The sequence below is a fragment of the Schistocerca piceifrons genome, chromosome 9 (assembly GCF_021461385.2).
Source record: "Schistocerca piceifrons isolate TAMUIC-IGC-003096 chromosome 9, iqSchPice1.1, whole genome shotgun sequence".
NCBI lineage: Eukaryota > Metazoa > Arthropoda > Insecta > Orthoptera > Acrididae > Schistocerca > Schistocerca piceifrons.
The window spans coordinates 100,583,504-100,871,861 of record NC_060146.1 but is presented as its reverse complement, the minus strand read 5'-3'; the positions used below and the strand labels follow the sequence as shown (position 1 = coordinate 100,871,861).

The 288,358-nt window shown below is 40.9% G+C and overlaps 3 protein-coding genes and 1 non-coding gene across 7 annotated transcripts in view; 1 reads left to right on the top strand and 3 right to left on the bottom strand.

Annotated features, from left to right (window-relative positions):
• LOC124716900 (thioredoxin, mitochondrial) overlaps window positions 1-39,551 on the bottom strand; it is a 54,762-nt gene extending 15,211 nt beyond the window's left edge. Inside the window, exons 1-5 of one of the 3 annotated variants that reach the window (XR_007005663.1) lie at window positions 39,483-39,551; window positions 34,212-34,491; window positions 21,686-21,868; window positions 13,550-13,780; window positions 7,469-7,534 (exon numbers count right to left, since the gene is read on the bottom strand). Coding sequence is in view for 1 of the 3 variants with exons in the window: in XM_047243459.1 (XP_047099415.1) it covers window positions 13,628-13,780; window positions 21,686-21,868; window positions 34,212-34,304 (429 nt within the window). In the remaining 2 variants the exon portion in view is untranslated. Of the gene's footprint in view, window positions 1-7,468; window positions 7,535-12,324; window positions 13,781-21,685; window positions 21,869-34,211; window positions 34,492-39,482 lie in introns of those variants that run through there. The other 2 variants (XR_007005664.1, XM_047243459.1) reach the window with 2 other exon arrangements.
• A 462-nt stretch (window positions 39,552-40,013) lies between these two features.
• On the top strand, window positions 40,014-96,444 carry LOC124716898 (mitochondrial import inner membrane translocase subunit TIM44). 2 transcript variants are annotated; one of them, XM_047243457.1, is made up of 8 exons: window positions 40,014-40,158; window positions 40,396-40,506; window positions 40,595-40,755; window positions 40,849-40,982; window positions 45,849-46,128; window positions 65,860-66,186; window positions 87,623-87,787; window positions 96,121-96,444. In XM_047243457.1, the coding sequence occupies exons 1-8, from the start codon at window positions 40,150-40,152 to the stop codon at window positions 96,266-96,268; spliced, it is 1,335 nt and encodes a 444-aa protein (XP_047099413.1). In that variant the 5' UTR covers window positions 40,014-40,149; the 3' UTR covers window positions 96,269-96,444. The 2 variants fall into 2 exon arrangements, with proteins under 2 accessions (XP_047099413.1, XP_047099412.1); XM_047243456.1 differs by having other exon boundaries at window positions 40,102-40,209.
• Window positions 96,445-148,552: 52,108 nt separating this feature from the next.
• LOC124717121 (serine/threonine-protein phosphatase 6 regulatory ankyrin repeat subunit A-like) lies at window positions 148,553-269,846 on the bottom strand. The gene is made up of 5 exons (XM_047243853.1): window positions 269,756-269,846; window positions 231,158-231,742; window positions 175,323-175,888; window positions 170,217-170,801; window positions 148,553-150,191 (listed from the first exon to the last, which is right to left on the bottom strand). The coding sequence occupies exons 3-5, from the start codon at window positions 175,823-175,825 to the stop codon at window positions 149,609-149,611; spliced, it is 1,671 nt and encodes a 556-aa protein (XP_047099809.1). The 5' UTR covers window positions 175,826-175,888; window positions 231,158-231,742; window positions 269,756-269,846; the 3' UTR covers window positions 148,553-149,608.
• Trnat-agu lies at window positions 172,995-173,067 on the bottom strand. Its single transcript has one exon. It is a non-coding gene; the product is annotated as a tRNA-Thr (tRNA).
• Window positions 269,847-288,358: the final 18,512 nt, after the last annotated feature.

Below are 288,358 nucleotides of genomic sequence, written 5' to 3'. Positions count from 1 at the left end.
AGAACACCACTCTACATAAACTACACTAATGCAGTCTGGTAGACATTATAACTGTTATAGAAAATTAGAACTCTCATTACTGACATACCCACCGATGGTGTGTGTCTTCTGGATGCTTCATTTTCTTTGTCAGGTAGTGTAGATTAGATTACGCTACTTTCCAAACATCTATTCTAACTTGTCCAGTCTGTCATATTTCAATATCAGTTTCCATTCCAGAATTGTTTGTAGTGGATCTATAACAAATCCTCTGCACCTCGAAAAAGATGTACTTTTTTCAGAAATATTGACACTGGAGGAAAGAGGGGCGGGGTTTAAAGGTCTTTAAACCTGTCAAAGATATAGTCATTTGAAACAAAGCACAAGCTGAGATTGAAGAAAGACATCTAAGGAAATTGGCCTGGTCCTTACCAGTGGAAAAACACCAACATTAGCCTTGATCGGTTTAGGGAACTCAAGTCTTTTGTCTCAACCACCATACTACTGTGTTTAGTGGTTGAGACTGATGAATGGCTTAGATTTTGCTGCTGGGTGTATTCAATGTAAAATATATATTTTTTGCATAATTTAATATTATGATGTACTGCTGTGATAATTTTGCCACAAAAACGATCCTTTTATAAAAGAAAGCACTTCAATGAATGTGCACATGTGAAGTGAAAGGAAATGATGAACGAGTTTAAATATTTAAAGCATTTAATATAAGCTTTCTTTACAAGAAATAAAATTGGTGACTTTAATACCAAACGGAGTTGATTCAGTTATTGCCAAATATGGACTACATGAAAGATACAGCAGAGGTGAAAGACTGGTTCAATTTGTAGAATGCATGAAAACACCTATTATACACTGATTGGGCAAAAAGCACAATACCAAAAGAAGTTGTGCAACATAAACAAAAGTTGATAGACGTGTTTCTAAATCTGAAAGATGATGTCTATCCAAATTTAGACAACTGTGAAGATGCAAATCACGTTTGTCTTAAATACATGCTGTAACAGTCGTGAGCATTAGTTATCTTTGAGATTGGATGTGGTCTGTTGATGTTCATCAAGAATGCCTTTAACCCTAGGATGCCCAAGGCTTTTTTTCTAACTTGGTCACCTAAGGGGGGGGGGGGGGGGGGTCGGCATACCCACAGGTATTAAATAAGTTTACTGGCAAAAAATTACAACTTTCAAAATAGTTTATGTATTTTAACTAAGACATTGGTTTATAAATGCTGTTAATTGTTATAAATATTGGATTGAGTGAATAAAAAATGGACATATTACAATACAAAATACAGATGTGTTCATATACAATAGACTACTCTGAGTCCTCAACTTCAAGGCAAGAGATACACTTCACAATTTTTTCTGAATGTGTATTACACACATGTTTATGACACTGTCCACAATACTGTTTGGGTTTACTTAGATTGTTGTACTTCTGCTTCTTTATTTTAGGTTCTCTTACACAAACATGGCACCAACGTTTCCCTGCAGGAGGCTGACATGCTTCTGTTGTCACTTCTTTGATTTTCTTTTGTCGAATAGTGTCCATTGATTGAACAATTTGGTTAGATAACCCTCTTGCATTGGCACTTCTTTCTTCTACCTTGCGGAAGATAAAGTTTCCGTTTGTTGTGTTTCCATCCTATGTGCTACCAGACGTTTGACGACAGCTGCTGAACCCCATTCTTCTTTTGACAAATTGTGAACATTACCTGCATAGGGTTCCCTATTCAAGACGTTTTTATCAACTGCATCGGACATCATGTGTATAAGGATGCCATACTTGCCCAGTTTATCCTTCATAAATACTTCGAAGGGGCAGCACCCTCTAAACAAGCTGATCATCTTATCAATGGTGAGGTGGACCCCTGGTTTATACAGTAGTGGAAACCTATCATTCACTTTGTTGAAAACATCACGGATTGCTGTGAACTTGTCTGCTTCCCTTCTTAGCTGGCGGGTACTTTTGTCATCAAACCTTATGATTGCAATAAGTTCCTTGAAACGTACTCTTGCCATAATACCCTTGTAAACTGGCTGACCCATTAGGTCTGACCAAAGATCGTGTACACTGACAGAATTGTCCTTATTTGCCCCCATAAGTATCAGGATTCCTATAAAGGCATACAATTCTCTCTCATTAGTCAAAGTAACATTTCGCCTAACTATCTCTTCATTTGAATGTTTCACTATAACATCCATGATGTCAGGTGTAAGAAGTAACTTCAAGGCTTCTCCAGGTGAATGGCAAACACCAGCTGGAGTTACTCCTGCGTGCTGTCTTACTATATTAGCAACAGACCTCCGAGGAATTCTAGGCTGTGTGGTTATGTACCTTCTTCCAGACTTGGCCATAATAAGATCCTGATGGTCACTGCCTGAAGCTGCGCTATCTTCATCTTCTCTAACATCCACATCACTTTCCCGATCTGAACCACACTCCATAACACCATCCTCATATTCACTTTCACTCTCCGAGTCAGAATTTTCATCTAAAATTTTATTCAGAACTCTTTCTAAAGATGAGTCACGTATTCTTTTAGTCATTTCTAAGTCTGGGTGTGAACAGTAGGGAACTGCACTAACTCACTGCAAGTTTACAAGATAAATAACAGCTGACTGACATCAACAATCACTTCCTCTGAAAGTAAACAGATTGTTGTGAATATCAAGAATACCAACCAACAAGAAACTAACTTGCATTGTTGTAGAGATGAGAAATATGAAAATATGAAATCATCCTACTAACGGAAATTTTCTATTGCATGGAAGCCTAAGCGGGAGGGGGGGGGGGCGCATTGGACCCATAATAAGTTTATTTATTTTTTCTTTCAAAGCAGGAATTTTCTATAAAATATATTAACACGTTTCATAAAATAGACAACAAACAATAACTCAAAGGGAATATGTAGTATGAAAGTTACTTGGGCAAAAGCAGGGGGCATAAAAACGTGTCCAGAACCCCCTTTGCATTAACAAGAAATTCATCTGCTTCCCATGAAAGGTGTTTCCATAGCACTTCTAAGCAACATCAGTATGTGCTGGAATGTCCTGTTTGCTCAGATGGCAGGCTGGAGCCCATCATACCATCAGTGAGATCAAACCGGCCCTAGTCCAAATTGTCCCAATTTGATAGTGATTCTGTGCAAGCTTGGCAGAGTACACGTTTGGTGTTGATGTCCGAGATCAACTCTTTTCAACTGATCCCACACCTATTTGATTGGGTGCATGTCTGGAGAACAAGCAGGCTGTTACATTTTGGTGATCGTACTATTCTGAAGGAACACGTTCATGAGAACAGCATGATGAGTATGTGAGTTGTTATCTGTCAAGATGAAATTATCACAAAAATGTTGATACAATCTCACTATTGGCTGCAGAATATTGTCCAGGATTGCGAAACAATAAGACTGCCCTCAGGAACCTTGAGAGGTGGAATGACATTCTGGGGTGGCATTACATGAGAACACCATACACCTCTCAAGGTTTTTGAGGGCAGTCTTATTGTTCCGTAATACTGGGACAATATTCTGCAGCCAATAGTGAGATTGTATCAACAACATTTTTGTGATAATTTCATCTTGACAGATAACAACTCACATACTCATCATGCTGTTCTCATGAATGTGTTCCTTCAGAATAGTCCGATCCCAGAATGGAACAGCCTGCTTGTATGGTGTTCTCATGTAATGTCACCCCAGAATATCATTCCACAACCACCTTGTTGCACATGTGGAATAGTGTTACAGGCATTCGATACCACCGGACTGTCTGCTGTTATCAGGGTACAAACAGATCCAAGTTTCATCCATAAACAACAACCGACACCAACCCTGGGGCATTCCCCATTACTTCTTGCCCACCTGTAATGCAGTCCATGGTGTTGTGGTGTATGACATGGTGCTTACCGTGGTAATTGGGAATGGAGATTCACATCATGCAATTGTCTACTAACAGTTTCATGCGATACATGACACTCTGTAGTCTCTTCAAATGCTGAATTCGTTTCTGAAGCACTCAGCCCACAGTTTCGTTGACTCACATGTCACAGATATCTATCACCCTGTGCACCTGTTGAACATGGACCAGCATATGTGATGTAAATCCTCAACACTGCCTGGTAATTGAAACTGACTCAATGTCTGCACCAAATCACTTCGACTCTGGTACATACACAGAGCAACTTCCTTTGTCGACAACCCTTCTGCACTTAATGTGATGATGTGGACCCCATCACTGGTTGCAACTGTCCTTTGTAGTATGATGAACGTTCACTCTATTGTGCCACAGACGTCTCTAATGCACTCCTTCTGGCGCTTTACTTTGAACTGAAATGCTGCAATCCATTTGACTGTGGCATTCTACCCATTGGTAGCACTCATGGTAACTGTGTGTATGTTTACAAACAATATATATCTAAAAACAAAGATGATGTGACTTACCAAATGAAAGTGCTGGCAGGTCGACAGACACACAAACAAACACAAACATACACACAAAATTCAAGCTTTCGCAACAAACTGTTGCCTCATCAGGAAAGAGGGAAGGAGAGGGAAAGACGAAAGGATGTGGGTTTTAAGGGAGAGGGTAAGGAGTCATTCCAATCCCGGGAGCGGAAAGACTTACCTTAGGGGGAAAAAAGGACGGGTATACACTCACACACACACAGATATCCATCCATCAGGTGGATGGATATGTGTGTGTGTGCGCGCGAGTGTATACCCGTCCTTTTTTCCCCCTAAGGTAAGTCTTTCCGTTCCCGGGATTGGAATGACTCCTTAAAACCCACATCCTTTCGTCTTTCCCTCTCCTTCCCTCTTTCCTGATGAGGCAACAGTTTGTTGCGAAAGCTTGAATTTTGTGTGTATGTTTGTGTTTGTTTGTGTGTCTGTCGACCTGCCAGCACTTTCATTTGGTAAGTCACATCATCATTGTTTTTAGATATATATTTCCTACGTGGAATGTTTCCCTCTATTATAACCATGTTTACAAACAATGTTAGGGATGAGCTTCCGATTAGTACAGGAAGTTCCAGTAGTAACACATCTACACGACAAATTAGGATGATGCAAAACTTTTGATGATGTGGGTATACAGCATTTATCTGAAATATTTTCAAGTTCTCTGCATGGTGGAACATTACCAAAAGATTGGAATAAACACAAAGTAATCCTCGTACTTAAGACTGATACTTGATGTCACTCAACCAACTGAGCAAGCTAGACTCCGCATATGATTTAGCAAAACTGACAATAGTTTCACTCTTCATGAAACAATTAGTAGAACAAATCAATTCTATCTACCTCTCTGCCTTGCCATTAAAGATTTTAAAACAGCATTTGATTCAATCACACAGCTGTGTTTCAGGCTCTAACAAAACAAGGAGTAGAACACGATTATATTAAAATCTTATATATCATATACAAAACCTCAACAGCATTTATGACTGTTGTTGAAGAAACCAATGGATTTTTGGAAAGGGTGTAAAACAAGGTTATTTTCCAAAATTATTTTTGTAGTCCTGGAAGAAACAATGTCTAAACTGAATTGGAAAACAAAGGGAATGAAAGCAGTGGGAAAGAGCTTAAATACCTAAAATTTTGCTGCTGATGATGATCTATTTTAGGGTATCTATTTCATATACATTAAAAAAATGTGGCATTTTAAAAAGTTTGAAAAAGCTCTGGGACAATTAAGGATAAAATGAGACAAATTGTACAGACAAAATTTAATGTATATAGAAGTTTACCTTTGAATCATGCACTCAAATGACCCCAAATCATATCTTACAATTTTTCTGTTGCACTGCTACTGTACTTTTCACTTATACATGGTTTATCAAGAAGTGCCTTTTCGTTTGAATATTCTTGTGACATTTCTTTGCCTTAATGTGCTTAAAACAACAACACAGTAAGTAAACAAAGTTTGCAGAGCAAGTAGTACACGTGCCACTTCCTAGCGTATATAGACGCACAATCTGTAGTAAATTGCAAATCAAACATCTGGTAGCATGAAATACTTTAGCCAAGTGGAATCACAAAAAAACGTGACATCTGAGTGCCCCCCCCCCCCCCCCCCAAAAAAAAGCTTTCAAGACAATGGAATACTTTGCGGGAAGAATGTGACAAATGGACATCCTAATTTTTATATATATGGGAAGCTGGTCTAAAATGAATGGCCACTATAGGGACATGTGTGTGTTGGAAGGACATATCTGCAAAGGATCTATGTCTATGTGGGTCAACTTGTAAAGATGAAATATTCTGACATATTAAATTGGACTGGCAAGCTTGCAAATGATACTCTTCAGTTTTTGAGTCAAAGATGTCAGCTAAGCTCAAGAAAACAGTTTATAATCAATCTGCATTACTGTAATTACTTATGGCTGTGAGGGAGGGGCATTAAACAAGCTTGTTGTTAATAAACACATAGGAACTCAAAGAGGAATGGAAAGATCAGTGTTGGGCTACACAGAGAAAGACAGAACAAAAGTAGTGGATATCAGATACACAATAAAGGTCAGTGACATAATGAAAAGAATAAATATACAGAAACGACAGTGGGCTGGTCTTGTTGCTCAAAGAAAAGGGGGCAAATGGTCAAAACACTGCTATATTGGAGTTTATGTTACCAAAAAAGACCAAGGAGAGGACCAGTGGACAGACAGGCAGCTACATTCAGTTGGCATCGGGAAGCTCAAGATCGACAGAAATGGAAGAATCTGCTGGGATCCCATGTTGCATGCTGTCTCATACACCACACCATCAAGCAATTGGACTGGATAATGATAATGGCAATAGATCACTGAGCAGTATAATATGCAAATCCTGCTTGCATATTTAGCCCCAGCTACACATCTCATGATAAAAATGGGAATATAAATTCTTGATAATATTTTAAAGGCAGAATTAGAGTACTGGTATTGGTTGGCAAACACTGATCTAACCTCGTATAGATATTAATTTAAAATGTAGACTCTCAATTTGATCTGTGAAGACAATTTACTTAAAAATATACAAGAAAAAGTTAATTTTAGAGTTGCCAGAAAGTATCACATTAAAAAATAACAACAAACCAGCACAGAGTTCTATAGAGAGAAATTTGTTTTACTGCTACAGGATCTTATGAGCAGGAAAATATTCATGTTGGTTAAGACTTTGGGTGAAAACTAAACCTCTGTGCAGTTTCTCCTGAGTTCTGCATCCAGAAACCATATTAAACCAGCAGACACATTTAATTGAAGTTCTTGTTGTTCACAGTTGAACATCAAGAGAGGATATACTGTGACACTAGTTCAATTCTCCTTAATTATGAACTGGCATCCATCTGGCGAGCACTCTGTTAGCCTCTTTATTACAGAAATCTCTCATTTTTATTTTCATCATTAAGTATGGTAAAATGTATGTCCTGCAATTAGAAGGAGAGACTTTTAATGCAAAGTATTTATTTTTCATAATACACAGCTTTATTATACCAGATCTGTAATATTATGAGTGATTATTGTTGCTACTTCATTATCAGTTACACACGTCTAGATCCTGAAAGTACAAAGAAAATATATAAAAATATGTAATGTCTCAATACAAATCTCTTTCAGTTTTATTAAAGAAAGTCCAAAACTTCACAATTGGCAATAAATAATTACTGAAGATGAAAGGATTTTAAAGCATTGAACACACTCAGGTATAAAGAAATTAAATTTGTGAAATCATATACTTTGATTAGAAGTTACACAATAAATTATCACAAGACATAAGGCTCTTGTGTTGCATTTCTTATTCTCTCAATGAGTTAAATGTATAGTCAACAAAGAAACTTCATTATTGTCATATTGATCCAACATTAGTGTAGAATGGTACATTACTTACAATTTCAAAGAAATATGTGGCATACTGCTTGATGCACCACATAATCATTGTGGTGGTTCTTTAAATGATGCGTCCTACTGGCTTGAAGTTTTTGAAGCTGGTTTTTTATGATCATAGGGTGAACAAAGCAATGGTTGAGTACATAAATTCTTGCAATCTTTATGGGATATACAATTCACATCTTAACCATGCAAGCACTGGAAACTGCAATACAGCAAGTAGTACAGGAACTCCTTGTGACTGTAGCTGCTGTCAATAGTAGTTGGATGTGACATGGGACAAGCAGTAAAACTGCAGAAGTGCAGGTACAAACGTGGCATACTAGATGTCTGTTATTTGAGAATGATTTGGGATGTAATGCTGCTGAATGTCAGCGCAGGATCTGGTATATGAAGTGACAATACTGTAAACAAACTCGTGTGGTATGGGAAAGGCAGATCCATATCAACTACTGTCTGGATGACTTTGGAAGTGGGAGACAAAGATTGAGCAAGTTCACTTAAAGGGATTTTTGGGCTGAATCTCCAACTGACTGCGAGGTCATTAGAGATGCAGTTAACATGAGAGCCATGTCGGTACAGCATTCATTGCTGGGAGCTTTCTGACACAGTGTTGAGATTGTGTTATAATGCCTGTACACTCTTAGATTTCTACCAAACTTGGGTTTGGTACATATGCAATGTCTGATCATTTCCATAGAATTTTGCAGTGCATTTGTTACGTGTGTGTGTGTGTGTGTGTGTGTGTGTGTGTGTGTGTGTGTGTGTGTGTGTGTGTGTACTTGGAGGGGGGGCTTTGATTTTTTGAGGTATAACAGAGAAAAAGGTGTATTTGAAACCTAATGGCATTTTCCTTATATTTAAATGTTAGCTACTCAGAACAAAACTGAATGAAGCCATTTGTTGATTGAAACTTCCTGGCAGATTAAAACTGTGCCAGACTGAGACTCGAACTCGGGACCTTTGCCTTTCGCGGGCAAGTGCTCTACCATCCCCCAGGCTGTGGCTAAGCCATGTCTCCGCAATATCCTTTCTTCCAGGAGTGCTAGTTCTGCAAGGTATGCAGAAGAGCTTCTCTGAAGTTTGGAAGGTAGGAGATGAGGTACTGGCGGAATTAAAGCTGTGAGGACGGGTCATGAGTCGGGCTTGGGTAGCTCAGTTGGTAGAGCACTTGCCTGCGAAAGGCAAAGGTCCCGAGTTCGAGTCTCGGTCCAGCATACAGTTTTAATCTGCCAGGAAGTTTCATATCAGCACATACTCCACTGCAGAGTGAAAATTTCATTCTGGAAACATCTGTTTATTGTTTGCAAAGTCACAGAAGTTACTGCTTTGATTCAGTAGTTGTTTGACTGTGAGTGAAGCCAAACAATGATGCCTTTAGAGTTGCAGGAGGAGTATCTACACCAATGAAATGCTGCAACATGTGGGCCAAAAATTTACAATCTGACTAACAATTAGTGCACTGCCTGATAAATTTTTTCATGTTGGACTGACCGATATTCACACAATGGCCACAGAAAACCTCATATATTACAAACTATGTGCAAGGTGACTACCACAATTGTTTACTGATTAGCACAAAGATTAAAGAATTTCAAATGGGTGAGCATTTCTGGTGCACTATCAACAAGATGGATATTGCTTGTATTCCCACATTATCACGGATGATGAGAGACAGATATGCAGAATCAGTTTGGAGATGAAGGGCACTGTAAGATGCTGTTAACAGGTTCAAATCCCAAGCAGAGAATTTATGTCTAGAAGGGTTGAAGAGGCTGCTGCTACATTAAGAAATGTGTTGAGAAGTGAGTGGTAATTACATGTAATAGGGAAGTAAGTTTGTAAGAAGGTAAAACTGCCAATAAAAGATTTTTTTTCTAATTAATATGTATATTTTTAAAGCACAGCCATTACTTATCGAATAGGCCTCATATTTCCTATGTTGACAATTCAATTTTTCTGCACCAAACTGAGGGCCAATATTGTTATCTTTGGTCAAGTGCCGTGAGTGATGGCCTTATTGCCCAGATTCCACCCAGCACCATGAGAAGCATTAAGAGAATGTACATTACTCACAAGTGTCGCACAGGTGTCAATAAATGGAGTATGCTTAAAAGACCAACGCCAGCAATCAAACCCACACAAATTGCAAACAATATCTCACAGTCTGGATGTGCAATGCTGACAGCAAACAAGATTATGACTGCTGTCCTTCACACCTCATGTGTTTTTAATATAAGCTGGAGAACAAATTTGCCAACTTGACTGAATGATGGAATATATATCTTCTAAGAAACATTTTTTCCCCCATCAGAATGGCAAAAGATACACGATTGCTCACAGGCTATGGAATGTAGCAGCATACACAGTAAAATGAAATTTACTCTCACATAACATTTTGTCTCCATCTGCTGGTACTGCAGTGGCTTGTAATGAGTCTGGCTTTGTTCACTTGTGTAGAACACGCCATTCACTGAATCATCTGATGCACTACAGTCCAAGAAAGTGATCAGCTGTCACGGACCGCTATGAATACATCTTGTACAAGAACAACGCCCTGCTACATTATGTCAACACATATTTCATCATCATCTACCATGCTCACCATAGGCACCTGAACCTAACCCATGTATCCCAAATACAGCAACAGAACTAAAACAGTGTCAATGTGCTTTATGTGGATCAACAAAAAGAGATTCATCCACTTCAGGGCTGTTGCAGTAACCAGAAATATGGTGAATGGAGACAGATAATTATTGTGCATTCATTATAGACTAGTAATAAATATTTTAATATTTTTCATGTTTTTTTTTTAAAGTTGCAGATATTATGCTAGCACATCACACACTGAAAATACAAATATGTTTCTCTTGAAATCACAAGAACTTATGTATATAATGTAGTACAATCTATTTCTATCACACATTCTGCAAATGAATAATTTTGTTCTAGTTTAAGTAGCTATTACAAAGACACATTACCATATTTTTGTTTACATAGTGGTACAATCAGTACAGATGTTCATAAATTACACATTTACTAAAAAACACAATAATGACATTGTTCTAGCACTGAAACATATTTTGATACCTCTGTTTGAAATAGTATACTTGCATTTTTACATCACAATGTTCATTAAGCACTTTCTGGTAACCAAGATTTTTAGTTTTATGTAATTTCAAATGATGGTTGTTATATATAAACACAATGCTAATCACATTACAATAGTGTAATGAATAAGAAAGACGTTACTCACTAAATTACATTTTAGCAGTCTGGCAAAAACTGAGATTTGAGTTCCTGTCAAAGAACTTTCATACAGATGTATCTATTTAGAACACGGGAACATCAAGTGTGAGAAGTAGAGAGTGGCATGTACTTCCTCTTTAACTGTCATCATTATCAAAATGCTGATGAAAATGGTTATGATCATTTTAAGAAATTATACATTTAAGAAAAACCACTGAACTTTGCAAACAGGCCAATTATGCAACTTGAACTTGTCGTAACACTACAATGAGTTTGTTCATAGCTTCAAGCTGCCCTAAGATTAACAAATATTTTACAGGAACATCAATAAAGTTTTATTTGTCTGGAAGATTTCTCACTAACAATGCTGTTACTACTGGAATGGAAATTATGTTGTCTAGCCCAGCACTCAATTGTATAATTTTAATGTTACCAGTAGGATGTCTACTGCAAATATTACGGGACCTTTCAATAATAGAAGAAAGAGAATGGAAATGAGGCTCAACAAACAATCACGTGTGTAAAAAAAGTACTGGAGCCAATAACCTGTGTGAAATAGGTTGGCTAGTTACATGTTAACCAAAGTATTCCTACAGAAAGGCTTACTTCCATTGAAGTTCTGTGGATTTCTTCATTAAAAAAAAAAAAAATACCAATGCTTGTAGAAATTTAATAAAATAATCTGTAATATTTGTACGAATTACATCCTCTACAATTGTCTGAAAAAGTTACGATGCCATTTCAAAGTTGCTGGGAGCACATCATTGAGACCACAAACTGCTCCCATCGTCTTCTCTATTTTTTTTCTATCTAGCGCTATTATTACTCAACACAACTCTCTCTTCTTTCTTTTGAATTTCTGCATTGTGCAGAAAAATGTGTACTTGTCAGTAAATAATATGGCTGGAGGTACATCAGTCTTTTGTGTTTAACCTGCTCTGTGTTGAAAAGCAACACAGCAGTGTTGAAATAACAGTGGTAGCTGCACTGAGAAGCAACTGTAAATAGCTGCACTACTGTTATTCATAAATATCAATACAATTTACGTAGTGACAATGGAAATTCCCCAGCAATGATACCTGCAGCATGGCAGGTACAACATTTTTGGGGTCAAAAGACTAGTATCGAATAACAATATATACATAACGATCTGGCATGGGCTGGGGGAAAAAAAAAAAAAAAAAAAAAAAAAAAAAAAAAAAAAAAAAAAAAAAAAAAAAAAACCACAGAGAAAGCAGAAATTACAAAAAGAGATATCTGAGCTCACTTTGGAAGGTGAAAATGAGACACAAAAGATGATTAATTTATAAGCAGTGTGAATGTTGCTACTTCTCTCTCACACAGGAGTGATAAGAGAAAAAGAAAAGGGGGGGGGAGAGAACACTTAAGTACATCTGGAAAGAGTATTCAAGTGAGGAAATGGAGAAGCTCACTCACAGAAAACACAAGAGCAAATTTCTGAGGTGTACAATGTTTCTATGAACCTGTGCAGTCACTGTAGCTCCACGCATTTGGTTTGCTTCCTTTATGCACAACATAATACCTTTGGCACTCGTCACAGCATAAGCAGTCTCTTATTTCAACATGTTCCACTCACACAAGACCAGTCCTACACATTACCAGTGCCATCGCCCTTCCTATAGAGTGCATAAAGTTTTCGCAACACAAGTTCTAATATAAATCTTTGAGTGAAAGTAAGAATAATGATATACCACAACTATAGGGAATCTGGGTACTTATAATGCAATACATGACTTTCTGTGGATAGAGAAACTGGTTGTTTTTTGTAGCCCAAAGTAAGGCAACAAAACAGGTGAGCAATGTTTATTGTCTTTCTCTTGTGCCTTTACTGACCATAGGAGATGTGTGTATTGTATAACAGTCTTTTCTTCTTTTCCATTTGCCTCCACAACTCTATAAGAAGCATTAGTTTCAAAAGTTCAAAGATTTATACTTTTCCTTCTGTTTGTAAGCACTCTTCTGAAGATGCTGCATCATACATCTGCTTGCTCTATGTTGTGAAACAACAAATGCAGAAGTTTCTCCGATAATTACTACTTGGGGTCAGTGTTACTTATACCCATGCAAATCTCTGTAAATCTATTGTAAGCAGGACCTCACAAAATTAGTATCTACTGGTATTACTGTGACTATGGCTACAGCTACTAGTTTTAGAAAACACACACAATATCAGAGAGGAGTAAATTGTTTATAATCAGTTCCCTGTATCTTGAAGTACACACTGACTAATCATTATTTCATTATTTAAGAAATAGGACTGGTCAAACATTCTACACACAAGAAAAAGACACTGCACCATAAAGTGAAACTATATGCTAACAAATATGCCCACACGAACATTTTCTGGTATGCAAACAATTATGGCATTAAATATGCCACCATTGTCAAATACACTACAGATCTGAGTAATGCTTACAAGAAGCCATGTTATATGATTCCGAGAAGCATGGCGTCCAAACTTGAAAGTACCCTCGGCACTGCATATCACAGCTGATCACTGCTTGCTGTCACTACCGTCAGATTCAGGCTTGGCTCCTCGGGATAATTCAGCAATCAGCTTGTCTATCATCTCACCGTCTACTAGTCCGATAAATTTGTCCACCACTATTCCATTTCTGATGGCAATTACTGCTGGTACAGCCTTCACCTGGAATGATCAAGTTTACAGTGATTACAACCACCACAAAAATTGAACCATCAAACTGGTAAATTACACAGTAACTGGTGAAAATGACAAGACAGACAAAAGAATGATACACATCAAATGCAGTGCAAATGCCCTACACTGGGAAAGCGAGGGGAAAGGTGTGTCCTGTCCTTTTTGAAAGGCTAACTGTTAGCACTATGTATAAGACCAAAGAGCACCCAATAGAGTTGCAATACACACAAAGTGAGCATTCGGATGCACAGAACAAATTTTTTTCCGCGAATATACATTGACTCCTAAAGTCAGATTGCTACGGTGTGGCATACAGTTTGTCTGTTTAGTGCTCTTCAGATTTTGAATGGTACTATAAACAGATCTTGTTCAAAAGTACCATGCATTTTGTACACATCTTTCCTAGGTATCTAAAATATTTGCATTTGATTTCTAGTATTTACTTCTATTAAGCCCTTGAGTAGATCACCCAAGGGCATTTTGCCTGTTTTCAGTGTCACAGCTCATATATAACTTTTATTGCTACAGGGTAACGAAGAATTGCAAATGCAATTTTTAGGTTTGTACTGCACTTTATCATACTGCCAAGTCTTTGTTTTAATAAATTATGCTGCAACAAAACTGCAGAATAGCTTCCCTGCCAAAACTAAAGTGTCCCAGGAACACACAGAATCGTTAGCTATGACATGCATCAACTTAACAATTTACTGCACTATGAAATATTTTTCTGTTTGGGGGTTGGGGTTGTTTGGGGAAGGAGACCAGACAGCGAGGTCATCGGTCTCATCGGATTAGGGAAGGACGGGGAAGGAAGTCAGCCGTGCCCTTTGAAAGGAACCATCCCGGCATTTGCCTGGAACGATTTAGGGTAATCACGGAAAACCTAAATCAGGATGGCCAGACGCGGGATTGAACTGTCGTCCTCCCGAATGCGAGCCCAGTGTCTAACCACTGCGCCTCCTCGCTCGGTTTTTGTGTTTGTTACATTTAACTTTCCTTCCTTTTTTTGGAATCAAATTATGAACTATAACATTCCCCATGACATAGTTACTAGTATTGTGCTTTTGTATTATAACTAGCAAGGAATTTGCCTACATGTCATCACGGACTTCATCCAAATTATAGTATATGCAGGGCTCAGCCAGGAATGAAAGTTACAGGAGTAGGAGCTCCAGAGGGCAAAGTGTATAGAAGAAAATCACATGCTGGGTAAAGCATGAGCCTTTTATGTTGGTGTAGTTTTCAGGCAGCTGTCAGCGCAGTGGAAATGTTATGGAACGGAAATTCAAGGGGCATTGGGACTGAGTTGTTATGTGGAAACTTTTTTTTACTTTCAATTTTTGCATTACTTACACTGCAAATGAACCAAAATAAGTACTTATCAACATTTTCATTACAGGCTATGAAAAGGAAAGGTAAAGGAAAATGTGAAACTGCAAATAGATTTCTCAGAAGTGATTGTAATGCGTACACGGAAACTTCGTACTTAAAATTAGATACTTTTTTATTTTACAGGCAATGATTCACATACGTTTGAGTGATATTCATCACAAAACAGGAGAAGAAGTAATTTTATCAGCATCTTACACTCGTTACTAAAATTGCCTTTCCACACCAACAAGGTTGTTTGAAAGTTTTTATCAAAAAAACAAACTGGTTTGCTTTCGTAAAAGGTTCTCTCTCATCACACAGTTTGGCAGCAAACCACACACAATACATCATTTCAGCAAATACTGGTGAGGATAGCTGTTGATGTACAATGGAATGTATTTTGGTGCAATCTTGTCCGAGGCCAAACAAAACTAATGGAATACAAAGTCCTGTACAATTTAATCACAATCTCTTTATGAAATGTTATTTGCAGAGTCCTCATGGATGCTGTAACTATACCCCAGGACACGTTACGAAGGGTGATAGTACTGGTGATTTCGAGAAAAAAAAAGAGACATCATATTCTTAACAGTTTCCAAGGAAACTAATGGAAACAATGGGGACAGGACAAATGCAGATGATAGAAAATGAAACATTGGGATCTAATGTTTAGTTTAATTGTGTGCATATCCCCAAAAAAGATGTTTCAAAAGTCCACCATAAAGTGCAATCAATGCATTTTCCAGCTCTAGTAGACAGCTACTGCGTTGCTGATCTGAGTTCGTTCATATAGTCCTTTACTTGAGCACACACGTGTAAAACACAAGGGAGAAGTTCCTCCTGTGTGTCCACTCTGTGATTATAGACTTCGCTCTAAAGCCAACCTCACAAAGAGTAATACCCAGGATACTTGACAGTGATGTACTGCATCACTGGCTGTACAGAATGTGCAGGACCCTTGTCATGCTAAAAGTGTGTATGACATTGTGTGTCCTCAAGTTTCTGGTAACATATTTTGAAGGAAATGGAGATACTGTACTTCATTAAGACAGTTATCCAAACTAGCTGGAATGACGAGTTGATCATCACTAATACTGCACCACACAATCACTGAGAAATGTCGCTGAAGATTTGTTTCCACAGTAGCGTACGTATTTTTATCTGCCCACGCAAGAGTTGTATGCATTATTGATGCTATTGCAGGTAAATGTTGACTTGCCAGTGAACAGAATATGTGGAATACAGCGTTCATTGGCAATGATCTGTTGACAGAATTCCTTTCGTTTGGCATTATCTCTTACGTGCAGATGTTGCACATTCTGCTGACGATACGGATGCGGACCGTAATCGTGTGCTGTATGCATTACTCGAGTTTGTGGGATACCGAGCTGTGCAGCAGTTCTTCTAAAGCTGGTAGTTGGGCTGTGTTATACCATTTCAAGAACGTTCTCAACTTCACTAATATCGTGTCGGATGGAATGTTCTGATACACCACATACACTGGGAAGCATACTAGAACGTTCATGAATTCTGTCAAACATCCAGCCAGATATCCTGCTATTTGGAATCGATTGCTAGGAAATCGTTGTTTGTATTCTTGAACAGCAGCTTTTGAATTCCCACTGCAACGACCACAGACAAAGATCACTGTCATCATACTCTGCATATGTGAAGACCTGCGGCATTTCACTAAACTGGTCTGTACTTTTTCGACCGTACGTATAACAACACTGCAGAACATTGGTGCAATGACTGTAGTACCAGGATGTGAAGTAAACAACATGCACACTTGCAGGACTCATCAACCCATCAAGCACAGGTAAAGCGCACATTGAAATGGTCAGTTAAGACAACACTATGTCGCCTAATGTCAGCTCAGTTATCTTAGCATGTGAATGCTGGTGAAGGGCATGTGACTGACACCTGTGATTTTCAAACAGCTGTATTCGAATACGGTTAAGAAAAGGGCATATTTTAATTTGAAGCTTTTTGTTCAGAATCACCCTTCAAAGCACATACTCTATAGTTCCTCCGGACTCATCCTGTATATTATCTGCAAGTGAAAACTGTTCAAAATGTGTGTACATTCAATACACTGACTGGTAATACAGTCTCTCACTACTGAATTGGTCTAGTCCTTCACTCATAAAAATATGGCCAAAATCCAAAAGGATACAAAAATTAAATTCTAAAAAATTATACTGATACTATTACCACTGTATGGGAGGGCTAGTTGGATAAATGAAAAGAAATGTGTCACAAAAATACAAGCAGCTGAGATAAGAATTTTTAGAGGAGTAAAGAGAGCACAAGAAGAAATTTAATAAAGAATGAAGATGTTTCAAATGTGTTGAATGGACACATTATTAATGAGGAAATATAACTGAATACAGAGAGAGACGGAACAGGATGCCAATACAATAAAGGCTGAAAGACTAAACAAGAAAATCCTGACTGGCAATGAGAAACGAAGGGCACACACAGGTCGAACGAGGAAACAATGAACATAAATTTCATAAAGACTCAACAGGCAAATTTCAAATGACTGTGTACAATAACAATGACAAAGTATGAAAGTAATTTCAATATGCATCCACAGCATTACTCATCATGTTTAATCGTGTCGTGATAACTGTGAAGGACGTAAAGAAGATTATTTCTTATGGGCTTATTCTCCTGCAATTTCTGTAGACAGCTGATAAAAATTAAGTCAACATTCACCTCTTAAAACCCACACTCTTTCACATCAAATTCCCAATCAAACACACGGACATAAGTTGGCAAAATGGAATTTTGGCAGTTCAGAACGAGTTAAGTTTTGCGAAAGTGATTTTTTTCCACACCCCATAGTATCCAAATTGGTACCCATAAAATGTCAAAGGTGTTTTCCTAACATCAAAACTGCTTACTCATGATCACAAATGGCAGTGGAGAAAGGTTACCTTCAAAAAGTTAGTCAAAAAGAAGCTCCAAACCTAAGAGTTAACAAGACAGGCTCAACAATTTCAGTTTGATCAGTGCTGAAAGTGATACTTTACAAGAAGCGTAGGTGAAAATAAATTAAACAATAAAATTATTTAAAACTTTCATTTTAAGGCAGATTATTTCAGAAAGTAGGCTATTGTGTTTGAATTGAATACGGTAAAATTTGTTTTGCTGATGCATATTGTTCCTTATCTTGCATTAGCCTAAGAAAATGTTTGCTTATAATTACAATACTTTACTATTAAAATTAAAATGCAGATATACATTTTTTATTCTTTTTAAAAAATATAGTTGTTCACAGCAATGCTAATAAATTGTGTTGAATGCTCTAATGATTTCAATTTTTTAATGTCATGAACTCATTAAACCAAACATCATTACACAATTGACCCTTTCAGACCCTCTGGCTGCAATTCTGTACATTAACTTTTACTGTGTCTTTTAATTCTAACAGAAGTATTTTTCCCAATGGAAACACGAGTTATACATTTGAGAATGTTCAACATTTTCATCATGTGGAAGTGCTGCCAACTGTTGGGCATCACAATGAAAATATCAGCTAGTCAATGTAGCACAGCACAGCAACTCATGACCACCAGAATACATATATATAGTTCACTGCATAATTGAATATTGTTATTGTTATTTTGCTTAATAATTGTTGAATGATCATTTTACTATTTATTACAATAGAAAATATTTCATAACTAGTTACTTTAGTCTATAAAATGAAATCAAATGTACAAAGCATATTTGAAAATGAGTACATATATTTTTGTATAAATCTTGCATCTAAAATCATTAAAAAATCACCTATGAGCACTATCACACAAATAAAAATTTTTCTTCGTCCAGAAAAAATTCAGGCCTGAAAGGGTTAAACGATAAACCTCATATGCAGCATTACTGGATTTTAATTCAAAACTTGCTCTAAAATGCTACTTTGTGTGTTTGTTGTCACGTTTTCCCCAGTAGGGCACACATCATAGATTCAGATTAAGAATCTACAAATCCTAAAAATGGCCCTCCACAACTGCAACAATCATTCACCATCACTGTCACTAATAAAAAAAATGTTTAAAAACAGAGAAAAGACAAACTTTAGTATTATTATTTATGTTAATATTACACTTGTAATATTAATGTTTCAATCTTAAAAAGGGCACTACAGAGTGGCTCTCTCCAATTTTCTTTGTGCTTAATAAGATTTGGAGATCAGAATACCCACATCAGTTTCCTACAGCAGCATAACTCTATTTTCAAGAAAACTCAAAAAATTGCCTCTGAAGATTAAAAGATTTCTGATTACTGTTACATATGAAACATTCGTACATTATCAACACATTTGTTAGTATCTTAGCAGATAGTGTAATCAATAATCATGTAAAAAGACAGATTGCTACTCACAATAAAGATAACATATAGAGTTGTGGGCAGGCACAACAAACAGACTGTTACACACTGAGCTTTTGGCTAAAGCCTTCTTCAGAAAAGAAAGGAGAACAACACACACACACAAATAAATAAAAATAAAAAGCAAGCTCACACACCTCACGCAAACATGACCACTATTCCCAGCTGCTCCGACCACACAAACTGGTGCGTTTTGAAAGCAGCAATCCAGAGTGAGGCCAGGAAGGGTGAGTGATGGGGTAGCAGTGTATGGATGGAGGGAGTTAAGAGTGGTGTCTGGTCGAGCATGCATGAAATATTCTCTACTATGCCATGCACAGCGTCAGGACGCTGTGGGGGGAGGGGCGAATGAGGAGTTGGAAAGGAGATGAGCAGAGGGGAAAAGACTGGTGGGTACATTGGAAGAGAGCAGTGTACAACAAGAGTGAGGGGACATGGATTGGGAGAGGGTGATAGGATATTGGGGGCAGAACTGCTGGTGGGAGGAGAGTGTGGGACATTAGGTTGTCATAGGCCGAGACCAGGATCATTTCTGGAGCAGAGAATGTGTCATAAGGATAGCTACCATTTACACAGTTCAGAAAAGATGGTGGTGGAGGGAAGGATCCAGATGGCTCAGGTAGTGAAGCAGCCATTGAAATCAAGTGTGTTATATTCAGCTGCTTGTTGTGCCACAGGATGGTCTACTTTGCTCTTGGCCAGTTTGGTAGTAGCCATTCATCCTGGTGGACAGCTGGTTGATAATCACACCAATATGAAAAGCTGTGCAATGACTGAAGCTGACCTGATAAATGACATGGCTGCTTTACAGGTGGCCCAGCCTCTGATGGTGTAGTATAAACCTGTGATAGGACTGGAATAGGAAGTGCTAGGTGGGTGGATTGGGCAGGTTTTGTGCGTGGGTCTTCCAAAGGGATATGATCCTTCTAGCAAGGGGGTGGGATTTAGAGTGGCATAAGGATGGACTAAGAGGATATGGAGATTGGGTGGGTGACGGGACACCACTCCAGGAGAGGTTGGAAGTATCCCGGGTAGGATATCCCTCATTTCAGGGCATGATGATAGGTAATCAAAGCCCTGGCAATGGGTGTGGTTCAGTTGTTCCAGTCTGGGATCGTACTTGGTGATGAAGGGGACACTCCTTAATAGCTTATTCATGGGGGTTGTGAGAGGACTGCAATGTTTGGGGGGATATGATAGAGGAGATCTGTCTGTGGAGTAGGTCTGGATGAGTGCATGTCTGTGAAAGCCTTTGTGAGTTCTTGTCACTACCATCACTAGCTGTATGGGAGGGGCTTCTTGGTGTGGAGGTGATGGCAGCTATCAAAATATTGGTAGGTTGAATGTGGCCAGATGAGTGGATGGTGCCACCAAAGAGGAGGAGGTCAATGTCCGGGATCACTGGGTTGAGAAGGACTAGGTGTTTCAGGCTGCTCCGCTGCTGTCACCCCTCCACCGAACTCAAACGGAACAATACGTTGAAAATGTTTCAATGTTTCCATTGGCACTCCATTTCCTAGTGTCCACAACTCCACTCACTATCTCCAAACGACAAAATAACAATTCCTAAAACAAAAATAGCAACAGTGACCTGCAAATTAAAAATGACAATCGATAAATAAACCCACAGCAACTGGAATACCGACATCCACAACAAAAATTCTACGCACTACAGTTTTTCTCAGATAGTACTTCATTACAGTTAACTGCATCATCTGTAAAAAGTTTGAGGTTGCTATTAATATTGTCAGTTAGCTCATTAATATACAATTTAAACAGTAAAAGGTCAACACACTTTCCTGAAGCACACCAGAAATTAATTATATATATGTTGACTCCCCATATGAGATGAAATGCTAAGTCCCCCCACCAAGAAATCCTCAATCCAGTCACAAATTTTGTTTGATACTGCATATGACTACACTTACATTACTGAGCATGTTGTGGTACTGAGGTTAATACCTTATAGCTAACATATACAGCTTTATGAAATTATTGAATGATTTGTAATCACTCATTCAATAATTTGTAATAACTCTGTATTTCACTATAATTGATGAATCAAGAAGTTTGTGGGAATAGTGATATGTGAATCCACAAAATCTCACCGGACGAGGTGCTTACCTCAAAAGTGTGCACAAGATCTACATTGTTTTCGACATCAACAACTGCAAGCACTATGTCCTCGAGGGGTTCAACCAGTTCCTTGAGGCGTGGTGAGAGTATCTTGCACGGCTCACACCATTCTGCGTGAAAGTTTACAATGACTGGCAGGTCACTGTGCATCACTTTGTTTAGGAATTCTTCCTGAAATAACCAAATGAAAACAGTGGAATGAAGCTAAAGCATTTCACTTTTGTTACAATCTGATCATGAATGAACAAGTGTACATTTAAACTTTTCACTAAGACAACTAATTCAAAATTGGTAGTTGGCTGGGGAAATGTCTCCATCAAGCCATGTAAACAATAAGTGAAAAATTTATTCGGGCTACTTCCCTATTTATTCTCTCAAGGAGCACACAAAGGATGATCGGTTATCGGCCTCTGAACGTACTGTAATTAATCTAGTCCTGTCTTGTCTTCTTGATCCCAATGGGTCATAGTACTGGGTGGTTATAATTAAACCAACGGTGTTCCGAGCGCTGTATTGGAAGGTAAAGACATCACAGAATACTGGAACATCACAGGTGTGTTCATTAATCAGTTTGCTTGCACAGTATCCTGAAAAAATTATTGGTTTCACTTTCTACCATCACTTTAAACAGTCAGAATGTTAAATGTTTCCAGGTTTGATGTCAGTACACTTTCTGTCTCTCGGCTTGTGTTGATGTCTTTTCTGAAGTGACTGTTGATGTAGAGGGTTAAGAAGTTTGACATTTTCCGTACGAAACACGATGGCTATTGAGCAGCACAACAGTGCACTGCCGGTCAAGTTGTTTTATCAGAATGACAGCAATAGCAGCTATGTATTGCAGGAATATCACTGACGTAAACAGCTGTGAAGAGGCCCTGTGTCAATAAATGGGCTACACAATATTATCAGGAGATCTGGAGCAACAGGTGAATTATTTGGTGCAGCAGGGAGAGGAAGCCAGCCCATTCCCGTGGCAGTTTCTGATGAAGTTGCTGCGGCTATGGCCAACTACTGAGCGCATACTTCAGATTTTGCAGCCAGTGCTCCAGCTGTGTCACGGGAATTGTCTCTCCGGTGGTCAACCAATCAAAAAGTTTTGTGGTGATTTTTACACTGGTATCTCTACAAGATACAGAATGTACACCAAACGAAGCCCTAAGACAGGCTACAATGCCGTGACTTTGCCCGCATGCACGGAAATGGATGCTGTGTGGCCAGAGCACATTCTTTGGATGGGCAAGGCACATTTTACTCTGTCTGGTGTTGTGAATGCACAAAACTTATACATAAGGGATTATACTCCACCACGTGTGCAGGAGCATCCACTGTACTCAGCTTATGTGACTGTGCAGTGTGGTTTCACAAGCTCCTTTACTCTCGATCCATTTTTATTAGAAGAGTTTTCTTGGGGCTATTAGGTGAACACTGACATCTACACATTATGAGAACCTCATTGTGCAACATGTCATTCTAGCTTTGCTACAGGTCATTTTAGCTTTGCAAGAATACAACTGTGTTACACCACTATTTTTGGATGGGGCAGCACCATGTCTCACTTGCCGGGTGAACTATTAGCTTTACAAAACCTTCAGTAACGAATCAATCGTATCTTGGCAATTTCAAACTGTGTGGCCTCCAGATCCCCTGATCCAAATCCACTTGACTTCCAGTTGGGGGATATCTGAAAGATCATGTCTATCATGGACGTAACCGGACTCGTCCCGATCTGAAGGACAGCATACGAAGACATATTGCTCTGAAAACACTGGGTATGTTTTGAGCAGCTACTGAACATGCTGCATTACGGGCGGAGTGGGTTGCTGAGTTGGGAGACCATACTGAACACGTGTTCTAATTTGTGACTGTATCCTAATAAACATGCAAGAACCACCATTATCAAGTGTTTGATCATTTCTCCTCTTTTTCTACAACCACCCAACATTCTGACTGCTTACATTGCCATATTTTCACCTGGTGGCAGAAAATGGAACTATCATTTTCTTCAGCATACTTCACAATCACATCTATTAATGAACATGCCCACCACATTTCAGCATCCTGCAATGTATACAGCCTGCACTGCAGCACTTGGAACACTGTCATGCCTAGATTCCTCTGTTAAAGCTGGTTCTTCAAACTTTGTAAGTAGATTTTTACTGGCTAGTTTGGGCCTCTCAGCCAGTTCTGGTTATCCTACATCTCTGTTGGTCTCTACCACAGATTAAAAAAAATCTGATTGTTTGTGTTGCACCATTCAATATCCTTTGTTAGTCCTATTTGGTAAAGGTCCCACATATTTCAGCAATATTCCACGATATATTTTATAGTGTTTTGTAAACAGTGTCCTTGCATGCTACCAATGAACCAACACCTGCCATTAGTTTCACCTACAACAAGGCTATGTGATCACCCCATTTTAGATTCCTACAGTTCCAATTGTGACTCACTGATATTGTAGTCATAAGATACTACATTTCTTTGTTTTGTGACGTCTGCAATTCTACATTTGTGAACATTTAAAGCAAGTTACCAATCTCTGCACCACTTTGATATATTGTCGAGGTCTGAAGTAATATTTGTGCATCATTTTTACATAGTGCTCTAATAACTGCATCCTCTGCAAAAAGTCTGAGGCCACTTTTAAAAATGTCTACAAGGTCATTAATATGGTATAAAGTGAACAGCTAGGGTCAGCAACACACTTCCCTGGAGCACACCTGAAGTCACTTCTAATTTTGCTCACAACTCTCCATGTTGTATCCTCTCCATCAAGAAATCTTCTATCCAGTCACAAATTATGCTAGATATCACATATGATCGTAATTTTGATAATAAACACAGCTACTGTACAGGCAGAGCCAAATACTTTTCAAAAATCGAAAAATACTGAACCACCTGAGTGTTTTGAACCGTGGTTTTCAGGATGTCGTGTGAGAAAACTGACAAAAAATCATGATACAAAATTGAAGCTTACTTTATTTCTCTACATTTTACCTCTGTTATTTAAGCATTTACAATATTTTTCCATATGCTTTCCAACTCTCATGTCATGGGCAACTGCTGCCGGTTCATTATGTCACTAGATTACTGCATTCTTCAGTTCAGTGTCATTTCCAAAATGTTTTCCAGCAAGGAACTCTTTGGGCTTCACAAAAAAGATGAAAACTGCTATAAGCTAGGATTGAGTTTTCACTTTTCTGGGGGGTTATTATGGATGATGCCACTTGAGAGACTGCTGACAGATCTCTGGCATGGTGTGAGGTGCGCACTTCTCATCAGTAACAGTTTGATCAAGAAAACAAAATCTACATGTATATGCATGGTACATCTTCAAAAATTTTTGTGCTGGAGCAATTCTCTAGGTTCTGTTGGTTAATCACTGGGAAACTCACTCTACTCAAATTTTGCTGTAACTAAGATGTTCAGACACATTTCCAAGAAGCAAAGAATGAGGAATATTTGAGAACCATTTAGGGTTACATGTTTGCCTTGCAAGGTGTTGTCCTTTATTTAGTTTTTCAAATCACCTGTAATGAGTGATAGGAGCCCAGGCCAAGTGTTGTTCATCCATTTCTAACATTTTGTATAACTTTTGCACATTTCTTTCACTCACTGCTCCTGTCACTAAACTACCTTTAACTGTTGATAAATTTCAGGTTTCAACTTCTGATCATTAAAAAACTGATAAAAAACCTGCGATCTCATAGCTGGCAGTGCTTTGTATCATACAGTTTCTTTTTAAACAATGACAGAATGCACAATAACCACATTCTGACTCATAGCTTATCGACCATTTCAATCTTATCAATTGCTTGACACCTCAACTATAAGTTTGTAGTTACTTTTGCTCCTTCCATCATTCAAATTAGAATTATTATAAATAAAGCACCTTTACAGAGCTTTGTACAAAAGAAAACAGCTGCTAATATCCAAAAATATGAACCTTGGGGCCAGAAAAAGATTAATTAAAGATATGTTTGAAGAACAGCTCAGTAAGGATATGAAAAGCAGACAATGGCAAAGACAGAATGAAACAATTAGGCCTAGAAGCTTTTGAAATGCGATGTTACATGAGACTGCTGAAGATCAGACGAACTGATCGAGTTAACTATGATCATTGGGATTAGTCAATGAGAAGAATCTTCTAACATATAAAAATGAAAATTTGATTGTTCATTTTTCCTCTATGGGTGCCTATACCATTCTTTCAATTACGATGAAACTTAGGCGAGTTGCTGTGCTCATGCATGAGAAGGTTCCTGTTGGGATAAGAACCCCCTACCACCCATAAAGGTGGGGTTGGAAAAGGGGTTATCTAGAAGCTTAACTGAGAAATGTCTGGAAAATTATCAGTCAAATTTTGTATATACATAACTTATTACTGGAACAAAGATATTGTGGCAGTAATATACCCCAACCAGTCCAAAGGGTTCAAGGACAGTAACAAATCAGAAAGTCTCTGTAACATCTGAAGGAATTTCTACCAAAATTGGCACACACATTTACATACATGCTCCACAAACCACCATATGGTGCATGGCGGAGGGGAACTTTTCCACTACAAGCCATTCACTTCCCCATTCCACTTGCAAATGTAACATGGGAAAAAACAGCTGTTTATATACCTCCGCAAGAGCCCTAAATTCTCTTATCTTGTCTCACCTTTGTGGTCCTTACACAAAAGTATGTTGGTGGCAGTACAATCTTGCTGCAGTCAGCTGCAAATGCTAGTTCTATAAATTTTCTCAATAGCGTTTTGCAAAAAGATCCTTGTCTGCCCTTCAGGTATTCACATTTGTGATCACAAAGCATCTCTCTAACTCCCACATGTTGACTGAATCAACTGATACAAATCTATAGCTGGATCAGAATAACAAAGTAATTTATGTCTAGCTGTTTAAAAGGCTGCTACCAGAGCAATAACCAATCAGAGGATACTCTTAGTCGCATCTAATTTACCATTCCCATTGTCAAATCACTCATCTACTGCAGATAGCAGTTACCAGTCAATTGCAGACAACACTTGTGACCAGTGCATAGTTGCAAACCACTTTCATTTTGTGCTCTCTTTCTCTGTGTAGCACTTTTATTTTGTGGTGAACCTTGATATGGAAGTGTGCAGAAAAGTGTGATTGTTAAACAGAAAGTTCAGTGACCTGCTCACCTCGTGTTTTATGTCACCAGACACTCGAATTTGTGTGGCATGCAAATATTTCAAGAAGGAAAGACAAAATGGAGCAAAGCTACTGTTTCTAATGATGGTAGAAAGAAAAGCAGACTCTTTGAAGATACATAAACACACTGTCATGAAAGTTTGTATGGAAAAGTACTGTTTGGAACTAGAAGGAACTGGTTCACCCAAGTTACAGACACCTACACTTTGTGAGGCAGAAATACTCAGTGGCAACATGAATTCTTTGTCAACAGTTGACAGAGCTCTCTGTTTCAGGTACAAAAAATAGTGGAGACAAAATTATAATGGAGAGAAGTGGTGCCATGCAGTGGCACTGTTGATTTCCAAAAGACTTTGTTAAGATACTATTCAAAGACGTTGTGTGGCGCGCTGTTCCATAAGAAACCTCATCTCACTACTAAGGGAAACCCCTCTGCACAAGTATGACATACTATGAGCACACGACAGTGAATGGTAAGTACTTAAGCATTTTATTATTATCTTAATATTGTTACTTATTGTATTCACACACAGGATTCAGATCCATCTGTGCACAAATTTCACACTGAATACGCCAACTAAATATGAATCATTCTGGAATAAAATTTTCACTCTGCAGTAGAGTGAGTGCTGATATGAAACTTCCTGGAATGTTAAAAACGTGTGCAACTCTGAGACTCGGACTCAGGACCTTTGTCATTCACAGGCAAGTGCTCTACAACTAAGCTACCCAAGTGTGGCCAATGATCTGTCCTCACAGCTTTACTTCTGCAGGTACCTCATCTCCTACCTTCCAAACTTCACAGAATCTCTCCTGTGTAACTTGCAAGACAAATACTCCTGGAAGAAAGAATGCTGGGGAGACAAGATTTAGCCATAGGCTGGGTTATGTTTCCAGAACGAAATTTCCACTCTGGAAATTACATAAATTGATCTATGTTTATGTTGTAGTAAAGAGATGGTGAGAAACACACATATCTATAACATGGATATGTGCCATCTGAACTGTGTTACTGGTTTTATCTTGAGGATCAAAGATATCATCTGTAAAAGCAATAACATTGGCATCCATTTACATATGAAAGACTCACAAACATAACAGCGCATGAATGATTACCTTGATTTGTATCTGTCAGCTACAAACACCAGACCCATTGTATGTCATAAACAGCCATGTTGTTGTACAACATTTAGAATACCACTCAACTTATTTCAAAGTCAAGCTACTGAATGGTAGGTCCTTACGACTTCAAAAATTTCTTTTTTCCTATGACAGAAAGTACCAGATTCTCTTTCTAAGTATGCACTTGTGGCACTTACTGTTCATCGATTTCGGGGAAGGGAACCAAACAACGAGGTCATCGGACCCATAGAATTAGGGAAGGATGAGGAAGGAAGTCAGGCGTGCCTTTTCAAAGGAACCATTCCAACATTTGCCTGAAACAATTTAGGGAAATCAAGGAAAACCTAAATCAGGATGGCTGGATGCAGGTCTGAACCGTCGTCGTCCTGAATGTGAGTTCATTGTGCTAACCACTGCGCCACATAGCTCATTCTAAATATGCATTATCACATCCTGTAATTGTGCAATGTGGAGAGGTCTATTACTTGTTTTAACACTAGGTGGAAGCATATATACGGATGTGAAGATCATTTCATTTCATCTCATTGCATCACACAAAACAAGGCTTTCTGAAAAACTTAAAGTTGAGCCAACTTTGAGGTACAGGTGCCAGAGCTTAACTATAAAATTCAAGTTGTGAATAAGCATGTAGAAGAACTGTGGCTCAACTTTTAAAAAATTTAGTTTACCAAGTACTGAATAATTATGTACCCCTAGAAAAGTTTATGGTGGAGAGGACTTTCTTTGGTATACAGTCATTGTAAAGAAATTTCTAAAGGAACAGCAATTAATGAAGAATAATTGTAAACAAAGCATACGGCAACAGGTAGAGAGTGTGCGAATGAAAAGTGTTTGACTGTCAAAGAGGGTAGCACGTGAAGATTTCGACAACTACAATAGCATAAGCTTCCCTCAAAAAATCCAGAGAAACTCTCATCTGATATAAAAACTGTCACTTGTACCATAATCAGTGTCCATGAACTAATTTATGACACAGGAACTGAAACTGAGGCTAGAAAAGCAAAAACAGAAATGCTGAACTCCATTTTCAAGTGTTCATTTACAAAGGAAGCTGTGGAGGTTCTTCTCCAGTTTACTTCTCGCACCTCTATAAAGGTGAATGATAGAGATATTAGTGTCGGCAACATTGAGAAACTGCTAAAATTAAACAACTGTCCAGGGCCCAATGAAATCCCTGTTTTATTCTATACAGAATTTGCACTGAGTCTGCCCCTCTTTTAACTGTAATGCACCACGGATCCCTTGCAGGCGGGGGGGAAGAAAAAGGTCACACTTGTCTAGAACATGCGAAGCAGAAGTGATCCCCAAACTAAAGAGGTATCTGGAACATAACGACCTCCTCCTGCATGCCAACCAGTGTAGATTCAGTCATGTGACTCCCAACTTGAGCTTCCCTCCCATGTAGAGTTTAATTTCTAAAATTTTTGGTGCTGGAACACACCTCTTCCACCAAACAACCCTCCCCCCCCCCCCCCCCCCCCACCCCACCCCATCCTGCTCCTCCGGCCACAAAAACCACAAGTTTCAATTTTAAAAAACTTATGATAGAAGTTACAATGAGAAATCATTTTTTTTACAAAATATTCAGTTTTTAAAACATAATTTCTTATAACAAAACAATAAAACCAAGAGATTTAACCTAAACACCCAGATGCATCATATTGGTCACCCACTGCCATGTTGACTGGTACCAGAGCAGTGACAAGAAACAGTTATGCTGCGATTTAACGCACATGTACTATTTTAAATGTCCGGTGGCTTGTTCCAGCGAGTTAAAAAAAAAGGTCAATGAGAGGTACCAGAATGCTGTTTGGGTGTTTTTTGCCTGAAATTAAGCCCTGCTCCTGTGACATCCTGAAAGCAATCATGTGGATACAAATTTTAGAGATTAGATTCCGTTTTCATTCTATACACCCAATAATAAGATTATTCTCATGGGTGTGGAATAAGTCAGAAAGTAAAACATAAAACATCCGAATATAACACTCACTATCCTGATAATTTGTCAGGAGTTTGTCAAAATATGTCAATACACTACAGTAAACTGGAACTGCTAATATTTACAGAATTAATATATAGTCAGAATGAAACATAGTTATGTACTTTTAATACATTCAGCATACACAAAATACCTGGTCTTGAATGTTGTGATCAAGTGCTGTCAAAACTGAAACTTACCTGATACTTTGACTTAAGCTGGTCTAACAGTCCCTGTTAAGATATTCATCTATAGAGCAGAAGGAATTGCCTATCAAAATGTCTTTTAAACTCTGTTTAAATTGTGCTTTATCTGAAAATAAGTTTTTAATGGTTGCTGGCAATTTACTGGAAATGTGCATACTGGACTCCTTTTTGAACAAAGGTAAGTGATTGTCTTTATTCATAGTATTGAGCTATTGGTTGGAAATAGACACACATTAACTTCAACAAATTTCATTAAGAAATAAATATACTGAGAAGCAGTGGTTAGAATACCAAGTTCATTGAACAGGTTTCTACATGACATTCTTGAATTTACACCACAAACGCTTACATGCTTTTGCACACTACAAGCTTTTGCTCAGTTTGACGAGTGATCCCACAATATGATCCCATATGACATAGTAAAATGAAAGTGAGCAAGCTATGGAAGTTTTTTTATATATTTATATCTCCTACATCTGACATTGTTCTAAGTGCAAATAGAGACTTGTTTAGGCGTTTCAGCAATTCTGCGGTATGCCCTTCCTAACCGAATTTATTATCGTGTTGTAATCCCATAAATTTAACACCATCAACCTCTTCGATATGCATGTCTTCATATGCTATACACATGGTGGAAGGAAATCTCGTACAAGTTTTGAACTGAATGTAGTGGGTCTTTTCAAAGTTTAATGACAGTGAATTAACTTTAAACTACTTATTCAGTGAAAATTTGATTCGTAGTCATTTTTAAATCTGTACTTGATTGCTATTTATTCCAATGTCTGTACCATCTGAAAACAAAACAAACTTCGCATCTGGCAATGTAACAGATGAGAGGTCATTAACACACGCAAAAAAAAAAAAAGAGCAACGGACCCAACACCACATGTAATTAATTCCAAAGACTGATTGCTTACTCCTCAGGTATTTCACAGTGGCACTCTTTGTTTCCTGTTAGTTAGGTAAGATTTGAACCATTTCACAGCACTGCCAGTGACACCACAATATCCTAAATTACTTAAGAGAATGCTGTGACTCACAAAAAGGATTTTGACAGGTCACAGAAAATGCCAGTAACCTCTAATTTGTTATTTAATGAATTAAATACACTCAGACTGTATGCATAAATAGCCTTCTCTATACCAGAATCCTTGAGGACAGGTGTAGGGTAAAACTGCAAAAAAACTTCCATTTTTTTAATTGTGTAATTTATTAGATTGATTCTTTAAGAATAACACTGAAAAGTTTCGAATTCTGGCTAGAAATATGTTTTTAAAAAGTGTGTTTGGACATCTGCGCTTGTGATGCCCTCTCTTTCTATGCTGTGATCCATATCTTTTCTATGCTAGAAGTTTTTTGTGCATTAATTTTTTCCTATTGAGATGCAGACCATGCTTAGTGAAATAGCATCAATAGGAACCAAACCTATGTCTAACCCAGCAGCCACCTGGCACAGCCACTTACAGAGCTGTCCACAGCTGGGGCTGATCATACTGCACAAAAACTCGCACCAATTCGACATTTGTATGGTTTGTTGCAGAGGCTGTTTTTACCAGGTCACTTTCAATATTGTAGCCCTGATCCCTATCATCAATACTGTTTCCCGCTGCACCCACTGTCACAACATGATCCCGCTGTTTAAACCCTTTGCACAAAGACCCCTCTCAACCACCATCAGTGCCAACATGGCCTGGTCTACAGCTGTCAAGAGGTCGCCACTGCTCCACAGTATTCACTATTGTCACTAGAAAGCTAACAAAGATGAAAGAAGTGGTTCTATAAATGACCAAGTCAACTAAGTAATGAAGCTACGAGACGATGGGAGGGGGCGAAGGAGGGGGGGGGGGATTTTAAGCTATGTATGTATATCTGGGAAGTACGAACAAACAAGTTACCTTCATTATACCAAAATAACACAGCAAATCCTTTACAAAAATGCTTACAATTATAAAAAGTACACACAGCTTTTTGCTCAAAAATTCTATTAATAACATTTAAAATATTTGTGTTAGGCTACATATGTTCAACTGCATGTTTAAATACATGTTATTATGAAAGGTAATATAATAGTACTGATTAATGTGAATGGCTGATCACTTCATAAAAAAATGGAAGAGCCAGTCACGTTAAATATTAATATTACCCCAAATAGCTGAGGGAGGATGTCGAACCCAACAAAATATTTAAACTTTACTAACATTTGTGTTGTTCCACACTATAATTTTATTAGTAAATAAAACACATATAGTTAAAGAATTGACCATACACTTTTACTTGGTATGGGAGCATAGGATGATGGGATCAGATCTTGATAAGATTTCAAAGCGATGCAAAGATTGGCAGCTTGGCTTATATGTTCAGTAATGTAAAATTATGCACTTCACAAAATGAAAGAACATAGTATCCTAAGAACTATAATAGCAATGAGTCACTGTTGGCACTGACTAACTCATACAAATACTTGGGTCTAACACACTGTAGGGATATGAAATGGGATGATCACATAGGCTCAGTCATGGGTAAAGCAGATGGTAGACTTCGGTTTACTGGTAGAATTCTGGAGAAGAGCAATCAAACTACAATACTGCTCAAGTGTGTGGGACCCATATCAAATAAGACTGACAGTGGATACTGAACGTATACAGGAAAGGGGAGCACGAATTGTAACAGGTTTGTTTAATACATGGGAGAGTGTCACAGAGGTACTGAAGGAACTGAACTGGAAGAGAGTAGACATTAACTATCCCGAGAAAGTCTGTTAACACAGATTTAAGAACTGGCTTTAAATAATATCTCTAGGAATATACTACAATCACCTATGTATAGCTCGCACAGGGTTCATGAGAATAGGATTAGAATAATTACTGCATGCACAGAAGCATTCGAACAATCATTCTTCCTATGCACCATATGTAAGTGGACACTGTCACATAGTTATGGCTGGCAAAGAGTGTAAACATTCCGGAGTAGTACGAGATCAGCTGACTTCCACTGATCACAGAGAGGCTGAGTAAATGTGAGAGATCAGTATGATGTACAGGTTACAAAGGGTTGTATCACACTGCATACTAGTGGCTCCTCTTTTTTTTAAAATATGTAGCTGTGTGTCATGGTGTAATGCACTACTTTGAGTCTAGTCAGGAATATTTAATTCCATCTTCGGATAAAAGTTACACAGACAACTCCATTGCAATTTTCACAGTTTACATACAACGTATGTAAAAAAAAAAAAAATGCCTTGTCAGAGACTTGCCCATTATCTAATACAGGTTTCTTACATTTATCTTGCAGTTTTGGTTTCTGTGATGAAAAGTGTGTTAAATATGGTATGAATGTAAACATTAGGCTAAGCCACAGGTCAATCTGCTATCACAATTTTTATTTGTCATTCACATTCACAACCAAATTATCATCTTACAACCAAATCTAGACCTTGAGACATCCTACAGATTGGTTTGTCACTACAACCAAGATTTCGGGAGGGGGGTTCCAAAATCACATTCTAGCCTATCTCTGTGGCATACATCATGGTCAAATGGTAACACTTAATGGTCACTGCCAGTTGTTCATTAGTAGCAACAACTCTTCCTCCCGTTGACTTGTCTTGGCAGTGAGATATGAGCTTATAAAGAGATAGGATCATCTTGCACTGCCATATCCATGTTTTCTGTGTCTGATACATTATGCTTAGAATGGGCTTCTAAACTTTTATTTCTTTAGTCAGTCTCTGTATTGTGTGTCCCTTGGTTTTAGGTTTAGAATTACTATTCTTTTCCTGACCAAAATTTTGCTTTCTGCTTTTAATGCTAATGAAGAAATTTTAGGATGGTCCGAAAGCTCAAGAACTGAATATTTTTAAATATGTATGTCCACTTCAACCTTGCTCTACTTGTTTCCATTTCTGACAGCTATTAACTACCTACTTTTTCCTCTGTGATGGATATTATTGCTACAATGAACATTAAATTTGACTAGATCTATCTAGATAACATGTGACACACACATCTTCTCACCTGATTTTTAACTATAAGGGCCTTGGCAGCGGCAGGAGTACGTGAAAATGCTCGTGCCAATGGCCTCCAAGTAGGTCTCAGTACGGCCAACATGGTAGAAACTGCTCAGTTGGTCAGAAGGAAAACACAAACACGACACACAGGTTCAGCACCGCTGAAGTGGCTTCGCCATTCGAAGTCTTGTCACATAAGCCATAGTAAGCATAGCAATGCTACAGCAGGATGAGGCACCAAGTAGTACCATGACGGCGACACGTCTCACAAAATATTCATCGTACACCTGAAACAGAATAAATAGCTATGATTTTGTGAAAAATGAAAAGTTGTGCATCATCTGAAATGTCTGTGTTCTCAAGGTGGTTTATGGACTGCAGTGGAAACTGAGTGAATGTTGTAGTTGTGGCCTTCAGTCCAGAGGCTGGTTTGATGCTACTCTATCCTGTGCAAGCTTCTTCATCTCCCAGTACCTACTGCAACCTACATCCTTCTGAATCTGTTTAGTGTATTCATCTCTTGGTCTCCCTCTACGATTTTTACCCTCCACACTGTCCTCCAATACTAAATTGGTGATGCCTTGATGCCTCAGAATATGCCCTACCAACTGATCCCTTCTAGTCAAGTTGTGCTACAAAGTTCTCTTCTCTCAAATTCTATTCAATACCACCTCATTAGTTATGTGATCTACCCATCTAATCTTCAGCATTCTTCTGTAGCACTAAATTTCGAGAGCTTCTATTCTTGTCTTGTCTAAACTATTTATTGTCCACGTTTCACTTCCATACATGGCTACACTCCATACAATTACCTTCAGAAACGACTTCTTGACACATAGCTAAATCTATACTCAATGTTAACAAATTTCTTCTCTTCAGAAACACTTTCCTTGCCATTGTCAGTCTACATTTTATATCCTCTCTACTTCAGCCATCAGCAGTTATTTTGCTCCCCAAATAGCAAAACTCGTTCACTACTTTAAGTGTCTCATTTTCTAATCTAATTCCCGCAGCATCACCCGATTTAATTCAACTACATTCCATTATTCTCGTTTTACTTCTGTTGATGTTCATCTTATATCCTCCTTTCAAGAGACAGTCCATTCCATTCAGCTGCTCTCCCAGGTCCTTTGCTGTCTCTGACTGAATTACAATGTCATCAGCGAACCTCGAACTTTTTATTTCTTCTCCATGGATTTTAATACCTACTACAAATTTTTTTTTTGTTTCCTTTACTGCTTGCTCAATATACAGATTGAATAACATTGGGGATAGGCTACAACCCTGTCTCACTCCATTCCCAACCACTGCTTCCCTTTCATGCCCCTCGACTCTTATAACTGCCGTCTGGTTTCTGTGCAAATTGTAAATAGCCTTTCGCTCCCTGTATTTTATCCCTGCCATCTTCAGAATTTGAGAGAGGGTATTACAGACAACATTGTCAAAAGCTTTCTCTAAGTCTTCAAATGCTAGAAATGTAGGTTTGCCTTTCCTTAATCTATTTTCTAAGATCATCTACATTCTCTTCCGTTTCTATAATATTGTCCTCAAGATCACCACCCTTGTACAGACCCTCTATATTCTCCTTCCGCCTTTCTGCTTTCCCTTCTTTGCTTAGAACTGGGTTTCCATCTGAGCTCTTGATATTCATGCAAGTGGTTCTCTTTTCTCCAAAGGTCTCTAATTTTCCTGTGCGCAATATCTATCTTACCCCTAGTGACATGCACCTCTACATCCTTAATTTGTCCTCTAGCCATCACTGCTTAGCCATTTTGCACTTCCTGTCAATCTCATTTTTGAGATGTTTGTATTCCTTTTTGCCTGCTTAATTTACTGCATTTTTATATTTTCACCTTTCATCAATTAAATTCAATATCTCTTCTGTTACCCAAGGATTTCTATTAGCCCTCGTCTTTTTACCTACTTTCACTATTTCATCTCTCAAAGCTACCCATTCTTCTTCTACTGAATTTCTTTCCCCAATTCTTGTCAATCGTTCCCCAATGCTCTACCTGAAGCTCTCTACAACCTCTGGTTCTTTCAGTTTATCCAGGTCCCATCACCTCAAATTCCCACCTATTTGCAGTTTCTTCAGTTTTAATCTACAGTTCATAACCAATAGAGTGTGGTCAGAGTCCACATCTGCCTCTGGAAATGTCTTAGAATTTAAAACATGGTTCCTGAATCTCAGTCTTACCATTATACAGGGTGATTCAAAAAGAATACCACAACTTTAGGAATTTAAAACTCTGCAACGACAAAAGGCAGAGCTAAGCACTATCTGTCGGCGAATTAAGGGAGCTATAAAGTTTCATTTAGTTGTACATTTGTTCGCTTGAGGCGCTGTTGACTAGGCGTCAGCGTCAGTTGATGCTAAGATGGCGACCGCTCAACAGAAAGCTTTTTGTGTTATTGAGTATGGCAGAAGTGAATCGACGACAGTTGTTCAGCGTGCATTTCGAACGAAGTATGGTGTTAAACTTCCTGATAGGTGGTGTATTAAACGTTGGTATAAACAGTTTACAGAGAATGGGTGTTTGTGCAAAGGGAAAAGTTCTGGACGGCCGAGAACGAAGGTGCTACTGTAACTGGACTACAGTATCTGGAGATGTTAGAGAATTGGCTGTTCCCCCAGCTCGAACAAGAAGCACAACAATTCATATTTCAGCAGGATGGAACGCCACCACATTGGCACTTATCTGCCCGTAACTACCTGAACGTCAACTACCCGAGGTGATGGATCGGCCGCCAGGCAGCCCGTGACAGAGCACTTCATCACTGGCCTCCAAGAAGCCCTGATCTTACCCCCTGCGATTTTTTCTTATGGGGGTATGTTAAGGATATGGTGTTTCGGCCACCTCTCCCAGCCACCATTGATGATTTGAAACGAGAAATAACAGCAGCTATCCAAACTGTTACGCCTGATATGCTACAGAGAGTGTGGAACGAGTTGGAGTATCGGGTTGATATTGCTCGAGTGTCTGGAGGGGGCCATATTGAACATCTCTGAACTTGTTTTTGAGTGAAAAAAAAACCTTTTTAAATACTCTTTGTAATGATGTATAACAGAAGGTTATATTATGTTTCTTTCATTAAATACACATTTTTAAAGTTGTGGTATTCTTTTTGAATCGCCCTGTATAATCTATCTGAGGCCTACCAGTATCTCCAGGCTTCTTCCATGTATACAGCCTTCTTTTATGATTCTTGAACCAAGTGTTAGCTATGATTAAGTTATGCTCTGTGCAAAATCCTACCAGCTGGCTTCTTCTTTCATTCCTTACTCCCGTTCCATATTCACCTACTACGTTTCCTTCTCTTCCTTTCCCTACTATCGAGTTCCAGTCACCCATGACTATTAAATTTTCGTCTCCCTTCACTATCTGAATAATTTCTTTTATCTCATCATACATTTCATCAATCTCTTCGTCATCTGCAGAGCTAGATGGCATATAGACTTGTACTACTGCGGTAGGCGTGGGCTTTGTATCTATCTTGGCCACAATAATGCGTTCTCTACACTGTTTGTAGCAGCTTACCCGTATTCCCATTTTCCTATTCATTATTAAACCTACTCCTGCATTACCCCTATTTGATTTTGTATTTATAACCCTGTATAAACCTGACCAGAACTCTTGTTCCTCCTGCCACCAAACTTCACTAGTTCCCACTATATCTAACTTTAACCTATCCATTTTCCTTTTTAAATTTTCTAACCTACCTGCCCTATTAAGGGCTCTGACATTCCACACTCCGATCCATGGAACACCAGTTTTCTTTCTCCTGATAACGACCTTCTCTTGCTTAGTTCCCCCCCCCCCTCCTCCTGATAACAACCTTCTCTTGCTTAGTTCCCCCCCCCCCCCCCAGTGATCCAAATGGGGGAATATTTTACCCCCGGAATATTTTACCTAAGAGGACGCCATCATCATTTAATCATACAGTAAAGCTGCATGCCCTCGGGAAAAATTACGGCTGCAGTTTCCCCTTGCTTTCAGCCGTTCGCAGTACCAGCACAGCAAGGCCGTTTTGGTTAGCGTAGCAAGGCCAGATCAGTCAATCATCCAGACTGTTGCCCCTGCAACTACTGAAAAGGCTGCTGCCCCTCTTCAGGAACCATACGTTTGTCTGGCCTCTCCACAAATGATACCCCTCCGTTGTGGTTGCACCTACGGTATGGCTATCTGTATCGCTGAGGCACGCAAGCCTCCCTACCAATGGCACGGTCCATGGTTTAATGGGGGGAGGGAGTGAATGTTATGATTATGTAAATTGATTGCATTACCTCTTGTTGGTTTCAGTAAATAATATTAGCATCACCTCTTGGTGATTTCAGTAACTGATACTAAACAGTTGTTTGTGTAGTCCTTATTGTTTCAACTCAGTGCAGTGTTTGTATTCTGTTCTTATTTAAGTTGTGATCTACTGCACGTGTCTATGTTGTTTGCTTCAAACATGGTAAATAATTGTCGATGAATTGATAGTTTGTATAATGCACTGTAGCAAACTATAAACTGGGTGACTTGACCTGCTGGGAATATGAACATGACCAGTGCAGAAGCTAACAGCACTGTAGCATAGAAGATGTTAACACACAAAATCACCATTTATGCTAGTACGTAGGCCCACCAGCAAGGGAACCTGCTTAATATTCTATTTAAACTTACAATGAGAGCAAATTAATTTGTAGTCTGACGTTACTGAGCATTCTTTTGCAGGAATGCATGAAGTGGCATAGAAACCATATTTGTTAGCAAGCTTAAAACGAGCATCAGAGGTTTATAGGAGACATTAATTAATAACGTCTGTATAATTTCTTTTATACAACCTATGTAGATCAGAAAGGGCATTGATATCCTACCACCATCCTACGGCCAATACATTCTGCTTTATCATATTTAGTGAATATATTACAGTCTATTTAACTTAGAACAGGGGGAAAATGCTTATATTCGTTTGCTACGAAGAGTAGCTGTTGTACTTCGCTTGCTCAAGTTAGGCCACTCACTTCACTACAGCTTTGAAGACTACACTCTGTTCTAGATAACCATGTAACGCTACTGTATATTTCACTCGCCCTGAGAAAAATGAAAATACTGATACCGCATACGGAAATGTGAGATTGCAAGTTGATTAATCGATTAAGCAGAGAAAAATCTTCGGTGAGAGCGCTATAGAAGTCAAAAGCACAAGCCAACAGTAACTGTACACCTTTACATCGCAATTTATCGCAGGGCAAACACTAAACAAGATTAGAAGTTACAGAACTTCCACTCACATAAATGAACGTTCACATAAACTGAAGAACGAAACAGAGCAAAAGTATTCTCAAACTAAGGTTAGCGTAAAGGTCAATTAACACACTAACTAAAATTACGCTGGTCTTTAAATACAGTGCTTGTGAAATTTTTCCATAGAGTAACCAACCCTTCACTTATTTATTGTAACAATTTGTCTCTCCATACAGATTACTGATAACTGTTAGCGGTGAGAACATCGTTTTAAATACCACTGCGCAGCGTTAAAATGAGTGTATAAACACATACCTTGTACGTTATGGGTGTTGGAAACTGTGATTCCCTGGGAATTAAGATCAAAATTACAGTAACACACGAGGCTCCAGCTACTAATATTAAACTAATATTCTTGTTCGTCCTACGCGCTACAATACACAAGACGACTGCCGTCAACCAAATAGCGATTACGATAAACAGTCCGACTCCAACACCAAGTACGCGGGTAGTCATACTGCATTTAGCTTCAGATGTTTCAAAAGCTTGATAACATCGTGTCACTTGCTGTTCACTAACACAAAATTTACGCGCGATTTCCTAGCGTGAACAACTGCTTGATTGTTGACAATATTTAAAACTTTATGCAAGCAACATCAAGCAGCGTGCTCTCAGTCATTCAGCTGTTCTTGTTGCTGCAGAGTATCGGAAGAAATGAGTGGGGTACGTCCTACCTGGTGAACTCTTGTACTGTATGAATTGATGCATGCGATGGTAATAACGCCAAGTGAGATGTAAAAATGTACTTTTTGGAAGTAATTGTTTATAAATGTGATCTTAGTGATTTTTGGACAATAGAGAGCGTTAAATGAACCGAGTTAGGGGTTATGTGTATGTACGAGCCACGGCAACGATGTAATATTTATCCCTGATAATTACTAAATAACTTCGCCTTTTCAGCTGCAGAGTAAAATATTGAAACCTGGGGTGGTTCGCTGTTGCATTAATCGCACACAGAAAACAGAAATTGTACGACACACTGCTGCAGCTACTCAAAATGGGACGGTACCTGTGAGTAGGAAGATGCTGTGCATGAATTTTGTACTGCTGATCCACTGGTTTCAACATTTTATGTTTTTTTTTGTATAATGTATTCCAGGTTAGATTATATTCCTCGCAGAGGAAACCAAACTTCTTCTCTCAGTTTATTGAAAACATCAAACAGGAAATGGCAAAGAATAAAGAGATGAAAGAAAGTTTAAAGAAATTTAGAGAAGAGGCAGAAAAATTGGAGCAATCGGAAGCATTACAGAAAGCAAGGTAAGAGTGTTATTTTTTATATAATCCACAATGATAAATTAAGCATATGTGTTGGATGATGAGACTAATATACCTATGAAATAACTTGTGAAGGCAGAAGTTCCAAACAGTGGAATCTGAAGCTTCAAGGAGCACTGAAGTAATAAAGGAGAAGTTTGGCACAATTAAGGAGAAAGTGCAAGAAGCACTAGAGGAGGCTGGAAAATCTGAAATAGCCAAGAAAGCTGGTGAGTGTTAATATAATGAATGTTTGGCTATACCAAATTTTCTGTCTTTTAGTCAGATTATTTTGCCTCATGGTACAGATTGTTTTTACAGATTTACTTATTTAGCCTTGTCACTTGATACTTCTATCTAAGGTAAATATTTCCTATCATGGTTCTCAGTGCATTACAGTATGGTTTTTAAGTTGTGGTAGGTGGATAATAAATGAATCTGCATGAAATTGCAAAATGTTTTAACTTGAATTCACTGCTACATCTTTGTGCCTCACGCTAGTCACTTCTAATTTCTCATAAATTTTTGTTTATTGTTGTACATGCTCAACACCTAGTCACTTCGTTGACCAGTCTCCTGTGGGATGTCCATATGATTTATATATTTTGCTCTTTATCTGTTGCTGCAGTGAATTGTCAAATGTTATGCACTCATCTTTGTTATTCTCAATGTGTCTATTACCACATAACCTTTAACAATCCAACTGTGTCCCGTGTCCTTTTTATCTTTTACTAAGTTCAGCAAGTACTCTATACAGCTCCAGAGAAATTTAGGATTAACTAAAGCATTGTTACTGATATACCAACTCACAAGCGAACTGCCATCTTTTAACTTAACATAAACCTCAAGCTATTCTACATATCAGTCTGTCAACATAAATACATTTCAAAAACTAACATAGATGGAAAAGATGTACTGTAAATGTTTTGTTCCCTTTATGTTTGCACACTGCTGATATCTCATCATTAAGGTACAAATGAAGTGGGCATCTGGCAGTTGGCATGAAATTTAAGACAAATGAGCTATCAATGTAATGGTTATGTACTTGCAGCATTTCTTTGCATTGTTTTCCTTTAGAGCCAGCAACACAATTTTCATTGTAATCCTTAGGCCGTTCTCCATTTTGATAAGTTTTATAATATAAGCAAATCATTTGCCTTTTCCCGTTACTTATATATTTGAAAACTTCTGTAGGAGTTCAAGGTCAGGTGCTGCTTTTTCAGTCCTCACTTTTGGTCAAAAGTATGAGTGTAACAAAACAAATGATGCCTTTTGAATTACACAATGGGTTTTTGTCAAAATTTTTGTAGCCAAAGACAGAATGGGAAATGGACTAATAGGGTATCAAAGTATTCAGTGTGAAAATTAGTTTTGCTTAAAAAATTAATTTGTTTGAAAGTAATCAGGTTAATTAAGAAACACTTAAGTAGTGATTCGAAGGAAAATTGAAATATTTTATGAATCTATGTAAATGAAGAGGATTTCAGAGGGAGCATTAGGGAAAGATCAACAAGAACAGGGGAAAGAAATACAGGTGATCAAGAATAGGTAGCTTTGAGAAATGAAATAGTGAAGGTAGCAGAGGATCAAGAAGGTAAAAGACAAGGGCTAGTAGAAGTCCTTGGATAACGCAAGAGATATTGAACTTAACTGATGAAAGGAGAAAATATAAAAAAAGCCGTAAATGAAGCATGTGAAAAGAAATACAAACGTCTCAAAAATGAGATCGAGAGGAAGTGCAAAACGGCTAAGCGGGAATGGTGAGAAGATAAATGTAAGGATATAGAATCATATATCATTAGGGGTAAGATAGGTGCTGCCAACAGGAAATTAGAGAGACCTTTGGAGAAAAGAGAACCACCTGTATGAATATCAAGAGCTCAGATGGTAAACCAGTCCTAAGTAAAGAAGAGAAGGCTGAAAGGTGAAAGGAGTATATAGAGGGTCTATGCAAGTGCCATGTACTAAAGGGCAATATGAAAATGGAAGAAGACGTAGATGAAAATTAGATGGGAGATATGATACTGCATGAACGATGTGACAGAGAACTGAAAGACATAAACAGAAACAACGCCCTGGAAGTAGACAACTTTTTGTTACAAATCTGATAGACTTGGGAGAGCCAGCTGTGACCAGACTCTTCCATCTGGTGGGCAAGATGTGTGAGACAGGTGAAATACCCTCAGACTTCAGGAAGAATATAACAAAGAAAGTAGGTGCTGACAAGTGTGAAAATTACTGCGGGGAAGATGGGTTTGGATTCTGTAGGCAATACTGATGACCATATGATTTACCTTAGAAGGTAGATTAAGGAAAGGCAAACCTATGTTTCTAGCATTTGTAAACTTAGAGAAAGCTTTTGACAGTGTTGACTGGAATACTCTCTTTCAAATTCCGAAGGTGGCAGGGGTAAAATACAGCGAACGAAAAGCTATTTACAATTTGTACAGAAACCATATGACAGATATGAGAGTCGAGGGGCATGAAAGGGAAGCAGTAGTTGAGAAGGGAGTGAGACAGGGTTGTAGCATATCCCCCATGTTCTTTAATCTGTATATTGAGCAAGCAGTAAAGGAAACAAAACAGTAAAGGAAACAAAAGAAAAATTTGGAGTAGGAATTAAAATCCTTCGAGAAGAAGTAAAAACCATGTGGTTTGCTGATGACATTGTAATTCTGTCAGAGACAACGAAGGACGTGGAAGAACAGTTGAATGGAGTGGACAGTGTCTTGAAAGCAAGATATAAGATAAACATCAACAAAACCAAATGAGGATAATGGAATGTAGTCGAATTAAATCAGGTGGTGCTGAGAGAATTAGGTTAGGAAATGAGAGACTTAAATGAGTACAAGAATTTTACTATTTGGGCAGCAAAATAACTGATGATGGTCAAAGTAGAGAGGATGTAAAATGTAGACCAGCAGTGGCAAGGAAAGCGTTTCTCAAGAAGAGAAATTTGTTAACATCAAGTATAGATTTAAGTAACAGGAAATCTTTTCAGAAAGTATTTGATGGGGTTTAGCCACAGTTGATAAACAGTCTAGACAAGAAGAGAATAGCTGCTTTTAAAATTTTGTGCTACAGAAGAATGCTTAATATTAGATGGGTACATCACGTAATTAATGAGTAGGTACTGAACGGAGCTGGGGAGAAGAGGAATTTGTGGCACAAGTTGACTAGGAGGAGGAATCTGTTGGTAGGACATGCTGTGAGGCATCAAGGTATGACCAATTTAGTATTGGAAGGAAGCATGGAGTGTAAAAATCATTGAGGGAGTCCAAGAGATGAATACATTAAGCAGATTCAGAAGGATGTAGGTTGCAGTATTTACTCAGAGGTGAAGAGACTTGCACAGGCTAGAGTAGCATGGAGAGCTGCATCAAACCAGCCTTTGGACTGAAGGCCACAACAACATGCAAATGAAGTCCAGAATGAGATTTTCACTCTGCAGCGTAGTGTGCGCTGATATGAAACTTCCTGGTAGATTAAAACTGTGTGCTGGAGCAAGACTCAAACTTGGGACCTTTGCCTTTCGCGGGCAAGTGCTCTACCATCTGAGCTACGTAAGCACGACTCCCTCCCTGTCCTCACAGCTTTAATTCCACCAGTACCTCGTCTCCTATTTTCCAAACTTCACAAAAGCTCTCCTGCGAACCTTGTAGAACTAGCACTCCTGTAAGAAAGGATATTGCGGAGACATGGCTAGCTTTAGAATAGTAAGACTTCCTACAATTACAATTAAACTGCTCTTTGATGGTTATGGCAATGAGCGTGAGGGTCAACCATCTCAACAGCTGAAGAAGTTATAATTACATTTCTCATCTCATTATATATAGTGGATTTCTGTCTTTCATTGAGAAAAAATAAAATCAATCACAGCATGAATTGAAAAATTTCTGCTTTACACTAATGCCTGACATAAGAATAACTAATGCTATATTCTTATGTCAGGTCACTTATTAGTTTGATGATATAGTCTGTTTTGATGTTGTACTAATTGCTAGGCTGAACAAAGAGTTCCTTTACCTTAGCAACTATTTCAGATCACAGAAGGTAAGTTTGCCTCAAGAGATTCAGGGCATCAACTGTTTTGTAATCTCGCTATTGTGCTCTGTGATAACTTTACATTACTGGGTCACAATAGTCAATAGTACGCCATTGCAGATATCAGAAGATTTTCTGTTGCACTACATATATGTGTTATGGAGGAGTTAGTTATGAGAGGAGTTAGAGTGCATAACATTATTTCCTTTGGGCTATATTCACTTTGTATAGTGGACAGCTTTAATCAGGGAAATTTCAGCTGAAAATTTAATGCCTACTGCTACTAGCAAAGTCATCCAATTTTACAGACCTCATAAAACACAAAACAAATTATCTAGAAAATTAAGTATAAGTGCTCCTCTCAGATGAAGAAATTAGCACAGGGGAGGAAAAAGTGACATGCTTCATCAAACCACTTGGAAGGCGTATGGAGAAAAATCCTCTCGGAGGATAAAACTTTACTATTGAATTGTTGGCATGAGTAAAATTTAAACAGAAAAGAAGGTGTGATTCTTATTGACATAGTTTTATCTTCATAGATGATAGTTTGATTGTCAGGTTCTGTATTTGATAAGGATTCTTGATGCTGATCATCTGAAAACTTCTCTCACACCTCATTATCACGATACTTATGAAAATCTCTGGCATCCAGCCCATCAGTCAGCAAGACTCACTGAAGCCAGAATCGTTTCTGAAGATGTCCTACACAGCTCTGGATGAAAAGTCAGGATTGAAAGTTCCTTAGAATACAACCATACTACTTGGAAGATTCACCAGCAACACCTTTGTAACTACTGTCTTTCTGCATTGTGTACATAGGAAAAAGTTCAGGGGAATTTGAATTTATGCACAACTGGGTGCTACAGTAGGCAGTAGAAGGATTTTCATACTAATACCGTCTTTCTGTTGTATTAATATGAGTTTCACAACATTCCTCCATTGGGTTCTGATATGCAGTTCCCTCATAGTGAAATATACTTACTTCTTCATTAGACTTTGTCTATTAATTGATGAGGATGATGCATTAATATTGTGAACGTCTTTTGTGGCAGGTCAAATTGGTGAAGAGCTCGGCAAATCAGCACGGGATGCAGCAGAAGCAGTTCAGGAGAAAGGGGCAGCACTGAGTCAGTCAGGTGCATTCCGTGCTGTCACTCAGGGAGCATCAACTATCAAGAAGGAAATTGAAGAATCTGGGGTGCGAGCAAACTTGTACCGTCCTCCGGAGCGCTTGCGAAAGCGTGTAGAGTTTGCTGCTGCTGCTCGTGATGCTGCCAAGGACATTGCACCTGATACAGAGTCTACTGGAATCGAATTGCACAAAGATTCAAGGTAATTTGGAGAAAAAACAGATATTAAACAGTGGCTTTGAAATTGCTTTAAATGTGAATGATGGTGCTAAAACTTAAACCATTTGATACCTCATTCACAACCTTGCTATCAAATGTAGAGGTATGACCTGACACGGTTTTCCTTTAGAGTATTGTTCATTTTTCTGTACCGTCTACAAATTTAACTGAATAGTATGTGCAGTCTCCATCTCAAGGAATGTTCTGGGAAATGTTAGTTATGAACCTAACTTTATGTGAAATGCTACATTTGAGACTCGTGCTGAATATCAAAATGTGCTTGGCTTGTTTGAAATCGTATCACTATTGAGTGCATGCAACAACAAATTCTTGTTCAAACAAATTCCAGACTTGCAGCTGGTCGTTGTTTATTACATACTACAGTATTTCAACTGGGCACCTGCCAGTCTTCTTCAGGTGAGCCATCAAGGCCTTAATCAGTCTTCGATGGCTCACCTGAAGATGACTGGCAGGTGCCCAGTTGAAATATCATGAGATATATTAATCCCTCAACTTAAATCCCTGAGTTATCTCATTTTTATTATTTTGATAGAAGCTTGAATTCCCGAGTACACTCAGACAACTTCAGAACAGACCTTTGAAAAAATAAAACACCGCTTATATCCTTTTCAACATTGATAGTCAAGTGTTTGGCCACTAGAGCGCATTTGGTTCTGCAGTGGAACCTCGCATAATTCATTCCAGAATCTTACTCATTGTGAGAAACACTCGTTAAGCGAAACAATTTATCCTGTATAAATTAATGTAAAATACGATAATGCGTTCCATTTAGAAAAAGTACAAAAAGTTTACCTTATTTATGCCATTTAATCAAAGAAAATTATACATGTAGTATTATGTACTTTGTTATTCATGATACGTAAGTAATTCGTTTTACTAGGAAGCTATCTATTGTAATTTGTTTCTGCCGACACTTCAACATTTGACAAAAATGCGCAGATAAATTTGTAGCATGCTTTATTGGAGTGATGGTTTTCAATGTACAATGCAATCGATCTCCATGCTTTCAGCATTTATCTTACTGTGCCAGAAAATTGCTGGTTTGCTGTTACTGCCACTGCCTCCTCATCCTCATCCTCATCCTCATCCTCCTCCTCCTCCTCCTCCTCATCCTCATCCTCATCCTCATCCTCTTCCAAAGAAACCCTCTCCACAATTTCCTGCTGTGTAACACACTCTTCGGTCGTTATTTCTTGGCTGTGATCTTCCACAAGCTCATTGATATCATTGTTATCCATTTCTAGTGCCATGCTCTTAGTGAAAGACACAATCTTGTTGACTAGAGGCTCCACAGGTACTGACTCAAATACCTCAGAGTCACATTCGACAACACACTCTAGCCAAAGTGTCTTCCAAGCACAAGTGAGAGTTTTCTCGGTAACTCCTGTCCCATGCCTTTTCAGTCATCTTGATGCAGACAATGATGTTGAAGTGGTATTTCCAAAACTCTCTGAAAGTGAGAGTGATAGCTTCAGTCAACTCAAAGCAAAGCTTGAAGAATCGTTAGTTTAGAGCTTCTTAAAGTTAGAAATAATCTGCCGGCCGGAGTGGCCGAGCGGTTAAAGGCGCTGCAGTCTGGAACCGCATGACCGCTACGATCGCAGGTTCGAATCCTGCCTCGGGCATGGATGTGTGTGATGTCCTTAGGTTAGTTAGGTTTAAGTAGTTCTAAGTTCTAGGGGACTTATGACCACAGCAGTTGATTCCCATAGTGCTCAGAGCCATTTGAACCATTTTGAAATAATCTGCTAGTCCATAGGCTGGAGTAACGGAATCGTGTTGGGAGGCAGAAATTTTATCTTGATGAATTGAAATTCTTTGAGGAGGTGGTCTAGTAGGCCTGAAGATTGGGCAGGAGCGTTGTCATAACAAGCAAGACATGGAGTGGCAGATTCGTCTGAAGCTAATATTTTTTCACTGAAGGGCTAAACAATTGATTGAGCCAATCACGAAAAAGATCATGTGTCACCCAAGCTTAGTTGTTGAATCTCCACATCACATTTAACCTGGACTTAACACTACTTGAAGGCTCGTGGAATTTCCGAATGGTAAACAATCGACGGTTTAATTTTCAAATCGCCACTTGAACTGGTACAGAATAGCAGTGTGAGACAGTCTTTGAATGGCTTGTGGCCAAGCAATGCATTCTCCTCTGCTGTTGTGAAGGTATGCTTTAACATCTTTTTCCATAACAGACCCACTTTGTCACAATTAAAAACCTGTTGCGGCAGATAACCCTCAGAATATATGAGCATCTTGAAGTTGCTGACGAAGTTCTCGGCTGCCTTCGTGTTGGAGCTGGCTGCTTCACTGTGCCTCACAATGCTGTGGATGCTGGTTCTCCTCTTAAATTCTCGAACAATCCATGGCCTCCCTTAAACACCTCTTTGCCCACTTATGATCCTGGCGTCGCCTCAGCGAGGTCAGCGAAAATCATTCTCACCTTCTCATAAACGATGTTCTCATTAATACTGTTCGCCTTGCAATTGTTTTTCATTTATTCATATAAGGACCAACCTTTCAACATTGTGCAGAACTAGAAACCGTTGTTTAGGTACTCTCGTCACTCCTTTTGAAGCATTATCTTCTTAATCTTGTCCTTGTTCTTGAGGATAGTGCAAATAGTTGATGCAGATGATTGTATGTGTTTGCTAAATCAGCAATGCTCACACCACTTTCATGTTTTTCAGTGATTTTACCTTTCATTTCTAAAGTCATTTTCTTTCTCTTACGGTCGCCTTCTTGCGGCTTTATCTTTGGGGATATTTCTACAAAGGCAATTAGAATTTGTGCACATAAAAACGCTGTTTGAACAAAAGTTTAGCAAAACTTGTGATTACAAGTTGCACTAAGATGGTAGCAGAAAGAGTGCTAAACCCAGACTGCTGTACATACTAAAGACATTGTTCATATGCTGCTGCCAACAGTGAAAGGTGTTCATATTGTTGAACGTTTTCCCTGCTACACAGAATGCCTGGTGATGACACACTAAATCGTCATCACTCGCTGTGTGAAACATCACTCCGTAAGCAAGTCATTTTTTTACAATTTGTTTTGCTCGTTGTGCGAATTGCGCATCATGGGAAATGATTGTTAAGTGAAGGTCTACTGTACATCTGTAGCCTTGCTGTCGCATTTTGGTTGAGGTGGATGCCACTAGATATCGTCTTCACTATGTGCAGCTTTAGATACTCAACAACAAAACTCACACTTTGAGACTCTCTCTCCTGTATTGTGGTTTAGGCAGTGCTTCGGAAAAAGGGTGGCTGTAATGATCCTGTGTTTGAAATTGAGTTTCACAGCTCAGAAAGCGAAGAAGAATGTGATGTTACTTCATAGAAACTGAAAGTGACGATTGTTCATCGGTTGAGTGATAAGTGCTTGCCAGTGGTAATCCACTGTGCTTCATCCAGCTTCTCCATCTATGTTAACGGAAAACCGTTTTGAAATACGTGATTAGACTTCATAGCTACATGGAAACTAAAAAATGACTATGAGTTTCAGGATATTTTAGTGAAAGTTGAGTGCATGAATATACTTGGGATTTTATTATTGGTGATCTTCAAAATTTTGCAACTCAATATTTTGAGCTTTAAAAGCTGTATTTGTACAAGGGTGGTTTGGAAAGTTCTCGGTATCACCACGAGAGGTCAGCACTAGTGCAACAAGTTGTTCATGTGATATTTATTGGACTGTTACCCATAAACACGTGCCACGCCATTGCTCTTGGAAGAGAGCTGTGGCGGTGATGTGGCGCTGTTGTTGTTCCCGCATAGTGATTTGTGAAGATGGAAAAAATTCAGATTCGAGCAGTGTTTAAGTACTTCGTAAAGAAAGGTATGAAAGCAAAGGACATTCATGCAGATTTCCAGAATCCACACAGAAGTTGGCCAAGATGTGTCACTACTCCAGAAATCATTGCAAAAGTGCACAAAATGATCATGGAGGATTGCCGATTGAAAGTGTGTGAAATTGCTTGTGCTTGCCAGATGTCATCTGAAAGGGTATATCACATTTTACCTGAAGAATTAGAAATGGAAAAAAATTATCTGCAAGAAGGGTGCCACAACTCTTGACGCTGGATCAAAAACGTGCTGTTGCCATGGCAAAATTATGTGAACTATGGTATGAATTGTTGCCACACCCACCTTATTCACCTGATATGGCTCCGTCAGACTTCCATCTCTTCCCAAAACTGAAAATTTTTCTTGGTGGACCAAGATTCACTTCAGACGAAGAATTGATAGCCAGAGTTGACAACTATTTTTCAGACTTGCAGGAAACTCATTTTCGAGATGGGATCAAGGCACTGGAACATTGTTGGACCGAGTGTATTAATCTAAAAGGAGACTACATTGAAAAATAAAAAAAAGTTTCAGTGATGTAAGTACTTTTTTTTCTATTCCATTCCAAGAACTTTTTAAACCACCCTCGTATGTCTGTGTAATGTCATTCATTATAGGACGTCTTTAATTCATAAAAAAATATTGTTTTTTGGAACAATGGAAATTCCATGATCGAGTGTAACAATATTATGAAAAGGATAGGTGCTACTCATCATATAGTGAAGATGCTGAGTCACAGATAGGCCCAACAAAAGACTGTTAGAAAGTGAGCTTTCGGTCAGGAAGGCCTTTGTCCACATACAAACGCAAACGCAAACACAATTTACACACACATGACCACCGTCTCTTGCTTCAGCTGCCAGAGACTGTGTGTGTGTGTGTGTGTGTGTGTGTGTGTGTGTGTGTGTGTGTGTGTGTGGTCTATTTTTGAGAAAGGCCTTGTTGGCCAAAAGCTCACTTTCCGACAGTCTTTTTGTTGTGTGTATGTGCCAGTCAGCATCTGCGCTATCAGTGGCAGTATATTTGCTGTTGTTATTGTGTCAGCATGCACTAATGTGCACTCATGATCATAAATACGTATGTAGGCTAAATGACCACATGACAAAAGTAAATAAATTGAAAAGTAATATGTGTGAAAAATATTAATACTCAGTAAAAAAATAGTGCATCCACACAAATTGTGGTAAAAAATGTGTAAAATGTATGAAGCTCTCCAAAATGGAAAATGTTTCAAACATGGAAGCAAACATCAGCATATTACAGAATTTAAAGATACTCCCCCTACAGTTTGCATGAAATACGGTTTTGTGTGGAAATGTGAAAGGTACTTCACAATATTTTGTTGCACAAAATAGAGTGCAGGTCTTCTGCCACACCATGGGCTGCCCTCTCAGCAACAAAGTACATGGTATACAAATATGATCTATTCATTTGTGTGCTCCAACAAGCACAACATATCATTTCTAGGTGTTGAGAGCACTTAACCTTATTGGTTAAAAGATGCTGGAGGTGGAAGCGACTGTCTTCTTCCAATGCATTTACCTTAATTTGTGTGTCCTGTCACACATCACAATTCCAGCTTCTTTCGCAGCACCTCTGTGTGGAAAATTTAAAATGTAGATATTTTTCACATGGTGTAGTACCCTTGAAATACCATGTGATTCTGCATCCTAGATGCCTTGTTCATGTAACAAGTGCATCTTGACTACACAGGGCGCAACAAATTTGTCACCTTGCTAAGACCACCAGTGAAATTTGACATGGTGAGGCTGATGAACAGTGTAATAAATATGATAAACTAACTGCTGCTTTGCTCACATATTAGTAGTTTTGTTATGATGTGTGATGGTGAGTCAGTAAGCAAGTGAGTAATTTTACAGTACGTCTGTATAAATAGCGGTGTAGAAATATATGTATAAAAAATGTATGCACTGCCATTATTTATCTGAATGCATACATTATATTTTATAATTATAGTTAAAATGCCTCAATTCATTACATTCATGCAGAAGTAGAATTTTTAGTGTTTTCTCTGGCTCACATAGTACTGAAAGTGAGAGTTTGCCACAAGGGCAACACATACCAACCATTTCTCCATTCCATTATAATGATTTATAGTACCCACATTCCCACATTTTTGATCCATCCCCCTCTCTGCCGTACAGCCTTTAAATGACACTGCCATCATGAGCCTTTAAGTTTTTTTTTTTTGGAGGCTGTAACAGTTGCACGACACTTTGCGTCTAAGATGTGACGGGTTTGTGACTGTTCTAATGTCTCTGTAGCGCTTAAGGCCATCTGAGCACTCTTAGAACTACAGGCGAAATGTGACTTAAGTTTGCAGGACTTATAGTAACTGTTGTAAATGTGGTTTTCGAGCTGACCGCCCGATTTTACGGATGTATCTCCACCAAAATTCTCCAGCTGCGTCAGGTAGTGTAGGAACCCAATATCATGAACCAGTTGCACAATGATATGGAATTTGCACTGTCACAGAATAATCTGTATACACTAAGATTCTCTGACCAGCTTGCGAGTGTCGTCTGCATGCCACTCACATATACCATATTTAAAATGTTAGTAATACTCAAAAAGATACAACTTCGTGAAGTAGTCTAGGGTCTTAGTCAGGATTCAGACTATCTCCATGCCAAATACCATCAGAATCAGTTCAGCTGTTGAGTCATGAAAATAAAACTAAGTTAATTGCTTTCACAATTAAAAATAATAGTATTGTAGCGCCTCGAGAATTTCGGGGTGAATTCTAGAGATACTCGTATTTCACCGTCTCAAACACATGATATTTTATGGATGTGTGTGTGTGTGTGTGTGTGTGTGTGTGTGTGTGTGTGTGTGTGTGTAAATCTGTCTACTGCGCCATAGTTTATGTATGTGCAGGATGGGCATGTGTTATCAGAAGACTGAAGTTGTGGCGGTCTATCGGCACTGAGAAGTGGTGGCCTCAGAAGCCATATGTCTAGTATGAGGAGTAATCGAGGGCTACTCTTTGGCAGTGAAATAGTAGTGATTGTTGGGAACAAACAAAATATGTTTTATCTAGAGACTCTTATACTCTGTTGTTTGACTTGCTAGGAGCAAGAACTGTTTTGACAAGGGTTATTAAAATCAAAAGAGACATTAATAGTATATGTTAAGTAATAATGTTTTCCAGACGGGGTCGATCTGCAAGACTTGAAAGCGCATGTGAAACTTATGTAGTTTTTTTATTGTGAAGAAGAAAATATAGTGAAGTTGATAAGAAAATATTCTGAGAGTAAGAAATCATTTCAAAAGTAGAGAAGTAGTTCAGTATCATTTCCCTAACCAGCACGAAATCTTCGGAGAATAAGCATTGTGAAGATCGGCGCAGCCGTCTGTCCTAAGAAGAAGATTGGCTGCACACAATACGTAAATCACCCGTGAGAGACATGCGAGTCTTGCACCCCAGTACCGTACAGTCTCCGCTCGTCCTGAAAACGTAGAGTATTAGTATGATAATATGGATTAAACACGTTGAGAGTGGAATAAGCATTATATCGATTTCGTTGAATCATATTACATAGAACAAATCGACTAATAAAATAATTTTCACAAATATGATAAAGTTCAAAAGCGAAAGAGTAAATAGCTTTTTTAGAGAGTAAATATTTATCCTTAATTTGTGTAATGTTCTTCAAATCAATAAATGTCTTGTACTACATACTTCGTAAAGCAGCCTGCCTCCATCAAGCTTCATGCTATCTCAACCCAACGTCCGTCAGCAGTGCAGGCGTGAAAATGTAACAGACAGAGTCACTTCGGCATTTATAATATTTGTATGGATTTAGTCTTGTAAATGTAATCAGCAGCACAGTCTTGTTGGTCTGAATCCTGACTAGCTGCAGCTCCTCACATTAGTCTGTCCAGTGCATGCAACTGCAACCTACAACAATTTGAACCTGCTTATTGTTATAACCTTTAATTCACTAATAATTTGCGTGGATATACAAACGTAGAAACAATAGTGAGTTTCATGCTACCAACTCCGTATCTGTCAGCTGCGGAGTGCCTCTATCGCCGTGTTCGCATACTGACGTAGTGGCACTTTTAAATCTCGTGGCACTGTCACAACACTTTTCCCCCCTTGAAAAAAAGACACTCACTTCCTTGGAGACACGGACAGTGTGGAGACATCCATGGCCTCTTGGGAGACCCCGAGAAGATCCCGCGGAGAAACACGAGAATATGGTCGAAAATGTCCAGGACGGAAGCTTGTGCGTGGAACGTGCCTCCTGGACGAGATGATGGGTGAAAACTCCGGAGCAGCATCCATAGGTGTCGCGGACCTGGGGGTGTGCTCCAGAGACATGGGTCCCGGAGAAGGCGGCGCCGTGACTGGGGCCGGTTCCGGAGTACTCGGAAGCGGCAGCGACGTTGGCAGCAGCGACAGGACTGGCTTCTCGGGCTGGTGGAGGCGAAAGAAGGGGCGGTGGCACCGGCGTGGCCAGCACTCGTGGGCGCATCTGGTTGTAATGGCGAACAACCATGCTGTCGTCTGTACGTATTTCACAAAGCCGGCGGCCGCGAAGAGCCTTGACCACCCCTGGAATCCATTTAGGGCGAGATCCATACCCTCGTGCCCACACGTCGGCACCCACCGAGTATTTTCCCGCACTAGGGGACACAGTACTAGGCCTGACAGGGTGAAGCAGGTGCAGTAGAGTGCACGGTTGGCGGCCATGCAAGAGTTCAGCAGGGCTGCGATCACCCAGAGGCGTGAAGCGATAAGAACTCAGAAATTGCAACAGAGCATCATCGGTAGAAAAATCAGTAAGGAATTTTGCATCTGGCTTTTGAAAGTGTGGACAAGGCGCTCGACCTCCCCATTTGATTGGGGATGGAAGGGCGGTGCTGTAACATGATGAATCCCTTGTCCAGTACAAAAATCATGGAAGGCCTGCGAAGAGAACTGAGGGCCATTGTCCGTGACAATCGTGGATGGAAGACCTTCTAGCGCAAAGATTTTGGACAAAGCCAGTGTCGTCGCCGCAGTGGTGGGCGACGGACATCGAACAACAAACGGGAACTTCGAGAAGGCGTCAATCAACAGTAGCCAATAAGTGCTGAGGAAGGGGCCGGCAAATTCAGCGTGCACCCGTTCCCATGGCTGCGCCGGATCAGGCCATGTAGAGGGCATTGTACGGGGTGCAGCCAGTTGTTGAGCACACTGACCACACGCAACGACCATGTGGGTGATGTCCGAATCGATACTGGGCCAATAAACATGCCTGCGGGCCAGGGACTTAGTCCGAGAAATCCCCCAATGGCCTTCATGCAATAGTTTGAGAACATCTTTGCGAAGAGAAGCTGGCACCACGACCCGTGGAGATGCGCCATCCGTGGCCAGAACAACAACACCCTCACGAACAGACAGACGAAGGCGCAAGGCATGGTAGTTGCGAAGGGGGTCCGATGCCCGGCCCTTGGTCCTGTCTGGCCAACCCCGTTGAACAAAACCGATCGCCTGACGCAGGACCGGGTCCCGCGCAGTAGCCGACGCGACCTGCGAACCTGTAAGCAGAAAACCCTCGACCGCACGACGTTCTTCCTCATCAATGTGGAAACAGAGTAGTTCATCTCGATCGAAAACCGGGTCAGGGCCCATCGGCAAACGCGACAACGCGTCAGCGTTGGCGTGCTGGGCCGTGGGGCGATAGTGAATCTCATAGTGAAAACGAGACAAGTATAAGGCCCAACGTTGCAGGCGGTGAGCTGCCTTATCCGGAAGCGACGCCGAGGGGCTGAACAGAGAGACCAGCGGCTTGTGGTCGGTGATGAGGTGAGACTTAGAACCATACAAAAAAACGCTGAACTTTTTTAGAGCATAAATGATAGCGAGCGCCTCCTTTTCGATTTGAGAGTAACGCCGTTGGGCATCGTTGAGGGTCTTGGAAGCATAGGCGATGGGTCGTTCCGACGCATCGATGGGCGGGAACAGCCCCTAGGCCCTACTGTGACGCGTCAGTCGCCAGAACCAAGTGCTGACCCGGACGGAATGTGGCAAGACAAGGCGCCGACTGCAAATGAGCCTTCAGGCGGACAAAAGCCTGCTCACACTCGTCGGACCAACAGAAAGGAACGTTTTTGCGTAACAGCTGATGCAGACGATGAGCCACCGCCGCCGCGGATGGAATGAATTTGTGATAATAAGCAATCTTGCCTAGAAACCCTTGAAGTTCTTTGACCGTAGACGGCCGGGGTAGAGCGGTAATGGCCGCAACGTGCTGACGTAGAGGACGTATACCCTCACAGGACAAATGGAAACCAAGATACACAATGGAGGGTTGGAAGAACTGTGACTTGTCCAGATTGCACTTCAACCCAGCCGAATGCAGAACCCGAAATAATGAACGCAAATTGCGAGTGCTCCTCAGTGGAGGCCCCCGTGACAACAATGTCATCCAGGTAGTTGATGCAGCCAGGAACGGAAGCCGTGAGCTGTTCTAAAAACCGCTGAAAAATGGCCGGCGCGCTAGCGACACCAAATGGTAACCACTGGTACTGATACAACCCACAAGGAGTGTTGATGATGAGAAATTCCTTGGAAGGCGCATCCAACGGCAACTGATGGTACGCCTCTGATAAGTCAAGTTTGGAAAAGAACTGGCCCCCAGCGAGCTTGGTAAATAACTCATCAGGACGGGGAAGAGGATAAGTGTCAATGAGGCTTTGAGCGTTGACAGTGGCTTTAAAATCGCCACACAATCGCAGACTCCCATTTGGTTTAGAAACCACCACGATTGGCGATGCCCATTCGCTGGAGGTAATAGGAAGGAGAATCCCGGAAGCTGTTAACCTGTCTATCTCAGACTTGACAGGTGCACGCAACGCCATCGGAATAGGGCATGCCCAGAAAAACTTAGGGTGAGCTGTAGGTTTAAGAGTAATGTGGGCTTCAAAATCCTTGGCACGACCCAGACCAGCAGAGAACACGGACGAGAATTCAGAACACAATCCATCCAGTTGTTGATACGGAATATCCTCAGATATGAGGTGCACATCATCATCAATGGAGAACCCAAACAACTGGGAAGCATCATAACCGAACAGATTTTCAGTGCCCGCATGATCCACCACATAAAACGTGAGGGGCCGAACAACAGACTTGTAGGCAGTGGAAGCATCAAACTGGCCAACGATAGGAATTTTCTGTTTATTATAAGTTCTCAGATTTCGCGTAACTGGAGACAAGGGAGGGGAGCCCAACTCCAAATACGTGCGAGAATTAATGAGAGTTACTGCAGAGCCAGTGTCCACTTGCATGCGAATGTCTTTATCCAGAACACGAACAGTAACAAACAACTTATTTGTTTGAGAAAGCACACAGTTAACATCCATGTCCAATGTCTCGTCCTCGTCGACAGGAACTTTAGGGGACCGACACACACAGGCAATGTGGCCTTTTTTCCTACATGAATTACACGTGGCCCATTGTTTTGGACACGCGGCCCTGTCATGCTGTACAAAACAACGTGGACAAGAAGGAAGTGCGGAACGAACCTGCTTCTGTGGCTGCTGTTTTCGCTGCGAGCGTGGCGGCCCAACGCGACATTGTTGACGTGAGTGCACCGCCGCCACATCATCGGTCCCCTGGGAAACAGGCAAATTGTCCATGTCGAAAGTGGTCTGGAAAGCGCCTACATCACACCATGCGTCTATTTGCGCACCAGCAGCGTGAGACACTTCAAAAGATTGAGCGATGCTCAGAACTTCCGACAATGACGGGTTCGGCAGTTGTAAGGCACGTTGCCGAACTTCTTTATCAGGAGTAAGCCGTAGAATAGCATCCCTAACCATTGAATCAGCATAAGACTCATGATGAGTGTCCGTGACAAACTGACATTTCCTACTCAGACCGTGTAGTTCCGCCGCCCAAGCCCGGTAAGATTGATGGGGCTGTTTACGACACCGGTAGAACGCCACGCGGGTGGCAACGACGTGTGTGTTTTTTCGGTAATAGTTAGACAATAAGTCACACATTTCTTGGAAGGACAGAGAGGCAGGTTCCCGCAGAGGGGCTAACTGAGATAGCAGCTGATAGATCCATGGGGAAATCCAAGATAGAAATAACGACTTACACATAGGAGCGTCGACAACGCCGAAAGCCAAGAAGTGTTGTCGCAAACGCTTCTCATAATCCTCCCAGTCTTCAGCAGCCTCGTCGTAAGGAGGGAACGGAGGCTGAGAAGAGGAAGACAGACGATGAGTAAGCGACGTCGACAACGCCTGAATAGCAGCCGTCAGCTGTGTTTGTTGTTCAATGTGTGCTTGCAGAAGCTGTTCCATGTCTGCCCAGACACGAATGCACAATTCCCCAACGCAGGAAAAAAAATATCCGACCTCGTCGCCAAAAAGTGTTATAACCTTTAATTCACTAATAATTTGCGTGGATATACAAACGTAGAAACAATAGTGAGTTTCATGCTACCAACTCCGTATCTGTCACTCAACTGCCGTGCCGTGACATGCGGCCGGCGCCGTCCATAGCTAGGTGGTGCTCCCGCACTCAGCCGAGCTGCGGAGCGCCTCTATCGCCGTGTTCGCGTACTGACGTAGCGGCACTTTTAAATCTCGTGGCACTGTCACAACACTTATAGCATTCGAGCCTTGGTTTCCATGTACATTTTTATTCCCTAACCATTACCTAGTCAACTGTTTGAAATAAAATGACAGCACAGGTTGACTGTTATTTTAGTTTCAGATCCCACGACCGGTTTGAGTCCCCGAGGTCATTTTCCCGTGGTTATACGTTAAGCGTCCTGAGAGAACACAGAACAGAAACTGCTTGTGGTACTCAAAATAAAAATAAATGTGCAACTGGTGCAGACTTTTTTATTCTAAATCAATGCTACAGTTACATCACAACTATTGCTTGATGTTTCAGGATACATCAGTAGTTTTGCGTCCAAGGATCATTTTTCAGTGATGTATGGTCAATTCATTGGATACAAGGAAATAAGAAGTCATGTATACAGACATATGAAAATGCTCACTTTGTCAGAATTAAGTAACAGGAGAGATATTTTTAAAAAAATAGGAAATTGCACTTACTAAGTAATGATCGTAACTCCTATTGTAGTACCATTTTACAGACTATAAGGCGCTACAAATTACAAGGCGCACCGTAATTTTTAAGCGGTTTTTTAAAAAATAACATTTTTACCATTTTTACGAAGAGATTGCAAAGCCAGACTAAAACATATTCTTGGTTCATCCAGCATCCATTTGTTCCATACCTCTCTCATAAACGCTTTAAATGCTTTATTTATTGAGACATTAAGAGGTTGCTATTGTGAAGTAATGCCTTCTGGAATAACAGCAAGCTCTGTATTTCCCTGTCTCAGTTTCTCTTTCACAGAATTTTTCAAGGTACTGCTAAACTGAAGTAGCACAAGAAGAGAACTCTTCTTGAATAAAGTACCATTCGTTCTATCCTACACTATGTTAATCCATCATTTCATACCAGCCTCATCCATCCAACCCTTGTGATGTACATGAACAACGACACTTGGCAGTATTTCTTTTTCCGTTTCCTTGGACAAATTGTAAACTTTTAATTCCTAATAGAAAATGCTGTTAAGTGTCCTATTAACTATCTCTTCTTTTTATTAAGCTGTTCAAATTAGGTCTCTTTTTCCCTGTCTTGAGTCAGTATGGTATCATTACTTATCCAGTCAGCCCTACTGTTCTTCGGCATTCTTGTGTTAGACCACATTTCAAAATCTTCTATTCGCTTCTTTTCTGCAGTGTTTATCATCCCCATTATTCCATTCTGTCTACAATTCAGACTAATACTTACATAAGAGAGTCCCTGTCACTTACAAATTATTATTAACATTTTCATCTGTTTGAGTAAAACTGTTCATCCACATACAGTAAATATTCCGCAAGCAACCAAAGAGTATGTGGTGGAGGGTACCTTGTATCACTACTAGTCACTCCCTTTCTTGTTTCACTTGCAAATGGAGTGAGGGAAAAATGACTGTCTGTATCAGTGATCAGTGGTCCTCAAGCTGTAAGGTGCAACCCCACCCAGGAGGAGGAGGAGGAGGAGGAGGAGGAGGAAGGAAGCAAATGGTATGCAGAGGGGGGGGGGGGGGGGTGCAGTGTATTAAAAAACATTCTTAGTAGCAAACAGTTATGTTTCTCGTTTCCTTCGACAAGGAAGGTGCTGTTGACCTGGATTGAATATCGTTTGGCGTTGGGGTTCCGCCAGATGCGTTCAATGACAGTGAAACTGTGGTCATATATTTAGCAATGTTTTAAATCATCGAGCAAGGTGGGTGACGTCTGCCATCGGCGGAATCACCCGTTATCGGCTGCACTGTCACTGTATCCTTAACTGTTGTGCACAGTGCAAGCTTTGGATCATCTATTTTACACCTTACAATACGAAGAATTTCCTGATTAGTGACAGATGTGACGACACCAGTGTTTTATCAACTGGAGGAGCAGAAGTCATTACTCCAAAGTCAAAAACAAGAACTATTTATTGCTAGGATTCATGAAACTCCAACCAGTGGTGAAGTACATCTGCAGTGTGTAATTTATATAACCATTTTAGATGCTGACAGAACAAAGCCTGAAAGGTTAGACACATGCTGAAACCAAAACATCCTGAATTAATGGAAAAACCAAAAAGATTTTTTTTTCAGGAAATTAAATGTTTTACTGCATTCTCAGGAGAACTGTACTAAAATGATGAGTGTGACTTCTAAGGCCCTTTTATCCTCTTACCAGATTTTGCAAAGGATTGCTAAATGTGAGAAACCACACAAGGTGGTAAAAATTCTGGTTTTACCAGCAGCAGCAGTTGATGTAGTGTCACATTGTGTGGTGAGTCACGTGCTAAACAGTTGAAAAGTATTCCTGTCTCTAATGACACTGTGCGTAGAAAAATCTTTGACATTTTTCACGACATTTTTGAGCAGTTAATAAATAATTTGCATTACAATTGCTTTGCACTTCAAGTGTATGAAGCAACTGATATTCATGAAGATGCTCATTTGATTGCTTATGTTCATTTCATTGACGAGTTTAACATTCAAGAGGAATTGTTATTCTGTGAGGCGTCAATACTTCTTTAGTCAAAATGGAATATCGTAGAATAGGTGCATTGGAGAATGCCCATATGGAGCTCAGTGTCTGGAATTTGTGGTGGATTGGAAACGAAAGTTAAATCTGTAGCTCCTGATGCAGTATTGACTCACTGCATGATACAGTGGGAGGCTCTGGCCGCTAAAGAAACCTCTTAATGATTTGCTGTGAATGGATATAGAAACAGTTAATATTATTAAGTCAAAATATATAAATTCAAGGCTTCTTAAAGCGCTACATGAGAAGATGGATGATGAACACACTCATTTGCTCTTTTTCTTAGTAGTGTTGATGGCTTGCAAGGTGTAAAGTACTAAAAAGAATGTTTGAACTGAGGAATAAGATATTCTGTTTTTTAAAGGAGAGAAGTCATTCTCTGGAGGAGAATTTTCTATTGAAAATGGCTTACTTCACTGACCCTTTTGAGAAGTACTATCTTGTACTGAAAAAGTGAAGACTTTCATAAAGAAATTAGACCTATGTCAAAACTGAATGGAAAATGGCATTCTAGACATGTTCCCCACTCTAGTGTTAGGGTGTCAGAGGACACAGATAAACCAATACTTGTGCTGGAGATAAAAGTCTGTCTTCTCCATCATCTTGGAACACTAAAGTTCACTTCAAAAAGTATTTCAGCTATGATTCTGATAAATTTAATTGGATTAAAAATATGTTCAAAAATACTTCTATTTCCATCCAACGGATCTTCCAACTCCTTTTTCATCTCAGATAGAATTACAATATCAATTTTTAGGACACTGTACGTCTATCGATAAAAGCCGAACACTTGTAGGATTGCTTTGTTTGTCTGTACATCCAACTGTTAAGGCTTCTTTTTCTCAGGAATGGGTAGATGTATGAAGTTGAAATTTGTCACATACTAAGGTCTATGATCCATTGGTGGTGTAAAAAATATAACCTTCTAAGCCAATTCTATGAAAAGACACAGCCATTTATGTCACATTTTGATATTTGCAAACATACTGATCAAAACCTATAGGGTACTTCCCACTCACGTAGAATTGTGAAATGTATCAGGAAACAATGTTCCACAGTACAGGTAAAGCAAAAAATCTGAAAAATCATGATTTATAATTATATCACATGAAAAAAATAATTTTTTGCCAGCTGACTGTCTATTTGTCTCTGTCCATCTATTAAGATCCCTTTTTCTAGGAACAGGTAGACGTGTTGAGTTGAAATTTGTGATATACTGAGATGTGTGGTCTCGTGGGAGGGGAAAAACTTTAGTATGTTGTTCTTGAAGTCTGAAGTTATTTCACTGGTCTCGGATATTCTTCACACCAGGGAATGTTGTCTGTTCTAAGTTTGATAAACTGGATATATTCGTCACTGTAATCTGCAATCCTTACTTATATAAAACAGGCTTATTTTTCTGTCTGTCTGTCAGTCAGTCGCTGGTTTTTTTTAGCCCCCCCCCCCTTAAGTTATCAGTTTTGGGCAATGTCTCCGAAACTGATAAACAACAAAATAAATAATTTAGGAGTAAAGAAATCTTCCTAGCTTTCAGAATAAATCCATTGTCGAACTAGGGTAATATCTCTCTCTCTCTCTCTCTCTCTCTCTCTCTCTCTCTCACACACACACACACACACACACACACACACACACACACACCTCTACCTACCTTTATTGGGCCTGTCAATGACTCAATGCTTCTGTTTTTCGGTAAGTGGTCTCCTTTACTCCTTAACTGTTTACATTCTACCTGAACTTTCCTACTGTATTTAAAGTGGGTCGTAATCCTCTGCTCACAAAGATAAAAAAATATTATATCTGGTTACAGTATAAAAGTTGTCTAACAAATTGTATGTTAGAGTTACAGAATAACCTATTGTAGTGGGACTGTCAGTTCACTCTCATTACTGAAACTGTACTCACATGCTTCCATTTTATATTAAAATTTAAAAGAAATTTGGTTTTAGCAAACACCTGTTATTAATCTTTACTTTTGCATACGTGCGGAACCCTCCTAACACTAAACAGTTGTTATTGAATGTAATTTTTAAAATAGCTTTCACAATTTTTAAAATAGCTTTAAAAAAATGGTTTCACACCTCTCGTGGTGTAACTAGGTGCTAGGTTATCAAAACTGCACATATTTGTCATATTCCTTATTTATGCAAAAGAGGCTTATTTTTCTGCATGTCAGTCACTGATTTTTATTTCAGAATTTCTTTTAAAATCTTAATATAAAGTGACAGCGTATGAGTATGGTTTTAGTGTATGACTATGAAGTCATAGTTCCTTTATGATAGGTTACTTTCTCACTAAAACGTATGGTATGTTATACAGCTTTTGTATTGTAATTAGATTACAAAAATTTTTAGTTTTTTTTAAACAGAAGGTTAGGATGAAATTGTAATTTATTTTTGTTGTTTAACAGATCTGGAGGTGGGCAACATTGCCCATAACCAGCAATTTTCAAAGAAAAAGCAGCTATCAACAGACAGAAAAATAATCCTCTTTTGTATCTGCTCCAAGGTCTTTCAGTGCTCTATTGAATTCTTCATCCATCTCGTATTCATCCAGTTCCTTTTCCCTTGTGCAATATCGTCTTCAAATAACTTTCCTTTGTATAACCCTAACTAACCAAGCAGCTATCAACAGACACAAAACTAATCCTCTTTCGTATCTTCTCCGAAGTCTTTCAGTGCTCTGTCGAATTCTTCACCCATCTCGTATACATCCAGTTCCTTTTCCCTAGCACAATATTGTCTTCAAGTAGCTTTCCTTTATATAACCCTTGTGTATACTCATTCCACTTTTCAAGATTTATCTTCTTTGGTTAGTACTGGATCTATGCACGCCATAAGTGTTTGCACAGATGCAAAGCTTGAGAGTAAACTTTGGCACATATTTCTGTCAGAAAAACTGAACATACAGAGGATTAAGGAAAAGTTTCTGCCATGAATGCATCAGAACAGTCCGAATTTTCTTTCAAAGCTTGTCACTGGAGATAAAAATGTGGTTTATGAGAACGACACCCCTAAGAAGCAGTCATTGCAATGAAAGAGTGTGCATTGATCTCGACCAACAAAGCTTGGCAAGTCAAGAGTAACATCATGTCCACATTGATCTTTTGTGTGTGTGCACTGATGGGATTGTACATAAGGAGTTCATCCCTTCCAGACAGACTCTGTTAAACTGTTTTAATATGTTTAAGGGAGGACATGATGTGAAATCATTGACAGAAGTGGTATATGAATGATGGGGTACTTCACCATGTCAGTGCAGAAAAGAATGCAGCCAACATCAGGAATTTTTCACTAGTAACAAAATGATTTTTGCTCCTCTAACCTCTATCTCCCTTGTGGTATGTAAACCACTTGTATGGAATTCAAAGAAAGCAACTGTTCTTTAACCTACAAACTTTACTGAAGTAATATTCAGTGTTTAGTTTGTGGTAGATTCGGACATCTGTGTCAGTACAGGTGGAATTACTTAACTTTTGACTTCATCTTGTTCGTTACTTTGTCTAGTAGGTATATTCTGCTTAGCTAGAGATCCTAAGGTTGCAGGTTGTTAATATGTGCCATTAAAAAAATTCATTAAAGCATGTTGTGTTTCTTCTTCACTATTAATTTTAATACATTTTTAACACATTTGTAACACTGCACTTTTGCAAATACTACATGATTAATAATCATGCTTTCCCTATTTGCGTGTTTCACAACCTCAATCTACATGTACTTAGTGCAATGGACGAATAGCCCATCAGATACAGGTGCTTTCTACCAACTCTATATAGGGTCAACAATGATAGCTTGCAACTATCAATTATTACAGTCTGTTATAAGTTGAGCATTTATTTATATCGCTAATAAATTTACAAGTGATGTTATGAAAATAAAAAAAAAATCAGTAATGATCTTTAACATTAATTACCTAGGAATCAAATTATGGCTCTTTTAAATATGTCAAGAAAATTCTAGAAAAATACTAGTGTCATTAGAATCAGTGTAGCTTTAGTATTAACAATACATTTGTTTTCATGTCAACTGTAGGCACATATATATAGCCTCAATTAAACTGTAATATTATTAGTAGTATTTTTATGTATCACATAGCACAAATTCAGGAAGTATCGAGTACTACAGTATGTGGTGGAAAGAAGTTCCTCTGACCAGTTCCATACGCTCCCCAACTGCTCTATTTACCAGACATAGCTCCAGATGACTTTGTCCCCTAGCTTAGGATGGAAACAAGTTGAAGGGATGAAGATTTGATATGATAGAGGTGATTCAGGTGAACTACAGGGGATACTAAACATCCTAACAAAGAAAGACTTCCAGGTTGATTTTCAAAAGTAGCAGAAATTTTGGGATTTAGTCACCAAGGGGATTACTTTGAAGATGAAGATGATGGTGCAGAATGAGATCTAGGTGAGACATAATAATTTTAAAATGTATTTCATGAACTTTTGGATACCACCTCATATACTAAAGGATACGGAGTACATGTAATCACACTTCACATTTTCCTTCGCACAGTCTCTTCCTCGCTCTCCGTAGGTTACTAAGCGGAAGATTATATTTTCAGAAATTTTTGTTGCCATCATTGAACATCGTAATGAAACTAATTGCATTTTCCTTTTATGGCAAGAATTAGTCTTTTCCCCCATGTAAAATTGTAATTTATTTATATTTGTGACTAATCTTTGAATTTAAATTACTTTTTATTTGCTTCAGGTTCTACCAAAGCTGGCAGAATTTTCGCGACAACAACCCATATGTCGGTAAGATACTGGACTGGAAGACACGTTACGATGAATCGGACAATCCAGTGGTACGTGCCTCCAGACTACTAACTGATAAAGTGTCAGATGTGGTCGGCGGTCTCTTTCAGAAGACAGAGCTGTCCGAGACAATGACTGAGCTGGTGAAACTGGATCCTAATTTCGATCGACATCGTTTTCTTAGAGACTGTGAGACGGACATAATTCCAAACATCCTAGAAGCCATATCCAGAGGAGATCTGGAAGTTTTGCGGGACTGGTGCCATGACGCTCCATACTCGTAAGTAATCCTCTGGGATATCATCGTTGATTTACAATCAACACCTGTATATCAGTTTGGACTGTGCTACATCCATATTGTGGTTGAAGCTCATATCTGTCCATTTTTTCCCTTGAGCAAATACAAATTCTTTTTGTTTAACACTCAGGCATGTTTTGTTGGTTGGCTGATTTGGGCGAGGGGACCAATCAGAGGAGTAATCGTTCTCATCGGACTGGGGAAGGATGAGGAGGGAAGTTTGCCGTGCCCTTTCAAAGGAACCATTCCGGCATTTGCCTTGAGCCTGTCATGTTTCAGTGAAGTTTAGTGATTGAGGATTCATTTGTTTTTTGTCAAATAGGATGTACATAAATTTTGAAGTCTTCTTCTGTAGTCATTCATTTTCTGGTCATCTTCTTCAGTAAGTTTTCAGAAAATTGCCCAGTACCGTTTCATTTGTTCTGATCTTTTTCGTTGTTCCTCATCTAAAAATTGACCAGTACGTTTTCATTCATTCTCATCTTTTTTGTTGTTCCTCATCTGTAAATACATTTTTCATTGTATGTCACTTGCCAATTTTTGGTTTAAATATTATGTTTATGTTTTTTGAAATACTTTAAATTTTCTGTTTTGTTTTTCAAAGCATTCAGCATTAATTCTAGCTCTTTCATATACTTCCTGATTTCCTTTATCTATCCCATTGTTGCTTCATCTTCCTAAGTTTATATATAATTTTTCTTGGTAATCTGGTTTCTGTTGTCCTCATAATGTGACACACACACACACACACACACACACACACACACACACAGAGAGAGAGAGAGAGAGAGAGAGAGAGAGAGAGAGAGAGAGAGAGGGGGGGGGGGGGGGGGGACTTTTTTCTTCCGTATCTGTAATGGGCTCGGGTTCATTGTACACCACTTCATTTGAGACTACTGACCATTTTCCAGTTTCCTGATATTTTGTGTTTATCCATGTTCTAGCTATTCTTGTCTCTACTTTTGGGATTTTGTTAATTCTGTTTTAGTGACTCTGAAGAGAGTTTCACTGCTGTATGTCACCCCTGGTTGAACCACTGTCTTATAATGTTTTAATTTAGATTGATAGATATTTTTTACTGCATGTAGGCCATGTTCATTTTTCAGCTTTTATCATTCTGTTAGTTCTTTCTTGCTATGCAGATTGCACATCCAAGTTGTACGTTATAATTTCTCCTTAGCATTTAAATTGTTTCACTATTTTTATTTTCCTGTTATGTGGTTGATTACTAGTGGATCTGCTACCATTCTCTCACTTTTTATCGAATGATATCTGGAGTCCTATTTTTGTGCTATATTTTGTAGACTTGTTATTTGATTTTTTTTCTTCTTGAGTGTTATTAGCTAGTAACACTAAGTCATCTTTGAGTCTCGAGCAGTTTAAGTCTATTTAATCTTTCTTGGTTACAGTTCTTAAGTTTTTATGGTTTTCCTCGTACCATTCCCTTGTCTCGTACTCCTGAGTGCAGATGAAAAGTAATGCCGATAAACCATCTCCCTGTCTCAATTATAAATGACTCAGATATCTCTCCTCTGAACTTCACTTTAGATTTGACATTTGTTAGAGTTAATTTTATCATTTCTGTTAATTTGGGATGAGTCTGAAATTCCTTAGTATATTCATCTTTGAAGTTCTGTGGGTACAATAATAAGCTTTTTTGAAGTGTTCAAAGTTTATGACTTGTTGTTTTTGTCTCATTTTGTAGTAATCCATTACCAATTTCAAAGTGATTATCTGTTCTGGACAGCATCTCTGTGGCATAAATCCTTCTAAATTCTCCTAGGTGCAGTTCAAGTTGATCTTTACAATGATTGTATAGAATTATTGTCATAACTTTATATGCAGGACCAAAAGGGAAATTCCTTTATAATTGTCTCAATTTGTCTTCTTTGTGTAAGGGGTGGATTATAGCTGTAGTCCAGTGTTCTGGTAGTTCTTCTTTGTTCAAGGTTTTCACAATGCAGTGGTGCAATATCTTCACTGGCATTTCCAAAGTTCTGCAAATGTTTGATTTTCTCCTCTTGCTTTTTAGTTTTTGAGCCCTTTCAAAGCTTTGTAGACTTCATGGCTTGTGGGTGGCTGTATGTGTTTTTTTTTTTTTTTTTTTTTCCTATGGGACTCAACTGCTGAGGTCATTAGTCCTCTAGAATTTAGAACTAGTTAAACCTAACTAACCTAAGGGCATCACACACATCCATGCCCGAGGCAGGATTCGAACCTGCGACCGTAGCGGTCTCGCGGTTCCAGACTGCAGTGCCTAGAACCGCTCGGCCACTTCGGCCGGCGGGTGTTTTGTTGGTGGGTATATATTTTCTGCTGTTGTTTTAAAAGGGTATCTGTGCTTATCTGAAATAAATCTGAAGATCTTCACAGTTTAGTAATTTGTTAAATGTTTCTTATAAAAGTTTTGTATTTTTTATAGCTGTGGCCATCTTATTGTTTTTATCCTTATTCGTTAATTTTGGAGGATCACATGTGAATAGTTGTCTGTTAAATTCTTTGTACTAATCCCTTAAATTTGTTTTCTTGCTAGATTTTCTGTCAGAAGTATATGTTGTTAGTATTTATGATCAACCCTTCTTATTATTTTATGGTTTACCTTTCTTTGTTCAGTGAATTGCAGTTTATGACTGATACCTTAACCAGGCTTGGTGTATATCTACTACTGTTTTATCACACTCATCATTCCACCACTGACATTTTTTCCTTGGCCTTATTAGAGCTACTTATTCAGCCTTTTGTTTCAACTGGGAAACTACTTCCTCTAGGTCATCTGTTATTTTTATATTCCTTGTTTGTTCATCACCTTCCTTGTCGTTTTTCAGTTTGAGGGTAGTAGGTTCACTTCTTTTCGGGGTGGGATGTTTTCTTTGTCAATGGAGTGAATTTAATTTGTATTATGCAATGATCTGATCCAGTATCTGTCCTTCCCCATAATTTCACATTGTAGGTTTGCCTGTGGTAATTTACACCCATACAGACATGATCCAGTTTTGAGTTTATTTGGGCTCCTCCTGAAGTATATTAGCTGTGAGATTATGTCATGGTTTTTGCAGAATTCCTCCAATCTCTTGCCATTCGTGTTTGTTCTTTTTTGTGCTGGCCATTTCCCTATTATGTTTGTATATCTCTTTTTTCCTTCCTAACTGGTCATTAAAATCTCTAATTAAAATTTTAGAGTGGCTTTTATTTGTTTGTTATCAACTGGTCTAAAAGCTCCCACAATCCATCCTCATCTTCTGTGTTCTTTCTTCATGATTTTTATCATTAGGTGGGACATGGCCATTTATTATTGTGTATATTTTATTTGCCAGACCAGTGGTACATGGCCATTATATGCCCAATTCATAAGAAGAAGGACAAAGCAAACTGTGAAAATTATCACGGTACTGCTTTAGTCAGCATGGTGTACAAAGTATTAGCCAAAGTCATTGCTATGAGACTTAACCAATTACAGAAGAAATACTCAGAGACTACCAGTGCAGTTTTCAACAGGGTAGATCAACAGAAGACCAGGTCTTCATTATAAGGCAAATAATGGAAAAGTGTTATGAATATAATGTGGATGTACACCAACTTTTAGTAGATTTTAAACAGGCCTATGATAGTGTTAAAAGGAAAGAGCTATACGACACCTTAATGGAGATGGAATTCCCAAGTAAACTTATCAGACTGGTACAGATGACCCTCACCAGCACAAAATGACAGGTAAAAGTAGAAGGAAAACTTTCTAAAGAATTTGAGGTCAATCAAGGGTTAAGACAGGGTGATGTATTATCCACGCTACTCTTCAACATAGTGTGGGAGAGAGTGATGTGAAGGGTGGAGATGATAACCGAGGTGACACTCTTTTTAACCGTATGCACCAAAATTTAGCTTATGCCAATGATGTGTGTATGCTGTCTAGAAGTTTGAAAGAAATGGAAGAAGGATTTGGCAGACTGGAAAGGAGGCAGAACAGTTGGGACTTAGAGTAAACAACACAAAAACACAGTATCTCTTTGCTTACAGGAAAAATGCTGTTGTTAAAGAGAACTTATTAAGTTGAACAGAGGCAATTATGAGAGATGTGAGAAGTTCCAATACCTGGGAGTGCTGGTTACAGAAGCTAGCAGAATAAGAGAAGAAATAAAATATGGGATTGCTGCAGGAAATAGAGCTTACTGGGCCTTAGCGAGATCCTTCAGTCATGTAGCCTGAGCAGAAAATCGAAGGTGACTGTCTATTGAACAGCCATAAGACTGGTGGTAATGTACGGCTCAGAAACATGGACAATGACTGTAGCGTAAGAAGAGCTCTTGAGAAGATGGGTGAGGAAAATATTAAGAATGATTTTTGGAGCCGTGTATGAGGCGGGGCAATGGAGGATAGGGTGAAACAAGGAATTGGAAGAACTGTATAGAAATCCTGACTTGGTGACTGAAATTAAGTGTAACAGCTTAAGATGGCTGTGCCATGTAAAGTGAATGTCAGAGGATTGAGCTGTCAAAAAGGTTTACACAGGAAATCCAGGTGGCAAAAGGAGCAAAGGGAGACCCTGAAAACGATGGCTGGACGATGTGGAAAATGATTTGAGAAATATTGGAGTCAGGAGATGGAGGAAGCAAGCAGAAAAATGTCAGGATTTGGCTGTGGTCATCAGAGGAACCAAGGCCCTGCATGGGCTTTAGTGCCAAGAAGTAAGTAAGTATATTTTATTTGCAGCTTTTATAGTTAGTGTTGATAGCCTGAGATATTGTGCTTTAAATTCTGTTATGAATTCAATTATTTTGAGACCAACCACAAATCCTGTTCTGAATTGTGTGTTCTGATGCATTGATAGTTGTCCCTGGGGGAGGGAGGGAGCAGACTAATGGGCACTTGAATTTTAATTTCCCACCATTTTCATAATTTCCGTCTACTATTCTTAGAAATACTTCTTCATTCCTCATTCCATTGGTCCATTTCACTAGAAGCATGTTTCCTCGCAATTCCATTTCAAAATTGTCAAGGTACTCCCCTTCTTTCCTTTTGGCTAACTGTGATTCAGCACCACATTATTACACTCTGTGACAAAACTGTCTCTTTGCTCAGTCAGAATTATTGTTGCTGTCACATTTACTCCTCGAATGATTGATATTCCACCAAATACTTCCCATTAGCACATTCAAAAGCTGTCTATGTGAGGCCACTCACTTTGTACTTAACCTTCAACCTAATGTGAGCTGCAAGTCAGAAGCTGTTGAAGTTAAAACTGTGAGCAACCTACGAGGCACTTGCTGTGTCCCAGCTGTGAGAGGCTCCCACAGATAAGTCGGGTTCTGTTTGGGTAGACACCTTTTACCACAGCTTCTCAGGGGAACATTAGGGATCGTAACAAACAAACCAAAAACTGATCTCTTTCAATGGACCATCAGAGACTACCAACACACATAACAAAGAGGACTCGACGACCTAATCCTCCAGAATATGGTGTAGTTATCTCAAAATAAAATGCCTGTGACAGGGCGCAAGAGTGAAAATGTATTTATATAGTGACAAAGAAAGATGAGGAGTCACTGAATAGGGGCACACTGCAGATGGGGGGAGGGACAAAAACATGAACCGGAGGCCTGTAACCAGAAACTTATACCTTTGCTTTGAAAGTATTGCCCAGTATTGTTGAGACGCTGGTCCCACTGCAACACAGGGTTATTAATGGCCATCTCATAAAACTCCTGGGGCGCTGTTATGAACCAATTCTGAACATAGTGCTCAGTATCCTCATCTGAGATGATTCTTATGCCTCTGAGAGCCTGCTCACCAAATATTTCATAACCACCGGGAGAGAGGTCTGGACTGTGTGGTGGATGACTGAAGACCTTCCATTTTGATGTCTGAAAGAGCTATTTGATTGTGTTTAACTGCGGGTGAGCTTACAACTTGGTTGCACTTTCCAGTATATTAACGACCTTTATAATCTAATTTTCTCCACTTTACAGAAAAAGCATTGTTTCTGAAGAATAAACTTTGACCAAAAGAATGCAAGCAAGATTGTTATTGATTGGCATTGAACAAACAAGTATGTTGCACAACAGTGATTAAAAACAAACTTTGTATTCAAGTTCATTGATTTAGAGTTGTTAGCTAAACTTGCAACTGATTGAAATATTAGTCATTGAGTAATAAAATACAGTCACCAGCTCATGTTTCAGCAAAACTTGTGAATTAGCATCTGTTTGGTTGCAAATGACTGTATGTGACAATTGCTGACGAGTGTTTTTGGCAATAATGAAAATAGTACACATGGAAGCTCAGATTAAAGTGCCACGTGTAGCTGTCTGCTACACTATGTTCTGTATAATCTCACAAATGAAATTTAATAATTACTGTAATAAGCACTTTAAAATTGGAAAAAACTTATACTAATTAGCCACTAGCAACATCCGAATGCAGTATGTACAGTGTCACTCACAGTAATGTTGTCTGTCGTTAGGTCTTGTGAAGCAATACCAGTGATTAATTAAAATTCTGTACCAGATTTTATAGCAGTAACGCTCAGCACGATTTGACAAACAGGAGCAACTTTATAAATAATGCCAAAATACTGAGAGCCAACATCGCATAACATGTATACTGAGGTAACAAAAGTCACGAGATACCTCCTAATATTGTGTTGGACCTCGTTTTGTCTGGCGTAATGCAGCAACTCGGCATGGCATGGACTCGACTAGTTGTTGGAAGTCCTATGCAGAAATATTGAGCCATACTGCCTCTATAGCCCTCCATAGCTGCAAAAGTGCTACTAGTGCAAGATTTTGTGCACGAACTGACTCCTCAATTATGTCCCATAAATGTTCAAAGGGATTCATGTCGGGCGATCTGAGTGACCATATGATTCGCTCAAATTGTGCAGAATGTTCTTCTTATCAATCACGAACACTTGTGGCCCGGTGACGTTACTCGTCATCATCTGTAAAAATTCCGTCATTGTTTGGGAATGTGATGTCCATGAATGGCTGGAGATGGTCTACAAGTGGTTCAGTTGGACCAGAGGACCCACATAAAGACAGCTCGTACCATTATGGAGCCACCACCAGCTGGCACAGTGCATTCTTGACAACTTGGGTCCATGGCTTTTTGGTGTCTGTGCCACACTCAAACCCTACCACTGGCTCTTACCAACTGAAATTCGGACTCATCTGACCAAGGCACAGTTTTCTAGTCGTCGAGTGCCCAACCGATGTGGTCACAAGCCAAGGAGAGGCACTGCAGGCGATGTTGTGCTGTTAGCAAAGGCACTGTCGTCTGTTGCCATAACCCATTAATGCCGGATTCCGCCACGCAGTCCTAACCGATAAGTTCATCGTAAGTCCCACATTGATGTCTGCGGTTACTTAACCCAGTGTTGCTTGTCTGTTAGCATTGACAACACTATGCAAATGCCGCTGCTCTCAGTCTTTGGGGGAAGGCCGTCAGCCACTGCATTGTCTGCGGTGAAAGGTAATGCCTGAAATGTGGTATTCTCAGCGCTCTCTTGATACTGGATCTCGGAACACTGAATTCCCTAACAATTCCCGAAATTGGAATTTTGTGTAGCTCCAAGTATCATTCCGCGTTAGAATTCAGTTAATCCCCATCGTGCAGCCATAATCTAGTCAGAAAAATTTTCACATGAATCACCTGAATACAAATGACAGCTTGGCCAATGCTCTCCATTTTATACCTTGTGTTTCGATACTGGTGCCGTCGGCATATGTGCATATCTCTATTCCATAACTTTTGTCATCTCACTGTATATAGAATGAACAAATACAGGCTTATTTTAAATGATGGGCCCATTTTCAAAATTTCGTATTTAATCAAGTAAAACTCCAAAATGAAAAAGATTTACACCACTGAAAAGAGGAAGATTTATGGTTTTTTTCATAATATTTGATATCAAGTTAATAATTTGTAATTAATTAGTTTTTAATAATTATTTAATAAATAGAAATGTGATAAATGTTCAATGTGGCCACCATTGGCTGCACGGCAAACATCAACGCGGTAGCCAAACTCATCCCACACACGCGAAAGTCTATCTGCTGTTACTGAATGCACGGCAGCAGTGATCTGGTTCTGCAGATCATTTAGTGTGGTTTGTAGAGGCGGGACACAAACAACTTCCTTCACATAACCCCATAAGAAATAGTTGCAGGGTATGAGATCAGGAGACCTCAGTGGCTAGAAGTGCAGAGCCAGGTCCTCAAGTCCCCTGCGATTGATCAAGTGCTGAGGAACGGAATCATTCAAAAAGCCTCGTACATCACAGTGCCAATGGAGTGGAGCTCCATGCTGTTGGAAAATGAAGTCCTGGGAATCTTTCATAACTTGAGTTAACAGCCATTGTTCCAGTATGTTCAAGTACGTGGTTCCCGTTACAGCTCTTTCCGCAAAGAAAAATGGTCCATAAACCTTTGTATGGGATACCGCACAGAACCTGTTGATCTTTAGTGAGTCTCTTTCATATTGCAATGGTGAATGTGGATTTTCCAAACCCCATATACGAACATTGTGTCTGTTGACTTTACCACTAAGGTGGAATGTCACGTCATTGGTAAAACTTACATGCACTGCAGAAAGTGGTTATTCAGGCATTTGACAGGTGGTTGCATTATTGTAATTGGACAGTGCATATACATAATTCTGTGGAAAACATCTATATATACGTCTACATAGGTACTCTGTAAACTACTGTGAAGTGCATTTAAGAGCGCACCTTCCATTGTACCCATTGTTAAGGATTCTTTTCAGTCAATTAACATAAGGAAGATGAAATGAATAATCATCTCAGTGATTCTGTGCACTCTGAGATTACCCGAATCTTGTCTTTGCGGTTGCTGAGGAGTGATATGTCGGGGCTATAGTTCTAGACCCTTCAATTGATTCTGTATCTTGAAACTTTGTAAGAATGCTTTTGCAAGATTATTGATGTCTTCAACCAGATGTTTGCCAGTTGAGGTTTTTTAGTATTATTGTGATGGCCTCACATGAATTAAAGCTGTGACCATTTATGCTGTCCTTCTTTGTATGTGTTCAATATTCCCTGCTAATCCTAGTTAGTATAGGTCCCACAGACATGAGCAGTATTCACAGTTGGGTCACACCAGTGTTCTGCAAGCATTCGTTTATAGACTGACTAAATTTCCCTAGAATCCTAACAATGTACCAATTTGCCACCTGCTTTACCTATGACTGAGCCTACATGATTGTTCCATTTCAGATCCCTACAAATTGTTATACTCAAATACTAGTATGGTTGATCTATTCCGATTCTGAATTATTGATTGTAGTGTGTCATGTTTTGAGTTTTGTAAAATGTACAAGTTTAAATTTTTAGTAATCAAGATCCGCCTGGATGTTTGTACAACCATTTTCACAGAGTCTTGAAAAATAAACCTCGCCAAACAGCTGTTGTAAGATCTGTTAACAGTACTGTCAGTTTCAGAATGTTAGTTGACGTCTAAATAAAGAGAGATAGCATAAGGAGGAATTAAAAAATCGAAGTGACACTAGGATCCAAAAGAAAATAATTTCCAATTCTGCACTTGCATGAGCCTATTACATCACACATCAGATCAGTCACTGTTATAGTCCAGTACATAAGGTTTATAATCTGGAATGGGTAAATAGTCCTTAATCATATACAGATCAGTCAAAATGTTTTGCCAGGCACGCACGCACGGCACGCACTGAAGATACAAAGAAACTGGTACACGTGCCTAATATCATGTAGGCCCCCCGTGAGCAAGCAGAAGTGCCGCAACACTTAGTGCTGGAGGGAATTGGCAATGTGAATCCTGCAGCGCTGCCCATACATCCTAAGAGTACGAGGGGGTGGAGATCTCTTCTGAACAGCATGTTGTTGCAAGGCATTCCAGATATGCCCAGTAATTTCATGTCTTGGGTGTTTAGTGGCCAGCGGAAGTGTTTAAGCTCACAAGAGTGTACCTGGAACCACTCTGCAGTAATTATGGATGTGTGCAGTGTCGCTTTGTCCTGCTGGAACTGCCCAAGTCCATCAGGATGCACAATGAACATGAATGGATGCAGGTGTTCAGACAGGATGCTTACGTATGTGTCACCTGTCAAGAGTTGTTTCTAGACGTATCAGAGGTCCCATATCACTCCATATGCCCATGCCCCACACCATTACAGAGCCTCCACCAGTTTGAACAGTCCCCTGTTGACAAGCAGGATCCACAGGTTCATGAGGCTGTCTCCCTAACCCTACGCATCCATCTGCTTGATACAATTTGAAACGACACTTGTCCAACCAGGCAACATGTTTCCAGTCATCAACAGTCCAATGTTGGTGTTGATGGGCCCAGGCGAGGAGTAGAGCTTAGTGTCGTGTAGTCATCTAGGGTAGACGAGTGGACCTTCAGCTCCAAAGCCCACCCCCAGGGGATCCACAACTCTTTTGTGGATACGTGCGTAGCGAGCACGGGGCCCCGAGCTAATGTGGCCTTCCTTCCTTTCCGGGCTGCATACCTTCCCTTTCCGCATCCTTCCCCATCCCCTGTCTTCACCCCCCCCCCCCTCACCTCTTGCTCTTTCCTTCACTTTCTCCCCCTCTGGGAGTATGGTTTGCGCCTACGTCCGGAGACGGACGCTTGTAAATGTACCGCATTCTTCTTCTTCCTTGCTTGTATGTCTTCTTCCTTCCTTTGTCCATCTCCTTTCCTTACCTCTTCTCTTTACCCTTTTCTCCGCTGCGGCGTTTGAGACCCCCTCTTCTTTCCTTTCCCTTTCTCTTTCTTCCTCCCTGTGCGTGTCTGAAGGCCGACCCACGCACTTCCATGCGTAGCCGGTGACGGGGTAACGCGTAATTCCCCGCCCCGGGTAGACAGGTAGGACACGTACGTACCCCCTGGTAAAGGCCAGGCCCAGGGAGGGGTGATTACCCGAGCTGATACCTTCCGAAAGTGCCGATTGGTCCCTCCGTCCGTTTGTCGGGAGGTGTGACCTGAGGTGTGAACAATCACCTAAGGCGGGTGTGCCCTCGGTGAGGGCCCCCACAAGGGAGGAGCGCGCCATCGGAGACGCCGGTAATCATGGGGGATTCTTCCGCAATGGTTTCCTCACCTTCCACTATGTCTGCTCACAAACGTAAGTTCACTGAGTCTCAGCCACAGACGGTTCTTCCATCGTTGCCACAGTTCCTTGTTGTTTCTCGGTCTGACGAAGGTCACGACTTTTCCACGGTCAACCCTTTCATTATTCAGAAAGGTGTCGACGCAATTGCGGGTCCTGTAAAGTCTTGTTCCAGATTACGGAATGGTACCCTGTTGTTAGAAACACACAGTGCCCTCCAGGCTCAAAAATTGCTGCGTACTTCTCTGCTCCACACCTTCCCTGTCCGGGTGGAACCGCACCGTACCTTAAATTCCTCGCGTGGAGTCGTTTATACACGCTCCCTCGATGGATTGTCTGACGACGAAATTCAGCACTACCTGTCTGACCAGGGCGTCACCGCTGTTCATCGGGTTATGAAAAGGGTTGACTCGAACATCATTCCAACCCGCACTGTCTTCTTGACATTTGACAAAGTTCAACTCCCATCAAAAATCAAAGCAGGCTATGAGAGAATTTCCGTTCGCCCTTATGTCCCAAACCCTACGCGTTGCTATCGATGTCAGCGGTTCAATCACACCAGCCAGTCCTGTTCCAATCCAGCCAAATGTGTTACGTGTGGCAAGGATGCACATGAGGGTGCTTGTCCACCTCCATCCCCTCACTGCATCAACTGTATGGGTGACCACGCTGCTTCCTCTCGAGATTGCCCCGTTTTTAAGGATGAAAAGCTCATCCAGGAAATAAGAGTGAAGGAAAATGTGTCGACATTTGCTGCTCGAAAATTATTCGCCAGTCGACAGCCCGCCGTGCCTCAGAAAGGAAAATACAGCACTGTCCTTGCTCCTCCTCGGCCAACAAAGGAGGCGGCCACGCAGACTTGCGACCTCACATTTAGTACCTCGGTCGTCAGATCGGCCAGCGCAAAGATCGCCCGTTCAACCTCACCACTTTCGCCTGCCCACTCTATGGCTCATCCTTCGTCGGGTTCTGCTAAATCTCGAGCCCAAAAGTCAGACGCCAAGTCTTCGAAAAAAGAGCATTCTCGTGAAGAGTTTTTACGTACTGCAACTTCACAACCATCGGTTCCTCCTTCATCTAAACATCATACCTCCAAGAAGGCTACGAAGAAACACAGTTCCTCTCCTTCTCCGCCAAGGCGTGTCCCAACTACAGCACCACCTGGCGGAAATCGCCCTCGGCCATCTTCCGTGTCGCCGAGGCGCACTGCTGGTGGCCGGTCAACTGGCCGATCGTTGGTGGCAGGAGCTGCTCCTGACCAACCTATGGATCAGGATCTTCTGCCTTCGACTGAATGCCATTCCATGCTGTCGGTCGCAAGCTCTGAGCAGTCGTTGAGTTGACAGCGCCCTTGGTCACGTTTCTCCATTTTCTGTTGACCCTATGTCCATTATCCACTGGAATATCCGCGGCATTCGCGCCAATCGGGATGAATTGTCGATCCTCTTACGATCCTACTCGCCGGTCATCTTCTGTCTTCAGGAAACAAAGCTGCGTCCCCATGACCGCTTTGTTCTCCCTCATTTTCAGTCCGTCCGATATGACCTCCCCTCTGTTGAAGGCACTCCAGCCCATGGAGGACTCATGATTCTGCTCCATGATACTCTCCATTATCACCCAATCCCCTTAAACAGTTCCTTCCAAGCTGTTGCCGTCCGTCTTTCCCTTTCTGGATACACGTTCTCTCTATGTACGGTATACCTTCCATCGTCTACACCACTGGCACGAGCTGATGTCCTTCATCTTCTTGATCAGCTTCCACCCCCCTATTTGCTGGTTGGGGACTTCAATGCCCACCACCCGCTTTGGGGATCTCCACATCCTTGTCCACGTGGCTCACTATTGCTAGACGTCTTCCACCAAGCGGATCTAGTCTGCCTCAACACTGGGGTCCCCACATTTTTGTCTGCCTCCACGGCAAATTTATCTCATTTGGACCTTGCGGTCGGTACTGTTCCGCTAGCCCGGCGCTTCGAATGGTTCGCCCTTGATGATACACACTCGAGTGACCACTTTCCATGTGTCCTTCGACTGCAGCCTCAACTGCCATATATGCGCTCGCGACGCTGGAAGTTTGCCCAAGCCGATTGGACACTTTTTTCGTCTCTAGCGACATTCGATGACCGTCGCTTTCCCAGCGTCGACGATGAGGTCACACATTTTACCGACGTTATTCTCACAGCTGCGGAACGTTCAATACCACGCACCTCCGAATTGCCCCGGCGCCCCCCAGTTCCTTGGTGGAACGAGGCATGCCGTGACGCAATACGTGAGCGGCGACGTGCTCTTCGCATTTTCCGTCACCATCCAACTTTGGCCAACTGTATCCGATATAAGCAGCTCCGTGCGCGATGCCGTCGCGTCATCCGCGATAGCAAGAAGGCAAGCTGGCAATTCTTTATTAGCTCATTTAACACCTTCACTCCCTCCTCGGAAGTTTGGAGTCGGCTTCGACGGTTCTCAGGCGCGCCTAGTTTCTCCCCGGTCTCTGGGCTCACTGTCGCACATGATACCTTAGTGGACCCCGTCGCAATTTCTAACTCATTGGGTCAGCACTTTGCTGAGATTTCGAGCTCTTCAAATTACCCGCCAGCGTTTCTCCCGAAGAAACGTGCAGCGGAAGTGCGACATCTCGCTTTCTCCTCTCAAAATCGCGAAAGCTACAATACTGTTTTCTCCATGCGCGAACTCCAACATGCACTCTCTTCTTCTCGCTCCTCCGCCCCAGGACCGGATGGTATCCATGTCCAAATGTTGCTGCATTTATCAACCCATAGCCTGCGCTACCTCCTTCGCCTTTATAATCGCATTTGGACTGACAGTACCTTTCCCAGGCGATGGCGGGAAGCTATTGTCGTTCCCGTTCCGAAACCTGGAAAGGACAAACATCTCCCCTCTAGCTATCGCCCCATTTCTCTCACGAGTAGTGTCTGTAAGGTTTTGGAGCGTATGGTGAATTACCGTTTAGCTTGGTGGCTGGAATCCCGCAGTCTTCTAACACCAGCCCAATGCGGATTCCGACAACATCGTTCTGCCGTTGACCATCTTGTTGCTCTCTCCACTTATATCATGAACAATTTCCTCCGGAAACGCCAAACGGTAGCAATATTTTTTGATCTGGAGAGAGCATACGATACCTGTTGGAGGACAGGCATCCTCCGCACACTGTTCTCTTGGGGCTTTCGAGGCCGGCTGCCCCTTTGTCTCCGCGAATTTATGGCAGAGCGCACATTTAGGGTGCGGGTGAACACTACTCTATCCCGTACTTTCTCCCAAGAAAACGGGGTACCCCAGGGCTCCGTGCTGAGTGTTGTACTGTTTGCCATTGCCATTAATCCAATTATGGATTGTCTCCTTCCTGATGTCTCGGGCTCCCTCTTTGTGGACGATTTTGCGATCTACTACAGCTCTCAACGGACCAGCCTTCTTGAAAGACGTCTTCAAGGATGTCTCGATCGCCTCCACTCGTGGAGCATCGAAACCGGCTTCCGTTTCTCACCCAGTAAGACCGTTTGTGTTAATTTTTGGCGACGTAAGGAGTTTCTTCCGCCCTCCTTACATCTAGGTCCTGTCAACCTTCCGTTTTCCGACGTCGCTAAATTCTTGGATCTTATGTTTGACAGAAAACTGTGCTGGTCCTCCCACGTTTCCTATCTTTCGGCTCGCTGTCTGCGTTCCCTTAACACCCTCCGTGTCCCGAATGGCACCTCTTGGGGAGCGGACCGAGTGGTCCTTCTCCGCCTCTATCGCGCCTTAGTGCGCTCGAAATTGGATTATGGAAGCATAGTCTACTCCTCTGCTCGGCCGTCTATTCTTCGGCGTCTCGACTCTATCCACCACCGTGGATTACGTTTAGTGTCTGGAGCTTTTTACACCAGCCCTGTGGAAAGCCTTTATGCTGAGACTGCTGAACCTCCGCTATCCAATCGGCGGGCAGTCCTTCTGAGTCGTTATGCTAGCCATTTGTTTTCCATGCCTGCTAATCCAGCCCATGACCTTTTTTTCGACGCCTCCCTTGATGTCGGGTATGCAGGCCGCTCCTCCTCCCTACTACCCCCGGGAGTCCGCTTCCGTCAACTGCTCCATTCCCTTTCCTTCCGCTTTCCTAAAACCTTCTTGACAACTTGGGGTACAGCACCGCCTTGGCTCCGTCCCCGGATCGACTTGCTCAGAGGCCTATGTCAATTTCCCAAGGATGGTACCCCTACACTTGTTTACCGTCGGGCATTTGCTGCTCTATGTGCACAAATGACGGAAGCCACATTTATTTACACCGATGGCTCGAAAACATCGTTAGGTGTAGGGGGTGCCTATATTGTTGGCGACACCCCAAATCACTTTCGGCTTCCCGACCAGTGTTCGGTTTATACTGCGGAGCTTTACGCTATTCTCCAGGCTGTCCACTACATCCGCCGCCATCAGCGGATACAGTATGTAATCTGCTCCGATTCTCTCAGCTCTCTCCTAAGTCTCCAAGCTCTTTACCCTGTGCACCCTCTGGTCCACCGGATTCAGGACTGTCTGCGCTTGCTCCACCTGGGGGGCGTCTCAGTGGCGTTCCTCTGGCTCCCAGGACACGCTGGTATCTGTGGAAATGAGGCGGCCGATATAGCGGCCAAGGGTGCAGTCTCTCTTCCTCGGCCAGCTATTCAGTCTCTTCCGTTTACCGACCTACGGAGCGGTTTATGTCGCCAAGTTGCTCATTTATGGCATGCGCATTGGTCAACACTTCCCCGTAATAAATTGCGGGAAGTGAAAGCCCTTCCTTGCGCTTGGACCTCTTCCTCCCGATCGCGTCGTCGGGAGGAGGTAATTTTAGCTAGACTCCGGATAGGGCACTGTCTTTTTAGTCATCGACATCTTTTAAGCGGTGATCCTCCCCCACTCTGTCCCCACTGCTCTCAGCCGTGGACGGTCAGACACCTTTTAATTGAATGCCCCTATTTTAATCCGTTACGCTCCCATCTACAGCTATCGCCCGATCTCTCGTCGATTTTAGCAGATGACACGCGCTCAGCTGACCGCGTTCTACAGTTTATTAGTGACAGTGAAATGACATCAGTCATTTGAAGCCTTTTTTTTGGGGGACAACCAACCCCTTTCTATAGTGGATTTTTAAGCATTCCTTCTGCCTTTAGTTTTTCAAATTTTATGACTTTGTTCCCATTGCTGCTGATTTTAAATTTCGTTTTTTTCCTGTTTTCTACGTCACGGGCTGGGCGCTAATGACCATAGAAGTTTTGCGCCCTAAAACCACAAACAAAAAAAAAAAAAAAAAAAAAAAAAAAAAAAAAAAAAAAAAAAAAAAAAAAAAAAAAAAAAAAAAAAAAAACTCCAAAACCCCATATCGATGAAGTTTCATTGAATGGTTCGCACACTGATGCTTGTTGATGGCCCAGCATTGAAATCTGCAGCAATTTCGCAGAAGGGTTACACTTCTGTCACAGTGAAAAATTCTCTTCAGTCATCGTTGGCCACGAACTTGCGGGATCTTCTCGCATCTGCAGTGATGTTGGAAATTTGATGTTTTATGGGATTCCTTATGCTCACTGTACACTCGTGACACGGTCGTACGTGAAAATTCCCACTTCATCGCTACCTCGGGGATGCTGTGTCCCATCGCTCATGCACCGACTATAACACCATGTTCAAACTTACTTAAATCTTGATAAACTGCCATTGTAGCAGCCGTAACCAATGTAGCAACTGCACTGGACACTTGTTGTCTTATATAGACATTGCCCACTGCAGTGGTGTATTCTGCCTGTTTATATATCTCTGAATTTGAATATGCATGCCTATACCAATTTCTTTGTCTCTTCAGTGAAAAATACATACTTGACAAAAACAAATTTAAATGTAGTAGTTAACTTATTTTCAGATCATTTACAGCACAGTGGCCTTCCCATAATTCCCGGTCAGATTATAATAAATTCATCAAAGCAGTGATGAAAGCCAAAATTTAAAACATGCAGAATGAATCATATGGCCTTAAAAGGTGGACAGCCCTAAACGAACAACAAAGTTGTACAAACAGGAAAAGGGACTTGAAAGATGAATGGCAATATTGACCCTAGAAGCGTACACCAGGGTCACTCTGACACAAGAGTTTTTTGTTTGTCAGTCTGTATGCACCACTGCACGTACACAGCCCATTGCCACCAATGTTAGCATTGAGTGAAATTTAGTACAGAACAGATGTTTGAAATTGTTGTTTAATTAATTTCACAGAAATATTTTTGATGGTTCACTGTGATCCTCTGAAGTAAACATTATGTATGTGTTCTGTCGCTGAGTGTGAAGTTCGTCTGTGTGAAAGTGGCACGTAGAGATGACATTTTACTAATGGAAGATGCTATATGGGAAACATTGTTACAAGAGCTCAATTGTGAAAGTGGCTTTAGTGATAGAAAGTGATACTGAAGTTGATGCTTCTACAGCAGTTATGGGCAGTGGCGAAATTGATCAGTCCACTGAATCTTCAGACTGAAGTGAAGAAAATACAGTCATCCATGTTAAGAATGGTCATGTTGAAACATCTGTCGCTAATAGTTGAGGCCTGACAGCTGCCAATAATATTGTAGTCCATATTCCAAGAGTATAGAAATAATGAATGAACGGATTTATGAATAATTGAGAAATATTTGTGTAATATGTGCATTTCATTAAGTCGATGGCATCTTCATCTAATTAAACTGCAAATAAAGTCTTTAGATCCAGATCACTTTAAGATTTCTTCGTTGAAAAGTTTCCATGACAGTTTTTACTTCGTCTTGAATATTGGATGCATTAATACTAATATTGATTGGAAAAGTATGTAACAGAGATGAAATTAATTGAGTTTACTATATGAGAGTCCAATTTCATTATGAAATATTCTATTTTCAGGCAATTTTCCCAGCAAATAATTGAGGGTCACTGTGACTCTGGTGTACAGTTCATGTGACAGTTTGAGGTGCACACTATCAGGGTTAAATAGTAGATGTTATCTAAAGGCAGGACTCAGTATGACCCACGGAAAGGTGTCTGGCGTGAAGTTAAATATGAGACATTTATTTTTAGTTTAAATAACTTTTGATTCAAAAATGGACTGCTTGGCGATCAACAACAACTGAAAGCATTGGAAATTTTTTTCGAAACAATTAGTATACTCCATCTTTGAATTGCCTTGAGTACCACAGTCATAGCCTTCCGGAATCTGAAATAGTGTTGAAACTCTTTCCTTTTATTGCTGTTTTCCATTCTTGAAATAACCAAAAGCCACACAGAGACAAATCAAATTAATAATAAGGGTGTTCAAGCACAACAATACATTTTTGAGCCAAGAAATCACATATGATCTCGGTTTTTTGTGCACTAGTGCATTGTCGTCACCCATAAACAATATAATACACCCAAGTAGTAATCTGCATTCAACGTTTAACCTTCTGGAATGTGTTCTTATGGATAATTGCTTTATAATCAAAGAAAACACTGTCTTGAGATGGCTTTCCTGCTTGCACACTTTTTTCAGTCTTGGAGATTCCAGACCTCTCCACTCCAAGCTTTGGCTCTGTGTAAGTGGGTGGTACTGAAAGCACTACATTTTCTTGACCTGTTATGATCGAGACACAAAGTCTGGGTCCCTAACAACCGATCTTTTTTTGTCTCTGCTGTGTTCCACCCTGCAATCTTTTTGATCATCAGTGAGTGGGACACAAAGGGACAACAGATCTTCTGGCTGCACAAATTTTCAGTTAGAATGTGGTGCACAGTGGTTTTATGAATTCAGGTGAGCTATTCAATTAACTTGATAGATGCACTGTGATCATTTTGAAGAACTTCTGCCAGTTTTTGAACATTTTCTTTTATTTGAACTGTGCGTAATGCTCTTTCTATCATTGTGAAACCTTTCATTCTACTAAAAAAGTTTTCACAGCTCATTGCTTCACTACAACTCATTGCTTCACTACCATAAATAGTTGTTGTTATTTTAAAAGTGTGTGTAGCATTTTTACTTAATTTAAAATAAAACTTGATGTTTGCATGTTGTTCCGTTGCTCCTTTCACAACTGAAGTTCAAAACATATTGATTGAGTTTCAGTTTTACAAACAGTCTGTGATGCCAGTGCTATTAAATTTAAAACAGAAGGTAGCTGAAATACCTTGCTAGTTTATATGTACATCCATGGCATTAGTAGTTATGAAAATATGAAATCAGTCACCTTTCCTGTTGGACTGACTGTATATAATGCTGGTAACTAGACTGTACCAATTGAATATGGTAATGGAAAGTCCTGGTGGAATGTCCATACTTTAATCAGTCATGATGACAACTTGATGAAAAGAAAAGGTGCCAAGTCATTCAGTGGCACATAAAGAAGTTGGAGAACCTCGCTAGATTTTGGATGAGTTCTCCTTCAGAGAAATCAACAGGCCAATGGAGCTGCAGTAACGGCAAAATGTAGTCAGCCGGGACAAGGTCTCTCTCTCTCTCTCTCTCTCTCTCTCTCTCTCTCTCTGTGTGTGTGTGTGTGTGTGTGTGTGTGTGTGAGAGAGAGAGAGAGAGAGAGAGAGAGAGAGAGAGAAAGAGAGAATGAGTTTCTTTTTTCCTCCTCCATTGCTTTGAGAAAGGATGTCTGTACTGTGCGGAGAGTTGTTGTCTTTACTCCTTAAAATCTTCACTGATTGAGCTGTTTGAGATTGTGTGTGGTAAAGGTCTGGGTTTGATTTCTGTTGTAGTATACTCTATTGCCAACTATAAGTTGATTGTACTCTGTTAAACATTAAAGTCCGTACCTGCTGAATACATTTTGTTTCTTCATTACATTGGTTTTGCTAATACAGTCTGTCCTTGCACGTCCGTTGTGAACCATAAAGCAACGTATACAGAGTGATTTTTCTAAATGGGGACAAACAGTATGAAACAGTCCCTGAGAGGATACTCATGCCTGCACAGTACACTGCTGCCATGAGACCATCTTCAGGGAAAGTGTTCAAAGTGACACTTGTGGGCCTCTAAGAAACTAACACACACATTATGATATGCCATTCTTCGCCCGAATGGTATCACAGGCACCACGAATGCATTGCTCCAGCGTCTGCACGTCTGGGATGGGCTCTGCATATGTGATTTCTTTCAGGCGCCTCCACAGGTGTAATTCTAAAGGGTCAAGATCTGCCAACTGAGTGGGCTGTGTGACTGGACCACCTCGTCTGATCCACCATTCGCGATATATGTAGAGATTCTTCTGCACGGAAATGTGGAAGTGATCTGGAGCACTGTCGTTTAATAACACCATTACCATTATTATAGCTGAAGGCGCATCTCCCGTCAGTGGATTCCCGTGACCGGTCCCATGAGGTGGTCTCCAGTAATCCCTGACCGTACATTGATGCTGAACTGGATTCGCTGTAACCCACAAACCCACAAGGAGGTATTGTGAATATTGACGGTGCTGGCCCTTGTAAAGGCAGCCTCTTCTCTCAATAGGATGGATGACACAAAACCCAGTATTGTGGTGGCCTGTACAATGAAACAGTGGCAAAACTGTCACCACCAAGGCGAATTTGTAGGTAATAGGGCCTGCACGCATAGTGATACGGCTAGTGGCAGTTGTCACGGAGAATGTTCCACACGGTTTTCTGGCTTACCCCGTACTGGCAGGCCATCTGCCCGGTGCTGATACCGGGGTCATATTGTAATGTTCAACACCTGTTCCTTCAAGGCTCCTGTATGTGCTGGACACGTCCACCTTTCACGGTTGGCCATTCCCCTAAACGAGCCTGTCACACACAAATGACGAAACACTGTTACAAACGGTTTACAGTGTGCTTGGTGTCGGCGGGAATATTTTTCTCAGTAGTCTTGCTGCCAATGGCCCATTGCTGTTTGCCTGCGCCCATTGCTGTTTGCCTGCGCATATTTAAAGACTACATCGGCTTTTTTCTGGTCAATATACTGGGCCTTCTCCTCTCAGCACTGCACGACACACGTCCACACCGGATCGAGTTGGCCACAGCAGTGGAGGGGTGCCACCTAGTACTTTCTTGTGACAGCCCGGTCATCACAGGTGCCTTTTAACACCGTTTCGAGTATGGAGCGAAAACACTGGTAGGCCAAATCCTTCCTAGTTGCCTGATGTGTCATTGTATATGCTTTCAATCGTTGAAACATACACTGTCAAAGATCTTCTATCTCCAGCGTGAAGTGGGTGTATCTTCCCTAGAATGCATTTCCTGTAGTAGTTCAGCAAAATCACCCTTTGTGTAAATTAAGTGTTAAATATTTTGTACTTTACGTTAACAATGTGACATATTTCTGACTATCTTCTCTTGGCAGGTTATTGTCTACTCCAATACTGCAAGCACGAGCACAAGGTTTAATCATAGACTCCAAAGTGCTCGACGTTGACAATGTTGACCTGGCAATGGGGAAAATGATGGACCAGGGACCTGTCCTGGTTATCAGCTTCACCTCGCAACAGATAATCTGTGTCAAAGACAAGTGAGTATATCAGAAAATGCATGCAGATCTTTGAACAGATATTCAGAAAAGATTCAATATTTGACCATTTTTCTTTACTTCTGGGCAGTGAAAGTGGTGGTTAAAGGACAAATAAGGAAGGCATCTCCTTGGAATTTTTGTGTTGATCCCCTCCCCCATCACGTTTTTCCCTCTTCTGTGCATGACAAAAATAGTCTTTAGACAAACTGTTTATTTCGTCCACACCCTTGGTGTGCCCGTCAGCGGACATCACAGTAGTGGCAGATGAGCTAGTGTGAGTGGCATCATGGAATAGTACAGAAACCTGCCACGGAGGGTGCATGTGATGTGTAGTACGGGCAGACCCACTGGTGGAGGTGTTTAGTTGCGGGTGGCAGTAAGCTGGGCTGACTACTACAAACCTCGCCTCGCATATGTTGCCAAATGTCATTGCTCGAGTGCTCAGTCGACAGCCGCTTACAAAAGCCCCTTGCTGAGTTTGTTCCCATGTGCATGTTCATGAGGTTTTGGACTTCCTTCTTCCTGTAGACTGACTCACACGGTGAGTTTTTATTGAGTCACTGTCAGCTCTTGAAGTACCTGCACTGATCATTTACTGTAGCAAAGTGCCACTCAGTGCAGATACTAAAGCACCTTTAATGCAGACACTTGCACTTGGCAGTTTCAGATGGAGGTGTCCTGAACTAACAAGGAGAGGTCCCCAGTGGTGAGATCTATACAGGCCCACAAAGGATCCTGTAGGTTCTCTTTGTACTGCAGACATTCTATACAGTGATGTAGCTTAAGGTGCAATAAATAACATCCTGCAACCATTTTCCCTGGTGGACCCTCATTTGTGATAATCGATGAAAAAATGTTCGAAAAAAATACATAGCAGCAATTAAAATCACATGAATGAGGATTCCAAGTAGAAAAAGACTGATAGGGAGAAAAATGAGAGCAAATGATATATTTCGTGTGATGACTAATGAATAGACAAATGAATAGAAAAAATTACATTTAAACAAATTAACTGAACAAAAATAATGATCAGAGTCATTTCGATACAGATTTAAAAATAAAAAATTTCACTGTACACAAAGGGGCTCGAGCCCCCGCTCTGCTCCTCTCCCCTTTGGCGGTCTAAGTTCTCATTTGTTTACATTTGTGGCTGCTGCGCTATACTGTCTGCACTAGAATGACATATAATATCATACAGCAGTGTTGTAAAGCAGCAGCTGTATGTCAGTTGTCGACTGTAAGTAGTGGGAGCTAAGTGAGTGACAATTTCTGCATAAAGTATGCCAATGATAGGCATTTGTTTGATAATTGTAGCTTCTTTACGATGTAGCTTTGATGGTGTCCACAGTAGAAATTGCAGTGAGACTATAGCATATATTTGCTTTACATCAAGGAAAAAATAGAATAAATTTCACCAGATCTCATAGTAACTTACAGTAGAACAGTTCTTTTGTGGATTTAAGCTGCTAAACAATTGTGATACTGCAAGTTCATAGGCTTCTACAGGCAGTGTAATTTTGGCTAAAATAATTTTGGGTATTAGGCTGCTTAACTGCCAGATACTGGTGATAGACTCCCACTATGTACTGTCTGTTTCAGCTGTCAGCTGTCTACCGATGTCACGTGTCTGGGACGTCACTGGGCAATTTGGAGAGTGGTATCTATGGAGGAGGGGGGGGGGGGGCTGTGGCTGTATGGTAGGCTATTGCCTGTGCTACTTGAAAAGTAATTGGTAGGCAACTCTAGTAGGTGGTTGGTGGGCCGGCTGCTGCCTGTGTTACTGTGGTAGGTAATTGGTAGACAACTCTACACTCTAGGCAACATTCTGTGTTGGAAAAGAATTAAACCCATATTCCAGAGTAGCCGCAAGATCTGACGTCTGTTTAGGCCCACAAAGGATCCCGTAGATGCTCTCCGTACTGCAGACATCTGTGAACTTAAATGTGAATGCAGTGAAGTCTTACGTTGGTGAAACCGGAAGACTTATTAGCGCTCTCGTGATTGAGCGTGAACATTATGTGTGACTAGGGCAGAACAATAAGTGAACTGTTGTGGAATACCAGAAGGAAAGTGGCTGCTTTATTAATTTTTTCGAGAATCTTGCGTGCTTGCTCGGTAGCCGTGAATATGGCAGCAAAAAATAGAGAGAGGCTATCAGAATAATTAATGCCCTAACAACACAAGCAGAGGTGACGGCTACAAGTTACTTATGGCTTGGCTACCAGTGATTACAGTCCAGCGGGCCACGTGTGCTCGCCAGCCAGCAGGTCCACCTGATCAGAGTTTAACTGCATAAAAGTGACCACAAGGGAACTTCAGGGTGGCTTCAATGCTTTGCTGCAGGAAAACACTACGCTGGGAACAAACTGCTGATTTACTTTTGCCTACCGATACCCTACCAAAAGAGCACAGGCAATATAATAGCAATACAGACATCCCCCTCCACGGGTACCTCTCTTCAAGCTTTCAGATGACATCCCAGACACGTATATAGGTAACCACTTTACGACTGAAATAGACAGTGTGTAAGGGAACATAATCATCAGTATCTAGCAGTTAACCAGCCTGAAGAGGCTCGCTGCAAAGTCAGTCAAAACTCTGGCAGTTTCTGTTTGAGGGTGTTGCTGCAGTGTAGTGTGACTGATGTTGGTATAAACAACAACATGTAAGTAATGGTTTAGTGTGCTACTCATATCTTTCTGATGTGTATGCGGTAAATGTGAATTATGATGATGCTATTACCAAATTCTTCCAAACCGGACTGTGCTATTATTCTTTTCTTGGTTGTTGAAGGACAAACATTGGTAGACAGCCATCTGAGAATGAAGGTTGTCAAAAATTACCATCTGGAAAAACTGTTGACAAAGGGTTTTACTGCTTCATTATGACACACGTCGTCATATCGCAAATGTCATAATGCAGAAGTTCCGCCAACTCGAGTGGGACACACTTGAGCACCCAGCCTATAGTCCTGATTTCTTCCCATGTGATTATCACGCCTTTGGTCCCTTAAAAAAATACTCAAAGGGTGGACAGTTCCTGTCAGACGAGGATGTGCAGCACGCAGTTACGGTCTTCTTCACAAAGCAAGAGACATTGTTTTGCCAAATAGGTACCTTCATCCTGGTGTGTCGATGGGATGATTGCCTTACTTCTCACAGTGATTTTTGCCTGATTGACACTCCGATTCTGGATTGTACCCCCTTCAAATGGAAACTTTTTGATTGCACCTAATATTTGCTTTACTGTTCGTAATGATGTGTGCCAGATTAAATACCTTTTGGACTGTATTTTGGAGACCCCTGGCATTATGAATGCATTATACTAGCCAACGAAGGATAGATCCACCACAACAGTGTAAGTGCATATGCCTACAAGCTTCACTAATGGTGAAGAGATTGAAAGAATATGAGGTGTATTCAAAAAGTAAGGTGACTATTTTTATGAAAAAGTATTTATTTATTTATCCATCAATATTCAAAGTTGTCCTTCTCAAATACAATACACTTGTGCCAATGTTTCTTCCAAGACTCAAAGCACTTCTCAGAAGCACTTTTTGGTACAGCTTTGAGTACTTCCAGCGACGCAATTTTTATTTCCTCAATCGTTGAAAATCTTCATCCTTTCATAGGTCTCTTCAGTTTTTGGAACAGGAAAAACTCGCAGGGGGGCCAAATCCAGTGAATATGGTGGCTGAGGCATGATTCTCGTGTTGTTTTTGGCCAAAAAATCTCTCTCGAGCAACAATGACTGAGCGGGTGCATAGTCGTGATGCAAAAGCCATGAATTGTTTTTCCACAATTCTGGACATTTTTTGCGTATTGCTTCTAGCAAATGTCGCATAACATCAAGGTAATACTCCTTATTGACCGTACGACCTTGAGGCAAAAATTTATGATGCTCTACATCAAGGTAATTGAGGGGGGAAAAAAACAGTGAGCAAAACTTTGATATTTGATAAAACTTGGCATGCTTTTTTGTTTCTCTGGGCTGTTTCCATTGTGACGATTGGGCTTTGGTTTCAAAGTGTTCTAGAGCACTTGATTCCATTTTACCACAAAACTTGATGCTAATTCTTTGTTCCTTTTTATATATATTTGTAGTGTGCTCGATGATTTTCGATTAGTATACAAAAAATCGAAAATCATCGAGCACACTAACACACATCTAACCTTTCTATCTGTCAAAAACAAACGAAGTATGCTGTACACTTGAAACTGTGAACATATGTTCGGGACATGTGTACCAACCTAACAAAAAAAAGATTGATTATCGAATGTACATTGCCCATGCAATTTGAAAAGTCATCTTACTTTTTGAACAGCCCTCGTACATGGTGACATAAAAGAAATTATTAATTTTGTTAAGGGATAAAAAAGTTTTAATTGTTTGTGGAACTGGAATTTGATAGATGAAAAAGAACTAGAACATCAATTGGAAAAATTATGAAAGGAGGTTATATATATATGGAAGAGACACGAAAATGCCAAGAGGTCACAGATAGGTTATATTATGGTAAGACAGAGATTTTGAAACCAAATTTTAACACTTTTGAGATGGGCCTCACTCTCACTCGTGCACTGCTCCATAGCGATAGACGTCATGTCTACTGACTAAGTATTGTAAAATGCTGTAATTTTTCAGGGACAATCAGTAGTGTATGTCGATACTGTCTGTAAAATGTGATCCAAGTAGAATTAATAGTAAAGGAAATGTCAGTCTGTGAAACTCTGGCTCCATCTCAAAACTGTTAAGCAGCAAAATATTTCCAGAAGCAGATGCGGACTGTGACCATAATTTATTGGTTATGAACTGCAGGTTGAAACTGAAGAAATGGCAGAAAGATGGGAAGTTAAGATGAGGGAACCTGCGTATGTTCAAAGAACCAGTGGTTGTTGAGAGTTTCAGTGGGAGCATTAGGCAACGACTGTTTAAAACAGATTGAAAGAATACAATAGAATGGGTAGCTTCCAGAGATGAAATAGTTAAGGCAGCAGAGTATCAAATGGGCAAACAGCCGAGGCCAAGTAAGAATCCTTGTAATAATTCCAGTTTCACTGAAGATGTGCTGACACCTGTGAGCATTACTAAACCATCAGTGTCATGGTAACAAAATACCAACACGAATTATTTACAGAAGACTGTAAATAGTGGTAGAAGCCAATCCCGGAGATGAGTCTGGGTTTTAGTGGAACTTAGAAACGTGGGGAAATACTGAAAACGTGACTTACTTTACAAGATATGTTATATTAAAAAAAGGGGGGGGGCAGAATTACATTTATACCATATGTAGATTTATAGAAAGCTTTTAACAGCGTCAACTGGAATATAATTTTTGAAATCCAGAAAGTAGTGTGGATTAAGTACAGCGAGTGTAAGTTTATCTACAACTTGTACAGAAACGAGACTGCAGTTACAATAGTTGAAAGATGTAGGGGGAAGCAGTGATTGAGAAGGGAATGAGACAAATTGTATCTTATTCCCAATGTTGTTCAGTCTGTACATTGAGCAAGCTGTGAAAGAAATGGAGGAGAAGTTTGGGAAGGAAATTACATTTCATGGAGAAGAAATAAAAAATTTGAGGTTTGCCAATGACATTGTAATTCCGCCAGATACGGCTAAGGACTTCAAGAGGCACAGTTGACCTGGATGAATAATGTTTTGGAAAGAGGTTGTGAGATGATCATTAATAAAAGTGAAACAAGGATAATGGAATGTGTTCACTTTAAATTGAGAGATGCTGAAGGAACTCGGAAAGTAGACAATAAGTTTTGCAATTTGAAAGGTAACTATCTGACAGTAGCAGGAGTGGAGAGGATGTAAAATGGAAGCCAGCAACAGCTAGAAGGGAGTTTCTAAAAAAGATATTTTAATGTCTAGTATAAATTTTAAATGTTGCGAAGTCTCTTTCAGAAAGTCTTCATTTGGTGTGCAGCTTTGTAGTGCTGCAGAAGTGAAATGTGGACATTAAACAGTGTAGAAGAGAATAAAAACTTGTGAAATATGGTGCTGCAGAAGGATGCTGAAGATTAGATAGTTATATGTGATAACAAAAGAAGAGTATAGAATCTAACTTGGGGAGGGAGAAATAGCCACAACTCGATAAATGAAGGGTTTGGTTTATAGAACACAACCCGAGGCATGGAAGGAGTTTCAATATGGAGGGAAATGCGGGATAAAAACTGTAGAGGCAGAGTGCAAATAAAACACCAGCAACAATTACTGTATTTGACTTGAAGGAACAACTTCTAGCATTGGAATATTGTCAAAAATTAATTAACCAGAGAACGTGTTGACACTGTTATTTGCATCTCTTTGTATCCTGAAACTTCGCTGCTCGCTGCAGGAGTTTGTTGGCACTGTTATTCGTAGCTGCCCAGGAATCAGGATTAAATGGCAGGAAGAGGCTGGAGTCAGTGACAATAGACACCGATCAGCCAGAACATTATGACCACCAACCTACTGTCGATATAAGCCCATCCAGACGATAGCAGCATCTCCTGGCAAGGAATGACTGCTAGTCGCACACATGTATGGTGCCTGTAGTATCGGTAAACTTGCCGTCCGTGTGTCGAGCAGGGAATATGTGCGATCTGAGTTTGACTGGGGCAGATTGTGATGGCCCGGAGTCTCCGCACAAGCATTTCGGAAACTGCACGACATGTCGGTTGTTCGAGGAGTGCCGTGGTGAACGTCTTCGACACGTGGTGAAGCCAAAGTGTAACTGTGTCCCGACATTGTGGGGTTGGGCAGCTACCCGTCATTATGGATGTTGGATGGACTGTCTGATGAATCCTGATACCTTTTTCATCTTGCTGATGGGAGGGTGTGAATGCGTCATCTTTCAGGGGAACGGCTCCTCGACACCCGTACTGCGGGACAGAGACCATTAGGCTCTGGGGAACATTTGTATGGGCATCTGTGGGTCCAACAGAGCTCGTGCAAGGCACCATGCCAGCCAATGAGTATCATACATTGGTTGTATACCATGTACACCCCTTCACGACAATCACGTTTCCTGACAGCAGTGGTGTTTTCAACAAGATAACGTCGTATTGCAAGGCCAGAAGTGTGATGGAGTGGTTTGATGAGCACATTGGCGAGTTCATACCAGTGCAAAAGGTGGACTCGCTGGCTATCAGGTAGGTGGTCATAATGTTCTGGTTGATCAGCATATATAATGAAAGTAAATGTGGTGTGTGTGTGCATGCTGCTATAACTCTACAACCCACCCTCACAGCCCTGTGGGGGTTATATTGTACAGTAGCCCTTCCATCCCCCATCCGTGTAGAAGGTTTCAGTTTTGAACTGCAGGGGTCAGTTTCGAAGCAAAAGAGTGCCGCAGCAATGGACTTCTTATGGGAAGGTGATGAAGCAGCTGGGAATGAAGTGTAGAAACTTTCAGAACGTTACAGAATCTTCCAGAAGGTTAAGAATATTCTACAATGTTTCAGCGTGTATGAGAATGTTAAATTATTCTGTTGTGTTGGTGATATGCTCTAGCTCCAGAAATGTATATGTAGGTGATAGCAAGAGAAGTGCACCACTATATTTATGGAAATCTTTATGATCTAGTTTTCCAGTAATTTTTCTCCATAAGTCACTATTGTTTCTAGTGTCTGCTATCCGAACAACTTGATCATCTCTCTTGCATCCGCTACTATCTGCATCTGAATTCTCACTTGAAGCCTGTTTGTACGCTGTCTAACTCGTCCAGTTCTGATTTCTTAATGTTAGCTAGCTGTTAAAGCTGTACATCATTAAGCTTCCACTTATTACTAGCCCTTTAACACAGGTAATTGACCTTTGATAACTAACAACAAGGAATCTGCCTGCAATGAAGATTGTAACACCTAGTGATGCAATTACTACAAAACCATGGACTGTGTTGTGAAATATGCTTAGAAATATGCAAATGGGGAATGTTGTCGGTGTCTGAACAGAATTATCTGCTCCACACTATCGACAAGATAAATTGTGTCTCATTTTCCTACAAATTTTTTTTTTTATATGTGTAAAGATGGCAAATTAAATAATTAATCAAACTGTGTGAACAATTTAGCATTATTTTTTGGGAGCAGTGTGCCCATTCTGGCAGCGTCGACATAAAAGCACAGTAACAGAATGTCAGTTGTAATACACAATTGCTCTTTTAATTGTAGATATGCATACTTTTATTACACTACCGAGGGCTAAAATACTAAACTTGGTCTACTCAGTGCCTTCTGCTGTGGCAATTTTTAGTGATAAAGTCCATTGTTGGTTTTCTTACTTTGCAGTAGTGAATGGATTTTATTGAAGAATGACTTAATTTTTTGTTGTTTCTTTTCTAGGACAGGCAGAATCGTGGAAGGGGATCCTGAGAAAATAATGCGTGTGTCATACGTGTGGGTGTTGTGTAGAGACCGTGACGAACCGGACCCTCGTGCAGCGTGGCGCTTGCTGGATCTGTCGGCTTCTAGCTCTGAGCAGTTACTGTAGCTGCGACTTAGTGTACAGTTGTTGAACATTTTGCCATATTTACCATTGCCATTGTACATGTTAGTTGTACGGGCATTGTTGATCTTTACACACACACTATGTGGCACATTTTAAGATGTGTCAAAAAAACTGAATTTGATTTTATATTTTTTATTAAAAGTATTATGTTACCATCAGTTCTGTGAACTGTGCACTTAGTATTTAATATTCCACTCCCATCCAGAGCACACAGACTTGCGTAGACCTGTTGTACAATCGAAGGATTTGCAGGTTTAATTCAGATTATATCAATGGTTGAAATAAAGCATGCTGTTGCAGTTGTTCTATGTTTATATTTACATCACTGGAGGGCTTTCCATCTCCTCTAAGTGATTAGTTTTCATCATTCCATAGCTTTTACTTTACCCAGAATGTTCCAGTATCGTACATGAGTATGATGTACATTGAAAGCTAATATTTTATTAGCAAAATATGAATCTTTTGTAAGAATGACAATATTGTGAAAAGGATAGATGGCTACTCAGCATGTAGTGGAGATGCTGAGTCGCAGATAGGCACAACAAAAAGACTCCTAAACAAATAAACTTTCAGCCAAAAGGCCTTCTGAAGTACACACACACACACACACACACACACACACACACACACACACACACACACACACAATATCTTTGGCTGCTGAGACTGCACTGCAGGCACCAGCACGTGATGGGAGAAGCAGTCTGGGGAGTGGGGGTAAGGAGGAGGCTGGGACAGGGAGGAGGGCAGTAAAGTACTGCTTGTGGGAGCATACAGGGATGAGGTGGAGAGGGGTTAGGACAGCTAGGTGCAGTCAGGAGGTCGTTCTTATACTCCAACAGTGGTATTCCACAATCCACTGAACCCCAGATGCAAGAACCATCTACGCCAGTCCGGTTCATGTGATCTACAAGCTAAGCTTCAACTCTGTGCTGTATTATACATGGCCATGACAACCGACGAACTGGCTGTCTGCACGAATGGCCATCGAGAAACTGTGGCCAAGAAACAGTTGGACCACCTAGTTGCTGAGCACACTGCCCAACACAATGTTATTCACTTCTTCAGTGACCATTTGTGAGCCTGTGTCATCTGGATCGTACTTACTAATACTGGCTTACCTGAATTGTGCACATGGGAACTCACTGTGCAATATACCCAACATTCTCGTAACCACCATGGTGTCAAACTTCGTTAGTCACTGTCCTTCACCACGTACCCCATTCCCTGTTCCCATACCAGCACTGCACAGCCTTCTATTCTGCCAATGCACCCACAGTCCTGTCATTCTACTTCTCTCCTTTTCTGCTAACCTCCCCCCCTCCCCCGACCATCCCCTCAAGTGAAATGGTTCAGGCATGACTTTTGATGTATTTTATATATTTTATTCCTCTTTCACATTAACAATTTTAAACAAATTGTGTCTGGGTACTTAGAAATGCACATACATAAAAATAAATGTGGCAGACTGCATCTTTGGTGTCTTTTACAGCAGCATATCTGCTTAAAATTTTCTCACATTCCAAGCTGGTGTCAATTTGGATAAAATTTTTGAGCTTTTGACAGCTGTCTCTGACATCATCAGGAGTAAACCTGACTGCTGAGGTCAGCAAAGTGCTCTGCTCACATAGGTGAGAAAGCAGCTTATGGAAGCTTCCAGACTGTGGCCTGATAATTGATAGCTGATGTGGAAACGATTTGAGTAGCTTGCGGCACTATGTAGCACCGAGCGTGACAGGTTGTGCAAGGGGGCTAGTGTGGTGTCACGTTTGAAACTGCTGCTTTCAGCCCCCTACAAGTGTCAGATATCCATCTTTCTGCCTCAGCACAGTGCCCGAAACCGCAGCCCCCCATGACTTAGGCCAGTATTGCACTATCAAATTTTTTTGTCAAAGATTTGATCAAATATTCGTCAAATATATGTGGCAAAGATCTGTGACGTGGCGCTAAAAAGGGGTATTACACTGCCATCATATTTTTCGTCAAAGTTCAAGATGGCTGATAACAACTTGTTATTAACCACAGCAGTTGCATGTGCCACAATTGCCCTGTGTGCACATGTGGAAGAGAAGCGGGAGAAAAAAAGGAAACGTATGTGGGTGAAGCCGTTGGTTTTACAACGAAACGATAAAAGCATTCAACAGAACGTGTTATGTGAGCTTATAGTGGAGGACGTCAAGTCGTACATCAATTACTTAAGAATGGATGAGCATACATTTATGTATGTGCTCAGTGAAGTGTATCCTCATATCACAAAGCACAATACTCACTGAGACATGCCAACTCTCCCGATTTAAGCGGGAGACTCCAGATTTTTCCTTCTACCTCCCGCTCTGTGTTAACTTGGTAGATTGGTGCGGTGGCTGTTGGGAGCGGCAGTAGGCGTAGCTTGTGCTTCGTATCTACAAGGAAGTAAGGAACTTATTGTTGGCAGCTTTTAGAGACAAATTAATATCTTTCAACTAGTGACAATTTCCTCCGCTTCTGGTAGCACCAACGCAATCGTAAAGTTATCGTGGACAATTAGTAGTTGATAGTTGTTCCAAGCGAAGTGATAAGCATTGTTGTGTCTAAAAGGCAGTGTTGCCAAGTTGGGGGATTTCCCCCTAAATTTAGGAGGAATAAAGCTGCCAGGAGGAAGTTAGAGAGATAATGTTTCCCGCTCATCAATTTCCAGCCTTAGATTTTTCATAAACAGATTTCCTAATATTCTGACTAGCGAAAGTGAGCACTTAGATACAGAAGTTGATATTCTTCACCCTCAGTTCTGTAACTTTCAGCTGGAAGAAACCAACTTGGCAGCAGAGAGAATCGATGTTCAGTGGGCGTTGATAGGTCAGAAGAAATCGGCTGATGGGGTTCTTCAATATGATAAACTTACAAAGGTGATGCTGCCTATTTTGGCAATTCCACATAGTAATGCGGAATGTGAGAGAAGTTTTACCATAGTTACAAAGATCAAAATTCAGTTCAGGTCCATGCTTTCAGAAACGTCTTTGGAGAAATTTTTGATTTTAAAATCAATTCAAAAAGGCAATTGCTTTGAGCAGAAATTTAGTTCAGAGTTTTTGAAGAAGGCTGTCAGCTACGGGTGTGCTGAATAAGTAACTACCGTAATCAGACAAATTCAGACTGATAAACTATTCAGATTATTTGCTAAGCCTAACATGTACATCCTGTATAACAGTGATTTATTCATGCAGAAACTGTGCTAATGTCAAAACAGAAATCTAATATACGTTAATTTGTTTCCTCGGATCGTAATTTCGAACTGTAGTTCTCTCGAGAGCGCTTCATTTGAATGTGTGTGAATCCAAAGAAACCTGCAGAGCTCATTCATATTGTTCAGCATGTTGAATGATAAATTATACAGTCCGAAGGCTCAGGTATGTCCATTATTTAGTATTTACATGTAAATAATAAAGCAAATGTAATTGAATTGTTACAGTTATTGAATTATTGCAACTTTAATCGTCAGAGATGTGTTATAATTCACAATAGTACACCGCTAAAATTCTCCTGATTTTTTGCTTTTTAAAGTTGGCACGTCTGCTCACTTAAGAACCACTGTATCTGCAGAAGACAGGCTCACTGTAACACTCCGATTCCTTGCTAAAGGAGAGGGTTAGGTTAGGTTAGGTTAGGTTAGGTTAGGTTAGGTTAGGTTAGGTTAGGTTAGGTCAGGTCAGGTCAGGTCAGATCAGGTCTCCAATCTTCTTAATCTATTTTTGTATTCAGGGTGCCTAACGTTGTAAAGGGCCTCATCAGCTTCATACATTTCTCTTAATTTTGTAGTTGTCGGTACACACCATTTGTATTTACCAGCAATTATAAAAACACTCCAGGTGACAGAACGCTGCAGCGATGCTAGCGCTCCACGTGGTAACATGTTACATTGCAGTGAACCGAAGACAAGCAACTTCTTTGATCAAATCTACAGCGAGGCCCTAGATTTGATCAAATATTTGATGACATTTGACAAAATTCCCTATTACACCATCACATTTCTTTGACAAAGATATTGGACAAAGACATTTGATAGTGTAATACCGGCCTTAACTCAGTATATCTCCCCCCCCCCCCCCAAATCTCTGTTAAAACTGTTGCTAAGTATCTCCCCCCTCCCCCCCCCCCCACCACCACCACCACCACCACCACACACACACACACACACACACACACACACACACACACACACACAATACAAATCATGTTAAAATGGTTGCAATTTAGCCTAGCCTTGTCTGTCTCTTTTGTAACAGAATCTAAATTTGAAGACATAAGTCAAGACCCTCATCTTTTCACATTGTACGTTGTGTCAGTTCTCTAGTCAGTGTTTGGACACAGCTCACTTGGTTTTATGTGGTGAGCCACGGGGAATGCCCTGCACCAGAAGACTTGTTTTATCTTCAGCACGGATTAGTGTATCTTGGAAGCAGGTCTGAGCACTAGTATCTGTCTACATCTCTGGAGCACATTTTCTATTTGCTGGTCATCAATCCAGAGTTGAGAAGAAATGCTTCTGCCCACTCATAAAGCATCCTTCGTCAGTGACACCTGAAAGCATCTGCAATTTCTATCTTCCTGTGGTCGTTTTCCTGTGTTGAATTTCACAGGCTGTAGATGGTCATTTTCAGATCATCGGCTCTGTGTTCTAAATTGTTAGAGACTACTTTTATGTCTGCATATTGTGAAAAACTATTTGCATTTTGATACTGGTCAGTAATGTTTGGTTTCTTACACACCATAAAAGTGGAACACTATGTCAATCCCAGGAGTCCCTAGCTTCGCTAATGACGATGATGACAGACTACTGCTGAAAGCTTGAAAATTTTATTCATAATGAAGCTTGAAAATAAATTTTATTTATATCAAATTCATATTTGGAAGATATTTCATAATTTTTATACAATTCAAATGAACTAATTTTTTATAGAAATAATAAAACTTCAGCAGCGTATTGTGGTGACATTGCGCACTCTAAAATTGAGCATCTTTATGATAGATCAAAAGATAATTCATGAACATTATTTCACTGTTCCACCAATTTATAATACTTCAGTAACTGCAAACAGACAAATGTGGCATGCTGTCAGGTACCATTGCAAGTTCCACAGATTTCTTGTATGCAACTTTTTAAGGATACAGGATACTTTTCTGGCTCAATATTAAAAATCAACACCTATTTCTGTCAGGCACTGTTTATAATATAGATGTGTTAACAGATTTTTTGTTGATATCAGGTAATGCAGCACACTTTCTAAACAAATTAGAAGTATTTTGAGTATTTTTGAACCTGCTTAGGGTTATTAAAAAAATACAAAGAAATTTACGCAATATTTTTTTTTTTTTTTCTCTCCAAAATGCTGCTTCAAATTGAGGTACTGTTTAATCCTAAGTTATACATTTGAAGGAGACCAAATATTTTACCAGGTATGCATGACAGGATGGCTGAGGTACTAGACCTATTTAATTCCACCTATTATGTATATTACAAGGATAAAAAAAATCATCTTACATTTATTTTTTACAATTTTTTCCTAGTACATGTTATTTTTTCTACAATTTAGTTGATTGTGCAATAAAGCTTAGGTCTACTACATAAGTATGGCCTATTGCAAGTTACAGAAAAAAATTAGAGCAATGCTTTATAAATTTTACGACATATTTGTACCTCAATTCTGAAAAATACAACTTTCGGGAAATTGTAAATGAAGATATGAGTCCAATTAAACTGTGCCTCAGAACATTCCCAAAGCATGGTCTTCATAGTGTAGCATTTCATCATCTTCAAGCTTCCTCTTGGCATTCCTTTTAGCACTTCTTGTTTCTTTGGTAACTTGAAGAGCGAATCTTTCAGCTTCACGCACTCGTTGTCTGTCACATGCAAGCAATTGATCTTCCATATTAGAGCCACATTTTATGCCTAAATTCCTCAGGACTTCCAACCTTTCTATCACTCCATCATTGAAACATATCAGTGCATGTAGTACACCAACTTCTAATGTATGTAGTCATACAAAAACATTCTTGGGTAAACTTTCATTTGTATTCCAAGTGCCCTGATGGAAGACATTTACTAAGCAAAACAGGGTCACTCAAGTGTTTCAAAATTGGTTTTATTTCATTCATAACAGGCTCAGGAAGAGAATGCTTTTGATGGTGTGTTTACCAAAAAGCATAAGTGTGTGGTCAAATATACCAAGAAACTGCTTCTTTAGAGCAAAGTCCATTAACAGGGTGGTCATCTGTGGACAACGTAAGAAAATAGGTGGCCTATACAACTTTTCTCATTGCTGTAACATCATTCAGAGGTGCAGTTCATCTAATGGCCAGTCCATAATAACTCTGAAGGAGTCTATTTCAGTTTCTGTCAATCTGCCTCAGTCAAACAGAGATTTTCCATCAGATAGCAACTTTCCTTTCGTTTCTCTTTGTAGCTTCCTCAATCTAACACCCATCCCCTTTTGCACATGTCCACAACACTCCAGTTTTGTTACCAAGGTATCACCATAAACATTGAATTCATTAATTTTATTGAAAGCTTTAGAGTCCCCATCGCCTAGGTACTTCGTATATGTAATGTTATAAACGGGAACCGACCTCTGAAATACTTTTAGAGCTCCATCACACTCCATACCTCCACTGGAACCATCATAATTCTTAGAACACTGATATTCAATGTCCTTCAGTGTTGCCGTGGCAGTACTTAGATAAGCACTCAGCATCAACTTTTCCATTCTCCAGAGAAGTAGCACTTACAAAACCATTAAAGGAATGATGTCCTCGACATTGCCGTGTCCCATCAAGTGCAACAGCAATGTCCTGGTTCCACAAATATTTACAGCTTCTTCTTCTGCATGTTTCATAGATGCTTTAGACACAACTGTCAAGGCACCTAAAAGTATTTTTATGTACTTGCTGAACCTACTGGGAGGAGGGGGCCAGGGCAAAAGACTGGCATCCTGTGACACCAAGAAGGCACATGTTCATGGAGCAGTATTGTGGTCATGCATTGTCTTGCTGAAAAATGGCGTCTGGGGTGTTGTGCAGAAAGGGCATGGCTATTGGTTGAAGTGTTTCAGGTTGGTTTGGGCTGTGTGGTGGTTTGTGTTATACTTCACCTCATCCACCAAACACTTGATAAGTTGCCACCAGAACACTCCTTTCACAATGAATGTCACTTCCTGAATATTCGGATGTCGCCATTAAATATTATTAATCGTGGTCCAGCTAGACTGTGCCCTAAATCGGTGTGCCTTCTTCCTCCAACTTGGCTCAGACTTCACCTCCTTACAGGCTGCAGATAAATCTGCTGAAAATTAACTTCTCGTCCTCATTCACTCCACCATGTAAATAAGAAGTGAGATTCAATTCACCTTCGTATATTTTCTTCAGAATTCAGGCTCAATACATAATAAATGAGGACAGCAACCAACTCACTCATATACTGCCTCTCAGTACTAGGAACATAACAGATCTGATATTCACCTTGATAATTAACAATATATTTATTATCTTTGACATTTCACATTCTTAGATTTCACGAAGGCCTTTCTTCCGCACTGCCCCCTCCTTGGAATTCTGTCTCCACCTCAGCATGTATGGTTGTCCGACTGCTACCCACTTTTGTACAGTCACTAGATCGTTAGCTCTGGTATCAGCGCCTATGATTTAAAACACCTCCCAACATTTGGTTGCCCACCATTTATTGACTACCCTGTCACAAACATCTTTTCTTTGACATACATATTTAAGGATGTGATACCTCTCATTCAAGGAATGGGATGTACCACTAAGGGTCGCGAGAAGGCATTCACATAGGTCACATTGGGCATAGTGTCCTGGACACACACCAACTTTGATTTGTGGTTGTACCCAATAGCATCCCACACCATAAGGCCTTGAGTTATCAGTGTATCTCTTGTGCAAATGCAGTCACTGTGATGCCACTCCCCATCTGCAGTGAACCAAACTTGGCCATCACTTTCGAAAAAAACAGGATTTGTATGAAAACACTATCCGATGCCATTCCTGCATTCTCAGCAAGTACACAAAGTACTTTCATCCATACATTTATTTTTTCATAATTACTAACTTACGACAGGAGCGGGTATACAATGTGAAAGGCATATTACTATATACATAACTAGGCCTAGATTGTGAGCGTCTGCTGGTGCGCCGGCCTAGTGCCGAGCCAATCGGGTTGTGTAACTAGCTGGCTAGGCGCCCAGCAGGCAGTGCGGCACTATGCTTTGTTAATTTTTCAAACTGTTGCATCCTTGAGCCCCCGGTTCGCGATGTACGCTCGCCGGTTAATGGCTGACGCTACAGATCACACTTTATTAATAATTATAGTGTTCGTAGACAGGCATGCGGTGGCGACGCTGACGATATACACATTGACAAGGCATAGTGCTTCAATGCTGTTGCAGATAGAGCTCACAGCGGAATGATTCTGCTGGCGTGCACTGCCCGTTTATATAGGGAGTGAACGACCTTGGTTACGCCCGCCCGCCTGCTGGTGCCTGCAGAGTCTAAGTCCCTTATCATCCGCATTACGTAACCAAGGTTGTTCGCTCCCTATACAAGCGGGCAGTGCACGTGGACTTTTATACAAGCTGCTAAAGACAGGCTTCCCACCTCAGACAGTACGACTAATCCAAACCCTCTTACACGACACATCCACATCAACCAAACCACCTCATCTCCTTTCTGCCCCAAAGCAGGAGTAGCTCAGGGCGGGATTATCTCACCCCTGCTCTACTCCCTTTACACCATTGACATCCCCACCCCGACAAGAACAACCGAACAACTCCAACTATACACAAGACGACACAGCATATTGGAACTCAGGACCCTCGACAAACACCACCGACAACCAGATAGTGACCTACCTGACCAAACTAGAAGACTGGATGCGACAATGGCGCATCAAACCCAACCCCACCAAAACCCAACTCATCCTTTTCAAACACCGCAACATCCATAAAAAGACCAACCAAAACCCCGACCACATCTCCCTCACACTGTGGGGCACCCAACTCCTCCCCTCCTCCAATGCAAAATACCTAGGCATCCATCTAGACAAGTACATTAACCTGAGCAACCACGTAAAGGAGACCCTGAGCAAAGTCCATTAACGCCAATCCCTCATACGACATGTCCGAGGCAAATTCATAGGCTGTAACGATAAAACAGCTGTAAATACTTACAAAATGTTTGTCCGCCCACTATTAGAATTTGTGGCAGTGCCTCTCGCCTGCATCTCCAGAACCTAAGCAGAAAGAATCTACCGCACTGAGAGACGAATTTTACACAGCATCCTACGACTCCCACCCTCCACCCCCAGACAAGAGGTCTTTGAGGAAGCAAAAGTAACACCCATTCAATCAAGACTAGCCATCCTGAGAGCCTGCTATGGGAAAACCACCCTCACCTCCCGACCGGACCTACACACAATATACACCCACAGAACCAGACACAGAAACAAACCCAAACACAAATATACCTACCCACCCAGAACAATCATAAACAACACCCTCCACACCTTCCCTGACACAATACACCAACACGAACACGCAAGACAATTACACTTACAGAACAACGACACTCCCACCCCTCCCCACCTCCAGGCGCTGAACCCTGACCGTCCACCACCATAAACCCAACCTAGTCGGTTGCAACCAAAATGGCAAATAAATCCGCTTCCACTGTCACCCTAGCAACAACGCAACAAAACCCATCACTCAACACGTACAGTGGCCTGAGCCCACATAAAAATATAAAGTAAGTCATTGTAAAGTTGTATCAAAGCAGTCCAATCACAAAATTGTTAACCCATTCCCATCCCCTCTCAGGCTACGGGAACAAAGTACCTCTGTAAGATACCATCAAAATTCAATTTGCATATTAACTAAAATACTACTAGCTTATAAGTTAGGGTTAAGTTAAATAAAAACGAAATCACTTATTAAAATCAGTAACTAGGTAACTACTTATTTCTTGTAAAATTGTAATTAGTCTCTAAGTTAACAAAACAATTATATATTGCTAAATGATATTTAAGGAAAACTGTAATTAGTATGTAAGTTAGCAATAAGTTCAACATAAATAAAGAAAAGAAAAAGAAATACCCTCATCTATGGCCCCAATAGAGCAATAAGCTCTCCAGCGACCCGTCCGCCTCCCTTTAGCAGCGGAAATGAATAGTGTGTGTATATATATATAAGAGGGAAACTTTCCACGTGGGAAAAATATATCTAAAAACAAAGGTGATGTGACTTACCAAACGAAAGCGCTGGCAGGTTGATAGACACACAAACATACACACAAAATTCAAGCTTTCACAAATGGTTGCTTCATCAGTAAAGAGGGAAGGAGAGGGAAAGAAGAAAGGATGTGGGTTTTAAGGGAGAGGGTAAGGAGTCATTCCAATCTCGGGAGCGGAAAGAAGGACAGGTATACACTCGCACACGCGCGCACACACACACACACACACACACACACACACACACACACACACACACACACACACACACATCCGCTCATACACAGACACAAGCAGACATTTGTAAAGGCAAATGTCTGCTTGTGTCGGTGTATGTGCAGATGAGTGTGTGTGTGTGTGTGTGTGTGTGTGTGTGTGTGTGTGTGTGTGTGTGTGTGTGTGTGTGCGCACGCGCAGAATCATTCCGCTGTGAGCTCTATCTGCAACAGCATTGAAGCACTATGCCTCGTCGACGTGTATATCGTCAGCGCCGCCACCGCATGCCTGTCTACAAACACATAATAAGCCTCGAAAATAAACTTGGTACAAATGGAACTGCACAAAGTGTGATCTTAAATAGACCAATTTTTTTCCGTGGATGTCTAGTTAATTTCAGTCATGGTGCTGGCTCAGGGAATACTGGAAGTGGATGGTTTACACTAGCTATTGTCCGATGTGAGAATGCCTCTCTACGTGGATTGGAATCATTCGCCGACCGAGATGTCATCGCTTACAAGACCTGGCATTGTCGAATAGATGCTAAGAGCCAATCTAGACCTAGTTATGTATATAGTAATTGTTTGTTTCTGCACATTTGTCAAAGATAGGCAGAGAACTGGACGATGGCACACGTAACGCCGCAATAAACAGCGACAGGCTGTCACCACTGATAGTGTAATGTGTTAAGGTGCGATTCCGAACACGACCACAGACTGCACCGACCGGCTGCCATTTTTGCAATGTGAGGCGTGCTGAACGCGGCGGCGTGTCTGCCGCCGTATACCTGCTTTGGCGGCAGATCGCACGTCCGGTCAGGGACCAGTAGTGTCGCTGCCGCCGAACCGCATAGCGACCGGAGACTGCTTTTACAGGCCGAACATACCCAATTCAGTGAAAATGAGTTTCTCGGACTCCGAGGAAGAAAAGTTAATTAACAGTGTGGCGAAATATTCTGTAATTTAAGACGCAGGGCATGAAGAATACAGAAATGTTTCAGTGAAAGATAACGTCTGGAAAGCTATAGCACAAGAGTTAAATAAAACGAGTACGTATATTCAACCAATTATTTACTAACAAATAGATCCGTATGTGTACTAACAATTATTATATCAAGATGTTAAAAAGGGAACAGTACACATGTTTCGTCTTACATAAATCATTATTTACAATCCATTGTTATTCACAACCCATTGTTAACTGCTGCCTCTTGCCACGCCACAGAACCGCATTCACTGGAGAAAAAAATCTTTAAGTTTGTCTCTAATTTCAAAACCACTGCTGTTTAGAAATGCTCCAAAACAAGAAAAGCTATGCATGTTGTTTTGGCTGGTAGCTTCGTTAAAACTGGAGCTATAAAATGGAATACCATTTTCTTCAAGATAACCGTCTAGTAGCAAATCATGTAAACAACATGCCGACAAAACGAGGTCGTCAGCCACTTCAGGCGCCACAGCAATAGGACAATAAAATACCCTAAATACTTGGCTTAATAGCCCAAAGGCGTTTTCTGACACTCGACGAGCACGGCATAATCTATAATTATAGATCTGTTTGTCTCGATGTGATGCAGGAACTCTTCTGGAATAAGGTTTCATCATACAATCACTGAGAGCAAACGCTTAGTTTCCTATCAGGAAATGTGGTAATATCACATTTGTGCCTGGTAAACATTTTGGTGGAGGTATATTAAACTCCTTTGCGGCTATTTTCTTGCCCATTGCCGATTTCTGAAATATACCGTTATGACTCTTTTTTTCCGTAAGCGCCGACATCAACGCTAACGAATTTACAATTTGCGTCCACAATAGCCAGCAGAACAATTGAAAAAAAATCTTTGTAATTAAATAATAGAGATACACTTTTCTCTGGTGCCCTTATGCGAACATGTTTTCCATCTATAGCGCCTACACAATACGTCTGAAATCTGATTCAGCAGAAGGTGGCATCAACATGGGCAGCAGCCTTATTCTTAATATCTTCAAAACATTTTTAACAACTATTGATATGTAAGATGGTGATATACGATAGGCAAATGATAAAGACCGGTAACTTTCGCCTGTGGCCAAGAATCTGAAACATACAGCTAATATAATTTCCATTTACAGGTGCTGACTTTAAGAAGTAGTGTAAATTTTTAAGGGGCGGTTACCAGCAGTTCAAGAAGAAAAGCAAATTAGAAACGGGCTCTGCTGCCTCAAAAAATTCAAAAACAAAAAGACACAAACAGCTAGCGTTCCTTGACAGTGTTGCACAACACAGATCTGGAGGAACAAATATTACATTGACATCATCACAGACAACAATAAAAGAAAGCCAAGAAGACCGTGGAGATCGAACTCGTCAACTGGACCTTTCGGCATCACATGAAGAAGATAAGGCAGAAACACATACAATAGGAAATAGTGGTGAAACATCTGTGGTAACAAACGAGGAACATTATGTGCCAGCGCGAAAAAGAAAACACAGTAAAGTTCGTAGTAATGATGATACAATTTTAAAAATGTGGAAAGAAAGGGACGAAATTAGGCAAAATTTACTAAAAACGTTTGTGGAACACAAAGATGATGATACTGACTTATTTTTCCGTCACATTACACAGTTGTAAGGAGTTTACCTCCAGTTTATAAGGCAGAAGCCAAAAGAAAAATTAGTATGATCGTTTCTGATTATGAAATAATGGCTGCACAGTGCAACACACATCAGCCAAGTGATAACAGCAGCCCTTCAACCTCCACAACTCTCTCACACAGTTTTGGAACTGCATCACAATCTAATAATGTACTCGTATAACATTTTGTCGACTTACCTCAGCGTCAAATATAATTTTTCTTCTGCACTTATTGCATTTCTTAGGTACTGTGGCATTATGTCATCTTTAATAAAACTGAGCGCGAAATTAAACTTTTATTTAAACGACAGTAGCTCCTGAAGGTATTTTCATCACCTAACAAATGTCTTTTTATCAGTGCTGTGTAAGTACCTTCTGCAGTTCTACTTTTATATAAAGGCATCACCAGCTATCGTCTTTTCCTGGAATGCAACAATAAAATGTCATCGCCTTCCTCTTCCAACAACAGCGCAATAACAGCGGTTGTGTTAACAGACATCTCGCCTCGCGCAGTTGTTCCCGGCAACTGCATAGCTTGTCTGTCGCCGCGTTCCGCAACGCACCGACTGCAGGCGGCAGTGCAGTGTTGCCAATTTAGCGACTTTGTCGCTAGAAATGGCGAGTTTTGCCTTCGTCTTAGCGACAAAAAAAACTTTTTAGCGACAAAAATTATTTAGCGACTTATCTGGCGACTTTTGGAGTACAAATCAAAATTATTTTGGGCCAGCATTTTCATTAAAAAAACTAAGATTTTAACTATAGAATGGGTACTACACTGACTTTGTTCTAGATTTACTAAGTTAAATTAAGTCCTTAGCAGATCATGTAGCATTGTTCAGCATTTTCTGGAAGCGGGAATTGCCTACAGAGTAAGAAAACCTTGACTATAGAACAATTCATTATTCATTACCCACTAGCCTGTTATCGTCGATAGCGTATCGCTCTATAATTCTTCAACTTTAGAACTTCCTTTATTTTTCGAATTGACAAAAAACATATGTAATATTAAGTATAATAAAATACATTTCTGTCCAGCAACCTCTAATTTTTCGAAATGTTAACTCGCAGTCAAATGATTACCACATGCACAGTGGTAACACAAGAACAATTCGGTGGGGGTATCTCAGACATTACGTTTTAAACAATGAACAAAAGGACTGATATCAAGTTACCGAGTGAGTAGATTCTTTCATGACCTCTAGTTCGCCTGAGTTTTAATGTATTTTCAGTGATTATAAATTGGTGAAACTTATGTTGTGGTGGCTTACGTAATGGATTTACCACAAAAGAAGAAGCAGTACGCTCAAAAATATCGGGATGCGTGGGAAGCAGAACCTGAATTCAATGGGTGGCTGAAACCAGTCGTAGGAGTCTTATCCAAGGCAAGATGTCAAGTATGTGCAACAGAGTTTTATGCTAAATTGTGTGATATTAGAAAGCATTCGAAAACTATTAAGCATAAACAAAAAATTTATTTAAAAGAAACACAAACCACCTTACCTGTGAAAATTGTTACGAAAACTACAGTTAGAATAGCAAGCAGAGCGGAAGGCGCCCTTTCTTTATTTACTGCTGAACATTGTTCTGTTTTAGCTGTAGATCATTTAGGAATACTTTGCAAGAAGGTGTTTTCCGGTGATGAGGGCGCTAAAAACATGCAATTACATCGTACAAAGTACACTAACATTATAACTGAAGTTTTGGCTCCATATTTTACACAATCATTGGCTGAAAATATAGGTAACCAAAAATACAGTGTACTAATAGATGAATCCACAGATGTATCAATATCTAAAATGCTAGGTATCATTATACAGTACTATAGTGTAAACAACCAAACCATTTGGTCAGAATTTCTCAAACTCGCTGTAGTAGGAACTGCAGATGCAAGAAATCTGGCTGCTGTTCTTGTGAATTCTTTGAAAGATCTCAAACTTCCAATCGCTAATATGGTAGGAATTGGCATAGATAATGCTTCTGCAATGGTTGGAATAAACAATGGGCTTTTCGAACAACTCAAGAGAGAATATGGTTTGAAGCATTTGGTATTGGTCCGTTGCATTTGTCACTCTCTTCAGCTTGCAGTTTCGCACACCTCAGTGAATACCATACCTAGAAACATAGAGTTTCTTGTACGGGAAACCTACAATTGGTTCTGCATTTCACCCAAAAGACAAGAGGAATATAAAAAGGTTTATGAGAAAATAAATTGTGGAAAACAGCCACTAAAAATTTTGAAGGTCTGTGGAACACGTTGGCTTTCGATTAAACCAGCAATACGAAGAATTCTGGAGCAGTGGGAAGAACTAAAGCTACATTTTTCACTTGCCATAGTTCAAGACAATTGTTACACTGCCGATCTTCTGTACAAGATGTATTGTGACGACTCAAATCATCTTTACATGTTTTACCTTAAACATGCTTTAAAAGACGTACAAATAGTAATAAAAGCTTTAGAAGAAGAAGACAATGGCCCCACTAAAATACTAGATACACTTGTATTTCTCATGCAGTCACTCGGACAAAACATAGTTTTTCCAGCTGTTGATTTGTTGACAACACCAGTTCCAAGTGAATGTATGTACGCAAATCCGAACCTTGGCTTTATGTTTGAACAGAAATTGCCTGAGTCAAGTTTGTCTCAAGAAAATAAAGTTTATTTGAAGAAGAGATGCATTCAGTTTAGTCTGAAACTCATAAAAGAAATTCAACAAAGAATGCCGAGTAACGTTACGATCCTTAAAAAAATGTCAGTGCTGAATGTTGAAGAAACACTAAAAGTGAATAAGAATAATGCTGTAGCGGATGTAGCCAAAGAATTGGGTTTTAGTGGCGATTTCATAGACGGTATGCTGCAAGAATGGCATAATATCAACTTCATTAGGTGGAATAACACTACTAACACTGTTCGATTTTGGAGTAGAGGTTTTGCAGTATAAAAATGCCACAGGGGAGAATCCTTTTTCTTTGATTTCACAGCTAGCAATGACTCTTCTATGCCTACTGCATTCAAATGTAGAAATGGAAAGAATATTCAGTTCTATGAACATTATAAAAACTAAACAACGTAACAGATTATCGTTAAAGACAATTAATGCTTTCATCATATTGAGAGACCAGTTGAAGAAACAAAATAAAGATTGTGCATTTTTTGACATACCGTCAGACGTATTGGAGCTTATTGGAACGAACAAAAATTACTCTTTTGCGACAAAACCAGTCGAACTGCAACATCATTATCTGAGCGACGTTCAACCCTCTACATCAACTACAGTTCTGTCAGAGCATGAAACAGAAGAGTTATTCGATCTTCTGAGTGACGACGATGAATAGCTCACATACCGGTATGTATATTTTGTAACCTAATTTGAGTTCTTGCTTTCTTTTGTTACAAATATAGTTGTGTATTTCTAGTACATTTGACTACTGTAATTGAAGCAACAATTTGTGTGTTGCATCAATTATGAAAACATGTTTAATTAAACGTTAGCGTATTTTATATGTATGTTGTTGCAAGCGAAGTGTCATTTAATGAAGACAATATAGCAATTACGTATATGAGACAATTTTTATTAGTATTTTATTACGCCCCTCCCCCCCCCCCCCCTGCCCCCCGCCCCCCAATGGCTTATTGCACCATTCGCAGGACGAAATTTTCAGTACACCCCTAGTAAAATCAGTTTTAGCGACTTTTGATATTGAATCTAGCGACTCGGGTTTTTTAGAGTTGGCAACACTGCGGCAGTGTTGCCCTCTGTCTTCCGCAGCCGCGGTCATTCGCTGTCACCGTGTTCGGAATCGCACCTTTAGTATTCCACTGTTGCACCAGAGCTGAGGGGGATAGGAAGATGCAGATCTGTCCTGCACTGCCATTTAGATAAGAGCTGCAGGCTCATTTTACCATTAGGCGGTGGTGTGCCATGATATCGATGTTGACCTCAAGCCTGTGGCCCAACGTGGTTTCAATGCTAATCATTTCTGCAGACCATAATAATGTAATGTCCTGTCTCTAGTCATTTAACATGACTGTAGTTTTCAACATATCAGTTAGCATCAACTAACACAGACTAACATAGAAATGCATAACATTTTAAGTAGTAAAATGGAATTGTAGCTAAGCTGATGCTAAACTTATTGTAGCAGCAATTAACAGACAATAAATATCCTTGTAGAAAATCTTTGCCTGGCTCATTGTCAGGCAAAATTCGAGTATGATTCCTTCAGAGCCCCAGGTCTTGAAGAGTTTATGGAAAGAACATTAACCTGTTAATGTTGGATGATCGTGGCATATTCTTGAATTCAACTTTGACAGTAGTATTGTGGTGTCACCGCCAGACACCACACTTGCTAGGTGGTAGCTTAAATCGGCCGCGGTCCATTTAGTACATGTCGGACCCGCGTGTCGCCACTGTGTGATCGCAGACCTAGCGCCACCACAAGGCAGGTCTCGATATACGATAGAGCACTCGCCCAGTTGTACGGACGACATTGCTAGCGACCATACGGACAAAGCCTTCCTCTCATTTGCCGAGAGACAGTTAGAATAGCCTTCTGCTAAGTCCATGGCTACGACCTAGCAAGGCGCCAATTGTAACAGTGCATGTATCTTATGAGTCTCATTTGTATAGTCAAGAGAGATGTATCACAAGGAATAAATAAAGTTAAGTATATTCCAAAGCTACGTATTTTCTTGATAGCAGTCATATCGTATCTCGTTCCAGACTTGACGCCAGTCGGCGTGTGTGTACGCATGCCTTTCTTTCGGCTACTTCAGTGTGGCGTAACAGTCTTGTTACGTCACAACAGATTGGCGACGAGTGAAGTGTTTTTTCTACTTGCTTTGCTCTGATTTATTTGTGTCATGGCTTCGCCACAATCTCCAGATGTACTGTCCGAATTTTATCGCTTGCAGAATCAGCAGACGCAGGCGTTATTGGATGCCCTTGGACAGCTCGTCCAGGGTCAACGTGCCATTCACACCGATGCGGCAGCCGCCGCTTCACCGCTACCGCAGCCACAACATGCAGTTGCACCGCCGTTTCGCAGTTTTAATGCGGCGCACGAATCGTGGCCAGAATGGTCCCGCCAGTTCGCCTTTCATCTAGCCGCCTACAGAATTCAAGGTAATGAGCGGCAGCCGTTTTTGCTTTCTTGTGTTGGTGTGTCCACCTACCGTGTGATAGTGAAATTGTTTCCCCGACGCGACGTAGCAACTCTGTCCTACGAAGAAATTTTGTCTGCTTTAGATGCCTATTTCAAAGAAACAATTAATGTAGTTGCAAAACGGTATACGTTTTTTTGTATGAAACGTACGGCCGGTCAAACTAATAGGGAGTGGGTAGCAACATTGCAAGGACTTACTAGGGGCTGTGCCTTTGAATGTGACTGTGGCCTTTCTTATTCAGATACTATGGTGCGTGATGCAATTGCACAGAACGTTTCTGATGTTCGCATACGGGAGCAAATTTTGAAACTAGTTAATCCCTCCCTTCAACAAGTGATAGACATATTAGATAGACAAGACACACTTGACTGTGCTCAGGAATCTTTTGAAACTTCGCCAGCCGTGTGTAACATTAACCGCCCCTCTGGACGCGCTGCGCGGCCCGGTAACCGGGCCTCGCGCACTTCGACGCAGCTGCCGCCGCGCTCTAAGCCAGGTGTGCCGCACCAGCATACAAATGCAGTGAAATCATGCCCGCGGTGTGCTACTAAACATTCGCGTGAACATTGCCCGTCACGCCATGCTATTTGCTTTTTCTGCAATAGGAAAGGACATGTTCAAAGTGTTTGCCAGAAAAAGCTCAGATCGGACAATCACAATCATTCCAGGCCCTTTGCTTCGCGCCGGAATCGAACCAAGGACACTCAGGATCGTGGACCTTCGCCCATGGACATTCATGTCGTTACTTCCACCCCGTCCAGTGCCACTTTCTCTAACAGTGACTGTGTTCGTCCCACAAAAACTGTGCGTCGACGTCGCCGGAAATCACGTCAATTAGCAAGTGATTCTGTACCAGTGTCTGTTCAAATTGCACAAACCAGTCGCTCTTGTCGTCAGCAGGACAATAAACTTTTTGTAGATTTGGACTTTCATGGCAAGGTCATACCGTTCCAGCTCGATACCGGAGCTGCAGTTTCATTGCTCAATCACGACACGTACAAACAACTGGGCGCACCTCCGTTGCGTGCCGCAAATGTTACGCTAAACAGTTATTCAGGACAGCTCATCCCTGTGTTAGGACAGTGCACTCTTCTTGCAACATATAAAGGACAAACAAAACTTGTGTCATTTTACGTTCTTCGTTCTTCTACTGCAGTGAACTTGTTTGGTTTAGATTTATTTCAATTGTTTAACATGTCTATAGTAAATCAGGTCCTATCAGTGATTCAGACTGTGCCTTCAGACAGTGTTGCTCGCTTATGTGAAGAATTTGCAGACATTTTTGCACCGGGCTTAGGTTGTGCTAAAAACTATGAAGCACATTTGGAACTGAAAGTCAATGCGCAACCGAAATTTTTCAGAGTGCGCAATGTTCCCCATGCATTGCGTGATGAGGTCGCAAGAACATTAAACGATCTAGAATTACAGGGTGTAATTGAACGTGTGCAAGCTTCTCTCTGGGCCTCACCCTTAGTAATTTTGCCAAAACCTTCCGGAAAATTGAGACTTTGCATGGACTTCAAGGCCACAGTGAATCCACAACTAGTGACTGCTACTTTTCCTTTGCCCCGCCCGGAAGAACTTTTTGCTAAACTGTGCCCAGGAAAATATTTTTCAAAGTTGGACCTAGCCGATGCGTACTTGCAAATACCGGTGGACGACGAATCCCAGCGCGTATTGGCGGTTAACACGCATCTTGGATTGTACAGGTTCAAAAGACTGCCATTCGGGTGTGCATCCGCCCCTGCATTGTTTCAGCAATATTTACAAACTATTTGTGCGTCGGTCCCTACTGCAGCAAACTATCTGGACGATATAGTGATCTCCGGACAGACAGAAGAAGATCATCTTGCGAACCTACGAACATTATTTCAGGTCTTGCGACAAAATGGTCTTCGCTTGAGGAATGACAAATGTGTGTTTTTTGCTCGTGCCTTACCATACCTGGGACATGTCATTAATGCCCAAGGCATACATCCGAGTCCAGAGCTCCTCCGTGCCATACAAGAATTGCCTTCCCCTCAAAATGTGAAGCAGCTACAGAGTGTGTTGGGTAAAATTAACTATTATCATAAATATGTGCGCAATGCCTCTTCCATTTCAGCTCCGCTTCATCGCTTACGCCGTAAAGGTGTTCCGTTCCTCTGGACGACGGAATGCGAACGCGCCTTTCGCCAGTTGAAATCGGCATTGCTTTCTAATACTTGCCTCACGCCTTTCGATCCCCAGAAACCCCTTTTGTTGATGGTAGATGCATCGGATTTCGGGATCGGTGCTGTGCTTGCGCACAAAGTTGGCTCCCATGATCGCCCTATTGCCTTTGCGTCCAAATTGCTCTCGTCTGCGCAAAGAAATTATTCCCAGATAGAGAAAGAAGCTTTGGCTCTCGTATTTGGTGTTACTAAGTTCCATGATTTCTTGTATGGTCGTCACTTTACCATCATCACAGACCACAAACCTTTGACATCGCTTTTTCATCCGATCAAGCCTGTACCTCCGCATACAGCGCAGAAATTCATTCGCTGGTCTATTTTCCTCTCGCAGTACCCCTACGATATCTTGTATCGGTCCACTGCTAAGCACGGAAACGCCGATGCGTTGTCCCGTTTGCCTGTTGCTGAGGATAAAGCATTCGATTCTTCCGAACTTGCTTGCCTGTTCATTGATTCGGAAACCGATGAAGTGGTTGAATCGTTTCCGATTGATTTTAGTCGTGTCACTACAGCCACAGCTGCTGACCCAGTCCTTGCTACCGTTTTGCGTTTTGTTGCTACGCAATGGCCTTTGTCAAAGTCTCGGATGAGGATCCGTTGGTTCGCCGATTTTTTGCTCACAAGGAGAGACTTTTTGTTCGATGTGGTGTTTTGTTGTTGCATTCTGATAATGATCAGTCCCGAGTCGCCCCACGCTCGTTACAGTCCTCTGTCTTACAGCTTCTTCACCAAGGACATTGGGGTATAGTGCGAACGAAACAACTTGCTCGTCAGCACTGTACTTGGTTCGGAATCGATGCTGCGATTACGAATATGTGCTCTTCTTGCATGGCGTATGCCGAACAACAATCCGCACCGCCGCGGAAAGTCTTTGCATGGCCAAAAGCCACTTCCCCTTGGCAACGCTTGCACATAGATTTTGCTGGTCCATTCTGGAATGCTCGATGGTTGGTTCTGGTCGATGCCTTTAGTAATTTTCCTTTTGTTGTCCGGATGTCTTCCACGACGTCCTCCGCCACCATCCAAGCGTTGTCTGCTATCTTTTGCATTGAAGGTCTTCCGCAGACTATTGTTTCCGACAATGGCCCACAATTCATGTCCGCAGAATTTCAGTCATTCTGCCAGGCCAATGGTATTCAACATCTGACATCCGCGCCGTTATCACCTCAGTCAAACGGTGCCGCTGAACGATTGGTCCGGACTTTCAAGTCACAGATGTTGAAGTTGAAAGAGTCGCATTCTCGGGAGGACGCATTGTTGCTCTTTTTGTCTTCGTATCGCTCTCAGCCCCGAGATGGTCGCTCGCCGGCTGAGTTGCTCCACGGTCGTCCTCATCGCACCTTGATGTCTTTGCTGCATCCGCCGCATCAGGTTCCTGTGCAGCGGCAGACTCCTGCTTTTGCTCCAGGCGACGTTGTATTTTATCGCAACTATCGAGGTTCACGGCGTTGGCTCGCAGGGCGCATTCTTCGCTGCCTCGGCCGCGCGATGTATTTGGTTTTGGGGGCCTTTGGTGAGGTGCGTCGGCATCTCAATCAGCTGCGCCTCTGTCGTCGCACGGGTTCTGCTGCTCCCCGTCTGCTTTCAGCGACGGAGCCGTCCGGTCAGCGCCCTGGGGACCCATCTACTGGCTCGCCTCATCCCCAGGTGTTACCGATGATGCCTTCCATTTTGCCCCATGGCGACGCGCCGCCGCAGCAGCCACCGCTGCCTGTTCTCCCGCCGGCGCCGCCCGCATTCGACGCTTCGCTGCAGCCGCCAAGCGCCTCCCTGGGTCACGCGCCGCCGATCGTTTCCCGTGACCAGCCGTCCTCCGCCATGGACCTCTTACCCGCTCCGGACCACATGGCGTCATCGCGCGTCGGGTACCCCGATGCAATGGAGGTCGAACCTACGGCCCCTCCTGTCTCATTACGGGCGCATACACCGCATGTTGGCGTGCACCCTGGGCTAGGTTTTCAGGCGTTTCCTAGATCCCCTTGGACCGAATGGCCGGGTGCGGGTGGCACAGCCTCGCCTGTTGTTAGGCTCCCCACCTCATCGCATGCGTCAACATGGGGTCCTCCCCACGGCGGGCGGAAGCCTTATCCCACGACCGTTCGCCGATTTGCGGGGGAGGAATGTGGTGTCACCGCTAGACACCACACTTCCCGTGACCAGCCGTCCTCCGCCATGGACCTCTTACCCGCTCCGGACCACATGGCGTCATCGCGCGTCGGGTACCCTACGGCCCCTCCTGTCTCATTACGGGCGCGTACACCGCATGTTGGCGTGCACCCTGGACTAGGTTTTCAGGCGTTTCCTAGATCCCCTCGGACCGAATGGCCGGGTGCGGGTGGCACAGCCTCGCCTGTTGTTAGGCTCCCCACCTCATCGCATGCGTCAACATGGGGTCCTCCCCACGGCGGGCGGAAGCCTTATCCCACGACCGTTCGCCGATTTGCGGGGGAGGAATGTGGTGTCACCGCTAGACACCACACTTGCTAGGTGGTAGCTTAAATCGGCCGCGGTCCATTTAGTACATGTCGGACCCGCGTGTCGCCACTGTGTGATCGCAGACCTAGCGCCACCACAAGGCAGGTCTCGATATACGATAGAGCACTCGCCCCAGTTGTACGGACGACATCGACATTGCTAGCGACAATACGGACGAAGCCTTCCTCTCCTTTGCCGAGAGTCAGTCAGAATAGCATTCTGCTAAGTCCATGGCTACGACCTAGCAAGGCGCCAATTGTAACAGTGCATGTATCTTACGAGTCTCATTTGTATAGTCAAGAGAGATGTATCACAAGGAATAAATAAAGTTAAGTATATTCCAAAGCTACGTATTTTCTTGATAGCAGTCATAACGTATCTTGTTCCAGACTTGACGCCAGTCGGCGTGTGTGTACGCGTGCATTTCTTTCGGCTACTTCAGTGTGGCGTAACAGTCTTGTTACGTCACAACAAGTATAGTTCTCCACATTTACATAATAAATGACACTTGCTGAAAATGATAACTTTCCAGTTTTCACTGTTTTCATATTTTGTGTTCAGTATAAACATTAACATTCTTGATGTAGTCTGATTTTACCATAGACATTTCTCAATACAAAAGTTAACATGATTTAACTGGGAAGTAAGTCACAGACTTGGCTCCCCACATCTATCATCCTCCAACCCAATACAGACAGTTTCAAAAATGTTATAATACAATAAAAAAAGAAAGCTACATCTCATTGGAGCAAAGAGTTTGTGAGGTAACAGTACAGTAACTCTGAGCTTATAATTGGAAAGTAATAATCAGTACACAAACATATGTTACGGAGAACAAAATTAATATTCGTATGCATAGTTTTTGGAAATGAAATTTCACGATTTGGGTAATGTTAAATTACTAGTTATCTTATGGTTACTGATGAAAGAAACAAATCCAGTTTCATAGGATAATTAACATTTTGAAAAGTGATATGAAAATGAAACAAATGGATTTTTGAAATCTGAAGGCAAAAATAAAAATTTCAGATGATAGTCACCAAACAATGTAATGATCGTGAAGACTCCCACAATGAAAATAAGGTACTGTCAAACGGGGTGATTTTGGACACTGGGGCGAATTCGGACAGTATGGCTTAGTTGTTCTTTGCCACTGCATAGAAACAAAGAATTACTTAGTTTAGCGTCCATGCGGCAGTTATTTCAAGCGCAAGATTGCATTTATCACTTTCTACAACTTTTATTTTGCGTCAATTGTTTCCCTAGCTGAATAATTGACGAACAGTCTCAGTGTTAAAAATTCAGGCATTATCGTAAAGTGGAAACTGTCTATTGTTGCGCCGAGTTGGAAGTTATTGTAACCGTAATTGTCAATGCGCTCAGTAGCTAACAGCATTGACACTATTTCTGTACAGGTTGTCATGTTTCTTGTGCAAGGTTATAGCAGGACAGGTGCTTGATACAGTACGGTGTAATTATGACCCGGAACTTTTAGATAAAGCTGTTCGTGATATTTAGAGTGGTAAATTATCGTACAGAAAAGCATGAGATTTGTATGGTGTACCTAAATCAACCCTACAAAATAAAAGTGCAGAAAGCACATCCGAAATAAGTGGGAGGACAGCCAGTGCTAAATAAAGAAGAAAAAGAAGAAGAAATGTTGAAGCAAGGGGGTATCATGAGGGCTGCACATTGGGGATTTTCCTTCACTAAATTGGATATTAGATATTTAAAAAGGCTACCTTCATAAATCTGGCCGAAAAGAGAAGAAATTTCGCAATAATTTGCCAGGAGAAGAACAGGTGCATTTATTCCTCAAATGACAGAAGATCTTTCTGTTCGCTTAGGCGAAAATATTAAACGAGATCCTGCAGAACTTATCTGTAATATATAAAATTCATTATATCATTCCATATCACTTGTTCGTGACAAAGGGCTACCTTAAAATGTGTAAAATGTCACCAACATTAAATAAAAAGCATGTAGAATTTTTCAAAAAGGCAGTAGCTGCCGTGTTTCGCCCTATATATACTGTAACTTCGAACAGAGATTTAAAAAACACGTGTCCGAAATCACCCCAATCCATGGGGTGACTTCGGACACTTTATTTAACTGCCTCAGATAAATATACCTACACATACACTTTCTGGTTCTGGAATATTTTATTCGTTAACATATACCCTTCCACTTCCATAACAATAAATTAAATGTAACAGTACATACGAAAGTTACAATCAAAACAACGACAAAGCCGTCCGAAGTCACCCCGTTTGACGTTATGCAACTTTCAAAGAAACCTCATCAAAATATGAATGGTTCATTAAACAAAAATATCGCCAACTACTACTGGTCGTGTGGCAAATGGAACAGATTTGTTTCAGATTTAGATATCTGTGGTTTCTATAGAACTGTTTAACAGAAATGCTTGAATGATTTACTTTCACTCACTGAACTCGTGGTCTGTCTAACTGAAGCAATGTAAATCCTAATTTTCATTGTCCCAGTGCTGCTTTTGGCGTGGTAGTGAAAACAGTAACATTAGGTATGCTTCTAAAGAGAAGTCTTCCTACTTCCAATCATTTACTCTTGAAAATTGCTTGTTTATTTGCTGTGTCACACAATTGTTTGATGTCCCGTAAATATTCGCTTATCATAAGTACGGAAAAATGATTCATCAAAATCTTGCCGTAGAATGTTACAAAAACTCGCATGTCAGCTCTTTGCGGGAGCTTTTTATCATTTTTATTTCCATGTAGTATTCACTGTTTTGCGATAGTGTTTAAGTATGTATGTATGTAAATGTTTGTGAAAATGAAATGAGGTGATCTTTTGATCTGAGGGAATTACATTTTCCTGGAGACATAATGACGCAACTGCATCTACGATAAGGAGAAAAGCTGAAGTAATGAATTAAAATTTGTGCCACAGCTGGGACTTGAATGTGACTCCTGCTTACTAGCGCACACCACACACTAACCAGCATTGTGGCTACCACAGCTGCACGGAATACTTCGGCTTCTGTCCTTATTAAATTATGTAATTTTAATCTTTGGAGGAACAGTGTAACCTTGATATGTAAATAAATACCTTATTTAAAAGTAGTGTCAAGAAACAATGTGTGTCAAGACAATTATTTTCCTGATAAATTTCTGATGAGAAACAATAGTATTAGGTTGAAGGACCAGGTAACCAAAAGGCAAAGCTGCCATCAAACCAAAGATTAGTTAGAACATCACATAACTTTAGCAGGGGGACATCGATGAATTACGTGAGGGGTTTTCTTGAAAATCTAGTTCCCCAATTACCCTTAGGCGGGGGAGAACCGAACCGAACCAACCCTACCCCGACACCCTGCTCCCTCTCAACATCATGTGAGATATACCCCATAGTTGTGTAAAAATATGTAAAAGTGAATGTTTTATTTGTTTTAAACATTTATTAAAACTTGTTAATAAAATCATATTTTATTTATAAAGTGTATTTTGCTTTTTCGTGGCAGTTAGAGATGAAATCCTAAGTTGTGTTGGGGCGGGGGGGGGGGGGGGGGAGAGAGAAAGTTGTCACACTGCTGCATGGTTTGCAGTGGGCTTTTCAGTACTCCAGTTTCTGTTCTGCCAATTCTTTTGGTGCAGTTCCTGTTATGCAGAGGGAGGTTGGGGTCTCAGTAAGTGTCAGTTAGGGCAGACACATTAATGAGTATTTCATGAAATGGTTGCAGCTTGCAACTGATTGGAGTACATAAAAAAATTATGTGCTCTTATTTTTTGATGTCACGATTCCAAAATTACAGCATTGTTCTTAGTTCTTTTTGAGAGAATAAATCAATAAATTTCGATTTTTACCAACACTGGTGTAATATTTTACAATTACTAACTGTAATTATGAAGATATTATGCTGTTGATTAAGCATGCATATTTGATTCATGGATATCATTTAATGTCAGTCAGTAATGATTTTCCATATGGAATAGTTTTAATGTTCTCCACAGTTCAGAAGTGACACATTTGATGAATGGTGTAGATGCTGTGCATGCTGCTGACATCCACAAGGTGGCTGTGTCTGCACAGCTTGTACGAGTCGTCACTTGCTGCAGACAGTCCGTGTGGCTAAAGAATCACTGCAAAAGGATAATCCACAAGACAGGGAGGTTTATTGCTTGTGATGGTGGTAAAAATTGAAAGGGACTGAAATTCTCGCATAAGTTTCAGTCAAGTTTCTTCTGTACTGCACAAGATTCTACCATCCCTATATCAGTAATGTGTAAATTTAGTATGCAAAACATTTAGGTGTGCACACGGATTGGGGCTGGTCAGCAGTATTGTTTGATATTACAGTAAACGTTGAACACGCTATTCCTGCCAAGAGCTTCAGGAAGGATGATCTGAGTTTACGGAAAGCTGGAGTGTACAGAATAGAGTGCTATTATGGCAAAACCTACACTGGGTAGGTCACACACACTATACGTGGAAAGTGTGTTGAACACAGTAACTGTACTCATGCTTCACAGCCCAGTAAGTCAGCTGTAGCTGAGTGCTGTGTCTCCACAGGACAATTCTATGGATTCTTCTAGCAAAAAACCCTTAGCTAAAATGAGATTCTTTTGCGATTTGGTTATTAAAGTATCTGTGGAAATATGTCTGCCAGAAAACATTATTAATCAGTATGACAGATTTTAATTGGGTAAGTGGTGGAACCCTATCATTCCTTTAATCTGTTCACAAAGATGAAATTATACATATAGTGCCACATCCAGCACCTTCTCCAATTCGAGTACTGATCTATAACACGGTGTGCACATTTTGACAGAGGGTGTGTGTACAATAACAGTGTTACACAGGTGATAGTGCACTCGAGTCCTGTGGAGCAGTCATGTAGCCCAGCCTTACGCCTGTGTGACACATTATCAATGGAAGCCACTACTCTTACAATTTGTGGTGCTCCAGATATCGAGAGCTGTCTGTATAGGTACTTGTTTTATTAAACAAGACCATTTTCTGACGCGAGGCATGTTTTGACAGAGCTGTATGGTCTTACATGACCGTGTGACCCCTCTGATGTTAATTGTGCTGAACCACTGAGACGTTGCATGGTATCAGTATGGACCTCCAGAATTTATCAGTTCCACATTCAGATGACAGTTGTGGGATTGCGAACAGCTATATTGTGGAATGATAAACTGCAGTCTCAGTAGGCTGCAATTGTGCTGCTGTAAAACTCTGATGCATTGGTAAGCATATCTCCATCTTATACGGAATATGACGATGTTCTCATAACCAACCAACATATGAGGTGATGCCCAAAACTCCCCGGAATGTTTGTCTAACATGCGAAGTCTGGCTAATATGATGAAATGTCACAAAGTGATACCTCGTACATTCTTTGTTAGTCAGTGCTTTAAGTGACTTTGTGCTCGGTCGTCGCTTTTAGTTTTTATGCACATGCCTCTATCGCTGTTTTTTGCATGTCTTGTGGAACAGACATTCCAGGTGCCTGGGAGCATTGTGTATGCACGAACTTTTGTTTCAGACTTGGGAAAACCACTGGAGACACACACAACATGTGGAAACAACCATTTGTGGAAGATGCCACATGTCACAATCACACCTTCGGTGGTTATACATTTTCAAAATGGGGGAGTGTCATTTGACACAATGATCCCTGTTTGGGATGGCCATCAGCCAGCATCACTGTGTTCAGAATACAGAGCTGGAACATCATAGGCAGACCATCCAGGACATATGAAATATTTTGGGGCTGTGTTTTGGGACGGATGAGAGAATCTTGTCGGACGAATTGCAAACATGACAGACTGCTGCAAAATTTGTGGTGTGAATTCTCAGTGACGAGCAGAAACACCATCGTATTTGAGTCTGCACAGAACTTTTTCAATGAATGACTGCATGTGAACCAGACTTTGTCAAATGTTATTACTGGTGAGGAAAGCTGGGTTGATGATGATGAGTTGGGTTGAGGGGGCGCTCGACATCACGGTCATCAGTGCCCTGATGAAAAATCAACATGCAATCTCCTGGGTGGGGACGAAGGCTGTCCCCACATGCAGAGCAGTTTGTAATGTCCTAAAGTCTGCTGCCCTTCCCCACTAGTTTAGGGATGAGACCTGATAGTTCACAAAATTTCACCAGTCTGTTAACACCAGTATCGGTATCTGTGAGGACGGTGGGCAGATCTCCAGCGAGACCAAAGGCTGCCCTATTATCAGTATACAGGACACATGCAGCCATGATATGCTGAACTGAAAGCGGCACGCCACAAACTTCACAGAAAGGTGTCTGTGTATTAAAAAGTCAAAACGAAGTCTAAGAATGGATGCATCATTAGACTCCATAATTTTTTTAAGTGTCAGGGAAAGTGCCTATGATAACAGAAAGCAACAGAAATATATGCTCCTCATGCATGAACTTTGTGTTTATGATCTCTTGCTTTCAGGAAAGAACGCTGCAAATATAAACTTATTCGAAAGTATTACTTAATGAGAGTGATTTGGTTGTTTTTACACATCTTTCACGATAGTTCACAGCTCTCAGTAAAATAAACATTATTCTTATGATGTATGTGACTGACTGCTTCCTCACTGTCTGGAGTGCTAGTGTTGCTCCAGCTGTCCAATGGTAACAACTTTCTCACCTCTTTCTTCCATTTTTATTGTTACAAATATTATACCTTTTTAACTTTGTCTATCCTTGTCCTCACATCAGTTGAGTCCATTTTGTCTGGGACCTGAGTGATGTGCCTTCTTTTTCAACCTTTCCAACACATCTCTCTCCTCTCTAAGGAAGAAAGCAGAGAGGAGGGTGGGGGAGGAGGAGGAGGAGGAGGAGGAGGAAGAGAGAGAGAGAGAGAGAGAGAGAGAGAGAGAGAGAGAGAGAGAGAGAGAGGGGGGGGGGGGGGAGAAGAGAGAGAGAACAGAGGGGAAGAGAGAAGAGAGGTAGGGGGGGCAGGGGGAGGGGGGGAGAGGGGGGGGAGGAGGAGGAGGAGGAGGAGGAGGAGGAGGAGGAGAGAGAGAGAGGGAGAAGAGAGAGCTCATTTATTTACTGAAGCATAAAGAATGATACACAGGGTGACTATCACACATTTTTACAATGCTGATATAAATTTAATTTCAAAATGTGTATGTTTAATACTCAAATCGTCTATAGATCAACAGATTTTCTGACACCTGCCTCTGATGAGATGGCTTCCCACCACATCTGAGTCACCTCTTCACACCTCATATTATCTGTCACTTCTGTTGTGAACTACCTGCAAAGGTAGTGTAATCCTCAATGTGTAAATCTTTTAAAGTGAGACTGCAGAGCTTCTTCCCCAGCTCCATCACAGCAGGGTATGCACTGACATGAAGTTTGCTTCCGTGACTGAATTTCCGTATCTCTGACTGTTCACAATATGAATGTACATCTTAAATACACAGTGCAACAGAATTTTTTTTAAGCCCTGTAATTCCTACCCACTGTGAAGTTTGAAATCTGGCTCAAAAGGGCATACAACATTTATCTGTAATGGTGCACAAGTGTGACACTCTGGCTCGATGACACTTAATCAGTAAGTTGTCGACACTTGCGGTAAAAAGGTCACAATTCAGAGGTCCACATGATAAGTATGGTTTGTTAATGGTGTCACACTGGCACCACATTTTACCACAATTCTGCCTATTGCCACCATGGATGTTTCGCAGGACGGAAGCTTGTCGGACCACCTTTTACCCATATTTCACCCCTTCTTCTGACGCCTCTACAACAGAGGTCAGAACTATGGCACACAGTGTTGAAATGATGCAGTTGTCTTATGGACGGCAGAGGAAAATGTTCCAGTCAGACTGCCTCTCAGAACTGGCACAAAAAAGCCACAGAAGGTGGTGTAAAGCCTGTGAATGAAACCATCCCTTTCCCTAGGGTGTCAATTCCCACGCATTTTGCTGCTGACATTGACAGTTTGCAGTGTGTTGAGCAACAGGAAGCCATACCTGACAACTTTGACACTGCTAACATACTCAGGCATTTCAGCCCTTCTCTAAGGACATTGGGCTGACCTGTCACTTTCAGACAGGGTTCTTGCCCTATTGGGATCAAGCCAAAGTGGCCTGGAAATTTACTCAGCTTCTTAACGCTAAACAACCAGTTACATGAGTACTAAGCAGTGAAAAAAATGCAAGTAATTGATATTATTAAAAGAAGTGACAGATTTTGAGGGAATACAGTATAGCAGCTTAGAAGCTCAATTACATTGCACATTTTTAATGATAGTCTGAGAGAGTAATGTGGGGGATGCAAGAGAAAAGAGGAGCTTATAGTATTTGCTATACTTTGATTAGAATTACTTTGGGATTGAGAGACTGCAGTGGAGGTGGCAAGAGGAGGGCAGGGTTGCTAGTGAACAGCCAGCCATACTCCACAAGGCACTGCATCTACCTGCAAAACAGACAAAACAGCAAGCATATGGCACCCAAGAGAGAACTACTGTTCCCTGCCACTCGACCCACTGAAACGCCAGTACCAAAGTAATTTTAATCTGAGCATAGAGAAAATCTCTTTCTCACTGCAGTGGCTTCAGGAACATTTGTCCTACCCGTCTTGATATGTTTGTTACATTCTCATCCCCCCCTACTGTGGAATGTTTGAGATATTGATGTGCAGTGTTTTACTATGTTCCACAAATGTGAACTATCTGTGTGTCCAATATTTGAGAAGAACCTCTCTTCCCAGCCTCAAAGTGGCAGTGTGCCCAGATAATCACTTTACATAAACCTGGATGTTGGTGGGCCAGTGAGATATGCGCAATACAACATGATATACAGCACAGCCCTGCTACTGGACCATGAGGTGTACGGTAATACTGTTCCCAACTAATGGCTTTTAAAACAGGCACACTGCATGTTCGTCACCTCAATTAATGAGGTTTGAAGGCTTTCTACTGCTTCCATCAAAATAAATTCTACTCTCTACAAACATATTAATTCTATGTGCCAGTCTGATACTGTACACAACCTTTCAAAGTTTCATTTTTGTTTGCTACACATTTTGATCCATTGAACCAGTGACTCATTATAGAACAATGCGTTTAGTTTCTTACCTCAGTAACCCTTGTGACAGAATACCTGCATACCAGTGCATTGGTGGAGTTGTCATTTGTGTTCAGGTGATTCATGTGCAAAGGTTACCGATGTGATTATGGATGCACGACAGGAATTAAGAGACTTTGAATGTGAAGGGGAAGTTGGAGCTACACACGTGTGACTTTAAATTTCAGAAATCATTAAGGAATTCGATATGCTGTGATCCACAGCATCAGGAGTGTTCCAAGATTAGGAAATTTCAGGCATTACTTCTCACCATGGACAACACAGTAGTGAATAGCCTTCACTTAATGACAAAGCAGTGGTGTCTGCACAGAGATGTCAGTGCTAAGAGAAAAGCAACAGTGTGTGAAATAACTGAGGAAATCAATGTGGGACATACCACAAACGTATCCATTAGGACAGCGTGGTGAAATCTGGCAATAATGGGCTATGGCAGCAGACGACCAACACAAGTTTCTTAGCTAATGTCATGACATTACCTGCAGTGCCTCTCCTGGGCTTGTGGACATATGGGTTGGAGCCTTGACAACTCGAAAACTGTTGCCGGGTTAGATGAGTCCCAGTTTCAGTTGGTAGGAGCTGTAGTAGGATTAGAGTGTAGTGCAAACCCCAGGAAGCCATGGACCCAAGTTGTAAACAAGGTACTGAGCAAGCTGGTGGTGGCTACATAATGGTGTGGGCTGTGTTTTTGAGTGGGTCCTCTGGCCCAACTGACCCAAACACTGACTGGAAATGGTTATGTTCAGCTACTTTGAGACCATTTGCAGCCATTCATTTACTTCATGTTCCCGAACAATAACAGAATTTTTAATCATGACAATGTGCCATGTCACTGGGCCACAATTACTTGTGCTTGGTCAGTTGAATGATTAAAGCGGCCAAACTGCTAGGTCATCAGTCCCTTTTTCCTCAAACAGGTAGGTCTACATGACTGTAGAACAGTCTACTGCACAAAACATGGGGGAAGAAAACCCCATGGTCAACGAAGGTGGGATAAGGGATAAAAAGAAATAAGGGAGACAGAGGAAGAAAGACAGGGAGGTGTCCCATCTAGGGAGCAGCCAGAAGCCACTGAAAGCAGAGCACAATGAGGGGATGTACATCTCTACCACTTACCAGAGGTACCTCAGATATTGCCTAGGTAAGTCATATAAGACTAACAAGTCGAACAGACCATGTAAAAGGCGGGGGTGAGGGGAAGTAAGAGGAAAAGGGCAAGTAGAGTGAGGGCTGGGCTGGACCACCAAGCTCAGACAGCCAGAGCCTGGTCTGGGCATAGGAGGCAACAGCGTGGTCTCCCACCCCTCAGTGGGCTGGTAAGGTCAAGTGGTCCTCCCTTAAAAGAGAGTAGTAAAAGCTGCCTTCATGAATGAAACATAAAACTAAGTCAGCTGCTGAGACATCATCTCCTAACACCAGAAGTAGTGAGTCAGGGAGATTTGAGAGTCCACCGCAGGGTGGCTAGGTTGAGACAGTCCAGCAAACTGTGAACCACCATCAAATGGGAGAGACAAGAACAGTGTGGTGGATCCTCGCAATGGAGGAGTGAGTCCGCCAAGTACAGCTGGAGCCAGCAAAGGACAGCAGAGTCCTTGCAAGAGGCCTGTGTGGAGGACCTCCAGAGATTCGTCGTCTCCTTTAACAACTGTAGTATATTTGGTGAAGTTAGAGTGAGCCATTTTGCATTCCAGATTCCTAAAACTTGATGGTGTAATACCGATAACAGGTCTGTTTATGGAAAACAGATCTCAAGAGTAGGTTTACTGGTAGCCAGTTTGGCCAGGCTATCAGTAAGTTCATTCTCTGGGATACCAATGTGTCCTGGGGGTACAGGCAAAGGTCACTAAGCATCCGCACTGTTCAAGGGTGTACACGGAATCCTGGATAGCAATGATCAATGGATGGTGAGAGTAACACTGGTAGAGAGCTTGCAAACTGATCAGGGATTTGCTGCAGATGAGAAAGGACCCCACCAGTGCAAGAACGGATATGCTCAAGAGAATTCAAAACTCTTAGCAGTAATCCACATGCTTTCAAACTGAAACTGAAGAGTTTCCTCATGGGTCACTCCTATTCTGTTGAGGAGTTCCTTGAAAAATTAAACTGATTCTTATGTTGTATTGTTGATTGTGTTTACTTAAAATTACGGCTAGACTTCTTTTGGGTTCATAATCATTTTTATCTGGTATTACTTTTACGTTGTAATTTTATGTACTGACACGTTCCATGACCTTGGAGATTTGCTCCTCAGTTTGGTCCTACAGAACTTGACGTGTAAATAAATAAATAAAAGCACGAGAGATGGCTACCAACTCTACAGAAATAACACTACAGCCAGCCAGTGTGGATGGCATATCAGTTTGACTTGTATGAGTATAAGGAAAGCCTATACGAGCAGCAACCATCGAGCCACTAGTACAGACTACTTCTGCACCTGGGATATGCCAAGCTTGGAGAAAAATAGCCAGCGAAGGACCTCAGGATGAACAGAGTCTTTCACCTCTTGTGACAGGTCAAGGCAAAGCTGTGGCTGATGGATGCACCATGGAGGTGTACATGAGTGGGTCCAGAGGAGGTATGGAAGAGGAAACAACTGAATTTAAAAGAGGTTAGACAGAATGTGGATTGCTATCATAATACCTGATCTAGGGAGATGGATTATCGTGCTTGGAAAGAGGAGAGGGTAGTTCGGATGCTTAGGGGTACTGCGAATGTGGGTAACATAATTGAAAAACTGTTGTCGGTGCCTGATCCGCAAGGGAGTGACCCCAGCCTCCACGAGTAAGCTCTTCACAGGGCTAGTTCAAAAGCCTCCTGTCACAAGCTGAATCCCGCAGTGGTGTATAGGATCCAGTATCTGCCAGTCTGAGGGCGATGCCAAACCCTATGCCAGACTCCCATATTTTAGATTGAATTGTATCAGGGCTAATTCATGTCACGTCAAACGAGAATCGAAAACCAGTCCTAAAAACCACACTGAGTAGTTGGTCATCAAGGTAAAGTACTGGCTAGGGGAGAACGATATGACATCAACAGAAGTGCATGACAGATTTCTTGGCTGCTGAAAACCAAAAGTCATGTGAGAGGGCCCACGCATGTGCCTTTCGTCTGATGCCTTGCAGTCGACATTCGGCAACACCCACACTAGAGGAACAATAGTAGAGGCAAAAATCATCAGTATAGAAGGAAGGTGATACTGAGGACCCCACAGCTGCTGCTAGGTCATTGATGGCTACTAGAAAGAGAAGGGCACTCGGTACAGAGCCCTGCAGAATCCCACTCTCTCAGATATAAGGGGGTACTGTGGGAGGCACCAACTTGTTCCCAGAACGTATGGTGTGACACAAAATAGTGGATGAAAATTTGGAGCCAACCCCAGAGACCTCACTTGTGTAAGGTAGCGAGGATGTGGCATCGTCATGAGGTATCTTAACCCTTTCGCAGGTCGAAGAAGATGGCTATATGGTGTTGACATCGGACAGAAGCTGTTCGGATGGCAAACTCTAAATAAACCAGATTATTGGTAGTGGAATGGCCTTGGCAAAAACCACGCTGGGATGGAGCCAGAAGACTCTGAGACTCATGGAGCCAACACCCATCAGCTCACCATGGGTTCAACCTGGTTTCAGTACTGGGACAATGATGTTTTCTCACCACTGCTATGGGATCTCGCCCTCACTCCAGGTGAAGTTAAACACAGCAAAGATATGATACTGACAATCTACTAGTAGGTGCTTGATCATTTGGTTGTGGATGTGGTCTGGGGCTATATCAGAGTAGTGGGCTAGGACTGACGAATTCCCACTCACTGAATGGAACATTATATGGTCCCAGATGACATGTAGTAAATGATAATTTCTTTTGTTCCATCCACTGAGGGTCGAGCATAATGCAGAGCAAAATGTTTGGTGACAGTACCTGTGTCAGTATAGGGAGTGACATTCAAGGTAATACTGGGTACAATTGCAGGTGTCTGGTATCTGCAGATACGAGGGCCGTTCAGAAAGTAACCTCCGGTTGATTTAAAAAAATACACCAAGTTAAATAAAAATATTTTAATATATACATCTTACAACTACATCTTTGCACTATTTTTCTACATAGTCTCCATAGCGATTGAGGCACTTATCGTACCTCTTCACAAGCTTTGAAATTCCTTCTGCATAAAAATCACCCGCTTGTGCCTGGAGCCAGCCTGTGACCGCATCTTTGAGCTCTTCGTCGTCATCAAACCGCTGTGACCCGAGCCATTTCTTCAAATGCATGAAGAGGTGATAATCACTTGGCGCCAGGTCTGGGCTGTAATGTGGATGGTTGATAACGTCCCACTTGAAGGACTCAAGAAGGGCCGTTGTTCTGCAAGCAGAGTGAGGACGGGCGTTATCGTGCAAAAAAACGGTACCGGAAGTCAGCATACCACGGCGTTTGTTCTGTATAGCCCGTCGTAACTTTTTTATTGTTTCACAGTACACGTCTTGATTAATGGTCGTACCACGTTCCATGAATTCAACCAACAACACCCCTTTGGCATCCCAAAACACCGTTGCCATCAGTTTTCTGGCAGAAAAATCTTGCGAGGCTTTTCTTGGTTTGGTAGGCGAATTTGAATGTGCCCACATCTTTGATTGTTCTTTTGTCTCAGGGTTCACGTACTTAATCCAGATTTCGTCACCGGTCACGATTCTTCGTCCTCATAATGTGACAGAAAGTCTAATGCAGAGGCCATTCTTTGAGTTTTGTGGTGGTCGGTAAGAATTTTGGGCACCCATCGTGCACAGAACTTACGGTAACCCAATCTTGCTGTCACTATCTCGTACAAGAGAGTCTTAGAAATCTGTGGAAAACCAGTAGACAATTCCGACATTGAGAAACGTCGATTTTCACGAACTTTTGCATCAACTGTCTGAACGAGTTCGTCAGTCACCAATGATGGTCTACCACTCCTCTCTTCATCATGAACGTTTTCTCGTCCACTTTTAAATAAACGTACCCATTCACGGACAACTCCTTCACTCATAACTCTTGGTCCGTACACGGCACAAAGCTCACGATGAATAGCTGCTGCAGAATATCCTTTGGCTGTAAAAAACCTTATGACAGCACGCACTTCACATTTGGCGGGGTTTTCTATTGCAGCACACATTTCAAACTGCCACAAAAACTAAACTAGCGCAGGTACGACGTTCACTCGACCACGGCTTGATGCCGACTGACCTGTTGAGTGCGTGAACGCACAGATGGCGTCGCTACTCCCCCCACAACCCGCACTGACCAATCAGAGGTTACTTTCTGAACCGCCCTCGTACATCTATTCTTAGTCCAAACCTAAGAAGGAGAAGTACGTAGTCTGATGGTTGAAACATGCCGTTCTTGGCATTCTTGATTCTGTCTTGTTTATTAGGTGCTGGACATGGGCACAAGCCGCTTAAAGGCAACGAGGTGCTCCATCGACGGGTGCCACTTACAGCATTGGAGAGCTCGCCTACAATCTCTAATGGCTTCTGTGATTTCTGATGACCACCAGGCCCAGGAACAGAGAATTGCTAAATCAGCTGCCAAAAGAATGGATGTAGTTCTATTCTGGACTTCCTCACAGATATCTACATGTGACGGGGAGCCAAGGGTAACAGCAGAGGTGAAAGCACCCCAGTCAACATTGCTGAAAGACCATCTGGGCAAGTGTCCAGGGGAAAGGAAGATCATCACGGACTTTAGCGGATGGATGGGAGAAGACAAGGGCTACAAACAGAAATGCCAATGGCCGAGAAAGTTCTGTGTGCGACACTGAAGTTTGTGGGGATACCAGTATGCAAGAGGCAAGGGTTGAGTTTGGGCAGTAATTTTTCAATGTCCTTACTGTGGCCAGTGATTGTGGTTCCACGCCACAAAGGGTAAATGGTGTTGAAATCACCCAAGATTATAGTCCAATCCACGAACAATGGCGAGGCATGGACAAGTTTTTGACAGTAACAGTTGCGGTACGCACATACACGCGGTTTCCGCTTGAAGAAAGTGCATATCTTGTTTATGTGGAACGTATCACTTACCACCAACATCAGTGATGACAACTTGCAACAAATGGAATAAAAATTCACTAAACAACTCATTATGATAAGATTTAATGCTCACATTAGCAGATCGCTCAGGACATTACTGAATGCTCATTAGCTGTTAGAAAACATGTGGCGTAGGTGCGAAAAACAACCTTAAACTGTAATACTGTCATTCGTGACCCCAACTAAAGTCCATTGCAAACAATGTGTTCTGAGACACTTCACCATCAGGAGTTAGGTAAACATTGCAGATGGTAATGCCATTACCCAAACAGCCACAGCCTCCAAAGATGTATCAAGAGGCACAAGTTGGCTATACAGAGTGTCTAGAACATATGTGCAAACTGTGCCCAACACCCTGTCATAAGCAGCACGATTCTTATAAAGTCCCCAGTATGTGTGAATAGCCGGGGTCTGCACTGCTGGAAACCAGTCCCCTGAAGGCCAGTACAAAAGACAGGGCAACTGGTTAAGAGATATTGTAGCTCAGCCATGTGGTGGAAAAAACCTGGTTACAATCCCACTGGAGAATAATGTCATTGGTTTACTGTGAGAACGTGAAGGGACCAAGGAGGCAGGTTATGACATAGGGTAACCTGCTGCCACTGGTTGAGCAGTTATGGCATCAACACACACAGCTTCTGGGTTTCATTGTGTAGCACAACATGGGGCCTAACAGGCCACTGGAATCTCCACTTCAGCTACAGGAGTAGAACAGGTGGGGTTCTGACGGTGTGGGAGCCACTGCAAAGTCCTCCATCTTGCGGGGATTTTTCTTGTTTTTCCTCTCTTAGAGGATTAAAATGATTGTGAGGGCATCTCAGAATCAATTACAGGTAAAGATGATGACCACAAAGCACTGCAACTGGCAGCCTCAGCTCCTTCAGCTGTCGGCTCGTGTGGTGTTGTAGACCAGCGGGAACCTCGGAATAAAGTGCCCCAAAGGATGCCTTCTCGGTAAGAAAAGCCAGAGGAAAGGGATTTGTTTCTGGCTGGGAGGTGGGGACCAATTTCCCAGGTGGGTGGGAAGCCACCAATCCCAAAGGATGTGTTGGAGAGGAGAGCTCCAGTCACCAGGGAGGCAGGCACGGTCGAACGGTCCCGAGGGCCCACCGTAGGAAGCGTAACAGATGGGAGCACCGTCACTAGAAAGGGGCAACTTCGTCGTAGCTGTAGCGTTTGACATGCAGTAACCTTCCCTGCACCTTCTGAAAAATTATGAAAATTGGTGGCAGGTCAAATCCAACAAAGGAGCTCATGTTTGTATTTAATTAAAAGTTATAGAAAATGGCAGAAGTGGAAACTCAAGCCCCAGGTCCAAGCTGGGTCTGCAATAAGAAAACCCTTTGTTGAAGAGGTAGAGGGGAAAAGGGAGACTGGAAGTATAAGCTTGCAGCAAAGAGGTAGTAATTCTCCAAAGGGTGGGGTCCTGTGGTAGCAAAGCATGTACTCACAAAAAGAGTTGAGAGCCACCTGGGGGAGGGGAGAATGGGAGGGGATGTGATTTGTCTGAAGAACATTGTGAGCAATTTGAGTGAATGATCTGGGCACCCATTGGACATTTCGTGCACAGAATCCTGCACTGGCAACACATATGCAATTATGGATGGCTGTAAAGGCAGCGAGGCTCTATATTCCTGAAAGGGACTTCCAGCTACTTGTTGAGTCTACGCCACATTGAGTTGCTGCACTACGAGATATAAGGTGTTCCGTGAATTTTGTCACCTTAGTGTAATGGTTAGAGAGAAGTTGATACTTAATATCACCTCACAAGCAGTTTTGTGTATTCTCAGGAGAGGCATTTACTCTATGTGTAACGAACACATGCATTTAGGCGACATACAGCCTACTCTAAAGATTGTGGGGAGAGCACCTGGAAAAGCATCATTTCTTTCAAATCGTCTAGTTCGAAAATGTGTACAGAACTATTAAAAGACAATACGTACAACTAACAATATTAGGAAAAGAATAGATTACTACTCACCGTAAAGATATTGAGTTACATTACAACTTTCAGCAAAAGCCTTCTTCAGCAAAGAAATCACACACACACACACACACACACACACACGCACAGAGAGAGAGAGAGAGAGAGAGAGAGAGAGAGAGAGAGAGAGAGAGAGACGGGGGGTGGGGGGGGGGGGGACACACCTCATGCACACATGACCACTAGTAGTGCTCCTCCAACTTGAACTGTCACATGAATAACAGTTTGGAGCAGGGACGGGAAGCGGAAGGGATAGCAGGGGGTGGGGGTGTGGAGAGAAGAGCACTGTCTAGTGGAGTGTGCAGGAACTAGATGCCACCCTGATGAGACTATCAGGCACAGTGTCAGGAGGAGGCTGTGTGTGTGTGTGTGTGTGTGTGTGTGTGTGTGTGTGTGTGTGTGGAGCTGAAAAGGAGAGGAGAAGAGAAGGGGGAAAGGACAGGCAGGTACATTAGCAGAGAGTGGCACACAAAGAGGGTGAGGGGTCATGAAAAGGGATGAAGTTATAGGACAGAGGGGGGGAGGGGGCAGAAATTGTTTGGTGGAGGTTGTGAGGACAGTAGGTTACTGAAGGTTGAGGTCAGGATAATTTTGGGAGCAGCCACTACCAAACTGTAGCCAAGAGAAAAATAAACCACCCTGTGGAGCAACATGCAGCTGAACGTAACATGTTCGATTTCAGTGACTACTTCACAATTCCGGACCATCTGGATCCTCCTCTCCACCACCACCAGCTATTCTGAACTGCACAGATGGGGCTTATCCATACAACACATTCTCCGTTCCAGAAATAATCACAGCCTCAACCTATGGTAACCTACTGCCCCCCCCCCCCCCCTCCCCCCAGCTCCAGTCTCCACCCAACAGTTTCCACTCTGTCTGTCCTAACATTCATTGTGTGCTGCCCTCTGCCAATCACCCCTCCCTTGCTCCCCTCCTTTTCCATTACCCACTTTCCCCCCACATCCTACCTTCACGCAGCACCTGGCAGTCTCGTTAGGCCACCACAGTTCCCGCACGCCCCATCAGTCAGTGCTTCTCTCCCCCATTTACACCCTGCTATCCCTCCCACTTCCCCATCCCACTCTATATCACAGCCGAATCCTGGTCAGAGCTGCCAATAGTAGCGGTGCAAGAAGTGTGCTTGCTTGTGTGAATGTGTGTTTTCTTTGTTGAAAAATGTTTTGGCTGAAAGCTATAATGTGTAACAATTTTTTGTTGTGTTTGGTTGCAACTCAATGGGTCATTGTTACAGTGAGTAGCAATGTATTCTTTTCCTAATATGGTTGATATTCCAACCTGGAGTTCCCATTATTTAATACATACAACTAGTTTCACAATACTTGATCCAACTTTTTTAAAATTAAAAACAGCCACATTGTGGTAAACAGTGACAATAACTATGTAATCAACTTATTCACGTAATACAGGCATGGAAAAGAGGAATTCATGTGTTTAAATATATATCAGATTACTCAGATGACAATTACAGGCAGAAAGTTATATTTTTCAGTATTTTTTGCTTACAATAAGTGTTCATTGGTATAAAAGAAACTTACTATGCTAATGTGCAAAACTGCATAAAATGGTTAACTGTCATTACATTATTTTTAAATATGCTGTTTCAATAACTAGTATAATGAAAATTTGGCACATCTGGTATTGTTTTCACCTTTTTGTGTTCTTCCTTACATATGCAGTACTGAATCATGTTAATTTTAAAAATAATAAAAATAAGAGTGCAATGTGTGCACTAAACTCCATAATGTTGCTTTGGTTTTCCATTGTAGAGAGTGGTTTCCAGTCAAAAATCCATATTGAAGAAGAAACGTAACAGGAACTTTTAGAAGGTGTTATAGTAGTGGTAGTATCAGAACCCAAAACAGACTACAAAATACAGGGTATAGCAAAAATAATCATCATATTAAAAAAAGGTCATAACTATTATGTTATTTGAGATATGTGTGTGAACAATCTATTGTTAGAAAGAGTAAACTCTCAAGTTCTACATCTTTCCTGCTAGGTAGCAGCAGTGTGCACCCATTTCAGTTCCAGTAAAAATGGCGCCCGGACAACAGAGAGCATTTTGCATTCTACGTTTTGTGTAGTGCGGGCCAGTAATAACTGTTCAGCGTGACTTTCTTACTAGATATGGTGTGGATCCTCCTACAGCACAGAACATTAGATGATGGCATGAACAATTTCAAGAAACACATTGTCTGTGTAAACGGAAATTGCTGGGCCATCCACGAGAGTGTGACACAGATGTTGGACGCATGCGCCATAGTTTCACAAGGAATCTTCAGAAATCCTGACTGTATGTGATTATTTCTTGTAGGGCTTTATAAAAGACTCTGTTTATGTGACTCCATTACCAACAACAATGAAAACGAAATGGGAGATTGCGTAGCAGCAGCTGTGGAAGTTGTAACTCAAGACATGCTCGCTACAGTGTGGGAACAACTTTAATACTGCTTTAACGTATGCCACGCACCTCGAGGGGGGCATATTCAACATCTATGAAAAGGTATAAAAAAAAAAATTGTTGAGTTTCCTGTTCATCAAAAAACTAAATTCATTTTATATGTTTTCTAGTTTCAGAAATATAGACATGCCTAATTGGATGCTTCTTTTTGATACACACTGTATTAGCATGTTGTATTGCTGACAGACTAAGACTAACAATGAAACAGTACAAGCTCAAATCAAGTTGCACTTTTACTTTATGAAACATTTACAATACCATATTAGCATACACAACCTGCAGACTAAATAGGACAGCTCAATACCCTTAACTGGCTTCAAAAAATACCTCTGATAGAATAAGTAATGAACCCTGTACCAAAGGAAATTTCAACAAGGAAACAAATAATTACTGACTAGTACTTCCCTATCATTTTGGTGTGTGAGTGACCTGCTTTCCCTTTTAACCTGGGTCAACCCAACTCTTTCCACCTTGTGGAAGGAACAAATAGTTTTGAAAGGTAGGAAGGGTAAAAATTTTAATTTTATATGTATGTATCAGCAGAACTACATGTTTTACCTCCTGAAGACAAGTTTGGGAATCTTGCAATGAGCACCTAAGAAAAGTTGTGTTCAAATGAGGTTTCACTTTATAACCCATCAGAAACTTTTAAGGCAAAGCCACCTCAAAGATGATCAAAACTAAGTCTATGCTTTAAAATAGACACAGTTGCCCTATATACAACCTATTTTCAGTAGCTTCAGTAGAGGCTTTGTAAGGACAATCAGTTAATACTAAACCTCGAGCAGGCACGCTGATTTTCATAACACGAGTGGGTGCACACTGTATTTTGTACAGAATAGCTGTTTTCATGTAACCAATGTTCTACCTTAGGTTAATAAAATGATGATTAACTTATATGAGCTAAATCACTGTTTACTTTCATTATACCATTCTGCTGCCGCACGTAAGTGCTACCCTACACAAGTGACCAACTTGAAATATTAAACACATCCAGTTGCATCAGATCCCAGCAAAAAGCTTATTCAATTACTAATTATCTCACAGACAGCTGCCTCATTGTGGGATTGTGCTGTTAGCTCAGAATCTGGGGCATTTTCTTGCACAGATCACAAACTGTTTTTTCATCTAGCTTGCTGTCTATTTTATATTACTGCCGCTCACTTGGATGCAACAACACAGCTTATCGTTGCCTTAGCTGAAGTAATAATGAAGGACCAGGCAAGGGCTCACAATTTAAAAACAACAAGGAATGGCACAACACAAGGTTATTTGGGGTTGGTGCACTTTATACAGAGGCACACCCACTCGAAGATTAAGTCTGTGCTGATGATTTGGGAAATTCTCTTGAAAGAATCAAAGGCATAGATGTTGTGCAGGTGGCCTTGCAAAAGTTGTGAGAGTAAAATTGTGGCAAACAGTTAATCAATAGAAAACACTCTTACTGTCTCATGCTAAACATGAGGAACATACAAATGAGAATAAGATATTGGATGTTTTAACAACAGAGATTTTGTGAAAACAGAGGTTCAACAGAAAAGGGCAATCATGTACAGGGTACTAAAAAGAACTGTCAAATGTTTTGAGAGGTGGTAGTAACCATCAAAACAAGAAGATAAACATGGGCTCTAAAACACATACCTTAAGAACTATGAACACTTGTGCAATAGAAGACTGTCTTTCACAGTAGCAAAGATAAACAAGTGCTCATAGCTCTTAAGGGATATATTTTAGAGCCTATGTTTACTGGACACTTCCTTTTTCTTTTGATCCATTTCCATACTATCTGAAAGCAATGAACTTGTAGTAGAGGAGATGTGTTCCACAGTACTGAAGATGGAAAAGTGCTTATAGCTCTTTAGGCATGCATTCTAAAGCCTATGTTTATCAGACTTTTTTCCCTTGTTTTGATGGTTACCCACCTCTCAAAGTATTTGACACTTTTTTTTAACACCATATGTATAAGAGTCAAGGCCAATATTAATGCAATAACAAATTGGTTGCTAATTGATATGTTCATTCAGCTTAGCAGTTCTGTGATACATAACAAGCCTAAAGAAACTGAAAGAGACATTAAGTATGCAGTCTTGCTGAATAGACCCAGTCAAATGGATTAAAGTAAGATGTCTGAACAGTGTGAGCTAGGAAAATAACCACAACCTGGGACATGCATACAACAAAATTCTTTGGACATGTGAAAAATGCTCACTGGAAAAGAAGAATAGTCAACATCATCAATTCTAAATCAAAAACAACAGTTCTCGGTACGTGAATATCAAAACTGATCTTGAAGGAACGAGCATACGAACAGGTGTTTCACATGGCTGAAACTTCGAAACTACCATCAAGACTTTAGGAACCTTGTGAGATGACAAATAGGCAACTGGCACAAAATGTGTATATGAAAACTGTGCTGGACAGTTTGCGCTGATGAAAAGAAACTAGGTCACGAAGAAAATTGTGATAAGTCTTATTACTAAGCAAGAATAAACAAGGTTTGAGAAATATATATTCAGTGTTTCCTGCAACATTCTTTACATTTATTTGTGCACTGCAAACACCTTGGATGTCAGAGTTGTATGTTATTGAGTACTCTCAAAATTTCAAACAGCTAGCCAGACAAAATGTAAGACAAATTACAAAAGCAGCAGTTACCAGGCCTCACATACAGATATACACAGCACAGTTTGAAGAGTCTGGGAACCCTGATGGACTCATTCCAGGTGACTTCATGCTGTAGATTTAATAATATACAAGAGCTTCCATAGTGTATACACCCACAAACATGTTCTCTGTCAGGTTCAGCCAATGGTGAAAAGCATGAAAAGGAAAGTTCCCTTGAGAGAAGGACACAGAGTGACTGGCCAATACTTGCTTAGGGGGCAAAATACCAAGTATTGCCCATAGACATGTTTAAAAGTAAAATAAGAATGTAGGAAAAGATAGATTGCTACTTAGCATAAAGATGACACCTTAAGTTGCAGACGGGCACAATTAAAAGATACTCGTAGATACACTGAGCCACAGCCTTTGTCATAAAAATAAAGATAAACACTCCCCATTCAGTCACACACACACACACACACACACACACACACACACACACACACACACAAATTGCCAACTATGGCAACTTGGCCAGTACTCGTCTGAAACTTAAAGTGTCATCTTTATGGTATGTAGGAATCTATCTATCCATCTCCTCAAACATTGTTTATTTTCCAACCTGGAGTTTCTATTGTAAAAAGTAAAATAAACTATACCTAACTTCCAGAAATGTTGGTTCCTTCTGGGGATAAGAGACGTTAGGGAAGGCTAGAATAAAATCACAGGTTACTGAAACCATAGGTTGAGAGGAACCCAGTTGTGAGGACAAAGTAGTAGTGATCAAGGTAGGACTGACATAGTGAAGAAAACAGATAGATGTGAGTTGTCATATCACTTTCTACAAATAAATGCAGTGGCACTGTGGATCCTGGTGTCCCAATACAAAAACAACTTACATATCCTTTGATATCTGCAAGAGGGGCAGTGGCAACCAAGAGAGGGCACTTGCTCCTCCATGGAAACCGTATTACAGAGTTTTTATTCGTTACAGAAGCTTCAAACTTCAGGTGCTGGTAGCAGCTTTAAAATGCCTTTGGTAGTGGTAATGGACGAGCCCAAGTATCTTAAGATTTTGTGACTGGACAAATCACCGAGTTTGCAGATTCTGGGAAAGATATCAACATTACTCTGGACTGCTTTAAAACAGAATACTTTCAGGCACATTTATGTTTTCTAGCACAAGGAAAGAGATAATTACTGAAGAACAACAGTCTGGTTGGTGAGACAAATAATGCAAGATGGGCAATTGAAAATAAAAAAAACATGCCTGTACTGACCTCTGCAGAACACAAGGGGTGAGAATGAAATGTGACAGAATGGGAACAGAGTAAATGAATCTATAGATACCTCTTTCAACCAAAGTTTGTGGTACCTCTGTTGCATATTTTATTTCTTCCCAGGAAACGACTTTTAGCTCTGTATAAATACACTTAAGTGATAGTAAAACACATGTACTCTCTGAGTGTGTGTATTTAACTATTGCGCAGTTAAACCATTACAGTGTTCATAATAGTATCTTATTGCAACACATTTTATCAGCGTCAGAAAAACTCCAACCTAGATTTTATGGCCTTTCAAAGTAAAAACCATTAACTCAGTAAAAAGTATTTCGTGTAAAATGGCTTGAGACATATTAGTAATCTTTCATTCACTGCAATGTCATAGTAGTTGCATCCATGCACACAAGATGAGACCCAGTCACAAAGTTAAGTGTACTGATTGCGATCACATTTTATTTTGGTGGAGGAGCTGAGATCCACTTGAGAAAATCGAGATCAATGTTCTAGCTACTTTTAAGTTTCAGGTTTGGGCTTGAGATGAAATTCAAAAAATAAAATTCCATGCAAGAACTTTGAGAAACCACAGATACTGAAAACTGAAATATGGACCAAGATTGTGAATAGATGAATGGATGAAAAATGAAACCAAACTGAACAGCTGGTAATAACTGTAAAGGATTTCTCCAACATGAACACAAAAGTTAATCACTCTATTTATTCTTTTATATTTCCTATTTTCTGTGCTTCATTGTGAACAGTTAGGTCGAGTGAAATACTTTTTTGTAGGCTGTGTAGTACTTAGAGTTGAACAAGGAAAACCAAAGTGATTTACCAATACCTGAAGAGGAACAGGCTTTAAACAATAGTGTGAATCTTGATGATGATCACAATTAGGCATCAACAATAGTAAGAAAATAACTTGGAAATTAATCAGTCATGATGAGGGTGCAGTGTCTGAAAATGTTAGTGTTAGCAGCCCATTGTAGAACCCAACATCGACCTTTTCGAACAGCTAAGGACATTTATACAGGAACAGCTTAAGAATCAAAGTAAGGCGAGGGGAGGGAAATTAGAGGGGGGGGGGGGGGTTGTTATTTAGGGGTGGAGACCAAACAGCAAGGTCACCGGTCTCATTGGATTAGGGAAGGATGGGGAAGGAAATCGGCCGTATATTAAAAAACTAGAAACCCGCCTCGATTGCATAAAAAGCACCTAGTGTTAACCTAGGTTTCGGCGTAGACAACTACACCTTCTTCAGAACAATAAAACCCACAAGTGCCTAAGAAGATCTTTGTCAATGACTAAAAGAACACCATAGCTATACATTTATAAACGAAAAAAGGAAAACACAAACAGTACATATGTACAAAGTCTAAACCACTACTGCAGTTTATGGCGGGTCATGGCCCATCGAACATAGGCCGGTGTGAGGTGGAGGTTACACCATTAAGTTAAGTAGTAGTTTAGACTTTGTACATATGTACTGTTTGTGTTTTCCTTTTTTTCCGTTTATAAATGTATAGCTATGGTGTTCTTTTAATCATTTACAAAGGTCTTCTTAGGTACTTGTGGGTTTTACTGTTCTGAAGAAGGTGTAGTTATCTACACCAAAAGCCTAGGTTAACACTAGGTGCTTTTTACGCAATCAAGGCAGGTTTCTAGTTTTTTAATATATTAACCAACGGTTGCTGACGCGCTGCGATGTTGAAGGTTCTGAAATCGGCCGTGCCCTTTCAAAGGAACCATTCCGGCATTTGCCTGAAGCGATTGAGGGAAATCACAGAAAATCAGGATGGCCGGACACAGGATTGAACAGTCGTCCTCCCGAATGCGAGATGTAAGGAGATTGAAGAATCAAGTAATGATCTGAGTGCCACAATAGAAGTGTCAAGAAGTGAACTGGCCAGAAAAATAGATGATACTAATAATGGGTGAAGGAACTTCGAAATCAAATTTTAAATGCTATTGTACAGGTTGCAGGGTAAGGGAGGAATCAACCGACTTCAAACTCACTCCAGAAACACAACCCAAAGAGAACGATGCTTAGGTGGGTGCACTTAAAACCAAAATTGGTGAAATTTCGTCAGGTCTCTCAGACTAAACAGACTGAACTGAGCAAAATTTTTAAACTGTACATAGGCTAATAATACAGAGTACTCATAATTTATACTGTGAAGTAAAACAAAACAAATAAGAAATCAAACAAAAATTATAAAAGTGAGAAACCAATCTCGAAAATTAACATGAAGGTTGTGGATGTAAAGAATTTTGTAGATGGATGCTGTAATGATGCCAGTAATATCAGCAAAAAAGTAAATGAGCTGCAGGAATATTCTGTTCCAATTAGTTTTACCAATAATTTCAGTGACATGTAGGCCGAAGTTTCTATAAAAAAACTTCCTGAAGATAATAAGCTGCACCCTGTCTAAGCTACTTGTTGTTAGCGATAATTTTGTTTATAGGATGACTGATGCTCTTAAATTTGTAATAAAGAAGTTTTTGAATGGGGAGCCTGTATCATGGGCAAGTCAAACCAATAATAAAAGAATAACATGCAGTGGTTTTGAGAGGAGTTTTCTAAGTAAATTTTGGTCACAAACTAAGCAGGCTAGGATTAGGGTGAATTTTTGAATGGACCTAATCATGGAGAACGGCATCGAATTATGAAAGAGTTTTGTGAGAAAGAAAATAATTGAAAAGACTGATCCATTTACACAAACCTTAAGATGAATTTACACAGATAAATGCTTTGAAGAGGAGCGTACCGGGAAGAGTACAGTGCGGTTTGGCCTATGGATCTGATGGATCTAATGAAGATTTTTTTGAAATACATGGAAAAGATTGATAGTGTGTTACAGAGAAATAACAGACAGAATTTTAGTCACAATGAACATGGTTGATTTCAGCACGGAGGTTGGAACCAAATTATAATCGGGGTAGTCATGGGAAAAGAAATGTATATAATTACAGAAATTATTATCATGGAGGCAGAAGTTGAGGAGAATTTCAGTGGAATGATAGAAATAGGAATGGAGTCATGTAATTTGACAATAGAAATAAACCATGGGAAAGGAATGATAGATCATATGAAAATAGGAGACAAGACAACATAGGAAACAGGTAAACTGAAGGTCTTCAGATTGTGAGCTGTCAGTTTTGTGGGGAAAAGAAGCTACAGAAATCACACTAAGTGTTATAGTAGAGAGAACAAGTGGGAAGAGATGTGGAATCCTACAGGCTGCAGAACAGTAGGACATACGAGGTAAATAAATAACGATGAGCAGGCAGTTTTGGAAAGCAATGAAGTTTGATAAAGAGAGTGAGGGAGAAGCTAACATAGCAGAGTAGTGAATCAGAACTGGATGCAGAAGCATTACAAATCTGTATAGTGGAATAAATAATAAAGTTTTTGGGTGGAGGCGAAGAATTAATTGATTGTAGCTTTTATGTGCATGGTGTAAACAAGTTAATGAACAATGAAGTAATAGGGGTAAAAAGTTAGATTGTTATTACTTATGTAAAAGCTGAAAAGTCTGACATGTGCTAGAGGATTGAGAAATTATTGCAAGTAGTTGTGATGGGGGAAGAGAGGAGAATGTTTCTAATGTGTATGAGGAAGGCCATGAAGAATTTGTATCAGGTAATAATAAATAAGTTGTCAAGGGCTTTGATGACGCAGTAAGACGTAAGATTATTTTCAGTCAATATTTGGGTGGGATGATATATGGAGATGTTAAAGAACAAGTATTACAGGAAGGTAACATATGGAACAATTATGATAATAAGACAGGGAAACAGACAGAGCAGATTTTACCTGTTGATGTCAGTAGGGCAGTGCACATGTATCAATGATGAAATATTGAGGGTACCTTCAGATCATTATAGCAGTACTGATAATTTTAATGAAGCCATTTATAAATTACAGGAAACTTGTGACAGTTTACATTCAGTCTAGAGGGAAGAAACAAAAAATAGATTGAACATTGTAGAGCAACCTGGTATGCCTGTTAGTGCCATGCAACCAAAGTCTTATACATGCACGAACAGTGATAATGAACAAGGTATGGGGTTTAAAGAATTGAGGTGGTTCTTTTACATGAGGCAGAGAGCAGAAATGACTGAGATAAAGAGGAGTCCATATATTTTTCTTCAGACTGATAGTTGAGAAGGAAATTGCTGAATTGACACTGGTCCTATCTGAGGGATCTCCGAAAATTTCAAAGACAGAATTAAACATAGTTCAAGTTCTGTTTAATAACCTGTAATTGGAGTTAAGATCAGGGGAGCTACTGGATAATACAGTATAGTTTTGAAGAGACAAATGATACTTGAGTTTAAAATGTATTCAGGGATTTCTTGTCATTTCAGAATGAGAACATTGTTACAGTAATGGTTTGGGTTGTAAAAGCAAAGGTGTGATTGCACTGGACAAAGAAACAGCTGGGTTTTACTGAACTACTTGTCAAAAAAAGTTGTTAATGCTGAACTCTACAAACAGTACCAATCAGATCAAGTGAGTAGTTCATGCAGATGAGAGGGGTTACTTTAAAGATGATGAAATTTACATTGAGGCAGATCAAGTAGATGCTGGATACTATAGACTGCTAAAAGCAAACTCAGAAGGGCAGAAGGAAGAGTTAAGGGAATTTTATGAGAATATTGTGATGTATTTTATGAGAAACCAGGGAGAGAGAACTGACCTTGATTCTAGGCAGTTAAATAAAGTTTTAAAATGAGAGAACTGACCATCCTGAAAATATGAATGAATTATTACACAAATTTGAGCATGTTACTTATATGTATAATTTTGCTCTCATACCAGGTTTTCGCCAGATACCATAGATCAGCTGGGAGTAGCTTTGAAATGTCTATGGGAGTGGTGACCCCATCATAATAATAGCCTATATAAAGGTACGGTAAGTGCCAAATCAGCCCCAATCCAGTACTGGCTGGATGTAGGGCACCAGAAAGGAAGATACACTACTTATTTGACCTCAGTGGGGTAAACACAGTGAAAAATGGTCATCAATGGCAGCACTCCCAAAACATTTAGCACAGGAAGAGGTAGGCTGTTGAACATCTCTACCTGGTAGTGGTCCAGTCACAAGGCACTAAGTGCATGTCTGCAGCAGTCAATGGGTATATAAAACTGCTCTTAAAATACAATAATTTTTGCCAACTATCCCTGTGAAAGGCACTGCCATCTGTGTAAGCTTTCATATAACCCGCCATTAAACTTCTCCAGTGTTTAGAACAATATTCAACTTAGATACAATGAACTACTTCATAAATGTATTGTCAAAATTAATTCCATGTCCTTGGCCAAGCTGTGTACATCACATTCTGTAGATAACAACACAAAACAACAAAACCACATCTGGACTAATTTGCTGACCTTAATTACATAGTAATGTTCAGTTGGTTTGGATCCCAAACAGTTATGCACCTGCCATTAATTACCTTGTTCTGTGTCATACCCTCTCTTCTACTGGAACAAAGAGTTGTGAAGTTTGTGCAAATCTGAAAGTTCTATGTAGTCCTCCTATTATTTTTTAAAGGTTAAGACTGAAGACTCAATGTGATGAAACTGGACAGCATAATATCAATTCACAGTTGTAGTAACAGCATTCATGTTTGCCATTAGCATTAATGTCTGCTCAGGAAGATATTTTAATCTGTTAAGGCAAGCTGTGAGACAATGGACTTCCACTGACACACACAGCTTGTCTGTAAATTTGTGGTACTCTTCATTTGTGTATAGTGCCAATTGCAATCAATGACTGTCCTTCAGTTCTTGCATGATCTGTAGCTTCAAATGAAAAAGTTGAGGTGAACAGGGATAATTTATGGTGAATATTCCCTTGCACATAATTTAATGGCAACTACCTGTTTGTAAACTGAACTCTACGAGCTCTGATTCAATTGCGCACACATCACATTTGGTAGCTCCCATCCTAAAGACAGACTTCAGGGTACAGGTATTTCTGCAAATCATACCAACAACAAATTATGTCTATTGGTTAATCTAATCGCAATGATCATTTTGGGAATTACTCCATTACTGTATATGTATATTAATATAGAAACAGCCACTTTAAAAAAGGCCATGGCTTCTACTCTTACAACACTTAGCTGTTACTTTTTTTTTTTTTTATTTCTGAGTCCAAATATTTTGTGAAAGTGTATAAAGAATGACTATAGTTGGAGACACAAAAGATGGTGGTTGAGTTCAGGCTTGTTCTGTGCATCTATGTCACGTATTCCCCAACAGCCAATGAGTATTCAGTAGTGTTCTCAGCACTCTGTTGTGAATGTCTTAGCCACTGCATTGAACATGATCATAGTGCATTGGTTATAAAATTTTTACTCCATTTGTTGCAAGTTGTCAAGGCTGATTGCAGTGGTAAGCAACAAATTTTGCATAAGCATGTGAGGGACATAATTTGCAGTACACACACTTTTTTCAAGTGCAGAGCAAGTGTATGCACTTACCGCAAACATTGCTTGGAGCAGGCAACAATGCGCTCCCCGTCCTTGTCTCGAGCTGTGCAAATCACCATCTTTTGTCGATCTAACTATAATAAGAAAATCGTACCAATTGCAATTTTCAGTTGCCTATGTGGTGAACTCACAAGCTGTTGAGGTTAAGAAAAGGGCCAGATGTTTCTGAAGCAAAGTTAAGTTTCCAACCATTACTTTCTTATAGCATAATCTACTGTCTGTACAATTGTGATAGCAGGTTTGGGATATCCTGTACAACCAGCCCTCATTCCTATTGCTACTTGCACATGGCTTCTGTGACAAAAGTGAAGAGCGTATATGTAAGTTTCATTTTACGCATGTCCTTCCTTGTAAGGAGGTGAGGTTCACTTCAGTAAGGCTAGCAAGTGTTCTCTTTTATACCGGTCAGCAACATCTCTGGGTGCCTCCCTTTCATTGTTCCTAATATTTTTGTCTGCACCGGCATTCAGCAGAGCCCGTACCGCAGATATGTCGAACCACTGTGCCGCCAAGTGTAGTGGTGTGCACCCGTACACGTCGGCAGCATTCACATCACTAGAAGCTTTCGCTAGGATTCCAACAATTTCTGAGTTTCCCTGTGCAGCTGCGTGCAGAGGCGTTTGCAGCCACCTGTCCCTCACATCCACACACGCACCATACTGCAGTAGATACTCTGTGGTATTCTTGAGTCCTCTGGCAGCTGCACAGTGAAGGGCAGTCCTCCCACTTTCATCCTTTGCCCCCAGATCTGCCCCAGCTTTTAGCAGGTAGCCCAGAAAGGTCAAATAGTACATGGGAATTGCTGCGGCAATATGAAGGGCAGTCCTCCCCCTCACATCCCGTGTCCCCACGTCCGCCCCAGCGTTTAGCAGCTCCTGCACTTCTGTAGAATCCACAGTTTCGGCCACCTTGAGCAGCTTGCAGTCCATCTCCTCCTGAGAGGTACTCCTGCAACAGAGAATGAAAACCTGCCTCTATACAGTAAATACTTGCACACACTATGTAAAGTTCACAAAAAAAATGCATAGTCTTGTAGCTGCTCATATCTAAATAAATTGGCAAGATGTGAGTATGACAACTGCACTGAGGGTTGTGTACAAATTTAATTATGTACCTAGACAGTTTATCCATTCTGAGAATCAAGGACACTGATGGTTTTAGCCTGTTATTGACATTGATACTTGCGAGATATCGGTCCCAGGGATTCTGAGAATGTTTTAATTTCAAGTTTGCAGTTGGATGACAAATTACAAGAGAGATATTATTTTGGGTAAATAATTACAAATTAACAAATTCGGATTTTTCCCTTACTTGTACTATGAAACCTTGCTTCTTGCCAAATTTCACTGTAGTAGGTCAACAGATAATACCCTATAGGTACGGGTGAGTTTCCGAGTTTCAAAATATGGGACACAAAATGGTCATACTTTTTCACTGAATTGACTTTGAAGTTTAAATTTTTACCCTGCCATGGGACCATAGACCTCAGTATGTGACAAATTTGAACTTGGCATGCCAAGCTGTTCTAGAGAAAAAGGACAAACAGACATTTAAGCAGCCAGACGGATAAAAATGACAAAAAAATATTTTTTTATGTTATATAATAAAAAATCAATGATTTTCGGATGTTTTCCTTAACTCGAACTGTGAAACCTTGCTTCTTGCCACATTTCATGATTTTACATCAAAAAGACCTACCCTGTTGATTTTGATGAGTGAGTTTCCAAGTATCAAAATACGTGACATAAATAGCCGTATCCGTTAATTTCACTGCCTTAGAATTTTAAAATTTTTTACACCACCAAGGGACCATAGATTTTAATATGTGACATTAATTTGAACTTAATACAAGTACTCATTCTTTAGAAATGGGTTCTTAACAATTAAGAGAGACAGGAAACAAAGCAATCCTGTAAGAGTTCTGTTTTTGCAGATTTCGGCATGGAACCCTAAAAAATCAAGCTCCTCTCTTGATTTGACAGTTAAAAACAATACACAAGTCACTGCATGGTTGGAGAGAGAGGTGGAGGCTACACCTTTATGTGTAAAAAACTACAAAAGAAAGCCTCTGAAATTTAGGCCCAGCAAGGATAACTGGGTATGGTACAAGCAACAGCTTATATTTAACACTGTGATCGTGAAATGGAGGGAAAAGGGAGGTGGGGGAGGGGGGGGGGGGGGGAGGCACATGCAAGAAGCCACTTGCCTTTATGAATTGTGAATTTTGGTTTACTTGTCTCATAATGTACATAATCTAAATCATTTGATTCAGGTACAGGAGACACGTCAAACTGTGGTAAAATTTCACCATAAACAAAGAACAGCTGATGTTAACAGACAACATAATAATAATAGTAATAATAATAAACAGACAACATAATTAATAATAATAATAATAATAATAATAATTATTATTATTATTATTATTACTATTATTATTATTACTATACAATTTTGTTATACATACATACAATAAAATCTAACACTTAATTACCCCTTGCTCAAATGATCATTTCATCCTCTATAAATTATTCTTTTGAATAGCAGCATTTTTTCCTCAGAATCTGCTGCAGCCTCATTTTTAAAATTCTGGCTACATATTAAAGACATTTTTGCCCATTAACTTGTTATATATTGTCATACCCATATACTGTGGAGTCAATGCATATAATTTCAACAGGTGTGTGGGCAGCATAAAATTATTTTTATTTCTTGTGTTATTTGTATGGTTAAAATGATTCTCCTCAAATAATTACTTTCTGCTGTGTAGGAAACTTATGATTTCATGAATGTATATGGAGGGAACAGTTAGGATTTGTAGTTTCTGAAATAATGGTAGACAAGAATCTATTTGGTGTGCAGTACACACATGTCGGACCATTTTATTTTGTAGTTTCAGTTTTCGAGATACACTACCTGAACTTCCCCAGGAAATTATCCCATATCTAGTCCCCCATTAGGATCTACGGGCGGGGACTACTCGAGAGGATGTCGTTATCAGGAATAAGAAAACTGGCGTTCTATGGATCGGAGCGTGGAATGTCAGATCCCTTAATTGGGCAGGTAGGTTAGAAAATTTAAAAAGGGAAATGGATGGGTTAAGGTTAGATATAGTGGGAATTAGTGAAGTTCGGTGGCAGGAGGAACAAGACTTCTGGTCAGGTGACTACAGGGTTATAAACACAAAATCAAATAGGGGTAATGCAGGAGTAGGTTTAATAATGAATAGGAAAATAGGAATGCGGGTAAGCTACTACAAACAGCATAGTGAACACATTATTGTGGCCAAGATAGATACGAAGCCCACGCCTACCACAGTAGTACAAGTTTATATGCCAACAAGCTCTGCAGATGACGAAGAAATTGAAGAAATGTATGATGAAATAAAAGAAATTATTCAGATAGTGAAGAGAGATGAAAATTTAATACTCATGGGTAACTGGAATTCGTCAGTAGGAAAAGGGAGAGAAGGAAAGATAGTAGGTGAGTATGGATTTGGGGTAAGAAACAAAAGAGGAAGCCGCCTGGTAGAATTTCGCACAGAGCACAACCTAATCATAGCTAACTCTTGGTTCAAGAATCATAAAAGAAGGGTTGTATACATGGAAGAATCCTGGAGATACTAGAAGGTATCAGATAGATTATATAATGGTAAGACAGAGATTTAAGAACCAGATTTTAAGTTGTAAGACATTTCCAGGGGCAGATGTGGACTCTGACCACAATCTATTGGTTATGACCTGTAGATTAAAACTGAAGAAACTGCAAAAAGGTGGGAATTTGAGGAGATGGGACCTGGATAAACTGACTAAATCAGAGGTTGAACAAAGTTTCATGGAGATCATAAGGGAACAATTGACAAGAATGGGGGAAAGAAATACAGTAGAAGAAGAATGGGTAGCTTTGAGGGATGAAGTGGTGAAGGCAGCAGAGAATCAAGTGGGTAAAAAGACGAGGGCTAGTAGAAATTCGTAGGTAACAGAAGAAATATTGAAATTAATTGATGAAAGGAGAAAATATAAAAATGCAGTAAATGAAGTAGGCAGAAAGGAATACAAACGTCTCAAAAATGAGATCAACAGGAAGGCAAAATGGCTAAGCAGGGATGGCTAGAGGACAAATGTAAGGATGTAGAGGCTTATCTCACTAGGGGTAAGATAGATACTGCCTACAGGAAAATTAAAGAGATCTTTGGAGAAAAGAGAACCACCTGCATGAATATCAAGAGCTCAGATGGAAACCCAGTTCTAAGCAAAGAAGGGAAAGCAGGAAGGTGGAAGGAGTATATAGAGGGTCTACACAAGGGCGATGTTCTTGAGGACAATATTATGGAAATGGAAGAGGATGTCGATGAAGATGAAATGGGAGATACGATACTGCGTGGAGAGTTTGACAGAGCACTGAAAGACCTGAGTCTTAACAAAGCTCTGGGAGTAGACAACATTGCATTAGAACTACTGACAGCCTTGGGAGAGCCAGTCCTGACAAAAAACTACCATCTGGTGAGCAAGACGTATGAAACAGGCGGAATACCCTCAGACTTCAAGAAGAATATAATAATTCCAATCCCAAAGAAAGCAGGTGTTGACAGATGTGAAAATTACCGAACTATCAGTTTAATAAATCACAGCTGCAAAATACTAACATGAATTCTTTACAGACGAATGGAAAAACTAGTAGAAGCCGACCTTGGGGAAGATCAGTTTGGATTCCGTAGAAATATTGGAACACGTGAGGCAATACTGACCCTACGACTTATCTTAGAAGCTAGATTAAGGAAAGGCAAACCTATGTTCCTGGCATTTGTAGACTTAGAGAAAACTTTCAACAATGTTGACTGGAATACTCTCTTTCAAATTCTGAAGGTGGCAGGGGTAAAATACAGGGAGCGAAAAGCTATTTACAATTTGTATAGAAACCAGATGGCAGTTATAAGAGTCGAGGGACATCAAAGGGAAGCAGTGGTTGGGAAGGGAGTGAGACAGGGTTGTAGCCTCTCCCCAATGTTTTTCAATCTGTATATTGAACAAGCAGTAAAGGAAACAAAAGAAAAATTCGGAGTAGGTATTAAAATCCATGGAAAAGAAATAAAAACTTTAAGGTGCGCCGATGACATTGTAATTCTGTCAGCGACAGCAAAGGACTTAGAAGAGCAGTTGAACGGAATGGAGAATGTCTTGAAAGGAGGATATAAGATGAACATCAACAAAAGCAAAATGAGGATAATGGAATGTAGTCGAATTAAGTCGGGTGATGCTGAGGGAATTAGATTAGGAAATGAGACGCTTAAAGTAGTAAAGGAGTTTTGCTATTTGGGGAGCAAAATAACTGATGATGGTCGACGTAGAGAGGATATAAAATGTAGACTGGCAATGGCAAGGAAAGCATTTCTGAAGAAGAGAAATTTGTTAAGATCGAGTATATATTTAAGTGTCAGGAAGTCGTTTCTGAAAGTATTTGTATGGAGTGTAGCCATGTATGGAAGCGAAACATGGGTGATAAATAGTTTGGACAAGTAGAGAATAGAAGCTTTCGAAATGTGGTGCTACAGAAGAATGCTGAAGATTGGATGTGTAGATCACATAACTAATGAGGAGGTATTGAATAGGATTGGGGAGAAGAGGAGTTTGTGGCACAACTTGACTAGAAGAAGGGATCGGTTGGGAGGACATGTTCTGAGGCATCAAGGGATCACCAGTTTAGTATTGGAGGGCAGCGTGGAGGGTAAAAATTGTAGAGGGAGACCAAGAGATGAATACACTAAGCATATTCAGAAGGATGTAGGTTGCAGTAGGTACTGGGAGATGAAGAAGCTTACACAGAATAGAGTAGCATGGAGAGCTGCATCAAACCAGGCTCAGGACTGAAGACCACAACAACAACATCTAATGACAGATTCAAAGTAACTATGGTAAGCTATTTTTGAGTATTCAAGTCAGTGGAATTTGCTAGTATTTGCATTGCAAAAGCAAAACTGCTTAGTGTCCTGGTGGAAAGGGGGGTCACTGTGGTGTCAATGACTGCTGATTGTTGAGGATCTAAATTTCAAGATATGTTTTCCTTCAAGGATGGTTTATCAATGGTAGGGCTCATCAGAGTTTTCTATAGATTTGTGAAGCTCATGCAAGACTATGGGTGGAAAAGAAATCACGTTTTGGTCATCACATTTCAGGATACACATGTCATTAAAGGTTTGGTAATTCTAAAGGAATAATATTAGGGTTTAATGCTCCTTTCAGAACAAAGTCATCAGAGAGAGCAAAAATTTTGATTGGGCTAAAATATGGCTTCTTATATCCACAGGGGAGGGGGAGGCGGGGGGTGGGTGGGTGGGTGGGGGGGGGGGGCTGATGGTGGGCGCGCGAGTATGCACGTGCCTGTGTGTGTGTGTGTGAGAGAGAGAGAGAGAGAGAGAGAGAGAGAGAGAGAGAGAGAAGATAAAAACAGGAGGAAATAAAAGAGTGAAAAGTTGAAATTTAACATGATTTCCCAATGCTACAAGTGTATACACATTTTTTCTCATTTGTATTAATTTCTGCGCTTTTAATGGTTTGAAAACGATTAGTGATACATTATGACTGTAGAGAGCAAGTCTATTGAAATGAAAAGTGTGTGGTGTGCAGATGGCAGGAGAGGACGTAAGAAAATATACAATTTTTCTTGATAATGGAGCTGACTGTTTTTATTATATCTTGATGAGGAGTTTTGCAGAATTATATTGCCATGGAAAGAATTATTGAAGCAGTGTCAGGTGTACATAGAATGGATGCAGATGCATTTCTTTCAGTTTTCTGGGTATGCTTTTGCAAGGCTTCTTTCTTGAAGTGGACACAATTTTAACATTACAGTATTTTTATTACACACTCCAATAAGCCCCACTAACCTGGGACAATGTTGACTCTTACGATGATTATCTTTTAATTTTTTTATGAACAGCCACAAGATGGCACTACTAAGATGAGACATTACAATTATTTTAAAATCTGTCAATTATTTTATAAACAACGGTAGCTCAGACAAAGTGTGTACAGCAATTTTCATTACCTCAGGAACCTGTTCAATTCTTCCAAAACATTGTTTTTAAGATACCAACATTAGTGTGGAAAAACTGTTTACAGAACTGGTTACAATGTGTACAAATGTGTATAAATTTCAAAGGTGAATATTTTGAGAAACCGTCTAACAATTGGCACCAAAATTTTTCAATAATTGTTTTTGTCAAACTTAATTCCAACTCTCTCACATCCCTGCTAACTGAACATCATACTGATCCCATAGACCTTAATGATATTTCAGTGTAAAACACAGATAAAACTCTTTGACACAGCCAGAACACAGTCTGCTATCTTTAAACACTTTGCTGCCTCAGTGCAGCACTGATACATGAACCTGAAATTTATAGCAGGTACTAAAAATAATTTTGCACAATCCACTTGATTTAGTTAAGAAAATCATCCCACACACAGATAGGTGAGCATTTTGGTAGACACTGAACCTGCATTCCAAAAGCACTGATCATGTGATACCCAATGTGCACCTGCTATAGATGACAAAACACAGAGAGGGAATCAGAGCATCACACTGACATCTAATAGAGAAAGTTTATTCTTAGGAGGCCAGGCTGGCTGACCTGAGAGCTTCTGGTGGGCTGAATACCACATGTGCCACATGGATGGGGAGTTTGCAGACAGAAGTAAAGTTTTATTTTCCCTAAGGAGGTGTGACAAGATTTGTACTGTTCATGTCCTACATTATTTTCATTTATTCATCATGTTTCCATTTCTCATAATGAAGAACCTTCAGGAATGTGGATGTTGAAGAAATTGCATTTGCAGTGGGCAATAACACCGAGAAAGGGCAAAGAGTTTTCTTTTGCTAATTTAAATGATTAATGGAAAATCTCATATAAGATGTGAAACAAATACTAACAAAGAGATAGAGGGGCTGGCCAGTACTTACCTCAGCTCAGTACAGCCGATAGATACACATAAAACAGAACTGAAAATTTACATTCCTAGCTTTCGGAACTTTGTTCCTTCATCAGGGAGGAGAGAGGGGAAAAAAAGGGAAGAAGGGAAAGTGGATTCAGTTACTCACAACCCAGGTTATGAAGCAACAGGGAAAGGTAAACAGGGAGGGTAGCAAGGATGGAGGCATGGTTGTCAGAGGGAAGCCAAAGATATCTTTGGCTTCCCTCTGACAACCATGCCTCCATCCTTGCTACCCTCCCTGTTTACCTTTCCCTGTTGCTTCATAACCTTTCTCTTTTGCTAATTTTGTAGTTAACAGGATGTTCCCATTAAATACAGCTGAGGTGTATCTAAGGAGATGTCTTTGAACTTTCCCACGAACTGATTTGCAACTGCTGGACTTAATGGGCTTCCTGCCACAACACCATCTGTTGATCATAATACTGACTGTTATAGAAAAAAATAGGTTGATGTGTGCCTAAGTAACTTGACTACAGCACTTTGAAAGTAGTCTTTGGTAGGCACATTTGTTAACAGTGCCACCACATTAGAGCTGACCATAATGTCCCCCTTTGAAGCTATTTGGTTTGTGCGTAAGTTTGTAACATTTTTCTATAAATTTAATAAACACAACAGATACACAGTCATCAAAAACACATTCACTGTCACTATTTACAATGGTTTGCCAATGCTGGGGTAACTTTTTGATTTTGCGATTATTGAAATCGTGTGGTTTTGAGACAAATAACACATTGAACCTTGTTTGGAGTGCATTTTCATCTGAAAGGGAAGTTCCTTAAAGGCTGTTTGATAGAGAGAGAAAAAGATGAAAGTATGACAGTGAAAGCTCAGGCGAAGTGGCTGCGAAATGACTTCCTAACCCAGCTCCTGTATAGTGTCTTGTCAGACTAGCAGAATGCGTGTGGGTACTGTTGTGGAGTAGCATCACTTCATGCAGTCTTCCTGGTTGTCATTCTTGGATTGTGCCGGCAAGACATCTGAGTTACTGGCAGTAAATATGTTAGCATAAAGATGCTAGTAATGGATGGGAATGGTTGGCACTGTTCACAAACCAACTGATGACGGGCAAACAGATGCCCATATGGTTACCCACTGTTTTTCTTATTTTGGCTGAGAGCATGCAGAACCCATGCACCAAATTTTTGAATCTCCCCCACTACGTGCAGATGTTGCACGATGGTGGAATGATCACAGTTCATCACATTTTCCAGTTCTCATGTATACTGACATGTATGACTGTGAATTAATGTGTTTAGAATGATCTTCATCAAACCCTGAAGATTCCTGAATGTGGAGAGCCAATAATGTCAAAAATGATCCTCCTTAAAATGAGAGAACCAGTTTCTTGCCAGCCTCTGTCCAATAGTATTATCTCCACACACGTCACAAATGTTTCTGACTGGCTCCGCTGCTATCATCCCTCTACTGAACTTCAGCAGAAGAATATGTCGGGAATGTTCCAATTTCTCCTATTGGCATTCCATTTTCTAGAGTCCACAGCTCCATTCACTGTCTCCAAATGACAAAATGGTAATATGCAAACTCAAACAGCAACAATGTACTGCAAAGAAAAAATGACAATTGATAAATAAAGCCTAGCAACCAGAATAACCAAATGCAAAACAAAAACGATGTGAACCTATGCACCAATCTCTTATAAAAATGGTTAATTTGGCTGATTAAATATGATTTCATTTGCATTGAAATTAGTGGTATGGAGGAAGCCTCATACCACTATGCCCTTTTACCATAGGCAGATCTTTGATCTGCTAACAGAGTGTTTTTGGCTTTTGCAGATTTTCATTAACTTTGCCTGATTCGTGATAAGTTTCTTTTTCTCTGATGCAACGTCTCTGTAACCATAATAAACTATCTACATTTTCGCACTGCACTGTCTGAGCTTTTTCTGGGGAAGTAGTGAAAACAGACAAAATTTTAAAAATAGGGGAAACCGAAAGAGGAAGTCATTGGAGGAGACAATCTACTGTATTTGGCAGAGAAAGTAATGCAGGAGCTGGCAGTAAAAGTTGATTAGTACAGTTTAGTGAAAAACAAACACACACAAAACATGAAAGCATCGCATAGGAGCAAAGTAAGTGGACTTGAGAAAGAAAATTGCTGTCAAATTTGCAATCTGCTAAAATCATGCCCTTAAATGAGGTCCATTCTGTCCAATATTTTTCCCATCACACCTCGAATAGCTTTTTGTCTCTCTCGTAATCTCCACAATATCCTTGTCAGACCCTACACTCCTGCACCAATTTCCCTACCCTACACCTCCTATCCCTGTGACCAACCCCCCTGTAAGCCTTGCTCTATGCACCCTTCTACCACCACCATATCAGCCCTGTAACTAGCAAAACATATGCTATTAAAGGAAGAGAGAGATGTGGAACGACATGTCATGTACCAGCTGTTATGTAAACACTGTTTGGCCTTTTACAATGGCATGACTACTGCCAAGTTATCAGTTAGGGTAAATGGGTATAGCTAGAGGGTGTATACTGGCAACACCCAATATCCTGTTGCAGAGCACACACTACAATATAACACTCAGACTTGGTGCATGTTTCACCACACGTGCCATTTGAATTATTCCCCCAGACACTAGTTTCTCAGAACTCTGCAGTTGGGAAGTGGCGCTACAAATCCTTGGTTCTTGCCACTCAACTGACCTTAATTTACGTTAATTTCTCCAGCCTCTCCATTTCTCCTCGGTAACTATTCCTTTCTTCACTCCCTTTTCATTTTCTACATCTTTTATTTTCTGACCAAATTCAAACAAAAAACTAGATGATAATCATCAAGAATTGAAGGCAGATAATCAAAAATTGAAGGCAGAGAGAGATTCAAACATGAAATGCATGACATGTTGGAAAAACATGTAACAGATATTCATAATGACTTGCAAGAGTTATTCACAGATTTGAAAAATGGGCTTATAGGATCGACAAATACTGAACAAGACAGTAAACACCGTTCTGAAGAGAAAATATCTTAGATGGCTGAAGTTCAGTCCCAATTAATAGTACCATAACAAGAAGTTCATCATGTTACTGAATCAAGTACAATCATTCATGATGTAATTGTTATTATGCAAAAATCGTGATTAAAGTAATTCAGACACAAGCCAACTTCTGATGTAAGTGGCATGTTCAGAAAGTAACTGTATTGAAAAAGATACAAGATATTATAGATGCACTTGACTATTTCTCCACATAATTGAAATCCCATTCAATGCATGTGGTGAGCCTTGACAAGCTTCTTTGTGCCCTCCTCAAAGAACTTTCCTGCTAAATGCCCCTGCCCCCCCCCCCCCCCCCCACCCACTTCAGGACCTCTTTCTGCACCTAGAATCAGTTGAAAATTTAATTCCACTAGTTTGCACCCTCAGGGAGGTGGAAAAATGATAATCCGAAGATGTCACGTCACATGTCAGGAGAATATGGGTGCGTGGGGGGCAGCATGCATGCGTGCCTTCAGGTAGGTGAAAAGATGATAATTTGAAGCTGCCAAGTCAGAGGAATATGGGAGTGATTCAAAAAATCCTGAACAAATTAGTCCAAGGGCACATTGGTGGTTAAGGGTGTGAGAGGATGGGCACTGTCATGCATGAAATATACTCTTCTTGCCAGCATTCCCCTCCTTTGGTTTTAATGCTCCTTTTGAGTTTTTTAGGGTCACACAGTATTGTTGCACACTGGTGGTTTCCTGGAAGAAGCAATTTGACCAGAATGGTGCCTTTTTGGTCCCAAAATCCTGAGATCATGATTTTTGCCCAAAATTGTGGCTTTGGATTTTTTACAGGTGGGGAATTGGTGTGACTCAGCTGTGACAGCTGTCTTTTTGTCTCAGATGTGTAATGAGCCACTTGTGTTTCATCTGCTGTCACAATAGAGCTCAAAAAATTCTCACCTTCCAATTAAGTCGCTCAAGAAATTTGTGGGCACTTCTGATCCAATTTTTCCCATGCTGTTGTGTCAGCTGTTTTGGGATACATCTTGTGCAGTTTCCAGTATCCCAGCATTCCTGTGATTTCTCATATAAGAGAGTTCTCGAGAGTTGTGGAAACACTGCAAAAATTTCATCCACTGTCAATTGGAAATCTTCACAGACAATGTCATTAATTTTAAGCAATAACTAATCAATCAAAACTGAAGGTCTTTCACTCCTCTGTTCATCATGAACATTTGTCCTGCCTGCACTAAGTTCCCTTCACCAATTTAAAACAGCTGTTCTCTTCATAACACCTTTTTTGTAAACCGTTCTGATTTATTAAAAAATTTTGTAGTAAGAAATGGATGAGCTCGCACTTGTGGGGGTTTCTTACCGACAACGTTTACACAACTGGACACTACAAAATGGTTTTACATACTACCATGTTCCATGCTCTAGTCAGGGGATCCCCCTCTACCATACAGTGTTGCCAGCCCTCAGAAAACAATAAAACCATGGTGCATTACTGTCACAGTACACTTACTTCCTGAATATGCCTCATAGAATGACATTCTTCTGATCTTGAAATTAATATTAAGGAGCTGAGTCAACTGGACAAGGTCAAACATAACTGCAATGGTGACAAAGATTGAAGTTTGATCCACAAGGATATTGACTTGTTAATGTAAGAAAGCTACAATGAATACTGCTACACCAACGTAATGATCGATAATTTCACTATCGATGAAGAAGTTAAAATTTCATAATTAAAACTTCCGGGCTAAGAGGCCGTGGTCCAATAGTAGAAATACTCTCCTACTATTGGACCACGGCCTCTTAGCCCGGAAGTTTTAATTACTGAAGACGCCGGCCGTGAAAGCCTACACGCTATGATTAAAATTTCATGTTCATAGATTGGTAACGAGTCAGATAAGATTCGCAGTTGTGCACAACACATGTATATTTGTGACTACTTCTTGAGTGAGCACAGTACAGAAAAATGTAAGACATCTCCAGAACTTGAAACAATGTTCCCAGCTGAATATTTATCAAAGGATTGGGATGGGGATTGGAACTTCACAACAGTTTTGGAGAAGAAATTAAAGTGGAACACTGGATCTCAAAATAGTCTGAGAAGAAGACTGTATGCTAATGTTTGAAAGAAGAAGACAAAAGGTGACTGGACAGTGAAGTGGAAGAAACTTCATGGTTACTGTCAAGTGATTAACAGCTTCTGATGGCTTGCAAAACTTCAATTTGTATAGAAATTCATTGTCTGTCTCATCTATCATAACTGAGTGTGTAGTGGGCTGTTGGAGAATCCTACCAGTGGTAGAATATAATAGTCTCCCAATGATAGTGTGTAATAAAATTATGTTTTTGTACTGCACCAAGCTACTTTGCATGTGCTGAGTCTTTACATGTATGGCTGCACGGGAAATGTGAGTATTGTTTCTACATGATATTGCTGTCTGTTTTATTTAAGAGGTGCTGATGTATGTCACTCATTCACTACTACATCATAAAGGGCAAACAACTCACTCAAAGAAAAAATGCAATGTCAGCTCACATGGCAACATGAGTTGGCATGCTTCCTGCTATCTGGCACTGCCAATGATGGCTCCACAGAAAGTGCTGGTCCATCTACCACATGCTGCACAGTGGTCAGTGTATGTGTAAACACATCAATATGACATATGTTGTGGGACTTCAGTTGCATTTAACAGAATAAGTGCTGGTTAGGTTCTTACAAAGTGGAGTACTCATGAGGGAACTGAATGATTAAAATCAAATAGTGCTACATAAAGTGTGTTCACACCTGGGTTTCAAAAAATTCTGAGGTATTTATGAACAAACTTACATTTGCTTACAAGCTGTGATGAAAAAGTAACAGGAATTTAACTTTGTGGGCTTCATACATCCAATTTTTAATTTTTTATACCATGTATACATGTTTCTGATGTATATTTGGTTTATTATTGACAGGTGAAAAGGTTATATCTGTTTTTGAGAGTGATCAATTTTTACTTTCAAAAACGGGATGTTGAAGACAAATTTTGTGTAACACAGGAGCAATTACCAGCTAGCTAGCATGCTGCAGTTAGGTCCTCTATAGGTCCCATGGTACGCATTTCAAATCAATGCTCCACATAGTTCTTTGAACAAAATAAATTTATATTACTGTATAGGTGCAGGTCATTAAAATTACACAACTATAAGGAATAAAAAATGATGAATTTTTACCTATTGTGTGTATATAGCATAGCAAGAAGAACACATTACTTCTGGTGATGATTTGGGGTGTACAGGGCGCGAATTTTAGTACTATGAAATCATTTAATACACATCACAGAAACATTCTGTTTGGTGAAGAAGTAAAGAAAATTATTCTGGTGAATTGCCAAATCATCTTCAGAGAGGTTGCTGAAGATTTTGGTATGTCCTTTGGCTCATGTACAGCTATTTTTGCAGGTGGTTTTGGCATGAAATGTTTAGTAGCAAAGTCTGTTCCAAAATTGTTGAATTTTGTCACTTAGACATCACTCAGGAATTGCTGAATGAAAGTAACAACAATCCAAAACTTGTAAAGAAAGTCCAGTCATCCCAATGGGAACTGCCTGAAGAGACAAGACCAAAAAAATATTCGAAGAGTTCGATCATGTGAAGATCCTTCTCACCGTTTTCTTCATTTACAATGGATAGATCCTGCCTTCTGCTCGTACAGTCAAAAAGGAATACTTCCTGGATGTTATGCTCCATTTGCGTGAAGCAATCCAAAGAAAATGACCAGAATTGCTGCAAAACCATTTGTGGAAACTGCATAACAATAATGCTCCTATTCACACTTCAATGCTTGTTCATATTTTTTTGGCAAAAAACAAACCCATTATGTTGCCTCAGCCAGCATATTCCACGGACATGGCCTACTGTGACTTCTTTCTATGAGCAAGGCTGAAGAGAACCATGATAGGTAATCGTTTCCCCACCACTGATGAGAAAAAAACAGAATTGCAGAAGGGGCTGAACACCATAATGAAAAGTGACTTCCAGAAGTCTTCCAAGACTGGAGAAAGCACTGGCACCAGTGTATGATATCTGAGGGGGGATTACTTTAAAGGGCACAAAGTAGATGTTGTTGAATAAATTAAGGTTCTTTAACGAACATAAAAGTTCCCAATACTTTTTGATCACAACTCACTAGTAAACAGCGTGTCACAAAGGTATCTCCGCCCTGCATTCTCTATTCCCTTCTGAGCTTACTAATCTTTAATATATTTTATTTGATGAAGTTTGAAAGATAATGCATCTTGTGTGTACATTTTGAATATTACATAATTAATCTCACTACACAGCTAAGTAATTAATTGATGTTTGCCCATAATGATAATACCTCATTAAATGATGATCCTCTATAAGTATACACTCTTCTAAATATGAAGAATTTGTTTAATGTTAAGGACTAGAAATTGTTGATGTGAGGCTTACTAATTTCTTTGTAAAGAGTCATTTACAGAGTAGGTCAAAAACATAGTTCAATGTACCAGTACAATTAGTCAACAGTTGTTTAATGTCACAAGCATCTTCAATCATTTTGTTCATAACATTATGTAAATAACAATATTTCCTGAGTGTCTAATTATGTGAATGCATTTCATTTTGTGGAGAGAGAATTAAAAATTTTCATATTAATATACGCCTATTGATTAATAGTTACTTTCACACTCATTGGTGCCACTTCTATATGGTAAAAATATTCTGCAAATATTATTATTTTATGTATTTTTGTAACTTATATTTTTCTTGAACATCACATTTCAAAGATTTTTCACTTATATTGTTCTGTAATTGTCTTTGAAGCTCTTTACTGATGTAACAACATTTGATATGTGTCTATAACTGCATGTGTATTTTAATTTATTGTCTTATAATAGAGGGAAACATTCCACATAGGAAAAATATATCTAAAAACAAAGGTGATGTGACTTACCAAATGAAAGTGCTGGCAGGTCGACAGACACACAAACATACACAAACATACACACAAAATTCAAGCTTTCGCAACAAACTGTTGCCTGATCAGGAAAGAGGGAAGGAGAGGGAAAGACGAAAGGATGTGGGTTTTAAGGGAGAGGGTAAGGAGTCATTCCAATCCCGGGAGCAGAAAGACTTACCTTAGGGGGAAAAAAGGACGGGTATACACTCGCACACACACACATATCCATCCACACATATACAGACACAAGCAGACATATTTAAAGACAAAAAGTTTGGGCAGAGATGTCAGTCGAGGCAGAAGTGCAGAGGCAAAGATGATGTTGAATGACAGGTGAGGTATGAGTGGTAGCAACTTGAAATTAGCAGAGACTGAGGCCTGGTGGATAACGGGAAGAGAGGATATATTGAAGAGCAAGTTCCCATCTCCGGAGTTCGGATAGGTTGGTGTTAGTGGGAACTATCCAGATAACCCAGACAGTGTAACACTGTGCCAAGATATGCTGGCCGTGCACCAAGGCATGTTTAGTCACAGGGTGATCCTCATTACCAACAAACACTGTCTGCCTGTGTCCATTCATGCGAATGGACAGTTTGTTGCTGGTCATTCCCACATAGAATGCGTCACAGTGTAGGCAGGTCAGTTAGTAAATCATGTGGGTGCTTTCACACATGGCTCTGCCTTTGATCGTGTACACCTTCCGGGTTACAGGACTGGAGTAGGTGGTGGTGGGAGGGTGCATGGGACAGGTTTTACACCGGGGGCGGTTACAAGGGTAGGAGCCAGAAGGTAGGGAAGGTGGTTTGGGGATTTCATAGGGATGAACTAAGAAGTTACGAAGGTTAGGTGGACGGCGGAAAGACACTCAGGTGGAGTGGGGAGGATTTCATGAAGGATGGATCTCATTTCAGGGCAGGATTTGAGGAAGTCGTATCCCTGCTGGAGAGCCACATTCAGAATCTGATCCAGTTCCGGAAAGTATCCTGTCACAAGTGGGGCACTTTTGTGGTTCTTCTGTGGGAGGTTCTGGGTTTGAGAGGATGAGGAAGTGGCTCTGGTTATTTGCTTCTGTACCAGGTCGGGAGGGTAGTTGCGGGATGCAAAAGCTGTTGACGGTTGTTGGTGTAATGCTTCAGGGATTCCGGACTGGAGCAGATTCGTTTGCCACGAAGACCTAGGCTGTAGGGAAGGGACCGTTTGATGTGGAATGGGTGGCAGCTGTCGGGAGGTACTGTTGCTTGTTGGTGGGTTTGATGTGGATGGACGTGTGAAGCTGGCCATTGGACAGGTGGAGGTCAACATAAAGGAAAGTGGCATGGGATTTGGAGTAGGACCAGGTGAATCGGATGGAACCAAAGGAGTTGAGGTTGGAGAGGAAATTCTGGAGTTCTTCTTCACTGTGAGTCCAGATCATGAAGATGTCATCAATAAATATGTACCAAACTTTGGGTTGGCAGGCCTGGGTAACCAAGAAGGCTTCCTCTAAGCGACCCATGAATAGGTTGGTGTACCTCCATTACGAAGGTGTACACGATCAAAGGCAGAGCCACGTGTGAAAGCACCCACGTGATCTGCCAACTGACCTGCCTACACTGTGACGCATTCTATGTGGGAATGACCAGCAACAAACTGTCCATTCGCATGAACGGACACAGGCAAACAGTGTTTGTTGGTAATGAGGATCACCCTGTGGCTAAACATGCCTTGGTGCACGGCCAGCACATCTTGGCACAGTGTTACACCGTCCAGGTTATCTGGATACTTCCCACTAACACCAACCTATCCGAACTCCGGAGATGGGAACTTGCTCTTCAATATATCCTCTCTTACCGTTATCCACCAGGCCTCAATCTCTGCTAATTTCAGGTTGCCGCCACTCATACCTCACCTGTCATTCAACAACATCTTTGCCTCTGGACTTCTGCCTCAACTGACATCTCTGCCCAAACTTTTTGTCTTTAAATATGTCTGCTTGTGTCTGTATATGTGTGGATGGATGTGTGTGTTTGTGTGCGCGATTGTATACCCGTCCTTTTTTCCCCCTAAGGTAAGTCTTTCCGCTCCCGGGATTGGAATGACTCCTTACCCTCTCCCTTAAAACCCACATCCTTTCGTCTTTCCCTCTCCTTCCCTCTTTCCTGATGAGGCAACAGTTTGTTGCGAAAGCTTGAATTTTGTGTGTATGTTTGTGTTTGTTTGTGTGTCTGTCGACCTGCCAGCACTTTCATTTGGTAAGTCACATCACCTTTGTTTTTTAATTTATTGTCTGTTAGTCTTACACTATTGTTCCTTTCCTGTCTGCTGGGGCCATTTTTTCATTCATTTCAGAATGAAACTAAGATTCCATACACTTCCAGCAGAAATTTATTTTGTCAAGTCTGAGGGGATGTGTGAGGATCTATATCCTCGCACATCATAATATTTGTTAGGTTTTGACTTTTTTTGTAAGTTTACTGTTTACTATTACCACAGATTGAGTATCATATTAACACAGCTACAGCTGATTGGAACTGTCTCCTGCAGTTAAAATTAATATTTGCCCACTGACAATGGTTGTGAATTCTTATTGTCATTGTTGTTATCGTGTGTGTGCTTGGTGTAATATGTCAGTCATCAGACTATATCGGTCGCTTTCTTAGATGCAGACACATTCAGACGTGTGTTTGGATGATGTCGAAAATATGTTCAGTCTATTTGTACCACATTAGAACTGTATCAAAAGTTTCAGAGTGAAGCAGTTAATTTTGTATTGTGGCATATGGAACATTACTAAAAAGTTTAATATGAACTGGTTTAGAAGGAGTGACAATTTTAGTACTAAACAATTCAATCTGTTATCCACCATTAACTGTTATCAATTGAATCCTTCATAATCCACTTCCTGAAATGCTAGAAAAGGAATATGTACAATTGGATAGTTGGAGGCAGAGAGGAATATGTCAGCAATGTCAATTATATACCTGTTGGAGTGTTAATCAGGGTGAAATGGGGGTTTAAGATGAAACTCTCAATGTGAAACAGAAAGCTAGGGAATATGGGAGCACTGCTCACTTCTGCAAGCTGTCATCTTTAAAGAAGGGAGCAAAATGGAATTTTGAACAGCATCAGTAAACACTCTTTGATCTTTTCCAAGAATCAAAGATTCTATACTCTTAATGGGACATCCATAACTGTTAATTGGGGTGGTCATGGTGAATAAAATCTGCTGCACTTTTAATTTCTAAGTTCCTTTATTAGGACAAAGACTTTTACACTACTCGGCTATCAGGACTCTTATCCCATCTTCAGGTGCTATGTAACTGTATATAACAAAACCATACAAGTAAAGTGGCAACATTAAAAAATCAATTCAGATCTCATGCATCGTGAACAATCTAAGATTCACTTCCAGGATTTTCAGAAATTAAACGAAAATTTTAACATCTTTTCACTTTCCTCTCCAGCTGATGCTGACAGTGTACAAACTGTATCAGAACTTACCTACAGTGTGAAAGACAGCTGTGTGGCAAGTTCCATTACAAAATTAGTCTCACAATTTTATAAGAATCTTTCTCAACATAAATCTCCATGATTTTGCGAGTCTGCAGCAATAGTTATGTTGATGTTCAGGAGTACATACATGTGCAAGCAATTTTTTTCCACAATGAAAAGAACAATATCTACCCCAGAAGCCCAGCACAAGACTTCAGGTAATAACTTGTTTATGAAATAATGCAGATTATAAAGTGGTACCGACACCGGAGCTTTAGTGAAAAGCAAAGTACATAATATGTATTGACATTCTGTGTTTTATGTTTAAATGTATGAATAAAACGGTCATGAAATAGAAGTCAGTGTCAGTTTACACTTTGCCTGAAAACAACAGTCATCATAAGGCTGCATCAACTGAGTGAAATATCACATCTTTACACATGTCTGCTTGTGTCTGTATATGTGCAGATCGATATGTGTGTGTGTCTGCGAGTGTATACCTGTGCCTTTTTCCCCTTAAGGTAAGTCTTTCCACTCCCGGGATTGGAATGACTCCTTACCCTCTCCCTTAAAACCCACATCCTTTCGTCTTTCCCTCTCCTTCCCTCTTTCCTGATGAAGCAGCCATGGGTTGCAAAAGCTTGAAATTTGTGTGTGTGTTTGTGTTTGTTATTGTCTCTATCAACATACCAATGTTTCGTTTGGTAAGTTACAGCATCTTTGTTTTTAGATATATTTAAAATGAAAGAAGACATTCATGCTCCCACCAACAAATTCTTACAAAATGACCATTAGGATACATTAAAAGAGATCAGAAATTTAAATATCTCTCCCCTCCCCCGCCCCCCCCCCCCCGCTCTCTCTCTCTCTCTCTCTCACACACACACACACACACACACACACACACACACACACACACACAGAGAGAGAGAGAGAGAGAGAGAGAAGAATGAAACAAGCAAATAATGAACATTACTGGCTTTGATATGGTGTAAACATGATATTTTACACATAAAAGTACTAGGTCATTACTTGTCTCTTCAGACTGCATTTGTTGATGTCATATCCTTTTGAACTAATATGTAAGAAGTCATAAAATGTAAAAGCAATGATCAATCACGAAGACTTTCAGATTCTCACTGAACAAGGAAGAGACAATTTTGTTCCACATACACTTACAGCTTCAGTGGGAAAGAACAGATTCGTTTAGATCATTCACATGGGCTTTGAAAACAAGTATAAAAAATCATTTTTTCTAAAAGCACATAAAATCAATGCATTACTTCAGTTTACAATTCATGACTACGTACAAAAATGTTCTTTAATTCACTTGTCAGTGTCCACTCACAGAAGTCTTATTTTCATTGAGATAAGGGACACACAACTGTACATAAACAGCTCTGCAGCTGATAAGATAGCTTATGAGTGTCCTTGACTGTACTTGAAGCAGTGTACAAACAGCTTTTGTCATTCCAAAGGGTTTTGGTTTGAGGAACTGCCCTTCCAATATTCTTATAGTGATTTACAAAGAATAGACGTAGATGACATTTCTGAAGGTGACTTTTACAAGAAGTAACAAACCTTGTTTTTGCTGGTGTCGTTGCAATCAGATGGCTGAATTCCACAAATTTTTCAGGGTGGTTGTGCACGGCTTCTTTCCACCCCTCAGTGGCCACCACTTTGGTAAAGTTGGTCCGGAGGAAGCATCCAGCTGCTTCCGTCAGGTGAGGACACGAATGCCGCAATGCGACCGAGGCACTCGTCATCACATTTTCCACTGACAGATCACGCGCCAGCTGTATTTCGCATTGTGCTTTCAAGTCAGACACGCAATATCTATCTGCAGCCACCAGGAGCTGTGGTGTCACACTGCAGTGCTGTGGAATGCTGTCCTTGTACATAAATTGCAGTAGCTGCTGCAACACCTCCGGTTCGACATCTTCGATGAGGATACAACCGCTGCTGGCCTTCTCCGTGTTGTGGGCCAACATTGAGGCAAACACTGGGCTTGTGGCCACCAACACAGACCTGTGTACAGCTAGCTGAATGTCTCTCGCCACTATCGTTACGAGTGCAGCATCCCTGGCGTCCAAGACGGCACCAAAGTCGTAGGCCAGAGCTTTTGGATTCTTATTTGTCTCTGATGCACTGGTTGCACCTGAAACACTAAAACCAGAAGAATTATGCTGTTATGTGTGTTCACAAACTGGAAGTTCTCGTTAAGGAGTATGCGAGGCAGTGTTGCAGAGTGTTACTGGCCTTTTAATACACATGTCAAGGAGAGGGCAGGTGATGCCAATGTCAGTCACCACATCTGGGTTTGACCTCCACCTTTTCAGAATTTTTTTACACATTGTGTGGACTGTGCAGAGGTCACCCAGTATTCGGCGCAGTAGGCAGTCTGTCTGGGTGGGATCGTCATGTACTACTACGGTGGTATCCGCCTGATAATGCAGGGAATGCACTACTAGAACACTGTAAGTGCGTGGCCTATCTGCATAGTCTGCACACTCCTAGAGTGTGTGAGAGAGAATGAGACCACACTCCACAAATGTTGATGGATGTTGCCGAAGCTGACCGAAGCTTCCTCACTACATAACACAAGTGAGTGAGCAATTAGTTACGGCCACACAGATGCCACAAACTTGTCCACAATCACGAGAATGTCACACACTCACGGTCACTTGCATACAGACTGTGAATCTGCAATGTGCACGTGCACGATGAGCTTCACTTATCACCACAGCTGGGGAACATTTATTCGAATGACAAATACAGGTCAAAAATTATTACTCATTATTTAACGTAATTGGACAGATAAAAAATCTACGCACCAAGAGGCGGCAGGAGAACACATATACAAAACTAATGATTTCAACAATTGATTACATTCATTGATATAAATAAAAATATTATGTATTTACACAAATAAAGAACACTATGAATGATAGATACACCTAAAATCCAATGAATTTATTGCACCAATTCTTTGTCATTTATTAAACAAATTTGTTTTCAAAACATTTTTCTTTGACCTGCTGATCAGAAAGTTTATCTGATTTGCAAAGACTTGCCATTGTGATACATGGAAGAATATATGTTCTACACATGTAAAAAGGATATTGGTGTTTTATATCTCTTAAAATCATCTCTACTTCATTATAACAATACAAGAATTTCAAATCACAATTGTCTTCAGCAAATATGGAGAAATCATAAATTCTGCTGTAGTTTCTTGCAAATAATTCATTGCCATTCCACATGAGTTTCAGCTCCAAAATCATTTCAAAATAAAATTTTAGTTTTACAATGTAACCTTGTTTGAAACTCCTGACCCAATTTCTTCGAAATTTCGTTGGCTATTATATGTCTGCAATTAGTTGGAAGTTTTCCTCAGCCATGGACAGCAATGCACAATGCAAGTGCAAGTGTTTTTAAACAATGGGTAAAACATTGTTGCAATAATGGTAGTTGGTGTAGAAAGTTGAAAAAAAGTCTTCCAATAGTCTCTTGACACTTTCTTTATAAAAAGTTACCAGTGTGCAGCAATATTATGAAATATTTTATGTACAGAAACCCAGAGTCTCTTCCGTAGTTTTTCAATTCTAAAGTTGCATGTCACATCAAAAAACAATTCCAATTTCTAAGAGAAAGCTTCCTCAGAGCCAATTCTAAAATACTTTTGAATGGCTTTGGACATTCAGCAGGATTCCTTAAATACCTTAGGAGACTTTTAACGTAAAGTCTGTTGATGTTAGTTGTTCGCAACTCCTGAGTTCTTGTTTGGTTCACTCATTCTGTAGCACTAGAAACAAACAGATCATGTGATTATAACAACAAGATTCCTATATCTGATAATGTTGGCACTCTAAGGAATGTTCACAGACTGAGTGTATTTGTCAGTTACATTCTCATCTTTGACTGTTTATGTAGAATATCTTGAGGAACCAACTGACTGCTGTCTGAAAGGGACACTAGTTCTTAGGTAACCAAACATTATAAGCAAAGGTACAATCCAACTGCATAGAATGTTGTGCATCAAACTTGTTTCTTAATGTTGAAATGTCAATGTTAAGAAACAAGTTTGATGCATAACACTCTATGCAAGTGGATTGTTATCTTTGCTTATAATGTTTGGTTACCTAAGAACTAGTGCCCCTTTCAGATGCTAGTCAGTTGTTTCCTGAAGATGGCCCAATATGCTCAAAACTAGTCTGAAATACGTAAATGTTTTCACACATGTTCGAAAGGACAGATACCATTTCGATCCAGGAGCCATAATGAATTAAGACACAAAGAAATTACACACACAGGCTATGAGTGGAGATTGATTTAAATCAGTGAAGAAAGTTGAAAATTTGTACTGGACTGAGATTCGAACCCAGGCCTCCTGCTTACTAGGCAGATGCTCTGACCACTGAGCCATACAGACACAGTGGTCATCACAACTGTACAGACTGCCCTAGCATGCCTACCATCAAATCCAAGTTCTCAATTTACCCACACACTACAAAATAGTGTGCATATGAACTGAAGCGATCATTGGCCATCTTCACCTTTATTAGCTATATGTGGTTTCTGTTCTTTGGACATGTCTGAGAGAACTGGCACCAATTTGATCCAGCAGCCACTACGACTTGAGACACAAAAGAATTACAGACATTGGCTGCAGGTGGGCATTGATTTGATCAACAGTGAAAGTTGAAAATTTGTGCCACACCAGGATTCAAACCTGAGTCTCCAGTTTACTAGGCAAATGTTCTGACAAATGAGCCATCCGGACACATTGGTCATCAAAACTGCACAGGCTACCCTAGCACGCCTCCTATCAGATCCAAATTCTCAACTTATCCAAACACTACAAATGTAATGTCCCTTGCCCATTATCCTTATTGTCTGTGGCATTTTGCCAATTTCCATCAGGGTTCAAGACTTGTGTGCATCTGCACTGAAGAGATTATTGGCCATCCTTTCCTTAATTGTATACACTATCTGATCAAAAGTATCTGGACACCTGACTGAAAATGACTTACAACTTCGTGGCGCCCTCCATCGGTAATGCTGGATTGCAATATGGTGTTGGTCCACCCTTAGCCTTGATGACAGCTTCCACTCTCACAGGCATACATTCAATCAGGTGCTGCAAGGTTTCTTGGGGAATGGGAGCTCACTGTGCTGCGCTGAGGAGGTATCGATGCATGTCGGTGAGGCCCGTCACGAAGTCGGCATTCCAAAAAATCCTAGAGGTGATCTATAGGATTCAAGTCAAGACTCTGTACAGGCCAGTCCATTACAGGGATATTATTGTTGTGTAACACTGCCACAGGCCACGCATTAGGAATAGGTGCTTGATCGTGCTGAAAGATGCAATTGCCATCCCTGAATTGCTCTTCAACGGTAGGAAGCAAGAAAGTGCTTAAAACACCAATGTAGTCCTCTACTGTGATAGGGCCATGCAAAACAACAAGGGGTGCAAGCCCCCTCCATGAAAAACACGACCACACCATAACACCACCGCCTCCGAATTTTATTGTTGGCACTACACATGCAGGCAGATAATGTTCACCAGGCATTCACCAACCCACACCCAGCCATCAGATCACCACATTGTGTACCGTGATTCGTCACACCACACAACGTTTTTCCACTGTTAAAATGACAAATGTTTATTCTCCTTACAGCAAGCAAGGCATCGTTTGGCATTTACTGGCATGATGTGTGGCTTTTGAGCAGCTGCTCGACCACAAAATCCAAGTTTTCTCACCTCCCACCTGACTCTCATAGTACTTGCAGTGGATCCTGATGCAGTTTGGAATTCCTGTGTGATGGACTGGATAGATGTCTGCCTATTACACTTTACAACCCTCTTCAACTGTCGGCTGTCTCTGTCAGTCAGTAGATGAGGTCGGCCTGTACACTTTGTGCTGTATTTGTCCCTTCGCATTTCCACTTCAATATCACATCAGAAACTGTGAACCTAGGGATGTTCAGGACTGTGGAAATCTTGCGTACAGACGTTTGACACAACTGACACCCTACCATCTAACCACATTCGAAGTCCAGGAGTTCCGCAGAGTGCCCCATTCTGCTCTTTCACGATGTCTAATGACTACTGAGATCGGTGATATGGAGTGCCTGGCAGCAGGTGGCAGTTCAATACACCTAATACAAAAAACATATGTTTCAGTTCTTTTGCACAAGTCACCGTGGCCGCTGGATCAAAATGGTGTATGCTCTATCAGACTTGTCTAAAAGAACAGACACTACATATATATAATTAAGGTGAGGATGGCCAATGATCTCTTAAGTGCAGGTGTCGCACACCGGCCTCAAACTCTTACGGGAATCTGTGAAATGCCACGAGTACCGAGAATAATAGGCAAGGGGCACTACGTTAGTAGTGTGTGGATAAGTTGAGAATTTGGGTCTGACATGTGATGTGCTAAGGTAGTCTGTGCTGATGCAATGACCACTGTTTCCGGATGGCTCAGTGGTCAGAGCATCTGCCTAGTAAACAGAACACCTGGGTCTGAATCCCAGTCCGGCACAAATTTTCAGCTTTCCCCATCGATTTAAATGAATAACCACTCACAGCTAATGTCTGTAATTCCTTGTATCTTAAAACAAGTATCAGTAGAACAAAACTTGTTATTCAGTCTTAAATACAGAAATTTTTGTTGAGGTCACCTGAGCAAAGCTCGCAGTTCCTCCTTATGACACCGCTCAGCAACATGCAGCGGAGTCTCTCTTCGCTTGTTCCTAGCATTCTTGTCCGCACCCACATCCAGGAGTGCCTGTACCACAGCTTCGTTGCCCCGTTCTGCTGCCAGGTGCAGTGGTGTGCACCCGTATGTGTCGGCAGTGTTCACATCACTGGAGACTGCCAGCAGCTGCTGGAGAACTTCCAGGTTACTTCCCTGAATGGCAGAATGTAGAGCTGTTTGGAGCTGTGTGTCCCTCACATCTACGCGTGCACCGGCCTGCAGCAGACATGCCACAGCTTCCTTATCTCCACTGGTAGCTGCAAAATGGAGGGCTGTCCTCCCGCTCCCATCCCGCAGTGCCACATCTGCACCGGTTTGCAGCAGGAACCTCAGTCTGCTCGGTGAGTTTGCAGAAAGATGAAGCGCAGTCTTCCCGCTCATGTCCCGTGCCCCCACATCTGCCCCTGTGGCTAACAGCTGCTGCATCTCCTTCAAATTGTTTTTTTAACAGCCTCCAGCAGCCTCTGGTCCAACTCCCGAGATTCATTCCTGCAAAAAATAGCAAAAACATGCAAATTTACAGTAAACATGCATACAAACTAAGATAAATATCACAGAAACAAATTACTGATAGTTTTTTAAGTTCTCACATAGCTGTCCACATTTGGAAAAAAATCTAAATTGTTGATTTAACAGCTAAAAATAGTACACAAATTTCTGCATACTTTGGATATAAAAACACAGTTTATGATGATTGAAATAGCAATGCCTCATTGATAAAGAATCAATTTCCATTACTTCCATAAAAAACCACCCACACACACACACACACACACACACACACACCTAACAAAAAAAAGAAACTTTGTCAATTTTGTTGTGAAGTCATGTTAAAGAAGGAAGCCACATAAGGGTGACTGTAATTCAAATGAGGAACAGCATTTACATTTAACATGTACACTCTTTTTTTTAAAAAAAAAAAAATCTATGACAACTAAAGACGAGATGATCATTTTCACAGGACATGTACGTTAGTATGTTTAGCAGAAATGCTTAGCATTTGGACATGTCTGCCTGTGGTTCAAGATCAACATCGATACTGCGATGCAACATAACGAACTGGTAAAATGTGCCTGCAGCTCTCGTTGTCACTACAAACTGTAGGTGATTGATCAGTGTGACTTGAGCAGACACGCAGGATGCCTCGCAGATGTATGCGCAAACAGTACCATCAAATGCTCTCATTATTGGCAAGAGAGAATATGATGCATCCATCTCGAAAATTGCTGCTCGTGTGGGATGAAGTGTGTGCAGAAAATGCAAGGCGGCAATGGTGTACGGAATGACATCACTGGGGACAGGAATGGCATCAGATAGTGTTTTTAGACAAATCTAGGTTCTGTTTGTTTGTAAATGACATCTGCATTTTGGTGCATGCTCAGGGCACGTGACAAGCGTGATCTATGCAAATGACATCCTGCGACCCATAGCCATACTCTTCCTGCACAACATCCCAGACACCATTTTTTGCCAAGACAATGCAAGACCACACATTGCTGCACGAGCACGCGCCTTCTTGGTGCCACAGGATGTCAGCCTTTTGGCCTGGCCCACCAGATCTCCAGACTTGTCACCAATCGAAAATGTATGGGATATGGTGAAACAGCGGGTGCAGCGCTGTCACCCAGTATCAACCACCACACACGAACTTTGGAACCAGGTGAATGCAGCATTGATGGCTATACCAAGGACACCATTTGCACTTTATATTCGTCAATGCCATCGTGCACAGAACAAGTTACCACAGCCCACAGCGGACCCTGTGTTTACTAGACAACAGGACACATGCTGAACCAAGGTGACTGAAATGCTTATCATTTCTGCACAACATACTAATGTACAAGTCCAGTGAACATGAACGTCCTATCTCTAATTGTTCAAGGTGTTCTGTTTTTTCTGAAAATGAGTGTACACGTGTAAGTAAGGGGTACTGAATATAATGTGTTGTGTAAGTAAGGGGTGAATAATTGTTGTACTCTCGAGTAAGACAAAGTGCAGAATGATTTACAGATTATTTAATGAGCCTTTTTTTTTTTTTTTTTTTTTTGGTCATCAGTCTACTGACTGGTTTGATGCGGCCCACCACAAATTCCTTTCCTGTACTAACCTCTTCATCTCAGAGTAGCACTTGCAACCTATGTCCTCAATTATTTGCTTGACGTATTCCAATCTCTGTCTTCCTCTACAGTTTTTGCCCTCTACAGCTCCCTCTAGTAGCATGGAAGTCATTCCCTCATGTCTTAGCAGATGTCCTATCATCCTGTCCCTTCTCCTTGTCAGTGTTTTCCACATATTGCTTTCCTCTCTGATTCTGCGTAGAACCTCCTCATTCCTTACCTTATCAGTCCACCTAATTTTCAACATTCGTCTATAGCACCACATCTCAAATGCTTCGATTCTCTTATGTTCTGGTTTTCCCACAGTCCATGTTTCACTACCATACAATGCTGTACTCCAGATGTACATCCTCAGAAATTTCTTCCTCAAATTAAGGCCAGTATTTGATATTAGTAGACTTCTCTTGGCAAGAAATGCCTTTTTTGCCATAGCGAGTCTGCTTGCTCCGTCCGTCATTGGTTATTTTACTGCCTAGGTAGCAGAATTCCTTAACTTCATTGACTTCGTCACCATCAATCCTGATGTTAAGTTTCTCGCTGTTCTCATTTCTACTACTTCTCATTACCTTCGTCTTTCTCCGATTAACTCTCAAACCATACTGTGTACTCATTAGACTGTTCATTCCGTTCAGCAGATCATTTGATTCTTCTTCACTTTCTCTCAGGATAGCAATGTCACCAGCGAATCGTATCATTGATATCCTTTCACCTTGTATTTTAATTCCACTCCTGAACCTTTCTTTTATTTCCATCATTGCTTCCTCGATGTACAGATTGAAGAGTAGGGGCGAAAGGCTACAGCCTTGTCTTACACCCTTCTTAATATGAGCACTTTGTTCTTGATCGTCCACTCTTATTATTCCCTCTTGGTTGTTGTACATATTGTATATGACCCATCTCTCCCTATAGCTTACCCCTACTTTTTTCAGAATCTCGAACAGCTTGCACCATTTTATATTGTCGAACACTTTTTCCAGGTCGACAAATCCTATGAAAGTGTCTTGATTTTTCTTTAGCTTTGCTTCCATTATTAGCCGTAACATCAGAATTGCCTCTCTCGTCCCTTTACTTTTCCTAAAGCCAAACTGATCGTCATCTAGTGCATTCTCAATTTTCTTTTCCATTCTTCTGTATATTATTCTTGTAAGCAGCTTCGATGCATGAGCTGTTAAGCTGATTGTGCGATAATTCTCGCACTTGTCAGCTCTTGCCGTCTTCGGAATTGTGTGGATGATGCTTTTCCGCAAGTCAGATGGTATTTCGCCAGACTCATATATTCTACACACCAACGTGAATAGTCGTTTTGTTGCCACTTCCCCCAATGATTTTAGAAATTCTGATGGAATGTTATCTATCCCTTCTGCCTTATTTGACCGTAAGTCCTCCAAAGCTCTTTTAAATTCCGATTCTAATTCTGGATCCCCTATCTCTTCTAAATCGACTCCTGTTTCTTCTTCTATCACATCAGACAAATCTTCACCCTCATAGAGGCTTTCAATGTATTCTTTCCACCTATCTGCTCTCTCCTCTGCATTTAACAGTGAAATTCCCATTGCACTCTTAATGTTACCACCGTTGCTTTTAATGTCACCAAAGGTTGTTTTGACTTTCCTGTATGCTGAGTCTGTCCTTCCGACAATCATTTCTTTTTCGATGTCTTCACATTTTTCCTGCAGCCATTTCGTCTTAGCTTTCCTGCACTTCCTATTTATTTCATTCCTCAGCGACTTGTATTTCTGTATTCCTGATTTTCCCGGAACATGTTTGTACTTCCTCCTTTCATCAGTCACCTGAAGTATTTCTTCTGTTACCCATGGTTTCTTCGCAGCTACCTTCTTTGTACCTATGCTTTCCTTCCCAACTTCTGTGATGGCCTTTTTTAGAGATGTCCATTCCTCTTCAACTCTACTGCCTACTGCGCTATTCCTTATTGCTGTATCTATAGCGTTAGAGAACTTCAAACGTATCTTGTCATTCCTTAGTACTTCCGTATCCCACTTCTTTGCATATTGATTCTTCATGACTAATGTCTTGAACTTCAGCCTACTCTTCATCACTACTATATTGTGATCTGAGTCTATATCTGCTCCTGGGTACGCCTTACAATCCAGTATCTGATTTCGGAATCTCTGTCTGAGCATGATGTAATCTAATTGAAATCTTCCCGTATCTCCCGGCCTTTTCCAAGTATACCTCCTTCTCTTGTGATTCTTGAACAGGGTATTCGCTATTACTAGCTGAAACTTGTTACAGAACTCAATTAGTCTTTCTCCTCTTTCATTCCTTGTCCCAAGCCCATATTCTCCTGTAACCTTTTCTTCTACTCCTTCCCCTACAACTGCATTCCAGTCGCCCATGACTATTAGATTTTCGTCCCCCTTTACATACTGCATTACCCTTTCAATATCCTCATACACTTTCTCTATCTGTTCATCTTCAGCTTGCGGTGTCGGCATGCATACCTGAACTATCGTTGTCGGTGTTGGTCTGCTGTCAATTCTGATTAGAACAACCCGGTCACTGAACTGTTCACAGTAACACACCCTCTGCCCTACCTTCCTATTCATAACAAATCCTACACCTGTTACACCATTTTCTGCTGCTGTTGATATTACCCGATACTCATCTGACCAGAAATCCTTGTCTTCCTTCCACTGCACTTCACTGACCCCCACTATATCTAGATTGAGACTTTGCATTTCCCTTTTCAGATTTTCTAGTTTCCCTGCCACGTTCAAGCTTCTGACATTCTACGCCCCAACTCGTAGAACGTTATCCTTTCATTGATTATTCAATCTTTTTCTCATGGTAACCTCCCCCTTGGCAGTCCCCTCCCGGAGATCCGAATGGGGGACTATTCCGGAATCTTTTGCCAATGGAGAGATCATCATGACACTTCTTCAATTACAGGCCACATGTCCTGTGGATACACGTTACGTGTCTTTAATGCAGTGGTTTCCATTGCCTTCTGCATCCTCATGTCGTTGATCATTGCTGATTCTTCCACCTTTAGGGACAATTTCCCACCCCTTGGACAAGAGAGTGCCTTGAACCTCTATCCACTCCTCCGGCCTCTTTTACAAGGCCGTTGGCAGAATGAGGCTGACTTCTTATGCCGGAAGTCTTCGGCCGCCAATGCTGATTATTTATCAAAATTTAGGCAGTGGCGGGGATCGAACCCGGGACTGAAGACGTTTTGATTATGAATCAAAGACGCTACCCCTAGACCATGGGTAGCCATTAGAGTGTGATAAATGGCAGAATAATGAAGGATATCGTGGAGGCAATATGTCAGTTTAGGAGACAGTATTGCTAAGTGCTGTTCATCTTCAGGAAACTTGTTACTTTGCTCAGAGAAATGAATATGTGCCTGTGTGGATGAATGAACAAATGATAAATGACTAAGGATTTAGTCATAACTCTCAGCAATAAGCAACCTGTGTGGGTTCATTACATACTGACACGACCATTCATCCTTTTGACTGGAGGTTATTTATTGCGTAGCTACCAGCTTCGACGTTTCAATGCGTCACCTTCAGGCCACAGTTGATGCTGAAGGGGTTATTGCAATCCATACATACAATACATCAGTGGCCAACATAACTGGTTTATGCAGATATCTGTAAGTGTGGCGTCAGCATTCCAACCATCAACTGCCAACTGGCCGTACGAGTAGCAGGACGGTCCTTTCGGAGAACTGCCATATGAGTTAGACTTGCTGCGTCAGTTGTGCGATGATGCCAGTATCAGTTGTCACGTGAACTTTCTCCCACCTACAGATGACATTACGGATTTGCACGCAGCACAGATGCCCACCAGGATTGTCGTATCATTAGAGTAGCAGTGGCAGACCGTACGGCTACTGCAGCACAGGTAAGAGGCCTTGTGAGCCCAGATGTGTCAACACCAACTGTTGTGATCCGGTTTTTAGCAGTGGGAATACGGGCACACACACCTCTAGCCCATCTTCCACTCTCGCCACAGCAGCAGCGTGTACAGCTCGACTGGTGCCGTCAGAGGATCACTCGGAAGGATGGAATGGTGCGCTGTGGTCTTCAGTGATTATAGCAGATTGTACCTGCATGCAAGTGATGGTCATTTGTGTGTACAATGTAGATCTAGTGAACGCTGTCTCATTGAGTGCATTCATCTAAGACACTCTGGCCCCACCCCAGGCCTAAGGGTCTGAGATGCAATTAGCTACAAGTCTTGTTCACCTTTGGTGTTTCTGGAGGGGACTCTAACCAGCAACTGGTATGTTGAGAACATTGTTACATTTGTTACGTTGCTGTTCTTGCAGCGGGAAGGTGATATATTGTTCCTACAGCATAATGTTTGGCCACACACTGCCCGAAAAACAACATACTCTGCAGGAAGTGCAGCAACTTGCCTGGCCAGCACGATCTCCAGACTTGTCTCCAACTGAGCACGTGTGGGGTGCGACAGGACAAGAAGTGACTCGTGTGATTTGTCAGCCAACAAATCTTACAGAACTATGTGAAAAGTTCGAGCAGGTGTGGCAGGATGTATCCCAGGACAGTATTCGCCATCAGTTCGATTGCCTACATTTCCACCCGTGAAGGCTACACTGTGTACCTATATAGGTATTTCAGAATGGGTCGATATCTGGTATCTCAGAACTACTTGTTCTACTGATCTGTAAATGTAATAATTTCATGTACACCATATGAACTGTTGTAACTATAAATCTCGAGTGAGTTGGAAACCTCTATTTTTTTCCCAGCTGTGTATTTACTGGAACAGTATGCAACCACAGATTACTAAATGAGTCAACATAACTGAAATGTTATCTATGTGATAGTGAAATACACAGACAGTTTTGATTCAATGACAAGTCTTGGGTAAATTAAAATTGCTAGTGCATGAAAAAGACAAGGCACGAAATTTAAGCCAAAGTCAATTAAATAATTACTCTTACACTTGTACAGATGAATCATCTGATCATGCAACCTCAAGTATCATTTGTGCAGATCAGAGAGCAGAGTTGATCCAGATGCCGCTGCTATAGAGGCCTGCAAGCAATCCCATGTGAACACTGAGCGACTACGACACTGATGCCCGTGAGACGCGACACGACCTGGTGGTAGCAGCCGGGTCCTATGGATCTGCTGTCTGGTGCTAAGTTTACATTGTGTTCTGGTCACCTGGCTATGACAGACTTGCCTAGTGGGTTCAAGTTATACTGCTGGGCAGTAGTGTGTACTGGGATTAAGCAAAACAGTTTGTACAGGCTGCCTTGCGATTCTTTGAGTTTTCCCAGGTCACAAACCAATTTTGATCTATTTCATGTCAAAATCTAGAATTTTTTTTTGCACATAGGAACATAACAGGGGGGCTTTACTCTGTGTTAAAAGAAACTAATGCTTAAAATAAACATACCAGACTCTGACATCAGAATTACATGTCAGAAGTAATACGAACAAAAAAATTACAGGAATGAGAGTAGGTTCCAAAGAAAGTAAAACATTTATTAATAAAACATTTCCATTGCGAACAATTAGTTGTTGGGAGCACACTCACTGACAAAAACAAAGAGCATTATCTACTTCATCAAAAAGCTGCACTTTTTTTAAAAGAGAGTTATAAGAATAATATTCAAATACAATTTGAACAAAACAGTTATGGCAGGACAGTATCATTCTAGTTTGTGAACTGCTGCCAACAATAGAGAAATCAATTGCACTCTTCTGTCAACTTACCTTACTGCAAGTAAGGTATTTTTAAGTAAAGAGAAAAGGGTGACAATGGACTTGCTGATTACCTATAATCTAAATATAAATGTTACTGCATTTACATCTCGATTGGCACTTACATGTACAACAACAAATTACTGAGAATTACTGTTAACTCTTACCTGTGCTGCAGTAGCCATACGGTCTGAAATACTCTCTTTCAAATTCTGAAGGTGGCAGGGGTAAAATACAGGGAGCGAAAGGCTATTTACAATTTGTACAGAAACCAGTTGGCAGTTATAAGAGTCGAGGGACATCAAAGGGAAGCAGTGGTTGGGAAGGGAGTGAGACAGGGTTGTAGCCTCTCCCCAATGTTGTTCAATCTGTATATTGAGCAAGCAGTAAAGGAAACAAAAGAAAAATTCAGAGTAGGTATTAAAATCCATGGAGAAGAAATAAAAACTGTGAGGTTCGCCAATGAGATTGTAATTCTGTCAGAGACAGCAAAGGACTTGGAAGAGCAGTTGAACGGAATGGACAGTGTCTTGAAAGTAGGATATAAGATGAACATCAACAAAAGCAAAACGAGGATAATGGAATGTAGTTGATTTAAATCGGGTGATGCTGAGGGAATTAGGTTAGAAAATGAGACACTTAAAGTAGTAAAGTAGTTTTGCTATTTGGGGAGCAAAATAACTGATGATGGTCAAAGTAGAGAGGATATAAAATGTAGACTGGCAATGGCAAGGAAAGCGTTTCTGAAGAAGAGAAATTTGTTAACATCAAGTATAGATTTAAGTGTCAGGAAGTCGTTTCTGAAAGTATATGTATGGAGTATAGCCATGTATGGAAGTGAAACATGGACGATAACTAGTTTGGACAAGAAGAGAATAGAAGCTTTCGAAATGTGGTGCTACAGAGGAATGCTGAAGATTAGATGGGTAGATCACGTAACTAATGAGGAGGTACTGAATAGGATTGGGGAGAAGAGGAGTTTGTGGCACAACTTGACTAGAAGAAGGGATCGGTTGGTAGGACATGTTCTGAGACATCAAGGGAGCACCAATTTAGTATTGGAGGGCAGCGTGGAGGATAAAAATCATAGAGGGAGACCAAGAGATGAATACACTAAGCAGATTCAGAGGGATGTAGGCTACAGTAGATACTGGGAGATGATGAAGCTTGCACAGGATAGAGTAGCGTGGAGAGCTACATCAAACCAGTCTCACGACTGAAGACCACAACAACAACAACGACGACAACAACAACAACTGTGAAAGAACATCTGTCATAGAAAGAGCATGTTGATCGTATCTGTACGAAGCTCAGTGCAAATATGCTTTTACTGGAACAGGTCTCAGCTTTTCTGGTCCATGATACCATAAGACAAATATATTTTAGATTGACTATGTACATCTTCAACATATATTGAGATATAAACAGTCTATAATGACAGGCTTTAGCTACAAAAGGGAGCAGTAAGAGTAGTAGTTAAGGTAGATAATAGAGAGCCTTTAAGAGAAATTTTCAGAAAATATCAAGTACTTACAATCTATTCCATGTACATCCCACAGGCAATCAAGTTTGTTAAACAAAATTGAGAACATAATGTAATGATCAGTGTTCTACATGGCTACGATACATGTGGAAGAGAGAACTTTTACAGTTTACAAATTATACAAAGGCTGCAGACTGCAGTCCACATACAATAGGAACAATTTTTTACAGCAGACTACCATCTCAGCTTAACACAGCTAATTTAAATATCTTTATTTATTTGTTAATTTAAAAACCACCTCAACTGTGAAGAACCCACAGATAATGTACTTTAGCACCTCAACAACAAACAACTAACTCCGAACAACCCACCATTGATGAACTACATCCAACCATATAGAATCTCAAAAACACTCTACTTACCATATAGCAGAGATGCTGAGTCGCAGATAGGCACAACAAAAAGACTGTCACAAATAAAGCTTTTGGCCATTAAGGCCTTCGTCAACAATAGAACACACACACACACACACACACACACACACAGACACACACACACACACACTCTCGACTGCAGTCTCAGGTGACTGAAACCACACACTGTTACATTCCATCCTGGATTTTCCAGTGTACGAATCTGAAAAACTGTAAGTTATTATGAGAAAACCAAATCACAGCTGAACTTGGAAAAAATTTCAAAAACGCCACAGTCTCATCTCCAAAACATCTTCGAACAAGTTTGGATAAATGAAAGAATCCCAGATGAGTGGAAGATGGCACTCAACCAACTACTGCAAAAGAAGAGTCCAAAACATACCCCAACAACAACAACATAGGCATCTCACTCTTAGATGTTACGTACAAGATAAAGCCCACTAAGTCCTTGAAGTGGGAGAACAATGAAAAGAAATTGTTAAAGAATTCAAATATCATGAGCTGCAAAGCCCTCAAGGAAGATGCTAGGGAATCTAGAAGAAATAAATCTTAACTAGCCTTCCAACTCACCTAAAACACATATAACAAAATGGAATGGAATAAATGGAATGCAATAATTAGGCAATGTAACATGACAATCAAACCAGAAGTCCTGTAGGCTGCTGAAACTCTATCTTACCATCAATGATGGCCCTGTTGAAAGACTGGAGATCAAAGAAAGGAAGATATTACAAAAACTTCTAGGGCCCAAATTTCATAACAACATACTAATTCACAACAGAAACAAAACCCATCACCAAGCAACCCACAAACTATCAGAGACAATGGGGGAAAGAAGAACTGATTTTTATGGACACATCCTCGGAATGAACCCAAATGGAATAAGCAAATTTTTTTTGCCTACTTCCACAACAGAGAAAAACCGAATTCATTGAAGGAAATGGAGGAGGACTTCAAAGAACTCCAAACACAGAAAATATGTCCTGAGATTAAACTGCGAAAAAAGTAACCAAAGATAAGAAAGAGAGGTTACCAGCCAAAATCAAGACCAAACAAACAATCCAAACCTCTGAAGAAGAAAGGAAAGCAAGATTAGAATGAATGAAACAATACTGGGCTAATAGGAAAGCATAGAACATCACAAAGTGTTTTACCTAATGTACCCCAAAGTCAGGTGAAATGAAATGGAATAAGAATAAGAAGAAGAAGAAAGTAAGGACACTTAAAATTGACATTGAATAAAATCATGAGCAAGTATTTTTTAGTGACAGAACTACTTCAATTTGAGAAACCACTTTCTCAGCACTTTCCAAGACCTTTGTTTTTTTTCCTTTGCAGCTCTCTTTTCTTTTCTCTAATCTCTTTCCTCTCTCACTTTCTTTTTAGGTCTTCTCAACTGCCCTTTTTTCTACTGTTACAGCTGCTGCTGCTTCGCTGTACCTACCATGCACATTTCAGAAGCTGGATATTAACTGCTTCATGGTGGGAGGAGATTCAACACCATGGTCAGATTGTGAATGGTACAGAGGGCTAAGAGAGGTTTCCATCAAATTTTCGACCAGAATGGAGGAGACTAGCATTAACACGGAAGAACATCCAAACAAGCTTGATAAATCTCTTCAGATTTTCATGTCTCTTATCCCCAATGAACACCATCCTGAATGGACAAAAGCGACCACAATTCTCATCGAATTCTTTGAGATCTCCTTTACTGATCTGATCTCTAAAAGATTTTGGAACTCTTGAGGAATGGCATCAGCCCAGGACCAATGGAGTGATTTAAGGAAGAGAGATGTGTCACTGCTATGCTTAAACATCTCTTCGTAAGGTTGGTACTAATTGCAGATTCTTGGTGTAAATATGTGATGCCTTTGGAAAGAAATGTGCCAAGAGTGAATTATACAGAATTTGGGAGATCATACTCTTCATAAATGTATGACACCCATTCTGGAATCCCAACATATCTTTCTCTGATACATTATACTGACCAAGAGTGTTTTTGGTTCTGTATATGATGTCCACTCTCTGAGATGACAACAGATTTATGTTGTCACTCAGATCTATTTTAAAGATAAGTCTATTCTTCCAAAACATTTTGGTTGACACCTTTTCCCTTTAGTTCTCTGACCATAGGCTGGAGAGGACTGTGGAGGAAATGAGGTAGGGAGACATCTGACAAACTTAGTCAGAAATGCCTCAATTAGCACAGCCAGTTTCAAAAGTGGCGAGATGCACTTTCAGAATCTTGTCACTCAAAAGACTCGTGCACTACTTGGTAGCTATGACTCTTAGGAATTCCAATAGTGGTCTTTAGTTTCAGTTTTACCCCCTTCTGTCCTTTCTTTACCAGCTCTACTTCCTTCACCAACTTTTCAACACCTGTTAATATCTGCTGAGCCAAGACCACTCCCATTTTATTTTCCAGCTATTGAATGATGCAAAATTTCTGCAGGAAAATGAAGTGCCTGTAATATTGGTGAAATTATATCAGCAGGAGGGAATGTTTTTAAATAGATTATATAGAGCTCACAGAAACTAACAAGGTTCCAACAAGTGCTAGCACAGCCTGTATTAAAGTCACTGTGCACTGTGTGTGTAAGCCACATGTCTTAAAGTGCAAAAACTTGGGCTCTTCTAGATATCCTTGACTTTAAGCTTACTTTTAGTTCTCTCAGAAATGCCTTATTGACATTAGGACTGTCCATGGACACCTTCAGATTGACCTTAGACTAGGATGCACCCGTCTCAAATCCTTCCACTAAACTTTTTAAAGCACTTTCTCCCAAAAACACTGAAGTGAGATGTCTGCTCAAAACCTGGGCCACCACACTATCCCAGAGAAACAGATCCATCTCCCATTCTACAGCTCGTGCACTATCTGTATACTGGAGTGGAAATACCAAATGTCAATAACTATGTTGTTCATATTTTAGTTATTATGGAGATGAAATTTTATGTTTCATAGACAGCTTTTGGCTATGTTTTATTGTACCTCTGCCACAACACGTAGTCCAGTTGTCAATATTTCCTTCTGAAGATGATGTTTTTACAAAAGTTCAAATCACGGTAAAGGGGTTTTAATAAACCTTCCATTTTGAAACTAATTTGTTGTTTACTATTTCTACAAGAAGGTTTCATCCTACAGTTGTTGCTCCAGCTATGTGAAAAATTTTGTAACTAATCATGTTGGAAGAATGTTTTTAGGCAACTGTACCTTTGTGGTTATGGAAAATGTTTAAACCTTAGAAGTAATGCAACCAAACTTTAATGTAATCCTTTGAAATTTTACATCTAAAACTAGACAATATGAATTTGATTAAATAACATGCGATAAAATCAATTTACAATTGAACACACTGGTTGTCCAGATCAATAATATGAATGTTCAGCTGGATGAAATGAGTTTCATTTCTGCAAATTGTGAGCTGAAAAAGCTCAAATAGAAAGAGACATTGAAACTCATACTCTCAATAAGAATAACAATGTAAATCAAACAGATGGTACACAAAGAATTTTTAGAGTCTATCAAGGAAGTATCATCAGGTGCAATCATTAACACTGAACAACATTAAGTGGAGTTCAAAACAAATTAATTGTCCCACTGATGAGGGACAAAAAGAATTAGAAGCTTTAACATTCAAATTTCAAGAAAACTGTAACACATTAAGTGGAAGACAATCAAAAGTGTATTTACATTGTGATGGCATTACTAGCATGGAAGCACCAAATCTATCGGTCCACATGGAACATGCTGAGGAACGTTTGCAAGAAATGTGCAAACTGGTTTCTGAAATCACCATGCAAACTAACCACCATTTTATAGCAGACAATGCTTAATTTAATGGAAAGCATGGGGGAAACACTGGTATATGACCCTGATAAAAACTGTCCACAGTGTTTTCACTAGTCTAATGCTCCAAAGCACATTTCAGCTAGTGACAGATGGGAGGAATTTCAGTTTGAAAATAAGTCATTTGGCAAATCAGTAGTACCATATTTTACATAGTTAAAGATGCCATAAATTACACTTCATACTACAAAAACTTGAAGAGAAGAAAGAAAAAGAGAATGTACTATGACACTAAATCATACCAGAAAAAAAAAGATTACAAGTTCTGGATATCCAGACTCGATAAATTTACCGTACTTACTTTTGCATTCATTGCTACTGTGGATTCGTGGGCTAAAGAATGAGGTTGTGAGGTTGTCTGTATGTGTACTATTCCCACATAATTGTCAAAACTTGCTCGCAGTCACTTGATGATGTGCGCAGATACATGTTTGACTGAAAATGTGATTGTAATGGAAAGGCGAGCAATGTCGGAAATCTGTATGCTGAAGTGGGTAAGACATAGAGCTAATAGTTTTGCTCATTAAATGTATGGACATTAAAGTGTGCAGAAATGGGATAAACATCTAATGATATTCTTTATTATTAATATTATTACATTCATATCAGACAGGTCAGTGAGTAAAACAACTCAACACTGGACATTGAAAGCAAATTGTACTCAAAATATGGGAGTATCGTGGGACATCCAATAAACACATCCTGAATCCCAAAGACATAGTGTCGAAAGAACCCATTACAGAGCACATTAAAGGATTATACAACACTGTGTCAAACAGTTTTCTAATTCAAGTCAATGTAACATAGATGAACTTGATATTAGTCAGTACATTTGTTTGCATTTTTGTAATTTCTTTACTGACTAACAGTATAGTGCTAATGTTTGTTTTTTGAGAAAGGCATTATTCAATCAGAGTATTACTGATTCTTAATTAAAATATGAACCTGATGAAGAGAAACCATTTATGAAAATTATGCTTTTGTCTAGAGGCATACGCTTAATCAAGCAAGCATATCTGATTCCTCAGTTGAAGAATGCAATACGAACTTGGTTACTGCGAGAGAGCAAATCAGTTACCTTTCATGCCAAGTGTAATTTTTTTAGGGCAGTGTTATTCATGAGGTGCACCATTGTTCAACTGCTATGTCTGTTAAAGAGCTACAGCATTTTCAAAAAAAATTGTGAAAGGAGTCAATACAAAGTAAAGTAAGATTTTGTATGCTTTTGGCAAGATAATGCTGTTGGGCCATGATTAATATTATGAAGTGATGCACCGGAAAAAAAGCCTTTTATTATCTTACAAGGATGGAACAATGAAATATGCTTCAGAAAGGTTAAACTTTCAATTAATACGCAACCTTCAGACCAGGTGTCACTGAGCTGTCATAAATTAATGTGGGCATATACAGGGTGTGACAAAAAGGTACGGCCAAACTTTCAGGAAACATTCCTCACAAACAAAGAAAGAAAATATGTTATGTGAACATGTGTCTGGAAATGCTTACTTTCCATGTTAGTCCTCATTTTATTACTTCTCTTCAAATCACATTAATCATGGAATGGAAACACACAGCAACAGAACGTACCAGTGTGACTTCAAACACTTTGTTACAGGAAATGTTCAAAATGTCCTCCGTTAGCGAGGATACATGCATCCACCCTCTGTTGCATGGAATCCCTGTTGCGCTGATGCAGCCCTGGAGACTGGCGTATTGTATCACAGCCGTCCACAATACAAGCACGAAGAGTCTCTAGATTTGGTACCGGGGTTGCACAGACAAGAGCTATCAAATGCCCCCATAAATGAAAGTTAAGAGGGTTGAGGTCAGGGGAGCGTGGAGGCCATGGAATTGGTCCACCTTTACCAATCCATCGGTCACCGAATCTGTTGTTGAGAAGCGTACGAACACTGACTGAAATGTGCAGGAGCTCCATCGTACATGAACCACATGTTGTGTCGTACTTGTAAAGGCACATGTTCTAGCAGCACAGTTAGAGTGTCCCGTATGAAATCATGATAACGTGCTCCATTGAGCGTAGGTGGACGAAACTAAAATGAGCTCTAACATGGAAATTAAGTGTTTCCGGACACATGTTCACATAAAATCTTTTCTTTATTTGTGTGTGAGGAATGTTTCCTGAAAGTTTGGCTATACCTTTTTGTAACACCCTGTATACACCTATTAAGGACCATGGGTTGGTTGGTTGGTTGGGGTTGAAGGGACCAAACAGCAAGGCCATCAGTCCCTTGTTTCAAATGTGGTCCATTCAGACAGTTTGACATCTCAGAAAAGTCAGAGCGATAAAAGGGAAAAGGCTAAAAAACTTAAAAGTGCAGTCGTGTTGTCCATGGTAAAAACAAAATGAGGGAAGTCAGCAAGAGAGCAACGCCAAGGCTATGCTAGAGGCAGGAAACTTCCTACCTCTAAAGCAGCTGAGGCAGGACCAGCTACTATTTAAAAGTGTTCGACCACTAGAATGTAGAAGTGCGTATGGGAAAAGGAGACTAACCAACTCTAAAAAGTGAAAAAAAAAAAAAAACAGAGTAAAAGGGAAAGAAAAGAGGATCTAGGCCAGGGAGGGGAGTCAGGAATCTCCAAACATAGCTTACAGTGGGAGACACCCCAACCCTCACCGCCCTGCCCCTACTTCAGAGTGAGATTAAAAACCTTAAAACTGAGAGTAAAAGCCACTTTCACAGAGGAAACTGAGAACCAGCTTGACCATCCGGGAATCGTCAGTCAACATTAAAGGTAAAGTGCGGGGAAGTCTGTACTTAGTACGCACAGCCAAAAGAAGGGGGCATTCCACCAAAATGTGGGCTACTGACTAGAAGGCTCCACAACCACAAAGTGGGGGTGGCTCATTACACAAAAGAAAACAATGGGTCAGCCTGGTTTGGCCGATGCAGAGACAACACAGGATGGTTGAGGCCTTTCGGGAGAGGCAGAAGGAGGAACACCAAGGGACTGGTGTCACCTTAATCACACGGAGTTTATTAGACAGGGAGGTAGCCTCCCAAGAGTTGACTTATGATTGTGCGAAGTGGGATTTGATGTGAAGCCGTAAATCCACTGCAGGAGGGGTTACAAAGAAGGGGGGTAAGTGACTGCTCTCCCAGCCAAACGATCAGCAAGCTCATTACCTGGGATACCCACATGGACAGGGACCCAAAGGAAGTCAATGGAACAAGCAGCACAGTTAAGATCAGTGAGATGGTCATGGATGGCCGAGATCAAGGGATTGTGGGAAAAACACCGGTCAATAGCCAGAAGGCCACTCACTGAGTCCATACAAAACAAAACACGTGTCGGGACTGTTTAATAAAGGTAAGGGCCTGGGAAATTTCCATCAATTCCACAGTAAACACCCAACATGTAGGTGGCAGGAGATGATTTTCCATGCCAACAGAGGACATGAAGGCATATCCCACATGATCAGCAGAATTAGAGCCATCGGTGTAAAAAACAACAGCATCCCGAAACTCCCATAAAAATCAGCGGAAGAAACAATGGAACACCATCGGGGGAATGGAATCTTTCGGAACTCAGCGGAGATCCATCCGAATTCGGGGTCAAGGAACTAACCAAGGGGGGAGGGAGGGGGGGGGGGGTGTTGGGGAGGGAGCGTGGGAGACAGGACAAAGAAGGAAGCTGAAAATCACGGCAAAGAGACGCAAGATGGAGCCCAACCGATAAACCCACCTGAGGGTGGGAATCAGGTGGGTGACATCCATGGTCTGGGAACAGGAGAGAATAGGAAGGATGAGTGGGAGAGGAACAGACAGCGATTGCATAAGAAACCAGAAGCTGGGACCACCGAACAGAAAAGGAAGGGGATCCCAGCTTCAACCAGGAGACTATCAACAAGGCTAGTAGGTAAGCCACCAGTGGCCAAACGGATACCACAATGGTGGACCGGATCCAGCAGGTGCAGTGTGTAAAGAGCAGCTGAACCATAAACTTGACAATCATAGTCCAAGTGAGACAGCACTAAAGCCCAATAAAGGCAGAGAAGGATGTAGCGGTCTGCACCCCAAAAGGTGTGGGCAAGGAAGCGAAGGACATTGAGTTTACGGAAACATCCTACCTTCAGAAGTCTGATATGAGGCAGCCAAGTGAACTTTTTGTTGAAAAGAAGATCCAGGAAACCTTTTTGTCAAAAAGAAGATCCAGGAAACGAAACTGTGGGACCACAGGTAATCGTTGTGCATTGAGATAGAGCTCCGGATTGGGGTGGATCATAGTACGGTGACAGAAGTGGACCACCCGCGATTTTAAAGGAGAGAATTGAAACTCGTGTGAGAGGGTCCATGCAGAGGCGCGCCATATAGCTCCCTGGAACTGCTGCTCTGCAGAGGCCATTGAAGAGGAACTAACCCAAATGCAGAAATCATCCACATACAGAGCAGGGGCAACCAAAGGACCAACAGAGACCAAAAGTCCATCGATAGCAATGAGGAAAATACAGAACCCTGTGGGATGCCATTCTCCTGGGTCTGTGGAGAACTAAAAACGGTACCAACCTGAACCCTGAACAACCGATGGAACAGGAACTGGTGGATAAAAATCGGGAGTGGGCTCCGAAGACCCCACTGATGAAGTGTAGGTAAGATGTGATGGCACCAAGCCATGTCATAGGCCTTGCGTAGGTCGAAAAGTACTGCAACCAAATGGTGGCGCTGGGAAAAAGCCTGCTGAACTGCAGATTCCAAGCGAAGTAAATGATCGATCGGAGACCGTCCCTCTTGGAAGCCACACTGGTAAGGGGACAATAGATCCCGAGATTCGAGGACCCCATTGAGCCGATGGGCTACCATCCATTCAAGTAACTCGCAAACAACATTTGTCAGACTAATTGGCTGATACCTTTCGACAAACAGGGGGATCTTATCAGGCTTAAAGACAGGAACCACAATGCTATCCGTCCAATGAGTAGGGAAGTCACCCTGGAGCCAAATTCAGTTAAACACCCAGAGAAGATGTTGCCGTTGTGGGGCACTGAGATGTTGAAGCAGTTGGTTATGAATGGAGTCTGGGCCAGGGGCCGTATCATGCGAAGAAGAAAGTGCGGAAAGAAGTTCCCATTCAGTAAAAGGTATGTTGTAATATTCTGACTGACAAGGGTAAAACATAAGGCGAAAGCTTCGGCCTGCTGTATCTGGTGAAGGAAAGCAGACAGATAGGAGGCTGATGCTGACGCTGTTGCAAAATGGGTCGCAACATATTCCGTGAGAATCAATGAGTGCGTGCAAAGGCCATCCAGGAGGTGAAGGCCCGAGAGGGTAGACTGCTGATGGCAACCTTGGAGAGAGCGAAGTGTAGCCCATACCCATGACATAGGGACAGTAGAACTGAGGGAAGAAACAAAGCTTTCCCAATAAATCTGTTTGATTAAGTAACAGGCTTTAGCGTGAAGGCGTTTAAAGGTAATAAGGTTGGCAACGGATGGGTGCCTCTTAAGGTGTTGCAGAGCTCGACGGTGATCACGGATGGCAATGGCAATGGCCGTACACCACCACGGGACATGCCGGAAGCGAAATAGTCCAGATGAGTGTGATACAGCAAGGCTAGCAGCATGAACAATCGCGTCAGACACGTCGCGTAGGACGTCGTCAATACAACCAAACAAATAGGGAGAAAACACGACCTGTGCAGTGTATAGAGTCCAATCAGCATGATGGAAAGACCAATGAGGTAACCCGTCCATCGGGGAACGGGTAGGGAGCGAGAGAAGCAACGAGAAATGGTCACTATCAAAATGGTAGTCTTGTGGCGACCAGTGTAATGAAGGGAGGAGGGAAGGAGAAGAAAGAGAGAGATCAATGGCAGAAAAGTTAACATGACCAGCACTGAAATGAGTAGGGGAGCCATCATTAAGACGGCACAAGTTGTGGTCTGCAAGAAACTGATCTATGAGAAGACCTCGTCTAGATGGAAATGCACTGCCCCACAAGGGATGATGAACATTAAAATCCCTGAGAAGCAGGAAGGGAGGAGGAAGGTGCTGAAGAAGGGCAGTTAAGGCAGCAGGTGTAAGAGTCCTGCCAGGAGGGAGATAAAGATTGCAGACCGTGACCTCAGAGTCCAGGTGGACCCTAACAGCAACTGCTTCCAATGTAGCTTGAAGAGGAATCCATGGGCTAGCAACATCTGTACAGACCACTGTACAAACGCCACCAGAGGCCCGCAGGGGGCCGACCTGATTTTGACAGAAAACACGGAACCCACAGAGGGTCGGTGAGTGATCATCATCAGTAAAATGAGATTCCTGTAGAACCACACTAGCTGCAGAGTAAGACAAAATAAGAGATTTCAACTCCGGAAGGGGACAGTAATATCCACGGTAATATCCATTACAATTCCATTGGATGACCACAGAATGATGATTCAAATGGGGGTTGAACAGGCAAAAGCCAGTCATGCCGACGGGTCACCACCCATCATCGACAAGGAGGGGGTGACATCCATGAACAACAGGTCAAAATCCGGTTGTGAAGTCGGGGATGGGACCTCTGGTGACACCAGAGGCTCCTTGTCCCGGTACTTAGGTTTCTTCTTCTTTTCTGTTTGAGATCGAGGAGGGCTGTGCGGCATAAAGGAGCCAGCTGCAGCAAGATTGGGAACAGAAAGATCAGGTAACCTGGGGGCCCACAGACCATGGTTCTACATCTACATACATACTCCGCAATCCACCATACAGTGTGTGGCGGAGGGTACCTCGTTCCACAACTAGCATCTTCTCTCCCTGTTCCACTCCCAAACAGAACGAGGGAAAAATGACTGCCTATATGCCTCTGTACGAGCCCTAATCTCTCTTATCTTATCTTTGTGGTCTTTCTGCGAAATGTAAGTTGGCGGCAGTAAAATTGTACTGCAGTCAGCCTCAAATTCTGGTTCTCTAAATTTCCTCAGTAACGATTCACAAAAAGAACACCTCCTTTCCTCTAAAGACTCCCACCAGAGTTCCTGAAGCATTTCCGTAACACTCGCGTGATGATCAAACCTACCAGTAACAAATCTAGCAGCCCACCTCTGAATTGTTTCTACGTCCTCCCTCAATCCAACCCAATAGGGATCCCAAATGCTTGAGCAGTACTCAAGAACAGGTCGCATTGGTGTCTTATAAGCGGTCTCCTTCACAGATGAACCACATCTTCCCAAAATTCTACCAATGAACCGAAGATGACTATCCGCCTTCCCCACAACTGCAATTACATGCTTGTCCCACTTCATATCGCTCTGCAATGTTACGCCCAAATATTTAATCGATTTTACTGTGTCAAGCGCTACGCTACTAATGGAGTATTCAAACATTATGGGATTCTTTTTCATATTCATCTGCACTAATTTACATTTATCCATATTTAGAGTTAGTTGCCATTCTTTACTCCAGTAACAAATCCTGTCCAAGTCATCTTGTATCCCCCTACAGTCACTCAACAGCATCATTAGCAAACAGCCGCACATCGCTATCCACCCTATCCAAAAGATAATTTACGTAGATAGAAAACAACAGTGGACCAACCACACTTCCCTGGGGCACTCCAGATGATACCCTCACACACTCACCATCGAGGACAATGTACTGGGTTTTGTTACTTAAGAAGTCACGTGGCAGTAGACCTTTGGCCTGGAAGGTGTCGGGAAGGTATCCTGGGAGGGGCGCCCTTGACCGGCAGATGCCAAAGAAGTCGGACACTTCTCCGGCTGGGGAGGGGGAGCGCCATCCGGAGGAGAGGGTGTGGGAGCCGCAGGAGAGGGGGGGGAGGAGAGGGGTTCGGGACTGGTTTAAGGAAGGGGGAGGAAGGGGTGAATTGTAACTAAAGCATAACTAGATGTCATGGACACAGGGTGAAGACGTGCATACTTCTTACGAGCCTCAGTGTAGGTTAAACGATCAATGGACTTATACTCTTGTATCATCTTTTCATTCTTATATACTGGGCAATATGGTGAATGTGGAGAATGACTGCCATGACAATTAACACGCACATGAGGGGGAACACAGAAACTTCCCTCATGGAATGGACATCCGCAGTCACCACAGAGAGGGGCCTGCGAACAGCGGGAATATATGTCCAAAACGCAAGCACTTACAACGCCTCATAGGAGGTGGGATGTACAGCTTCACATCACATCGATAAACCATAATCTTTACTTTCTCAGGGAGAGCCTTCAAAGGCCTGGATAAAGGCACCAGTATCAATAGGATTGTCTTTAGGACCCTTCTGAACACACCGAACAAAGTGAACACCCTGCCGTCCGAGATTGTCTCGAAGTTCCTCATCAGTTTTGAAGGATGAGGTCCTTGTGAAAAATCACACCTTGAACCATATTTAGAGACTAGTGGGGGGTAGTGGACACAGGAATTGTGCCAAGACGGTTACAGGCACGAAGGGCCGCAGACTGGGCAGCTGAAGCAGTTTTGATCAACAACAAACCCGACCACATCTTGCTCAAAGAGTCCACTTTGCAGAACCTGTCTTCAATGCGTTCCACAAAAAATAAAGGTTTGTTATTGGTGAAAGTATCCCCATCAGTCCCGGTGCAAACCAGATAGCGGGGTAAAGGTTTCGCCCCTAGCCGACGGACCTGACCGTCCTCCCAGGGGGTAGCCATGGAAGGGAAGGCCGAAGCGGCAGGAGAAGCAGCATGAAAAGAATCAGTTCCACATGGAGAGACGGCCGCAGAAGAACGGAGACGGCTGCAGAAGAACGGCCAGAGTTTTGGACCCGTATGCATTTCATTTGAATAGTGTCCGCCCTGATACCAGCCTCTCCGATCAGGGGATCTCCCCACGCGCACCACCCAGCCACAGCAAGGGCCATCTGGCATGGTAGCCATTGCCAGGAGTTCCGATGCTCCAGGACAACAAGCAACCACTCCTAGACCTACATGAGGTGGTCACAGCTCAGGTATCAGAAGTGTGATCCCTGTGTGTTCAGGGGGCTCAACCAAAAGGGTACATAGTGACCCCACCACACGGGCTGCCTACCGTGCTGGCTATGCACCCTAGCATCAGACGACGACGTGAAAGAAAAGGTCGAATGAACTAGGAGGGCATACGTCAGAGACACTAGGTAAGGTGCTCTTCCCCAAATGGCTCACACTACGGAATAGAAATTTAGTAATTGAGATCAAACCCCAGAGGGGGACCAGGGAATGCCAAAAGGATGAGGTGATTACGCAAAAAAACCAATATAGCCAGGGCCAACATAAACAAGGACGCCAAGAGAGGGAGAGGAGAGGGTGAAGGGGAAGGAGCAAGGAGAGGAAAGGAGGGGAAGGGCAAGGAAATGCAGCCCTGGAAAGAAGGAAGGCTGCAATAGCTCGGGGCTCCGTGCTTGCCACACACATACTCACGAAAGAACCGTGAGCCCCCTGGGGAGATGGACCATGGGCATTCTGGTTGAAGTTTGATCTATGGAGGGTAGGGGCAGCCCACTATTGTACTGTATGCAGAAGCAAGTTCTCTTATCCATAACACTCGGGTACTATTGTACCAGGATCTTCCAAGAGAAGGTTCTTCAAATCATGTAATATTGTGTATTAAATTTTATGAACCTAGTAGATGATGCTAGCTGGCTAGCTAGCTTAGAACAGGTAAGTTTTTAATACCTGGTTGCACCAAATGAATTAGTATAAAATACACAGCCTAGTTACTTAGCAAGAACTGCTGCCTTCTGGTAGTCTACAAAAATACTTACTGCTGCTTAACAATTGAATGAAGAATTAAATATTTTTTTAAAGGTCATGGGTACCAATACTAAAGCATCTTAGGAATACAGGGGCTGCTTTAATCCATGCAACCAATTCATCAAAACTGTCATGCTTTAAATTATGTCCAAAGAACCTGGAAATTAAAGAGCAGAAGCTTTATACTTCAAGAAAATCAAGAAAATTCTGGTACTGCGCGCTGCGGAATTTGAATCCGCACCAGACGTCATGGACGTTGAAGACCCATAGAGGTCTCTACACCATCGCGCCGCAAGCTGTGGCGGCGCTCGCCTCCTGGCCCGCTTTTAGCGTGGGGGCGCCACAGTGGAACACGTGGTCCCAGTGGCCAATAGCGGAGCCCCTGATAGCGTACTTAAGTGCCGGCCACTCGCTCCGCCAGTCAGTCTAATCTCGCTTACATCGGTTTACACCTTGCTTGCACTAAGACTGCTTTCTTCCTGGTTCGTGTACGAGTTTGTTTCCTTGTGACTCTGTTGTTCGGTCTTGTCGTATTCGTTCTGTCCTATGTTGGTCATGTCCATCCTTTTCCATTGTGTTGTTTTTCGCGGGCCTCTCCGCATGTCCTGCCGTGCCTTCCGTCAGTGCTACCCCGTGACTGTCCTGGTCGCAGTTACAACAAAAATTAATGGAGCTTATGCTCTGGTGGAAGATTTCATTATGAGCATTGTCTAACTAATACAACAAATTCTTCAGAAACAGATCATAACATTGCACCGGCCACATAGATAAACATTAAATAAAAATATTCCAAATCCCGAAAAAGCAGACTCCTCCTTAAGTGGGATAAAAACTAATGTAAAAGAAGAAAGATTCTTGCACGGTTTAATATGAAAGTTCTATGTGATGTAAAATTTTTCTTGAACTAAAGATGGCCACGGAAATTAAAAGCCATCCAATTTTTATTGCATAAGGAAGCGAAAAATATACGAACCTTGTCCAGCACTCGTTGTTGTTAGACATAATTATTAAGGTTTGCATAGAACTGTGCTGCTGTCTGCTGTGAAGTGGTCACACCAGAGTCTGATTAAAATTATTTGATAGTTGACATTTCATGCGTTGCAGCTGGTTTCCTCCAATCAGAGGTCTCAATGTCATGCCTGAACTGTTCACCATTGGCAAACTGCCACAACAATTGGTCACTTCACTTCCAATTCATTGTCCAGCATTCTCTCTTAGTGTGTTTGGATCCCAAATTCTAAGTCTGGCTCTTTTATTTCATATTTCATCGTACAGGATAACCATACCACACACGTTTCATGCACAACACCGACTAAACGCTACTGGATAATTCTATATGAGACGCAATTCTGCATTACATGTGCAGTTATCATAGTCACAGAGATCAGCTAACATTAGAAAAATTTTGCATGACACTGCATGAAGCTGAGTTGTTGAAGGCTGTAATTCACCACTACCTTTGGGTGATCATAGTCAAAAATGTTACATACTGACACAGTACTGTACACTGATACAATGGTTAGCATAGTAGTCTGCCAGGCTGAAGGTAGTAGGTTCAAATCTCTTCAAATATCACGATTTTTTTTTTAAATTCTAAGTCTAATCAAAATAATTTGTTTCATTTTTATTTTATTTGATTAATTTTTATTCAATTAATCGGTCAAATATATATTTTTTTATTTCTAATTCATTGCCAACTCGTTTTCACCATCATACTGACTTTTTCTTTGCTCTTATTTTTGACCTTTTTTTCCCTTCATCTGGAAGCTGCCCATCATGCTATAATCTGCAACCAAATGCCAATGAAGACTGCTCATTGATTGGTATTGTGGCAGCTCATGCAGCCAGTGAGAGTAATTTTAGGTAACCAACGATAGCAAGAAATTGCAGTTTGCTTTTAGTGTGAAACTGAACTTTTTCTGTCTTGAATTTTCTCATAGAGGTTAGCTTTAACAGTCATCAGTAAAGCAATGTTATTTTAGTTCTGCCGCAGGATGTTGACCACCACTTTCTCAGATACATTACACATCATGAGGTTGTGGTTAGGTTAGGAAACGAGTTTAAATTCAGGACTACAAAACCCGTCATCTGCAGTTCAGTCATTAGTCACATTCAGTTGTCAATAGAGAATCTTGCATTTCTGGCATACCTTGTGGCGGCCACTTCCAACATTGCACCGCATCACGCATAAAATTTGTCAAGTGACTTGCCATGTTTGTATGTTACCTACAAATGAACGGTAGCTGGCCGCTGTGTAGGTTCTTTAATTTGTCTACACATATAAATAAATATTCGTAATGATCCTTATTCGTGCTGTCCCAATGTGGCAAAGATATCGTAGGGATGTACAATTATATCTGAGTAAGTTGATGAGAAACTCAAGACGATACTATCAATTTTTAAAATTGAAATCTATACTATCAATTTTTTATGTACCTAAATTTTTTTTCATTGATCTCATTGTCTGTCAGTCTTTCGAGCTGGTGCAATAGAAATGTACATACTGCACTTTCCAAATATTGTCTTAATTAAAAGTTATAATGTGCGGAAGCCAAGTTTTAATTCTCCTGCTGAGGTATGTCCTAATCTCCACATCGCGATCAATGAGGACTTGCATTTTTAAATGGGCCTTTTCAGAGAAAAAGTCAACACGCAGACAGAATATCAAGCCAGCATTGTTGTACATTGTTGGGGAGATGAAGGAAATATCCCACCAAAACTCAATTAGTGTTCCAGAACTGCTACAACATTTCTTAACCGGCATGCATCCATACATGAGTGCGTTTCTGGACTTACAATTTCTGGTGCAGCTAAACATGCATTAGCATAACTATGTCAGCTCTGAACAATTCACATTATCTCTCTCACTAACCACCATACGGCCAAAGTGGAAATACCATAGTGGCAAGTGACAGACGTCAACTATCAAGTAATTTTAAATGGACTACAGTTCTAATAGATGCCATCATTCTTCTCTTTGAGTCTGACAGGGGAAGCTTGTTATGTTACATTTTAGCAAAATTTGTTTTCCATTTTCAGTCAGCTGATATAAGTCATTTACATTATAATTTTTAATTCACTTAAACATAGAGTAATAAGTTTTTACAATATCAAATCTTACAGAATGTCTTTTGATCTAGAATGCTGGTACCTTGTTGTTTCTATTGATCTCACAGACTCATCTGCAAACCATTAATGCTTGACATGGAGTCCAATTGGGAAAAGTGGCAAACATGACCACTTTTCACAACAAATCATTTGTAATCTGTTTACCTCAATATGAATTAGTTACCTACATGTACTGCCAAGAGAGAGAGTTGCTGGCCACTTCGGGAGTATGTTTGAGGCTAATCTGGAAAGTAAGGTTACAAGAATTTTTTGAAGTACAAAAAATGAATTTATTTTAATAAAATTTTGCAAGCATTGTAGTACAGGTCTTGAATTACTTTTCCACATAACCACCATTTTCCTCAATACATTTTGTCATCCATGGGACAACTTTTTGATTCCTGTGTCATAGACGTCTCCTGCTGACTTTTTCAGCTAGTTTTTCATTTTGATTTTCACCTCCTCATCATCAGAAAAGTTTTCCATGAAGGTGTTCCTTCGATTTAGTGAACAGCTGATAGTCACATGGTGTGAGATCAGGGCTGTGAGAAGGGTGGCTTAAAACAGCCCAACCGAAAGAAGTCAACAGCTCTCGTGTTGCGTGAGCAGCGACCAGTAACGGTTTTTTTTATGGCTCTGCAAAGTTTCTTCATGATCTCACAGTGTCTTGCAGCATTTATTGTTTCATCTCTTTCCAAAAAATCAATGAGCAGGACCCTTTTTCTATTCCAAAGGACTGACACTGACACCATGATTTTCCTCACTGTTTGCCGAGTTTGGAATTTTTTGTCTGAAGGGGAATGAATATGGCATCACTCCATTGATTGTCATTTGCTTTTTGGAGTATGGTGATCAGCCCAAGTTTCATCTCCTGTCATTATAGCATTGAGAAACACCTCGCCTTCAGTCTCAAAACAGTCCAGGAATTAGTGAGCAGCACTGACACTGCTCAATTTGTGTGTTCCGGTAAGCATCTTGGGCACCCATCGTGCACACAACTTGCAATAATTTAGTCAAAAGTTCGTGAAATGTTTGTACAAACTGCATGCAGGTCGTCAATTGTCAAACAACGATAGGAGAGATGATGATCTTCAATGTTCTGCATCACATCATCAGCCACCACAAACAACCATCCACTTCTGCCTTCAACGTGAATTTCCATCCTTCCACAATTGAAATTCTGCGCCCATTTCATCACATGCTGCCTTGACATTAAGCCCTCTCCCCAAACTGAACAATTTCATGATGAATCACATTGGTGTTCTTGCCCTTACCTTTTAGGTAGTGAATTACAGTGTGCATTTGGTGGAAGCTGGAATGAGAATGCTCATTTCTAACAGCCCCACAACACTAACTGACGAGCTACCAATTGTAGGGAATGCTCGTTTCTTCTGCTGGCTTCCTGCTATATGGCAGTGGTACCAACTTCCCCCACGAATATTCTATGCTAAAACAACATGCCTTGTAACCTTAGTTTGTGGATAACCCTCATTTGTTTCTACTGGGCAATGTACCTTGTTACATTGAGAAAAGTGACCAGTTTGTAAGTCTTCAGAAAAATGCATATAGGTTCTATACATTATATACTTTTTTACTTGCAAATATTTAGTGTAATACCTTAGGATATGTACATTCAAAATATGTAAACTGGCAGCTTCTATCAATAACTATGCTTAGGTGAATAGTCCTTGGAATGGCACCGAGCGAGCTGGCGCAGTGGCTACCACACTGGACTCCCATTCGGGAGGATGACGGTTCAATCCCGTGTCCGGCCATCCTGATTTAGGTTTTCCGTGATTTCCCTAAATCGCTCCAGGCAAATGCCGGGATGGTTCCTTTGAAAGGGCATGGCTGACTTCCTTCCCCATCCTTCCCTAATACGATGAGGCCGATGACCTCGCTGTCTGGTCTCCTTCCCCAAACAACCCAACCCTTGGAATGGCCACTTCACCCCAGATTCCCCTATTGCTTTGTACCACATAAAAAAATGTATTAATGAACTGCACTGCAAAAATCTAGAGTTGTTTAAATAATTGAGATACGCATTGTACTTTTTCATTCAATTAATAATATTCATGCTTTGGTCAACTGCATCGATTAATGAAACCAAGAGCTGCCATGATAGTGACTGTTTAATGGAGTGATGTGTTTTGAAGATTATAAATCATGTACATAACTTGGATGAGAAATATTTTCAATGAACTTCAGTTCAAACGTCCGGGCTGATATGCCATTGTCGATGTATAAAACTCTCCCCTGACATTACATCTCCGACAGTGGAGGCATTGTCTGAGGTAAAGCAGTGAACCGGTCTCCCACAGTCAGAGGCAAAATGTCAGGGGAGAGTTTTATACATCTACCATGGCCTATCACCCTGGAAGTTTGAAGTGAAGAAAATACCGGCTGCGAAAGCCTACACTGTATCATTTTCAATGAAGTTTAGATAAAAGTTAAAACTGGGGACAGCTAATACACGGTTTGTAAGAGTGGTGAGTAATGTGTGGGGAAAGAAGCAATGTACAGGTTTCATTATTTTTTAAAGATCATTAATTTTGTAGTTTGTCTGCTACAGGATTCTAGATATTATGAGTCTATCTAGCAGACATAGGACTAGCTGTGTGGTGGTGACATGTATGAAAATACGTCTATGTACAGTTAAATGCCCTGTTTGCTTTTCACATCCTTATTAGTTGTACACTGGAAATGCAAACTGCAGATCAAGTGATGTTAGGATTTAGCTTAAGTTTGAGAATGTGCAGTCTTGGAATTAAAATAATAACCAGGAAAGCCACAATATTAATTCAGATCAAATGGGAGTCTGTACTGCTTCAGTGGTTGAAAAGTTTACTGTTGGGGTGCATTTGGCTGTTTGTGGAGTGGTCATATATTTCATAATTTTTTGAATAGTAAACTTAATTTATAATAGCAAGAACCCATCGTCTAGGAGTAGTGTTTCTGATTACTATTCAAATCATCCTTCGTCCTGGGTTAAAATCCCACCACCACCTGAATTTTGAATAAAAATCAGCAGCAGTAGTGGCCAAAGACTTCCGGTATAAGAAGTTACCCCCCCAATCAGCAAATGGCCTTGTCAAAGAGGACAGAGGACAGGGATTCTGTGTGTTCTCTTGCCTTTGGGAAGGGAAACTGCCCCCAAAGGCGGAAGGATCAGCAATGATCAATGGCACGAGGATGCATAAGGCAACTGAGACCACTGCATTAAAGACGTACAATACGTATTCACAGGACATGCAACTTGTAGTTGAACAAAGAGTCATGATGATCTCTCCATTGGCAAAAGATTCTAGAATAGGCCCCATTCTGATCTCCACGAGAAAAAACTGAACAAACGACAAAAAGATAATGTCCTAGGAGGCGGAGCATGGTGGGGATAATTTTCTAGGAGTTGGGCTGTACTAGTGAAGCAAGAAAATCTAAAAAGGGAAATGCTAATGCTTAATCCAGATTTAGTGGGGTCAGTGAAGTGAAATGGAAAGAAGGATTTCTGGTCAGATGAGTACAGGGCAACATCAACAGTGGCAGAAAATGGTGTAACAGGAGTAGGCTTCTTTATGAATAGAAAGGTAGGGCAGACAGTAAGTTATTGTGAACAATTCAGTGACAGGATGGTTTTCATCAGAAGCAACAGCAAACCAACACTGACAACGATAGCTCAGGTATACATGCTGACATGATAAACTGAAGATGAAGAGAGAGAGAAATTATATGAGGATACTGAGTGGGTAATTAAGTACGTAAAAGGAGATGAAAATCTATGTAGGGGAAGGAGCAGAACAAAAGATTACAGGAGAATATGGGCTTGGGACAATCAATGACAGAGGTGAAAGAATAATTGAGTTCTGTAATAAATTTTAGCACGTAATCGGGAATACTCTGTTCAAGAATCACATGAAGAGGTGGTTTACTTGGAAAAGACCAGGTGATATGGGGGGGTTTTAGTTAGATTACAGCATGGTCAGGCAGAGATTCCGAAATCAGATACTGGATTGTAAAGTATACACAGGAATGAAGAGGTACACTTGACATTCTCTGAGGTTATAGATACTGCATAAGGAAAAGCTCAGTAGGCAGTTCAGTCGAAGAATGGGGATCTCTGAAAACGGCGATCACAGAAGTTGGAAAAAAAGGTGTCAGTAAAAAGAATGTAGCTATGAAGAAACCATGGGTCACAGAAGAAATACTTCAGTTGATCAATGAAAGAAGAAAGTACAAAAATGTTTAAGAAATTTCAAGAATATAGAAATACAAGTCACTTTGGAATGAAGTACATAGGAAGCGCAATGAAGCTAAGGCTAAATGGTTGCACGAAAAATGTGAAGAAATCTGAAATGAAATGATTGTTGGAAGGACTGATTCGGCAGATAGGGAAGTCGAAACAACCTTTGCTGAAAGTAAAAGTGAGGGCAGTTACGTTAAGATTGCAATGGGATTTCCACTGTTAAATGCAGGGGAGAGAGCAGATAGGTGGGAAATGTAACAGAAGAAGGAAAAGGTGGTCGATATAGGATACATACAGTGTTAAAATCAGGATCTGAAAGAGGTCTGGAAGACTTAAAATCAAATAAGGGCAGAAGGAATAGATAACATTCCATGACAATTCCTAAAAACATTGGAGTAGTAGCAAAAAAATAAAAATAAAAGACTATTCATGTTGGTGTGTAGAACGTATGAGTCTGGGAATATACAATATGACTTTTGCAAAAACATCATCGACACAATTCTGAATACTGCAAGAGCTGACAAGTGCGAGAATTATCCCACAATCAGTTCAACAGCTCATGTGTCCAAGTTACTGACAAGGATAACATACGGAAGAAAAAGAGAATTTAGGATGTATTATATGACTATCAGTTTAGATTTAGGAAAGGTAAAGGCACCAGAGAGGCGATTTTGACATTGTGGTTGATAATGGAAGCAAGACTAAAGAAAAATCATGACACATTCATAGGATTTGTTCATCTGTAAAAAGTGTTTGACAATGTAAAATGGTGCAAGATCTTCGAAATTCTGAGGAAAATAGGAATAAGCTATAGGGAGAGATGGGTAATATACAATATGTACAAGAGCCATTAGGGAGTAATAAGAATGGATGACCAAGAATGAAATGCTCGGATTAAAAAGGGTGTAAGACAAGTATGTAGTCTTTTGCCCCTACTGGTCAATCTATACATCAAAGAAGCAAAGATGGAAATAACAGAAAGATTCAAGAGTAAAATTAAAATTCAAGGTGAAAGGATATATGTCCCTGATGACATTGCTACCCTGAGTGAAAGTGAAGAAAAATTACAAGATCTGCTAAATGGAATGAACAGTCTTAATGAGTACAGAATATGGATGGAGAGTAAATCAAAAAAATATGAAAGTAATGAGAAGTAGCAGAAATGAGAACAGTGAGAAACTTATCAGGATTGATGTTGACGAAGTAGTTGAAATTACGGAATTCTGCTACCTAGGCAGCTAAATAACCAATGACGAATGGAACAAGAAGGACATCAAAAACAGACTAGCACCAGCAAAAAGGGCATTTCTGACCAAGATAAGTCAATTAGTATCAATGATAGGCCATAATTTCAGGAAGAAATTTCTGAGAATGTACGTTTGGAGTACAGCATTGTACGGTAGTGAAACATGGACTGTGGGAAAACTGGAACAGAGGAGACTAAGCATTTGACATGTGGAGGTATGGATGAATGAAATAGCTTCCACAGTACTAGAGGGAGCTGTAGAGGGTAAAAATTTTAGAAGAAGACATCCAGCAAATAGTTGAGGACACAGGTTGCAAGTGCTACTCCAAGATGAAGAAGTTGGCACAAGAAGACTGACGGGGAAAAAAAAAAAAAAATGATGATGATGTGACTTACCATACGAAAGCGCTGGCAGGTCGATAGAAAAACAAACACATACATACACACAAAATTCTAGCTTTCGCAACCAATGGTTGCTTCGTCAGGAAAGAGGGAAGGAGAAGGAAAGACGAAAGGATGTGGGTTTTAAGGGAGAGGGTAAGGAGTCATTCCAATCCCGGGAGCAGAAAGACTTACCTTAGGGGAAAAAAAGGACAGGTATACACTTGCACACACACACATATCCATCCGCACATACACAGGCACAAGCAGACATTTGTAATATACACTCCTGGAAATGGAAAAAAGAACACATTGACTCCGGTGTGTCAGACCCACCATACTTGCTCCGGACACTGCGAGAGGGCTGTACAAGCAATGATCACACGCACGGCACAGCGGACACACCAGGAACCGCGGTGTTGGCCGTCGAATGGCGCTAGCTGCGCAGCACTTGTGCACCGCCGCCGTCAGTGTCAGCCAGTTTGCCGTGGCATACGGAGCTCCATCGCAGTCTTTAACACTGGTAGCATGCCGCGACAGCGTGGACGTGAACCGTATGTGCAGCTGACGGACTTTGAGCGAGGGCGTATAGTGGGCATGCGGGAGGCCGGGTGGACGTACCGCCGAATTGCTCAACACGTGGGGCGTGAGGTCTCCACAGTACAACGATGTTGTCGCCAATGGTCGGCGGAAGGTGCACGTGCCCGTCGACCTGGGACCGGTCCGCAGCGACGCACGGATGCATGCCAAGACCGTAGGATCCTACGCAGTGCCGTAGGGGACCGCACCGCCACTTCCCAGCAAATTAGGGACACTGTTGCTCCTGGGGTATCGGCGAGGACCATTCGCAACCGTCTCCATGAAGCTGGGCTACGGTCCCGCACACCGTTAGGCCGTCTTCCGCTCACGCCCCAACATCGTGCAGCCCGCCTCCAGTGGTGTCGCGACAGGCATGAATGGAGGGACGAATGGAGACGTGTCGTCTTCAGCGATGAGTCGCTTCTGCCTTGGTGCCAATGATGGTCGTATGCGTGTTTGGCGCCGTGCAGGTGAGCGCCACAATCAGGACTGCATACGACCGAGGCACACAGGGCCAACACCCGGCATCATGGTGTGGGGAGCGATCTCCTACACTGGCCGTACACCACTGGTGATCGTCAAGGGGACACTGAATAGTGCACGGTACTTCCAAACCGTCATCGAACCCATCGTTCTACCATTCCTAGACCGGCAAGGGAACTTGCTGTTCCAACAGGACAATGCACGTCCGCATGTATCCCGTGCCACCCAACGTGCTCTAGAAGGTGGAAGTCAACTATCCTGGCCAGCAAGATCTCCGGATCTGTCCCCCATTGAGCATGTTTGGGACTGGATGAAGCGTCGTCTCACGCGGTCTGCACGTCCAGCACGAACGCTGGTCCAACTGAGGCGCCAGGTGGAAATGGCATGGCAAGCCGTTCCACAGGACTACATCCAGCATCTCTACGATCGTCTCCATGGGAGAATAGCAGCCTGCATTGCTGCGAAAGGTGGATATACACTGTACTAGTGCCGACATTGTGCATGCTGTGTTGCCTGTGTCTATGTGCCTGTGGTTCTGTCAGTGTGATCATGTGATGTATCTGACCCCAGGAATGTGTCAATAAAGTTTCCCCTTCCTGGGACAATGAATTCACGGTGTTCTTATTTCAATTTCCAGGAGAGTGTGTGTGAGTGTGTGTGTGTGTGTGTGTGTGTATATATATATATATATATATATATATATATATATATATCCTTTATTGACACATTCCTGGGGTCAGATACATCACATGATCACACTGACAGAACCACAGGCACATAGACACAGGCAACAGAGCATGCACAATGTCGGCACTAGTACAGTGTATATCCACCTTTCGCAGCAATGCAGGCTGCTATTCTCCCATGGAGACGATCGTAGAGATGCTGGATGTAGTCCTGTGGAACGGCTTGCCATGCCATTTCCACCTGGCGCCTCAGTTGGACCAGCGTTTGTGCTGGACGTGCAGACCGCGTGAAACGACGCTTCATCCAGTCCCAAACATGCTCAATGGGGGACAGATCCGGAGATCTTGCTGGTCAGGGTAGTTGACTTACACCTTCTAGAGCACGTTGGGTGGCACGGGATACATGCGGACGTGCATTGTCCTGTTGGAACAGCAAGTTCCCTTGCCGGTCTAGGAATGGTAGAACGATGGGTTCGATGACGGTTTGGATGTACCGTGCACTATTCAGTGTCCCCTCGACGATCACCAGTGGTGTACGGCCAGTGTGGGAGATCGCTCCCCACACCATGATGCTGGGTGTTGGCCCTGTGTGCCTCGGTCGTATGCAGTCCTGACTGTGGCGCTCACCTGCACGGCGCCAAACACGCATACGACCATCATTGGCACCAAGGCAGAAGCGACTCATCGCTGAAGACGACACGTCTCCATTCGTCCCTCCATTCATGCCTGTCGCGACACCACTGGAGGCGGGCTGCACGATGTTGGGGCGTGAGCGGAAGACGGCCTAACGGTGTGCGGGACCGTAGCCCAGCTTCATGGAGACGGTTGCGAATGGTTCTCGCCGATACCCCAGGAGCAACAGTGTCCCTAATTTGCTGGGAAGTGGCGGTGCGGTCCCCTACGGCACTGCGTAGGATCCTACGGTCTTGGCGTGCATCCGCGCGTCGCTGCGGTCCGGTCCCAGGTCAACGGGCACGTGCACCTTCCGCCGACCACTGGCGACAACATCGATGTACTGTGGAGACCTCACGCCCACGTGTTGAGCAATTCGGCGGTACGTCCACCCGGCCTCCCGCATGCCCACTATACGCCCTCGCTCAAAGTCCGTCAACTGCACATACGGTTCACGTCCACGCTGTCGCGGCATGCTACCAGTGTTAAAGACTGCGATGGAGCTCCGTATGCCACGGCAAACTGGCTGACACTGACGGCGGCGGTGCACAATGCTGCGCAGCTAGCGCCATTGGACGGCCAACACTGCGGTTCCTGGTGTGTCCGCTGTGCCGTGCGTGTGATCATTGCTTGTACAGCCCTCTCGCAGTGTCCGGAGCAAGTATGGTGGGTCTGACACACCGGTGTCAATGTGTTCTTTTTTCCATTTCCAGGAGTGTGTGTCTATATATATATATATATATATATATATATATATATATATATATATATATATATATATATATATAAAAACAAAGATGATGGGACTTACCAAATGAAAGTGCTGGCAGGTCGACAGACACACAAACATACGCACAAAATTCAAGCTTTCGCAACAAACTGTTGCCTCATCAGGAAAGAGGGAAGGAGAGGGAAAGACGAAAGGATGTGGGTTTTAAGGGAGAGTGTAAGGAGTCATTCCAATCCCGGGAGCGGAAAGACTTACCTTAGGGGGAAAAAAGGACGGGTATACACTCGCACACACACACATATCCATCCACACATATACAGACACAAGCAGACATATTTAAAGAGAATGTAAAATTGGTCTTTAAATATGTCTGCTTGTGTCTGTATATGTGTGGATGGATATGTGTGTGTGTGCGCGCGAGTGTATACCCATCCTTTTTTCCCCCTAAGGTAAGTCTTTCCGCTCCCGGGATTGGAATGACTCCTTACCCTCTCCCTTAAAACCTACATCCTTTCGTCTTTCCCTCTCCTTCCCTCTTTCCTGATGAGGCAACAGTTTGTTGCGAAAGCTTGAATTTTGTGTGTATGTATGTGTTTGTTTTTCTATCGACCTGCCAGCGCTTTCGTATGGTAAGTCACATCATCTTTGTTTTTAAATATATTTTTTCCGCGTGGAATGTTCCCCTATTTTTTTTATATATATAGGTGTTACACTTTTGTGTGTACCATGTTTGCACTATGGTATCATTCACTGTTTTCTTGTTATGTGAAGTTCAATTTGGGGAAAAATAAACTGTGACATTTTTCCAGCTATTTTCTGAGTGGAATAACTTTAAAACTAAGTATACTGTGTGTCGTTCAAAAGTTACTTGATACAAATCGTACAGAGCAGCAACAGTTGTGAGATTTCTAGAAGTTATTGATATGTAAACAATTAATTTTATCAAAGGAAAAGATGGCATGTTGGGTGACAGGCAGACACTCCTTCACCATCTCCAGCAGCATTCCAGTTTGAGCTGCTGGAGATGGTGGTCATAGGTGCATGAGACATACTAGCTTGTAACAACGAATATGTGTGTGTGTGTGTGTGTGTGTGTGTGTGTGTGTGTGTGTGTGTGTGTCCTTTTCAGATGAAGGCTTTGATCAAAAGCTAAATGTGTAACTGTCTTTTCACGGTCCTGTCTGCAACTCAACATGTCATCTTTACATTGAGTTCCTTGTATTGTTGATATTCCAACCTGGAGTTTCCGCTGTTTGATTTTATCAAAGAAAAAAATCAATCAAATAAACTAATATATTACGAGACCGAATTTCCGGTCAGTACTTAGCTTCAGGACATGAAATGTATAGTACTGCTGCCATAGGGACAAATTACCTAGTTTTTAGAACAAAAACATTGTCGGCACAGAAAGTGAAGCACCCAGAGGACACAGTTAGATATCAATACACACACATCAAAAAGCATTTTGCATCAGTCTGGTTCCCAGAACTCCTGATGATAGACATTGACTGTGGATATTGGATCACAGACACAGTCCCTTTGACTGTTCAAAGATGTCACTAAACCTACCCAAAAATGTAAACAACCATGCATGAGCAGAGCCTGTCCCTTTGACTGTTCAGAGATGTCACTAAACCCACCCAAAGATGTAAACAACCATGCATGAGCAGCGCCTATTAGATGGAGGGGGTCTGACAGCCGATCAGTTCCAGTCATTCCATCAGGATGCAGGTACATGGCTCGTGTTGCCTGTAGTTCAACCACGCCTAGATGGTCAATACTGCAGTTTGATGGTGTCCGCATCATTACTTTGTGCCAGGAAGGGCTCTCAACAACCTAAGTGTTCAGGGATCTCGAAGTGAACCAAAGCAATGTTGTTCGGACATGGAGGAGATACAGACACACAGGAACTGTCGATAACATGCCTCGCTCAGGCCACTCAGGTGCTACTACTGCAGTGGATGACCGATACCTAAGGATTATGGCTCAGAGGAACCCTGACAGCAATGCCACCATGTTGAATAATGATTTTTGTGCAGCCACAGGACATCGTGTTATGACTCAAACTGTGCGCAAGGGGCTGCATGATGTGCAACTTCACTCCTGATGTCCACGGCGAGGTCCACCTTTGCAACTACGACACCATGCAGCATGGTACAGATGGGCCCAACAACATGCCAAATGGACTGATCAGGACTGGTGTCACATTCTCTTCACCGATGAATGTCACATATGCCTTCAACCAGACAATTGTTGGGGATGTGTTTGGAGGCAACCCGGTCAAGCTGAATGCCTTAGACACATTGTCCAGCAAGTGCAGCAAGGTGGAGGTTCCCTGCTGTTTTGAGGTGGCATTATGTGGGGCTGACATACGCCGCTGGTGGTCATGGAAGGTGCTGTAATGGCTGTACGATACGTGAACGCCATCCTCCGACCGATAGTGCAACCATATCGGCAGCATATTGGCGAGGCATTTGTCTTCATGGACGACAATTCACAACCCCATCATGCACATCTTGTGAATAACTTCCTTAAGGATAATGACATCGCTCGACTAGAGTGGCCAGCATTTCCCCCAGACATAAACCCTATTGAACATGCCTGGGATAGATTGAAAAGGGCTGTTTATGGATGATGTGACACACCAACCACTCTGAGGGATCTACACTGAACTGTCGTTGAGGAGTGGGACAATCTGGACCAACAGTGATGAATTTGTCGATAGTATGCCACGACGAATACAGGCATGCATCAATGCAATAGGATGTGCCACTGGGTATTAGAGGTACCGTCATGTACAGCAATCTGGACCACCACCTCTGAAGGTCTCGCTGTATGGTGGTGCAACATGCTATGTGTGCTTTTCATGAGCAATAAAAATGGCAGAAACAATGTTTATGCTGATCTGTATTCCAATTTTCTGTACAGTTTCCAGAACTCTCGGAACCCAGGTGAAGCAAAACTTTTTTTGATGTGTGTCGCTTCATACAAGTACACACCATCACTGGGTATGTAAATGATTAGAGTTGCAATTCTCTGTGGCAGATAGAACTGTCATCAGGGTACATTAATATTATTCATGTTTAGTTTTGTTACCAGACCAGGTATGGTATATAAGAGGTGTGAATAGCATTAGATATTGAATGATCGCTAAAGAACACAAAGATGCCATGTGCACACATTTGTTTGTTTGTAACATGCTCCATCACAACTTTTTGTAATACTACGTGTGTGTGTGTGTGTGTGTGTGTGTGTGTGTGTGTAGGTAGTGTAATGTTTGTGGTGTATGATGATGATGATGATGATGATGCTGGTGGTGGTGGTGGTGGTGGTGGTGATGAGAGAAGGGACAGGGTGAAACACCATGCCAGCACATAAGCTACTCCTCATGAACAGCAGAAAGAAGGCTGCCAAGCGTAACGTCCCCATCCGATGGGCAGGTCACCATCAACAGTGTCACATGCCCTTACTCTGTGAGACACAGCAGAGAGGTTTGGTATTTAAACCCGGACACTGGCGCAAAGTCTGGTGATTGGGAACTTTAGCCACCATCTCTTCTCTCTTTGCCGGCCAAATAGTGGCAGTGAAATTTTTTTCCACCACCAAAATTCGAACTGATTTACCACTAGGTTGTGTATCACAGCACAAGCGTGTGTTAGTGACCTCGGCCGCAGAGACGGTCGTGTGCTCACATCAGACAGTGTTTTGGCACCTGCCAGAGTTCAAAAGGGGGGGTCTTACTGTGGCTCTCCATTTGGCTGGCTCATCAAAACATGGAATATCCTGATTTGTGGGGCATTTGCATGCAATAGTGACAAAAATTTGGACTGCACTGTTTAACACCCTCCTTTGTTAAACACAATGGATGGCTGGTAATTGTAATAATTATTTATGGAGGAAAAATATTGTTGGATCTAGTGGTAGTTTTAAAGCAAAAATACTCATCTTGTTTTTTAAGGATCTCCTTCAATCCGTTGCTTGAATTTCTTCTGTCTGGAAGCCAGGTTCTCTTGTAGGCTTGGAAACCCTATAGGTTGACGCGTTTCTTGAAATAACAGACAACGAACTGATTTGTACGTAATTTTCATTTTCAATAGTCCTTGCTGCCATCAATTACCATGTTCATTCAGCAAAGTTCATTTCATTTGTATGTGACTCCAGAAAAACTTTACATCTCTCCTTCCTTCCTTCCTTTCTACCAGACAACATACAACCAACTGGCGCCCAGTTAACATTGTTCCAAAGTACACCAGTATAGATATAGTCATGCTAAGATCGGAACATAGAACATCAAATCGAAAATAATTTACAGAAAATGAAATTCACTCAACAGCGCAATAGAAGAATTATGATAACATGTATTCACATAAACAAAAATTTATCTTTTTTGTAGTTTAGTAATTTTAAGTTTTTCTTTTTCACAGGGGTTAATTGTGTTGCATGATATATACTACTATACAATCTGAGTTTAAGACATTTCAAATAAGATTGAAAAAAGGATTAGATTGTAAATTTGAGAATATACATGGTTCAGACAGCTTATTGCACATTACAATCGCAACATGAGGGCAGGCATACTTGTCAAGGTTCCAGTTCACCACATCTGACCACCACAACGGAGGATTGCTGTAGTGTGCACCAGGCACACCATGACTTGTGCACATCTATGCCTGCCAAAGTCTCCCTGCAACATTCTGTCTTATTGCACCATTGGACAACACCTAGCAGAAGCCATGTCGAGCAATTACCAACCCATTGTAGGCTGCCATTAACCCCGCAACACGACACGGCACTGCTGCGTCCGGAGTGGCTCTGCGACTGGAAAGTATGACTGCTGAGGAATGGTACCACACAAATTGCAGTTCTGCACTACTGCAAACAACCGTTTTTGGGAAGTGTAGCAGCTACTTATGGAGATATCTCGTTCTTACAAGGCTTCGGAGACCCACAGTCCTGTTACTTCTGGCATCACGGTGTGAGGGGACTTCAGGTCACAAGTGGTAGTGATTGAGAGAACTCTTGACACCCCAACAGTATATCACAAACATCCTGCATCCTCTCATCTTGCCTCTAGCCCGACAGTACTGTGGCGCCATTTTTCAACAGGACAAGGCTCACCCACACGTGCATCTGTCTCTACGAACTGTGCAAGATGTTGAGGTACTCCTGCAGCTGGCGAGAGATGCAGGCATGTCCCCCCGAAAGAACGTGTGTGGAACCGGCTCGGATGTCACCATCATCCCAGCACCAGTATCGAAAGTATCAATGACCAGTTACAACAGTTGTGGGCCAGTTTGGCTCAGGAGAGGATATGATGACTTTGCGAGACCCTGCCAAACCAAATTAATGGTCACATGCAGGCCAAATAAGATGCAATGTCATCTAGATATACATCTACATTCTGCAAACTGACATGAAGTGCACGGGAAAGGGTACATCCCACTGCACCAGTTATTAGACCTTCTCGTCCCATTCACGTTAAGAGTGCGGGAAGAATGACTGTTTGAATACCTCTGAACATGCTGTAATTATTCTAATATTATTCTCATAATCCCGATGTGTGCGATACATAAGGAGTTGTTGTATGTCCCTAGAGGAATCATTTGAAACCAGTTCATGAAACTTCATTAGCAGACTTTCTAGGGATAGTTTACGCCTACCTTTGAAAGTCTGCCACTTCAGTTTCTTCAATACCTCTGACATTATCCCACAGATCACATAAACCTGTGACAATTTGTGATGTTCAATTTCATCTGTTAGTCCCATTTGGTACGGATCACACGCACTTGACCAACATTCTTGAACTTGTCACACAAGTGATTTTTAAGCAATCTCCTTGGTAGACTGATTGCACTTCCCCAGTATTTTGCCAATAAACCAAAGTCTACCATCTACTTTACCCACGACTGAGTGCATGTTATCATTCCATCTCATATCCCTACAAAAAGATACACCCAGGTATTTGTATGAGATGGCCGACTTCAAAAGTAACTCACTGATATTCTAGTCATAGGATACTATGTTTTTTCCATTTTGTGAAGTGCACAATTTTAAATTTCTGACTATTTAAAGCAAGTCGCCAACCTTTACACCATTTTGAAATCTTATGATATTTGGCTTAAACCCACCAGACACTGCAATATGCCTACAGCAGATTTCATACCTTGTACACGTCATCCAGCCTCTGGCGATTTTCACGCCACTGTGTGGGCGCTATCCAGGTTTTGGCCAGTCAGTCAGGCTGCCGAGTGCGGTTCCTCTCAACTTGCACTGTATGTTCTGATATGTTTACATGGCCCTAACTCCGTTGTTTGTTCATGCTAATGTTCTGCTCTTCGTCATTCGTGTTTAGGGGAGTTTTATCAACACTGTATTTTATTTTTATTTTCTAGGTCCTTACCGCTCCCATCATTAAAAAAAAATTTTTTTTTTAAAGATTTTAAAATTTTAACTACCGCTTTCACCAGATGACGATATATTGGACGTGAATGGTGGCGAGTGGCTACAGGGCAATGTTCAACGTTACTATGTTATAAATAGCGTATGTGAGTACTTTCTTGTTTCATTCAAAAAACTGACTATTTAAAAGTTTAATTTACACCTCAGAATTGGGGGATCGAATAGTTTATACGAGCTCTTATTATATTATTTTTTGTACAGATTGCCTGAGGATGCACCGATAAGTGGTGCGAAACCGGTTGCAGATTTAATAAAAATCATTCATACAGCCAGTGCAGAACTTCCTTTGAAAAAATGTTGAAGTTTGGCTGTGGTTGCCCGCCCTACAAAACAACATGTTACAGACTGCCTAGCACAGCTAAGTGGGCCTTTTATAGGTTTTTTTTAATTTAAGGAAGTGTATAGTTAGGATATATGCCAATATCCAATTTAACAGACAGTGTTTAGCAGCAAAGGTCATTCCAAATTATGACTGGTGTTTGTTTCGAAAAAATGCTCATGGCACTGGAAAATACTTTTAGATGGCATGTTAAAGGGAATACAATTCCAATGGGTTTCGGATCACATCAGTGTGTACCTGGATTCGTTTAAGGAAAGTCTCACTGAAAATCAGGATAAAAAATTGCAGAAGCTTCAAAATTTGAAGCAATGGGGTCCTGATCCTCCAGCCACTGAATGTGATTTTAAATTTTTTCCAAAGACGTGTAATTTAACCGACATTGTCTTCGATCAGAGAGAAACAGTTATTGGAGATGGGTTTTTCCTATAATACAATGTAATGAAGTGGCTGCAGGGATTAACAAAATAGTAGAGAGCTTAAGTCATCCTAGTCGTAGTTCTCTCATAGGGTCTGAGGAGAATATCACAGTAGGCAGGATCAGTGAAGAGGCTCCAGGATAATGGTGCAATTATAGTGCAAGCTGATAAGTGTAAATCGGTCATAGTTATTTCGGAGGAACAGTACGTTGAAAAGGTAAGCATTTTATTGACACCAACCACATCGAAAAAAGCAGGTATGACCTAACTGCTAAATACGTAGTGAGTATTAAAACACTGATTAGGAATACAAATAGTTTTCTCAGACTTTTTAATAAGAGGACAATTATTCTAATGAACCCATTGGCTCCTAGACTTTGTGGTGTAATATAGCTCCATGAGGAAGGTCTGCCTATCCGACCCATCATTAATTCCAGGAATGGCCCAGGTGTTCAACTTGAGAAACATTTGGCTGAATATTTGAATAGGAACTTCAAGAATCCAGTAAATTCAGTATCTCAAATAGAGAGGAATTGATTAGCACACTTTTAGCCTTGACAATTCCAAAGGGTACTTCCCTGGTTTCATTTGATTGGTTGGTTGGTTGTTTGAGGTTTAAGGGACCAAACAGCAAGGTCATCAGTCCCTTGTTTCAAATATACTCCATTCTGCTAATGGGACATCTCAGAAAAGTCAGAACAATAAAACGGAAAAAGGGAAAAATGTAAAAGGGCAGTCACATTGTCATTGGTAAAAAACAAAATGAGGGAAGTCGGCAAGAGAACGAACCCAACACTATGCTGAAGCAGCATAGGCAAGACCACCTGTGACTTAAAAGGTACAACTGCTATAATGCAGAAAGTACGTATGGGAATAGAAAGACTAATCAAGCCTTAAAAAAAAAAAAAAAAAAAAAAAAAAAAAAAAAAAAAAAAAAAAAAGGGTAAAAACAGAGTAAAAGGGGAAGAAAAGAGGATTCTGGTCAGGGAGGTGAATGGGAATCTCTGAACACTGGGTGTCTCCCACTGTAGGCAAACACTCACCGCCCTGCCCCAACACCAGAGAGAGATTAAAAACCTTAAAACTGAGAATAAAAACCACTCTCCCGGAGGAAACCGAGAACCAGAGAGACCATCTGGGAATCGTCAGCCAACATCAAAGGTAAAGTGTGGGGGAGTCTGTACTTAGCACGCAGAGCCAAAAGAAGGGGGCATTCAACCAAAATGTGGGCCACTGACTGGAAGGCTCCACAACCAGTTTCATTTGATGTAAAAAATATGTATGCAAGCATCCCAACTGACCAGCTCCATGAAATCATTAGTGAAAATCAAACGGAAGATAGAGGCAGACCATTAGAAGAGATAGAAGTGGTATTGCAGCTTCTCAAATTGGTATTAGGTTACAACTATTTTAAACTTGGGGATAGTACATACATCCAAAACCCGGGCTTGGCAATGGGATCTCCACTGTCTTATTGCCTTGCCAACATTTTTATGTTGTTTTCTGAGCATAATATGATGGACAACTTATGCAGGTACTCTGAAAGGAAAATTTTTTGGACTAGATATGTGGATGACCTAATTTTGTTGTATAAAGGTTCTTACCAGCTTACCAGAATTGTAATGCTTTCCTAGGTGAACTAAACAAAATAGACGAGAGGATCCAATTTACTATGGAACAGAGCATTAATGGCACCCTTCCCTTCTTAGATCTATTGGTCAAAATCAATGGGAACTCTGTTAATTTTGATAGTTTCAGAAAGCCCACCACTTCTGACGTCACGATACACATATTGTCTAATAATCCTTTGCAATTCAAAAAGGCCACATTCAGGGCTTTACTACACAGGATGCATACGGTTCCATTATCTCAAGAAGCCAGGGATTAGGAATTTAAAGTAATACAGTTTATCGCCTTTTCGAATGGATATGATGCGGATTTTGTTGGAAAGATTAACAGGGGCGTATTACGGAAGATAAACATGAAACATAACACTGCTTGCACCCCACTCACACCTGGAACATTCACTTCCCTACAGCCAGCAAATAGCGGATTAGCTATTGGGCATTAATTCCACAGGATACCTTTCTATGGTAACATTTCAAGCAGAATCGGCAATTGCTTAAGTTCTAAGGGAATAAATCTGGCTTTTGATATTCATAAAAACAATTGACAGAAGTTCAGGCACAAGGAGGCTGCAACATGGAATAGTTCCAGGTTGTCGGGGGTATATAGTATTGCCTGTGATGATTGTGATGCAGAGTACATTGGCCAGACGGGAAGAAGTTCTGAGACCCGCTTTAAGAAGCACATAAGCGACCCAGGATCAAAATTGGCCGTAGGTGCGCATTTGCGGGAAACGGGTCACCATATCACAAGTATCCAGAACAACATGCCAGTGTTACACTTGGAAAATAAGGGCAACACTCTTAATGTTTTGGAAGAGGTTGAAATCTTCAGAATTCTAAACAAATCCCCTCACTCCTCACTTAATGCCCATACTGATCTGAGGCACAAGGGTCTTTTAGAAAATTTTGATTACTTAACAGGTAGCCTTACACCTATAGCTTACTTATAGGTTCTGTCCAATATATTTTTATGTGTACTCTGGACTTTACGCATTCAGAACTACCACATTTCTTATTCTTATCATTTTAACCAACTGCCCATTTCTTTATATTGGACATCTAGTATGGTATTAGCCTTTTTTTTGAAAAAAAAAAAAAAGACATAAGGAATTGTTTATCAAATGTACAGCACCACCCACTCTTCACACCTTCACGTCATGCGGCCTCTGGCGATTCTCGTGCCACTGCATGAGCACTTTCCGGGTTTTGGCCAGTCAGTCAGGTCATGTCCACTGCTGCGCAGCTCCACTCAACTTGCACGGTACGTTCTGATATGTTTACATGGCCCTAACTCCGCTGTTTGTTCATGCTAATGTTCTGCTCGTCGTCATTTGTGTTTAGGGGAGTTTTATCAACAACGTATTTTATTTTTATTTTCTAGGTCATTCCTGGTCCCATCATTTAAAAAAAAATATTTTTTTTTTTTTTTTAATATTTTTAAATTTCAACTACCGCTTTCACCAGATGACGGTATATTGGACGTGATTGGTGGGAGTGGCTACAGGGCAATGTTCAACGTTACTATGTTATAAATAGCGTATGCGAGTACTTTCTTGTTTCATTAAAAAAACTGGCTATTCAAAAGTTTAATTTACACCTCAGAATTGGGAGATCAAATAGTTTATACGAGCTCTTATTATATTATTTTTTTGTACAGATTGCCTGAGGGTGCACCAATAAGTGGTGCGAAACCGGATGCAGATTTAATAAAAATCATTCATACAGCCAGCGCGGAATTTCCTTTGGAAAAAAGATTTCAATCTGTTCTTGACAGATCCCTTGCTTTGTGTAACATCTTGGATCTTATTTTGAACTTCTAACCCAAGAGCAATGAATGAAATCATCTTTCATTTTTTACAACAGTCAGCCCACCCTTAATCTCCAGGGACAGGATGTCATTTTCTCCAATGTGACAGATACAGCCTTGAAGTATGAACAGTGTGAAGAGCCCAAAAATCTGGGAATCTGATATACCTTTCAGAACACTTGTTTCAATTTGAACTTTCAGGTCACATGTGTCAGTATGCTCATGCAACAAAATTTAAAATACAACAAGAGGTAAAAATTAAAATTTCCTTTATCTGATTGTCCATATAAGAAATGGAAAAAATATTATTTACATAACAGCAACAGCAAGACTTATGACTATTCTTCTAAACCTATATCACCTTAATTCACATAAGCTTATTGCTTTCGGATCTGGGTTACAAAGATAAGTAAACTAGAGATATCTGCATCTACATCTATACTGTGGAAACCACTCCAGAGGGTATGGCAACAGGTACTTCCTGTTGTACCAATTATTAGGGCTGCCTCCTGTTCCACTCACATATGGAGTGAAGGAAGAATGACTGTTTAAACACATCTGTACACACTACAACATGTCTAAACTTGTCCTTGCAATCCCTACAGAAGCAATACATTTTAGGGGGTTTTAGTATAATCTGTTCCTAATGAATGTTTTTATGCCACCTCCTTTATCGATTGATAGTATTTCCTCAGCTTCTACCAATGAACAAAAATCTGCCACCTGCTTTACCTGTGACTCAGCCTATGTCATCATTTCATTTCCTATCCCTACAAATTGTTGCAGATATCTATATGAGCTGACCAGTCCCACAGTAGTACATTTCTGAACATTTAATGTAAGTTGCCAATCTCTGCCCCACTTTGAGATCTTATGAAGATCCAACATTTGTCCAAGATTTTTCAGACAGTACTTCATTATAGACAACTGCAATATCTGTGAAAATTTAAGGTTACTATTAAACATACTATTAACATACAACATGAATAGCAAAGCTCCCAATATATTTCCCTGGTGCACACCTGAAGTTATTTCTACAGCTCCATCCAAGCTAACATGCTACATACTCTATTTATTTTGATCCATGGCTCTCAGGATATCACGTAAGAAATGGGAGAGACATGTTTCACATGGTTGACATTTTTGGAATCTGTGCTGATGACATGAAGAAGGTCATTCTGTAAGAGATTCCTCATTACACTTGAGCTCAGAATGTGTTCTAAGATTCTACAGCAATTATGTTCGACAATAGTTCTGTGGATTGCTTCTGCTTCTCTTCTTGTAAGTGGGTGTGATCTGTGATTTCTTCCAACTGCTGGGCACAGTTTTTTTGTTCACGCAATCCACAGTACATTACTGTTACAGAGAAGGCTACCTCAGCCACTATTCTGGATCGAATCTGATAGGGATTCTGTAGTGTCCACAAGTTTTGTTCAGTTTCAGCAATTTCATATACGAATGCACGGTGTCTACTTTTTCGGACATGTCTAAAAGAACAGACAGCACGTGGAATTCGCAGCTGTGATATTTATTATGTAAATTGAAGGTGGAGGGGAGCAAACAGAAAGAAAAAGAAAGAAAAGTAATTCATGACATCAGCTACATTGGGACTTTACGCGGAGCCAGCGGCGACTTGCCTTTCCCTTCTCTCCCCTTCCACTTCAACTTCAGTTTTGCATAATATGTATCACAGCTGCAGATTCCACATGATGTCTGTTCTTTCATACATGTCTGAAAGACTGGATGCGAGCAAGGGGGGAGGGGGGGGGGGGGGACACAGACAGGGACCACTGGTAGGTGGAGCTAGGTGGGAATGCAGATCAGCTGAGGGGCATACCAAGACAGTCTGCACGGTTGTGATAAACACTGTGTCCAGGTGGTGCAGCAGTTAACACAACTGCCTGGTAAGTGGGAGAACCTGGGTTCAGATCCCAGTCAGGCATATATTTTCACTCATTGCTGCTGACTCTGCATCCAGTCCAGTCCTAACACAGTTGACATTGTGAATCCCTTTACTCCCCCCCCTTCTCCCCGCCCCCCACCCATCCCATACATCTTCAATTTATATAACCAGTGATTTTTCAACTGTTTTTCAATGCCAATGTCTTACGTGTATCACTCATCACTGCAACACTATGAGAAAGTGAGGCAGTATTGTTGGATTTTCCATTGTACAGCAAATTTTGAAAACTGAATTTAGCATTTCTGCTTTTGCTTTGCTACTCTCAGTTTCTGTTCCTGTTTCTTTCAGGAATGTCTGGACATTAACTGTAATAACACTAATAACCTTTATATATGACCAGAATTTCCTTGGGTTTTTTGACAGATTTTCTGATGATATTCTGCTACGGTAACCACTATTATTTCTTAATAAGTTTCTTTACAGTGATTGTATGCCACGGAGGGTCCCTCCCACCATGAACTTTTCTATTAGGTACGTATCTATGGAGTACTTGGTCAACTGTTCTCAGCAGCTAAAACATCCGGTCATGAAAGCCTTCATTATATGTTCTTCAAAACTTGACCCGCAGTTCCTCTACATCATCCTGTCTAGAGCTACACAAATCAAGTTCCTCATAGATGTGACACAACTGCCTTTAATCTAACTTACTAAATATGCAAAGCTTTCCAGTTGGTTTAGTTGCCCTTTGTACTTTGATAATCACTGTTGCTATAAACACATCCTGGTCACTGATACCAGTTTCAGCGTAGATGTCCAAAAATATGTCAGATCTGTTTGCTTCCATTAGATATATTTCCACCATAAGTGTGCTTCCAAACTATTTATTCCAAGTAATTTCCAGAGAAATAATTTAGTATTGTCATGTAGGATATCTTGTAATGTTCAATACTAAAAAAACTGTACTTGTACCAACTGATTGTCTGATGATTAAACATTTCTTAAATAATGACATTGTAATTGAGGTATATATATATATATATATATATATATATATATGAAAGTGCTGGCAGGTCGACAGACACACAAACATACACACAAAATTCAAGCTTTCGCAACAAACTGTTGCCTCATCAGGAAAGAGGGAAGGAGAGGGAAAGATGAAAGGATGTGGGTTTTAAGGGAGAGGGTAAGGAGTCATTCCAATCCCGGGAGCGGAAAGACTTACCTTAGGGGGAAAAAAGGACGGGTTTACACTCGCGCGCGCGCGCGCGCGCACACACACACACACACACACACACACACACACACACACACACATATACAGACACAAGCAGACATGTACAGAGGCAAAGAGTTTGGGCAGAGATGTCAGTCGAGGCGGAAATGCAGAGGCAAAGATGTTGTTGAATGACACGTGAGGTGTGAGTGGCGGCAACTTGAAATTAGCGGAGATTGAGGCCTGGTGGATAACGGGAAGAGAGGATATATTGAAGAGCAAGTTCCCATCTCCGGAGTTCGGATAGGTTGGTGTTAGTGGGAAGTATCCAGATAACCAAGACGGTGTAACACTGTGCCAAGATGTGCTGGCCGTGCACCAAGGCATGTTTAGTCACAGGGTGATCCTCATTACCAACAAACACTGTCTGCCTGTGTCCATTCATGCGAATGGACAGTCTGTTGCTGGTCATTCCCACATAGAATGCGTCACAGTGCAGGCAGGTCAGTTGGTAGATCATGTTGGTGCTTTCACACGTAGCTCTGCTTTTGATCGTGTACACCTTCCGGGTTACAGGACTGGAGTAGGTGGTGGTGGGAGGGTGCATGGGACAGGTTTTACACCGGGGGCGGTTACAAGGGTAGGAGCCAGAGGGTAGGGAAGGTGGTTTGGGGATTTCATAGGGATGAACTAAGAGGTTACGAAGATTAGGTGGATGGCGGAAAGACACTTTAGGTGGAGTGGGGAGGATTTCATGAAGGATGGATCTCATTTCAGGGCAGGATTTGAGGAAGTCGTATCCCTGCTGGAGAGCCACATTCAGAATCTGATCCAGTTCCGGAAAGTATCCTGTCACAAGTGGGGCACTTTTGTGGTTCTTCTGTGGGAGGTTCTGGGTTTGAGAGGATGAGGAAGTGGCTCTGGTTATTTGCTTCTGTACCAGGTCGGGAGGGTAGTTGCGGGATGCGAAAGCTGTTGTCAGGTGGTTGGTGTAATGGTTCAGGAATTCCGGACTGGAGCAGATTTGTTTGCCACGAAGACCTAGGCTGTAGGGAAGGGACCGTTTGATGTGGAATGGGTGGCAGCTGTCATAATGGAGGTACTGTTGCTTGTTGGTGGGTTTGATGTGGACGGACGTGTGAAGCTGGCCATTGGACAGGTGGAGGTCAACATCAAGGAAAGTGGCATGGGATTTGGAGTAGGACCAGGTGAATCTGATGGAACCAAAGGAGTTAAGGTTGGAGAGGAAATTCTGGAGTTCTTCTTCACTGTGAGTCCAGATCATGAAGATGTCATCAATAAATCTGTACCATACTTTGGGTTGGCAGGCCTGGGTAACCAAGTAGGCTTCCTCTAAGCGACCCATGAATAGGTTGGCGTACGAGGGGGCCATCCTGGTACCCATGGCTGTTCCCTTTAATTGTTGGTATGTCTGGCCTTCAAAAGTGAAGAAGTTGTGGGTCAGGATGAAGCTGGCTAAGGTAATGAGGAAAGAGGTTTTAGGTAGGGTGGCAGGTGATCGGCGTGAAAGGAAGTGCTCCATCGCAGCGAGGCCCTGGACGTGCAGGATATTTGTGTATAAAGAAGTGGCATCAATGGTTACAAGGATGGTTTCCGGGGGTAACGGATTAGGTAAGGATTCCAGGCATTCGAGAAAGTGGTTGGTGTCTTTGATGAAGGATGGGAGACTGCACGTAATGGGTTGAAGGTGTTGATCTACGTAGGCAGAGATACATTCTGTGGGGGCTTGGTAACCAGCTACAATGGGGCGGCCGGGATGATTGGGTTTGTGAATTTTAGGAAGAAGGTAGAAGGTAGGGGTGCGGGGTGTCGGTGGGGCAGGAGGTTGATGGAGTCGGGTGAAAGGTTTTGTAGGGGGCCTAAGGTTCTGAGGATTCCTTGAAGCTCCGCCTGGACATCAGGAATGGGATTACCATGGCAAACTTTGTATGTGGTGTTGTCTGAAAGCTGACGCAGTCCCTCAGCCACATACTCCCGATGATCAAGTACCACGGTTGTGGAACCCTTGTCCGCCGGAAGAATGACGATGGACCGGTCAACCTTCAGATCACGGATAGCCTGGGCTTCAGCAGTGGTGATGTTGGGAGTAGGATTAAGGTTTTTTAAGAAGGATTGAGAGGCAAGGCTGGAAGTCAGAAATTCCTGGAAGGTTTGGAGAGGGTGATTTTGAGGAAGAGGAGGTGGGTCCCGCTGTGACGGAGGACGGAACTGTTCCAGGCAGGGTTCAATTTGGATAGTGTCTTGGGGAGTTGGATCATTAGGAGTAGGATTAGGATCATTTTTCTTCGTGGCAAAGTGATACTTCCAGCAGAGAGTACGAGTGTAGGACAGTAAATCTTTGACGAGGGCTGTTTGGTTGAATCGGGGAGTGGGGCTGAAGGTGAGGCCTTTGGACAGGACAGAAGTTTCGGATTGGGAGAGAGGTTTGGAGGAAAGGTTAACTACTGAATTAGGGTGTTGTGGTACCAGATCGTGTTGATTGGAATTTTGAGGTTTTGGAGGGAGTGGAGCTGGAAGTGGGAGATTGAGTAGATGGGAGAGACTGGGTTTGTGTGCAATGAGAGGAGGTTGAGGTTTGCTGGAAAGGTTGTGAAGGGTGAGTGAGTTGCCTTTCCGGAGGTGAGAAACCAGGAGATTGGATAGTTTTTTGAATTTCAAGTTGCCGCCACTCACACCTCACGTGTCATTCAACAACATCTTTGCCTCTGCACTTCCGCCTCGACTGACATCTCTGCCCAAACCCTTTGTCTTTAAATATGTCTGCTTGTGTCTGTATATGTGTGGATGGATATGTGTGTGTGTGCGCGAGTGTATACCCGTCCTTTTTTCCGCTCTCGGGATTGGAATGACTCCTTACCCTCTCCCTTAAAACCCACTTCCTTTCGTCTTTCCCTCTCCTTCCCTCTTTCCTGATGAGGCAACAGTTTGTTGCGAAAGCTTGAATTTTGTGCGTATGTATGTGTCTGTTTGTGTTTCTATCGACCTGCCAGCACTTTCGTATGGTAAGTCACATCATCTTTGTTTGTTGGGGGTTTACAATTACATATGGGGTGAGTCTGGTGGTCAGTAGAAGTACTCAATTAGATGTTTATGCCCATCACTGATACTTAGTTTTGCCCAAACTATCCCGCACACTGCTTCAATTTCTATATCGAAAGATTTGAGTTTATTGTGCCATGTAACAAATCCACCACCTGCATTTCCCGTTAGCCTAACCTTTTGATACACACTCTGATTTAGCCCAAAAATCTCACTGCTGTCCATTCTGGGTTCCTGCCAGCTTTTGGTGCTCGAAAACAGCAAAAATGTATCACAGATGACGACAATACATACTGTCATTAAAAGAAAATCTACATTTCCTATTAGCTCACCCTTGCTACTCATACTTAACATTACCCAAAAAACCTCATTGCTGTAAGTTTTGGTTTCCTGGCAGCTTTCTGTGCCTCTCATCATGTGAGAACCACTGCTTCAAGTGTACAATTTGCTCTGGGAGTTTACTGTGAATATCTTAGTTGTTGATCACTATGATCTTAATAACCTTATCTGTGGAGGGCATTTTATTTGGGTCTTACACTTATACAGTCATGAAGATAGAAGTATCTGGATTCATTGTAACAACGGTGTATGATGTGAAAGAAATTTTAGTGATGATGTGGAACTTCTTGAAAAATCAGGCCTGACAGAAGAAAATTCTGTACAGAAAAAATAAATTTGAATCTTAGAAAGATAGATATTATCAGTGTGGAACCTGGTTTGGTGAACTTAGAACATTGGTAGTTTAGCAATTCGGCTGCCACATGGATGAATTATGGGTTTTAAGATACCAAATTACTACCGCCATTGGAGTCTTCAACTGGGTATGCCAGAAACATGAGAGAAAACCTTTTGATTTTATGCCATAGGCGCAGCCAGGTAAAAGGTAAAAGATAAAAGGCAAAAGAACGGACCCACAAAATTACAGACCAATATCCTTAACACCGTAGAATCCTTGAACAAAGTCCCAGTTCGTATATAATAAATTTTCTTGAGAGAGAGAAACTTATGTCCACGGTTTTAGAACCCATTGCTCATGAGACACCCAGCTTGCCCTGTTCTCATATGATATAACATGAACTATGGATGAAATATAACAAGCAGATGCCATACTTTTAGATTCCCAGTAAGTGTTTGACATCGTGCCCCACCACAGGATTTTAAACAAGGTACGAGCATATGGAACAGGTTTACAGATATGAGAGTGGCTTGAATACTTCTTAAGTTACAGAACTAGCAAGTATTTAGAGAGAATGCTATTGTCAGGAGTGCCTCAGGGAAGTGTGATAAGATTGCTGTTATTCTCTGAACACATAAATGATTTGGCAGACGGGGTGGGCAGCAATCTGTGGTTGTTTGCTGATGATTCTGTTGTGTGTACAGAAAGGTGATTTTCTAGTTGGTGTAATGAATGTCAGCTAGCTCCAATTGTAAAAAAAATGTAAGTTAATGGGGAGGAGGAGGAAAACCAAACCCATAATGTTTGGATACAGCATTAGAAGTGTCCTGCCTGACACAGTCACGCCGTTGAATTTTCAAGGACGTAATGTTGCAAAGCGATATGAAATGGAATGAACATGTGAGGACTGGGGTACGGAAGGCAAACGGTCAACTCCAGTTTATTGGGAGAATTCTAGGAAAGTGTGGTTAATCTGTAAAGGAGACCACATACCAGCGCTAATGCAACCTGTTCTTGAGTACTGTTCAAGTGTTTACGATCAATATCAGGTCGGATTAAAGGAAGACATCAAAGCAATTTAGAGGTGGGCTGCCAGATTTGTTACTGGTAGGTTTGAACATAATACTGATAGGTTCGAACACCATGCAAGTGCTATGGACATTCTTCAGGAACTCAAATGGAATCCCTGGAGGGAAGGTGATGTTCTTTTTGAGGAACACTATTGAGAAAATTAAGAGAACTGTCATTCAAAGCTGACAGCAGAATGAATCTACTGCTGCCAACATATATTGTGCATAAGGACCACAAAAATATTATACGAGAAATTAGGGCTTGTACGGAGCATATATACAGTCGTTTTTTCCTCATTCTATTTGTGAGTAGGACAGGAATGGGAATGACCATTACTGGTGCCAGGTACCCTCTACCATATGCTGTGCAGTGGACTGCAGAGTATCAATGTAGATGCAGAAAAGAAAACTGGCATAGGTCAGGAATAAAATATAATAAGAATAAATTATTTACAGGCAAGGAATAAAGGTAAGAGGGTGGGTAGGTGTCAGCCCTGAGCAATTTGATGCTAGCATCGGCTTGCCATGTGACAGAAAGCACACCCCCCCCCCCCCCCCCCCCAACCAGACTCCCCCTCCCATTGTACCAGGTCAGCAGAATCCACCAGTCTACTATCTAATACAAGAGGCACTGTAACATTTCCAACAAGCAATTAAGTCCAATGGTAGTATTAACACTGAGTATGTATGTCAGGGCTCATAATAATCTTTTGCCCAGGCAAAGTTGAGGGTCCCCAGACTTAAAACTGTAGTAGAAGGAGACGCTCATGCCCTATCCGAGAGCCAGGTAGACTACACTGGTGGAGATGTCCGATAAATGTAAACAACTCACTCTGACAGGAAAATTTAAAATCCATCTTTCCACCTGGACACTATTAGGATTACAAGGAATGACAGGTCAGCTCCAACACTTTCCCTGTGTCAGTGAAGGTGGTACACTCCTACAGGATACGAGAGCACGTGATTGTCACAGGGCTCCCAAAACTAGGGTGGGGAAACTTGTTGCAGCTTGTACCTGCGGTTTAGATTGGTGTGACATATGGAATTGGCAGAGAATCACAGTGAGACAGATGAGGAATGGACTACCACACTTAAGATTCTGTCTGTGTGTGTGTGTGTGTGTGTGTGTGTGTGTGTGTGTGTGTGTGTACAGGCTGCCCTCAAAGTTGTATTGAGGAAGGAAGAGGAATGATTTGGCCCTTTCCTATTCAAGAGGACCTTCCTGTCGTTTGTCTTGAGTGATTTAGGGGCAACTGTGGAAAATGTCAGTCTGTAGGGTAGGATGGAGTGATGAACACCATTCCAGTACCTTATACGCCACTGTGCTTGCGCTTCATTATACAAATGCATATCCATAAAGGAAGATTGGAGCGTGAGCAAATACCAAGGAAGGTAAATTTGTCACAGGCTTATTACAGTCACATCAAAGTAGTTAAAAGGCTAAAAAAACTGTATGTGGCAGGCAAAGAATTATGTTCACCATCTTGCAAAAATGTGTGGAAAGTTGTGACATTTCACCTTTCTTTTTAAACATATAAATTCAACTCTAGCATACTAAGTGTACTTCCAGCACACAGACCAAGGTAAAACATTCTGACAAGTAACAGTTTGATAGGAGAGATGTTGCAACCATTTTTCCATATTCAATGGAAAAATTTTAAGCTCGTTCAATAAAGAGTGTACCCGTCACTAGACATTTTATAGTGGGTTACAGAGTGTAGATGTAGATGACATTTACGAAGGTGCGGTTTATGGTAGGTTACAAACCTGGGTTTTGATGGTTTTGCTGCAACCAAACGAGTGACCTCCACAAACTCTTCAGGGTGCTTTCTCACTGCTTCTGCCCACCCCTCAGTGCCCATCACCTTGGTAAAGTTGGCCTGCATGTAGATGCCACACACTTCCTTTAACCGACAGCAAGAGTGCCGCAACGCGATTGAGGCACTTGACGTGACATTTTCCACAGACAGATCTTGGATCAGTTGCAATTCGCACTGTGCCTTCAAGTCAGGCAAGCAATATTTGTCTGCGGCCATCAAGAGCTGTGGTGCCATACTGCAGAGTTGCGGAGTGCTGTCCTGGTACATGAACAGCAGCAGCTGCTGCAGCACCTCCGGGTCGACATCTGTGATGACTATGCGACCGCTGTTGGCCTCCAACATGTCGTGAGCCAGCATTGCACTGAACACTGGGCTTTTGGCCACCAAGACGGATCTGTGTACAGCCAGCTGCATCTCTCCCGCCACCAGTGTTATGAGTGCTGCATCTCTGGCATCCAGGAGAGCAACCAAGTCACATGCCGGGGTTTTCGAACTCTCGTCTGTTGTTGACATGATGGCTGAACCTGAAACACTGCGGTTAGAAGGACTGAACTGTTATTTACGTTCAGAAAATAGAAGCTCACAAAAAACAAGTTCATGTGAGGGAGTAAGTGAGACTGGGTAACAGATCTTCACTGCTGTTTTAATTTGTGTGTCCAGGGGCAATAAAAGAGTTTTAATTTGTGTGTCCAGGGGCAATAAAAGAAGTATAAGCAATTTCAGAATGAGACACAAAATGGATGAGATACAAACACATGAAGGCACGTATCTGTGGTGACATGAATAAATATAAAGTCCTGGCCTTGCAGCTGGGTTGAGAGGTCAAAATCCTATGAGCTTTTGATTTAGTTCTCCTTAAACAAGTGATAGCTGATAGATGTTATAACTTAATAGTCTTAAGAGTTTATATAGGAGTATACAATAGTCTTTAATGTGTTAATTGATATGTTGTATTGAGTATGATGTTATCATTTGGCTACGATCTCCGCCCTGTTAAAATGATAATTTCATTTCCAAGAAGATGATAATTCACTCTTATAACTGTTTACTATGAAATATAGAAAATTGTACAATAGAAATGTTCTGGAAACACACTACATAAAAATGAAATCAATTCTTATAGGTGTAAACAGAGCTGTAGTTAAGAACGTTTAACATGATTTACAATGTAACTAGTTGTATCAAAAAATGTATCCTAAGCAAAGAACCATGCATAAACATTAGGAATCAAAATAATTACGAAATATACCAGAAATTTACATATTCCAAAAGTAACTGTTTAAAGTTAATACTGTATGAAGTTTTGTATAAAAAATTTTATAAGAATACATATAGTGTAAAAGATTTACTTAACTACTGTAAAACTTACTGTCACATTTGAGTTTTTGTGAATATATAATTTTTCATTACAGTTTTACAAAAGTGTGAATTCTAATAACATATTTATTGAATGAACAACAAGTTTACTATTACCAGTCACTTTATATTGATTGCCATAATGTGTTTCAAAGGTTTAAATGTATAACCTCAGCCAGATTTGTGAGGGTTATTATAGTCTTAGGATGTAAGTGTTTTGTTACAACTTTTGAGTAACCTGTTGCACCGTCTCCAGTGGTCATAGGCTCCTTTCTCTGTTGTGGCACATTATTCACATGTTATCACACTTTTTAAATACTATTATATGTATATGATGTGTCATATATGTAATGTGTTCCCTAACAAATTCCCCTATTGATGGATATTTAAACCTTCAAAACATTTTCTGGAAATAAACAAACTGTGACAATAACAGTAAACTTGTTGGTTCATCCAAAATCAATAACAGTCACAATAAAGTCTTATCAACAATATTTGTGTTTAAAAATGTATTTGACATAATGAGTTATTACACTCTTACATTAGGGCCTGTGCAGGGCCATGCACGCTAGTAGTTAAAGTATGGAGCAATCAGAATCTATTTTAAACAAAAAATATATTATTGGTGGGATAGCACAGTTTGGGTGGAGGAGAGAAGACTAGACTGCCAACGGACACAGCATCAAAAGGTTTAGGGGCAGGGAGGTGGGGAGTGAAACAGGAAAAGAACAGGAAAGACGGCTGGGTGCGTTGGCAGAGGGTGTCACACAAAAAAGGTGAGGGGGACAAGAATAGGGAGGAGGTGATGGGACAGAGGAGACGGAAATTGTCAAGTGGAGGGTGTGCCAACAGTAAGTTAGCATAAGTTGAGGCCAGTATGGTTTCCAGAGCAGAGAATGTGTTGTAAGGATAACTACCATCTACACAGTTAAGAGAAGCTGGATGTGAAGGAAAGTATCCACATGACTCAGGTAGTGAAGCAGCCATTGAAATCAAGTGTGTTACGTTCAGCTGCACGTTGGGCCACAGGATGGTCTACTTCGCTCTTGGCTGCGGTTTTGCAGTGGCTGTTCATACTGTCCTGGTTGGTAATCATACCAATATGAAAAGCTGTGCAATGGTTGCAGCAGAGCTGGTAAATGACATGGCTACTTTCACAGGTGGTCCTGCCTCTGATGGGGAAGGATAAGCCTGTGACAAGACTGGAATAGGAAGTGCTGGGTGGGTGGCTTGGGCAGGACTTGCACCTGTCTCTTCCAGAGAGATGTGATCCCTTTGTTGTGCCTGTCTGAAACCCAACGTGTCACCTTTACAGTAAATAGCAATCTATCTTTTCCTTATATTTTTGATATTCCAACCTGGAGTTTCCATTGTTTAAATAAATTATTGGTATGAGTATGTTTTTAAAGATTAGTGTACTACAAGAATTTGTGAGCTAAAAGTAAGTGTTTCATTCCATAGCTTTGAAAATATGATCCAGTCCTCTCACTAAAAACAAACATTGAGCCAATTCCATTAGGAAATTGATTTTTCCTTAATAACTCAATATATTTCTCTTATCTTAACATTAAATTTAGTTAATCTGCAGCACTGTTGCAGGTAGATATGTGATTGAGGACAGCATGAATTCTATTAGTGTGTTTTTGACCACCTCACCGCATTCTAGCTGTGATGTCCTTGGTTAAGTCTATAACCAAAGGTGTGTGTGCTCCAACCATCCAATGACTGGATCTAATGCTGTGCTAAGTTACAGGCTGTCGTTTTTATTGAAGAGCATTTCTGAGATTTTAATGCCAATTGCTTCTTTTACAAGGGTAAGTCAATAACTAACTGCACTTTCATTCTAATCATCTTTAGGTTGTTTTTATGGCTTAGTGTGTTTGACAGCTGCTAGTGGCACCATTCTCCTTCATCTATTTTACTTATTTTCTGCAACACAATCACACAGACGTTTCACAATGCCATAACTGGTTTTGACCAGCCAGTAGTTATTTTCAGACTAAATGCCAATGCTCCAAGGGATTTCTGTTATTTCAACAATATTGTCAACAGTATTCATGACAATGCACCAGAAACCCTCTTGCAGCATTTGTCTTTAGCCTTTAAATTAACACTGGCTGATTGAAACCAGTTACTACATTATGAAGTGCTCAGGTAATTTGTTTCACAGAAATTTTATTAAAAAGTATGATTGCATGTCAACCACTTTATCTCCAAGACAAAACAGTTTGTAATTTTTCCAAACTCCTCTCTTCGCTTGTAGTGGCTTTCAGCACTATCACATTAGTTTGGTCTGTACTTCTGCAATGTAGAGCCACAAAGCAGTGTCACTCTCCGTTTGGACCAGTAACATGTAGCATTCTCTCATCTGGATTTTGTGGTCTCAAGATGTAGCACGACATTTAATCCACAGGAAACTCACAATACAGTTGCGAAGCTCTATGATCAATAAGTATTTAATAGTGTGCAAAACAAGTCAAAAGCATCCAAACAAGAATGAACAACTAGAGAAGATCAAGACATCCAGTCTCACCCACTACCGATGCCAACATTAAGCAAGTCTACGAGCCGATTTTGGATAACTGATGAGCGACTGTTGGTAAAGTGGCAAACCAAGTGCACGACTGTCATGGTTCTGTGTATGATATCTAGAATAGGCTGAAAACAATTAAATGAAGAGCACATGCACAACATGTGAGAATCTGTCAGCAGCTACCAGTCCATAATGTTACTGGGGGCATTTGAATAATTACTGGAGAAGCAACATGAAGTATTAACTTTGAACCAAAGAGCATGCAATGGAAATACCCCATACCTCCAGTGAAAAATTCAAAAATCAACCTTCCGCAGGAAAAGTGATGCTCTCGATTTTTTTGGGACAGAAAGGGCCAATTTTGGAACATAACCAGGACAAGGAGTCTACAGCATACAGGTAATATTAAAGTGGCAAGTTTCCCAATGAGTTCAAATCTGAAAATCAAAACAAGTGCCGGTGACTATTATCAAACCAATTTATTTGTTCATTATGAAAAGGATGTGTTCAGCAACAGGGTGGTCCACTTTTTTCTTGGCCACAGTGTCGATGGCCACTCATGCGGACAGACAGCTTGTCGGTTGTCATGCCCACATAAAATGCAGAACAGTGGTTGTTGCCTAGCTGGTTTCACACATAGCGCTGCCTTTGATGGGATAGGTGGAGAGGGTGATGGAACAGGTATTGCTTCCAGGTCTATTACAGGTATTGAGCCATGAGGCAAGGGGCTGGGAGCAAGGGTTGTGTAGGGATGGATGAAGATATTGTGTAGGTTCAGTGGGCGGCAGAATACCACTGTAGGAGGGGTGGGAAGGATAGTGGGTAGGACATTCCTCATTTCAGGGCACAACAAGAAGCAGTCTAAACTCTGGCAAATGAGATTCAGTTGCTCCAGTCCTGGATGATACTGAATCACGAGGGCAATACTCCTCTGTGGCCAAACATTCGGACTTAGTTTCTGTACAACGTCGGGAAGGTATTTACAGTACTTGAAGGCCATAGTGAGACCCTCAGTATATTTTGAGAGGGTTTACTCATCACTACAGATGTGATGTCCACGGGTGGCTAGGCTGTATGGAAGGGACTTCTTAGTATGGAATGGGTGGCAGCTATCAAAGTGGAAGTAGTGTCGGTGGTTGGTAGGTTTGATGCTGACGAAGGTACTAACGTAAACATATCTGAGGTGCACGTCAACATCGAGGAAGGTGGCTTGTTAGGTTGAGCAGGACCAGGTGAAGCAAATGGGGGAGAACATGCTGAGGTCGTGGAGCAATGTGGATAGGGTGTTCTCACTCTCAATCTAGATCATGAAGATGTCATCAATGAACCTGAACCAGGTGAGGGGTTTGGGACTGTGGGTGTTTAGGAAGGATACCTCTAAATGGCTCATGAGTAAGTTGGCATAGGATGGTGCCATGCGGGTGCCAATAACTGGACCCTGGATTTGCTTCTAGGTAAGACCTTTAAAGGAGAAGTAATTGTGGTTGAGGAAATAGTTACAAACTAACCTCACATCCGCAGAAAGAACAGCAATCACACCACCTAAAAACCAATCCCAAACTTATAATCCTACTGCTAACAAAGGCTCCACCACTGTTGCTTTGAACCGCAAGGATTATCTGGCAGAAGGACTACACCAGCTGTCAGACTCATCCGCCTACAAACCCTGCTACACAGACCCATTCCAGAAATCCAGCATGATCTCCAGTCTCTCCTCAAATCCTTAGACACACACCTACCACTCCCTGCCTTCTACATGCTTCCTGAAGTCCATAAATCCAACCACCCAGGATGCCCCATTGTAGTCTGTTGCTGTGACCCTACTGAGAACCTCTGCTATCACAGACCAACACCTTCATCCTATTACCTGCATACAAGATACCAACCATTTCCACTACCGACTCTCCCTAGTTCCAGTTTGTTTATGACATGGTGGCATGCTCATCACTATGGATGATGCCTCCCTTTACACCAGCATCTTTAATGCCTATGCCCTTACTACTATTCAGCACTACCTGTCCCAACACCTGACAGATTACAAACCTACAACCTTCTTCCTAGTTGTGTTGACAAACTATATCCTCATCCATAAATACTTCTCCCTTGGAGGCATTACCTACAAACAGGGTACGGCTATGGGCACCCACACAACACCAACCTATGCTAACCTATTCATGGGCCATCTAGAGGAATCCTTCCTAAACACCCACAATCTAAAACCCTTCACCTGGTTGAGATTCACTGATAACATCTTTGTCATCTGGATCGAGGGTGAGGACCCCTATCCACATTCTTCCAGAACCTCAAACCTTTTCTCCCCATTTACTTCACCTGGTCCTACTCAACACCACAAGTCACCTTCCTCAGTGTTGACCTTCACCTCAAAGATGGCTACTTTGGTACCTCTGTCCATACTGTACCTACCAACCACCTACAATACCTCCACTTTGATAGCTGTCACCTATTCCATACTTAAAAGTCTCTTCCATACAGCCTAGCCACCTGTGGCCGTCAAACCTGTAATGAAAAGTAGACCATATCGAAATATACCAAGACCCTCACTAACGCCTTCACGGACTGTACATACCCTCCCAACCACAAAAACAAAGTCCCATTGTCCAGCCACATAGTGCTTTTCCTCTTACACATATGGAAAAATACCTGATTTAAGGGATTAATTTATTGTTTAAGGGGGCCTGTATGGTGTTGATGCATGCCTTCAGAACAGACTGGAACCTCATCTATACCTGCTGACTTCTTATTTTTTGATTTCTACATTGTTTTTGTAACTTCAAGCTCTGTTGTGAGAAACAACACATGTTTTATGAAGATGTTGCAACTTCTCTGGAATACCAGAGAAATAGTCACTTTACAAAATTTGTCAATTCATGAGGATTTTCTGTCCTCCACCCCACTTTTAATTTGTATGTTACTTTATCTGTGTCTGCCATTCCCAGTTTCATGTTTTATGACATCCTTTAGTAAATTTCTTTTATTTTCTGCATTATATATTACTTTGTTATTGAATGTAACAATAACAGAGAAGGAAAGTTGCTACTCACCATATAGCGGAGATGCTGAGTCGTGATAGGCACAATAAAAAGATTCACACAATTAAAGCTTTTGGCCATTGAGGCCTTTGTCAGCAGTACACACACACACACACACACACACACACACACACACACACACACACACACACACACACACACACCTGCAGTCTCAGAGAGCTGAGACCACACACTTTGTTATTGAATGTTTTTTTCTCTGCATAAAGCAGTTCTCCCTTGTATATTTTTTTACCCGTATAGGAATCTAGAAACTGTGGACTGGTGCAGTGCTTTTGTAAAGAACTGCAAAATTTAAGTGTTTGTGAAGACTTTCAAATACATGCAATTATCTGTCTACTGTCCTTAGCTACTGCTACTGAAGAGGCTACTTTTCGAAATATTTGCTCAAAAATTAATTTAAACAATTTACAGGATCTGGAGAAATTAGCATCTACATTGCTTTCCACATATACTTCATCCCAGGTTTGCTCTGCCAATACCACAGAAGAAATACATATTTTATGTTCTGAGAAGATCCTTTTGTAGGCCTGTAGTGTTGCAGATTTTACCATGCCTGCCTTTACCTATATGATCTGACAATGTTCACAGAGGGCCAGATTTTTTCACAAATACTAGTACTTCACAATTTTCCCTGCCTATATCTGCAAGTATATTGTCAGACTGATGCTGAACGTTTTGGTACCCTATACTCTGATTAAAATTACTTTGCAATCGACACATTACAGTGGCGAGTGCAAGTGTTGCCAGCGTGTGGCCAGCTACACTTCACAAGTCACTGCACACATCCCACAAAACAGGCAACACAGTAGAGCATGGCACTTGAGAAAGAACTACAATTGTTTTGCGGCTTGCCCCTATCACTTGCCTCGCTGAAACATCAAACACAAAGTAATTTTCATTGGAGTATAGTAACAGATTTTAGCTTTGTGCCACACCAAAGTATTCTAAACATTTAAAATGTTTATAAATTGTTATTAATTTCACTCTCAACACCTCTGTTACAATTAACATATCAGTATGTTAGTTTTGGGAGACGAAACTCTTACCAGGACTTCAGTTTGTTGCAGAAGCTATCCACATTACTAATAGGTGAGTGGTACATGTGCCGAATGATTAGCTTCTTATGGATGTCTAGCTTTGTTAGTTCAGCAGTCACCAATTCAAAATGTATATATTGTGAGCAGATGTTCTTCAGATTTAAAATGTGTGCCACTACTGATATAAGTACTTGATTCCCAGCAATTTAACCCCTTATTTGGCAATGTTACTCTCAAACAACATCAAGGTTGCACACTGTTTTCTGCAACATGTTTCCTGTTTCGTCCCTAGATGGATAATGGTGATTGCAAGCAATGTTTAAGCTCCCATATACAGAGGTAGTCTGTTGTCTCTGGTGAAGAGTTTCTGAGTAGTGTGTCTCTTCAGCTGATATTATGCAAGTTTGTGTGAACATCAGTTTTTTTTCAATTTTCTGGAGCTGTTTTATATTGTGCAACAAAACTGAGTATAGATTGAAAGAGGAAGTCTTGAAGGTGTGTTGTTATAAAAGTATTTAAGTGTATTTTTGCCTGAGTGAATGTAAGTGGACTTACCTTTTGTGGGAAGAGAAAGCCTTGCTTTGAGTACTGGATAGACAACAAGACCAGAAGAAGAGAACAGCATCCCCTGTGCCAATCAATGACTGATATATGATATGACTGTTCTGGTCACTGGTCAGAGCATGGGTCAAAAGGGGAGATGTAGGCTTTGCCCTCATGGATAATCAAATATAACATGTAGAATTGTTCTATGCTTTGAACCAAAATGGAATTATTTTAAGATATTTCACCTGCAATAGTGCACAATGCAACCTTTTTTTAGTCGCAGGAACAACATTGTACTACTATTATTGTAGCACCTATGCACCTTTTGTGGGCAGTGATACTTAGAAAAGTAACATACTGTATTTTGAATCTCTGTATTCCATTTCTGTGCAACCAAAAGAAATGGTTATGGTAGTTCTACAGTAGCATTCATATGATAATAGGTCTATATGCTGTATTTCAGTGTGTCTACTCTAGTGCTCTGTAAAGCATACCAAGAATTGTCTCAACTGGTTGACATGCTTCTAAGGGAGGGCAGCCTGTTGACATGATATATATCCTAAAAGAGGCCTAGTTCTCTTATCGATGACAACATGTATCTGACCGTGTGTGGTACACACCTACCTACTACACAGTCACAAACTCCACCCACCTCCCCTAGGCTGAGCTGCAGACCATGCCTAATGTAGCCCCATCTCCCTAATGTCTCCACTGGTACCAGTATGACATGCATCTGGTCAGCAGTCATCAGAACCATCTCCAGCTCCGAACTGGGTTGCTATACAGCACTGCCAAACAAGAAGCAGACTGTGCAACCAGAACCGTTCATCTGTTCTCACATTGTGCTACAAGTTAAGCAAGTCATCATCCTCAAGTCACCAACTTTGTTTTATGCCCCGTCTCCATCCAAGCTGTTTCCTGCTCCACCCACTATCACAAACAGATATATTTCATGAAACTCTTACACAAAGGCCGTAAACTCTCAATCACTCGATTTAGCCCAGCACTTGACTTCAAAATGTTGGTAACTTTATACTCTTCCCCTAAAATCTGCTGCAATTGAGGGCCTACAGTTCTGCCAGACTGCTTCAAGCCTTCTTCAGTTTTAATGTTTATGAAAAAAATTTGGTTTTGCTTAATTCACACCTACTCCTGCTCATGACATTTACTGAATGATAGGCAAGGGATGTAATGGCAATGTAGTAAGATTTGTGTAATGCAGAAACATGCGAACAATTGGCCACAGAGATTTCTTCACAAATTGTTTTTATAGTTTGCAAAATGGAAAATAGTATCAGGGGGAAAAACAATATTTAATTAGCTCATTATTATATTTAAAGTTCAAAAACTTACAAAACACATCTGTGACATAATTACAGCTAATTTGAGTGTTTGCCACAAAAATGTAGGTCTTTCACATATTTAATTTCTCGTTAACCCATTACCACAAAAAAAGTAGCTCGGAAAAGATAAGACTTCAGAAAAGAGAACAATGATGACAACTTCGCCAAGCAACAACAGATTTAAAAGACTGAGAAGATTTTTAAAAGTGTAAAGGGCAGGAGCCAGGCCCAAGGATCACGGGCAGCCACAGGCCACCTTGGGTCACAGCAGGAGACGGGGCACCCCTCAGATCATTTAAGTGGCTGATGAGGCTAATGCACCTTATGTCACAGACAGAAGAAAAACCACATCCGCAGGTGAAATATTAAAGTTTTAAATTGGCCACTTCGGCGTAGTGTGTGTACCTGTCAGCAGATTTTAAGATTTCGCTGGAAGGTAGCCAGATGGGGGCAGTCAGGTAGGATGTGGGCCACCTTGAGATGGGCACCACAGTGACAGTGGGGTGGATCCTCATATCAGAGGATGAGGCCATAGGTCAGCTGAGTATGGCTAATGCAAAACCAACAGAGAACAGAAAAGGAAGACTGCCACATGATATCAGTTATAGTTCACAGTTTGTTCAGAGAAACCAGGGCACACCAATCTGCATTCCTAACCTCCACCAATTGTTGACATAGAATTGACCGAAGGTGAAGTTCCGGCAGCATCATCTTCAAAGTCAGCATCCTGGCAACCATCTTGGCAACCAGTTAGCACATTTGTTCCTTGGGATCCCAACATGACCAAGGGTCCATACAAAGACAACCAATGGATCCTGGATAGTCACAACCAATGGGTGGCGAAGGTAGCACTCGTTGACACCCTGACAACTATTTGAGGAGTCACTGCCAATTATGAATGACTCAACAGTGCAAAAATGAAGGTGGCTGCAGGCTCAAGCAATTGCCACCAATTCTGGTGGGAGAGCAGTTCACTGCATCTTGCATGTATGTAGGCAAAACTGGCTCATCTGTAGACCATAGAGCTGTCAGTGTATGGAAATGCATCAAGGATGTCCACGAACAGGTGGTCAAAAACCATGGTGTCTATTGAGTCTTTTGGTCCAAAGGAGAAGTCGATGCAGATTCGAGGATGGTGTACACACTGATGTTCCTCCGGAAAGTAGTCCATCATCCTATGTCACCTCCATATCTATCATACCAGATTAACCCACAGCTTTATTGTATGTAATGAGACATCTCGACATTGTGGCTGTGGCACCATGCAGACAACAGCTCACATTCTGATAAAATGATCCCTCCTCCTTGCTCTCCATGCCAGACATAATCTTCCTGGGTACTTGCTTCTAATGTTAGTGGATGATGTGTGGACAGCTGAAATGGTTCTTCTTTTTCTTGAAGAAAGTGTTTTTTATTTGGTTAGCTCTTTATTCTACTGTACTATTTTTTTCTTTGTCTGTGCACACGCTGTTCAATGGTGGAAGGCATCTTCATACAACAACCCAATGGAAGCAAGACATTATTGATTCCTCATCCTCGATGCTAGCGAATGATAGTTGAACATATTTTTATAATTCCTTCAAGAGAGTCAGTTCTTCTCCCATCTTTAACATTTTGGCTCTAACAGATCTCCTCCCAGAGGGCTCACATCTCTTTTGTGACTATATGCGTGGCCACTGCAGGGGCCCAGCCTTGCAATGCTGAAAGTATTATCTTTTTACTAAACTTTCTTGCTCTCTACCTTCCTGTAGGATGGTCTTCTTGGTGCAGACTGTGCTTTGATCTGGCTCACTTTTTGCAATTCTTGTTTTCTTGCCTTCTGGCAGTCTACAATTTTCCATTATTAATTATTTAGGCCCCTTGTTGTGTTTGACTTGCTACTTCTTTCCTAAATTTTACAGAAGTGCAGATCTTGTAGGGAAGGTTGTCCAGCATAGCACATATTTAACCTTTGTGCCTTTCTCTCTTTACACCCTTTTTTCTTGCACTGGTTCTAAGCATAAAACACAGCGCAGTATTCAGTCCATTGGGGCGTGGGAGGAGGAGGGGGGGGGGGGGAGTTGTGAAGTACCTGTACAGTGGTATCTCCATGCCCACGCAGGAATCACACTGTCCATGTCCGAGGTGAAAACACCTTTTGCAATTCAAAGAATACATGCCCATCATGGCTGGGGCACAGGGCTTTATGCAGTAGCGTACTGGCCAGGTAAAGTCGTCATTCTCCGTTGATATGTTGAGGACAAGTTTGGAGAGTGGTAGCTTCAAAAATGGAAAGTGGCCCTGTTCTGCTTAAAACAGCCTCCCTCACTCCATCATTATAGGCTGCTCACCTGCAAGAAGCTGGCTGACATTCCTGTCACTATAACCCCCCCCCCCCCCTCCCCAAATGTCTGAACATGGTACAGGGTGTCAGTTTTCACAGATACCTACTTTTAGAGACTGATGAGGAGTTGTGTGCTAATTTGGAGTGCCAAGGTGTGCATTTTCTCCATCATGTCCAGCTGGGACCAAAAGACAACAGAGTGGATATTGGAGCCTTGACCTTGGCCTTTGAAGGTGATCTGCTGTCTGAAAATGTATAGGTGATGTGTTCACTGAGATGTCAAGCCATATATTCCTCCTCCCATGCGGTGCTATGAATGTATGTGATTTAGACACCTGTCTTTGTGTTGCAATGCCAGCCCCATTTGTAGGGACTGTGGCTGACAGTTGTACACAAATACTCTTTGAGCCCCTCCTTCCATCTGTTTCAGTTGTAGGGAGCACTATTCCCCCTGTTCAGTACACTGCACTGTTTTTGAACGTCAGGAAGAAATATGATCACCTATCTCCTATGCATATGACAATGACATTTGCTACTACTATGACATCCTGTAGTGACTGGGCCATTGCCCTCCATGTTTTCCATTTCTAGCCCTCAGGGCCACCCAATTATGCCTAGTGGTTGGTGGTCTTCCTGTTACTGCTCCCCCACATCCCATTTGTGAGCATTGATTCCCTACCCACTGGGGACATCAGTCCCCAAACCCCAGCCGGAGAAGCACTGGTCTCCTCGGGCACCCCTTACCAGGAAGGGTTCCATCGGAACACTCCCTTCCCAGGAGGAGTGTGGAGTTTATTGGAAGAAGCAATACCCCAACAGATGTTCCATCTCCAAGTGAGAAGAGGTCTTATCTGCAACCATAAATCCTTACCTGAGACCGTCAAACCTAATGTTAGGTGAGTAATCACTACTCTAGCCAAATAGTTGCTCCCTTCATCTCCAAGATACCAGCATGGTTTGGGACCCAGAGAAAGAAAACTGAGCAGACAGTATGCCTAAGCTCAGATAGAAAGTCATAAATAACAGACACCACAGGGAGACAAGAGTAAAAATGGTCATAATAATAACTAAGTGATAACTAAGGAGTAGTGCATGGGACTACATGGGGAGCACATTCTGAGGAAGGTAGGCAGGTAGAGTTACTAGCAGAGGGAATTGAGACATTCACTGAGTAACTACAGGTTAAAATAAGGCTGTGGGAGGTTGTTTCATAAAACATATCTATCAGTCTCATTGTAAAAACACTACTTCTTCCCAGCAATGACGGTTGTTCCTGACTGGCGGGAGGTGTAAAAGTGTATCTCTTCTTATCCACAGAGATGTACAGCCATTCGTGTCATTGATGTTAGCACCCTACTACCCTGAAAAACCTCGATGAACAGATGCTGAATGGTCATGGTGGTGACAAACTTTAGGACCTTTAAATAGATTGCTACTAATCTGTAGTCTGAGTAATAACTAAGGAGTAGTGCACAGGACTACATGGTGAGTACATTCTGAGAAAGGTAGGTAGAGTTACTAGCAGAGGGAATGGGAACACATTCCAAATGGAAAATCTATCCTGGGCAAGCCATCACAGGGTCAATAACCCCTGTACAAAAAAAAAAAAAAAAAAAAGAATTTGATAACTCTGATCTTCCCCATGAACCATGGACCTTGCCGTTGGTGGGGAGGCTTGCGGGCCTCAACGATACAGATAGCTGTACCATAGGTGCAACCACAACGGAGGGGTATCTGTTGAGAGGCCAAACGTGTGGTTCCTGAAGAGGGGCAGCAGCCTTTTCAGTAGTTGCAGGGGCAACAGTCTGGATGATTGACTGATCTGGCCCTGTAACACTAACCAAAATGGCCTTGCTGTTGTGGTACTGCGAACAGCTGAAAGCAAGGGGAAACTACAGCCGTAATTTTTCCTGAGGGAATGCAGCTTTACTGTATGATTAAATGATGATGGCGTCCTCTTGGGTAAAATATTCCGGAGGTAAAATAGTCCCCCATTCGGATCTCCGGGCAGCGACTACTCAAGAGGATGTCGTTATCAGGAGAAAGAAAACAGGCGTTCTACGGGTCGGAGCGTGGAATGTCAGATCCCTTAATCAGGCAGGTAGGTTAGAAAATTTAAAAAGGGAAATGGATAGGTTTAAGTTAGATATAGTGGGAATTAGTGAAGTTCGGTGGCAGTAGGAACAAGACTTTTGGTCAGGTGAATACAGGGTTATAAATACAAAATCAAATAGGGGTAATGCAGGAGTAGGTTTAATAATGAATAAAAAAAATAGGAGTGCAAGTAAGCTACTACAAACAGCATAGTGAACACATTATTGTGGCCAAGATAGACACGAAGCCCAAACCTACTACAGTAGTACAAGTTTATATGCCAACTAGCTCTGCAGGTGACGAAGAAATTGATGAAATGTATGATGAGATAAAAGAAATTATTCAGGTAGTGAAGGGGGACAAAAATTTAATAGTCATGGGTGACTGGAATTTGACAGTAGAAAAAGGAAGAGCAGGAAACGTAGTAGGTGAATATGGACTGGGGCTAAGAAATGAAAGAGGAAGCTGCCTGGTAGAATTTCGCACAGAGCATAACTTAACAATAGCTAACACTTGGTTCAAGAATCATGAAAGAAGGTTGTACACATGGAAGAACCCTGGAGATACTAAAAGGTTTCAGATAGATTATATAATGGTAAGACAGATTTAGGAACCACATTTTAAGTTGTAAGACATTTCCAGGGGCAGATGTGGACTGACCACAATCTATTGGTTATGAACTGTAGATTAAAACTGAAGAAACTGCAAAAAGGTGGGAATTTAAGGAGATGGGACCTGGATAAACTGAAACAACCAGAGGTTGTACATAGTTTCAGGGAAAGCATAAGGGAACAAGTGACAGGAATGGGGGAAAGAAATACAGTAGAAGAATAGGTAGCTTTGAGGAATGAAATAGTGAAGGCAGCAGAGGATCAAGTAGGTAAAAAGACGAGGGCTAGTAGAAATCCTTGGGTAACAGAAGAGATACTTAATTTAATTGATGAAAGGAGAAAATACAAAAATGCAGTAAGTGAAGCAGGCAAAAAGTAATACAAACGTCTCAAAAATGAGATTGACAGGAAGTGCAAAATGGCTAAGCAGGGATGGCTAGAGGACAAATGTAAGGATGTAGACGCTTATCTCACGAGGGGTAAGATAGATACTGCCTACAGGAAAATTAAAGAGACCTTTGGAGAGAAGAGAACGACTTGTATGAATATCAAGAGCTCAGATGGAAACCCAGTTCTAAGCAAAGAAGGGAAAGTAGAAAGATGGAAGGAGTATATGGAGGGTCTATACAGGGGCGATGTTCTCGAGGACAATATTATGGAAATGGAAGAGGATGTAGATGAAGATGAAATGGGAGATATGATACTGCATGAAGAGTTTGACAGAGCACTGAAAGACCTGAGTCGTAACAAGGCCCCGGGTGTAGATAACATTACAATAGAACTACTGACAGCCTTGGGAGAGCCAGTCCTAACAAAACTCTACCATCTCATGAGCAATATGTATGAGACAGGCAAAATTCCCTCAGACTTCAAGAAGAATATAATAATTCCAATCCCAAAGAAAGAAGGTGTTGACAGATGTGAAAATTACCGAACTATCAGTTTAATAAGTCACGGCTGCAAAATACTAACGCGAATTCTTTACAGACAAATGGAAAAACTGGTAGAACCCGACCTTGTGGATGATCAGTTTGGAACACGTGAGCAATACTGACCCTACGACTTATCTTGGAAGAAAGATTAAGGAAAGGTAAAACCTACGTTTCTAGCATTTGTAGACTTAGAGAAAGCTTTTGACAATGTTGACTGGAATACTCTCTTTCAAATTCTGAAGGTGGCAGGGCTACAATACAGGGAGCGAAAGGCTATTTACAATTTGTACAGAAACTAGATGGCAGTTATAAGAGTCAAGGGACATGAAAGGGAAGCAGTGGTTGGGAAGGGAGTGAGACAGGGTTGTAGCCTCTCCCCGATGCTATTCAATCTGTATATTGAGCAAGCAGTAAAGGAAAAAAAAATTTGGAGAAGGTATTAAAATCCATGGAGAAGAAATAAAAGCTTTGAGGTTCGCCGATGACATTGTAATTCTGTCAGAGACAGCAAAGGACTTGGAAGAGCAGTTGAACAGAATTGACAGTGTCTTGAAAGGAGGGTATAAGATGATCATCAACAAAAGCAGAAGGAGGATAATGGAATGTAGTCAAATTAAGTCGGGTGGTGCTGAGGGAATTAGATTAGGAAATGAGACACTTAAAGTAGTAAAGGAGTTTTGCTATTTGGGGAGCAAAATAACTGATGATGGTCGAAGTAGAGACTATATAAAATGTAGACGCAATGGCAAGGAAAGCGTTTCTGAAAGTATTTGTATGGAGTGTATCCATTTGTGGAAGTGAAACATGGATGATAAATAGTTTAGACAAGAAGAGAATAGAAACTTTCAAAATGTGGTGCTACAGAAGAATGCTGAAGATTAGATTATTGATTATTATTATTATTAGATTATCGAGTATTGATTTAACTGTCAGGAAGTCGTTTCTGAAAGTATTTGTATGGAGTGTATCCATTTGTGGAAGTGAAACATGGATGATAAATAGTTTAGACAAGAAGAGAATAGAAACTTTCAAAATGTGGTGCTACAGAAGAATGCTGAAGATTAGATGGGTAGATCACATAACTAATGAGGAGGTATTGAATAGAATTGGGGAGAAGAAGAGTTTGTGGCACAACTTGACTAGAAGAAGGGATCGGTTTGTAGGGCATATTCTGAGGCATCAAGGGATCACCAATTTAGTATTGGAGGGCAGCGTGGTGGGTAAAAATCGTAGAGGGAGACCAAGAGGAATACACTAAATAGATTCAGAAGGATGTAGGTTACAGTAGGTACTGGGGGATGAAGAAGCTTGCACAGGATAGAGTAGCATGGAGAGCTGCATCAAACCAGTCTCAGGACTGAAGACCACAACAACAACAACATAACTCTGATGATTATAAAATAGTCACACGTTGACTGTGTAACTGAGCAAGAGTTGTAACGTCAGAACTGTAGAGATTAGATGCCCACTTTGATGAGGAGACTGTTTATGCCATAGACAGGTTTTCGAGGAGCTGTTAGATGTGGTAGCTACAGATTACACGCACACAGATGCGCACAATTTGAGATGGTGTGTGAATCCATTGAAAACATGTTTGCAACGGAATAGGGTCTGTCTTGTGGTGACAGACAGAGTACCACAGATGGCTGGGAATCATGAAGGTTTTGCATCTCGTGTCACACTTATTCAGGGCATTGTGTCTTATGGCTGAAAAAGACTTCAGTGGATAGCACATGATTTTTATGACATTCTGATTGGGAAACAGAAGGCTTACACAAAGTACTCAATTCACATTCATAAAACATACACTGGCACATTAAGCAAAAAATTGAAAATCCAGGATGGAGTGTAACAATATTATGAAAAGGAAAGTTGCCACTCACCATATAGCGGACATGCTGAGTCACAGACAGGCATATATAAAGCTTTCGGCCAGTAAGGCATTCCTCAACACACACACACACACACACACACACACACACACACACACACACACACGACTGCACTCTCATGCAATTGGAACCACACTGTGAGCAGCAGCACCAGTGCATGATGGGAGTGGCAACAGGGTGGGGGTGGGGGTGGGGGTGGGGGTGGGGTGGGGTGGGGTGGGGTGGGGGAGGGGAGGGATAATAGGGTAGGGGTGGTGGACAGTAAAATGCTGCAGGTTAGACAGAGGGCAGGGGAGATGTGGGGAGGCAGTGGGGGGTATTAGAAAAGGAGAAAAGTAAAAATACTTGATGTGATGGTGGAATGAGGGCTGTGCAGTGCTGGAATGGGAACAGGGAAGGGGCTGGATGGGTGAGGATAGTGACTAACAAAGGTTGAGGCCAGGAGTGTTACGGGAAAGTAGGTCATTGCAGGGAAAGTCCCCACCTGCGCAATTCAGAAAAGCTGGTGTTGGTACGAAGGGTCCATACGACACTGAAATGAAGGATGTCATGTTTGGCAGCACGCTCAGCGACAGGGTGGCCCACTTGTTTCTCGGCCACATTTTGTCGGTGGCTGGCCATTCATGTGGACAGACTGCTTGTAGGTTGTCATGCCCACACAGAATGCAGCACTTGGGTTACAGCTTAGGTTGTAGATCATACGACTGGTTTCACAGATAGCCCCGAATTTGATGGGATAGGTGACGTTAGTGACTGGACTGGAGTAGTGGTGGTGGGAGGATGAATGGGACAGGTCTTGCATCTAGGTCTGTTACAGGGTACGAGCCATGAAGCAAGGGGTTGGGAGCAGGGGTTGTGTAGGGATGGACGAGTATATTGTGTAGGGATGGGATGGGAAGGACAGTGGGCACAACATTTCTCATTTCAGGGCACGACAAGAGGTAGTTGAAATACTGGCGGAGACTGTAGTTCAGTTGCTCCACATGTGGGTGGTACTGAGATATGAGGGAAATGCTGCTCTGTGACCGGACAGTGGGACTTACGGAGATGGTGGGAAACTGGAAAGATAAGGCAAGGGAGATTTGTTTTTTTACAAGGTTGAGAGGATAATTACGGTCTGTGAAGACCCTCGGTATATTTGGAGAGGAACCACTCGTCAGTACAGGTGCAATGACCACAGGTGGCTAGGCTGCATGGAAGAGACTTCTTGACATGGAATGGGTGGCAGCTGTCTAAGTGGAGGTATTGCTGGTGGTTAGTAGGTTTGATTTGGACAGAGGTAGGCATCTTTGGGGTGGAGGTCACATGTTGCGTTGAGTAGGACCATGTGCAGCAAATGGGGGAGAAGTTGTTGAGGTTCTGGTGGTATGTGGGTAGGGTGTCCTCGCCCTTGATCCAGATCGCAAAGCTGTCATCAATGAATCTGAAGCAGATGAGGGGTTTAGGATTCTGGGTTTTTAGGAAGGATTCCTCTATATGACCCATGAATAGGTTGGCATAGGATGGTGCCATGTGGGTGCCCATAGCTGTAACCCGGATTTGCTTTTAGCTAATGCTTTCAAAGGATAATTAACTGTGGGTGAGGATATAGTTGGTCACAGCAACTAGGAAAGAGGTTGTTGGTTTGGAATCTGTCGAGCACTGGGAAAGGTAGTGTTCAATAGCAGTAAGGCCATGGGCATTAGGGATTTTAGTGTAAAGGGAAGTGGCATCAGTAGTGACAAGCAGGTCACCGTGTGGTATACGGACAGGAACTGTGGAGAGTCGGTGGAGGAAATGGTTGGTATCTTTTATATAGGAAGATAGGTTCTGGGTAATTGGTTGAAGGTGTTGGTCTAAGAGAGTAGAGATTCTCTCAGTGGGGGCAGAGCCACATTGGGGCATCCGGGCGGTTGGGTTTATGGACTTAGGAAGCATGTAGAAGGTAGGAGTGCGAGAAATGGTAGGTGAGCAGAGGTGGACTCCAGGGAGAGGTTCTGGGATGGACCGAAGATTCTGAGGAGTGACTGGAGATCCTGCTAAATTTCTGGAAGGGGGTCACTGTGGCAAGGTTTGTATGTGGGAGTATCTGACAGCTGGTGGAGTTGTTCTGCCAGGTAATCCTTGTGATTCAAAACAGCAATGGTGGAGCCTTTGTCCACAGTTAGGATTATGTCGGGATCAGTTTTTAGATGGTGGACTGTGGTTCTTTCTGCAGATGTAAGGATAGCCTGCATCTTGAGGGATTTGGGGAATGATGGAGGGCAAGGTTTGAAGTTAAGAAATTCTGGAAAGTTAACAGGGGGTGATTTGTGGGTAGGGGGGTGGATCACGGTTGGATGGAGGAATGAACTGAGTTAGGCAGGGTTCGACACTGGTCTTTGGTTGAGTCTGATTGGTAGGGTTGGTGGTGACAAAGTGTTTCCACTGTAGGGACCAGAGGAGGAGATAAGGTCTTTAACAAGTCCTGCATCATTAAATTTGGGTATGGGGCAAAAGGTGAGGCCTTTGGAAAGGAGTGATATTTCTGTGGGGCTAAGGCTTTTGGAGGAAAGGTTCATGACTGTATTACAGGTCTATTTACATTCTTGATTCTGTGAGACGGTTGTTTTGAGGGTGGGGTATGTGTAGCAGGTCAGCTATGATGTGACGTGGGGGAGGTTTGGAGGTTGTTTTAGAGGTGGTGGACAGTGGTACTCCAAGGTGGGAGTAGGAAGTGAGCAGGGAGAAGAGTTTTTTGAGGTGGTGTTGTGCATGTTGCTCTAGTTCTTGGAGAGCATGAGTTTCAATGTGTGTTATGGGTTCCAGGAATTTGAGATTGCATAGCAAGAGAATTTTGTGGATGGAGAGAAGGTACTGCAAAGAGGTTTGGGCTTTGTTGATATGGTTTTGCAGCACTGCTATTCTCCTGCTTACAAATAATGTGCTAGCAGGACAAAACAACAAAAATTATCCTGCTGGTATACTGTGATTTTGCCAAAGGCTTTTATTGTGTGGATCAAAAATTCCACTTAGCAAACTAAAGCCTTATAGCATTAATAGCACCCTTTTTACCTATGGATAGAGTTTTACCTCCATAACAGACTAACTCACATGAGAATAACCTCATAATGTGGGAACATAACGTGCAGTGCCAAAGCGGTCAGTATGGGCCCAAATTTTGATTCTGACCTCAGAATGATCTTCCAATGTCTTTAAAGGGCAAATCAAAAGCCATAAAACTTGTTGACAACACAAGGAGACTAATCAATGGCCCACACTCAACCATAACACACACACAGTTAAATGACATCAAATAATGGAAAATCCAGGATGGAAGAATGATAATACCATGAAAAGGAAGACAGCTGCGAATGTATGGGAGTTAAATATAGACGGTAGGAAAATCAGAAAAGAAGGGAATCTAAGCATTTCAGATCCAATTCTACAGAAAAATGTTGAAAATTAGATGGACTGATAAGGTAAGGAACAAGAAAATTCTCTGGTAAATCTGCAAGGAGAGCAATATATGGAAAACACGGATAAGACAGGATAGGAAGGTAGGACATCTGTTAAGAAAACATGGAATAGCTTCCATGGTACTAGAGGGAGCTGTAGAAGGTAGAGAGGAAGGCAGAGATTGGGATACATCCACCAAATGATTGAGGACGCAGGTTGTAAGAGCTACTCTGAGATGAATAGGTTGGCACAGTAGAGGAATTCATGGTGGGCCAGGAGGCCTCTTACGGGGCAGGTCCGGCCACCTTGGTGCAGGTCTTATTACATTCGACGCCACATTGGGCAACCTGCATGCCAGATGGGGATGAAATGATGATGAAGAGAACAACACCCAGTCCCTGAGTGGAGAAAATCTGTGGCCCAGCTGGGAATCAAACCTGGGCCCCTTAGGATGGCAGTCCGTCATGCTGACCATTCAGCTATCAGGACAGACATAATGTACTATAAATAGGACTCAGTATTTATAGACGGGTAAAGTGCATATCTCAACCATCAGCTGTTTTTATTTCAAACCCAAATTCTACTGGTTTTGGTCTTTGAGCATCTTCATGGATGCTATCCAAAGATACATATAATTATCATGTAGTATGCAGGAAATGTTATCACTTTTTTAACAAAATAGTGCAAAATAACAAATACTTACAAGAGTTAAAATTATTTAAGTCACCATATTGCATTAGTCATTAATTGAAATGTCTAATGCATTTCATGAATATAAATGTATGACACATGACTGAAAGCAAACATCCAAATACAAATTGTATACAGAGCCGTCGTGAAGATAAGATCAGGACTGACTGACACAAAATATTGAGAAACTGGTCAAAGATCTTCAAAAGAATGTTTTTGTCATTTGGTATAATAATAATATTCTTTTAAAGATCTTCGACCAACTTCTCAATATTTTGTATAAGTCAGTCCTTCAAAGTCATGTGTCATATTTATATTCATGATACGCACTACACATTGTAAGTAATGACTAATGCAATATGACGGCTTAATTCATTTTAACCCTTTAAGTATTCATGTTATTCTGTACTTCTTTGTAAAAAACTGATAACATCTCCTGCATATTACATATAATTATTTGTATCTTTGGATAGCATCCGTGAAGATGTCCAAGACCGAAACTGGGAGAATTTGGGTTTAAAATAAAACCAGCTGATGGTTCAAATATGCATTTTATACATCACTTCCAAAAATGTTCAATTTATAGATGTACTTTTTTTGAAAAATACTGTTTTAATCAAGTAAATATTGTGCTACTAATAGTAGTTAAACAACAGCCGTATAATAAAAAGTATTGGACTTCTTACTAACTTATGTGATTGAACTTAGATGTCATAAGCATGAATAGCACTATGCAGCTGCATGGGGTAGCAGTCTGAGGAGTCTTGTCATGGTCCACACAGCTCCCCCCGTCAGAGGTTCGAGTCCCTGTGTGTGTGTGTGTGTGTGTGTGTGTGTGTGTGTGTGTGTGTGTGTGTGTGTGTGTTTTGTCCATGTCCATAGTGTAAGTTAGTTTAAGTTAGATTACGTAGTGTGTAAGCTTAGGGACCAATGACCTAAGCTGTTTGGCCTCATAAGATCTTACCACAAATTTACAATTTTTACACTATGCAGAACAGTGGTGATTCATTGTTAATGTTGTACACAGATGAAGTTTCTGTGTTGTCTTTGCCCCATATTACTTAAAACCTTGTCATATTCCACATCCCTGAACATTCTTTGATGGGATTTATGGAACCTGAGTAAATAAGTGAGTGAATGAATGAATGAAACTGATTGGGAACCCTCACCACTGAAAAAAAAGAATTAGGACAGAAGGGTTCTGAAATGCAAGAACTTAAGGCCTCTCAGTCACAGAAAGGGAAGTAAGTATATTTGAGAGGTATTACAGTGTTTGATGTACAGCTGGGAAATTTGCTCCAAAATCCAGCATTTTTCACAAAGCTGCAAGTCTGGCATCTTTGGAACGAATGCATGTGCATAATCCATTCATTGATCCTTATAACTTATGGCTGGCAGATAAGCACATTTCCAATAAAAGAGAATTATGTTGCTGGACCAGCATTACAAACAAATGCAGGGCAGCACCTGCACTCTTCCACACCAAGTTCATTGACATCTGTTTGACTTTATACCAACACCTCACCAATAAAAATATTTCGAGATAGACACACAGAAAATAAGCCTCATCAATCAATATCTCTGGAGCACAGTACAAAATGATACAATAGAACAAGGCTGGATTGCAGTACAGTATTGGATTATACATTTCTTGTAAAAAAAACCAATGAAGTGTATGGCAAGAAGTACTTATTGTACAACATATTTAAGTTGACATCTTACCAGAAATACCACTATCCTTTGTTTTACACTTATTGTACAGCAGTCGCAATTTCTTTAGAGGCACTATACCTACCTACCCAGTGCCATGACCACTATTTTTGTAAAGGAGCCAGTGGGTTGTTGTGTACGATGAAGGTGGTGTGGAGACATGGAAAACGGTTGGGTAGAGGTGTGGGGACAGTGGATTAATGGAGATGAGGCCAGGAACGTTATGGGAGTGAATAATGCGTTGCAAGGACTACTCCTGTCTGCATTTGTCAGGAAATGCTGGTGGTGAAGGGGAGGATTTAGACGTCTTGGGTTGTGAAGCAGTCAAACTCACCATGTTGTGCCACTGGGTGCTCAACTTTGTTCTTGGCTACAGCTTGGCAGTGGCCATTCATTCTTGTGGGCAGCTGGCTGGTTGTCATACCGACATAAGTACGGAAGCTGCACAGAGCTGATAAATGACATGGCTGCTTTCACAGGTGGCCCTGATAAGACAGGATTAGCCTGTGACAGGACTGGAGAAGAAAGTACTGGGTGGGTGGGTTGGGGAAGGTCGTGCACCTGAATTTTCTACACAGATATGACCCTTGTGGGAAGCGGCTGGGAGTGGGATTGGTGTAGAGATGGTTCAGGATGTCATGTAGGTTGGGTGGGTAATACAACACCACTTTAGAAGTGTTGCAAAGGATGTTGCATAGAACATCCCTCTTTTCCATACGACCAATGCTATAGTGTAGGATATAGTTCAGTTTTTTCAGTCCAGGATGATACTGGGTGACGAGGGGGTGCTCCTTCACATCTGATTCATGAGAGTGGTAGGGTATTAGAAATGTGTGAAGAAATGGCAGGGGAAATCTGATTGTGAACTATGTTTGGAAGGGTGCTGATGGGGGAAGGGGGGTGGGGGTGTAGTGCTGACTTAATGCTTCTGCTATCTGGTGAATGGTCTCCTTCACTCTCAAAGTATTTACATTCTGCCACAACTTCAATTACTAAATTTACATAACATTTAATTGTTCTACTTGGTTTAGTTTCTCTTTGTATTCATGTAACCAGCAGTGCTACAACTGCTTCATAGACACAGATAACAGTTTCAATGTCGATACCCTCAAAGAGGTCAGGTCTATTTACTGACATTAAATCAAATGTATAACGACTGTGAGTGGGCTTCCAAACTGGATAGTATTTTTCAGTGAAGGCATTTAGTAATGTTTCACGGAATGTCTTCAAATGCCCACCACTTACTATACTGTAATTATCACAACCAATTGTTAAATGATTAAAATCTTCTCTAGTGATGGCAGTTGTGATGCAGAACATGCATACTAGTGAGCTAAGATTTTCTCTGCAGTGTTCAGTTAGATCTGTGATTGATACAATGACCCAATCAGAAGGTTATACCTACCCTTGATAGAGTATGACCCAAAATGTCACAACCATCTTCAATTTGTGTCACTGTGGATTTGTTTTTCTTTCTCTACCACAACAAATAAACCATCTCCATTTCCTGTTAGTCTATCCATCCAATATACACTTTGATTTAGCCAAAAAATCTCCCTGCTCTCAGTTTTGGATTTTAGCTAGCTTTGTATATCTAGAATCCAACACGGATTCAGAAAATACCATTCTTGTTCAACACAGCTAGCTCTTTATTCCCATGAAGTAATGAGTGCTGTAGACAGGGGATCTCTGGTCGATTCTGTGTTCATGGATTTCTGAAAGGCTTTTGATACTGTTCCTCACAAGCGACTATTAATCAAATTGCGTGAATATGGAGTATCGTCTCAGTTGTGTCACAGGATTCCTGATTTCCTCTCAGAGAGGTCACAGTTCATAGTGATAGACAGTAAATCATCGAGCAGAACAGAAGTGATATCTGGCGTCCCGCAAAATAGTGTCATAGGCCCTCTGATGTTCCTGATTTACATAAATGATCTAGGTGATAATCTGAGCAGCCCCCTTAGATTGTTTGCAGATGACGCTGTAATTTACCGTCTAGTAAAATCATCAGACGATCAATTCCATCTACAAAATGATCTAGAGAGAATTTCTGTACGGTGCGAAGTGGCCATTGGCCCTAAACAAAGAAAAGTGTGAGGTCATCCACATGGGTACTAAAAGAAATCTGATAAATTTTGGGTATACGAAAAATTGCACAAATCTAAGGGCTGTCAATTCAACTAAATACCAAGGAATTACAATTACGAGCAACTTAAATTGGAAAGACCACATAGATAATATTGTGGGGAAGGCAAAACAAAGACTGCGCTTTGTTGGCAGTACACTTAGAAGATGCGACAAACCCACTAAAGAGACAGCCTTCATTACACTTGTCTGTCTCTGCTGGAATATTGCTGTGCGGTGTGGGATCCTTACCAGGTAGAATTACCGGAGGGTATTGAAAAGATGCACAGAAGGGCAGCTCATTTTGTGTTATCACGCAATAGGGGTGAGAGTGTCACTGATATAATACACGAGTTGGGGTGGCAGTCACTGAAACAACTTTCTCTTTTGAATGCGGAAATATTTTGTTGACACCCACCTACGTAGGGAGAAATGATCATCATAATAAAATAAGAGAAATCTGAGCTTGAACGGAAAGATTTAGGTGTTCCTTTTTTCCATGTGCCATTCGAGAGTGGAATGGTAGAGCAGTAGTATGAAAATGGTTCAATGAACTCTGCCAGGCATTTAAGTGTGAATTGCAGAGTAACCATGTAGGTGCAGATGTAGAGGAACTTCATTAATTTTTAGGATAGGTTAAAACTCTTTGACTTTGGCAGCTGTTTACTAGGCTTTTAATACCTCAACTCTGAGGGCATTAATACAGCCACCATTATGTGGACTGAATGAAGAGTTGCACAATTTAAAAAAAAGATCCTTGTGTGCACCCCACATTTTCAGCCACTTGGATATTAGCTTCTGATGTATAGTGCACTGCTAACCCGTTTAGAGGGACTCCCCAGTTCTGCATACTATGAAGTCATCATCTGCATAAATGAGATATGGTTACTTGACTGGAAATATTTGTCTGCAAAGGAAAACACTAGAGATTTCTTCATTGGTTGTCCCTCATCATCACAGAAGGATGTTCTCACTATCTTTTGAGTCACTGAAGTTAGTCAGGTATCATTATATATACAAAAATTACCCCTTTTAGACTGTAGCAGAACACTCCAATACTCCTAGAGGAAAAAATGTGCATGTCCTGTCTGCCAAAGTGTGCACACAGGTAGTTAAAGCAGGCTTGTTGGTTTACACTTTATGCTATCTATGAGGCCAACAACCTTACAGATTACAAATAACTTCAGCGTGTCTTGAGAAATATGCAAGTGTTCCAACAGTACTGGTTTTAATATAAATTGTATTATATAGTAGTATGATAAGTAAAGACTGTTATTTTACACAATTTACATCAAGTGAAATGAGTGAATGATTTTTTGTGTGTGTGTGTGTGTGTGTGTGTGTGTGTGTGTGTGTGTGTGTGTGTCTCAGAGCGGAAGAAATAACTTTTGGCTGAATTCATTTTGATCAAAATAACAATTTCAGCAGTGCAGAAGTTTCCAATGCCAAACAACAACAAAACAATGGAATGTTTGTCCTGTAAAACATTGCTGGGGTATTTGGACCTGTGATATGAAGCAGAGAAGTTTATCAAAGCAGCTCATAAATTTTACCAGGTGCACAGGGTTTGGTGTATATGAAAACTATGTCTACATCTATGTACATACTCTGCAAGCCACCATATGGTGCACTAGGGAGGGTACCTTGCAACACAACTCATCATTTTCTTTCCTGTTCCATTTGCAAATAGAGTGAGGGAAAACAACTGTCTATATGCCCCATATGAGCTCTAATTACACTTACCCTCCTAGTCCTTACACTAAATGTACATTAGTGGCAGTAGAATCTTTCTGCAGTCAACTTCAAATTCTGGCTCTCTAAATTTTCTCCACAGCGTTTTGAGGAAAAATGTCGCCTTCCAGCCAGGATTCCTGTTTGATTTCACAAAGCATGTCCGTCATACTTGTGTGTTGACTGAACATACTGGAAACAAATCTAATGGCTCACCTCTGAATTGCTTTGAGGTCTTCCTTTAATCCGAGCTGGTGGAGATCCTAGACAATCGTGCAGCACTAAAGAATGGAGATTAGCCGCACTTTCCAAAAATTCTCCCAAAATACCAAAGTCAACCATTAATTGTCCAAACTCTAAACAAGAAATGATTTATTTTTTTTAGTATTCTCCTTTTATAATGTTAGAATGTTAGACCTATATCTTCAACAGTGTGTTTTAAAACATCCTCTTATGGATGTTCCAAACATGCAGACAGCACTGATATCAGTGAGGAGGTGTCGCTACCAGGTCAACCAAAACTTTTCACTTCGTCATTTGACAACACACCAGGGATAATCTGTTTATATTGTTTTTGATGTGTAAAGTAATATGTCTACATGTTTTTTATCATTTTATCTGTATTAGTTTTTGTCTTATCTTTTAACAATGAGTAAAAGAAAGTGTGTTTTAATGTTAACCTGCAAGAAGAATTCAAATGACTTTAACAATGAACTTGTTTACTGCACACTATGAATCGGAGCATTTTCTATTGTACGTAAAAGAAAGGAAGATATGAAAGACCGTGCAGAAACAGCTAAACACAGGAGTAATCTTAAATGAACTGTGACAGGAGTCTGAACAACAAGGCATGTATTAAAACTCAATACTGCATTGATACTGGCTAGTTACTAGCCAAAATCTAAATTTGCTTTAATAAGGCCAGTAAGGAAAGAATGACTGACTGCTGCGCTCCATCATTTTAAAATGTGATAGAAGTGCTATTAATGTGAGTGCTTCACCAAATGTAACAGTTTTTATTTTGAGGCAAAGAGGAGCATAACAGTGATCTGGGATGCGGTGCTAAAGTGGTTTCATTTTCATACCAAACTGTTAGGCACAAACTCAGTTTTAAAACATCATCAGACTGCACATCTAAACTGATTAAACAGTTCGTCTGCTACATCCAAAACCAAGACAGTTATTGTTATGTCCAGTGAAAAGTACAACTGAATAAATAAAGTTTAATGTTTCAGTAAGCTGTTAAGATTAAAGCAATTTCAAAAGTATGTCCTGGGTAGGACCCAAAAAAGTATGGTAAGCCTAAAAATTACTCTGGTGTGATTACAGAGTAGGTTGCATAATCTGTAGCTCTAAACTTACTACTATCACTGAAAAGTGGAACAGAGAAACATTTACATCAGAAATACGTCCATATTATGGTGTATCACACCAAAAACAAATCAATCTTTGTACAAAACAGGAGTTTTGAAGTAGCAGCTTCCTTTCTAATTTACAAGATGAAATTTAGCTAGCACATTCCCGAGTAGTGGTAATCTGTGTAGTCATAGTTTATTTTTAATACAGTAACAGATTAAATTTCTGTGGTTTGTTTTTCTTTTATTACTGTAAATCTTGACTTGCTCAACAAGCCTGATTTTTTTAATTTGAAAAATTTTGTATTCTTGTGGAAAATGTGCAGCAAAACAAAATGTGTGTTTTGAATGCAAGGTAACAGATCATTGTGTGAATATCGATCATAAGTAGAAAATAAGATTACATACAAAATTTGATGAAGATTTAGACTGAATACTTGAGGATTGCACATACTACTTCACAATACTAACAGTTGAGATATATCTGAAACATGATCATGTCAATTTACAGACTGCCACCCAAACCTCATCACAAAAGGACTCACATTTGCCAAACAAAGAAGGATTGAATCACATGTTTATTTCCCTTGATGTCAGTTTCTATCAGTTTTTACTTTAATCTGTAAATAATTCTTGAAATATTTTCCAACCATGAGTTATTAAACTGACAGTTCAGTAATTTTCACAGACGTCATCTCTGGAACTAGAATTAATACGTTATCATTGAATTCTGATGGTATTTTGCCTGTCTCATATATTTTGCACATCAAATGGAATGTTTGTCATGGCTGGCAGTCCTAAACGTCTCCATGGTTCTGATGGAATGTCTTCTACTCCAGGAACCTCAGTTAGGTCTCTCAGTGCTATGTCAAATGTTTCCTTTTGCAGTGTTTTAACACCCACCTCATCTTCATCTTACCGTTCTATAATATTGCCTTCAAAATCATTTCCACTGTATAGCCCTTTCATATATTCCTCTCACCTTCCTAACTAAGTACTGGCTCGTCATCTGAGGTCCCAATATTCACAGAGCTACTTTTTTTTTGCTAGAAGTATCTAAGTTTGCATTTCCAGCCATTCTTGCTTTGTGATTTTGCACATCCTGTCAATCTCATTTTTTAGATGCCAGTATTTCCTTCTGGTAGTTCCATTTGCTGCAATTCTGTACTTTCCTATTTTGTCATTAAACTCAATATGTCATGTGTTATCCAAGAATTTCTAATGGGTTTGATTCTTTCCTTATTCAGTCCTCTGCTGCCTTTACTATTTAATTTCTGAAGGCTACTCATACATCTTACATGGTATTCCTTACCCATTTAAGACAACTGTTGCCTAATGCTTCTTTTTAAACTGTCAGCAGCTTCTGGTTCTCACAATTAATCCAGGTTCCAGCTCATTTATTTCCTACTTTTCCACAATTTCTTCAGTTTTAATCTGCAGTTCATAACCAACAAATTATGACTAGATTCCACATCTGCTACTGGAGATGTTCTGCAGTTTAAAATCTGGTTTCAAAATCTCTCAGCGATGTAGCAACCAAGCCACATAATCAATTGCTGATGCATTGCCTCTACATGGGCATAACACAGTAGCGATCAGTGAGACATTTATGTTTAACGCAGACCATGAATGTAAACAAGGGCAAATGGTGGGGCATGACAGTGGCAAAAAGGGGCGATCATGTATGGCCATGCCCATGGCCATACAGTGTGTGAAATTGATGGATTTGTTGGTGTTTTTTGTGGACTCTTTCACATATTTACAAGCAGTGGTGTAACATGTGGCCACGAAACAGGAAGTTAGAATCGCGGTTGGAGAAAGATCCTGACAGAGGGACTGGAGGCGCATTCCAAAATTGACAGGAATTGCTGCAGGCAGTAAATGAAGGTCCATCCCAACATGTCAGAGAGAGAACATTGCAACATGTAATATTTTGAGTCCATCACTTTGCACGATGCCATTGCTCACATAAGTACGTAAAGAGAACAACAGCTAAGTTCATCCAGATGAAAGAATATGTGAGTGGTTTCCTGAACACTCCCCTAAATTTCAACTGCCCTTCAAAATCACCTGTCTTGAACCCCATAGAAAAACTGTGGGACATGTTAGGACAGAGGGTAAAATGCCAACATTACCACCTTGAAGTTTGGTGGAGTTGTGCAATCGAATCCTCATACATACCTGCACAACCCTGTAAACTCACTTCCTACCCAAATCCATGTGGTTATCAAGTCCAGGGTTGGAATCACATGGTATTGTAAAAATCGTGTAACAGATTCCCTAGGGGTGACTAATATTTTTGTCCAGTGAGGTTACTATATAGGTGTTGTTTATCTGATTTTGGTAGCTTGGCATTTACTTGATTATAAAGATACTTTTTGAAGAAAATATTTACCAACATCTGTATGTACTAAGTCCCATTTTCAGTATATTATTACTTGTCATGTAACTTTACACTGAACACTAAGTTGTCGTGCCACTAACAGAACTTTTCAATCTCTGAATCTAAGTATGCAGATAATATACAGAAAGAATGGATAATGAAACATTTTTTTTATATTTTCTTTTGAATTGATAGGAATTCCCAATGTCTTGTTTGATGTTGGATGCACCAGAGTACATAGCCACACTGGACCCTAGACAAGGAGGCAAAGTCCACATGAAAATAATTTTTGTGCCTTGTGTTGTAATTGTGTACATCACAGTTCTCCTGCAACTTCTGACAAAGGGTCAAGTTCCAATTCTACCACACCACCTGCAAATCTAAATATCAACCTTGACTTCTGCCCCCCCTCCCCCTCTCCCCTACCAGCCCAGAATTTTACTAGCAATTAGTAAGTTAAGAACAAAATTTTTAACAGGTATGGATGAGATTCAGGATTAATTAAAAACACAGGAGGTCTTATTGTGGTACCATCAGACCATCTTCTTAACAGTTTATTTACAAATGGAATTTTTCCTTTGTGCTTATAGATAGTGAAGCTCAAGCCACTGTTCAAAACAGGTAAGACAGAAGATTTAGCCAATAGATCTTTCAGAAAAGATCAACATGTTGTCCAAAGCCCAACACGGTTTTCTGAAAGCTGATCAACAGGGCAGCGATATTTGAATTTCGCATTGAAGTACTCCAAAAACATGATAATGCGGAAAAAATAACTGGTGTATGCCTTGATCTGTTGAAGACAATTGACATAAAAGACTAAATAGGGAGAAGTCATGGTAGAGGTTTAGGCCAACTGCTACAGGAAAAGCTAGGCATAGAATATGACATCCCAAGCATCATGAAACCTAGTGCCAAGCTTAGCCAGGTGATAGAACATAGGGATCTTGTAAAGAGACTTTGATGGCAGGACACAGCCTGGCTAACAACGCAGAATATAGCATTACAGGTGACCTGGGGAAAACAGCAGCAACAACACCATACACTTGTGTGGGGTCGAAGTTTTGTAGCAGCACAACCAGCCATGGGTTAATGCAGCTGTTAGCTGTGTGGAGAAAGAGATAGACTTGCATCATTTTTGTGTAGAGTTAACATGGAAAAAGGAGGAGTTGCAACATATGTAAAAGTTTGACACAATGTCAAATATATTGAAACAAATATTTTTGTTTTGATCAGAATCTAGAAGCACACGTTTTGTGTGTTACTGCAGAAGACACCTCTAATAATTTTTACAGTCTACAGATCCCCTCTACATAACTTTCAGCTATTTATGAAAAATCTAGATGCATTATTGAGCTACATGTCTGACAAGAAAAAAACAGTTACTAGTTACTGGAGATGTCAATGTAGATGTCTTAAAACATACTGATGGGAAAAATGAACTAGAATTATTATTTAGAAGTTTCAATCTAATTTCAGCAGTCAATTTCCAAATTGTGTGCTCCAAGATAGGAAGACTAATTGATGACATTTTTATAGCTAGCACTCAGGATGAAACAAACACGAAGCAATGTTTTAAGAGTAAGATACGAGGGGGTGGTATGGAATGAGGTATATGAGAAAGAGATGCTAATGTCAAATTCAATTTATTCTATAGTAGATTTGTGTCAATATTTGAAAGCTGCTTTCCAAAAAAAAAAAATTATAAAAAAAAAATCCAAGTAAGCCTTGGATAACTAACGGAATTAAAATTTCATGCAAGAGGATGAGGGAAATTTAGGTACAGGCTAGAGTAAGCCAAGATCCGATATTATTTGCATACTACAAAAATAATTCAGTATTTTAAGGAAAATCATAATAATATGTTCAGAAGTATGTACATACTGACAGAAATAAATAGTGCAGATATTAAGACTGAAACCATACGGGACATTGTTAAACAAGAGATACGACAGCCAGTCGGTGTACAAGATCGCATAACAATTAAACTAAATGACTATGTTAGGACTGACAATTCACAAGCTGCAAGTACTTCTAACAATCATTCTTAAACACAGGAACAAATATAGGATTGAATGGTCCAGTTGAAGAAGCAAGAGAATATGTTAAAAATGTCATTCTACAAACCAGTAACTACAAGTAGCACCAACATCCATCACTGAAATTAATACAATTACAAAAATTCTGAGAAACAAAAGATCTTGTGAGGTTGATGAAATTTCAAACAGAACCCTGAAAAGTTGTTTGAACTTGCTAAGTAATATTCTCAGTGATATACACAACGCATCAGTGGTGCAGGAAATTTTTCAAGACGGGTAAAAATATGCAGTTATTGAGCTACTTCATAAGAAAGGTGACAAGACAGACTTAAACAATTATTGCCCGCTTTCCTTACTGACATCTTTTTGCAAAATATTCGAAAAAGTTATGTATTCTAGAGTAGTTGCACACTTAAGTGGAAAAAATTTTCTAAGGTTGAATTCCAGAAAGGTTTCTTGACTGAGAATGCTATTTATACAATCACTCATCACATAGTACAAGTCTTAAATAATAATATATATCTAGTTGGTATTTTTTTGTGATCTCTCCAAAGTCTCTGATTGTGTAGACAATGATATTTTCATAGGAAAATTGAAATTTTATTGAATTGATAGTTTTACACACGGCTGGTTTGAAGCATTGACAACCACAATGCAAAAAGTTGTGCTGAATAATTCAGACAATGCCAGAAAGGTAGAACATTTTAGTGGCTGAGGTAAAATTATGAAGGGTGTACCACATGGTTTAATATTCATTATATATGTGAACGACCTTCCACATTCAACAAGCAACATTAGTAGTTTTTACAGATGATACTAGTGTTGTAATAAATACCATTAGAGAGAAGCAACAGAAGAGTTAGTAAATGATATTTTCCAAAGAATTAGGTAGTTGTCTGAAAATGGAGCCTCTCTAAATTTTGCAAAGAAAAAAACCACACTTCATTCAGTACTGTAACACACACAAAGTGATAATTATTTAGCACATGAGCACGAGACAGTAAGTAGTTTTGGGTGTACATACTGATGAAAATTTTAACGGGAAGAAGCATATTACTGAGCTTCTCAAAAAATGAAGTTAGGATACCTTTGCTGTACGTATAACTGCTAATCTTGGAAACAAACGTATCAGCCTCATGAGACATTTTGCATATATTCTCTCAATAATGTCATATGGAATAATTTTCTGGGATAACTCATTACTTACAAAGAAAGTATTGTTTGTACAAAAGTGAGCAGTAAGTATAATATGTGGTATTCACCTATGGATGTCATGTAGGTACCCCTTCAAGGAGCTAGGCATTTTAACTGTGCTGTCAATACATATTTTTGCTAATGAAATTTGTCATAAATAATCCATCACAATCTGAGAATAGGAGTCATGTACATACCTACAACAGCAGATGAAAAAAAATGACCTTTATTACCCATGGTAAAGCTGTAAGTGGTTCAGAGAGGAGTTCAATATGCAGCAATAAAAATTTTTGATAATTTGCCCAAAAAACATAAAATGTCTGACAGCCAGCAAAGCAAGTTTTAAATCTAATTTAGAATCATTTCTCCTGGACAACTCCTATTCCATTAACAAATTTATACTTAAAAACTGGAAGCCAGTAAAAATAGGAAAGTAAAATACAAACTTACAAAATAAATGGATAAAAATAAAAAAACTTGCTTTTAAGTATTGTTTCAAGAGTAGGAATAAAATGATTGTGTGTTCATTAATGTGAACAGTAATTATATACACATATCCTGCAAGCTCCTTCCACATCATTTTGATAAAAGAATTGTTCAAATTATCTATGGAGCACAGAACTAACTATTCTACTACTGCAGAAACTAGACAGTATTAACATCAGAGGCACACCTAATAACTAGCTTAAATCATGTTTTACTTTCGGGGATCTGGCTGCAATTAGTTTATTTAAATTTTCAGTTGTAATTTTCTATTTACAGTGATTTAATTATAATTCAGTGCTAAAAACATTGTATTCATTAATACACAGAAAAGGTCACATGAACATGAAGTTATATTTGCATTGACATGTCCCATATCTGATGTGCTGTACTGTACCTGTTAAGATTTATTGGACCAAATGAAACAAATACGTATACATTCTAAACAGTGATCAAAGGATGAAGGAATAAATAAATAACAAATAAGATTTGCTTAAAACAGCTGCAAACCTGCTATCAGAAGAAAGGAAATGAAACAGTTGCAAAAGAAACCCAAGTAGACACCTATCACGATTTGTTCACAACAACATGTGCAGGAGTGTGGGAATATGAAATTACAAAACTGCCATAAGAAAATAAGCGTAGCAACATGAGGAGGACACTGAGTGGGGGCATCTGGTTCTCCTGACTGGTTGGGAGGGCTCGGAACCGCAGTTCCTGGGAACCTGAGTGGCCTTGGCAAGTAGTCCGTGGAAGTGTGTGTCTTTGAATACTACATGCAGAGCCTTAATGAAAAGATCACGCCAACAACATATGTGGCAAGATGAAACACATTAAACCATCTGTGACGGGCTGTCTTCTGGATTCCACATTCTAAGTGCCAGACAACAGATCACTTCACAAGAATTTCATGCTTTCTTTAAAACTTATTAGACCATCAACAGAGTCAACAAGCTAAAAAAAAAAAAAGCAAATGACACATGTAAAAAAGAATTCCACTGACAAAATGAGAGCCACCTGAAATATTGTAGGGAGACAACCAGCAGCAGAATAGTCAGTTCCATCAACTACCTGCTGGGGACTCATTTACAATATGTTAAATAAATAAAATTATGAAGACATTTTATTCATATTTTACACAGGTACAATACACGGAAATTTCGTTAGGTAAAAAACACAGTGCACAGGCATCACTCAACCTAGAGCCAGCATACACAGTATCTATTTTGCTATATATTTTATTTTATTTATTTATTTTTTTTAAGCACACACTTCATAGCCATTGCTCTTGCTGACAAATGTAACTGTTTACATCAGATGGTGTAGTTCCACAAAAATAAGATCGACAAAAACAAATTTTACAGTACTGGGTATATCACTCAGAAAACCATGGTATTAAGCATTTTATAGGTCAAGACCCCTTTCTAGAAAGAATTTTGTTTATGCTTTTTTATTAATGGCTATCTAGCTAGCCTAAACGAGAAATTCATCAAATTCACAGACAAATTTGTAGAGGATACTTTATTGGAATAAAAAGAAAGCAGGCAATAGCCTCATTCATGAAATTATTAACAGAATCTCTTCAAATTACTAATTCGGCCAATTATAATGGCATAGGGATTAAGCTGCATCAACAAGAGCTCCAACATGCCAAATACATTTAAAGATTATGCTTAACAGCATCAAAAGAATAGTCAAAAGCTTTGTCCATGTAAAATCGTTTGTGTAGTATGATCTGCCAGAAATTGATTTTAAAGCCATTGACATGATTATGGATGTTACAAGATTTGGTCGTAACAATAATCAGTAAAAGTGTACTTATGGTGTACCGCAGTTTTTACGTTGTGTTCTATTGTTGATTAGTTGTTAGCGCGATAAATGATGGTGTGTGTATGACGAATCTTGAGTCGGTGGTCGGCAGCCAATCAGAATGCTCGTTCGTTATTTCCTATAGTGTGTAAATAAAGATAGCAGGTATTTTGTTCTGCGTGTCTAGAAATTAGTCACATCATGGGAATTTTTGGCGAAATCGGAAATACGATACCCCACTAAGTTATTGCAATGACGAGCGTATATCAAATGCTCTGCTACACATTAGTCTATGCCAGCAGTTGTATTTTCATACTACAATAGCCCAACTCTCTACCAGATTGTCACATTCCGACCAACATATGCCTTTGGCTTCGCCTCTGATCAGTCTGTAAGCACATCCAATTTTCTCCATTCGCATTTGTTGGCTCCCCCAATTGACAACGAAGCTATCATATTACAATTTAACCTACGCCTTGGGTTACGGTCAGTCTATCACCATCTCCAGCTTTTCTCTCGCTACCCATATTTAAAACAAACTAATTCCCTTATTGGGCTTAAGGAAATCATTAGATTTAACTAATCTCATCGCCCACCGAATAGTAACTATCAACTGGATATGACGAAGGGAAACAAAATAGCAGTAGAAGGGCGCAGCGGAGTAGTTTAGTACACCGTAAGGGCATCTTTTCGCCGTGTTAAGGCGCTGGCGTCACAGTTCTTGGCACTTTTGGATAACAAACTGAACTAAAAATGACGCATTTTCGAGAGATCTTTATTGTGGTGTATCACTGAAAGTATATATTTTCGCAAGATCCATATCGTGGTAGTCGGCCGCGACCTTACACAGACAGTAACTTTGATTGTCCGAGGGGAGAGGAGTGGGGGAGAATATGCGCGCCTACCTCCCTAATTATCATACGGATTGCTCTTCTTGTGGTGAGAGCCTCATTCGAATCCTTTTATGCACCAGGATGAGTCTCTTCACTCATTTCAAAATTAGAAAAAGAAACACGCAATCCACAATGCAAAGAAAATTGGAGTACACAAAGTGGTGGTAAGGTCCAACTGCGGCAGTCATCGGTAGTACACAAACCATTTTATGGTAACTACTAACTACAGCTCAGCTGTTTGGTGCTGTTGGCAGTGTGACCGTTCAGGCCCGACCTCTGCCGGTATCTTACGCAACCACAATTCAAAACACTCCCCACCAAAAACTGCACGATGCAGTTTCCGCAGAAAAACAGCGAACGGCTGTTCGGTTGCTTCTGTCGTCCTATCAGACAGGACACGTGACTTCAAGGAAACGTCAGTTTTTCGCTGCGTGAACGTAAGAAATATACTGAGTATGCAAAAACGAGTAAAAGTAGGAATGTGAATGTTTCTGATTAACACACTGAAGCAAAGCCACGTGTTCATACGCATTAACTGGTGAGAAAAGTAAAGGCGCCTTACCAAGAAACAGCACCCAAAGACTTCGGGGGAGGAATTTTAACCAGCACTGCGGCACTCTAAACGATGGAACTATTCGTTGACAGCTTCCCCGGTCGTTCATGCTGACACCAAAAGAAATAAAAATAAAGCGATAAACTTAAATTTATTTTTGACACGTTCATATTTTCTAGATATTCAGTTGTAAACCTTCAATAAGTTGCATTACCAATATCACACTAATTTCCGAACGCGTACTTTTACATCTACTCCCGAGATGGAAAAGGTGAAAAACCTTCCCAGCAAAATGCGTGCAGATGCTATTTCAATTTAAACTTCTATTGACGAAAGTTGATGCAGGCAAGATTTAAGCCTACCAACAAACAAATACCGACCTTTAAAACGGACTGCACAGGCAAACCAGTAAAATTGTGAAGAACTTACCACTGGATTCCAATATAACTAGTGATTGCGACGTGAGTAAGGTTACACCCAGCAATTGCAAACCACGCCCAGTTACCTACAGCGACAGAACTCTAGACTGCGCAGCCAAGGTTATTAACTACGTAGCAAGATAAATCGTCGTATATGCCGACAGTGTCACAAACAACTGAGGGAACGGTCATACCAACTACGCTTTGTCACATTTCCAAAGTAAAATTCGGTTTACGTTTGGTGGCACGCAACGGAACGTCAAAACATTCCACAATTTCATTTCAAATGGCGGCATTCATACACGCCATCAACGCACGCGATGCGAAGGTCAAGGTTTCTCGGGAAGAAAGTATGACATGTTGAATATGAAATGTCCAGATTAGTTTAATATTCTATACGACACCTGTTTAGGTGTTCTCAAATAACTCACTAATACAACACAAATGAAGCTATCTAAAAATGCACAATAGTTCTTGGTGACTTTAACATTAAATTTAACAAAAAAATAAAAACAAGGTACAATTATTAAATCCGTTTAACACATACAACATGCAACCTACAGTGTAGGAAATTACCAGATATGGGGATGGGTCTGAAACAACACTTGATCAGATATTTACCAACAAACAAAGCTGTGAGTACAGTGTTGAAGTAACAGACACAGGCTTTTCTGACCATATAGCTTTAAAAAGATGATAAGGAATGAGAACAATAAGAAATACACAGTCACTGAAAAATATGTACAAAGAAGACTTATTAATGCAGACAACATAAAGGTATTTAATATTATGCTAAAAAGGGTGCAGTGAGGCATAGAACAAACTGATGATGCAGACAAAAAGTATGACAGTTTTCTCACTGATTATACATATTGCTATGATATAGCATTCCTATTAAAAAGAATTAAAATCAGTGAGAAGACAAACACATGGGTAACACAAGGGATTAAAAAAACAGCAACCACCCTTAGAAACCTAAGCAAGCATGCTAAAATAAATACAACAATAAAACCATACCATACGAAATATAGAAGGGTCCATAGGAAAGTTTTACAGGCAGCAAAAAGGCTAAGCAATGATTCATACATTAATAATGGAAGCAATAAATCAAAATCGATTTGGAAGATTATAACCAATAGCATCGGAAAATGTAAAACCAAGACCCACTCATAATTTCAAAATTAAAAGTGAGGGTAAAGTGATAGAAGATGCTCAACAGGTAGCCAATATATTCAATGAATATTATGTGAACATAGCACCGAACCCAATTAAAAGTCTGTGCAATTCAAACAACAAAAACATAAAAGTACCAACTTGTGAAAAGACGATGTTTCTGTACCCAGTAACAGAATGTGAAGTTACAAATGCTATTAATAAACTAAAAAATAAAATGTCTTGTGGTATTGACGGAATTCCAGACAAGGTAATCAAACACAGTTCTACCAGTATAGATACTCACCTACATGGCATTATTAATACTTCTTTCAGGACAGGGGTGTTCCCATCAAAACTAAAACTCTCCATAAAGCCACTTCACAAAAAGGATAGTACAGCTGACATAAATAATTATAGGCCAGTCTCATTATTGTCAGGGTTCTCTAAAGTAACTGAAAGAGTAATGTACGAAGGGCTAGTTGACTTCCTGAATAAAAATAAAATACTGACTAATGCTCAAAATGAGTTTAGAAAGAACAGATCCACAGAAATGGCAGTCTTCCAATTCATGAAAATGGTTCTAAATGCCTTGGACAAGAACGAATTAAGCTGTGGCATATTCTTAGATTTATATAAAGCATTTGATTTAATCAGACATGACTTATTGCTTATGAATCTAGAATGTTATGGGGTCCGTGGACTTGCCTTCAAATGGTTCAAGTCTTATTTCTCTGATAGACAACAGAAAGTACAAATATGTCATGAAGGCAAGAGAATCTTTCAGATTAAAAAAAAAAAAAAAAAAAAAAAACTATGGAGTGTCACAGGGTTCTGTGTTAGGCCCTCTGTTGTTGTTGGTGTACTTAAACGATTTGCCAAACCATCTGACAGTTGCAGAAATGGTGATGTTCGCTGATGACACTAGCATTTTTATAAAAGGGTACACTGAGGATGACTGACAGCAGAGTGTCTCTAGGACAATAAATGAGACAGGAAAATGGTTTAGTGATAATGCTTTGATCATAAATAAGGATAAAACGGTATTGATGAATTTCAGTAATATTAAAAGTAAAGCTAGAAGAAGAGTAAAAGCTGAGTTAGGAAACTATGTTATTGCACAAGCTCCAGACACAAAATTCCTCAGTATATGGGTATATGAGCATTTGAGATGGAAAAAGTTTTGAGTAAAAAATTAAGTAAATGCTGCTATGTACTAAGAATGCTTTGGGAATGCTGCAACATTGAATCATTGTTGTGTGCCTATTATGCTTCCATGAACAGTTCGCTTAGATATGGTGTGATCTTCTGGGGAAATACAGGTATGGCAAAACAAGCTTGCAAACTTCAGAAAAGGGCTATTAGAATAATGAAAGGGGTTCCCTGCAGAGTGTCATGCACGGAAATATTTAAAGAATTTAAAATAATGACTCTTCCTACCTTATATGTCTATGAATGTGTATGCTTTCTGAAAACTCACCAGGAATTTTCAACGGGGATTATTTTCACAGAGACACCCACAAAGGAGCACTCTACCAAAAAAGTGTAAACTACCAGCCCAAAATAATTTTTAGTGCATTGCCTTCTACAATAAAGAAAAGAATTTCATAAATTCAAGGTAGATCTTAAACAATTTTTACTAACACATAGTTTTTGTAGCATTAAATAATATCTGAATATGGAAAAGTAATATTATTTATATATACTGATATAAAATATCTGTATTTATTACCCAAGTTTTTGAAACAAATAAAAGATAAGAAACTATATTGTAATTGACTACATACATACAATGTATATTGTTAACAGATGAATAAAGAGATTGATTGATTGATTGATTGAAAGGTGTTGGTTGCCCATGGGAATAATTATACATTTTAATTTTACAATGGTACTGAATTCTAGTTTGATGATGTTCATATTGTTAATTAGTTGGTTGAATGTTCCATTGATCAATTGCACAGTGTGGTAGCTGTTATGATATGGAACATGTCAAGTTCACAAGCAATGCATATATGAAAGATATATATCTATATGATTAATATTTCTATTATTTACCCCAATCCCTTAAATGGCACAAAATGCATATACTATATTTATAGATTTATTTATTCCTATTCAAGAATTCATCTATGGTATAGAAGGAGTTGTCAATGAGATATGATTTCAATTTATTTTTTAAACTATTACAGCTGTCTGTCAGACATTTTATGTGGTAATTTCTCAAAATTTTTTATAGCAGCATATTTTACCCCTTTCTGTGCCAAAGATAGATTGAGTAAAGGATAGTGTAAGTCTTTCTTTTTTCTGGTATCATAATGATGAATGTCACTGTTGTTTTTAAACTGGTCCATGTTGTTGATAACAAATTTCATAAGAGAGTAAATGTACTGTGAGGCTGTTGTAAGAATTCTCAATTTTTTAAAAAGATGCCTACAAGATGTGTGACTATGAACCCCACACATTATTCTAACCACTTTCTTTTGAGCAGTGAATACTTTTTGTCTAAATGTTGAGTTACTCCAAAATATTATTCCGTATGAGATCAGAGAATGAAAGTATGCAAAGTATGTTAGCTTACTAATTTCTATATCCTCAAAATTGGCAATTATTCTGATTGCAAAAGTTGCTGAAACTAGTTGCTTTAGAAGATTCAAAATATGAATTTTCCAATTAAGAATCTCATCTATATGTACACCCAAAAACTTAGTATGCTCTACCCTGTCTCCTGACTTCTGTTGATGTGTTATATTTATTGAAGGAACTGTACTTTTTGCAGCAGAAAATTTGATGTACTGTGTTTTTTCGAAGTTTAGAGCAAGCCCATTTGCAGAAAACCGATTAATGACATTTCCATAGACCTTATTTGTATTATTTTCAATTGGAGCGTCTTTTACTGGATTAATAATGATGATTGTATCATCAGCAAACAGTGTCAGTTTAGTTTCCTGTTTCAGATAGGAAAGGAGGTCATTTACATATATCAAGAACAGAAGGGGACCCATGATTGAACATTGTGGAACACCTAATGAAATTCCACCCCAGTAAGATGAAGTGGCAAATTTATTTAAATCACTTGGCCCATATAAGGAAACTCTTTGCTTCCTGTTCTGTAGGTATGACTTAAACCACTCATATGCTATTCCATTTATACCATAGAATTGTAATTTCTGTAACATAATGTCATGGTTCACACAATCAAATGCTTTGGACAAGTCACAGAAAATGCCTATTGGTGACATTTTACTATTTAAAGACTATTATGTGGACAGTAAAATTGTGTATTGCTGTCTTAGTGGAACAGCATTTTTGAAATCCAAACTGTGATTTACTAAGTATCCCATTACTGTTGAGATGGCTAACCACTCTTGAATACATTATTTTCTCGAAGATTTTTGAGAATGCTGTAAGCAAGGATACTGGCCAAAGAATGCTGTAAGCAAGGATACTGGCCAATAATTATTGACATCTGTGGTGTCCCCCTTTTTGAAGAGAGGCCTGAGAATGGCATATTTTAACCTGTCTGGGAAAATACCTTGAGTCAGTGATGCATTACATCTGTGACTCAGAACAGCTACTCAAACAGAACATTTATTTTTCAGAGATTTAATAATGTTACTTATTTCACAAGAGGTTATTAGATGAAACTTATTCTGACTAATTTTTTTTCAAAACAGACTCTTCCATGTACTGCCTAGCTTTTTCTTTTGAACTGTTCTCACTAATTTTTCTCCTACACTTAAGAAATGGTTGTTAAATACATTATCTACTTGTGTACTGTTGGTTAGGACAGTCTTGTTCTCTTTATTAGTAATACTACCAACCCCAGTTGTCACTTCTCCTGTCTCCCTCCTAGTAACATCCCAATTGATTTTATTTTATTGCCAGAGTTGTTAATTTGTTCTATAACATACATATTTCTTGATTTCCCTACAACCTTTCTCAGTATGCTACAATAATTTTTATAGTGTAAAACTACTTCTGGATTTTTACTAGTTCTTGCTGTCTCATACAGTTTTACTTTCCTTTCTGAAGACACTTTAATACCTGTACTAACACAAGGTTTCTTTGAAAAGTAAGTGGTGTTACATTTTGTAATTTTCTTTGGGAAACAATGTTCAAAAAAGGATATAAATTTATCAAGAAATATGTTACATTTATCTTTAGCATTTGGTTCATTATATACATTTCCCCAATTAACATTTCTTAAGCTTTCTGTGAAGTGCTCTATAGATACTGGGTTGAGCGACCTCACACTTTTACTTAATGGTTTCCAAACTTTACACCCTGTTTGGTTTTGTAAGTTAATCAGTTGTGTATCTTGGTCTGACAATCTATTTACCACAGGGAAAGCATGTGTTTGTTTTACATCCTCTTTCCGTATAAATACATTATCTATTAGTGTGCTACTGTCCTGAGCTATATGTGTAGGAAAATTGATCACTAAGTTATATGTTGTTAATAGCACTTCTAGTTCACTTTTCCTATCAGAATTACTTAGAAAGTTTACATTGAAATTATCACAGATTAATAACTTCATTTTGTCCAACAGACAGCATAATAGGGACTCAAACTTTTTTATGAACAGCTCCCAGTCTCCTGATGGGGACCTGTACAGTGTTGCTAATATCAATACTACATTATCTAGCTGAAGTTCACATGCACAAACCTCAAAGTGCTGATCAACACAAAATTGGCTTACTTCTACAGTTTTGCATTTATACCATTATTTTTATGAAAATGGCAACTCCTCCTTTGTCCATCCTAGATGTACATGTGTAAGATGCTAAATTATATCCACATATACTGACACTATCCATTCCCACAGTTACATGGTGTTCAGACAGACAGAGTATATCAATCTCATTCTTATTTTTGAGTTCATCTAAACACACTAATAGCTCATCTACTTTATTTTTTATTCCCCTGATATTTCGATGAAGTAAGTTGATACTGCCCTTAGCTTTACCCCTATTTACTGTACATTAAGTTTTTTTTGTTCTATTTATCTTGATTGTCAACTGTCTGAACTTTGTCTTTAACCTATAGTAAGCTGCCACTCTCAAATTCGAAGCGATTATTTGACATGCAGTAAATATAAACATATTGAATACCTTTCAACATATGTTTGACTGTTTGCTAACTATAAAATACTAAGACGCTCTACGTTCACAAAGTATCATTAGTTAAGCAACGATAATATTGTGAGAACAAGACATAAATGTATGTCTGTGGAACAAGGGACTGACCAGATGGCCAGTATATTGCATTGTTTATTCCTTGGAAGGGCAACTGATTTTGAGACTTGGATGTTTATTCTTTGTTTTTCTTTAGATCCGTTACCTCATACTGTAAGCTAAGTAAATGACCTGAAGTATATGTGGGTTTGTTTTCTGACCTACATAATTGGCAATCCCGATATGATATGAACAGCCAACCTTCTGATCTGTACCGAGCGAGGTGGCGCAGTGGTTAGCACACTGGACTCACATTCGGGAGGACGACGGTTCAATCCCGTCTCCAACCATCCTGATTTAGGTTTTCTGTGATTTCCCTAAATCGTTTCAGGCAAATGCCGGGATGGTTCCTTTGTAGGGCACAGCCGATTTCCTTCCCAATCCTTCCCTAACCCGAGCTTGCGCTCCGTCTCTAATGACCTCGTTGTCGACGGGACGTTAAACACTAACTACATACCTACCTTCTGATCTGTCAAATTTTGGAAACTTTTGGGATCAATAGTGGACTGTAGCATAATATCTAATGAATTGCTGCTACATATCTGGCAATAACAGATTCCGTCTCAACTGCAGTTGATATTAATAGCATATGAAAAACAACTGTTGGATAAATTACTGCAAGTAGCTGATAGAGCATGTGCCACATTAGAGTCAACTACAGTGGCATTCGTAGCAGCGGCAAATATAGCGTCACTAGAGCAGGTGACAAAAATGCATTGCTGATGCCGAAACGTGCTGCCGCATCTTATCGACAATCACCGGACATCGCCGGGGAACTTCGAGAGAATTGTCTGCCAGATATAGTTACAGAGCTCTGATAAGAGGACGCAGTCGCATCGTTCATCCAACCTGGAGCTGTTACATCTACATCTACATTTATACTCCGCAAGCCACCCAACGGTGTGTGGCGGAGGGCACTTTACGTGCCACTGTCATTACCTCCCTTTCCTGTTCCAGTCGCGTATGGTTCGCGGGAGGAATTACTGCCGGAAAGACTCCGTGCGCGCTCGAATCTCTCTAATTTTACATTCGTGATCTCCTCGGGATGTATAAGTAGGGTGAAGCAAAATATTCGATACCTCATCCAGAAACGCACCCTCTCGAAACCTGGACAGCAAACTACATCGCAATGCAGAGCGCCTCTCTTGCAGAGTCTGCCACTTGAGTATGCTAAACATCTCCGTAACACTACCATGCTTACCAAATAACCCTGTGATGAAACGCACTGCTCTTCTTTGGATCTTCTCTATCTCCTCCGTCAACCCGAGCTAGTATGGATCCCACACTGATGAGCAATACTCAAGTATAAGTTGAACGAGTGTTTTGTAAGCCACATCCTTTGTTGATGGACTACATTTTCTAAGGACTCTCCCAATGAATCTCAACCTGGCACCCACCTTACCAACAATTAATTTTATATGATCATTCCACTTCAAATCGTTCCAAATGCATACTCCCAGATATTTTCCAGAAGTAACTGCTACCAGTGTTTGTTCCGCTATCATATAATCATACAATAAAGGATCCTTCTTTCTATGTATTCGCAATACATTACACTTGTCTATGTTAAGGGTCAGTTGCCACTCCCTGCACCAAGTGCCTATCCGCTGCAGATCTTCTTGCATTTCACAGCAATTTTCTAATGCTGCAATTTCTCTGTATACTACAGCATCATCCGCAAAAAGCCGCATGGAACTTCCGACACTATCTACAAGGTCATTTGTATACACTCCTGGAAATTGAAATAAGAACACCGTGAATTCATTGTCCCAGGAATGGGAAACTTTATTGACACATTCCTGGGGTCAGATACATCACATGATCACACTGACAGAACCACAGGCACATAGACACAGGCAACAGAGCATGCACAATGTCGGCACTAGTACAGTGTATATCCACCTTTCGCAGCAATGCAGGCTGCTATTCTCCCATGGAGACGATCGTAGAGATGCTGGATGTAGTCCTGTGGAACGGCTTGCCATGCCATTTCCACCTGGCGCCTCAGTTGGACCAGCGTTCGTGCTGGACGTGCAGACCGCGTGAGACGACGCTTCATCCAGTCCCAAACATGCTCAATGGGGGACAGATCCTGAGATCTTGCTGGCCAGGGTAGTTGACTTACACCTTCTAGAGCACGTTGGGTGGCACGGGATACATGCGGACGTGCATTGTCCTGTTGGAACAGCAAGTTCCCTTGCCGGTCTAGGAATGGTAGAACGATGGGTTCGATGACGGTTTGGATGTACCGTGCACTATTCAGTGTCCCCTCGACGATCACCAGTGGTGTACGGCCAGTGTAGGAGATCGCTCCCCACACCATGATGCCGGGTGTTGGCCCTGTGTGCCTCGGTCGTATGCAGTCCTGATTGTGGCGCTCACCTGCTCGGCGCCAAACACGCATACGACCATCATTGGCACCAAGGCAGAAGCGACTCTCATCGCTGAAGACGACACGTCTCCATTCGTCCCTCCATTCACGCCTGTCGCGACACCACTGGAGGCGGGCTGCACGATGTTGGGGCGTGAGCGGAAGACGGCCTAACGGTGTGCGGGACCGTAGCCCAGCTTCATGGAGACGGTTGCTAATGGTCCTCGCCGATACCCCAGGAGCAACAGTGTCCCTAATTTGCTGGGAAGTGGCGGTGCGGTCCCCTAGGGCACTGCGTAGGATCCTACGGTCTTGGCGTGCATCCGTGCGTCGCTGCGGTCCGGTCCCAGGTCGACGGGCACGTGCACCTTCCGCCGACCACTGGCGACAATATCGATGTACTGTGGAGACCTCACGCCCCACGTGTTGAGCAATTCGGCGGTACGTCCACCCGGCCTCCCGCATGCCCACTATACGCCCTCGCTCAAAGTCCGTCAACTGCACATACGGTTCACGTCCACGCTGTCGCGGCATGCTACCAGTGTTAAAGACTGCGATGGAGCTCCGTATGGCACGGCAAACTGGCTGACACTGACGGCGGCGGTGCACAAATGCTGCGCAGCTAGCGCCATTGGACGGCCAACACCGCGGTTCCTGGTGTGTCCGCTGTGCCGTGCGTGTGATCATTGCTTGTACAGCCCTCTCGCAGTGTCCGGAGCAAGTATGGTGGGTCTGACACACCGGTGTCAATGTGTTCTTTTTTCCATTTCCAGGAGTGTATATTGTGAAAAGCAATGGTCCCATAACACTCTCCTGTTGTACACTTGAGGTTACTTTAACGTCTGTAGACGTCTCTCCATTGAGAACAACATGGTGTGTTCTGTTTGGTAAAAACTCTTCAATCCTGCCACACAGCTTGTCTGATATTCCGTAGGCTCTTACTTTGTTTATCAGGCGACAGTGCAGAACTGCCACTCAATCTCAACTGTACTGCCGACGGCAGCTGCTAGTAGCACAGACAGTTCGGCGCCCGTGCTACAAAGTGTTCGAAGCCATGTGAGTTCCTAAATGGCAAGGGCTGTCCATATTAGGCGCCACGGGCCACGGCACTCACAAACACCGCCGCCGACGTAAGAAGAGTCGTATTGCAGCAATACGCAGATGGACACACGACAGAGGTAAGCCCTACGATGGCATGCTTACTACTTTTCCGACAAGTTGCGGCATGACATCGCGTCAGTGGCACGTGATTGATAAGATTTCAGGCTTAAGACTTTTAATAGACACTGGTTCAGAGGCCAGCACCCTTACAGTCACGGGCACAGTTAAGAAGACGATGCTGAGCCCTTACAGTTGTTAGCCGTGAACAACTCCAGCATCAAAACGTATGGCTGCAAAGATATGATGATAGAGGTTGATTTTTCTACCCCACAGAATTGGAGTTTCGTGGTAGCAGACATTATGCAACCCATGTAGGAGCTGATTTTCTGTCACACTTTGCACTGGGTGTAGACTAGGTAAATGCCTGCCTTATAAGCGGGATACGATGTGACAGGATAAAGATAATTCAGTTGTGGACAGTGAAATTCGTGTAATTAATGATACAAGTAAACAGTCCACACCGCACAAGGTGGTGCAGCCAAGCAGTATTAACACTTTCGCTGTGGCTTATAAGCGTCACAACAAGCCACAAGCCAGTGCGGCTGACGCTTATGAGCGGCCGCGCTCACTGTCGGATTACTCAGTCTAGAGGCAGCGTCTAGGCTAGCATCAAAGCGTGTACACTTCTGTGTGGTCAGTTATCCAACGTATGTTGTTCGTAATGGCGGCTAATGAACCGACACCTGGACCTTCCAGTGTGAAAAGGAGCAGGAACAGTGTTAAATTTACAGAATAACAGTTACTTACTGTACTAGACGACAGTGATTTTCTGTGTAGTGAGGACCAGGCATACCACGGAGATTATCATTTACAGGCTGCAGAAGAATTGCAGAATGATGATAGCGTGGAAGCACAGCTTTCGAATCCTCTTTCGTGACAGTTTCGAATCTGACGATACGGGTCACGACGATTGTGTGGAAATCGACGACGAAAAAGAGCCCGACCTGTCACACGGAGTCAATTCAGGTGAGTCCTGGCGTAAAGAACCACATAATATGCAGTATCACCCATTCACGAAGGAAGAAGTTTTGCAAATTAATCCTGCTGGCTATTCTCCTATGGATTTGTTCAGATTATTCATAACAACGAATTGTTGCAACTTGTAGTTGACGTAACGAACGATAACGCAGTCAACATATTGCTGAGCGAAAATACAAAAGAGGGATCTAGGATCTGTAAATGGAAACCTCTAAGTATAGGCGAATTACTAGTTCTCCTGGATGTTTCGTTACATATGGGTAACGTTAAATATCCGCGATTACAAGACTACTGGAAGAAAGAACCGCTGTTTGAGAATAGAGGAATAGCGATGAGTATACGCAGAGATCGGTATTTGATCATATTACGCTCTCTGCATTTTGCAAAAAACCACATCCAGGAAACCCGAAACGAAACGATAGTTTATATAAGATACGACCTATATTGGATTATTTTAACACGAGAATGTCTCAAGTGTATTACCCGGATTGAGATTTATCAATAGATGATTCAATAATTCTTTGGAGGGGAAGATTGTCATTTAGACAACACATAAAAAAGCAAACGTAATAAATATGGCATTACGATGAACATGCTCAACAATCCAGATTCCAGACGGTTTCATAAATAATTGCGCTGTATACACGGGAAGTAGTGGAGATACGGGGGGAAAAGGTCACGCTGAAAAGGTCGTTTTGCAATTGATGACAGGAAAGCTCCATGTTGGTCATTACATTTACTTGGACAATTATTATAACAGTTTTCATTTAGTTACAACTCTGTTGAACCTAAAAACACTTTCCACAGGTACTCTGAAATTAAATAGGAAATATACCCCGGGGGACGTTGTATCGGCAAAACTTGAGAGAGGAGAGGCAACTAAACGGTATTCTAATGGAGTTATGATTGGAAAATGGAAGGATCGACGAGAGGTTTCCTACATTTCCACAGAACATCTAAATGTGGAGCAAGTGACGAATGCGCGGCAGCAAATAGTCACGAAACCTTTGCCTATTATTAGGTACAATAAACGAGATCAGATGTTATCGTATTATTTATGTGAACGAAAGACTATCCGCTGGCCGAAAAAACTATTCTTTCATGTCATTGACATGCTAGTTTTCAATTCTCTATATCTGTACAATAAATACTCAGAAAATAAAATGACATTGTACGATTACAGAGTGAACATTATAAAGGGCTTCCTTCCACCAATGGACGTTCCACGAAATGTGAGCAAGAAACATCACAAACACACACACGTTGTGCAAAAGCGGGAAGCTACTGCAGGGAAGAAGTAAGTTATGAGGAAGCGGTGTAAGAAGTACGCGGAACAAGGCAAGCGCACTGATACACCATACGAGTGTACAACCTACCCTGACAAACCTGGATACTGCTTGAACTGCTGTATAATTTTCCATAAGTACCAAAAACGCGATAATATTGGGGAAATTCCGATTATCAAAGACAACTTCTTTTATTTCTTTTGCATTGCATGGTTTATTTTTGTGACGTGAAAGGTTAGAACTTTTTTCCACGAGTACTCAGAAAATGAGGTTTTATTTTGTGTTAAGTCGACTTCTTTCTTATTGCGTTGTAAAGCGCACACTTCAGTTTTTTGCGAAAGAATTTATTGTGCTAAATTTGTTTTAATAGCACCGCAACTGAAGTGATGGGGGACACGAGGGAAGCCTCCACGTAGGGTGTCTTTCGCTTACTAATTTCTACACATCCGGGCGTCCCCTGGGCGTCTATAATAAATGTAGACGGCTAATTCTCTCGTACCAGGAGCAAACATGCTACTAAATTGACGACCTCTATCAGAGCCAATCTTAAAAATGCGCATTTGTAGTAAATATAATTTGAAATGAATCTAGTTTCCTTCTTAAGAATTTGCCCTTTGGAATCCAAATTTTTCCTGAATGCAGTGGATTTTTTGCTTGTTTGAGCTGTATTTTTTGTTACATTATCAACAGATCACGAACATCTGATTGACGCCTGTGACCCCTACAGGTGTCAGACAGCACACAATACAGTCGACGCTTAATTAAAGCAGTGCATCTAAGGTGTCATCATTAAGTCAGTATAGGACATGATCGTACAGATCTTACAAGGTCTTGGCGTCAGCCTGCAGCTCAGGTGTGCTTAGGAGCGTCGGCTCCGAGCGGTACTTGCCGTTTCAGAGAGTTACCGGCCCGCACTCGCAGGTTGCCGGGCCGCACTGGAGAGTTGCGCGCTTCCGCCGGTTTCACGATGCATCTGTAGAACGGCTCCACAAGGATTGGCTAATGGCTCCACAACGATTGGCTGAGACTAAGGTGCTATTTGAGGATATGCTCCATGCTGGTAATATACGAAGATCAGACAGCCCATGGTTTCCCCATTACATATACAGTGTGCAAAAAAGGATGGCATATGGCGCTCCTGTAGCGATTATCATAGGCTGAACACAAGAATAGTCCCAGATAAGTACCCGATGCCTAACATCCAAGAATTTACCTTTTCTATGGTGGGTGCAAAAGTTTTCTCAGTGTTCAAAATGGCTCTGAGCACTATGGGACTCAACTGCTGAGGTCATAAGTCCCCTAGAACTTAGAACTACTTAAACCTAACTAACCTAAGGACAACACACACATCCATGCCCGAGGCAGGATTCGAACCTGCGACCGTAGCGGTCGCGCGGTTCCAGACTGTAGCGCCAGAACCGCTCGGCCACCAGCGGCCGGCTTTCTCAGTGTTGTATTGTTGGAAAGCTTCCAACTAGATCCCAGTGGCACATACCGATGTTGCAAAGACAGAAGGTATTACACCTTTTAACTTGTTTGAGTTTTTATTTATGCCATTTAGTCTTAAAAATGCAGCCCAAACCTGGCAGATTCATTGATGAATTGTAACGAGGCATACCATTTTCCTTCGCGTATTTAAACGACATATTCATATATTTAGCTGATGTACAAGTTCATGACAAGCATATACACGAAGTGCAGAAGAGGTTGTGTAATTACAGAGTGGTACTAAATGAAGGCAGGTGCGTCATGCGCAAAAGCGACGCGACTTTCCTAGCCCGCAAAGTCTCGGGCGATGGGATCCGACCTTTGCCTGAAAAGATCGCGACATTGCGTAATCTACCAAAGTCACCAGACTATAAGCAACTTACACGATTTTTGGGCATGGTAAATTTTTACCGCCGTCATTTGCCGGTAACAGCTGCCACCCAGGTACCACTAACAGATATGCTTGTGGATAAGAATGCCAAGCGCAAGCGAACATTACACTGGACCCCAGAAATGAGTAATGCTTTCAGCCAATTACAAGCCAGCCTTTATAAGGCAGTGTTGCTTGCCCCCCTGCCCCCAGGTGCACCATTGAATATTGTGTTTGACGCCTGCCAGATCATGAATGGAGCAGCACTATACCAAGAAGCGAATGGAGTTGGTAGTCTGAATTTTTTTCAACATTTTTATATTAATTTGGAATATAAGATACACCTGAATTTTAGAGGCAATTTTTCGAAGAAAAAAAGTGTTTCTTGTAATCCATAAAATACGGCACCATTTCTCACGATACAGAAACTGTGAATAACCTTTTAGAGCTATTGGGAGTGTTGTCTAACTTACTATAGACCCTAAATGATTAATGGAAAATCTCATATTAAGATGTAAAACAAATACTAACAAAGAGATAGAGGGGCTGGCCAGTACTTACCCCAGCTCAGTACAGCCAATAGATACACATAAAACAGAACCGAAAATTTACGTAAATTTTCTGTTCTGTTTTTTGTGTATCTATCGTCTGTACTGAGCTGAGGTAAGTACTGGCCAGCCCCTCTATCTCTTTGTTAGTATTTGTTTTACTATAGACCCTGTCACACTTCTACTTATTACACCTGATTTCACATCCACTAGTGATGAGATCTCCATCCTAGACTACATAACACAGGACGTCGTTATCAGGAGAAAGAAAACTGGCGTTCTACGGATCGGAGCGTGGAATGTCAGATCCCATAATCGGGCAGGTAGATTAGAAAATTTAAAAAGGGAAATGGATAGGTTAAAGTTAGATATAGTGGGAATTAGTGAAGTTCGGTGGCAGGAGGAACAAGACTTTTGGTCAGGTGATTACAGGGTTATAAATACAAAATCAAATAGGGGTAATGCAGGAGTAGGTTTAATAATGAATAAAAAAATAGGAGTGCGGGTTAGCTACTACAAACAGCGTAGTGAACGCACTATTGTGGCCAAGATAGACACAAAGCCCATGCCTACTACAGTAGTACAAGTTTATACGCCAACTAGCTCTGCAGATGATGAAGAAATGGATGAAATGTATGACGAGAGAAAAGAAATTATTCAGGTAGTGAAGGGAGACGAAAATTTAATAGTCATGGGTGACTGGAGTTCGTCAGTAGGAAAAGGGAGAGAAGGAAACATAGTAGGTGAATATGGATTGGGGGGAAGGAATGAAAGGGGAAGCCGCATTGTAGAATTTTGCACAGAGCATAACTTAATCATAGCTAACACTTGGTTCAAGAATCATAAAAGAAGGTTGTATACCTGGAAGAATCCTGGAGATACTAAAAGCTATCAGATAGATTATATAATGGTAAGACAGAGATTTAGGAACCAGGTTTTAAATTGTAGGACATTTCCTGGGGCAGATGTGGATTCTGACCACAATCTATTGGTTATGAATTGCAGATTGAAACTGAAGAAACTGCAAAAAGGTGGGAATTTAAGGAGATGGGACCTGGATAAACTGAAAGAACTAGAGGTTGTAGAGAGTTTCAGGGAGAGCGTAAGGGAACAATTGACAGGAATGGGGAAAAGAAATACAGTAGAATAAGAATGGGTAGCTCTGAGGGATGAAGTAGTGAAGGCAGCAGACGATCAAGTAGGTAAAAAGACGAGGGCTAATAGAAATCCTTGGGTAACAGAAGAAATATTGAATTTAATTGATGAAAGGAGAAAATATAAAAATGCAGTACATGAAGCAGGCAAAAAGGAATACAAACGTCTCAAAAATGAGATCAACAGGAAGTGCAAAATGGCTAAGCAGGGATGGCTAGAGGACAAATGGAAGACTGTAGAGGCTTATCTCACTAGGGGTAAGAGAGACCTTAAGAGAAAAGACAACCACTTGTATGAATATCAAGAGCTCAGATGGAAACCCAGTTCTAAGCAAAGAAGGGAAAGCAGAAAGGTGGAAGGAGTATATAGAGGGTCTATACAAGGGCCATGTACTTGAGGACAATATTCTGGAAATGGAAGAGGACGTAGATGAAGATGAAATGGGGTATATGGTACTGCATGAAGAGGTTGACAGAGCACAGAATGCCCTGAGTCGAAACAAGGCCCCGGGAGTAGACAACATTCCATTAGAACTACTGACAGCCTTGGGAGAGCCAGTCCTGACAAAACTCTACCATCTGGTGAGCAAGATGCATGAGACAGGCGAAATACCATCAGGCTTCAAGAAGAATATAATAATTCCAATCCCAAAGAAAGAAGGTTTTGACAGATGTGAAAATTACTGAACTATCAGTTTAATAAGTCATGGCTGCAAAATACTAATGCAGATACTTTACAGACAAATGGAAAAACTGGTAGAAGCCGACCTCGGGGAAGATCAGTTTGGATTCTGTATAAATATTGGAACACGTGATGCAATACTGACACTACGACTTATCTTAGAAGCTAGATTAAGAATAGGCAAACCTACATTTCTAGCATTTTTAGACTTAGAGAAAGCTTTTGACAATGTCGACTGGAATACTTTCTTTCAAATTCTGAAGGTGGGAGGGGTAAAATACAGGGAGCGAAAGGCTATTTACAATTTGTACAGAAACCAGATGGCAGTTATAAGAGTGGAGGGACATGAAAGGGAAGCAGTGATTGGGAAGGGAGTGAGACAGGCTTGTAGCCTCTCCCTGATGTTATTCAATCTTTATATTGAGCAAGCAGTGAAGGAAACAAAAGATAAATTCGGAGTAGGTATTAAAATCCATGGAGAAGAAATAAAAACTTTAAGGTTCGCAGATGACACTGTAATTCTGTCAGAGACAACAAAGGAGGATATAAGATGAACATCAACAAAAGCAAAACGAGGATAATGGAATGTAGTTGAATTAAGTTGGGTGATGCTGAGGGAATTAGATTAGGGAATGAGACACTTAAAGTAGTAAAGGAGTTTTGCTATTAGGGGAGCAAAATAACTGATGGGGGTCGTGGTAGAGAGGATATAAAATGTAGACCGGCAATGGCAAGGAAAGCGTTTCTGAAGAAGAGAAATTTGTTAACACAGAGTATAGATTTAAGCGTCAGGAAGTCATTTCTGAAAGTATTTGTATGGAGTGTAACCATATGTGGAAGTGAAACATGGACGATAAATAGTTGGGATGAGAAGAGAATAGAAGCTTTTGAAATGTGGTACTACAGAAGAATGCTGAAGATTAGATGAGTAGATCACATAACGTATGAGGAGGTATTGAATAGTTTTGGGGGGAAGAGGAGTTTGCGGCATAACTTGATTAGATGAAGGGGTCGGTTGGTAGGACATGTTCTGAGGCATCAAGGGATCACCAGTTTAGTACTGGAGGGCAGTGTGGAGGGTAAAAATTGTAGAGGGAGACCACGAGATGAATACACTAAGCAGATTCAGAAGGATGTAGGTTGCAGTAGGTACTGAGACATGAAGAAGCTTGCACAGGGTAGAGTAGCATGGAGAGCTGCATCAAACCAGTCTCAGGACTGAAGACCACAACAACAACAACAACAACAACAATACTCCTTCTTTGATGATCAACTTTGTAACAGCCAAGAATCGCAATATATTGGACCAGATCAGTAATCTACACCAATTAACAAACATTCACAAGTTCAGTAGTGGCACAGTATCATAATAATTTACAAGACTCAGAAATATATCGTGGCTTCACATTTTAACAGTTCAATTCTAACTGACAAAGAACTACATAGTGCTTACAATTTCACAAGAAGACTCAGATTACATAATGCAAACTGAACTGAAAACTGATTCCACGAAGTTGTTCACAATTTCACTGCTGAGACCTAACAGCAAAACACAGACTACCTGAGGTTTGGTGGTCCAAGACTACTTATAAATGCATGTAATAAGAATATTACAGTTTGCTGAAATACAAGATTAATCCATGTCAGATAGTAATATAGAAACCTATAATATTAAAAGGAACAAAGACACAATAGGCAAGTTGTAAGTTTGTTTAACAAATAGCAGGATAACTGGAAAAAAAGGATTACTGTATTAGAGTGATTAAGTTACATAGGGATTCTCAAAGCCAGTCGAATAGTTTTGTGAAAATGAAATTTTATAAAGGGAGTAATTAAAAGACTAACAAATTTGCATGTTTGGACACAGAAGAACACTGGTATAAAATTCAATTTTATAAATAAGTACACCTTGAAAACCGAACATTTTGGAAAACAAGAATTCTGAATATGAATAATTTGTAAATATAATGTTTTTTGTAAAAGTAAAATGTTTGTTGAACAGAGGAGAATGAGGTCTTTCTAATGAGTCATATCAATTTAAAAACAAAAGTATTTCTGCTCAGAGAAAACTTCACCCTCAAACTGTTTATATGTATGGAAAATCATGAATAAATCTTAGGAAAAAATATTTTCAGGTGAACTAACAAGAATATTATGATGAATACTTTTGAAACAACACAGTACGT

What these genes read in the sequence shown, in the direction of transcription:
- LOC124716898 (XM_047243456.1), top strand. An exon ending in GAAGCATTACAGAAAGCAAG is followed by an intron (nt 40,756 to 40,848) that starts GTAAGAGTGTTA and finishes TAACTTGTGAAG; the next exon opens with GCAGAAGTTCCAAACAGTGG. An exon ending in GAATTGCACAAAGATTCAAG is followed by an intron (nt 46,129 to 65,859) that starts GTAATTTGGAGA and finishes TATTTGCTTCAG; the next exon opens with GTTCTACCAAAGCTGGCAGA.
- LOC124717121 (XM_047243853.1), bottom strand. Translation starts at nt 175,825, where the DNA reads ATGCAGCAGCTGTTAGCCACAGGGGCAGATGTGGGGGCACGGGACATG. An exon ending in GAACTGCGAGCTTTGCTCAG is followed by an intron (nt 170,802 to 175,322) that starts GTGACCTCAACA and finishes TTCTGGTTTTAG; the next exon opens with TGTTTCAGGTGCAACCAGTG. An exon ending in ACGACACCAGCAAAAACAAG is followed by an intron (nt 150,192 to 170,216) that starts GTTTGTTACTTC and finishes TCTCTGTTGCAG; the next exon opens with GAGTACCTCTCAGGAGGAGA.